The 254,765-nt window shown below is 54.9% G+C and overlaps 2 protein-coding genes across 8 annotated transcripts; both read right to left on the reverse strand.

Annotated features, from left to right (window-relative positions):
- Positions 1–532: 532 nt before the first annotated feature.
- On the reverse strand, positions 533–192,840 carry Lingo1 (leucine rich repeat and Ig domain containing 1). 7 transcript variants are annotated; one of them, XM_058573805.1, is made up of 7 exons: positions 192,244–192,840; positions 170,156–170,251; positions 145,674–145,901; positions 117,516–117,558; positions 72,916–73,059; positions 60,220–60,305; positions 533–3,407 (listed from the first exon to the last, which is right to left on the reverse strand). In XM_058573805.1, the coding sequence occupies exon 7, from the start codon at positions 3,393–3,395 to the stop codon at positions 1,551–1,553; it is 1,845 nt and encodes a 614-aa protein (XP_058429788.1). In that variant the 5' UTR covers positions 3,396–3,407; positions 60,220–60,305; positions 72,916–73,059; positions 117,516–117,558; positions 145,674–145,901; positions 170,156–170,251; positions 192,244–192,840; the 3' UTR covers positions 533–1,550. The 7 variants fall into 7 exon arrangements, with proteins under 7 accessions (XP_058429788.1, XP_058429787.1, XP_046284076.1 ...); XM_058573804.1 differs by lacking the exon at positions 145,674–145,901; XM_046428120.2 differs by lacking the exons at positions 117,516–117,558; positions 145,674–145,901; positions 170,156–170,251; positions 192,244–192,840 and adding an exon at positions 88,901–88,915.
- A 48,967-nt stretch (positions 192,841–241,807) lies between these two features.
- Cimap1c (ciliary microtubule associated protein 1C) lies at positions 241,808–246,717 on the reverse strand. Its single transcript, XM_046428111.2, has 4 exons — positions 246,477–246,717; positions 244,274–244,384; positions 243,195–243,308; positions 241,808–242,394 (listed from the first exon to the last, which is right to left on the reverse strand). Exons 1-4 carry the CDS (start codon positions 246,595–246,597, stop codon positions 241,913–241,915), a joined length of 828 nt encoding a protein of 275 aa, XP_046284067.1. The 5' UTR covers positions 246,598–246,717; the 3' UTR covers positions 241,808–241,912.
- Between the last annotated feature and the right edge of the window lie 8,048 nt (positions 246,718–254,765).

Consider the following 254,765-nt stretch of genomic DNA (forward strand, 5'->3'; position numbering starts at 1 on the left):
AAAGTTACAGGTGATCCATCTGGCTCTTTACTGTCACCTAGGCCACCGCTTCTTGTGGCTGAGTTTGGAACATCTAGATTTGGTCTGAATGGGCCTGGTCAAGGCGGGGGCTGTTGTCTGGCCCTCTTGCTGAGCTCACATTCAAGGATAGGTCCAAAGTATGGCCTGGTGGCAGGAGGGACAGCTGAAAGGTAGGCTAGGTGTGTGGACAGTCCTGAGGGTAGCACACAGTAGATGCTCCATAAATGCTTGTGGAAAGAAGAGGAGGAGAGATCTGTGTGCAATCCCTGTATACATTCCAGCCAAAGCTAGCTGGGCTTTGCCTAGGGGCCTCGCAGAATGAGAGTGGAAGAATCCACGGTGCTCTGGGGGTCAAGAGCCTCGTCGCTCAAGCCGATGTGCCTGGCAGTGGTCTAGGCTGGTGTCCTAGAAGGAGCCTCTGGAGCTACCTCTTCCCCTGGCACCCGCCGCTCTGCCCCCATGGAGGTCCCCTCAGCCCGTCCCCCAGTGAGATAATAATGACCATAATGAGAACAGTCACCCACACGTGTGCACAGGCTTTACAGGTTACAAAGTGTTTCACATACATCATCTCATCAGTCCCTCACAACAGCCCTGTGAGGTAGGCAGGGCAAGGAATGCTCCCATTTGTACAGATGTGGACCCTGAAGCCCAGAGGAGCCCAGAGGAGCCCAGAGGAGACCTGCTTGAGGCTACACAGCAAGTGAGCAGCAGAGCTGGGGCCAGAGGTCAGGTGTCAGGCCAGCCTTTGGCTCCTGGCTCTCTCCACTGACTGTGCCATCCCCCAGGAGGGCCCCAGTCCCTGTCCAGAGTCCCAACCACACGGGAGCTGAGACTCCCCCAACCTCCACGCAGTAGAGCTGCCTGGCAGACAGGCCCCCAACCCCATTGGGCAGCCCTGTCCCCTCCACTCACTCCCTGCACCCAGCCAGCCCAGAGCAGCGCCCAGACCTGCCACCCAGCCTGCTCCTGATGGCGCCCCAGCACATGGGCGGAGGGTGGGGGCTGGAACCTCCTTTCCTGTTTTCCTGAGTGATCCCTCCCCATAGGGGAAGAGAAGAGAAAGGAGGAAGAGAAAAACAAGAAACTGAGTTGGAAGAAGGCCCTGGAGCAATCAGGACGTCAAAAGTTTGCATTCCGACTAGCTATAGGAAATAGTTTTTTTCTCTTTTTATTATTTCAAGTTTTCATAAAAATCCATAACTATTGAAACCCAAGTTACAGAGGAAGTTCGTAACTTTTTTTTTTTTTAATTGAATCATTGACTCTGCTGCCTGTCTGTTCGTCGGCTCTTCACTCCAGTTTGTCAATGCAAGCCCCTGTGCAGGTGGGGTCCCCAGGCCTGGACTTCTGAGGTCCTGGTAAAAAGAGGGCAGGTTGTGAGGGCTGGCGGGGGGCAGCGGGGGTGGGAGGGAGAAAGAGTGTGTGGAGGGGCACAGGGGAGGTGGGAAAGACCGGGGAGTGAGCAGCTGCGGCCAGGCCCCTTCCCCTGCCCGGCGCGCCGGGGGTCCCTGCCCCCGGCCCTGTCCTCATATCATCTTCATGTTGAACTTGCGGGGCGCGTCCGCCGAGCTGATGCCCGCGTCTGACTTCCGGGGCACGTACTCTATCTCGATGTTGTGCTTCGTGTTGCCCTTGCCCCGGCTCCAGAGGAACAGCAGCACCAGGCAGAAGAGGACCACGCCCAGGAAGGAGATGAAGCCCATGGTGGTGGCGATGATGAGGGTCTTGATGTCGAAGGGGAAAGGCACGGTGGCGCGGGTGCTGTTGGCCTCTCCCTCACCCGGCTGGTTGGAGATGAAGGCAAACGTCTTGTTGGGCTGATGGGGCCAGTCGGGCGAGTAGCTGCGTACGTGCAGGTGGGCGGGCATGGAGTCGTTGCCACCCGCGTTGGCTGCGATGCACAGGTACGTGCCGTTGTCCTGTACCTGGGCGTAGCGCACCTCCAGCGTGCCGTCGGGGAAGACCGTGAGCCGCCCATTGCTCTTGGCCGAGACCAGGTGCTTGCGGGGTGAGAGCCAGAGGATGGCGGGCGGCGGGTCGCCATCCGCCCGGCACACGAACTGCACCGTGTGGCCCTCATCCACAAACACCTGCTGGGCCTTGCGGTCCCGGATGCGGGCGCGGCGGCAGGTGAAGTAGTTGGGCAGGAGCACATCCGGGAAGTCCTTGAACTCCTTGCCCTGTACGAACTCGGGTGTGGCGCACGTGGGCTGCTGCCGGTTGAAGTTGAGCCGCCAGCGGCGCCGGAACACCCACAGGAGCCGGCAGTCGCAGGCCAGAGGGTTGGAGTCCAGGATGAGAGTCTCCAGGTTGCCCACCGAGTGGAAGGCGGACTCCTCCAGGGTGGTCAGCTGGTTGCCAGAGACGTTGAGCACACGCAGGTAGTTGAGGCCGCGGAAGGCATAGGGCTCCACCACAGCCAGCTGCCCGCCCACCAGCTGGATCTCCTGCAGCCGTAGCAGCTCATGCAACATGGAGCCCTCTATGGTGCCGATGGGGTTGTAGGAGAGGTTGAGGAAACGGAGATAGACCAGGTGGCGCACGGCCAGGTAGGGCACGGCGGTCAGATTGCAGTGTGTGATGGACAGGGACGTCAGGTTGAGGCCGTAGAGGCAGTTGGGGGTCATGGTGTCCAGATAGGGCCAATGGGAGATCTCCAGGACCTTGAGCCGGTACAGCCTCTTGAAGGAGTAGTCCCGGATGGCGTTGATGTTGAGGTGCCGGAGCCGCAGGACGATGAGACCGTGCAGGTGAGACAGCGCCTCCGTGGGGATGGAGGTCAGATTGCATTTCTCCAGCGTCAGCTGCTCCAGGCTGTTGAGGCCGCTGAAGGCCCGGTGGGAGATGTAGACGAGGTCGTTGTCGCCGACCTCCAGCGACTTGAGGTTGTACAGGTCCTGGAACATGTAGTCCAGCAGGATGACGATCTTGTTCTCGCTGATGTCCAGCTTGGTCAGGTTGCTGAGGCCTGTGAAGACGCCCAGGGGGATGAGCTTCAGGCGGTTGCTGCGGAGCCCCAGCGTCCGGAGGTTGAAGAGGTTGTTGAAGGCGCCGGGCTCCACGGCGCTCACGATGTTCTCGTTGAGCTCCAGCTCCTCTAGGTGCGGGAAGCTGGCAAACTCGTCCTGGTTGAGGGTCTTGATGCGGTTCTTGCCCAGGTCCAGCAGGCGCGTCTCCGTGGGGATGCCCTCGGGCACTGCCACGAAGCGCTTGCGGTGGCAGAGCACAGCACGGTCCTGGGCCGAGCACTCACAGCGAGGTGGGCAGCCTGTGGCCGAGCCTGACAGCACCGAGCCCAGCACTAGCAGGAGGATGGGCTGCCAGCAGGCCAGGAGGGGGCTGGGCATGCTCCTTGCGCCCCCCGCCAGCATCCTCTCGCTCACCTGTAGCCGGAAGCAAGCACAGGACAGAGGTGGCAATGAGAGGCCAGTATTTGGTAAGACCCCACCCTGAGCCCTCTGTGCCCCATCAGGGTGTCCCTGATGCAGATAGACAGGGTGCACAGTAACACAGGACACCTCTTGGGACCCCATAGTGAGGTCCAGATGCTCAGGTCAGAGGGCCTCCTGCTGCCCAGCCTGCTTCCCCCTTGCCTCTTGCCCTGCCCAGAGCCCTCTGGGCATCCTGAAGATAAGGTGGGTTCAGGAAAGGGACAGTGCCACCTCCTTAATCCCTCTGCTCCATGAGGAATAAAGCCAGCCCTGCTGAGCTTCCCTGGGGCTCACAAAGGGGATCAAAGTGGCTCAAGGGTAGAGCTTTCTGGGGAAAGCCCAGAGAGGAGTGAGGAGGAGCCTGCCTGGCCCCCAGCAGGCTGGATGAGGGCTTGCGAGGCAGCTGGGGCTCTGAGAGCAAGGTGGGCAGACACTATTCCCCTCTCCACCAGCACTGCCTGCGCCTAAGCCCAAGTCCTAGGCACTCAGCACACTTCTAAAAGTACCTGTTATTCTCACCGATCTGCTCCCTGGTGGGGCCCCGGGTTCAGGGTTGGGCATCCCCATCCAGAAGCCAGTAGCCGGCCCTGCAAATCCCAGCTGGCCACCCTGTGGAATCCCCCAGACTCTCCTTCCTCTGGGCCCCAATGCTGACTCAGCTAAGGCTCCTCAGCCCAGGGAACACGTTCTCCTGCATCCTGGCCTTGGCGCTATGGTCCTCCCAGAAGACTGCTCCCCGCACCACCCCGCCCACTGAAATCCCCTCTGGAAGGCCTGATTGAGGCCCACTGCTCTGTGAAGCTTTCTTTGACCCCCAATGGGGAGAGTGTTCTTCCAAAGACCCCTCACCCTCTTCTGCCTCCCAGGGCTCTGGTCAGCTCTCCCTAGCACCAGGATTCTGCTCAGCTGCTAGAAGCAGAAAAGAGCTGGGTTCCCACAGCCCAGGAGGGACAGCCCTGGAGGCTCTGGTCCACACTGCACAGCAAGAGCGTGAGGCTTGCTAAATGTGGGCCCTGAAGAAACGTGGCGCTTAGGCGTGGTGACAAGAGACAGTGCCAGGGATCGAGTACAGGCTGTGGGTGGAGTAAGCTAGGGGTGTGTGGGAACAGCCCCTCATTACTCTCCCATCCCATTTTCAGAGGAATCCCCCAGACACCTCCTGCCCCGGCCTGCCCCTCCCTTCCCACCTCCACAGTGGCAAGCAGGTGGAGGGGTGTTGGGGAGGCCTATTTCCGACTCCAGGAGCCATTGCCTCCAAGTGATTGCAGGTGGACCAGACAGTCTGTGGACACAGAGCTGCAGATCTCCTGTTGCTGGTGGGTAAGGACCCATCTCTGCTCCTCCACCCGGCCCCCAGCACCCTTGAAACTCTGAGGCTGTGTCTATTTCCTATACTCCTGGCCCTGAAAAGGGCTCGCTGCATGCCAGGGAGGCCCCGGTTGGGTGTCCCACTCTGTTCTTCCTCCACCCCTCCCAATCCTCCCCATCTTCATACAGCCTCTACTTCAAGGCCACAGATCATCCATACTTGTTAATCAAAACTGTTAAGGCAACTAAGGCTCAGAGATGCTGTGGCTGTCCCAGGACACCTAGCCAGCAGAGGGAGCAGATGTGGGGTAGGAGCTCTGGTCTGTCACATTCCAAAGATATAACACACTCTGGAATGCTCCACTGGTCTTCCAGGATTGACAGGTGTTTCCTGGTTGTTGATTGACTAAGTGACTGATTAACCAGAGAGGACTCAAGATTTTGTGTCAGTGACATGTTATGGAATCTGGAAGGCTTTGTTATCCCTAAGGGCTCTGTCCAACTCCCACCCCCAGTCCTTTCATTCTCTTGCCAGATTCTTCTGTGGTTCAGCTTCTCTCCAGCCCACCCCCACCAGGCCATTTTCCACAGTCACACACGCTCCAGTGACCCACCAGAAAAGCAAACATCCTGACAGGCGATCAATAAGTAATTGGGCCAGCAGCTGGGACTGGCGCGGGTGTGAGGCTGGGGACCTCAAGAGGTAAATAGGACTTTTAGCACTCAGCTCAGGGCTGAACTGGTGGGTGGTGTGGGAGCTGCTGGAAAGGAGGTTGAGGAAGGAGAGGGACAGTGAGGACACAGGCCCCCTTGAGATGCTGGAAGTCCCTCATACAGAATGTACCTGGCATTCCACATTTTTAATCACCTGACCTTGACCTGCCCATCAACCACCCGTCAACCTCCTTTCCCACCACTCTCCCAGAAGTGCCATATTCCAACCTTTAAGCTGTCCCCTTTTGGAGAACTGTCCCAGCCTCCGATCCCAGCAGTCTTTGTGTTCCCACTCTAAAGGCCCTCCCTTCCTGGAATCCCTCCGTGCCCCACTCCATCAGCCATCACCTCCCCCATGGCGTTCTCGCTCTTCTTGATAGTGATACCGTGCGAGTCTGCATAGCATTCCTCATTCCAAAAGTGATTTGAACCCACTGCCTCCAATTATGAAAAGTTATGCTACAAGATGATAAAGAAATGAAAGCTAAAGAAAGGAAATCAGGAAAGAATGCCTCAAAGTCCTGCATATGACTAAAGTGGAGCTTCCTAGTGACCTGGGCAAAGAGGGAAACCTGCTTCGAGGCCTCAGCACTTGGTGCCTCTCCTGTATAGTTCAGACTGGGCCAAATAATTGCTGATGTATTTGTCCCACCTGCTAGGGTAAGGTGCCCAAGGTGTGGCACAGAACAGGCCAGGATGAGTGTTCTTTGAAACAGAGGCATGAGTGAGTTTTTGCAGGGGTAGAAAGAAGCCTCTCTAATGGGGCTGACCCTGGAACAATAATACCTAGGTTTATTTTTTTTCCCCCAGTATTGAGGATTGAACACAGGGGTACTTAACCACTCAACTACATCCCCAGTACCCTCCTCCCCTTTTAAATATTTAGACAGGGTCTCACTAAGTTGCTTAAGTTGGCCTTGAACTTGCCATCCTCCTGCCTCAGCCTCCCGAGTTGCTGGGACTATAGGCATGAGCCACTCTGCTCTGCTGATACCCAGGGAATTTAAATGTGTTGATGGAAAAGCTGGTTTGACTCACTCTGTCTAGCTGCCACCAACAAGCCAGACAATTACACGCTCAGTGTGGTGGGCCAGGCTCCACAGGACAGGACAGCCCTGGTGGGCACGTCCTCTGAATCATCTCATCCTCTGTCTTTTACAGGTGACTGCAAGGTATGGAAACTAAGGCCTGGAGATCTTGACTATGCTCTTGTGGCCTAGCAAGATAGCAGCACGCTGGGCCTAGTCCCAGGTCTCACACCTCCATGGCATCCCTGTTATCTAGGGATGCTGGGGCCATCATGTCTGACTGGCAACGTGTGGTTCTTGCCTTCCTGGCATGGTCAGTCCTGCTGGCCACTCCTGCGTTGCTGCAGAGAGGTGTTTTATGCATTTTAATCAGTGCTTTAGTTTGGATCCTTGCCCCCTGAAGGGTTTTCCACAAGGGCAAAAATTAAAAATTGGGCCAATAAATAAAAAAGAAAATATAAACATCAAAGGCAGGCAGGTGGGCAGCAGAGACAGCTGTGCCCAGGGCATGAGGCACAGAGTCTACGGCAGCCCTGGTCCCAGACCAGGGGTTATTGGAGGGTGCAGAGAAGTGGGGCCATCAACCTGTCCTGCAGAGGGTGAGACCTGGGCTCTGAGCTGACCCCACAGTGGGGACGGACAAGCTCTAGTCAACACCCACACCTTCATGTGCCTGACACAGGCCACAAGTAGTTCTCTGCAGCCACTGGTCACTGTGTGACCTCGGGCAATGCCTGCACTCTCTAGCCTACTTCCCCCATTGCACAGTGAGTGGCTGAATTCCAGGGTCCCTGAAGGAGTTGGCAACAGGAACTGGACTTCTCCCAACTGGACAAGCAGGGGAGAGGCAGGGGAGAGGGGCCCAGGCTCCACACTGCAGTTTCACCTGAGCTGGGAGAATCTCCGTGAAGGTGGCCCCAAGTTGGTTGGGGGCTCTCATTCCAGCTGTTGCTCAAGGGCTCAGGACAAGAGGGTGACTGGTGGAGAAGGGGTGAAGGTCACCCATGGGTGTGCTTGGGGAACCTCAAAGGGAGTCACCCTGTTCCATAACCAGCATCTGGAGGCCCCTGGCAGGCAGGACTGTGTCTCCTTACAGCACCCAGACAGGTGGCCCACACAGCCAATCAGAAAAGGGGAGGGACTAGTATTTGGAGACCTCCAGCAATGGGCGGGGTTTGGGGCTTTTCACACACTGTCTCAGAAACTCTCCAGCAACACCTGCTTTACAGGTGAGAAAACTGAGACTTCAGAGAGGGAAGTCACTTGTCCCAGACCAAGGCTACAAAGCTGGGCAGTGGCAGACCTCTGATCCCTGGTGGGTCTGCCTGTCCTCAGAGCCTTCTGGTGTGAAGTGGGATTCTCCAGGATCTTGCAGGCCACTCCAGGGAGGGGCCAGCATGTCATGGCCGGGCCAGGCTAAGGCCCCAGGGCTGAGGGAAGGTGCCAGTCCTCAGCGGCACGCAGGCATCTTGCTTCCCCAAGTCCAGTGGCCAGAAAGCAGTCCCTTCTTTGTGTTCAGCTCTAGGTGCGGCTGGCTCCATCATTTAAAAGCATGGTAATGCCCATTACAAGAAAACACATCTTCTCAGAGGCAGCCAGAACCAAGCGGTTGGGGATGGCATGAGGGCCTTCCAGAAAGCACTCCACAGTCACCCCAGCCTGGGCCCATCCTCCTGCCGCTCCAAGCTAGAGATCTGTGATACCTTCATGACCCAGCTCAGGGTCCCCTCCCCATCCAGGAGCTCTTCTCAACCCCCAGGAAGAAGGGATCAACCTCCAGGTCCTCTCCAGGTCTCAGGCCACCCTCTGCCAGGCACTGCCCATGTGTTTCCTCCCCCCCAGTGGTGCTTCTAGGGCCCCCAGATTGAGAATGCCACCCAGGGCTAGGCCTCATTCAGCTCAGCACCCCTAGGTCTGGCCTGTCCACTCAAAGGGACAGTCAAGAGAGCCTATCACACAACTGTGGGGACTGCCCAGGAGACTATGGGGTGGCCCATGAGAATACTGGGCGCAGGACTCTACCCAGTCTGCTCCGTGCAGGCCTCCAGGAGGAGGAGCGGCCAGCAGTCTGGGCTGCTCAGATCCCCACGCCAGAGGCAGGGGAGGGTGGCGTCCAGACAGCACAGGGCCAGCAAAGGTGCTCTGGCCATGGTGACTTGTGGCCTGGTCAGCATCCAGAGACTTAATGGCTTCTCTCCTACCCCCAATCCTGATCCCATCCGTTTTTAGGCTTCAGTTGGGCTTTCCCCAGGCTAATCCCTGCTGAGGTGTGAAGGGCTGGTAATGGCCAAGGTGTGAGCGCTAATGGGGAATTTCAGTCAGGGCCAAGGCAATCTGGCAGGGCTAGGGTGTGGGAGGCAGCGGGGTCACCTCCTGGCATAGCAGGACAGGACAGGCCACTGCACTAGGGGCCCTGGGAAGAGGGGTCCAGGGCCCAGGCAGAGCTCCTGCAGGAGAAAGCCAGGCTGACAGAGCCGAGCTGGGCGGCCTCAGCTCTCGGTGTCCCTCCCTGGCTGGCCTGCCTGCCTTGGCCGGCCCTCCCCGCTCCCCCTCCTCCTCCTGTTGCCCCCCACGGGGAGAGAAAAATCAACCTGGAAGAAAATTGAGGTCATGTCCTTTGTCGTGTATAATTCTTTATTTTTCTCTTGCTCTTGGTTCTGGCAAAGAGTTACTGAGCCCCTGAGGGGTGTGTGTGTGTGTGTGTGTGTGTGTGTGTGTGTGTGTGGTGGGGGGGGACACCAGTGTGTGTGGCCTGTGTGTCTCTGTACATGTGCGCACGCGCTGCTCTCCCTCCTCACCCCACTCCCTGGCTCTCCTGGCCCAGAGCCACCAACCCCATCTCTGAGGCGCAGTTGGAAACTCAATCTTCTCCCAACGTGCTCACCTGGTCTCTCGGCTGCCCATGGTCCACTGGAGGGTGCTGACTGGGCCTGGAATGGCTGCCTGCCTGCCTGCCTGCCTGCCGGGGCAAGTGAGGCCTGAGCAGCTACCCGGCACCCCTGGCTGCCCTGGACTCCCCACGTCTCCCTGGGCAAGCACCTGGCCCCTGCACATGAGGGAGGAGCGCCCCCACCTACCCCACACCCACCCCACCAGAGCACAGCCCATTTCAGGAGAAGTCAGCCTTCCGGCCAGCCCGCAGCCCCAGGCCATTTGTGGGATAAATTATGAATTTTAATTGTCAAAGCATCTTAGTGTTTAAAGGCTTCTATATATAGACTCTGCCCTCCAGGAGTGGCCAGCCTGGTGGAGAGAAGCAGGGGTGGGGCAGGGCCTCGAGGAGGAGGATTCTGGGGGAGCTAAGGGCACTGGACTTGAGGCCTCTGGCCAGCACATGTGCCTCATGGCCTGGGGAGGCTTGGACTGCTCATGGCCCTGCCAGCCCCTCCTCAGGCTCCCTGTGCTGGGCCTGCCTCAGTGGACAGCATCCTCTGGACGGGGTGCTGTCCCAGAGCTGGAAAGGTAGGCAAGTGTCTTATGTGGGGTGACCTGAGGGGGCCCAAGGAAAACCCAGGTCTATGCCCTCACATTTCCCTTCTTAGGTCTATAAGACACCAACTCAGGCTCTTGGGGACAAGAAGGCACCCCTGAAGCCCTTTGCCCCATCTCCTGCCCAGGCCAGTGCCTCCTTAGGACACTCCTGCTCATATATTCATTCCCTCACACTTTCCTGGGACCCCTGGGCACTCCTCCCAGATGCTCCAGCCCTCAGGGCTCCTCACCCTGGGAACAGCTCAGGCTGGCCTGGAAACTAGCAGCCCTGCCTAGGAGAGCCAAGGCCTTGGGCTGGGAACGGGGAGGGTATCGTCTCACAGACCCAGGGCGGGCAGGGGGAGCTGCAGGAAGTGGGGGGATTAGCATGGGATCTGGGATCAGCCACAGACCTACTAACTATGAGGACGATGGTTGGGGAAACCCCTCTAGAGGCCTCTGGTGTGCCCAGCACTATCCTAAGCACCTTGCCTATAACCCTTGTCTTACCCCATGCCAGCCCAGTGAGGTAGATGCTGTCATTATCCCCATTTTCCAGGTGGAAAAAAACAGAAGCACAAAGAGGTTCTAATTGGCTCAGGGTCACAGAATAGCATGATGTGAACCTAAACAGTTTGGTTCCAGAGTCTACATTCAGCATTGCTTCCTTACAGTGTCTGGTAAAACGAACACACACACAGAGCACTGACTAGGTGCCAGGCATGAGCTTGTCTGATCTTCACAACAACCCGAGGAGGCTGGTTTTATGAGTCCCATTTTATTGACTAGGGAACCGAGGCACAGAGGGGAGACAGAACTTGTCCAAGTTCACACAGTGATAAGTGGCAGAGCTGGGATAGGCTGGAGGCAGTTACTCTCAGGCGGAACCCACCACTCTTGAATACAACCTCTCTCTAATTCAAGGTCAAGGGTTTGATGACCTCCATGATCTTGGGCAAGTGACTTCAGCCCTTGAGACCACAAACTCCTCCTCTGGAAAGGGAGGGTACACTTTATGCTGCCCTCAGAGGAGGAGTTCAGGCAGAGGGAAGGGAAGACGTTTACAGAAAGCACACACACCAAGCGTCTGCCGAACGACCTGGCCGGTCCTGCCACATTAACCCCACTTTACTGATGAGGAAACTGAGGCTCTGAGTCATTAGTTCACCTGCTCAAGGTCCTGAGCTTGTCTGACTCCAGAGGCATGACGACCTTAGAGACCAACACACAGTTAAGAAAACAGGCCCAAGAGCTTCAGGGACTTGCCCAAGTCCCATAGCATGGGTTTGGGAAGAACCTCAGGGCTGAGGCCTAGGAAGAACCCCAGTCTCCCAACTGCAGACACCTTCTGTCCTTATTATCACACAAGGATCACATGGCCTCTTGACCCAAGGTGGGGCCAGGTCAGGGCTGGGCAGTGATTTGGGTTATTTCTCTTTGAAAAGGGAAAAAGATTCAAAAATTACCGCCTAATACATCATAAACCAAGGTCCAACAAGTTATTTACAACATGAATTGGCAAACTATCAATAATAACTTTGCCACTGTGGCACTGGCTGTTCAGAATCCTCTCTGTTCAATTGAATCCTGGCCATCTCTCTGCCCATTCTTCCACGCGGGTAAACTGAACTGTTTCAAGGAGGTGATGAGCCCTCTGGTCACACACACAGAGGTGCTGTGCCCTGCTCAGGCACAACTGATGTGATCACGCACTGCCCCATTTATGAGAAGCTCAGACTTGATGGGAGGAGCTGGCACCTCTGCAAATCTCCAAGAGGCTCACTGAGGCCAAAATTGTCAGGTGTCCACTACAGGCCCAGAGAGCACAGCCAAGACCCATGGGTGGAGCCACACAGGAGGCCCATTCTGCTCAGTGTGAGGAATCAGATGGAAGATTAGACGGCGTAGGAAGGAAGACCTACCCTAGAAGTGAGCAACCCATCGCAAGCAGCATGCAAGCAGAGACATGGACCAAGAACACTGCAGGATGATACCTCAGCAGCCCCTCTTGACTCTGAGATGCCCCCTCTTGCCCCCAAGTAAAGGGATTTGAGATGACCCCTGTGGGGAGGAGCAGCCCTGCAAAGTCTAGGCCGAGGTTGCTGGCCAGGCCCTGCCTCCTCTCAGGGCCCAGAGCTGGTCTCTGCAGAGGGAGGCAGAGGAGGTGGCAGGGAGAGATTGATTCCCCGAAATGGGAAAAAATAGAAAAACACACACACACCACACACCCTAATAACATGTAATAAGAGGTTGGAGATGAGGAACAATGCCCTGGTAATGTCACCCTGGCGGCAATCAATTTGGGTGTCACATGAAATAGGCATAATTATTCCACCAGCCCTGGCGCTCGTCTCTCACCAGCTCCAGGGGCCCAGGCCCAGGCGGGGAAGGCAGTGTGGAATCAATCCTTGGTGCACCAGGCTGGCAGAGGGAGCCACTCCAAATGAGCCTGCCAGCATGGCTCTCAGCTCCTCTGGATGGCCAGGGGGCTTTTGGTCTTGTGACTGGGGACCCTTGAATGCCCAGGAGTCACCTTGCTCAGCCACCCCTTGCTTACTCCATGGGCAGAGCAGTCAGAGGGGACTCCCCAAGGAGGCGAGAGTGAAGGAGGAACTAACACATTTGTGTTCCCTCCAGCATTCATTCCCTGGGTCACCAAACCCTTGTTAAGCACTCACCAATGCCAGGCTCCATGCCAGGTGCCAGGCTGTAGAGAGACTGGGTTTTCAGAGGGCTGTGGAAGAAGGGGGGCTTTTCAAACAATGAAGCACAGGCTTCCTCCCCCCAGCAAGCCGGGAACACCCCTTTTCATCCTGAGGTGGACACAGAGCCACCACAGGGTTCTTAGAATTTGCTGTTCTCCTTTTGCTTTCAATGTGCAGGGACTTGAGCCCTCTTTGCCCCCCCCCATTCCCATTTCCTTGGGGAGTCCTCCCTGACTGCTCCTGCCCATCCCTGAACTCGGGGCTGTACAGACAGCATCTCTACAACTGGGAAAACTGAGGTTCAGAGGGAATGACCCCTAGTGAGCATCACTGCGCACTGGCTACTGCCCATCTCAACCCCCATCTCCCACCAGAAGCCTTGAGTCCCAGAAATGCAAATCAAGGCTATAATGAAAGACCACTTTACAGTCAGTCAGTAAAAATCAAGACGGCAAGAAAGGGGGGCAGTGGGAACACTCATCTCCTGCTGGGGAGATGTAAACTGGTCCAACCAATTTGGAAGATACTTTGGCACATTTCCTAGGAAAGCCAAACATGCCCTATGACCTGGCAATTCTGCTCCTAGCGAGTTGGAGAGCAGATCCCGGTGTTCATTTTACCATGATTACTACTATTTCTATTACTAGTACTAATATTGCCTTGGGAGATGGGACAAGAAGGTTTGTGGTGATATTATTTGTAAGCACCAAAAAGGGAAACCAACCCAAATGCCCATCAACAGGAGGAAAAGAAATACACTCAATTATGACAGAGCTTGATACATCAGTGAAGATGAATGAACTACAACTACTATTATTTGCAACAATACAGGTGAAGCTTAAGAAGATGATGAAGGAAAAAAAGCAAATTCCAAAGGACCGCACATAGCTGGAACAAATCTATATACATTTAAATGTATGATTTTATTTTATAAACATGTTTTCATTTTTTTTTTTTTGCAGTGCTAGAAATGGAGCCCAGGGCTTTCTGCATGCCTGGCAGGGTTCTAGCACGGAGTTGCAACCCCAGCCCCACATATATGATTTCCAAGAGGCAGGAGAATGTCAAGTGCATTATTTAGGGTGGCAGTTGCCTCAGAAAAAGGGACCAATGGATGGGATGTGGAGAAGCCCAGGAGATGGACATCAATGTCAAGATGCCAGTGTTTGGGCTGGGGCTGGGGCTCAGTGGTTAGTGCACTTGCCTGGCATGGTGAGGTATTGGCTTCGATTCTCAGCACTGCATATAAATAAATTTTAAAAAAAGGTCCATCAACAACTAAAAAATATTAAAAAAAAAGGATGCCAGTGTTCGAGTTGGAGAGCAGGTCCAGGTGTTCATTATACCATGACTACTACTATTACTAGTACTAATACTAAATACGTGAATTGAGGGCTGGCGTTGTGGCTCAGTAGTATAGCGCTTGCTTAGCATGTGAGCTCCAGGCTTGTTGACTGGGGACCTGAGGCAAGTCACACCACCTCTCTGATTGTTTTCTTAGCTATCAAATCAAACCTATCACCTACAAGGCTAAGATGGAGAGCATCTTACTGTTACCAACTCTGAGTAGTTAGCATTCAGTAAGTGGTTCTGTGTACTGGATTCTGTTCTTAAATTGTTTTGCATATATGAGCATATTTAACTGTCAACCCCTTCATAGGTGGTAGATATTGCTGTTGTTGTCCTCACTCTATGGAAAAGGAGACTGACACTCAGAGAGATTAGGTTGCTCAAAGTCACAGAGCTAGGCAGTGGCAGAGGCAGGATTTGAATCCAGGTTTCTGGCTCCAGGGTCCATACTCCTCACAGCATCATTATGAAATGACTTTGAATAAACTGAAAACACAGGAGTAGATTGCTGTCACACAGCTCTGCTGGCCTGCAGCACTCCAAGATATTCATTCATTCAATTGATGCATAAACAAAGGCCAATGTCAAGAATGCCTCAGATCCATTTGGAAATGACCCTGCCTTCTCACACTCTCTCCACAGAGAACCTTCCCTGACCCTGGAAGCCCTGCTTCCTGTGTCTCTGCAAAGCCTGCTACTCAGGCAGTCTCCCCTCCTCCTTAAGAACTAGATCACCTCAGCCCCCAGGGAGAGCCCCCTTCTCTGAGAGCCTGCACGTGCCACTGAATCCCCTGCCTCGGGTCTCCAGTTCCGGCCTGGAGCATCCTTGGCAATGCCACACTCGCTCTGGCCATCCACGCAGGCTGAGGACGCTATAGCCCCTCCAGGTAGTTTTTGCCACGAAGAGCTACTAACAGCTGCTCCCTCCCAAGGTCTGCCCCATCCCAGGGGCCAGGCAGGGGAGCCAGAGGGATGAGTACTAGACTTGTCCAGGTTGTTCAAGGCAATCCATGGGAACCATGGGCAGGCCTAGCCCAGACCCGAGCAGGCAGCTCTGACAGAAGGTGCAGAATAAATGCAGGAATGAATGAGACCGTACAATACTAGGTGTGAACCAGTGAGGTTCTAAGCTGTGGGTGCTTGGGTGAGGAGGACCAGTGACTTGGAGCAGTTGGGAAGGCTTCTTGGAGGAGGGGTCAGAAGGAGAGGAAGGGCCTTTTGGGTGGGGATGCTAGACCAAACCAGGTGAGGATGGGGACATAAGTAGAGGAACTCTACTTATGGGAACAGAACAGAACAATCAGAGGGTAAGCCACACACACAACAGCTAGATCAAAAGACCTCTGCCAGCAAACCAAGGCCCCAACCCTGAAACCACTACCACCTACTGCCACCCCTCCCTGGTCCCTCCTAGCCCCATTCCCTTACCTTGCCTGACAAGCTACCTCATGCCTCTGTGGGACCCTGCCCAAGTCACATGAACTGCCTCATTTCTCAACAGGAATGTCCCCCTCCCCCCCACAATCCCAGCCACATGGCTCCAGCCTTTTGCTTCCGCAGGTACCCAAGGAGCAGCACCAGCAGAGCTACCCTGGTACCAAGGGCCAGTGCGCTTCAAGCCGAACAGAAACCCATTCTGGAGAGAGGAGGGTAGTGCCCCTCCAGAATTCCGGTTTTTAAAAAACAATATCCAGAATAGGAAAAGTGGGTGGAGAAGACCCCTAGGATCAAAGAGGCTCATGGCAGGGTAAAAAGTGGTGTCTCCACCTTCCTTCTAGTCACCCCCCCCCCCCCCCCCCCCGCCCCTGGCCCCTACTCTCCCCAGGTCATTGAACCTTGGCCTGCAGCACACACCCATCCATAAAAGCTGGTCCCTCAGGTTTGGGACCCACCCTAACTCCAGGCCTGGGGAGCACTGAAGCCTTAAAGAACACTACCCAGGACCAGGACCAGAACCTAGCCAGGGCCATCACACACTTCTGATGGCAGGGGGCAGAGACAAGACCCCTAGGGGGGCCTGTCTCACCTCTGCTAAACGGCCTCCAGGAGGCAGCTAGGTGCTGCCTGGCCCCATTTCTGAGCTCAAGGAGTTCTCAGCCTCTTCCCTCTTGCCACCCCCTTGTCTCCAGCCATGGGTAGAAAGCAGGGACAGTTATGCTGTCCCAGCAGACCAAAGGCTACCACCTTCCCAGTGGTGGGAGGACTCTGAGCCCCTCCCAGGCCACACAAGGACAAACAGCCCAAGAGCAGTGGACTCTGTCTTTCCTTACCAGTGCTCCTCACTGGATCTGGGGAAGCCCCAGGCTCCCTACCTGCTGGATGACCCAGGTTCTCCGGGCAAGGGAGGCCCCAGTGGCGAAGCCTTTGGCACAATGGCTAGCAGGGCTGAGCAGAGAACCAGGGGCCAGGCTGGGCTGGGCACCCTTTGGCTACCCAAGCCAAGCAGAGGAGGACCGAGGGAAGGTTGGCAGGAAGGGGCTATCCCAGATGGTACTGCCTCCATCTCAGGGCCTCGGGCACTCCCATCCAACAGGGCAGAGCTGTTTCTATCCTCCCACATGACCCTTCTCCCCCACCCAGACCCCAGGACCTCTGAGAACAAAGGGGAGGTGCAGGCACAAGAAAGCTGGACTGGTACCCCACCAAAAGCCCAGAGGAGACTGTCCACTGGCCCGGCCCCACCCCTCCTTCTTAAAGTGGGATCCACCTAGAGAGAGAAGTCTCCTGGGGCTGCCTTGGAGGGCAGAAAGCACCCTAGCCCACCCAAAGAGGTTGTGTGGTGGGGGAGCAGGAGGCTCCTTCCTCACCTCCCTCTTCACAGCTGGTTCCCACCTCCCACCCTCTGCCTCAGAAGGAAAAGTGGGACAAGAGGAGGTGAGAAGCCCGGCTGAAGGCAGACAAAGGGGAGGCCCCTAAAGGGTTTCTGGGTTCTCCTCTGCCCAACTCCCTCTCCTCTTTACTCCGCCCCCTCCTCATTTCTCTTTCCCTGGGCTGGAGCTGGAAAGGGGCCGAAGCTCCTGTGGGGAGGGAGCCGCCATCCAGGCTGGAGCCTGAGAAGAACCCCAGTCCCTGACCTGTGTCCACTGGCTTGGGAGTGCCTAGGGAAGGAGAGGACTGCCTGGGGGGATCTGGGGTTCACGGAGACAGGGGCTTCTCTTTTGCATGACCAATGCTCAGAATGGAAGGAGTGGGGGGGACACCAAAGCAGGAATGGGATGCTGGTGGGGGACCCTTCACAGCTCCCGGATCCCAGTTTACCAATCTGTAAATGTTAGGGTGGCAGAAATAAGAAAAGAGGAATTATTTCTGAGGCTTAGGAGGGGATCAGGCCTGTGACCCTCCCAAAGGAGGTCTGGGTGGACACTAGAGTGTCCTGCATCCCTAGGAGGTAGAAGCCTGGGCCGCTGGTGGCCCCCAGGGGCACTCGCCGCGGGCTGACCGCTCTTGGCTCACCACGGCAGCGGGGCTCACCTGCATCTCGGGCGCGCCGTCCGTCCACTCGGCTCGGTCACCAATCGCATGTCTCTCCCGTCGGCCCCAGCCCCTGCCCAGCCCCCTCCTCCGTCTCCTCCTCCTCTTCCGACACCTCCGCCCGGCCGTCCACGCGCCCTCGCGGGGCTGGCGGTCAGTGTGTCTACCCCACGCGGGTGGGAGCCAAGCCGGACCCAGTCCGGGGACCCAGAAGTGGGAAGGCGGAGGCCGCGGCCCCGGCGGGCGGAGGGGCGGACGCGCTCAGGACGTGCGACGCGGGCTCCACGAGCCTGGTTCTGCCCCCCCGGCCGGCCTGGAGCCGCCGCCGCCGCCTCTGCCGCTGGGGCCGGGGTCGAGGCCGGGCGCGCTCCGCCGCAGGGCCGGGGCCAGGGCTAGGGCTGGGGCCGGCGGGCAGCGGACACGCATGCTGCTCGGAGCCCCGCGTCGAGAGAGGGGCCGGAGCGGCGCGGGTGGGGACTCCGCGCGCTCCGGGACTGGCCGCTGCTGCCGCCGCCCGTGCTGTCGTCCGCCGCCCGCTCCGGCTCCCGCGCCGGCTCCCGCCCGGGCTCCCGCTCGGGCTCCGCGCTCTGCCGCTGCGCGGGGAGGGAGCGCAAGGAGCGAGCAGCGAGCCGGGGAGGGAGGAGGGACGAAGGGAGGGAGGGAGCGAGCGAGCGAGCGGCGGGAGCCGGGAGGGGGAGGAGAAGGCGCGGCCGCAAAACCAAGGGGGGGGCGGGCGGTGAGGTCTCCTTTTGGCGAAGAGGGCGGAGAGCGAGGAGCGCCCCAACCGCGGCCCTGCACCGATGGGGCAATGAAACTGGCGAGGGGGGCGCCAACCTCGCGTCGGAACCGGCGCCCCCGCGCTCTGGTCTTGCACAAAGCAGCGGCCCTCTGGGTTCCTGGCTCCCCCCGAGTCCCGGGTCAGCCCGGCCCAGGAGAATCGGGCCTGCGGTTCTCCCTGGGTGTGTGCACCCGTTCGCGTGTGATTGGGTCTGGCCACATGCGTGTGCATATGAGCACCAGTGATCACACGTGTTAACTGGTACGACCGCACACTGCCGTGTGGACGAACACACACACGTGAACAGGCAGCGCTCCCCACCTGGCCAGGGTTGTTTGGAGGGCGGCATGAGAGAGGTCAGTCTCTGAGCCTCTGTCCTGCTCTTCTCGAAATGTCCGCGAAACTCTAGAGAGGCCACATCCTAGCTGTCTTGGGGCAGAGCCGGCGGAACCAAAAGCGCCAAAGGACACTGAGGAAGCCGCGCCGGCTCCGCGGTTCTAACCCGATGCCGGGTCTTGCTTCCGCATTTGCGGCGGGGGTCCGCCCTGCCTGGATTCCTGTCCAGCAGAGGGCAGCAGGCTTCTCTGACCGGTTGTGGCCAGGGGGCACTGCACCCAGTGACCAGCAGAGGGCAGTGCAGAGCCTCAGTCTGGACCTGGCCGTTCCTACCTGGCTCCCCAAAGGTCTTGCCGGGAGGGAGAATCCTGGCCTAGGCTTGAGCTAGCTCCCAAGGAATGAGACCTCTCCTTAGAGATCTAAATCCTCCTTGATGCACAGATAAAGAGACTAGGCAGGCAGGATGCCTGAAGAGTAGGCTTTGGGACTCTACTCTTTCCACTATACACCCCCTCCATCTACTTGAAGCCAGATGCCCTTTAATACCAACCAGTTTTATTAGAATCATCATCAATGCTGTCACCGCCAGGCACAGTGGCCCCTTCTCTTTTAGCACATTACTGCTGTCCCCATTAGCACATTAGTGCTCCTGATACCTTGAATCCACAGGGGTAGGGACTCCTGCAGGCAGAGAAAGAAGCCGAGACTGGGAGGGAGACTAGCCCAAGGCCTGTCAGTTTCTGGGGCCGACCCCCAGACCCTGCTCCCAGTGCCTCACCCTTCTCCCAAGAAGCTTGTCTGACATTCTCTGCAGAGATGCCTGATTGGCAAGGAGAGGTCACTCCCCACCACACCCCCCCTAGCACTGTCTTGCTTTCCACAATTAGCCTCACACACACCCCAAAGAGTTGCACAGACCTGTTCCAGCTAAACCGCTTCTGCGTACCTCTCAGTCTCACTGCCACACCACTGCTCTGGACAGTCCGTCCTGATGAACTCTCTTTTCTTCTATGTCTATGTCCATCCTCATCCCAAGCCTAGCTAGAGCCCCTTCCCAGCAGGTGTCCACGCTGGGTCATTACATTCATCTTCCAAAAACCTTGGGAAGAGGCGCTATTGTTCCTTGTGACAGAGAGAAGGAACCCAAGGCTCAGGGATGTTAGGTGACTTGCCCATGGGTCACACAGCTTCTAAGGGCTGGGAAGGGAATTTGAATCGCCTACCAGGGCTGAGTAAACCAGTAGGAGGCAGGCTTGGCAGAGGGACTTACAGGTGGGAGAGGAGATAGAGAGGCGGGCACAGGAGTCCCCCTCCCTTCCAGAGTCCAGCGAAGGTGGCTCCCTGGCCCATCAACACCGCTCTCCCCGACCCCCTTCCCAGGCTCCAGCTTCTCCACCCTGGCTGTTTGTGAGTTACCGGTGAGCTCCCGCCCTCCCGCGCCTCCTCCTCCCACCAGCCCGACAGGAATAGACGCTCCCTAGCTCCTGCGTAAAGGCTCCGCCAGACCCGCTGCGGGGCGGGGGCGGGGGCGGGGGCTATTCCTGGTGCGGCGACTGACGCAGGCAAGGCGCGGCCACAGCAGATCTCCGCCCCCGACTCACCTGCTCCCTGCCTCAGTGATCTCGGCGGAGAAATGGGGGAGAGCTCATCGCCCCCGCCCCCAGTCCCAGATGCTGGCTGAGGAAGTTGGTGTCCCAGGGTGGGGTCTTTTGGCGCCCACAATGATCTCTTTGCGTCTTGGAGGCTGCAGGGATGACGCAGAGCTGTGTCTGCGAGGAACTGCCCCACAGTCCTAGTCCTCCATCTCAACAGCCTCTAACCTGTCTCCAAAAGAAACGAGCCTCTCAGATATCCACCGACAGGAATAATGGGGACTGGGAGGCTTTGGGGTGAGAACTTTTGAGGAGATGCCCTTTGAAAGGCTTAGCCCGAACCTGGGCCCTGACCTCTGTGTTGTTTATGGGAATCCCCCATCAAATGCCTCCTCCTGAGCTTCCCAACTGCCTGGAGAGCATTTTCAGGTGGCCCAGGGCCCTGGACAGCGTAAAAAGTCAGGAAGGCCCAGTTGAAGACTTCTTTGACACATCTAGGAGATCCTATCCAGAGCTACAGAGGAGGAGTGTCAGCCCCGCTGCCAAGTTTTCTCCTTGGTCCACTGTCTGGGCTTGCCTCCTTCCTGGTTTCTGTCCATTCTTCAAGATCAAACCAAGACTGTCTCTATTCCTGCCTCCCCTCCCCAGATGAAGTGGCTTTAGAGACAAGGTCCTCCTCTCCTCCCTCTCTGTCCTCAGATTTGGAGTTCCCAAGAGCAGGTCTGAGACTGCATGTCTCATGGGTTGGCACATCACGGTTTCAGGTGACAACTCACAAGTCCCAATAAAGCAGGGGTGGATGGCTGCAAGGAGCCTGAATGCCTGCAGCAAATCAGAGGCTGGAACGGGACTGCCGGGGGACTCTGGAGGAAGGGACGGGCCCTTTAACACTCACTCAGCCTCTTCTGAGTCTGGCTGTTGAGCTGTGCTTGACATTCTTCATCTTGCTGCAGGATTGGCTTTGCTGTCCCCACCGTACAGATAAACTGAAGCTCAGGGAGAGCTGGTGACTTGCTCAAGTTTATGTATGCCTAAGAGGTAGAGGAGGGCCTTGAAGCTCTGTGTGCCTGATGTGGGATCCAGGCCCTGTTCTCCTCTCACTCTGGGAGGCTGAGGATGCAGGAGGCAGGGCCCTGGTAGAGACGGGGTCCCTTGGGGCACAGGACAGAGGGTGGCACACACAGGCCTGCCTGCATGCCTGCTCTGGGCTGGCCCTGCCTGCATGCAGCCCAGCGGCTCACAGGATTTTACGATGATGATTATTTCTGAAGGCACTTGAAATTAATGACAGCTCTAAAATGGCTGGGACAGCGAAGTCATTGCTGAGACCTCTAATTAGCAAGAAAAACGGAGACCAGGAGCTGGGAGGCCAGTGGGGGCTGGGCGGGCAGCACTGGGGCATGGACTGGGGTCAGGGGGTTGGGATGGAGTAGGCACCAGACCCCCTTAGAGCTGAGTGCTTAGGCAAACCCTGTGTTCCACTTTATGCCACAAATTAACTTATTACCTTGCTGTGTGACCTTGAGGAGGTTGTTGCCCCTCCCTGGGCCACAGCTCTCCCTGTATGCACTGGCGGGGGGGGGGGGGGGGGGTTGCCCTGGGGTATCTCTAAGCTCAGGGCTCTGTGGCCTTGCATAGACTTGGGGACAGAGGGATGAAACCTCAGGTGGCTCTTTCACATAGTGCTCATTGCTGTAAGGCTGAATCCCAGAAGCCCAGGGGCCCACATAGCCTCTGGGAGTCACAGAAGAGGACCCAGCCTCCCCCACGGCTCTCGTAGCCCTTATGCTCGGGTGGCTGAGGTCATTGGTCTAATGAAGTTCCACAGATTCAAACTGGAGTGAAGGGGATTGAGAATTGGCAGGAAGCCCTGGACTGGTGCAGCAAGGGACGGGGGGACTGATGGGGCCACTAGCAAAGTCCCCGCTTAGAGGTGGACCTGGAGCTGTAACAGGACTTAGGGCCTTCCTGCCTCCTCCTGGTGAAACACTGGGTCCCACCTAGGTGTGGCTCAGAGGGTCTTTCGGGCAGGTGCCTCTTCCTGTATATCCTTCAAGGGGCAGCCAGGACAGAGAGGGGCACTGGGGCTCTGTAGGTAGTGGCTGGCCCAACTGAATATATGGTGGTGGACTTGGAGGGACATCCATGGCGGGTCCAGGTGGAGGCCCAGAGTCCAAGGGCCTGGTTGTGGCAGATACACTCAATTAGGGTACCCTCTTCCCTGGCACCTACTGTGGACATTTCTTGTCAACAGGTTTCTCATACCCTTGAATTCTCTCCTCCTCCTTCAATTCAGGGCTCTGTGGGGCTCCCTTCTTCCAGAAACCTGCCCTGAAAGCCTCATCTTTCCCACTGAACTGGGCTTCTGGGCTTTGTGTCCTTGAGCACCCTGAGCCTCGGTTTCCTCCTCTGTAAAATCAGGCTCTAAACAGACCCCCAGCATGGGGCCAAGTGAGGACCCCATGACTTAACACCCAGTAGGTACTGGACTCTGAGCCTGGCCCACAGCACAGCTGGCACTTGGTGAATGTGTTTTTCTTTTTTTTTTTTTGGTACTGGGGATTGAACCCAGGGGCACTCAACCACTGAGCCACATCCCCAGCCCTATTTTGTATTTTATTTAGAGATAGGGTCTCACTGAGTTGCTGAGGCTGGCTTTGAACTTGAGACCCACTTGCCTCAGCCTCTCGAGCGGCTGGGATTATAGACACGCGCCACCACACCTGGCAGTGTGGGTACTTTTTAGGTTATCCTGGTTACTGTGATGGTTGCTTTCTGCCCCCTGACCCTTCCTCTGTTAGCCAGGGGTCTATCCTGAGACTGCTGTTAGTATCCTACTTGGAGAAGTCTGGACTGAGTTCTTTGTCCTCTGAGAACTGAGAATACCTGGGGGGCATAGTTTGGTCTTGTGTCTCCTCCAGTTTCCATTGAGCCTAGGGCCCTGCAGAGGCTCCACTGTTCAAATGAAAGCTGACCAGGACCCAATGGCTTCCCTAGGGAAAGGGACCAGGGCATGGGTGACAGGGACACTCTTGAATCCTCAACTCCCACTTGCGCTCACCTCAGGGCCTTGGTCACCCTTGCCTCCACTGGAAAGGTTCCAGTGTGAGTGACCTTCCACCATCTAGAAGCAATGCAGTCAGCAGCCCTCTCTCTATGGGGCTGCACTGAGTGCGGGGTGGGGGTGGCAGTTCTTGGAGGACTCACAGCAGAAGTCCTGGCGGAGAAAGAAGGTACCGGGCTGGCCCTTACTTGGCCTTACCACAGCCCTGCCTGCCGGGCTGGACTATCTGGTGGCTGAGATGCAAGAAATTTATCTGGGGCCAACCAGTGAATGGGCCATGTCCGCCCTGCCCACTTTGAAGTCCCTTCAGGAAAATACTTGATGTTCCTAACCTTGAGTGACCACGGGGTGCAGTTAGCTGTCCTTAAGAAGTCAGGGAAAGGGCTAAGGTTGTAGCTCCGTGGTGGAGCACTTGCCTCGCAAGGGCGAGGCACTGGCTTCGATCCTCAGCATCACATAAAAATAAGTAAATAAAATAAAGGTGTCCATCTACAACTAAAAAAAGAAAAGAAAAGAAGAAGTGGTCAGGGAAGTGTGAACTCCATAAAAAAAAAACGATTAAATTGAATTGGAAGCAAAACAAAAATGCAGAGACAAAAAGCAATTTGTATAAAGAGACCACTCCCTGGCTCTTTGGGACCCTGGGCTCTGGTGCCTGGCAAAGCAGCTCCCCCTGAGAGCCCAGGCTCCGCTGTCCCCACGGAGCATGTCAGGGGGAACTCGAGCTAATATGTGCAAACAGGCAGCACTATTAGCAAATCCATTCATTAAGCAGTCCTCTCGAGTTCTGTTGTGTTGGAGATTTGTTTATTAACTTAAGTCACAACCTGTTATTACTAGAGTCAAAGGCAGTGTGGCGGCTTGGGATGTGGCCAGCTTCGGAGCCAAGCAGCCTTGAGTTCCAGTTCTGATTTTTGTCTCTAACTGCTGTGTGACCCTGGACAAGTTATTTCACCTCTCTTAGCTTCAGCTGCCTTGTGATAGGCATTCCTAGAATGTTCCCCAGGGACCCCTACCTTCCCCCTGCTGTGTAATCCCCTCCCCATGAATGTGAGCCGGACCAACTGACTGACTATTCTAAAGAGTAGAATATGGTGGAAGGGATGGGGTGTCACTGCTGAGATCAGATCACCAAAAAGCTATGGCTTTCACCATGGTGCCCTCTGTCCATGGCTTCTCTGTCTGCTCTGCCACATGTGAGCAGCTCGGTTGACAATCCCACAAGGAGAGGAGCTCATGTCAACACCTACGAGCCCTGAGGGTTCTAGTTGCCACTCGAATGAGCTTAGAAGCAGGTCCTGGGCTGGGGATGTGGCTCAAGCGGTAGCGTGCTCACCTGGCATGCTTGCAGCCCGGGTTCGATCCCCAGCACCACATACCAACAAAGATGTTGTGTCCACCAGAAACTAAAAGATAAATATTAAAATTCTCTCTCTCTCTCTCTAAAAAAAAAAGAAGCAGGTCCTCCCTGAGTGGAGCCTAAGGCATGCTCTGCAGCCACCCTGCCTACAGCCTTGTAGGACCCTGAGCCAGGGGTGCTCAGTGCCACCTCTCCTGGATTCCTGCCCTATGAAACTGCAAGATAATACTTATTTGTTCTAAGCCATCACGTTTGGGGGTGATTTGTTATGCGGCACCAGCTAACTGATACATGTTCCATCTGTTAAGTGGCCTAACAGTTCCTTTCTCCCAATGGCTGGGAGCATGGAGATAATTCAGGCAAAGTGCCCCCAATGGCATAGTAACTTGGCAGTTTTCTGGTGAAGTTGAAAAAAATGCACATCCTATGACCCAACAGTTCCCATACTGAGTATGTGTCCCCCAGAAACAAGAAGGCAAGTAGGGGAATGTATTGTCTATAGTGGTGGAAAATCAGAAACATGCTACATGCCCATCATCGGCAGGGGGAATGAACACACTCTGGCATAACCACACAAGGGAACACTATGCAGCCCTGAGCCCAGAGACACTGGAGTTACCCATATGGGCCTGGGTGAAATCACAAATGCCATGTGGAGGAACAACCAAAGGTACATACAAGGTGGTGCCATTCACATAATTTGAAAACAAGCCCCAACCCCTATCAACTGAGCACAAATACCTGCACCCACAGGAAACGTGCACACATGCATGGAATGACCAGTGCCAATTCCAGGGGACTGCTGCTTCTCAGGGAGAGAACACCACACTCTGGGGTGGCTCTAAGTTATCTACTTGCTCAACAACTCATTTGATCCTCTCAACAACCCCGTGGGGGCCCATTCTATTATCATCTCTTCTTACAGAGGAGAAAACTGAGGCACAGGGTCTCCAGGCAGCTACTCTCGGGCTTTCGAGTCCAGTGGTAGGCCAGGGCTTGGTTCCTCACTGTCACTAATTTAAGGGAGTCCTTGGCCTCTCCCTGGCCTCCATCATTCTATTGAAGGGAAGACCCTCCACCTCATAGGTATAGATTGACAGATTGGAAAACTCTTTTTTTTTTTTTTTTTGGTACCAGGAATTGAACCCAGGAGTGCTTAACCCCCAAGCCACGTCCCCAGCCCTTTATTTTATATTTTATTAGAGACAGAGTCTCTCTGAGTTGCTCAGGGCCTCAATAAGTTACTGAGGCTGGCTTTGAACTTATGATCCTCCTGACTCAGCCTCCCGAGTCGCTGGGACTACAGGCGCGCACCACTGTGCCCAGCTGGGAGATTGTTGATTACATCAGTCTGGAATGTTTGGAGAGCCCCTGTGAGCCAAGCCTGGCACCAGCTACAGAGCAGGGGAGACTAAAAACAAGGAAGTGTGGACAAGAAAAAGTGCAAATAAGATGATTCAACCCAATTTGGTTCAATCGTACACAGACTCAGTTCACAGACGAAGGCTGAGGTTAAGGAGCATTACTGAACCACGGCGATGTGAGAGGCCCTGCGTGGGTGCTTCTGCAGGTTATCTCATGTGAGCCTTAGCCCGGCTCTGTAAAGTAGGGACTTTCACTCTCCCCATTCAACCAATGAAGAAACCGGATCAGGAAGGAGGAACAATCTCCCCAGGTCACCCAGCAGGATTGGCAGGATATGTCCTCCTTCCCTCTGTCCTACCCTCTGGGGCTGGGGATGGAGATGGAAGGCCCTGGCCTCGCTGCCTAGAGGGGGATCACATCCTAGACCAGGAGCATCTGGGGGATCTAAGAGGAGGAGGAGCCATCAGGACAGACTTTCTGGACGGGGACCGGAAGGCAGTTGCTTCGGTGGCCTCACTAGCATCCATCTGCCCATCTACCCTGCATACATTCATTTATTCATTCATTCAACACATATTTTCTAAAGTTTTCTCTGTGCCATGACAAACCTCATGGTCTAGCAAGCAAGTCTCAACCCAGTGTGGCACAGGTCGAGGTGAGAGAAGGTGTGCACACACAGAGCAGGTCCTGGGGGTCACAGCAGATATCTAGGAGGCAGTGAAGGCTGCACTGGAATTGAAGGATGAGAAGGAGCCAGTCAGGTGTATGGAGGTGAGGGTGGCGCTCTCTGCACAGAGACCAGGGGTGCAAAGGCCTGGCCCTGGGATGGGGGAGACAATGGCCCTGAGGAAGGCCCGTGCTGGCCAAGGGGGTCTGGCTTGGCTGAGAAGGGGGTACAGACTGAGGCTGCTGCACCTCTCCCAGGGAGCATGGCTGCCTGCCTCACTCTCCAGCCTGCTGGTCCCCCTGCCCTCTCGGGTAGACTGGGCCCCTCTCCAGAGGGATCAAGAGTGAGGGGCTGGAACTGTAACGGCTCATGTAATTATGTGCAAAAACGAAGGAGGGCTTCTTAATAATTGATGGTGGGAGAGAGTAAATATCGGCAGAGGCACCCGGCTGCATCGCCCCGTCCCGTCTGGCTGAGACCCAGGGTGGCCGCCTGGCCGCTAATATGCCTATAAATTATTGAACTTATAAAGAAGAAAGCAGGTGTCACGTCACACCCATAAACAGCTTGTTAGCTAAGACGAACGAAGGGGTGGCCGACGCCTGGCATCCTGTCAGCTCCCCCACACCCTCCCTGATTACAGGGGGGGACAGATGAGGGGTGGGTGGGAGGGGGCCGTGAGCCTGCTGGCCCCATGCCCTGCCTCCCACCATTTGACCCACGATGGAGTCAGGTGGTGCTGGAGAGAGGTGGGCCAGAGACACAGAGAGCCAGAAATGGCAGAAACGTGCCATCATTGGGGCGTGCGATGATGGAGGGTGGCCAAGGGGGTCTGGGGAGCTGAGGTCCTGCCAGCCTCCGAGGCTAGTGCTGGGGTCAGACCCAGGGTGCACCTCTCAGGGAAGCCACCTGTCCTCTCTGAGCTGCTTTCCGCCCAGGTTCCCAGGTGGAGCCTGGAGGGCTGTGGGGAGAGTCCCAGGAGCATGCACACACATGGGTGACACTGGGGTGCACAGTAGGCCCTCCAGAGTGGGCGCTCCCCCCACCTCCCCTGCCCACCCCACCTCACAGGGACTCCTAATTAGATCAGGCCTAATGAGGCTTTCCTCTGCCAGGCTGTTTACGCTTCATTAAGGCCTGAGCCCAGGACAGTAGTGGGAGGGGGGACAGCCAAGGAGCTGCCAGGACCTGGTCCACCCCGGCCTCCACCATCCACAGGGTCCTTCCACCCCCAGGAGGCAGAGGAGGGAAACAAACAGGCCAGAGCTCCAGAGAGGGCTGCGGCAGGGGAGGGGGGAAGGGGGAGGGGGGATTGCTGGTATTTTTCTCCTCCCTGGTGAAGAGCTTGGAAGCCCATTGCCCCTCAGGCCAGGGCCTGCAGTCCAGCCCCGTGTAGGAAGGGCAGATAGGCCACCTGAGTGGTGCCATGGCAGGCTCAGCTCTGCCAAGGGCCACACAAAGCCTGGGTGGGGGCAGTATGGGCCTAGGAGAGGCATCCCTGTCCCCTACCTGGTCCTGGGAAGCTGCCAGATCCTCCTTCCGTAACTGACCCGCTGCCATGCAGGACGCTCACTGTCACTCAGCTGGGTCAGCGGGCAGGCCCCTCTTCCTACTCCTGGATACCCAGGGAGCATGAGTTCTCTAAGTGGTTTCCTTCTCCCAGAGGAAAGGCGGGAATCCCAAAAGCTCTTATCAAATATGCCATGGGCTGGGCCTCTTCCCCGGGGCGCCTCTCCACACCCCTCATGTTGTCTTGTGCAGCCTTGGTCTGGCCCCCAGGCCTGCTTTGCTGATGCACAGAGAGGCCTTGTGGGTACCCAGGGCTGCGCAGCTAGTCAGCACCACTGAGCACGGGAGCGTGGCTTCCAGGTGTTCCCCACAGCAGCTGAACTCTCAGCTCAGCACTCTGACATCGGCTGGGGTGTGGCATTTCCAGGAGCCCTCTTTCTGCCCCGATGCCTGTCTATCACTTCCCTTTGGGGCAGGGGCAGTTGGGTTGGGTGCCTGTGGTGTCAGCCAGGATGATCTGGTCAGAGAGTAGAGGGAGGCATTTTCTAGAGACAGCTCTCAGGACTGTGTGCCCACTCTGGGCCCTAGGGACAGCTCCCCACCCCCAAGTGGGGACATCTTTTGTCTAAGATCACAAAGGTCCTGGAATCAGGAACATGCCAGTCTAGTTTCCAAAATTCGATCAAACTGAATGGAGGGGCACACAGAGGTGCAGCAGGGTGGCCATCAGGAGACAAGGGACAGCAAGGGAGGCCAGCTCCCTGGCATGTGACAGGTAGATGTGGCCAAGTCTCTGGATAGTCCTGGGAGCAGGACAGCTGTGTGGACTGGACCAGGCAGGAGAACAAAGACGTCCCTGGGGTCAGGGACACCCAGAGCTCTGAAGCAGGACGGGGTGGGATCCTCTCCATCAGGTAGATGATGTGGCTCGGGCTGGCGAGTCAGAGGGGGAGAGAGCTAGAAGGCCTCAGACTCCAGGAGGGCTCCCCGCAGTCTCGGATCACAACACGGTGCTGTGCGTACACTCAGACGCAGTGTGTTCACACCACCTGCTGGGGCGTGAAAACCAGCCATAAATACCTGCACTGTCGTGGTGGCTCATCAGGCAAGTGGGGAGACAGGCCTGGTGTGCCCTCAGGAAGCTCCCGGTGACTCAGAGGCTGCAGCCCCCTCTGCACACCAGACACCCCTCCCCCACCCTCTGACTCAGAGCAGCTTGTCCAGGAGCCTCATCCACCCCCATCCCGAGCAGAGCTGGGCAGGGAGGACCACTACCATTCCCCAGGCTGAGGGGCTGAGGAGGAGGGAGCTGGCCAACTGCAAAGACACCACGTGCCAGGAAGCTGGGCACGATGGTCCCCAGGCACAAAGGGTGGTGGGACAGGTGAAGGCGAGGTCCACTCGTCACCCCTTCTCCCAGGCAGCAGGCAGAAGGTGGGCCTCACTGCCACTCATTTCCTCAGCACCCAGCTCTTTCCACCCTTGAACGTGGCAGTGGTGTTTCCACATTTACTCAATGTGCTGGAGGTTGAGGGGGCTACGAGCCTCTGCCGTGGCTGAGGGAAATGCCAGCTAACGTCTGAAGCGTGGGAAGCATCATGAACAAACTCAGGCTCCTGTGTTGGTCCTCCCATCCCCAGGCCAGTTGGTCCGTGACAAGCGCAGGGCTGCCGTCTCTGAGGGACACCTGCACTCAGTATGGGTCCGCCTGAGAGCTGGCTCTGGCCCCATTTTGGAAGGGCCGGCAATTAGTTCTGGGATCTGAAGAATGAATAGAGGCAAAGTTAAAGACCTCACTGGTGATGCTGCCCTTGTGACGGGCGCTGGTTGGTCTGGAGGAGGGGACAACCCAGGGGTACAAGGTACCAAATGCCCCTCAGACACCTCTACTGCTTGGGGACCCAGGAGGCCCCAGCACACTTCAGCTTGGCTGGCAGCTCAGGCTGAGCCTAGGGAATGAGTGGGTGCTTAGGCAGGCCTCAGTTTCCACATCTGCAAGTGGAATTGTGCTGCCTGTCCTGCCACTTCCTGGGGAGCCGGGTGGTTTGAGAAGCATCTGCCTGAGCCTGGTGGGTGTGATGGGCTGCCAAAGGGCCAGCAGGGCCCCAGCCCTGCCCCACCTTCCTGTCCAGTGAAGCAGTGTTGGTTCCCGCCTGCATTCTAGCTGCATGTCCAGGAAATGTGCAGGGTCCAGGTGTGTGGGCTGGAAGGGACCTCGCCCAAACACACAGCCCCGCCCCATCCCGCCCCACAGCAGCGTGCAGGATGACACCCGCCTACCCAGGCACGTGTTTGTGCACCCAGAGACCAGCACACGTGTGGGATCACTCTGGTTAGGAGTCGGGCTTCCTAGCACCCTGCTGTCATGGCAACAGAGCTAAGTGGGGGGCAGGGGTGGGGAGGAGAAAAGGGCTGGGAGGAGGGAGGTAAGGCTGGGTAAAGCCAGAGACTTGAGCTCCTGTCTCCTCTTGGTACCCCTCAGCAGGCAGGTGAGGCAGGCATGGCCAGAGCACTTCCAAAAGGGTCCGACCATAGACCACCAGTCCCCTCTTCTGTGGGTGTAGACTCACACCAAGGCGAGTCTTAAGGGCCAGTCCCACCCCAGACATCTTGGGGCTGAGGGTCTGCCGCAGCCTGAAGAGCTTTCAGGAGAGTCTCCTCCACAGAGCCCCTGAGACGCCTCTGTCCCCAGCAGCAAGAGGGAGTGACTGGGGGCTCTTCGGGCCCCCACCACAGACCCTGGGGAAGTAACACAGGTAACACAGGCCACAGTTACCAGGCCTTTACGATGTGACAGCAGGTGCCAGGGCCTCAGGATCTACGTGATAACTCGCTTCATGCTCTCCACGCCCTGCAAGGAAGGGTCTATTGGTCTCCAGCTGAAGAGCCCAAGCCAGGGAGAGGGAGGCCCTACTTACAAGAGGCTTTGACACTAGGTGGTTAGTGAGCAGAGCTGCGAGGAGGAGGGAAGTGGCCAGGGAGGGAGCAATCCCAGAGGTCTCTTTGGAGGAGACTGTCTCTTGGGAGTGGTAGGGGCCTGGCTTGCAGAGAGGCGCACAGACATTCTAGGAGGCAGGGAGAGCAGCACACAGTGTGGAGGTTGGCGGTGGGGGCGGGTCTTGTATGAGGCCCGTGGAGGGGCCACCCTGCCCCCTGTGGAGTCAGAGGCAGAATGTAGCCAGAAGCTGAGTAGGGTCTGGAGTGCTCTGCAGGGTCTCCTCCCCAGGACCAGGTTACACTCTGCTGCAATACCACCTGTGACCAAGAGCCCAGGGGGCTCCCAGGGCCTCCTCCAGGGGCAGCAGGACAATCCCCAAATGCAATTCCAGTGCTAAGGATCACAGCTGTCTTCCCTCATTAGTGCTACCTTTGAACCCAGGCTCCAAGGGGCAGGCCCTGGCTGGTGCTGGCTGCTGGGAGCAGGTGCTGAATGCTGTTCCAGACAACCCAGGAAGGACCCTGGCAAAGCCCTGTCACTCTCTCTGCTACCCTGCGCTGCATGATCCTCCCGTCTGCTTTGCCCCTCCCTCCTGTCACTGTCCCCTCTTCTTTCCTTGTATCTCTCTATCATTGTTCCTTTATTTTATATTCAGCCCTCAGCATTTTTCTTTGAAAGAGAACAGCTGGGCTGCTGGAGTTGCAGAGGAAATATATTTTTTTACTACTTTGCAGATTCCCCTTCTCTATGAAAATGGATACCATCATTACTAACTGATGGACAGATGGATGGTGGGGTAGAACTATTTCTGTGCTTCTTCTTTTCCTCCTCTCCAGGGGTTCTATTCTGGAGTATCTAAGAAAGACATGGTCAGACACTGGCTGGGAGGGCAAAGGGAGGACTATGGTATCAGGTGTGAGCCACTGGGGCCCTCAGTATCATCACTGTCCCCTTTTTTACAGATGAGGAGACTAAGCCCCAAACTCAGATACAATTTTTACAATATTAACACTTAACACTAACCAGAAGAGCAAGTCTTTAAGGAGCAGTTACCGCATGCCAGGCTCTATGCTAGACACTTCACATGCCTTCAACCTGTGAGGCCTGTACATCACTGGTGACATTTTACATAGGGGAAATCTGAGGCTCAAGAAGGGAAGTCACCAGCCAGTCACATGGCTGGGCCAGCAGAGCTGGAATGTCCACCTACACAAATATGCACGTGGCCACTCTGCCACCTATGCCCCTCTCTTAACCCCCAGCCAGCTGGAAAGGGGCGGAGCTGAGATTTGAATCCATATTTGCCCGTGCTCTCACCCAAGGCTGGCCACACTCCCATGTCCTGGCTGTTGCCACAAGAACTTTAAGCAGCAGTTCTAATAACAGCATGACCCAGCCTAATCCTCACCCTAACCTGCTCCCTGTGGCTAAGAGTTGCAGAATGATTGAGTGAAACCCCCCCAGCCTCTGGCCTGCCTCTGTGGGCTTCAGAGACCCTGGTCTAAAAGCAGGGGAGTGGAGGGGGTGAGTCTTAGGTAGCAACATATGAAATGGGACTGAGGCCCCCAGAGCCATACCCACCCATGCCCCCTTCTCAAGGGTCACCCCTTGCCCACCCTGTTCTCCAGGGATGGAGACCTCAGACAAGCCCCTGCCTCTCTGGGATCCAGCATGCTACCTGCTACCCTGCTGAACAGAGGACCCAGGAGAGGGACAATGGGAACCAGGCCTCAGCCTCAAACCTTCTGTCACACACCCCAGTGGCACCCCCCCCCCCAGAATCCTGCACTTGCACACATACCCTGGAGCCACCCCCTAGGGCCGGGGGCTCTCAGCTGTGCTATTGTGGGTCTTGATCTGTGGAAACCCAAGTCCAAAGTTAGGGAAGTGCCTTAAAGACACTGAAGGCACCACTCACTCCTTGATGCTGCAAGGTCGTGTGGACAGACATGCAGGGACACAGGATAGCGGTTGTCCCTATTCGACTGACCAATGTAAACCTGTTTTCAAAGCTACACACGCAGTTGCATAAGTGGCAACATCCTAGGCAAACGTGTGGTCTATATATATATATATGTCCATGAATTCAAAGTAAACCTGTTAGGTGGCGATGCTGTGCTCAGTGTCAATGCCATTCCTGAGGACTTTATGAAAACCACAGCTGGATGGTGGAGATGGATGGTGGAGATGCACCTGTGTGTGGTCAGTGGCAACGTCTGCACTTAACATGTAAATGAACGGTTGAAGCAACTTCCTGCAGGAATCTATAACATGGGACAGACCATCAGAGATGGAGGTGCATGGAGAAATGAGGGACCAGTTCCACCCGCACGCGGGGAGAGCAAAGACCAGGGGCATGATGGTGGAAGGACTGAGAGTTTTGAGTGTGGAGGGGGCTGCAGAATGAAGCCAGGGAGCAGGGGACAGTGGCTGCTGAGAGCTGGTCAGCTGGTGCCGAGCAGGTGGCTGGGAAAGGGCTCTGGCTGGAAAGCAGAGGCCAAGAGCATCAGAGGGCGGCTGGGGACTTTGGGGATCCGGGGTGGCGTGCTGGGCTCTGTACCCAGGCTGGGCTTCCACAGGGTGCCTGGCCCTAAGCACTGCAGCCAGCAGCACTGTCCACAGCTGGGTGAAGGGAGAACTGGGAGCAGGAAAAGGAGGGTCCTTCACTCCCCACCCCAACTCCGCCATCACAGAAGGCGACAGTGGAAAAACAGAACAAGAGTGTCAAGAAGGCTTAGTTCCAGACCCTCTCAGCCATCACGAATGTCAAAATGACAAATGACAAAATCCCAGTGTCACCAGGTGACACCAGTCAGTGCACCTAAAATCCCAAGCCTCTGTTCTCACAGAAAAAAACCAGAGGAGTGACAACACTGCTGGCCCTACATGACACGAGGGGCTTGGAGAGGGCTTTGCAAACTGCGAAGAGGTGAGGAAGGTGACGTGAAGGGGCTGTGCGATCCCTGGGGACCTTGCTGTCAGCTGACAAGCACCGGGGAGGCCAATCTGATGTCTACAGTGTGGTGTGTACACGCGTGCACAGCGTGTGCGCACAGAGCCGTGAGTGTGTGTGTTCTAAGGCCCGAGGCTCTCAGCGACTCTGCCACGGAGGTTTGGAAGTGAAGCGGGAAAGGAGGAAGTGAGATTTCAGGGTAATCTTAAAAGCGGAAAAAAAAAATTATTACGTGTCAGAAGGAGTGGGGAGGCTTAAATGGCTCCCAGGTGGGACACAGAATAAAAGAGTCCTCGCTGTTATTTTTCGATTGTCTCCATGCAGGGAAGACTGGCAGAGGGTCGCCATGGCAACCCTGGGCATCCAGCAGGGGGCAGCCTGGACTCTGCAGGTTGTGTCTGCGCTGAGCCGTGAGTCAGCCCATCAGAGCCCAGAGGCCAGGGTGGGGTCCACTCCAGGCAGGACCCTTGTCCTGGATTCCCAGTTCCTCCTGCTCTGGAAGCCACCTCTGGGATGGGAAGAGGACAGACAGGAGTTGTGTAGTGAAAGAGTCAGGCCAAAGACGCAGAAGTCTTGGGTGGGGATGGGGTGCAGGTGGGGGCTAGAGGGTTGTCAGGGAGCGAGGGGGCCCTGCAGCCTGGTCACAGAGGGGAGAGGCCATGTGTGGCTGACCCAGAGGATGGGATGAGGATTGAGGGGTGGGGAGGGAGGGTCCCAGTGCTGGAGTGGACAAGGACCATGTGGAGGCTTGGGTCGGGGCTCTCTGGGGGGCCACCCCCTGGGAGGCTTTGCTGAGTAGCCATTATAGAGGTTGGATCTGAGCGCACCTGGCCCCAGTAGTGGGTTTCAAAGACAGGCAGAGAGGAGTACAGAGCAGGAAGACCCAGGTCAGAAAAAAGCAGCACTCACGTAGAGGCCACTTTTGACGGAAAACTGAATTGGGAGAGAGAGTTCTCCACTTGTGGAAAAGTAGCTGTGAGCTTGTTGCCTCTTGCACCGCTGCAACCCGGAGCCTGACATTCAATAAATATTTTTTGAATAAGTGAATAAATGACAGAGGACCGAAGAATGAACAGGGCTCAGAAAGCCACTTGGAAGCTCCGGGAGGCAGTTAACACCTTCTCTGCGATCATTTGCAGACTGGTACTGAAAGAGCTAAACAAGCTAATGAAACCCAAGTGACCTAAAAATGACAAGTGACAAAGTTGCTGGCCTGGGAGGCCACAGGAATCTTAACATCAGGTGGCTCAGGGCTTTTGGTAACCTAAACCTGGAAAAGTGGTAATGGTTCCTTCTTAAGGTCAAATGACAAAAGCCCCAATCAGTATCAAGTAGTGACTGCTAATGGTCTACTTCTGCCCAGAGGGCACCACCTGTGCCTAGTTCTGATTTCTCCGAGTCATGCTCTGAATGCATAAGCAAGGATTCTGAAGCACATGCCAGCCTGTTTGAAGGCCTTGAAGTCACACCCTCCAAGTCCTGGCAAGTGAAGAGCAGACACCTACAAATTCCAGTGTGGGTGATGGACGGTGGCCCGGCCAGCAGAGGCCTCATGGAGTCAGCGAAGCATCCTGCTGACCCGTCCACCAGCCAGGACTGGCTGCTTTTGCCCAGTCTTGTGTCCAGGAAAAGGGGCCCTGCAGGAGCTTGATTTTTAGGGCTTGGAGGTCCTTGGGTCTCGGGGTTGGCCAGGCCCTCAGGGACTCTGGGCTGAGGTTGAGAAAGGCGGGTGCTGGGTCACTTCTCTAACCCTGCAGCAGCCAAGGAACACCAGGGTGGAAAACGCGAATCCACTCTTCATCTGCGTGGGGACACTGTTCCATGCACTCACAGGGAGAGGCCTCCCTGAGGACAGCCCATGTGACTGAAAGGCTGACACGGACAGACCCTGAGGTCAACCAGCATGACGGCATGTGTGGCCCCACGAACCCTGGGGGAATCTTTTGCCTTCCCTGTAAATCAAGGAATCAGTGGGACGAGAACACCTGTCACATGGCCACTGTGGGGATCCAGTAAGACGTCGGACGTATGCCCAGGGCTTCGTCAACAGCGGGGTCACGAATACTACTATTCTTGCTGCTGAGATTGACCCACTGGGTAGAAAGGGTCCCTTCTCAGAGTCCCTGGGGACTCGGAGGTCTCTCTAGGCCTTCCAGAAGCATCTATCCTCTGTACTATGAGACTGTGGCTTTTGGCCATCTGTCTTTCCTGGCAGCCCCACCATCTCTTGCCTATGGCTGCAGCTGGGGAAGGAGTGCGTGCCTCATGCATGTGTGCACATTGCTAGGACACCCAAGTCCCATTCCCTGTGTCTATACATCCTCCAGGGGACCTCTGTCTCTCGCACCCACTCCAGAAGCCCCTCACTTCGAGCTGCTGCTCACTGTTCTCCACCTGGAAACTGCTCCCACCAACCAAGCCCCAGCTGGTTCAGGGTCTGCTTCCAATCCCCTCCCCACCAGCAAGTCCTCCGGGATTTCCAGTGGTGGTCGACGGCAGGCCCAGGGAGGGCTAGGGGAGCACGCTGCTGTGGACGCCAACCCAGGAGGCCTCCCGCAGGGCGTGTGCCTCTGGCATCCCAGAGCTCCTGCCCAAGTGCTTGTCTGTCTCCCTCCATGACCAGGGGCTACCTCAGGGCAGGGACCATGACGGGGGAAGCCTTCACTCCCACTCCAGCCACCTCACTTTGAGGAGGGCCAAAGGCTGGCTGCAATGTGGCTCTGGGAACCTGGGGTCCAAGGTGCAAGTGGGGAGACTGAGGCTCCAAGAGGGAAAGGGACTTGTCCCTGAGGCCAGGGACTCAAGGCCCAGAGTCAAGGTGGCTCTGGACTCCAGGTGTCTTGAGGTCCCTACTGCTATTCTGGCCTCACTTAAGCTCCAGTTGCCCAAGTCCCAAGCCAATGTTGTTCCCAGTGTCCCCTCCCTATCAGGCCTTGCTTACTCATCTCATGGACTCCAGGGCAGACCTGTGGCCTCCAGCCAGGGAGAGGACATCTTCCCAGGGAGGAGGGAAGTTGCAAAGTGAGAAGCTGGGTCTCCAGCCAGGTGGGCCACCCCGATCCCCCCACCACTCTCAGTGTTGAACGGAACATTCGTTGAACGGAATTGAATTTACTGTTCGATTGCAGGAGATGTAATTCGATCTGGGTCTTATGAAGCCCTTAATAAAGTTAAGGTATTACTGGTATCTGCTGCTTTTTCATTTGTTAAAGGAGGCAGTGGGGTGGGGAGGGCATTCAGCCAGGAGAGAGGGAGTCTATCTATTCTGTCTGCCTCAGCTGCCACCATGCCATGTTCCCCTGGGGCAGTTACCACCTGTCTCTGTTCCAGAGGAAAGATATTCATCCTCAAGGTACCCACCAATCCTAAAAATCTATCTCATGGAGATGATCAGGAAAGGAAAGGGAGGTTGGGTCTACTTGGAGTTGGAGACAAAGAGGAAAAGGGCTACCAACCATTCATCAAGGAAGTTCCATGTGCCAGAGCCCCCGTTCCCTTTAGTTTATTCAGTGCTCATGGAGTCCTTCTGAGGCCACATTAAAGAATGCCTATGAATACCCCAGGTATTCAGGTACATGGTGGGGAACTGCACTTCCCTGTCTTCTTTGAAGTTAGGCACGGTCATATGACTTGCTTTGGGCCCAAAGGAATGTTAGTGGAAGTCACAAGCCCACTTCTAAAATGAAGCTTTAAGAGCCAGTGTGGCCTTGGCCGTGCCTCTCCCTGCTCCATGGTACATGCAGGTGTACATACTGAGATGGTAGGTACCACTCACTCTAGGATCCTGAGCGACAATGAGGAGCAGCTATCCATGTATGTCATAGTGATAAGAAGTGAACCTGAGTTGTTAGACATCTCTGAGATTTTTAAGGTTGTTATTGCAGCAAAACCTCTTCTAGCCTGACTGATACAGTGGTCCTATGCCCCACCAACCCACCCCCACCCACACACCCCCGTTTTCCAGATGAGGAAATGGAAGCTAAGCCAAGTTCAGTAATTTGCTGGGAGAACTAGAGGGAGTTAAGAGGTGAAGTTAAGAGTCCATCCCAATCCATTTGATGGCAAGGCCATGCGCTTCTCAGGCTGGGCTTGGGTGGCTGCCCCAGGATGGCAAGGTGTGGTCAGACCCCAGCCAGCAGGGATGGGGCCCAGGGCTCAGGATCCATTTCTCCTCATCTTTTTCTCGTTACTGGGAATGGTGCCCCTGTAACCCTCACATAGGCCCATTGGAGATGCTGGACCGGGGTCTTCAGTCTGTGGGGTCTGGAGGGGTCTGGAAATGGTTCCAGAGCTAGACAGCCCCAAATTCTGATTCTGGCCCTGCTTTCTCTAGCGGGGTGACCTTGAGTAAATTGCTGACATTTTTTGAAGCCTCAGTCTTCTCAGGTGTCAGACAGGAATAATGCTACATCCCTGGTTATTGTAGAATGGACTGGGATGTGGAGATCTTGGCACATAGGGGGACTTGGGCTCTGCTGTTCCTGGAAGCAGCACCCTGAGCTGAAGAGGCACACTGCCCCCCCGCACCTACCTCCCCACCTATCCCCCCCCCCAAACTACCCCCATGCTCAGTGGAAATAAAGCCAGACTTCTCACATCTGGGTCCTCTAGATCCACTCTAGAGGAGGCTTTCCTATCATCACATGGGCTCATACCCAACCCCCGGACAGAAGGACAGCAGTTTATAACCCATGGAAATGAGAGGCCAGAGGGTAGAGGCTCACCAGGGTCACTTTGCAGGTACTGGGGAGTGAACCCAGGGATACGCCACTACAGAACGACATCTCCAGTCCTTTTGAAAAATTTTATTTTGAGACAGGGGTTCACTAAGTTACCCAGACTGTCTTTGAACTTGTAATCCTCCCACCTCAGCCTCCTGAGATGTTAGGATTATAGGCATGCACCTCTGCTCCCCACATGGGGGAGTTCTGAGGTGCTAATATCACAGTGCTGGGCTCCTTGCTGGGTTGCCCTGTTTTCCCAAGGTCTGGAGGGGCTTCCTAGAAGGAAGCTCAGACCAAACAGGCAAGGCTTCTGGCGAGAGCATCCAGGAAAGAGCTAGAGCTTCCCCGGGACGCAGGTGTGCTTGAGAGCTGCCCCAACCCTAGGTAGGGCCAGGTGTGGCCAGGCTCTCTATCAGTAGACCATCACCTTCTTCCCGTGATCCTACTCTTCTCCCTTCCCAATATAGCTCTTCCCCAGAACATGGTCCTGCTGGATCCCACAAGATACCTTGGCTCAGGGGGACACTTCCTCCAGCACTACATCCTAAAACCCCACGCGATGCTCTGGGGCCATGACTCTGCTCCGGCCTCTGCCCAGTGTGCACGCCACAGGAAGCCCGAAGGTGGTGCTCTCAACCCATCTTACATGGTGGGGAAACTGAGGCTCAGGAGATTCATTTGCCAGAGGTGCCACAGGTATGAAGAGATGGAGCTGGGAGCAGAGCTCAGTGGCGCACACCTGTAATCCCAATGGCTCAGGAGGCTTGAGGCAGGAAGATCTTTTTTTTTTTTTTTTAAATCACCACACAAATATTTTTATTATTTAAATGTTTATAAATTACAAGATTTTAATTATGAATGAAAACATTTCTGGAAAATGTAACATTTCATATTAATGTTTGTTACTGGTTTAAGGCACATAGTGCATAATACTTCTTTTCTGATACAGAGATCCCCAAATGTTTATTTAACCACATTGGCACAAAATTGCTTTAGCACCTTACATGGTACAATATATCCTTCATAAATGTTTGGGAGGCAGGAAGATCTTGAGTTCAAAGCCAGCCTCAGCAACTTAGGGAGACCCTAAGCAACTCAGTGAAACCCTGTCCCAAAGTAAAAAATAAAGTGGGCTGGGATGTGATTCAGTGGTTAAGTGCCCCTGGGTTCAATCCCTATACCAGAGACGAGAGAGAGAGAGAGAGAGAGAGAGAGAGAGAGAGAGAGAGAGAGAGAGAGCGCCAAGTTCATATGCAGGTCTGTCTGTCCCCAGACCATGTTCTCAGCATACAATCCCTGCCCCTGACCAGATGGGTGGGTGGAAACCACAGTCTTCCAGGCAGTGCCCACATCCTCCGACTCTTGCCTCCTCATGGCCCAACCCTCTGCACAGTCCTCTGCTCTCCACGAAGCCTTCTATGTCTGCTCCAAGCTACTAAAGCTCAGGGCGTCTGCCATGGATCCTGGTGAGCACAGGCTCCTGCCCTGGACCAGGCGAGAGCAAGGCCGCTTGAGTCTTCTCCGCTCCCAGGGGTGCCATCCACAGGGATGGACACCTGTGGGACAGGGATAAGGGTAAGGAAGGCAGAGAGTGTCTGGGCATTGATATGAAGCCTCAGGGAGGGCACAGGCCTGTGTCACTTACGGAAAGGGTACTCAAAGCCTGAACTAGGGACCAGGGGAGCAGAGGGAGCCCAGGCCCCAGGTAGGCCCCAGGTAGGCCCCAGGTAGGCCCTGGGCTGAGCTCTGGTGAACAGGGGTCCCTGAGTGACCCTCAGCAGCCCCAGACAGTCCCGCGGCGCCCTCCCAGCCCCCTCTGTCTGACTCCATCTCTCTCCTCCTTGCCTTTTCCCACCTCCTTCCCCTGCCCTTTTCCCCTTCCTAAAAAACACGGAGAAACGGGATTCAGAAGCCTACACCGCCCGCAAAATATGGTTCAGCCTCCCCAAAAGAGGAAATGCCAGCGTGCGGGTTCCCATGGCAACTCCAGCTCCTCCCCTGCAGCCGCCCCGTGCCCATATGGCAAGATCCGCACGGCACTGACTCAGCCAGGCCCTGGGGTCCAGACCAGGGCTGCGGTGGGTCCCGTCAGCCGCCCTGGCCAGAGTCCATGCGACCACTCCGCCTAGGACCACCCTCAGCCTATCCAGGGCACAGGAACGTGGGGTGGTCCTTAGGAGTGGCCTCAGCCCTAAGTGGGAGACTTGGTGTGGTCGGCAGAGAGCAGGTGGCTCCCAAAGGTGGGAAGGTTCGACCCATGGGGGACCCTCTGCCTCCCACTGCCCTGTGCCTCTGCTCTCTGAGACACGCCTTGGGCTTTGGGAGCCCGTGGTGGGTGTGGAAGGAGGCAGAGAGCCAGCCTCTTCCTCTGCCCCTGGCAGTGGCATCCCAGCTTCAGCCCCACCCCGCCCCAACCCAGCAAGCACACAGGTACCCAGCAGCCCTGGCCTCTGAGCTGGGGGACGAGGGAGCACAAGTGCTGGCCCTGGGTGCACTGCCCTGGGTGCTGCCCCTCATGCCCTGAGAGCCCTGTGCCTGCAGCCTGCCCTGTGGGCTCCTGTCCTTCCAGGCCGGTTGGCGCTTCCACGCCTAATGAAACGGAAGCGAGTGCCAGGCAGGCTGGGGGCCGCAGGGCTGGCGGCTAAGGAGCAAATCTTCTAGGCCTGGCAGCCACCCTACCTCCTTTTCTGGGGCCCTGTGGGACCAACAAGCAGAACAGGGCAGTGGAGGGACACTGGGGTCTCTGGTACTTGCTGGCTCTCCTCCCTTGACTCCAGAGCATCTGCCCTAGACCTCAGCCAGCCCTGGGTCATCTTCAAAGAACCACCTTGGGTGGGCTAGTCGGGTGGTGGCCCGGGTGAGGGTGGGGAGGGAAGGATGGGGCCAGTCTGTCTGGTTTCATGAACGAGGCTCCTTCTGCCACCTTGGGGCCATTCTCTCTGGAGCCTCTGAAGCTCTAGACTTCCAGATCTGGATCCCTCCTGCAGTCTTCTCATTTCTAATTCTTCTGGCCAGACATTCCCATAAGCATTAGAGGAGACAACCCCCAAGGGCATGGGCCTGACCCCATAGATGAAGCCCAGAGAGGGTGAGAACTACACAAAGTCACACAGTGAGTCTGGGGTCAAGGTGGATCCAGACGCAGGTCCTCTGCTTCCCTGACCAGGGTCTTCTCAGAGTCTCCAGCTGCTTCCTCTAATTATGTCTCCCCTGCACTGAAGGAAGGATGGATAGATGGATGTGGGGGGCAGGGAGTAGGGATTGGGGAACAGATGGGTTTGGAGGCTCCGCCGCGGGGGCCTGAGGGAGGGGGAGGAGGCCCGGAGAACCTGGAACTGTTACAAAGTTGCGAGTTAAAACATTCTTCACACTCCCGCCTCCTTTACTGTTCTGATGCACCAAGACGTGACAAAAATGTGTCAGATTTTTAAAAAACCACACACATACACAAATGCCAGTCCCCATCTCTGCCGCCCGCCCAAGCTTGGGCCATCTGCTTCCTGGGGGTGGGAGGGGAGTGGGGCTTGGCAGTCGGTGCCATCACTCTGGACGCCCCCAACCCTGGGTCTGGACTGACTGCCCGGCCCACAGATGGCCCCAGGTGATGGCGGGATGCCTCCAGAGGTGGAGGCTGGGCCGCACCTACCCTGCCCCGAGGCCCAGCACACCTGCCCTGCCTGCCAGAGTCCAGCCTTGGCATGGCGCCGGGCACTGGTCTTTCTCTCCACTGGCTGTAGCTGGGGGCTCTGGGGCTGGAACAGCTCTCTCTGAGCCTCCCAGAGCCCATCCTCCTAGTACAGATGGGAAATGAAGGCCCAGAGAGAGGAGGCTTGGGGGGCGGGGCACAGAAGCTGAGTCCTGTCCGGGCCTCCCATTCCCTCAGCCAAGCAGGGGCTTGCACCTCGCACCGTCTCTAAAGGAGACAGAGGCCTGGCAGAGGGGCCTCCAGAACTGAGGGCGAGTGACCCCCCCGAGGTGGGGGCCTGACGGCTTCAACACAGAGAGTTCTGCATCCCAGGAAATGCTTGGTCCTGGGCACACCAGCACACCAGGTCACTCTGAGGGACTCGAGGCGAGTCCTGAATGTGACGGAGCCCAGTGTGAAGACCTGGGGGTCCACTGAAGGTGGGACCCTGGGAGAGGAGGGGAGGCAGATCGCACAGGCCCTGGACAGGAGGGAGGTTGTCCTTTGGTGGCAAGGTCAGATTTTATTATAGTCACAGAGGTCAATTAGAGACCAGTAGGCACCAAGGTCAGGCTACAGAGAATCAAGAGAGATCCATTCAGGCTGGGGCCTCGGGGCAAGGGCAGGGGCTGGAGGCTTGGAGAAGTGGGCTCCTGGCTGAGGGCATCAGGAGCCACTGAAGGCCTGATGTGGTCAGGTTTGCACCTAAGAAACCCCAAGGCTCCCAGCTGTCAGGTCTCTCTGCAAGACCCCTCCTTCCACCCCAGAACCCCATCCACCCCTGGGCCTGCCCCCAATCCTGAGGAGCCTGGTCATTCTTCAGGGGCCAGTCCAAATGCCACCTGTTCTGAGAAGTCTCCCCTGGCTTGGTGAGAAGCAAGTGCCATCATGCCCTACCTGGAACACCCCCTCCTGAGGACCCCCAAGCAGGGGCCCCCCTGGGTCCTGACATGGCCACCCTGTCAGTTCCCACATATTGTCACACTGACCTCAAGGCCATCTGACCAGACTCACATCCCAGTTAGGGACACAGAGGTTCAGAGAGGGGAAGCAGTTGGCCCCAGAGCACACAGCTGAGGTCAGTTCAGAACTATGTCACCTCTGAGTCCAGAGTCCCAAGGGTTCTGCCATGGGTTTGGGGGTGGGAAGAGCCAGGGCCTGGTCGGTCAGCTCCTCAGAGAGAGATGGAAGAGTGGTCCTTATGGTAGGCGGGATGGAGTGGGCCGTGGGGTGTGGCGGCTGGGGAATTTACAATGGAGGACTGCTGGGTCAGTAATGTGCTACCAGGCAGCCTGACCGCAGGGACAGCAACGGAGGAGCAGGGTTTGAAGTCCCAGAATGGAGCACGGGAGGCACATCCATCTGTTGAACATGGCGGGACCCCTGTCAGAGTCGGTAAACGCTTCCCCACTCCACTCCAGAGGCGGGGGGCTGGGGACCGGGTGGCTTAGCTGTCTCCCCACCGGCACAGTGGGTTCCTCCTCCCAGCCCCCTCTCCCCACCGCACTCCCTAGGGCACAGAGTAAACAGGCTTAGAGATGGGCTCCGGAGCATGTCCACCCAGAGCAGAGTCTCAGATGTGACTCCAGAGGGCCCCAGTGGAGACGCAGCCACCATGGGACTTGGGGCTTCTCATAACACTGAGGACATCCCCTCTGATTCCTCAGGGGACTATGTGATGGCCTCAGCACCAAGGACCTTTCTAAGGGGCATCCTGAGATCCTGGGGTGGGGGATGTCCTGCCTGCAGCCCACCTTCCCACGGTGGGCTCTGAGCCCTGGGGGAGGGGAGCAGAACCTCCAGCGTCCTCCCAAGTGACCTCAAGCAAACCCCCGGTGTGGTCTGAAGCGCTGACACCTGGACTCCCTTCTGGGTATCAAGTGGGAACTGGGAAGCGGGTGGGGGAGGAAGAGGTTGCCTCTCCTTGTCAGCCCGCCCCTCAACACTCTTCCCTCTTCTTCGTACTCATTAGAAAGTCACCTGGGTTAACAGATTGACTAAATGACTTCATACAGCACAGTGTGAGAACAGTATCGGGCACACAGTAAAGACGCTGTTAGTGATTATTAGTAATACTATGGCTTGCTCCTCTACTCAAATTACAAATACCATAATGGGAGAACTGCTGCCGGTCATGTGCACCTTAGTATGAATTAGTTTACAAACCACCTTGCTCTCCTGCTCACCCTATTCTGAGGTCAGCCAGTTTGGGGGTCAGAGTGTTCTGGAGCTTGCTGTGTGGGAGGCATAATGAGCAAGACGCGGACCTCTGAGCACCTGGCCACAGGGCGACGCCCAGGCCTTCCTAGCTGGTGGGGAAGGTGGAGAGTCGGGGGATGAGAGTACCCTCCATTCTCCAGGTGTCTGGCTGGGGAGCTGGTAATGCACGGAGCAGGCTGGCAGGCAGGAGGGAGGGAAGGTGGGCTCTGGGCTGGCCCTGGGCCTGGCTGCTGCTCACCATGGAGCTGGGCACCACGGAGAGAGGCTGGGGAGAAGGAGACGGGGCTGGGGGTCTTATGGGCAAATAGTGGAAAATGAAGCCCTTCAGCTGGCAAATGAGTTTACTAGAGATGAGATGGCAGCGCTGTGATAGGAATGGCAATGCTCGGGAAAGGTGGACGGGTGTCCAAGCAGGCCTGGGAGGGAGGGCCAGGTGAACCAGCTTCACCCCTTGCCCGCAGAGGCACACCAGGTTGCAAGGGCTGGTCCAGAAGGCAGAGGGACAGAGGAGAGGCCAGAGGGGCCTTTGGATTGACAAGATCTCAAAAGAATGCAGGACGAAGTTCAAGTGAGAAGGACGGTGGTCAGACTTGTGGAAGAAATTCTTAGCCTGGGGGAAAAAAGGGAAATCTGGGAAGGCTGGGGTCTGTGGACATGCATCTGTCCCTCCCAGAGAGCTGGTCCCAGCTGTGCCTCAAGACACAGCCTCCTCATGGAGGGTGTTCAGCTGTGGAAGACACCCCCATGGGGACAGGCCACCATTCGGGTCTCTTTGTGAGGCTATGAAATGGGCATAGCAGCGCCTGACTTGCCATTTGAGATTTGAGGCTCTAAAAGAGACCCATTGCAGGTCACTGTCCTTGTCCCTGGCTGGGCTGTCATCCTGAGGCCGGGAAGGAGCCTCAGACACTGCTGGGTGAAGAGGCCACCATGGGCCTTGCACCACCCCTGAGCCTGCCCTTCCCTTCCTCCCTCCCCACCCTCTGCCTCTTTTCCCTCCTGGTCTTTCCAGCAGGGACCATGCAAGCCGGACAGCAGGGCCCCTGCCACACAAGGCACACAAGGCCCAACTTGTCCCTCGACCATTGCTGGACCTGCCTGGATGGGCTGTTACTGCCCCAGGATGCGGCTAACTCCATCCTGCCCAGACGCCCACCCAGGAGCCCGCGTGGCCTGGACAGAGGTGAGATGAGAAGGCAGGGACGGGGCGGCAACCAGCTCTGCCCAACACCTGATAACCAGCTGACAGACTGAATGAGACCTTTTTGGCTTCCAACCCACGGATCCAGAAGAACGCACGTGTGAGTCCACGTGTGAGTGCACGGCTGTCTCAGGCCTGCAGGTCCTGGGGGCTCCCGATGCACGCACAGAGCCAGGCCAGGTTAGCAAAGGAGAGACGCGTGCTGGCCTCCTGGCCCCTCTTCCTCAGCTGTCCCAACCTCCACCCCCCTGGGGCTCAGGCTCTGCCCAAGGGGCCTCTGAGCACTGGGTGCAGCTCAGCTTGGTCGGGGCTTCAGGGAGGGAGAGAAAAGGGGAGCTGGCTGGGGCCCTCGAGGACAGAGGGGCAGGAAGCTCTTTCCCTGGGCTCTCAAGGAGGGGCTGGCTGCCCAGGTCCCATCTGAGGAGGACAGGAGCCAGCCCTCACCTCACCCAGCCCAATGCGTCTACCCTCTCCTGACGCCCTGCCCTCTCCTGACCTCCTTACCCTCCACCTCAAGGTCAAGGACCACCTTCTTGTGCAGGAGGCTTTTCCACCCAGTGGGAAGCCTGTTTGTCCCTTCTGTAGCTTCAAAAACAACCCCTTTATCCCTTTAATGGCTGGATGTCTCTGGTTCCAGATTTTAAGATAGTTCAGAAGGCCACCTACTCCTGAGCCGTCCTGCACAGGGTCCTCAGCACACAGGTGACACACATGGCGACGCCAACATGTCAACAGCTGACCCCACACACCACACACACCACTCGATAAAGACGGGCATGGCAGAGTGCTCTGCATGTGAAGGTTCTGGGAGAGACTGAGCCCCTTCACGGGGCATTGCCACACTCAGAAGGCAGGCCCTGGCTTTGGAGGAAACCTGGGGTTCCCAGGGCCACCTCCTCCACACACCTGATAGGCCTTTGGAGCATCAGACTCACCTCCATAAACATTAAGTCCTGGGCCAGTGGTATCAGGAGCTCCTCTCTTAAATCTAACTTATCAAATCAACTGCCTATGTTTTTTCACTCAACAAACATTCTTGACACCAGAATGCCCTGGTAGAAGGAATATGTGCTGGTCCTCCGAGAACTGTGTGCCCAGGTGGGTAAGAAGGACGCGGTGATGGGTGCAGAGGCTTCCAGAGTCCCAGGTGGCTTACACCACAGTAATTCCCCAGGGTCTATTTTCCCAGCTCAACAGGCCTGGATCCCACAGGAAACACCATTCCTCCCTCTGACCCCTGGCCCACTGAGTCTCCCTGGGCTCACTGTGGGGTGGAATCCCTCCCTGCACTTGGGGCCCACCTAACCATTCAGGGTGGAACCAAGCCCCCACTCCAAGCTCCATCCTGAAATAGCAGAGACGTGGCTAGTGTCTCTCTGCTCCCCCCTCTCAGGAGCCCCTTCCCTGACGCATGCGCTTCCCTGGAATGCCACCCCAGGGTCCTCCTCTGCAGCCAGGGTCCTCTGCCGGGTGCTGCCACTGCACGGCCCCAGCTCCAGGGACACAGTTCTCTGTGGAGGGGATACAGGCCTCTGCCAAGCTCCAGGGGCTGAAGCTGAAAGGTTGTGGTCGTGGGGTGGGGGGACTGTCACTCTGTCACTCTCCATGTAACCTGTTCAGTGTGGCAAAAAATGACCCACAAGCCCTGGGGCCTCACCCGGGGGTGATGCTCAGGCCCCTAGAGTGAGATCACCTAGATGGGGAGGCCCAAGAGGGGCTAGGTGGGGCAAGCCTGGGATCCCACGGCAAGGTGTCTCCAGCAGGACTGGGTCAGCTTCGGCCTTCAGACCACAGCTGGAGTTCACAACCCAGAACATCTGCTGGGAAGGTGGGGAGAGGCCAGGAGCCCTCCCTGGGAGGGTGACCCAGATTCTCTCTCCCGCCACACAGGAGCAGTGTGCGTGCATGCGTACATATGCTTGTGTGTGTGTGTGTGTGTGTGTGTGTGTGTTCTCAGTCCTGGCAGGCAGAGGGGGGAGGCAGGAGGCTTGCTGAAAGCTCTGGGAAATGAGAGCAAAATCCTCCCAAATCCCTGGCCACTGTCGCTGATAGCTGAAATATGCTCTTGACAAGAAGGTGAAAGGCCCTGGACCAGGTCTGGCCTTGCTACCGGGAGCTGGAACCCCAGGCTTGGCTGCCGAATGGGTCCCAGGCTCTGGGTGGTCAGGGGATTGTGGCCCAGCCCTGACCCCACCTCTGGCCTTCCTGTTGTCTCCTCTCTGGGCAGCATCTTGCAGGTTCTCCTGGAGCTGTTCTGGAAGGCAGTGAGCTCCCCGTCATGGGGACTGTACAAGTGGCAGGATTGGAAGGGTACTCACCTACCAGAATCTCATGCCAGATACATGGGATGAGTGGGGAGGGGACAAGCACAAAAAGATCTGGAAGGCCCTCCCAGCCTAAACTGTCCCTTTGGTGTCCACTTCTACCCACAGTGCTTCCCACCAGGAGCCCAGCTCCCCAGAAGTTGGCTAGACCTGTCCCTGGAAGGCCAGACCTCAGGGAAGATCCCATAAGAGACGGGAGACAGTGGGACTCTGGCCCAAGAGCAGCAGGTTCTGGAGCCACTGGCTTACATGGGCGGAGAAGTGTGTGTGCCTATGGGCTGCTGGCTGTGACCGGCTCTTGGGCACACACACGAATCCTACTGCCAGGGACGTGCTTCAGCTATGTGGACCCAGCTGGACACACCAGGACATCCTCCACACAGAGACCCGCCCAGAGGCGCACCTCTACACACAGGAGCACGGATGGCCCATAGTGGCACCCGTGTGCTCAGTCCCCCTTGGGCTACTCGGGGCCTCGTGGATGTGTGAGTGAGAGGTTCCCCAAGATCAGCCACTGGCGTCCACATCAGATCCTTAGATCCCTTCCTGGAGGTAAGACTACAGAGGAAGCCCCTCCTCTGCCCCCATCCCAGGCTCCTTGTGGGCCTCTGCCCCAGGGGCTGGGCTGCTGCACTCTCTCCAGCGAGGCCTGTTCCGCACCAGTCCACGCAGGCTGGACACCCCAGCTCTGCCCTGAACCCTGAGGTCCTTGCTGAGGACCTCAACATCCTACGGACCATAAGAGGGGTTCCTTGTGTTCACCCACTGCTTGTGCGACTCGGCCCTGTCTGGGCCTCCGTCTTCATTCTGCCTGCTGGAGGAGCTGCTCCAGGAGCCGGGGCCCCGCACAGACAGAGGCAGCCACAGTCATGCCATCCTCCCGGCCAGCCCTAACCCAATGCATCCGCTTCCTGAGCCCACGGCAGCCCCCAGCTGGGCAGGGCATCCCTTGTCCTCATACATTCCCTCCATGGCCAGCCTGCTTGGTCACCATGCTGGGGAATGCTGCCCACCCACCAGTGCTGATCTGCCCACTGCTCAGTCGACCTGTGGCAGGAAAGGAGCAACCTGGAGGCGACCCTGCAGCGGGTCCCAGCCCTGCTGTCAGACTCAGGGCCTTTGCACAGGCTGTTTCCTCTGCCTGTGGCACTTGTCCCTCTCCATCAGCCTGAACACGCCTCCTCTTCTGCAGTGAGTCTGTTTTGATGCTACCCCTGGGCAGCCACCTGCTGCCCTCCACCTGTCCTCACACGGTATATGAGCACTGCCTGCTGGCCACTTCGCCTTGTGCTGGTCAGGCTTCCATCCCGAGTAGACTCTGGGCTCCCTGCGGGAAGGGCCGGGACCTGCTTATGTCCACAGACCCTCCACAGTGCACGCAGCATCCAGCAAGTGTCGCTGAAGGAATGAGTGATGTGGACACCAGGACATCCCCCTGCCCAGTCCCAGCTTCGAGCTGAGTCACAACTTTGCTCCCCTGGTCTCCGTGGCCCTGCAGTTATAGGCCGGCCCCTAGTTCAGCAAATGGCGTGGTAGGCGTGCACTTTGTGAGGGACAACTGGCTTTCAGGAAGTGTGCAGTGCTCCTGGGGACAGTTGATCACACCAGAGAACACAGGAGGGGACCAGAAAGCTTGGTGACGCAGAGCTCAGTGTGTTGCTGTCACCACTACCCTCATTTGCTGATTCTGGACACAGGGCCTGCTGAGGGGCTAGGATTGGGATGGAGCTGGGGCACAGTCACCTGTCCCAGGGAGCTCACAGAGAACAGGTGCAGGTGGAGGAAAGGACGGAGGGGCTAATGCTGGAGGCCAAGGAGGGCAGTGACTCAGTGGAGAACTTGGGATCCACGCAGCCTGGTTCATGCCACCCACCACTTGGCTTGTGATCTACAGTAGCTCACTTAATCTCCTTGCACCTCTGGCTTTGAACTTTTGATCTCCTGCCTCAGCCTCCCAAGATACTTTCAACAGGGCCTGGGACACAAAAAGCCTTCAAGAAGCCAAAGGTGCCCCTGTTGTTTGTTTCATCCTTCGTTCAGAGCAGCTCCTGCCTGGGCCTGTGGCAGTAGGAGGGGTGGCAGCAAAGCAGGCGGGAGGATGGCGAGGGCCAGCAGCTCCACCGGCCTGGCTGCTGCCTGGCATGGCTTCCTCTGCTCATGCACCCAAGGATCCCACCCAGCCAGGTAGAGGAGCACAGAGGCAGGCAGAATGGTTGGGGGACAGGACAATGGCCCAAGGATTCCCTGGGGACCCTGAAGTGGATGGACAAGGATGGACAAGGACAAGTCTGGAAGCACTGACCGCAGCCCTTATGCTTGTAAGAGCACATGGACGGGGGCCTTGTGCAGTGCCCCATGGGAAGGGGGTGCAGATCTGAGTGTGGTAGGGACCAAGGGAGGGGAGGGCATCCTCCCTGCTGGAGGAGGAGGGCAGAGGCTGAGGAATGCTCTCACCTCCAGTGACCTGGGAGGCCGTCCACGCCACCTCCCCAGGATGTGGGTGCCCTGGCTGAGAGCTGTGGAAGCGGCTCTTCAAGCCAAGCCAACCTGGTAGATTAGGGAGGGGAGGGGCCGTGTGGGGAACGGATGGGACGAAGGGTCTTCCAGTGGGCTATGTTCTAGGCATGCAAGTGCCCCGTGGAGGAGCGGGCGGCAGGGCGAAGAGGGTCTGCTTTCTCCTGCTCGGCCCTCTGCTTCGCTTTCTCCCTACTTAAGCCCCCCACCATCAGCCTTGTCAGTGTGACATTAATGGGTGACATTAATAAGCCAGAACTCTCCCACTTGTCTGCCAGATTGGGCCTTAGCCGTGGAAAAATTGCTAATTACAGCCACAATAAGGAAATATCAGTGATGGACGTCACTATTATTGCCTCCTCTGTCCCTGTCTGTTTATTTGGAGATAAAAAGAACCCTGGGGCCATCTCTCCAGGACACTGCTGAGTGATGCCAGAGGGCAGGAGAGCTCTGTGCAGAAGGGACACCCTCCAGCTTCAGTCATTCATTTCCTCAGGGTAGGGTCTCCTCCACCCAGGGCCCAGGGCTGGGGCTGAGGGCAAAGAGGGGACTAGTGATCTTGCTCCCTGCCCTGGGGCTCCACGGACCTCAGCCACATCTCTTGGCTTCTCTGGGCCTCACTTTCACCTTCTGTCAAATAGGTACAATCATTCTAATCCTGTCTGTCATGCAATGTGAAAGCGCAAATGAGAGGCCCAAGCAAGGGTGGTCAGGCCAAAGTAGCAGCTTTCTAGACTGGAGAAGACAGGGGGAGTAGCTAAGAAACTGGGGGGCACCAACAAAGGGGTAGACATCTCCCAGCTCAGTGAACTCTCAGAAGCAAACATCTGCTCTCCCGACGCCACAGGCATTCAAAATGTGGTAGGAATCAAACACACAGGACAGGGAGGCAGGCTGGCTCGGCTGTGCAGAAGGTCAGGCACCTTCTGGTGCCCCCGAGCCCACAAGGACTTGCCAGGCTTCTGAGTCACAGCCACCCGCGGCGTGAAAGGCCCATCACAGGCTGAACTCACACCCAGGGAGACCCACACCACATCTGGGACCAGGGGCACAGTTGAGGAGCACCTTCAGACCCGGCCCAAGGAGCATGCGCATTGAATGCCGGGCGATCCCAGGCGGAGGCACACTCAGGACCCCACGTCCGGGTGTGCGGACCAGAAGGAGGCAAGCACAGCCCCAAACACGGGGGCGGAAGCACACGTGTATGTGGTGTCTGTGTGTCTCTCACGCATGCGCACACACAGCATCTAAGGCCCAAAGCCCGGTTCTTCCTTGGGAACCTCTCTCTGCTGAGAAGGAAATAAAAAGCCCCATGTAGCCTTCAGGCACATGTGGCCTCTCAAGTCGTGGCCAAGCCAAGCAGCAGCGATTAGACTGGCTGGGAAGAGAAGCCCAGCGTGGCCTGAATATTTCACGGGAGATTTTGCTTCACAGAAAATCCCTTCTTGGCCTCTGTGCACGTCAGGGTATAATTACCCATTAGGTAGCCGAGCAGAAACCCGGGGGCATGCCGCAGCGTCCCGCCATGGCTCGCTGTGCCTCTGCCGCAGGCTTGGTAGTGCTTGGCGAGGCCGTCCCATCTCTCCCCTGCCCACACCGGGCGCAGAGGGAGGAAGACTGATGGGACCTGGAGTGAGTGTCCTAGCTTAGGGTCACTTCTGTCCTAGGTTCTCTACCAGTTCCCAGCTGAGGAAGGGTGAAAGTCTCCCCTCCTTTTGCCCCCACCTCCTCTTCCTTCTCCTTCCCAATCTTTCCTGCCAGCCAAACCGTAGTTCCAGAGTAAAGACAAGGGGTGGGGGGGAGAGATAGGGGGACAGGCCAGTGCCAGAGGAAGGGAGGGAGGACACCTCCATTGGTCCCTGGGGAGCCTGATCCCCACCCCCAGAAGCTCTCTGCCTAGAAAGTGTCCATGCAGGCTAAGCTCAGGTGGCACCCCCTCCAGGGAGCCCTCCAGAGGAGCCATCCTCCAGGTGAGGAGCAATCCTTAGGTTCTGATCAGCAATCAAGGCTGAAAGCTCAGACTCTTACACGGGTCCTGGAGGAAATGCACAGGAAGGAAGGACAAAGGCGAGGCCACAGGGAGGGGGTGGGATTTGAGAACTGCAGAGCAGCACCTTGGCTAATGCACTGAAAACCAAGCGGTTTCCTGACCCAGCAAGTCCATTCCTTGGAACGGCCCCACAGAACTGAAAACACAGGTTCACAGGAACACTGGCCCACAAGATGAACCTTAAAACTATTGTATTGGGGCTGGAGCCAAGGCTCAGTGGTAGAGCACTTTCCTAGCATTAGTGAGGCACTGGGTTTGATCCTCAGTACCACATAAAAATGAAAGAGAGAGAGAGAGAGAGAGAGAGAGAGAGAGAGAAAGGTATTGTGTCCATCTACAACTGAAAATATTCTTAAAAACTATTTTGCTAGGTGACAGAAGCCAGGCATTAAAGGTTGCATGTGATATGACCCCATTTATATGAAATGTCTAGAACAGGCAAATCCAAAAGGAGGAGAGTTCAGTAGTGGCAGCAGGGGCCTGGGCGGGAGAAAATGGCAGTCACTGCTCCTGGGGACAGGGTTTCCTTCTGGGTGATGACAGTGCTCTGGAATTAGCTAGTGGCAATGGTTACACAATCTTGTGAATAAACTAAAACCACTGGATTGTACACTTTAAGATGGTGAGTTTTGTGGCATGTAAATTATGTCTCAATTTTTAAAACCCAAGTTGTTCAAAATGGAACAAAAAATATCCACCAGCCATATGCTTGCCTGAGCCCTCTATTTTTTAACCTATGGTTTGCATGTTTGTCTACCTCACAAGAATGGGAGCTCCTAGAGCTGGCCTTCCTGAGGCCAGCTGTGTCCCCAGAGCAGGTCCTCGAGCCACAACAGTGACCACAGCAACACGCTACCTGGGCCACATTGCACACTTGGCAAACTCCCTCAGGCCGGCTCAGCCCATGTGAGAGTGAGATGAGGCCACTGAGGTCCAGGTTCAAGGTCACTTGCCGTAAGGTCCTGTGGCAAGCTGGAGGCAGAATTGGGAAGAGAAGCTAGGCTCTCTGATGTAGTGTGACTTAGGGCAGCCGGCAGCCAGCCCTGGTGGGCGGAGGAAAGTGAACATGAAGGCAGACAGTCCTGCTGTGGCTTCCAGTCTTGGGATTCCCCAAATGCCTGGGGCCTCTGAATCAAACCCACCTGCTGCGTATGGCCCCGACCTCCAGCCCAGGTCCTGTCTGTCTGTCCCACCGCCAGCCTTACGCGCAGCACTTTCCTCTGCTTCCTGAGGTCTTGCTTCATTGCTCGCTGCCCCTCCCTCAGGGCTCCCTCCTCAGTGAGCTCCGCAGCACTTTGGGAGGTCATCTTGACCAGGATGCAGGAATGGCCGGAGGTGTGCTGGCTGCAGGGTCACCCAGTCTCAAGCCAGAAGCAAGGTGTCTGGTGTCTTGTCAAGGGTCTGACTGGCAGGGGAGGGGCAGGGGCAGTGAGGGGAAGTGGGGGACTGCTTTTGGTTCCAGGAAGGCTAAGCCAGAGTCCAACAGTGGGCAGCTGGTCACCTTTAGACACATGCCAACCCCCAAAGGCACAGCTCAGTGCTTCCGAGCAAAGAAAGGAAGGAGAGAAGCCCCAGCACAGACACCCCCAGCACCCTCTGCAGCGGCGTGGGAAGCAGCAGCAGGGTGGGAGACGGTAGCCACCGGGCACTCACCTGGGCCTCTGCTGTCTTAGTTCAGCCAACCTCTTGGATGACCTCCAAGGTCAGACTGAGCCCTAATCCTGTGCCTGCGCTGAACCTTGAACCTGACCATGGTGACAGACTAAGCCTCAACCCTGACAGGGTGGACTGGCTCTCAGAGAACTAGAGGAGGCTTCCGATGCCTCATTAGCTCTTTTCCTGTTCAGGGAAGGGTGACAGATCTGGTCTATGGGTGTCAGAGACGGGTCCCAGCTCTGAGTGACTGCTAGCAGCTGGGCCCAGGGTGGCTCATGGGCAGCTGGTTTTCTGACCTTTCTTAAACCAGGACCCAACACGACTTCTCTGGTACCCGACACCGGGGGTGTCTAATGGATGCCAGCTCCCTCCCTGAACCCAGGCTACTGGTCTCCTCAGAGAGGCTCCCACTCCCTTCTTCGCCCCTCCGCCATACTGGCCCAGCACCACCTCCCTCTCTCCACAGGGCCAGGGGAAGCTGTGAATTGCTGAGTGTCTGCCCCTTCCCTTCCACCCCACCCTCCCTCAGGCCTTTCCTGACCCAGATGCACATCACACCAGCCCCCACCCAGTGTCCTCAGCTGGCTGTCTGCTAAGCCCTGCAGAGGTGTTAACTGATAATTAAGATGTTAGCTTCTCTTCCAGGAATATTTTGGTTTTAACAGGTTACTTTTGGAAATGGGAAAACCTTCAAGACCCAGCCAAATGGCGGGCAGGGATGCAAGTGGAGTGTATGGGGAGTTTGTGCCTGTGGCCCCTTCAATCTTACTGAGCCCTGCTCCTCACCACCCCCTTCCCTGAGGAGGACAGATGCAGGCTTGGGAGCCAAAGCCTTTCAGTCTCAGCACCACACCTGTGAGGTGATGCCATTGGACAAGAAATGAAACCTTCCCGAATCTCACTCTCCTTGTGTGCAGACGCGGAAATGGAATGCCAACCTTGCAGAATTGAGGTGCAAACTGACAAGCTGACCAGTAAAGCCCCCTGTGCCCAGCACACAGGAGCCCTGAGATACACATGAGCCCTCCCATCCCCCAGTTTCCCTCTGCCTCTCCCACAGTGTGGGTAACTCTTTCCACTCCTCCTGCCTCCTTGAGCTGAGCCTGGGCAATCACTGAGTCAATCCTCTCACTTCCTAAATCTCTCCCCAGGCAAAGATCAATGGAATTGAACAGGGAGGTCTGGACAGACATGAGCCTATGGGGACACTTAGCAGTCGGCAGGCATGGCGCTCCAGTTCAGCAAGGAGAGAACACTTAATAAATACCATCTCAATGACTGGCTGGGCGTTTGGATCCCTACCTCAAGCCACACACACCAGCCCATTCCAGGAGAAATAGAGATTTCAATACTTTTAAATCTTCTAAACAACTAGAAAACAATATAGGACATTTTTTTTTAAAAATCGAGTGGTTCGATCAGAAACTCTAAAGAAAAAGAGTTGCAGATTTGAACCACCAGAACATTTTTGAACTTTCGACGAGTTAAAAAAAATAAAATTAAATTAAAAGAAAAAAAAAGCACAAAAATCAAACCTGTAAATAACTGTTAGCAACACGTAACAAGGAGTTAAATCCTTTAACCTCTTATGCATCAATTTGCTCTTACAAATCAATAAGATACATTTCAATGCCTCCCCGCCACATCACTGAAACCAAGGCCACCTGTGACCTCTGTGTTACGAACGCAAGGATCAATTCTCATCTGCACCCTGCAACCTCTCTTAGCCCATGTGACGTGCTTGAAATATACCATGTTCGTGGCTTCCAGTCCATCACTCCTGCCTGGTCTCACACCCCGTTTTCTGTTCCTCCCATTTCCCAACCTCTAGCTGATGGAGCTCCCAAGTCTGGGTCTCTGGTCCTTCTCTCTCTCTCTCTCTCTCTCTTTTAAAAATTCATTTATTTATTTATTGTAATTAGGTGTATATGACAGCAGAATGCACTTTGATTCACTGTACACAGTTGCAGCACGACTTTTCATTTCTTTGGTCGTACACCATGTAGCGTCACGACGTATGTGCAGTCATACATGACCTAGGGTTCTGGTCCTTCTCTCTCTCTCTCTTTTTTTTTTAATCTACATTCACTCCTTCAATGCTCTCATCCAATCTCATGGCTTTAAATACTATATTCAAGCCGATGACCCTAAGTTTGTATCTCCAGTTGAAAACCCATCCCCTGAACTGCAGTCTCTATGTCCACCTGTCCATTCCACAGCTCTGTATAAAGGTCTGCTGGCATCTCCCCCTGAGCACGCCCAGGCAGGGCTAAATCATGGTGTGCAACATGGGCCCAGGTCTGGTGTAATTCTCTACTTTGAAATTCTGATTTTTTTTTAAAAAAACAAAGGGTCACCCATGGCCATTTTGCTCTGGGCTCCACACATCGCACAGCTGCTCCCATCCACAGATGGGCTTGCTCTGCCCACGCAGCCCGCTCTCTTCCACCGTTCCCTATTTCTGCTAGTGGCACCCCACCCTACAAGTTCAGAATCAGAATCTGAAATGCTCCAAAATCCAAAACTTTTGGGGCACTGAAATACCACTCCAAGTGAAAAAGTTCACACACTGAAACTTCATTTCATGCTCAAAAAACATTAAAAGTATTATGTGAAACTACCTTCAGGCTATGTGGATAAGGAGCCTATAAAACATAAATGAACTTCATGTTTAGACTTGGGCCCCATCCCCAAGATATCTCATTATATGCAAATATTCCCCAAATCTGAAAAAAATCAGAAATCCAAAACACTTTTGGTCCCGAACATTTCAGAGAAGGATTCGCAACCTGTACGGGGCCAGAACTCTAGAAGTCATCCTCAGCTCCCTTCTCTCTCCCACACACCACCTCAGCCAATCTCCCAGCAAGTCCCATTGGCTTTATCTGGAACCTGCACTTGGAATCTGCCCAGTCGTCCCCACCTCCACCCAGACCCCTGGTCCCAGTCCCCATCATGTGCTCCCTGGAGCATGGCAACCAACAGCCCCCTGACTGATCTCTCTGCTTCACAGCTGCCAGGGGATCTGGGCAAAATGTAATTCAGAACCTTCCATGGCTCTTCACCGCCTTCTGAGTAAAAGCCAAAGTCTTCTGGGTGGCCCACAAGGCCCTGCTGATCCCACTCTTGATCCCTTCCTGGCCACGCCCAGTCCCCCACGTTCACCTGGCCCAGCCACAGGGGCCTCTCCACGGGGGTGAAGCAGGGCTGGATAATGGGGATTGAAACGCCCCCCCCCCCCCGCCCAGCCCAGGCCCTCTCGACTCAAGGTCCTCATGCACACTGTTCCCTCAGTCTGGACACGCTTCTCTCAGACATCTACACGACCCTCTCTCTTAAATACCACTTCCCAATGAGGCCTTCCCCTACGACCACATCCAAGTTTCCCATCCCCCGGCTTTTTCCCCCTTTCCTAGCGCTCAGCTCTCACATGCGCAGTGTATTTCACATACTTATCTCTTTTTCCTTGGCTGTCTCCCCTCCACTAGCACAGAAGTTCCATGGAACAGGCATTTTTTTTTTGTCAGTTTTGTACACTGTGAGGCTCCTAACCAAAACACTGTCCAACACATAGTAGGTGCTCAATAAATATTTACTGAATGAATGGACACATGCAAAGAAAAATGAGTAGACGACCCAACAGGAACTGGCAACTGACAGATGAAGAAATAGAAAGAGTCCCAAAGCCCACACAACAGTGCTCTGTGATCCTCTCTTTAATGATCAAAGAAATGTAAAGTAAAAGTATTTTTACTCATCAGATTGGCAGGGACTTAAGTGACTGGTGACGTCCATGTTGGCAAGGGCAAATACCCCTTGCACGGTGGGAGCCTAAGCCAGCACAACCTTCTGGAGCTTATCTGGCCGTATGGAGCAGATCAGATGTGGAAATGCACATGACCTCTGACCCAGGCAGACCACTTCCGGAAACATGAAGGACCCACAGATGCTCAGACTCAGAGGTTCCCTCAGTGAGGGTTATAAATAGCCAACTGCTGGAAACAGCCTAGAAGGCCTCTGATGGGATGAATGATTGATGAAGAATTTACAGACCATCCACCCAAAACATAGAGAAGGAGAGGGAAGAACTCTGGACAAGGCTGATGGTCCACACGACACGCTGTTCAGGGGAAAATCAAGTGGTGGAGTGGAGGGACTAGCACGAGCCGGGGTTTCCCCTGTGAACGTGTTTATAAGTGCCAAGGGGAAAGTCTAGAAGAATATATATCTAAGTAGTTAGTAGTGGTTAGTTAGCCCTTGGGGGAAAGGATTATGGGAAGGTTTCCAATTGTACGCTTTTAGAGTCTTCCAGGTAGGTAAGTTAGGCAGGTCAGGGAAGGATGTAGATAGGTAGGTCAGGTAGGTAGACAGGTGGTTATACAGGTAGGTAGATAGGTAGGTTAGGTAGTTACGTAGATAGGCAGATTAAGCAAGTAGGTATATAGGTAGGTAGGTTAGTTAGTTGGATAGGTTATCTAGGTTCATAGGTAGGTTAGGGTGTAGATAGGCAGGTTAGGTAGGTAGACAAGTAGGCAGACAGGTAGGTAGGTTGGTAGATTAATAACATATGGAGAACATATTACTTTAGTCTCCAGAAAAATGATTCTGTTTGGGGAGAAAACACCTCCTCTGGCCCTGCGGGGGGACATTCCACGCTCCACGTTGGGGCCCTGCCTCGTCTGTGTGGCCTCTCCCCACCTCACCAAACCAAAGAGTTCCAAACCCACAGACGTTCCACTCCTGATCCTGTCCAGCTCCACCCCCGCCTCACAGCACCAAGGCCCCGCCCACCCCACCCCATGACCTCTGCAGCCTGGATGGCCAGAGAGGGACAAGGAACTCTATCACACTCCTGAGGCCAAGGCCGCTGCCCCCACCAGCCCTGGGGACAGCCTGTTGAACCTGGGGTACACAGAAGTGCCCATTGATGAGGGCCCGAGCAGGCCTGGCCAACCTGGCTCCGGCACACCTTCCAACAGGCACTGGAGGTGGCGGACCTGAGGAGGCCCAGCGGATCCAGGAGAGAACTGGCCAGTTGAGGAAGGAGACTGGAGGTTCGGCCCCCCACAGGGATTGCCAGATTTAGGCAATAGAACTGTATGTGCCATGCAATATTTGGGACATTGTTACACAAGCACGTGATTGGTTGTCTGTCTGAAGTTCAAAATCAACTGCACATCTGTACCTTTCTCTGGCCACCCCAATCCCCACTCCATCCCTTGGGGGGACAATGAACCCAAAAGAGAGCCATCAGCTGGGATGCCCAGGAACAAGGGACCAGAAGAGGAGATGGCCTGTTCCTGGTGCAGGGAGGAGCATCCCCTCCGGGAGGAGTACCACAGAGAGTGGGAACTTCCAGAGCACGAGCTGCCAGGCACCGTGACGCAGGGCAGCGAAAAGTCGGAGTGAGAGCAGCGTGGGGGAACCCGGATGCAAAACCTCCTACAGCCGAAGTACTTGGCAGATGTGGGTCGTGCAACAGATCCCAAGCAACCAGACACCGAGCGTATGAAGAGCCTAAGTGGGCCGCAGGAGTGACGCGTCCCCTCCGTGCCCCGGGATGCAGCTGGTGAGGACAGATGGCTGCAGGCTTGGCCCACCTTCTCAGAGGTGGGAAGCACCTCCCAGGGGTCCCTTTGCTTCAGGGGCCTTCAGACCCCACACTGTGTCCCCCTGCCATTGCCCCTGGCCGGGGCTCATTCAGAGGGCCAGCATGATCCTTATGCTCCGAGCCCTCCCACTCCATAGAGGCATGAAGAGCCCACCTGGATCTCACCCTACCTGGGTCAGATGGTGCCTGGAGGCAAACAGACCGGCCTCTGGGGGCCTGGGGAGCAGCAACCTGTCCTTCGCGGTCCCAGCATGCACTGTGGGGAAGAGCAAGAAGGTTAGTGCAATAAATGGCTTCCTGTCACCCGGGGGGCCCCATCTCAGCACAGGTTGCCAGCTCAATCCCATGGCCTAGCCAGCCGGGCTCAGCACTGCCACTACCACAGCACGGGCCTCTCAGCCCCAGCCTCTTTCCTACTCCCTCAGCACCTGGAGCAACCAGCCCTGACCAGACAGAGCCCAGGAGCATCAAACCCCTGGCCTGGCACGCAAGGCCCTGTCCACTTGTCCAAGTTCCTCCCTTCTCCCCATCTCTCAACACCTGCCACAGGCCAGCCCCACTCCTGCCCGTTCTGGTCACACGGATTCACAGAACAGCCTCCCCTTGTCCTCTCTTGAGGTCCGCACTGCTGACTATCAAGTCTGTCCCCTGCCTCTGGAAGCTTCGGGTACATGTCCTGAGCCCCCAGGATGTCTGGCTTCTGCCTCACCAACCCCGCAACACCCTCAGGACCCTGCCTGCACCCCTACCAGCCCTCCTGCTTCAGCCCTTGACTGGCACCCCTCCTGGGGACCACCTTCCTCATGGTGCAGGGCACCCCTCATCACTCCTAGACATGGTCACATCACTCCCAGCACAGCCACTGTCTCCCTTCTCTCTCTTCCTGGACCATACCACCCACACCCATGCTTCATTCACCCTGCACACCCCCTTGGCCACTTTCCATGCCCAGAAGAAGTCCCTTCACCTGGCCTGCAGGGCGCTAATCACTGCACACAAACCAGTCTCCCACCCTCTCTTCCTGCTCACTCGACTCTGGCCATAAGGCCCCTGCCCCCTGCTGTCCTCTGCCTGGCTTCTCTTAGGCCAGGTCTTAATCCAGGCACCTCGTCAGAAAGCACCCCCTGACACAGAGGGTGGGGGGTCCTCCATGACCCACTGCCTGCCTCCGTTACTGATCACGTCCCTGTTTCAACAGTCCCACGGTGAGCTTTCCTCCAGGCAGGCTGACCGAGGTGTAATTCACCCACAGTAAGATCCATCCTTTCTAGTGTGCAGTTCCATGAGCTTCAACAGCTGCCTGCAGTCAGGTCAGCACCACCTCCATCAAGGTATAGAACAATTCTATCAGGTCCCCAAATCCCAAGGGCTGTCCCTTTGCAGTCACATCCCACTCCCAGCCTCTGGCAACACAGATCTGTTTTCTGTCCCTGCAGTTTCGCCTTTTCCAGTGTCTACCAAGGGAGGCATCTCTATGCGGCCTCGAGCCGGGCTTGGTTCACTTAGCACAAGGCACTCAAGATTTATCTGTGTTGTCTCATGACAGAACTTCATTCTTTTTTTCTTTTTTAATTGCTGAGTAGTATTCCATTGTTTATCCATTCACTAGTTAGTTGAAGAACATTTGGATCGTTATCAGTTTTGGGAGATTATGAACAAAGCCAGTACAAATATTCACAGATGGGTTTCTGCCTGAACTAAGTTATTATTTCTTGTGGTAGGTATACCTGGCAGTCGATGGCCAAGTTGTATAGTGAGCATTCTTCTAACTTTGTAAAAAACTACCAAGCTGTTTGCCAAAGTATTTGTGTGATTCTCTCACCAGCAAACTACGAAGGTCCAGTTCTCTATCTTCCACAAGGCTCATGGTATCAATTTTTAAAAATTTTTTATTCTTAATTATACATGACAGTAGACCGTATTTTGGCATATCATACGTATATGGAGTATAGCTTCCCATTCTTGTGGTTGAACATCATGTGGAGTTAACAGTGGCTGTGTGTTCATATAGGAACATAGGAAGGTTATGTCTAATTCATTCTACTGTCTTTCCTATTCCCATCCCCCTCCTTTCCCTTCATTCCCCATTGTCTAATCCAACGAACTTCTGTTCTCTGCCCCTCCCCGCATTGTGTGTCAGCATCCACATATCAGAGAGAACATTTGGTCTTTGGATTTTGGGGATTGGCTTATTTCACTTAGCATGACAGTCTCCAGTTCCATCCATTTACCAGCAAATGCCATCATTTCATTCTTCTTTAAGGCTGAGTAATATTCTAGTGTGTGTGTGTGTGTGACACTTTCTTTATCCATTCATATGTTGATTTCTTTATCTATTCATCTTTATCCATTCATCCTATGTTGGTCATCTAACCAGTTTTTTAAAAGGTCATTGTAATGATACATAGTGGGACCTCAGTGTGGTTTAATTTATATTTCCCTAATAACTAATGATAGGAACATCTTTTCATGTGCTTGAATTTCCTTAGTACCACCACTATTGGAAACTGTCACCTTCATGTAATTATTCACCTGTTCATTTTCCATCTCCCCCACCATCTATGGGAGCAGAGGCCTTGCCATCTATTCTCCCCACACCTAGAACTATATCTGGAACTCGATAGTGGTGGTGGTGGTGGAGGCTGGCATTTATAAACCCCATCATGTGCCCAGTACAATTCTGAGCACTGTGCAAATACTAACCCATTTCATCTTTGCAACCACCCGAAGAAAGACAGGCGCTATCCATATTCCCATACAGGGATGAAAACTGAGGCAGAGAGAAGGCACTTGAGCAAGGTCACACAGTGAATGAGGTGCTGAGCCACATTCGGATCCCGGGGTTTAGCAGGCACAGTCTGTAGTCATAATCAGGACATTATATGGCCTACAACAGCCACTTGTACACCCCCGGTGAGGACAGTGACCAGTAAGCTGTGGCTTTGGCTCTTCTGAAACCCTCGTGCTGATGGTGGTCCTACAACGACCTTGATACCAGAGAATTTATTTCACTGTGCATTAAATGTCAGAATATTCCTTCCATATTTCCTCAGCTCTTCCACAGTTCGCATATGAGAAGCTCTGGCCAAAGATCTGGGAACCAAAGTCATGTGCTTCACGCTGGGCCAAAGCATTTAAGAGCCAGGGCATGACCTCCACCCACGGTCTCCTCCCCATAGTGACTGGAGAGCACATTTCCAGATGGTAGAGCAGCATCCTGGGTCCCTGAGTGACTGCATGGACCAGAGGTCTTCTCATTTCCCACACTGGACGTGGAACGGGAGTACATAAGGAAATGGAGGAAAGAGGAAGGGAACCATCATTGGGTCCTGACTACAGCGCAGCCTTGCCTGTCCTGCCACACTTCCTCTGGCTCTCCGGGGGCACATATCTGTGCTGCGTTTGGTTTGACACACGTTTGGATGATTTTCTGTGTGACTGAACTTAAAGCCCCAGATGGGAGCCTCCAGCTAAGTGAGGTGTCAGGGGAAATAGAATAATCTCAGTCCCCAGTTGAAGAGAACAAGGGGGAGCCTCCAGGCCCTGCGCTGGGATCCGCCAGCCGGACACGTCCCACGTGGTCAAGGGAGGTGTGATTTGAGGCAGGCGGTGGTATCTCCATGACAGTTGGGACCTGGGCCTACATTCAAGGATCCGAGCTTGACTTTAGAAAGGTTGAGGCCTCTTTAGAACTTTCTCTGTGTCTTGGGTCTGGAACCAGTTCTCAGGAAGGCTCTGGGGCCCCCGCTCATCTGCCCTGGATGGGCAGTGTGGGCAGGTGGGGACTGGGGGAACTCCGGGGACTTGGGGCCGCGACGATGATGAGCTGCAAGCTTAACTGTATGTCTGTGTGAACTACCTGGCACTTTGCTTGGCAATGATCACTTTCAATGTTGTGTGCTCCGGGGGGATAGTGAAGAGGACAGGGGAAAGAGGCGGCCCCCCAGAAGAACAGGGGCACTGGCAGCAACCCAGGAAAAGCCCTTAACGTTTGCAGACACCCAGAAATAAATTTGTTTTGCTTTTTCCAAGAAGTGAGACCTGGCTACAGTGAAACACACCCCTCCCCCTCCCACTCCCCCCCCCACCCCTACTCCCTCCCTCCCAAAAAAAAAAACAGGTACAATCCAGGCCCCCCAGGCCATTAGAAAGACTCTTCTATCCTGATGGCTTTCCAGGCAAACTCGAGAAGTTTCTTGCCTGTGAGCGCCCAGTACCGATTCCACTATTTATCTCTGTTCACCCAAAAGTTTGCGTGGGGTTGCACTTGGGCCAGGGTAGCTATAAACTGTGGTGCGCAGGGTGCTGGGGAGGGCTGGGGGAGGGCACTCAGTGGAGGTGGGAAGTGCTTGCTTAAAAGAGAAGAAGCCCCTGAGACAAAGGTAGGCCCAGTGGGACCCTGGGGACAGGGGCTTCTAGAAGGAGACCTTAAAGAATCCCCTCTCAGAGGCACTGGGGTGGGGACTGCTGGGTGCAGCTGCTCCCTGTGGGGGAGGACTGAACAGTACCTCCGTTTTGGTTAAGAATTAAAGGGCGAGGCTGATGCCCCAAACTGGAAACAAAATCAGACAAGGCAACGGCAATCATGGCTTGATATTTTCCTAAGAGGCTTTACTTATCTGGGAACTTGTTTAGAGGATGAGGAATCCAGCGTGGTAAGTGAGTAAAGGCGAAGTTGCCTGGCCGAGGTCCTCACCCAGTTTGGACACCTTGCATCCACGGGTCTCAAGGCTACAGGGTTTGCTCAGCTAAACTCAAGAGGAGAAGCCCTGCTCTGGAATCTGGAATCTGCTGTGCCTCTGCATTTTTTTTTTCTTTTGGTACGGGGACTGAACCCAGGGGCGCTTAGCCCTTGAGCCACATCCCCAGCCCTTTTTGTGTATTTTATTTAGAGACAGGGTCTCACTAAGTTTCAGAGGCTGGCTTTGAACTCGGCGATCCTCCAGCCTCCGCCTCCTGAACCGCTGGGATGACAGGCGTGTGCCTCTGTACCTGGTTGCTTTCTACTTTTGTTCCCTGTCGACTGTCCCAGGGTCCGGAATCTGGGGATGGCTCTTGGCTAAATTAGGGTCAGCTGGGCGGGGGTTAGCTCAGACCCCTGGCTCCAGGAGACCCTCCTCAGGGAGGAAGGGGTTTTAAACGTGAGCTTTCTGGTGTGGTTCTCAGGAGCCGGGCAGTGGTGGATGAGTGCACAGGCTGGTGGAAAATGCCCGAGCAGAATGGCTTGGGGAAGAAGTCCCTGAGGGCAAGCTGAACCGGTTTCCTCTGAATGGTTCCTGCTGATTGGTTGGGCTTTAGTTCAGTGTCCACCAAAGGCTTTGGGACTGAAAACAGGACAGAGGTTCAAAAGCTAATGGTGAAAGAAGTTCCTGCGGGAACAGAAGAGGAGCTGGCACAGGGATGGGGTGAGGATGTGGGGTTGGGGAGAGGAGGAGACACCGAGGTGAGTGGGCACGGTGCCATTGCTGCCACTGTCACCGATATCAGGTAGCACCCAAGGAAGCCCCACCTTGCCAAGGGCTCTCTATATACTGACTTAATTCCAGAGCATGTCTAGGAGGCCACTGTCGTGATTGTCCCCATTTTCAGAATGGGGAGACTGAAGCCAGAAATGTGAAATGACTTGCTTCATAAAGAATGGGGCTGCACCTCAAACCCAGGTACCAGAGCTCCAGCAACCGTCCCCAAGAGTCCCTGATGACATTGGGTTGGTCACATTGGAAATGAAAGGAAGCTCCTCGATGCCATATGCAGGAGTCATGTCTATGGAGGGTTAGATCTAAGTTGGCTAAAAAAATCTTCTCTCTGCCACTGACCAGCTCTGTGACCCTTAGCAGGTTACTTCACATCTCTGAGTCTGGTTCTCGTCTGTCAAGCCATACTTCATAAGGTAGCAGAGATCAAAGAGACGGCAAGCGACCCAGAGAGCGCAAATGGCTCCTATGTTAGTTACCTGGTACAGATACTCCCCAAGAAGTGGGCACCCTCCTCCACGGAGCCACAGGACAGATGTACCCTCTCTAGAATCCCCAAGATGCTCTTGGAGCACGCACATGTGTGTGCACACATGAGGGCTCACATGTAAGTGCCCCTGTGCACCAGTCCTGACTCCAACTCAGGGTGGGGTGGCCTCAGCCGTCCCCAAGCCAAACACCCGAGTATCACTCCAGGGTCCTTCCTCTTTCCCTCCCTCAGCCTCACATCCACGGTCAGCCATTCCAGATCCCGTCTCAAACTCATCTTCTCCCCCATTCTCCCACAGCCCCATCCTGCCCCATCCCCATCCAGTGGAGACCTAAGGGTCTCCACTGCATCTGTCCTCTTGCTCTCTGTCCCCCCTCCGCCCACTGCCACTCATGGGAAATCGGAACAACCTCTCCCAGTCACAGATCTGACCTCATCCCTCTTCTGCTTAAAAACCCCTCACAGGAAGTCTAGCCAGGCCAGATGCAGAACTCAGAAGCCCAGAGGAGAACTCTGGCAGATTGGACTAAATAAAGATCTACAGCTTCTCTATGGCCAAAGGTACCCTAAACAAAGTTAAAAAGACAAACGGCCGACTGGGGACACTATTTCTGCACACAGGACAGGGGAAAGTTTTAAAATTCCTGTTATACTAAAAGCTCCTTTATAACAATAAGGAAAAGGCTAAAAGAAAAGAAAAATGGGCAAAGGATCTGAACAGTCAATTCACAGAGGAAAAATACAGATGACCAATAACTGCAGGGAGAGATGCGCGGCCTCACCGGGGAGAAGCCAACTGAGTGCCGGAACCAGAGAGGGACTTTTCTAGAGAGGCGAAAATTAACCAGACTGATAATGTCCTGGACAGTGTGGGGAAACGGTCACTCTCAGAGACCAAGGGTGGGCGTCTAAACTGGCCCAATCATTTGGAAAAGCAAAATGGCGGTCACTGTCAAAATTTAACAAGCATACTCTTTCCCGGCAACTCCACATCTAGAAATCTATCCTATGGAAATGCCTACGTGTGTCAGCAAGATATATCTACAAGGATGCTCACGGAAGCATTATTTGCAAGAGTGAAAAATGGAAGCCAACCTAAATATCCATCAACCTGGGACTAGTTACATAAATTACACTCTGTTCAAACAATGGAATATTAGGCAACGATTAAAAAGAACACGGCAGATCTGTGGTGTCGTGACATTGACAGATGCCACAATACACTGGCGAGTGAGAAATGGGACTTGTAGGGTCATGCTACAAAATCCAATTCCACCTATTTAAAAAAAATACATAACCAATGTTTGTAAAGGCAGATAAAAAGTTCTAGAAGGAGACACACCAGACCAATAATAGCGGGACCTTGGCAGAGGGCAGTGTAAGGGCCAAAGGGGACCTTCCTATTTTACAGGATACGCTTCTGCTTTGGGGCAGGTTTTTTTTTTTTTTTGCTTGAGTAAATACCTGCTTGTCCCTCTTCCTGGAATTCCCTCTCCTGCCCCACCTTCCGGAAACCTTCCCTGAACCCTCCACCGCCACCACCACACACCCTGCCTTCGTGGGGCCACTGCTCAGGCAACAATGGTGACAGGTGACATCTAGGGAGTGCACGCTGTCAGGGGCTGTTCTATGAGCCTCACTTGATCCTCCTGCAACCCTCGGGTGGGTCTGTCAGCACCTCATTTAACAGGTGAGGCCTTTGCACCTGCTGGGCTCTCAGACTGGCCCTGAGCCTGTGTGCCCTGCACCTTCCCTAAGGCCCTGGGCAGTGGAGGGCACAGAAGTCCCTGGAGCTGGAGTCGCCCCTCTCACCGGGACAGGGGCTGGTCTCCTCGGGGATGGTGGGCAGGGCTGAGACTAACCCTGCGAGGGGCCAGAGGACCCAAGACAGCAGAGGAGGAGCAGCAGGCAAGGGAAGGGACGGTTTGTAGAGGACTCCAGTTATCTCCTGAGCACTTACTGTGTGTCAAGCCCTGGGAGTGACTGGCCAGGAAGTGGGGGGCAAAAAATACTCCCCTGACCTCAAGTCTGCACAGAGGCCAGGATCTAAGAGGGGGCAGGCAGGAAGCTGCAGATGGGGTCCAGAGGAGGGGGCGGCCCTGGGGGGCCCAGGCAGATAGGGTGTCCACAGAGGCATCAGGACGCAGACTAAAAGGCTAAAGGCACATGGGTGGAGGGAACAAGAGGAGAGTCCCTCTAGGGGACAGGGACAGCTGGAGGGGGTGCTGGGAGTCACTGGTTTTGTCCAGAGCACAGGACAAGGTGGGAAGTGGCAGGGGATGGTGGGGGGGAGGAAGATGGGGGGCCTTGAAGAGAGGGGGGGGGAGCTGCCCGGCCACCCAACACGTCACGGAGGGGCTGGCTGGAGCTGGGGACCTGGGCAGCCCCACTTTGCAGTCAGCAGTGTGACCTGGCCTAGTTCCCGCGCCTGGCCACCTCACCTGTGGATGTGACCCAGCTTCAAGGCCAGGGGTTCAGAGCACCTGGAACCCAGGGAGGGTGGTCCCAGGGGACCCCACTTAAGTACAGAGTGCTCCTGCCTCCCCAGGTCCCCTGTCCCTGGGAAATAACACAACGCGTGTGCTGAAGAGTCAACTCCAGACAATGCGATCCCAGGCCCTCTGCCTTCTCGCAACATGAGAGGCGGAGCTTGTGACCTCAGTTCCTCTGCGGGGGGGGGGGGGGGGGGGGGGGGGGGGGGGAGGAGGGGGGGCGGCTGGGGTGGCTTCAGATAGGTCTTCAGAAAGGGCTGAGCCTCGGAATGAGAGAAGGGGTGTGGGGTGTCCGAGGGAAGAAAGCAGAAGACTTTCACTCGTGGGTCAGTCCCTCAGCCCCATGCCCAGTCCCTGCCCCGCCAAGGCCCACCTCACTTCCCCCACCCTGACCCCAGCTGCAGCCGGAGACCCCCACCCACAGCCCTGGCTGCCAGTCTGACCAGCCAGGCTCCTCTGAGTGGCTCCCCGGACCCTGCCAGGGCCCAGGCTGTGTCCACCCAGGTGGGGGAGAAGGACGGGCAAGAAGCGAGACCTCAGCTCTCAGCTAGCTCCCCGGGGACACGGGACACGGGACACCATGTGCAGCCTGGAACAGCCCCGCCTGGCTGCCTCAGGCCCAGCAGCACCCACCAGGGCTGCACTCGGTGTCCTCCTGTGTGAAACGGACATACGAGCCTCCCTTGAACGGTGTCCTTACCAGCCCAGTGTCCAGCATGTGGTCACCCCTGACTCACAAGTTCCTTGGTTCATCATGACCTGAGGGTCATGGCCAGTTCTAGGGTGGCCACCAAGTCCTGCAAGGTGCCACCCTCCTCACTCCTCAGTGGCCCTGATTCAGCCTCCAGCACCTCCACCTCCCGCCTGCTTCCCGAGGAGGACTGCTCTAAATGAAGATCCACGGGCCACCCGTGCCCTGGGCCACCCCCTCCTGAGCTCTGGTCACTTGGTGCTCTTATCTCTGTTTTATTTGGTAACTTTTTTTTTTTTTTGGCCTCCCCCACCAGCCTTGTGGGCAGGGACCGTGCCTGGTTTGCCTTGGCCATTTCCGAGTGGGCTCTGGCACAGCAGTCCTGCCCACAGGCAGCAGAGCTGGCAGGATGGTCAGCCAGGGCCACCCACTCCTCCCACCCAGCTGGCCCAGTGTGTGGTCAGAGCTCAGCCTAGGACCAGGACCATGGTCCAGTCTGTCCAGGATCAGGGCCCACTGTGGGGCCAGGGTCAAGCTCAACAAAGGACGTTTCCCGCCCACACTGTGCAAGCCCAGGACTCTCCCAGCTTACCTGCTGCTTTGAAAGTAACCCGTCCCCTCTGGGGGACCAGGTCCTGTCTTCTGGGTCCCTACTCTGCCTGCCCTCACCCTGACTGACCCAAGAGTGTCCCCTCCAGAAAGCTCTGCTGGATTCCCAGCTGCCCTCTGCCCTGGCCACTGCCTGGCCACAGCAGAGGAGCTGGAGGAGGAAGTGCTTCTCCACACCTGCCCTGGGCCTCCAGGAACCAGCGCCTGGCCAGCCTCCCGGGGACCTATCTCCAAGCCCAGAGGGGGACGTACTTTGTGGGTGGTCTCAGATTTCTTCCTTACCCCCCACCTCTGTGAGCCCAGATGATCAGGGCCGACCCAGGCCTGGGGGAACCTGCAGGCGAAGGTGCCGGCTGGCTGGTGGCACTGAGATGTGCCACCTGAGCTACCTCCTCCTGCCAGGGACGGAAGTCCTCCCCCTCCTTTCCCGCACCCCTTGCTGACCCTCCTGTCTGGCAAAGTCGGGGACTGGATCCTTGGGCCCCGGGTGACAGTCCCTGGTGCTTGTGAGGCTCAGAAACAGGAGCTGGCTGGCCTGAGTGGACATCAGAGCCAGGCTGACTCCGGAGGACGCGACGCCAGGGTGGGGCAGCGTCGCCCTGACCCGCCGCCCACTTGGCCAAGCAGCCCACTGCCTCTGCCGGCTGCTCTCAAGCATGGGGTCAAGTTGGTTTGCTGGCAAGACACATGGCTCTCATTTTAATTAATTAAAGAAAAATCTAATCACTGCATTAAACTTCTCATTACTCCACTTGAATACCCGTTAAGTAAATTTAATTACCAGAGGATTGGGTTTCCCAGCCTCTTTCATTAGCTTCTGATAAGACGGGGAGGGAGGAGGGAAGAGGGCTGGGAGCGGAACAGTGTGGTTCCCAGCCACGGAGGGCAGGGTGGGCATTGTACCAGGCCACCATGGTCAGGCGTTGGTGTCTCCTGGGAGACAGGCCCCACCCTGGCCCGGGGAGAACCCCCACCCCAGCTGGCCCCAGGAAGGCAAAGACCTCACATTTGGCTACAGTCGGTGTCAATGTCTTGTTCACCACCACTCTTGGTGATTTAGACCTGTCTCCTCCCAAAGACTCTGAGGCTGCTGAGAACTATACCACAAGCTAAAAAGGAAGAGCAGAAATCAGGACAAGGAAAACATTGGAAGAAGGAAGGCAAAACAAGAGAAAAGATTATTGGGCAACTGCACCCTGAACACTTATCAGAGATGGACCACCAACTGTCTACGAGCTTCCTAGCAGTCAAGGCAAAAGGAGCAACACCCTTCGGCACTGATGCAGGAACCAGTAGAATCTCTGTGAGGAAAGGCACACTGAGCCGTGGTCTTCCTACCTGGAAGGGGAGATGACCACTGGCTGGAACAGTGAGCAGGCGCTTCCTGGAAAAGAAGGGACCTGAAGTGGCCCTTGAAAGACAGGATGGGGGCTGGGGCTGGGGCTCAGTGGCAGAGCACTCGCCTCGCATGAGTGAGGCCCAGGGTTCGATCCTCAGCGCCACATAAAGATAAATAAAATTAAATGTATAAGAAATACCATAACATTACAAAAGAGAAAAACAGGGTGGGTAGAGAGCCAGGAAAGGCATCACAGGTCGGGGAACCTCAGGGCTGAGCGCTAGTGGAGAAGAGGGTCCACGGGGGGAGAAGGGCGGGGACAGGGGAGAAGAGAGGCCCCAGGTGGACAGGTCTTCTCCCAGGGAAGGGGCTGAGGACCCACCCATCACCAGCCAGGCCCCCACGGCAGGAGGTGCTGGCGTCCCTGGCTGGGGCAGGAGGAGCAAAAGGAGACGTGAGGAGACAGGAGACTGGCCGGGCCGGGGACACAGGCTCCGCCATCTTGGGCTCCGCCATCTTGTGGCCTGGACAGATCCCTGGACAGCCAGAACACCCCTCCCCAGGGGCTGGATGTGGAGCCTCGCAGCTCACAGTTCCCCTCGCCTTGGAGAATGGCCCTCCACAAACGGGGCTTCCTCAGCTGAGCCACGCAGGGACCCCCCAGTGGCCCACAGCCCGTGCCCTGCTGGTACAGGTGCGAGAGCCCCTTCTCTGGGCTCTCGGGTGTGAATTTTGCTCCAAGGCCCAAGGCTGGACTTTCCCTGAGACCCTGCCCTCAATAAACCTCACACAACACACAAATCCTTGTCTCGGGCTCTGCTCTTAAGGGTTCTGACCAATAACATTTCCTAGGCAGCACCTTCTAAATTTGAAGAAAATAGAGATGTCCCAAACTCCCTGGGGACAGAGGTAGGAAGGGGGAAGAAGGACTCACTAAGTCTCTGCTAGAAGCTGGTGTTTTCATACATCACCTCTGGTAGTTCCCATAGCACCCCTGCTAGTTAAGGACATTATCAGGTAAGGAAACGGAAGCTCAGAGAGGCATAGGAATTTGTCTAAGCATACACAGCAGGTTCATATGTATCTAGGACTGGCGCAAGCTGTCCAACCTGGGCAGACTCCATCTATCATGATCATTTGTTATTTGTCTCTCCAAGTTGGAAAGAGGTCTCCCTTCTCCTGTCAGAAGGTCCCTAAAAGTCCTTCTGACATCCTTGGAAACATTCTTTCTTCCTTACTGATCGCATGGTTAGGGAAGGTCAGTAGACCGTGACCCCAGACCCAGCCTTGTGGACACAGTTAAAGGTTCAGGATAATCCAAATACGGCCAGTAAGTCCAAAGACATCTACCATTAGACTTTTATCTGTTCTAGCATGGAAGCAGATTTTTTTTTTCCTTCACCCTCAACCCCAGATTTAAACCTAGAAGCACACTGCCCCAGAAACAACATCTTTCCACCATATCACGTCAAATGTCACTAGGATCAGCCATCACCAAGGAAACGGCATGAAGGAATGTAGGCAGAAACCAGATCCTGTTCACATGAACCACTGGATCAAGCCCTGCCTGAAGCCCAGCCTATCATTTTGGTTACATGAGCTGATAATTTTATTTTATTAAAATAGGTTGTTTTTGTTTTGTTTTTATTTTTGCTATTTACAACCTAAGGGATTCTGACAGATAGTGTTTAGAAAGGTCCCTCTTCTAGGGACCATCAAGCATAGGTATTCCTTCAAGCCAGGGAGTGGGTAGCCTGGGAAGGTCACCTACCGTGACTGCTGCTGTTCTCTGCTGTCCTGAAGCTTGAGGAGGGTGGGGAGAAGAGCAGGCTCAGGAGCTGGTCTGGGCTGGAGACGTGGGCAGGAGGCCGTGTAGTCCACAGGCTCAAGGCAGCCAGGACATGGCCACAGGGTCCTAGAGAAGAGGGGACGCAAGATTGAGCAGTGGAGTCCCCGTGAAGGACAAGGGGCTCATGGGCCCAGGGAGTCGGCGGATGGGGCCACACTTCGGGCGAGTCCATCATCTGTTCCTCGCCCTGGCATCTTAGTCCCCCTCCCCAGGTCCCTCCAGGCTGCGGGGCAGCCTCTGCAGAGGCCGGACTCAGCCCAGGGCGGAGGCAGCCAGAGCGGCCCTGAAGACCAAGGCAGCCCCCTGTGGTCCCTAGTCTGGACTTCTAATGGTGACGGCCCTCCGCCTGGGGAACGAGGGCTGTGCTTCTGGCATGGACAGTGAGTCCTGCGTGTCCAAGTGCCCTTGCACTTGGGGACCAGGGGCCACAGACTCTGCCTTTGCACCAGGTCCCTGGGCCCATTGTGGGCTGGGGGCCACCCTCTGGACCCCGTCCTCTTCCCAGCCTCTCTTCCAGGCCACCGTGGGCCTCTGGGAGGGAGATGGGCGTGGTGATTTCACACCACCCTTCCAGTGGCCTGGCCTTGGGAAGTCACCCCTCCCCAGGTCCCTCCAGGTCCCACCAACTCCTTAGGCCTCGATTCGCACCCCGAGCTCCGGGTGGCTCCACACAACGGGACAAGGAGGGGGATCCAGAACCACAGCACATCAGGGCTGAGTGGACCCCGGGAACCGCTCCAGCCCAGCCCCCCGGTGGGTGTTCTGTACCTGTGCTCTCTGTCCCCCACGGTCGCCACCAGCCGTGGGCTCGTATTGAAATGCTGTGTGTGACTGATCGAGTTTTTCTTTCCTTGTGTTAATTTACATTTTAATTTCAATAGCCACATGTGGCCTGTGGCTACGCACTGGACAACATAGCTCCGGCCAACCCTCGTGCCCTTCCTAGCCACAGTACACAGAAAACTGAGATCCAGAGATCAGAGGGGACTTTCCCACAGTTGCCCACAGGATGGTGGCAGAGGCAGATGCAGAACCTGGTTCCTCCGACTCCCACCTCACCCTCCATGGCGCCAACCCCGCTGCCCTGATCCCCACACTGCTGCCCCTGGGGAAGGGTGTCAGGCAACTCTTGACGGAACCTACTTCTCCCAGCTGCTGCCCCTGGCCTGCACTCAGTGAAAGTCCCTGAGATTGACTGGGGAAATTGTCCCCAGAGGGAAAGACACCTGTTCACTGCAGGGTTATATAACAGAGTGACGCTGGAGCCTGCGTACACATCCCACACTGGAGGGGACAAGGGAATCACGACCCTCTCCTCTAAAGAATATATTACTCAAGCGGGTGTGGTGGCACCTGCCTGTAATCCCAGCGGCTCAGGAGGCTGAGACAGGAGGATCATGAGTTCAAAGCCAGCCTCAGCAATTTATCGAGGCCCTAAGCAACTTAGTGAGACCCTGTCTCTAAATAAAATATTTAAAAGGGGCTGGGGATGTGGCTCAGTGGTTAAGCACCCCTGGGTTCAATCCCCAGTACCAAAAAAAGAAACCCCAAAAGACTATTACTCAGCCATTAGAAATGATAAAGAGGTGCTGTTGGGGTGCAGAGCCGTGTTCCCCTAACTACATTGAGCAGGAAACTGAGAAAATGGGTGAAGGTGGGCTGAGGTGCAGGGGGCAGGGGCTCCGCTTGCTGCACTCACTCACACCGTCATCCCCACCCATGTGGCTGTAGTATGGCACACTCCATTTCTCAGGGGAGAGCCGAGGCCTAGAGAAGCCATGTGACCTGAAGAAGCTCCGGTCACAGGGGGGTGTGAGCAGAGTTGGGACTGGAGCCTGGGTTTCTGACTCTAACAGACTTCCACAGCTGGCCCGTCCTGCCCTGGCGGTTTTGAGGTACCCTGGCCTTTCTGTTTATTTCCACGTCTTACCTAAGAAGCGAATACAGGGCACTTGCTAAGGGCCAGGCACCCTCTAGGCGCCTTACAAATGCTAACTCCTGCAGTGGCCGTACGAAGAGCAATTATTCTTCCCTTTATCATCTGGATGAGGAAACTGAGGCACAGAGGGATGAAGTCCCTGAGGTCAAGAGCCGCATCTACCTCCCGAACATTCTGCCACATTCCATTACTGTCTTCCCAGGAAAAGCGCAGGGGCCCCGGAGGGAGCAGCCGTTGCCTTGGAGTGGTGGAAACAGGAATGTGCTGGGTTATTTTTCTTTTATTTCATGGAAAATTTTTTTATAGCAATTGAAAGAAAAAAGCTGAAGAAATAACTACATCAAAGGGAAGTCTTTGAAAAAAACAAGGACACACATACACAAAATTAAAACTTATCAAATCAAAGCTACTGATGCATCCAAGAGACCTTGACTGTGAGCATGAGCCACTCTCCAGCAGCAAAGCTAGTCTCTGGTTTTTCCACCAATTTCCTGAGCTGGAACCACGCTCTCCTTCCTGGGTGAGATCCTCACCTCAGAGGACAGCAGGGAGCAGCCCTGTGTGGAGATAGACTTCAATCAACACCTCCAGCCCCTGCAGGCAGGCTCTGGGCCCTGCTGCCCGCAGGACTTCAGCCACAGGCAAAGGCTGACCTCAGGAGACCGTGGCATCTGTGGCATCCAGGCTCCTGCCTCCAGGCAGGCAGCCTCCATCCACAGGTGAGCAACTGAGGCCCCAAAGCTGAAAGACCTCACCCGAGGTCACATGGCTATGGAAGGAACCAGGCATGTGTTCATGCACGTGTGTCTCCCACAGCTGTGGTGCTTCCGGCCCAAGCATCCCAAACCTGTCATTTAAAAGGCAGGTGACTTCCGGCTTATGCGCACACTACATGCACACAATTGTTATATCATTAACTGCTCCAGTAACCACAATTGCATCATCTCCTGTTTCTCCTTTACAGGTTTCTCTGTTACTTTTTTTTTTTTTTTTTTTTTTTGGTACTGGGGATTGAACTCAGGGGCACTTAACCACTGAGCCACATCCCCAGCCCTATTTTGTATTTTATTTAGAGAGAGGGTCTCGCTGAATTGCTTACGGCCTTGCTAAGTTGCTGAGGCTGGCTTTGAACTTGCAATCTTCCTGCCTCAGCCTCCTGAGCCGCTGGGATTACAGGCGTGCGCCACGGTGCTCAGTTTCTGTGTAACTTTTTCATTCATTCACAAAACTCTTCTGAGCACCTGCTAAATGTAGGTATGTGTACTAGAGGTGCTGGGGTTTCACTGGGGTGCAAAACACACTTATTTGATATTGTTATGAGGTCAAGGGATACAGAATGAGAAGCAAATCATAAATAATTCCAAAGAGTGACCAGCGCAATGAAGACCATAAGAACCTGGTGAGGTGAAAGAACACTTGTGGTGGGGCTGGGGGACCCTCTAGCCAGACGATCAGAGACTCCTGAAGAGTTTGCCTTTGCAGGTACGTGGTGGAACTGAGGCGTGAGGGAGGCTGGGATCCTAAGGGCCAAGGTGAGGGTTGGGGATCTTATATCCCAAGCACCATGAAAAGTCACTGAAGGGTTTTAACCAGGGACGTGTGGTGATGTTTCCTCCACGTTTACGTTCTCCGGAGCTTCTCAGTGGAGGCTAAGCTACTCCCCAAGAGCTGGGTGCTAGAGAGGAATCAAGGATGACTCTTGGATCTCCAACCACAGACAGTGCTGCTTTTACAACCAGACCCACCCCCCCACCAAATTAAAAATAACTATTAAAAAATACCAAGCAGATGAGCCGCCCATGGAGCCGCCTACCCCTCCTGGTTGAGTCTCACGTCCCCTGGGGGGGGCATCTTCCTTCCCCGAGACCCCATTCTGTTCCCCCGTCCTGTACATGGCACACAGGGAGGGGCAGATTGGGCCTCACCCTCAGGTGTCAGGAGATAAGACTGCTCCCAGGGACAGGACAGGTGCTGAGGACTGGTAGCAGCATTTAGGAAAGGCCGGAGGAGGGGTCAGGCCATCCTGGTTTGAGTCCCAGCCCTTCCCCTTGCTGGCTGTTGGGCCCTGCGTGCGGTCTTTCCCTTCCCTGGGCTCTGTTCCCTCATCTTGAACGAACCCACCCTAATCCTCCCACACAAAGCTGAGATGAAGATTCAGAGGAATGATGGCCGTCAATAACGGGCATTTATAAATCTTAGCACCCTGCCCCTGCTTTCAGAAAGGAGCTAAAAAGCTCATTTGGGCTTAAACTAGTAAGTTTCACATGCCTTCTAATAAGACATTTTAGAAATGCTACACAGAACGCTAGAAAAGACGGTGGCAAGCCTCTGAGTTCACCCCCTGGTCTTGCTCAGGTAACTACCCATCAAAGATGACAGGGGCTCCAGCCAGGAGACCTCATGACATTCTCGTGGATAAGATAGAAAAAAAGGCCAGGTGCTCAGTGGTTCATTAAACAGCCACATCCAAGAGGAGGTGGGACTGGCGACCCTGCCAGGATTCTCATAGCGTCCGCAGTGCTGGTCCCTGGTCCTGCCTGGAACAACGTGTTTGTCAGAGACTAGGACAGAGTCTTGCAGGTAGATCCACCCTGTAAGGGGGTCAATTAGGGAGGCAGGGTCCCCTGTTCAAAGTCCTCTGCTCGCTTTATGACAGCAAAGTAGACAAGAGGGTTACCAGATTATGGGGGGTGGGTGGGTCCTGTGAGTAGCTCCAAGGACCAGCTGCTCAGGGTGCAGTTGTGCAAATCATCTGGGGGCCCAGAGGTCCTGGTGCCAGCTGGGACCAGCTGCTCTAGCTTTTGAGATGGTCCAGCCACTTACAGAGAATCATGCCCAGTCACCAGAAGATGGAATCTGCTTAGAGGCGCCTCATCAGGAAGAGGAGCCCATGTCCCTTGGAGAAGACTCAGGGACCTGGTCAGGATTTCAGGTCCCTGACAAAGTGATATGGCATTGTTAGGTCCAGAGAGCAGACCCGGTGAGAAATAGATTCCAGAGAGAGAGAAATCTCTGTCCAGTCTGTGGAGAAGTGAGTTCCATGTCCCTAAAGGCATGCAACCAAGGTCTGCAGACCCGGTGTATTGGGTGGGAATGTGTACTCAATGGAGGAGCTGCTTTTTGTCCTAGGTGTCTTTAACTGTCAACGTATGAACCAGGGCTGGATTGTATGGGTCAAAGTGGGTGTTACGGAGAGTCAAGGGAAGGGAAGAATGCCCAGAGTGACAATTATTACTATCACTACACTACAGAGCACGGGACACCCCCATCTATTCCCCAGGTGGACCCCCCCAGCCCCCACTGTGAGGCAGACAGGGCACAATGACTAATCTCACTCAGCACAAGAGCGAACCGAGGCCCAGCGAGGGAGCTCTGGGCCCCACAGCACATCAGCCCCAGATTTTCCTGATGGCCTCATACCTAGGGACCTCTCTTCTTCCATGCTTAGGGCCATCCTGCCACCCCTGCCTGGGAGGAGCAGGAATGTTCCCAGGAGTTGCCCAGCTGCCAGGGCTCCCCAGCCCTGCAAGTTAAGGCTCTCTTTCTCATTCCCCGCCCCCCCCCCCAAAAAAAAAACCTGCGAGGAGGCGAATCCCAGCCCAGAAGGCTTCTCTCCCCAGGTTATTTGGGCCCCGCTCCTCTCCCCTTCTTCCCCTGGTGGTCTTGCCACAAGCCCTTAAGTTTGACTCCTTCAAACCAAATCAGGGCCAAACACTGGCTTTGCACCAGAACTGAGCTCCAGAAGAAAAGGCAAGCCTCCACAGAGGCAGGAGGAAGGCCCCTGGCAGGAGGTGGGATCTTCCTGGGGGCTGGGGCTGACCAGGTGGGGACACTGTCCCCCTGATTTGTATCACAGCACACACAGAGCGCTCAAGATGGAAGCCAAATGGAAGTATCTCACTCTATAGGCGAGGCAACGCAGGCCCAGAAAGATGAAGGAACCGGCCCAATTCACAAGATCAAATTGAACAGAAACAGCTTTTAAGTGCTGAGCCTGGATTTGAACCCAGGACTGACTGATTCCAAAAATGCTGTGCTTTGCCATCCCCCCCACACACACACACCACCACTGCCTTTGCAGAAGCATGAGGCAGCTCAAATAGGCAGTCTGGTAAGTCGAGGGAGACATGGGGGGTACAGAGAGAGAAATCAAGAGGATATGAGACAACACAAGGGCAGAAACAGAGACCAAATTGGCAAGTGGACCCTGCAGGGGCCAGAAGCAGGCAGCTCTGGAAGCGGCCCTCTTGATCAATAGCAGGCCCTTGAATGCAGCCCCTGCTGCCATCTGCCCTCAAATCTAGCCACTAGGGTTCCCTCTCCACCCTCAGCTGCCTAGACCAGAGGAACCGCCAATCACCAAGCATGTCCCCTGACTGTTGGGTGAGCACAAGCCAGGCCGCTGTGGGCCAGCCTGCAGCAGGAAGGTGGGCAGGGGGAGCAGGGCCATCTGCCTGGCCAGAGGGTCCAGGCGCCCCATGTGGCTGAGCAAGTACTCTGGGCGAGCCTTGTGTCCCCATGCCTAGCTGGCAGCAGAGAACAATCAGCCTGTTCCCAAAGCACTCAGGGCTTAAAGCAACCGCTTTCTGACTGAATATTTAAGAAGAAAATATCTTTTTTTTTTTTTAAGAAAGAGAAAGGGAGGGAGAGAGGGAGGCGACCAGCAAAGCAGGAGGAGGGAAGGAGGGAGGGAGAAACCTACCCCGTTGCTGCAGTCAAGGTCACAGGCACCGGTGCGGGGCGGGCACAGGCAAGGAGCCTTTAATCTGGGAGTTCAGGTCGAGAAAACTAAACGCTTGAAGCCGGAGTACATTACTGCCCTGAATGATCTGTCGGCTCCTATTAGGCTAAATATCTCTGTATAATGGGGAATTATCCTCTGAAGAGGCAACTGCCTGCCTCTCGGGGAGGGGCGGTGGGAACCTTCTAGTCGTGAGGGCTCTCCCACGGGGGGGGGAGGACCATCTCAGAAGGCCCCCCCATCCCACACCCCTCCCCGTAAAGTCACTGTCAGCAGCTGCTGTGCCTCTCGTGATAGGCGCCAGCCTCCCTCCCCCTTCTCCCCAGACTCTCCCCTGCTTCCTCCCTGAGGGGCCGAAACACAGGCCAGAGCTGGGGTCCAGGTCACCTGGGTGACCCCAGGCACATCTGAGCCCCTCTGAACCTGCATTTCCTAGTCTAGTAGATGGACATAACCATACCCACCCAAAGGCTGGCCACGGTGGGTAGGAAGCTGGCACTGAGCCCAGCACAGAGGGGGCACCTGGGCCTGCCCAGGTGAGAGCCTTCCTGTCCTCCTCCCCCGCACAGGCCCATCTAGGGCACCCACTCCCCTCCAGAAAACCCCTGCACCCACCCAGGTCTCTTCCCTCTTAGGCTCCGCTGCCAGAACCCCATCTCTGAGCCCTCCCAGTTTTCAGTGGTTGTGGAGTGGGGCAGCATTTGCTCCTTACACACACACACATACACACACTCACACTCACACACACTCTCACACTCACACACACTCACACACACACAAACACACACACACACACACACACACAGGCCTGGGCACCCTGGGCTGCACAGATTTGCAGGCTTGCAGGCAGGAGCTGCGTGAACCAAGAGCAGAGGCATGTCAGGCATGGGCTCCGCCGCAGACGGGGTGACACTCAGAGGAAGGCAGTTGGCACCTGTAAGGCCAGGCCAGGGAGCCAGGGATCCCAGGACGTGGGTCTGGGGGAGTAGGGTGGTGGAGTAGGCCAAACCATCAGCAGGACTGACCAGGGCAGCAAGGTGGGGCTGGGACCAGGTCAGAGGAGCATGGAGGTGGGGCTCAGTGCAGGGTCCCTGGGACAGGGCCGTGTGGAGGGTTTTTTCTTTACTACTCCAGCCATAAAATGTCCCAGAAGTCAGGAGGGGCAGGGCCGATCTGGGCAGGCGGGTGTGAGGCCAGGCGGCTCTAGCTGGGTGGGGGGTTCCTCAGATCACATCTGACTTCAGGGCTCCCACGCTGTCCTCAGCCTACAGCAAACCCTGGGACAGCTCCAGGTGCAGCCCCTGCTGCAGGCCACATGGCTAGCTCGGGAGGGACAGCCTGGCACTCACAGGTAAGATGCCTACAGTCCAGCAGCACATTCAGAAAGGAAGGCCCCCCAGAGCAGGTAGGGGACATTGTGTGGCTCACTCCTCACTGTGGCTGAAGGTCCAGCCCAGGGTCCCTGCTGCCTGGGCAGCTGCTTGTTCATGCATTCATCCAGCAAATGCCTCCAATACTGTCTGCAAATTAAGAATACAAAATGCCCAAGATCCTGCAGCAGGGGCTCAGTCCAGTGGGGCCAGGAGAGGGCACAGGGAGACTGAGACAACCCTGGGGCGGTGAGAGTCAGAACCCAAGGGCTGTGAGAATACGGTAGCAGGTTGGTGACGGGGAAGGCTTTCAGGAGCAGGCAGCCTGTAGGGGTCCTGGAGGAGGACTTGGGTTTGCAAGCAGTGAGAAGGGCACTGCAGGCCAGGGGCACCCCCACAGCCAAGGCCCAGTGGCTCAAGCAATGGGCTGGAGAGAGAGCGCCCCCTACTCAGGACCAAGGGTTCAGCTCTTATCCCAGAAGCCATCAGGAGCCTGAAGAGTTTTAAGTAGGAAGTGACAGGGTCCAAATCTGTGCTTCAGAGACATCACTCAGTGGCCACCGGGTGGAAGATGCATTACACAGGAGAAGACAGGAGGCAGACAGCCAAGTTAGGACTGAGGCAGTAGCCGGGGGAGAGAGGGTGGGGTCTCGGGTAGAACATACAGATGGAGAGGAGGGGCAGGTGCAGGAGGGAGTGGGGACCAGTGAGGGCTCGGGGTGTAAAACCCTGCCACAGCAACATCCTGCGAAGCGCTGTGGACGCCTCATGTTCAAATGACACTGTCAAACTTCGCAAGGCTCTTTGAAGTCCATTAGTGATTTTGATGTGCACCACACTCAGGTGAGGCAGACACCCAGGAATTTGTTATTTAGTTCATCAATTCAATAAGCCACTGTTGAGCGCTGTTATGGTTTGGATGTGAGGGTGTCCCCCCAAAGCTCAAGTGGGACAATGCAAGAGGCTTCAGAGGGGAAAGAACTGGGTTATGAGAGCCTTGACCCCATCAGTGAATCAATCCCCTAGTGGGATTAACTGGGTGGTAACTGAAGGCAGGTGGGGGTGGCTGGAGGAGGTGGGGTTGGGGGCGTGGCTATGGGGTGCAAATTTGTATCTGGTGAGTGGAGTCTCTCTCTCTCTCTCTGCTCACCATGTGAGCTGCTTCTCTCCACTACACTCTTCTGCCATGATGTTCTGCCTCACCTCGAGCCCTGAGGAATGGAGCTGGCCTTTTAGGGACTATGACCTCTGAAACCAGGAGAGCCCTCAAATAAACGTTTCCTGTCCTAAAATTGTTCTGGTCAGATCATTTAGGCACAGCAACAAAAAAGCTGACTAAAACCAGGGTCCATTATGTTCCAGGCACCATGATGACCTACTCAACAGAAGGGGAAACTGAGACCCAGAGATGCTGCCCAAGAGTTCCAGGAGGATGTCCAGCAGCAGGATGGTTTGGAGATGTCCTCCAGAGTTGGGGAAGGAGCTGTGGAAAGACAATTGCCCAACTAGGAGTGGGTCATGGGCTGGGACAGGATGAGCTTCAGTCGGGAGGGGAAGCATGTCCTCCTCCCCTTGGGACGAGGTGGGAAGACAGAGGCATTGTGGGGGAAGGAGGTGTGACCACAGGGGAGGGCTCTGGCCTCTGTGGGCCAGAGGCTGAGGCAGTGGTCGGGGGCCCACTTGCATTGCAAGCCATTGGGCGTTGGCTCCTGGTGCCCCTGGTCTGCAGGGCAATTAGGCCCAATAGAGGGGGCACGCAGGCAGGGCCAGAGGGTTCAGAGTGGGCACATCTGGAGAACTAGAGCTGGGTTGAGCCCCCTAAAGTGGCCACAGTGAGACGGGAAGGTACAGGGGTCAGGGAGTCCCTGAAGACAGGAACGAGCCTCATGGACTGTGCAGGCAGGTGGGTGCTACATGGAATGGCTTAGGGTGCTCTAGGCTGGAGCAGGGTGAAGAGCCAAGAAAGGAAAGAACCTCCTCAGAGGCAGTTCCCCAGGGCCCCAGAGATGTGTCTGGAAAGCCAAGAATAGCCTAGCTTCCCCCACAGTGCGGTCATGCTTCCATGACGGGAGCCGCAAGTTGGGAGCCGCCTGGATCAAGCTTCTCCTGATTCCCTCAAGTCCAGCCCCTTCTCCTCTATGCATTCACATTTTCTGCCAGGGATCTTGAAGTCTCCCCACTTCCCTGGGCCCTACTCCCCTGTCAGCAAGCAGGAGCAACCCCTATCTCATAGCTCGCTGCTCAAGAAAGCGCCAGCCCAGTGCCTGGCACACAGTAGGTGTACACCCTGTCCCACCCTGGTGGTGGAGCCCTATGGCGTCTGGTCCTCACGGCACCCCAGCCTGGAACACACTAAGTGCTTAGTTAACTTTTACTGACCCAAGTGTAACCACTAACCTGCTGGTGGTGATGTGTCCGGGCCAGAAGGCTGCCCAGGGAGCAGGGGCAAGGACACAGTGAAGGTCCAGGTCATAGGAGACCCGGCTGTCACCATGCACAGTAATCTCAGTAATTCAGTAGGCCAGTGTGGCGCCAGAGGGCAGGGCCACCCTGGGAGGGCCCTGGGCAGATGGAACACCCAGGCCTCCACACAGCACCTGCGGCCCCATGAGCTGCTCCCTCCAGCTCACCCCACTGAACCTTGGAATCCACCCCCCTGTGTGCCAGGCCCTGCCCCAGTCCAGAGCACTGAAGAGAAACGGAACTAAGTCAAAGGAAGGAGGAGCCACTCAGGAAAAGGAAGCCTGGAAGACTCCACAAAGGTGGTGGTTTTTTAATGGCTTGAGCCTCATCTGGCCCTTCTGTGAAATGGGACTGTTCTACCAGTGACAATGACTCTTACGAAGCACTTTGAGCATCTCCTCTGTGCCAGGCTCCATGTGAACTCTCTGTGCCCAGAGAGATCAGGGTGGAGCTGAGGCCAAGCCTGCCTTCCTCCTGACTCCCAGTTTTGCTGGACAGGCTGGTGGAGGGCCTGACTGGGGCCTGGGCCTGGAGCGGGGTGGGTGTCACCAGCGGTCAGGGGCTCCCAGTTGTATTACTCCAAGTATTTTTCAGCATCACTCCAGTGGCCACTGCTGCTGAACCTGGGTGTGCAGGGCAGGGGTGGGGAGGGATTCTTCTAGAACCAGAGGCCGTGAGGCCAGAGGCTGCCTATGGCTGCAGCCACAAGCCCAGGGCTGGTGGGTTGGCAGGTTGAGAGGAGGTGATAAGAGCAGGGGACAGGGAGGCCTCTCCTTGGGCTTTTAGCACCCATCTTCCCATGCATCCCTGCCCCAAAGCACCCCTGCATCCCCAATGGGGTGAGGCATCAGAGGCCTGTGGAGTTTGGGAAGGCTTGCCCAGGGGAAGAGTTGGGGAGATGGTCAAAGAGAGGTGGAAATTCAGCATGGAACTAGGACCCACACCACCTGTGGGCCAAGGCCAGGAGAGGGGTCAGGAAACCTAAGAGAACAGGTGTCCAGGTGCCTGCAGCCCCACACCAGAGCATCATTCCTTTGAGTTCTCAAAGGTGTTTGGTTTCCACAGGGCTTTTGAGCCTGGGAGAGTCAACTTCAAGGATCCCTGGCAGTGGGAGGCAGGACCCTGGGGTTCCACCCTCTCCTGTACCAGCACACTGTGTTTCTTTGCTCCAGTGGCTTGCCCTACCTGTTCCCCAGTTGTCTATCTGCAACATGAGAAACCCAGGTCTACAGGCTGGGGATACCTCTAGAGTGGATGGAGATGCCCCAAGCAAGCCGCCTCTCCCAATTCCATAGAAGATATCAGGTCCTGTGACAGGGCCCGACATCCTGGTGGATCACGAGGTTGAGGCTGGGCATCACAAATGATCCTAGCCTCCTATCCAGGAACTTAGGGTGTGGTGTGCTTTGGTTACTATTCCATTTGGAGAGCTTCAGCCACCGACTGAATGCTTGGTGACACACTCCATGGCCCTCCTGTATTCTCTAAACAAGGCCAGGATGCAGGTATCAAAGGCTGATTTTCTAGGTAGGACACTGAGGCCCCAGGCGTGCCAAGGTGTCCAGGAGAGCGGTGGACACCCCACAGGTGTGGTTTGGTTCAGCACCCTGGACAGCTCCTGGGCTCTGTACCACACCCTTGGCTTTGCAGGCTTTCCCCAGAGCCCTCTGCTGACCTGATCTTCACCCCATTTCCCTGCTGCCCAGCTGCATGGATCTCTCCTGGCCCCTGTGTGGCTGTGATCTGTGCCACACAGCACTGGGACCTCAAAAGTGTAGCTCCTTCCTGACTTAAATCTCACCCTCCCGGCAGCTCCTTAAGGCAGGGAACAGTCTCCCTCCTGTCCATGACATGGTCGGGGCACACAAGGGACTGAGAGGAGCCCTCTGGCTTTGGATCAGGCAGATGTGGACGGGAACTGAACCTGGGAATCTCTAGGCTCCCCCCTTCATCTTGCTGAATTTCAGACTCCCCAGCTGAGAAGCCAACTGTCCCTGTCCATCTCACAAGTCCCCGGGGGTTTTCATAAAACAGCGTGGATAAGCCTCGCCAGGGGCCCATCCTTCCTCAGGTCAGCCTGCTGATACGCCCTCGGCTCTCTTCCTCCTAGGACTTCACTCAAATTCTGGAACACTTCCCCATGAAATTTTCCAAATGACTCACAAATGGGGGACTCTTGTCACTGAGAAATGTCAGGAAGACCCAAGAGAACAGCTGGCACAGTCCCACTCATAGGACATGATCCCTTCATGCCCACATGGGTTTTCAGATCCTGCTAGGGACAGAGAACGCCTAGGATATTGATGGTGAAGGGCGGCCTTTCCCCGCCCCCATGAATATGTTAATATACTGTGTGTCTTCACACAAGTCTCCTCCCCTCTCTGGGCCTCAGTTACCCCATCTGCAACATGGGGTGTTCAGGCATACAGCAGGAAAGGGTGGCACTCCTTCCCCCACTTCTTGAAAGCAAAAGAGGAAATGCCACTTGGGGTAATGTCTAGGGTACTGGGAAGGACTCTTGAAGTCTCTCAGATCCAGGACAACAATGCCAAAAATGCGTCCACCAGGGCTGACAGATTCCTTTACCCTCTAACCAAGGGCCAGGCTCAATCCCTGGGTTCCAGGTGGCCCTGCAGACAGGCTCCGCCCAGTACCCAGCAGCTGGGGACAAGCCCTACCTTTATGTTCAGGCCTCGGGAGAAGATCTAGTTCATGCTCAGGCCCAGCTGACCTTCCTACTGAGTGTCAGCCTTGGAAAACGAGCAAGGAGTGGCTCTTCCCCTTAACCAGCCGGTGACCTCAGAAAGCCACTTCACCTTTCTGAGTGCCAATTTCCTGATCTGTAACATGGCAACAATAATACCCACCATTCAAGCACTTAGTGTGTGGCAGGTTCTAGAGGAACTGGAGGCGTCATGACCAGGTTCCTGGCCAGGGACTTGAGCTTTTCCTTGCCAGGGCTCAGAGCAGGTGACATCAGTCTTGGGCACTTGGCTAGCAACAGGCCCCACGGGGAAACAAGCAGAGAGCTCACAGGGCGTGCAGATGAGGTGGGGCCTCAGTTCTTCCCCAGACACCTATACTTAGAGAACTGTGCTGAGCTTTGATCCTGGTCACACACTGGGCTATGACCTAGGACACACACTGAGTCCCGACTCTGGCCCTGCTGACCCTGGACACAGAACGGGCTCAGTGTGTGCGTCACATGATCCCCCTGAGCCGTTTCCTCATCTGCAGGAGGGTCATGATCTTTTCTGCCTCCAAGCTGTGGTGAGCAAGGGCTGGGGTCACAGGTGTGAGTAGCTGGTGTCCTATTCTGGTGGACACAGAATAGGAAGCGACACTGCGTTGCTGCTTATGGCCTCCATCAGCTTCCCCTTCCTCTCCCCACTGACCACGCCATGATCCACAAGCTTGGCCTGACCCTGCCCTCCTGCTCCCCTCCCCCCATGCCACAAGTGTCCTTCCGTCCCCTCCACGCCACAAGGCTCTCCCAGGCATGGAATGCTCTTCCCCTGACCAGCCCACAGTTCCTTTCTCCTCCTCCATCTGAGGCCTCCTCACAGAGTCCTTCCCAGACTGCCTGACTCAGTGAGCCAGTATCCTCTCCCACCTCCACAGTCTCTATTATTCCTTTGTCACGATTTGCAGTTATACATCCATTTCTTTGTTTATCTTAGCGTCTGTCCCCATCCCCACTGCAACAAAAACTGTGAGCTTCATGAGGAAAGGGGCCATGACTGCTTGGCTCGTCATATCCCCAGCGTCTAGCACAGAACCAGGCACACAGCAGACGCTCAATAAACAGGAATCCCCCTAAGGTGCAGGCGCAGACCAGCGTCCACGCTCCTTCTTTCTCCACCAGTCCCAGACTACACCCAGAGTCCCAGAGGAGGCCTTGGCAGGCGTAGACACCCAGAGAGGCAGAGACCTGCCTCCCTGGCCAATGCCTACAGCTGCAGCTACCCCAGATGCCATGCAGATCCCCTGGAGAGACAGCACGGCCAGGGACCAGCGTAGCAAGACCTGCTGCTACTGAGACTGTGCCAGGGGCTGGGTGTTCTTGCAGCAAATCACCTTGGCAGGTGGCAGGCAGTGGGCAGGAACAGGATGTGCCCACATCGTCTGATGCTCCAGAAAAGACAGAGGGGAAGAAAAGAAGAACAGGAGGAGGAAGAGGAAAAGGAGGAGGAAGAGGAAGTGGAGGATAAGAAAAATAATCCAAGCTGGCCCCTTTTGAGCACACCCATCCTGGTGCTGGGCTCCAGCAGGCGTGGCTCAGCCCAGCCGAGGGCCTGACTCGGAACAACTTGGCTGTGGAGAGCGGGTGGCGGGGCAGGGCTAGCTAGGCCCCCCCACAGGGTTCGTAGACTTGAATCATGGCATCAAACCACTGTGACCTCTCCTAGAAGTCTTGGAAGAGTAAGGCGCCAAATGGTATCTGTTCCCTGGCATTCGGGGCCCTTGGCATCTCCCAGCCTGATCCCTATAATCACCTCCCAGAAATCCAGATTCCCATCTCCCACCAGCAGGCCACAGCCGTCCACACACACCTCTGGGTCTTAAATGCCCTTGCTCAGCCCCGTCTGACTGCCCAAAGTCCACCCTGATCAAGTCCCACTTCTGCACAAAGCAGTGCTGTCTGCCCAGCCCCTGAAGCCCACGCTCCTGCAGTCCCCCCACCCCACCCGGAGCAGCAGCAGAGGGATCCGCACAGCAGGAAGAGGCCGAGGGGGGTGAGTGGGTACAGAGCAGGGGCAGGAAGAAGGCCCTGAGTGGTGACAGCTTGGAGCCTCCTGTTTCCCCCCTGGCCACGCCCACCCCTGACCAGGGAGAAGATGGAGGGAGGAGGAGGCACTCTCTGCCCTTAAGCCTCAGTTTGGGGGAGACAGGGTCCCTGCCCCTAGGAGTCACTGGCCTAATGAGGAAGGCCAGCGGTCAGGTCCAGCCGTGCCGTTCGTCTATGCACTGGAGAGAGCTGCCCGGCTCTGGGTACCGCTGAGGCTCTGCAGTGCTGGAGTGGGCAGCCCAGCACCCCTGCAGGACCCCTGGAGAGGCGAAGACGCCAACAGGGTTCCCTCAAGCTCGCCTCTTCAGGCCCCAGGGCCCAAGCAGTGACAGGGTGAGTGGAAAGAGCTGTGTGGTGGCCGTCCAGGGGGCTGAGTGGGTGCACAGCAGGGGCACCTGGACCAGGCCGGCCAGTCAGGAAGGGTCTGCAATGAGGTGCAGGGTGCTGACAGGCAGGTGGGTCTGGGGCAGACTGTGTCTGAGGAGACTCGGGGTCTCATCCCTCAGGCCCTCCTCCAACTCCTCACCCACAGGCTTCTGGGTCTCCCCCATAGCTGTGCCATCACTGGACAGCAGCCCCACCCCGCCCCAAGGGAGCCACTTTACCAGGTTCTGCAGACATTGCTGACATTTCCACATGCTGCCATCCTCTGGCTGTGGCCCACCTGGCCAGTCAGTGGGGACCCAGGTGGTCCCAGGAGCCTGTCAGGGTGATGAAAACTGAAAAGGTCAGGGTGGCAACCAAGCCCCACAGCACGGTGGGGGGGTGCCCTGGCAGCCTCTCCCCTCCCCCTGCAGCTCCCCACAATATTCTGGCAGCCCTGGGGGAGGGTGGAGCTTGAGGGGTGGCCCTGGCTGTGCATGTCTTGGACCAGGATGAAGGAAAGGGAAGCAGCCGTCCCAGCAACCACCTCCCTACACACATGCACGCATGACCCCCTGGGCTGGGGCAGGACAGCAGGGGACAGCGGAGGGGAAGCCACAACCACTCTGTGCCACCGAGGGACACTGAGGATCCAGTTCACTATACCACACGTTCCCCTCAGTGGCCACCAGATCCAGCATGATGCAGACAGGAGAAAGAGAGAGACCTCCTCGGCCAGCCACCCCCGGGAACGGGAAGCGGTGCGGATTCACTTCCTGCTCTGTGCCCAACACAGGCACCAGCACCTGCGGCCACCGCCCTTGCTCACCACAGCCCTGAAGCAGAGATGATCCTGACCATTCTGCAGATGAGAAAATAGCTCAGAAGAATCATGTGACTCGCCCACAGTCGCACCGCCAGGAAGAGATGGAGCTTAAAATCAGGTCAGCGCTGGGGCAGCGGGGATTTTAGCCAGATGCCCAGGAAATCCCCCAAACAGGTGGAGGAGAGAGCTTGATCCTAGCCCTTCCCAGGAGGCTGTTGGGCAAAAGGACTGGGCAAGTGGGCTGAGGGCAGGGGACTGGACCTATTGACCTCCAGAATCCACCCAGCTGTGCTGTTTGGGAACTGGTGGGCAAGTTCCATCAGCCTCCAGGAGGGTGGGCTGGGGAAGAGGTGGGGCAGCCTGGGAATGCCCAGAGATGCTCTGACCATTGGGGTCCCCCAGGACACCAGGGGTGTGGTCAGGCAGCTCTGACTTTCTGGGGCCACCAACAGAGACCTGAGTGCCCAGGTCCCAGTAGAAAGGGGGCTGGAAGGGAGGCAAAAGTGAGGGGAGGCTCTCTCTTCCAGCAGCCAACTAGCCTGTGGGGAGCCGGGTCCTGTGGTTTTGACAGCAGCGACACGAGCTCGTCCAGAATCTCTGTCTTGCGCGAGGTAATTACAGTTCTTCCCGTGTAATGAGATGGTTTTTAAAGGCCATTCAAAAGAAATTTCCCATAATGAGGTGAGGGGGTTTACGGTGTTAGACATCAAGGCAGTTGGTAATTGGTGGGACCCAGGCTGAGTCCTGGAGGGAAGCGATGGGAATTTGCGCATCTATAAGGAGCGAGAGAAGAGCAGGCGACGGCCGAGGAGGGAGGACGGCAACTTGGCCTGAAAAGTTTCTGCCGACATCAGCAGTCCAGTGGGCCCTGAAGAGTGGCCAAGGGCACGGGGAGGCTGGGTCCCTGCTGGACAGAGGAGGCTGCTGGAACTGAGTGGGGCAGGGGCAGAGGGAAGACCGACGGGATGGAAGTCTGTAAACAAAGGTGCTGGGGTGAAGAGTTTTCCCAATCTGTGCTGACATAACTAGACACTGGGACGGGGACTGGTGTCCTTAGAAGAGGTAAATTTGCTCAGAGACACACACGGGTGAGAGAAGCCACGTGAAGATGGATGCAGAGGCTGGAGTGATAGCCACAGATTGCCACCACCAGAGGCTGGAAGAGGAGAGGAAAGAACCTCCCCTAGAGCCTTCAGAGAGAGTGTGGCCAGGCCGCCATCTTGAATCTAGACTTCTAGCCTCCAAAAGTGTGAGGAGTGAATTCTGTTGTTTTAAACTCCCGGGTTTGTGGTCATTTATTCAACTGTGATTTAATGTCTTAGAAGGCAGAGAAAAATCCAGTCTCCCTGGACCCAGCTGCTGCAGACTACAATAACATCGCTACTAAAGGGCCTTCCCGATGTCTCCTGAATCTTTGAAGTGGCACTGCAGGCCCACTGCCCTGACGGGTGTGCCCTGGTAGAGTCACCAGGAGCCTCTCAGACAGCACTTGACTGAGAGATGCTGCACTGGTCAACCAGACCCTATGGAGCACTTTCTGTGTGTGCCAGGAGGGCGGGGAGAAAGCCTGGGGGAGGGCAGGAGCTCACATCTCCTAAGAGACGAGTCCCCGAAGAGCACAGCACTCAGGGAGACATCCTTGGGAATCCCCAGACCAAGACTGACCTCTGGCTGAGCATTCCAGTCCCCCTTAGGAGGACAGAGGGAGATGGCAATGCCCAAGAGAGTTGGCCTAAGATGGGCACCCAGGGGCTGGAGCGGTCAGCCCCAAGGTCAGGAAGGAGGAGAAGGCAGCCCAGAAACAGCAGCTCCTCTTGCCCCTTCTGGGTCAGGCCGATCACCACACAGGGTCTCCTGCCCGAGGAGCTGGAGACCCGCGCAGAGGCACTAAGCAAGAGCGCGAGGCAGGCTGCCAGCCGGGGCAGCCTGGCTCTAAATGCTGGTTAATTGGCGCTGAGTGGCCGAGGGATGTGAGGAGATGACTTTGAAGTCACCTGGTGTGATGTGTCCAGCAGGAACAATGGGCCACCCAGCTAGCAGAGAGTCACGCTTCCTTCTAATTAGGTGCCGCTTTGAACACGGAGGCATCAGATTAATGAGGCTTACAGCGCTCACCCGCGCAGCGTGGCGGGCTGCCTCTGTTCTGTGATCGCAGTCTGTTGCCAAAACCTTGTTCTCTAAATCAAAGTTTCTCCTGAAACTCTGCTTTGGGTTTGCACTGGCGCCAGCCAGAGAGCTAAGCCTCACCTCCCTTCCTTTACTTTACATACATTCCAGCTTTTTTTTTTTTTCTCCCTCTCTGGAAAAGACTTGCAGGGTGGGGACACCTCCTGCAGACCAGCTGGGGGCAGGAAGGGCTGGGTGGCCCCCACTTTGTGGAGCACGCTGGCTCAGGGCACAGGCGAGCTGGCCCACCACACCCAGGCCCGCAGGCCCCTCCAGCTCCGCTCTTGGCAGCTTGGGGGCGGGCCAGGCCTTAGAGGATCCACTGGCTGAATTCCCATGCCTGGCATCTGTTCCAGAGCCTTCGGGGGCTCTGGTTCACCGATTTTGAGAGAGAATTGAGACATGGGCGGGAGCCAGGCTGCTCGGCCTTCTGCCTCTTCTGCTCTGGTGGGACGCTCCCTTCCCCTGTCCCACGCGGGGCCTTTCTCACCCAGTTCCTCTCCCTTGTCCCCTCCATGAGGCCCCTCCCCTCCATTTCACTAACTGCCCCCCCCTTTCAAAACCCAGCCCCACCCTGGCTCCTCCTTGGCCACCGCAGTCACTGGATATTTTTTTCCTTCACCCAGAACTTCCAGGCCCAATCTGTTTCTTTGACAGGGATTTTTTTTTTTTTTTGGCCTGTATTCTATTGTTTAATGTCACTATCTTTGCTTATTATTTGTCCTGCCTCTGTTATGACATTGTGGCCTAAGGACAGGAGCGTATCTGCGTGACACCCTCCATTAGTACTCTAGGGAGAGAAGACACCACCCTGTCCTCAGCTCCCAGCTGAGGCCCTCGGGCTGCTTCCTTTATGGGGCGGCTGGAACATCCAGATGACACTGGACAAAAGCACATATTCTGGGGGGGGGGTAGATGGCAGAGCAGGGAGTGGGGTGTCCCTGGGAGAGTGTGGGAGAAGATGACGGCATTGGGGCAGGGGCATAGGCCCTGACAGGGAGGCTGGGGCCACTGGGGTTGGACAAGTTGCTAAGCCTCAGTTTCCCTTTATCTAAACAGGGTTGGCCCCAGGACTCGAGGATGCGTGGTTAGACCCAGGCAGCCCTTGCCTCTGGAGTGTGTTCTGTCACTAGCTCTAGGAAGAGGGCCCAGCCCACAGGTGGAGGAGCTGGAACTCGAGCCCAGGAGGCACGCGGCTCCAGGATCCAGCCTCTTCCCCACCGGGTCACTTCCCAGCAGGCCGCACTAGGCTTTGGCAGAACCTGTTGTTTGTGAACCTCCATGAACCCCTCTGGGCCTCCCTTTTTCCATCTGAGGTGTGGGCACTTTGCCGATGATTTCTTCTGGGCGGGGCAGGCTGGCCAGCTCCCCGCTCTCTGGGCCCCTTTCAGACCAGGTCCAAGTCCTTCTCACCCAGAACATTCCTGCCCCTTTCATGCCCACCCTGTGAGCAGGGCCACCCCCATCTGCCTTGTCACTTTCTGGCCACCTGCCCTCATCTATAGAAAGCTGCCATCTGTCTCTCTCTGCACCTCAACCCTTGCAGTGCTCTTGTGACTTCACCGCGCCAGAGGTGACCAGGGCAGGGGCTCTCCATTCCTCCGTGACCTTGGGCTTCCATTCCCTCCAGGCTCTTTTGGCAGCCCCACCTGGGCCCAGTACCCCACAGCCTTAGGTCAAACCCCAGCTTGGCTCTGCAGCTCCTCTGCGCACAATCCTTCCCCTCCCTGGACCTTCCTTCCTCACTGGCCCTCGATGCCTCCTCCCCACCCACCTTTGCCCACGGTGGGGTCCACAACCATCAGCATAACAAAGCCGCAGATGCCCGGCCCCTCCCTTGGCAGCACCTCCATGATGCCCCAGCACCAACCCAACCAGCCCCCTGCAGCAGCCACAGCGGGGAAGCTAAAGGCTTTGGGGGAAACAGCCCCTGCAAAGGCTGTGCCCTCTGTGAGCCCCAAGTCTCCAGCAGACAGTGGCCCTGGCAGTGGCAGCCCCAGTAGCCCACGTGCCTACCCCAACATGGCGACATGGCCCGTTCACGCCCGCTGGCCTCCCAGGCTCTGCAGGCCCGTCACCCTCCACCGAGGAAACAGGAGCCCTTCCAGCAGCCCCTCTTCTCACCTGCGGAGGCATGTGGCCCATCAAAGGCTATGGCTTCCCTGGGCTCGGAACCGCCCTTCTGGGCCCAAGGAATGTGGCCTCATCGGGTCATCTTCGTCCTCGCCCTGCTTGCTGTCTCCATGGACCCCGCGTCCTTCCCACCAGCACACAGTCACATGCTTCTGTCTGCCACCCTTAGGAACCCCTCCTTTAATTACGCGGAGTGTAAAAGAAAATCAATCTCAGAAGGTTACATATTGTTTCGTTCTATTTTTGTCACGCTCAAGAAATAACAAAATTATAAAGCTGGAGGACAGTCTGTGGGGGAGGGGAGGTGTGGTGTCAGGTCTGTGTCTTCATGGTGGCGGGAATGACATAAAGCTGAGACAGAACACCCCCCCCACACACACACACATATACACACGCACCACGCCCATCCACCTGGTGACATCTGAGCAGGTCTGTGGACTGTGTCAGGGCTGATGACCTGGCCTTGGCCCTGACTGGAGGTATGCAAGAGGCAACCCCGAGGGAGGAGGAAGGTGCCCAGCACCATGACCGCCACTGGCTTCACCTTCCTTGAGGGGCCTTCTCTTGGCTTCTGGGATGCTGCAGTCCCTGGCTCTCCTTGGTCACCCTAAATGTCTGAGTGTGCCTCTCGGCCCCCCATGGCTCCTCTTCCCTCCCAACTCTGCACGGTGTCGAGCCAGGGTCCAGGCCCAGCCCTCCCCCACCATCCACAGGGCTTCCTGGGAGATCTTAGTATGCTTGTCTGTCCGGGTATCTGTCTGTCTGTCTCTCTCTCTCTCTCTCCAGTGCTGGGAACTGAACCCAGGCCCTCTGGCACATGCTAGGCAAGCACTCAACCACTGAGCTACACTCCCCTGTCCTGCTACACTAGGTCTTCAGGTGCCATCTCCAGCTGCTGGCTCCCTCACTCCCTGCCCTGCCCAGATGTCTCCCCTGAACTCCAGGCTTGTGAACCCAACAGCCTATAGGGCAACTCTGCAGGAGGAGGTCATCAAAAAGGAACTCCCATCTGTTGGCCCCCAGTCCTGACCCTCACGGCTCCTCCTTATCTCAGGAAACGGTAACCGGGACTCAAGCCAGGAATGGAGGGTCCTCCTCTGCCCTCTGCATGCCCCCCCCCCAGCCCCAGTTCCACCTCCATGATTAGTCTGGAACCATCTGCCCTTCTCCATGTCAGGGTACCACATTACCAAGCCTCCATCTCCATTATCCCATGGTCCCTCTCAGGCCCTCCTCATCAGCCCAAGAGATCTTTTCAAAACTTAAGTCGGATCGTCTGGCCCATCAGCAGCTGCCCCTTGGAAAACACTCCCTGGTCCCAGAGCGCCCGGCACACCTCCCCCACCACACGGCCTCAGGGTCCTCCTGCAGGTGCTCCCCTCCCCCAGGAGTCCAGGTGTCCCATGCATCCCCTCACTGCCCACCAGCCTGCACACAGTCAGCCTCGGTGCCCCGTCCTACTCGTTGAGCATCTGAACCGCCCCCCCCACACTCCCTCCCTGGATGAGGCTGCTCGGTGCGTAGGGGAGGGTGACACGTCTCTGACACCCACAAGCTCCACTCTCCCCAAACAATAACTGAGACCCAGATGACTCGCTGACATGACAATCTGCCCGTGTCTTGGGTGGGAACTGCTTCCAGCAGTAAAAGCTGGGTGTTTTATGGCCCCAGGAAAACATCAGCCGTAACAGGCTAAAATCATCACCCCGAGGCGTCCTCTGTGCAAGCACCCCGAAACCGAGAGCTCTGGGGCGGAGGAGGGCTACTCCCTGCTGCCCTGGCTGCCTGGAACCCCGAGCTCCTGGAAGTGGACCTGCTGGAGCACGGCTCAGCCTACTCTACAGGTGACCGTGGTCCCGTGGGCTGGGACGCTGCTGTGCCTTTTGTGGGGCACACAGCAGGCGGTCAGGATGGACCCTGTCCCTCCCTTTCTTGTGTCATCAGGCACTGGAGGAAAGGTACAGCTGCAGGCCTGCCAGGCAGCATCAGGACCGGGCAGGGCGGGCTGAGGGGTGAGCTGGACACCTGCAGCTCGGCTCAGCCTGCATCCCTGTAGGAGGAGTCCAATCCTAGGACAGGCCCCGTGGCGTGAACTCCCTGCCACAGCAGGGCATGGGAGGGAGACAATTTGGGCTGGTGCCCTCTCTGGTGCTACAATGCCAGGATGTGAGCCATAAGGGGGTGGAGCTTCAGAGTCAGGCAGACACCAGTTCAAATGCCCCCTCTTCCACTAACAGCCTGGGTGGCCCTGGACAAGTCACAGAACCACGCTCAGATGCAACGTCCTCATCTCCACCAAGAAAGAACACAGGCAAGATGTCTCATGCAGTAGGTGCCTACTAAACACCCACGCCCTCCCTATGCATGGGCCTGCAATGGTTCCCTGATTCCTTCTGAGTCATGGTAAATATTTTCAGTTGGCCTTGGTGCTCTCAGATGTCCTCCCTACCTGTCCTCAGCAGGTGACCAGGTCCATCCCTCTCTCCACCCACAGAGGCCAAGGGTCATGCCAGCTCCTCCGGGAAGTCCCCCTCGCGGTGCTCTGACTGGTACCCGGCTCCCCCTCACTTGCAGCAGTGTACATGCCAGACGTGTGAGGCTGGTGGGCCTGAGCAGGTGTACCTAGTGGGTCCCTGGAATCCCATGGTCATGTGGTCAGGGGATGAGAACATGCTGTGTGTGTCCTACAGCAATGACCACAAATATCTAACACTGCATTTGCTACGTATCAGGCACCTTCAGGCAACTCATCAATCTGCACAACAGTCATGAGGGAGGCTCTATTCTTATCTTTATTTTTTTATAGACAGGACAACTGAAGAACAGAGAGGTTAAGTGGCTGGTCCAAAATCACACAGTAATAAATGCCAAAGCCAGCTTTGCACCCAGGCAGTGTATCCCCACAGTTTCTGCTCCTGCTCCTAACCCCACTCCACACACTCCGCCCCCCTCAATTCAGATGTTGTGCCTCAGTTTAGGCCCTTTCTAGAGTCCTGCAGAAGTTTGGAAATCATCCAGGGTTGACCGTGGTGGTACTCTATGACCCTGGAGGCCAAAATCCAGGCAGGAACACACACACACATACGTACACACTCATGCAGCATTGGTGAACTCATGCACACCTATGCACATGACTTGAGTAAAGGGCCACCTGCCACCAGCTCCATGCTGAGTCTCCCCCTTGCCAAGCCACGACACACGATGTCAAGTCTGTCATAGATGTTAAATTCAAAGTCTGGTCCACCACGGGGCAAGATACCTTTGTATAGGTGATGACTTCAATGCTCAGAGAAGGCTGGACACTCCCCTTAGGTCACACAGCAAATGAGGGCAACACTGGGCCAACACCCAGGCCTGGGAAGCTCCTGACAAGGAGCTTTCTCACACCATCCCAAGGTCCCCTCAAGAATTCCCAATTCCAGACATTTCCCCTATTCCTACTTGATTTGAGCAGGACAGGAAATAAGGGGAACAGAAGAGAGGAGAGGAGGTGGCAGGAGGGCAAGGCGGCGCCACGAGCCGCGGGTGCCTGGCTCAGCCCCTGCCCGCAGCCACCTTGAGAGGAGCGCAGCAAGGCGGGGGTTAACTCTCTGCCGTGGAGCAGAAAATCAGGTTCCAGTTATTAGTTGATTTATTGCTCTGTCCTCAATCTGCGCTCAGGTCCTGGAAGGAAATGTTCCACTCGAAAGCATTAAGCGTCTTCAAAGAGCAGAGGCATTAAAAATTGAAATCATAAAGTAGACACATAAATACAGTGCAGGTGGGGGACAGCCCCCAGCAGGCTGGGGCAGGGGGTCCCCGTGGTACCAGGTAGCTACATGCACGTAGGAGCCAACTGCGTCCGGGGTGAGGGGGATGTTCCTTCCCGGGAACGGCGCCCAGAACCCAGCACAGAGCCTGAGCCCCGCCAGGAGCATACCTCATCTTGGGCTCACATCGGCCCTGTCTGAAAACATGGCTCCATTCAGGTCAGAAGCTCAGCCCAGCCTGTGGGACAATGGGGGAGAGGGATGGGGAGGGAGGCGGACGGGGAGGAGGGAAGAGGAAGGGCAGCCCTACCGTGCATGGCTCCCGGCAGGCGCTGCCGTGGGGGCAAGGGCAGCTGGGCCTTGGGCATGGACACAGGGCACCGCTGTTATCAGCACTCCTGCGGTGGAGGCCCGGGAGGCGGTGGAAGCCTGGGAGGCAACGCAGCAGAGGTTCCCAGAGCTGGGCCTGCTGAGCTGGGAGGGGGCCAAGGCCTGACCAGAAGCTGGCACCCAAGAGGATCCTTGCACCAGCCAGAGGGTGACACTGTCCTCGAGAATGGGGATTCCCAGCCCAGGCCGGGGCGCACACCTCTACTGCCCCCACCCCCCTAGAGAGCCACCCCTCCCAGCCCCAGGGAAAGGCCTCACATGTCCCTCAGTTGCCGCATGTCCCACATGGGAAGACACACCTGTGAACAGGTAGGGTCAGAACTGAAGAAACACAGCATCTAACACGCCAAGCAGCACACCACACACACGTTCACGTACCCAGGCACAGGTGTGCACAGAAGCACACATGTGTACACATACGTGTTTCTGACACTTGCACACACAGAGAGGCACACCCCCCCACACACACAGCCACGTGTGCACGTGAGGACATGCCGCACACATGCAGGTTCACACACACCTGGCTCAGGTGCATGCCCTGTCCCCAGACCCAGGCAAAACCCTCCACCCCGATATCAGGCCCCAAAGACACAAGCCGGGAGCCAGTCTGCAGGGCTCTCCTGAGAGAGGGACAAGGATCTAGCATCACTTCCTCTGGCAGTGGGGACCCCTGAGACTCAGCCCTGTGCTCTTGGCCACTCCTATGACCCCCTGGGGTCAGGAGGCCTGGGCTGTATGCCTTTCCCAGGCCCTGGTTTGGGGATGTGTGACCTGGATGAGCCCCTATCCCTCTGGCCTTGCACTCTGGGCTGCAGGGGCCTCCCTGAATGTGACAGCCTCCGCCTGAGCTGGGCAGCAAGCCTGAGGAGAATGCAACCTGGGTCTTCATTTCTAGCAGCAAGAGAGATGCGAAGGGGGCCCAGGGAGGTGGGCAGAGCTACAATCACTGTGGGGGACAGGGTGTGGCCTGGCATGAGCTGAACCCGAGCAAAGACCTCAATTACTGGGAACACGGCCAGGAGGGGGCAGGACGGGGACCTGGGAGGGGCATCTCCAGAGAGGGGGACCTCAGGGAGGCACCCAGGCCTCCGTACCGGGGCCCTCGGAGGATGTGGTAGGGAATGCCACAGTCTCCTGTCAGCACCTGAGACACTTCCCCTGGGGCCTCTGGGACCCATCTCCACTCCGGGGGGTCGTAGGGCCACCAGGGCTTCTGACCTTTGCGAGACGGTACAAGCCTGGTTTAGGTGGGAGACCTCTCAAGCTCAGTGGCACGTGGGCCGAGGTGTTTGCCTCACTCTGTGGCTACAGCACACACACCCCTGCACTGACACACCACGCTCTCACCCCTTCACACTCAGCTGCACACACAGCCAGGCTCTGACTTATACACCAACACTCACAACTCACTCTCCCCACACACACGCACAAGCACACTTGTACCCACGTGGACGCCCCCGCACACATACGCACGCATAGTCACACCCTTCCGTGGCGCAGTCTGCCTGAGCCACTGCTGTGACCACTCAAGATGCCAGATGAGCAACCACGGCAGAGCGAGCGGGCAGTGGAGGCGCCGGCCCAGCCCCTGCTCTCGGCCTCCAAAGCCGCAGCTCCAGGTCCTTCCAGGCTCAGCTTCCCAGGGTGACCCTGGGGGCTCCTTCCCACCACTGCCCCTGACTCGCTCAGGTCTCACTGGCTCGGCCTCTCCTCAAACGCCTGTTGTTATGGTTGTGACCTGAAGTGTCCCCCAAACTCGGGTGCTGAAGGCTTGGTCCCCAGTGCAGCAGTGTCCAGAGGTGGGGTCTTTGGAAGGTGACTGGCTCGTGAGGGCTCTGACCTCATCCAGGGTCTGATTCATTGATAGAATTTAGTCACAATTTAGTGAACTATTGGGAGATGGCAGAAAGTTACTGGGTGGAGCCTAGCTGGAGGCAGTAGGTCCTTGGGGTGGTGTGTTTGAAGGTTATATTTTGTCCCTGGACTGTCTGTCTCCTCCCCCCCCACCCCCACCCCCTGCACCCTTTCTCTCCGGGCAAGCTCTGCCCTACCACATGCTCCCCACCACATTCTGCCTCAACACAAGCCCAGAGCAATGGGCCAAGCAACCATGGACTGAGACCTCTGGAACCATAAACTAAAAATACATTTTTCCTCCTTTCGGTTGATTTTCTCAGGTATTTTGTCACAGGAACAGAAAGCTGACTAACACACATGTTGGTCAATGCCTCCCCTTTATTAGGAACCCCTGCTCCTGACCACCAGCTCCAGTGCCAGCCCTGGTGTCCTGCTCACCCACCAAGGCCCAGAGGAGCACCTGTTCCTCGCTCCATCCACCCCCTCCACTCCAGAAGCACTCCTGGCCCGGGGAACCTTGTTCCCCCACATGTAATTTTTCTTAATTGGGAGCTCATTAATTATCCCTATGCTTTCCAGAGGAAATAAACAGCAATTAGAGAAATAAGTGCTATTTTCATTCTCCAGCAGAATCAGCATCGGCGCCCGGCCCACCCAGCCCAGCCGGGCCTGCCCAATGGCCCGCCCAGCCGCCTGCTGGATCCCCTTGGCCGTCCCCTCTGCCCACATCCATCCTACGTGTGGAGCCAAGTGCCCGCCACCAGGCCACCCCGGCAGCAGGTTGCCTCTTGGAATCTGCATGAAGAACCATAAATTGCTGAGAAAGGGCCTCCTTCCCTGTGCAGCAGAAGGTTAGAGTGTTTAAAGAGAGCAGTGGAACTGTTTTTATTAATCAGAACTGCTATAAAGAAAGCATTTTAATTAACATAATTATCCCGATTGAGAAAAGCAGTCCTTATCCCATAGATACTTTTCAGACTAAAGATGCAAGCTGTCACAATCAGTCATAATTAAGTAAAGCGAGCTATTTTTTCCCCCCCTCGATCTTTTCCCCTCTTGGGCACTGGCTCCTCCTTGGGTTCTATCCCGGAGGAGAGATGCAGCAGATGCGACACCCTCCCCTGCGGGTCCCCAGCTGCATTCCAGAAAGAGCAGCAGCGCCCCACACCCCAGGCAACCCGGCCTCAGGCTGCACCCTCCTCCCTCCCAGGTTGGCTCCAGCCCGGCCTCCCTGCCTCCTGGAGAAGGAACACGGCTGCCTCACCCCCGCATCCCTCCTGGACACCAGAAGGGACTTTCCTGGGCCAGCAGGGCCCAGAGGGGAGAATGAGAGACCAGGAAGCCAGTAGGCACCTGGACCACCACCCTGGTCCAGACTGCCAGCCCCGCCCACAGGGACGTTCACATTCCCCCCTAACCAGCCCTCCAGGCCACCCTTGACTCAAATCTAGGCCATTTCCCCACACAACACCCAGGAATCTATCCACACCACAAATCTAAGTATATCACTCTCCCTTCCTTCCTGGGCCTCCTGGGGAAGGCGTGGCCCTAGCCCCCTTCAGCCACATCTCCACTACACCTCCCCACACCTGCTCCACTCCAGCCACACTGGCCTTGCAGATTCCCCTCAAACTTTGGCCACAGGACCTTTGTATGTGCTATTCCCTCCAGCCAGCCATGGCCTCTCACCCTCAGTGCACACATTCATCTGCACAGTCCACTTGAGTGCCATCTCCTCCGGAAGCCCTCTCCTACCTCTTGGACCTGGTCAATCCTCTGTTAAATCCTCTCTCTTCTGTCCCTTGGTAGTGGGGACACAAGAGTCTCACAACACTGCTGTTACTTTGTTTACCTTAGTACCCTCCATTCAACTGTAAGCTCTGTGAAGCAGCCAGAGACCATTCTTTATTATTTTTTTTTAATCATTTGGTTTTTGTTCACTGTAGTGTCCCCAGCACTCTGCCTCAGCTAAGTCCACACCTGTTCTGGCCTCAAGAATGTATTTTGAATTAGGAGGAGAAGGGAAAGAGAAACGCAGGAGTTCCACCTGTACCGTGGTCTCAGGTCCATTGGGAGTGGAGGCCGGGCTGGGTGGCTCTCAGGAACCTTCACCACTCTTCTGGGCCTCAGCTTCTCCATCTGGGAAATGGGCAGCCTGAAGCAGGTAACGTCCTCTGCCCCTCACCCCAACCACCCTGCCAGAGCTGCAGGCCTCCTTCCTCCTCCCCTTGCAGAGCTGACAAATCCACCTGTTCCCAAGTACCTGCCACCTCCGAGGCCACCCAGGAAGGGTGAGGCCTGGCGCTGGCTGTTCCCAGCACCACCCCCAGCGTCTGCAGGTGATGCGTGTGTAGGTGACACCACAGACGTATTTCACCCGACATGCCGCAGATGCCTCCCTGGGAAGGTGCTTGTTTTTCAGTACATCCTAAACAGGAGCCTGCAAAGTGCGTTGTCAGCGCTTTTTAAATGGCTTGTTAATGCCCCCGTAAAGCTCAGCACACTGGCTGGAGGAGACAGCTCGCCCGGCAGCCTGGACATCCTCGCAGCCAGCTGAGCCTCGGCCTGACCGGGGAGTGTCTCCCCGGGAGTCAGGAGGCCCAGGAACTAGACTCTCACCAACAATCATATGCTCAGAGCCCTCCCAGGGACCCAGGCTTGTCAACCCTCTGGAGGTGGCAGGAGGCAGGCTCAGGCCTTGCCAGTGGAGGAAAGAGAACTAATCACTGGCCTTGTAGTCCCATGCCCAGGTTCAAATCCTTGTTTGGCTACTCAGTAGCAATGTGACCTCAGGCCAGTGACCAAACCTCTCTGGGCCTCAAGTGTCCTCACTTATTAAAGGGCAATGTTAACTCCTCCCTCAAGGCTATTTTGAAGTATGAATCAGGTAACAGATGCCAAGTGCCAGGTAGCACGGGATTTTTTAAGGTGTGATAATGGTATTATTACATGTTTTAAATGGCTTTCTCTTTTAGAGATTACACTGATATATTTATTAATAGAATTCTATAATGTCACAATAGCCCAGCAGTGGAGGTCAGTCAGCCGGCACAGAGGCAGCAAGCCTGGTCACGACTGGCGCTTGTTGGAGGGGACATGGGGTTCAACAGACTGGTCCCTCAATAGAATGGTCCCTCCCTTCGGAGGGACGCACTCTCTTGCCTCAGAAGCCTCCAGCCTCCCACAGGACCAGGTTCAGAGACTGGCCCCAGCACCTAAAGCCCCAGGAAGGGGCCTTCTGGGAGCTGAGCCCTCCAGATGCCCCCAGAGGCTCCCACAGCCACAGAAAGGGAGACAGTGGGGGAGGAGCCTTGCAACTGCCTCTGGGAGCCCGGAGGAGTCAGGCGGCCTCTCTCTTTCAGGTCCGAATTCCACTGTCTCAGCTGTGTGATCCAGGGACCCTCACTTCCCCTCTCTGAGCCTCAGTCAGGGGATTAAGTGGGACAACTAATAGAGCCACGTAGCAGCAAACCTGGCCTAAGGAAGAGGCTTAATCAACCTAAGACTCCCCTGCCTTCCCCATCAAGTTTAAATAGGACCCTTGTCACCTGCTAAACGCAGTGGTGGGTGGCTGACCTCTTCCTGGGTACCAGCCTGCAGACCTGAGGAGATCCATCCTGTCCTCCAGAAGTTCCCAGGGAACTTTTTTTGTGACCAGGATGAAAGAGGAGGATAATAACGATGATGGCATCCGTGGCTGACTTCCTGCCACCTGTCCATGCGCCCAGCAAAAGGGTATGGAGCCGGCTCCTCCTGCCCCTCTCAGTCCTCACTACCACCTACAGGAAGTATGGTCTAAGGAGCCCCCAGAGGCAGACATGGGGCAGGTTACAGCAGAGCCAGGGCGGCAGGGAAAGGCCATGCCCCTGCCTGGGCCTCCCCAAGAAGCCGGTGGCAGACAGCGCCAAGGCCAGGGCCCGTGGCCCCCGGAGGCAAGCCTTCTCCAGGTCTCAGTCTCTCCACCTGTGCAATGGGGGCAGAGGGGACCCTGCCCGGGCCGCCTGGCCCCGGGGGAATGTGGGGGGAGGCCGATCCCGCGGGTGCAGGAGCCGAGGCTGCGGTAAGTCGGCCGCGGGGGCGGAGGCGAGAAGAGACGGAGCTCCTGGGCGCGGCGCGGCGTTGGGATATTTTTCCCGGTTGTATTTTTAGATGGACTACTTTCTCTCCCCTCCCCCTGCCTCAGTAGGAGGAAGAACACAGAAATAGCCTCGTGTGCGTGTCGGCGCCGGCTATATATAGTGGGCACCAACCCCGTCACCCCGGGCGTCTCCCACTCGCTGCCCCTGGAGCAGGAGAAGAGGAGCAGGGGAGGCCCTGCCCATCCTCCACCTGCCACGGGGTCGGCTCGGCTCCTCTGGCCCCCTCGGGCCCCCAGCACGCGCCCCCCTGCATGTACGTGGCCGATGCCTCCCTGCACCGACCGGGTCACAGAGACCTTGGGGAGGGCCCTGGGCCATCCCAACGCCTGGTCCAGGGAAGGTGGGCAGCGAGGTGGGCAAGGAGGCAGCTTCCAAGGATCAATGGATGGGAAGGTGCTTGGCCACCATCGGCTGGTCCCTGGACCTGGACCTCCCCGGGTCTCTGTGCACTCTGACCCTTTGACTTTAGGGGAAGGCATCGATCCCATTAAGCATGTTCCCACAAGTGCATCTGAGTCCCAGTTGTTCAGGTGGGAAAACTGAGCAGGAACTGGCCTAATGTCATCAACCAGTCTGTGGTGTAGCCACTTGCTAGTTTTGCTCTCCCATCTCTGAGCTTGGTTTCCTCATCTCTAGGATGAGGTTAAGGTCAGTGCCTACTTCCTGGGCTGTTGTGAGGATGAGATGAGGTGAGCACATGATGTCCCTAATGGTGGCCTCCATGACTAGGAAGACAGCTACAAGCTCTCAAAGCCACAGGGCCCTGGCCAGAGCCGGGACTCCAGCTTCATGGTAGGGGGCTGGCCCCCACCCTCACAACCAGGTCACTCACACGCAACCCTTGTGGTATCAGGGGTTTCTTCCTGATGGCCATGGATCCTGTCACTACCCACCCCAGGACACCATAAGATGAAGGCCTGGCGCCTCCCTTGCCTCCCTGCTGGTCACACTGGCTATGGGGGAGTATCTGAGCAGAAGGACTTAAACCCCAGACCTACCTCTCTAGGGGGTGGGGCTCCCCCCTCAGTGTCCAAAGCTGGTTTGGATCTTGCCAGACCAGGAGATCTGATGAGCTCCACCAGCTTCCCACACCAGGACCTGAGAGGACAAAGCCCTGGGTGGGGAAATCAGTCATGTGACCTTGGGAGGATCAGTCTCCCCATCTGACTGACTCCCCACAGGGGAATTTAAGTCCATTATCTTGTTTAACCCTCACAACACTCCATGAGAAGGGACCCATGGTCATCTTACAGATGGAGAAACTGAGGCTAGCCTGGGTCATTTGGAAAGTGACAGAGAGAGCCTGTTAACCCCCTGGCTTCGTGGACAGCCCACTCTTCATCAAAGGCAGAGCCTGTGTCTGCCAGACCTGGGAGAGCCAGGACAGGAGCTGGAGGGTAGACTCCTGAGTTGAAGGACTGGCTTGAAAAATTCCTGAACAGTTCCAGTGTCTTGGGAGCGCTGGTCTGAGTGGACTCCAGCCTCAGTATATGTGAGCCTCGCTGACCCTCCTCCTGCACCCCTCCGCTGGCCCTTGAGTTTTGGAGATGAAGTGCATAACTTCATTTTTCCATCTGAAGTTCCTTATAGTTATGGTCTGAGGTGGTTTTAGCCCAGAGTTCCCCTCAGCTGAGCACAAGGTGAGAACCACCTCTGGTTGACAAATGTGGCATTCTGCCCCCATCTGACTTGCTGAAAGTGCAGGGCAAGAAGAAGCCAGAGCCCAAAGTGCCCCCTTAGGCCTTCCTCCCACAGACCAGTGTCCATGTTCAGGAGGGCTGTTGTCCACTGCACAAGTCCTGCTGAACCTCTGTCACAGAGCTCATGACCCCACTCAGAGGCCCCCACAGCAGTGACAATGGGCAGGGAGGAAGCCTGGCTCCCTGAAGTGTGGACTGTCTGCCCAGTCCTGCCTGACGTGGGGAAAAGGAAGGACTCGGGGCCAGAGCAACAGCCATCACCCAGGAGGAAGGGACCCAGATATGCAGACACCATGCAAGAAAGACTGAGCCTGTGCTGGCAGCTGCTGTTTGGTTTCTGAGTTTCCATATGCAAAAGAACGAAGTTGGCCTCTTACCTCACACCACCAGACAACTCCACATGGGTGAGAGGCCGAAACCTAAGACCCGAAACCACAAAACTCCCAGAAGAAAACGGGGAGAAGATTCATGATAGGATCGGGCAATGATGTCTTGAATATGACACCAAAAGTAAAAACAGAAAAATGGGGTTAAATCAGACTTAAAAACCTCTGGCTCAGCAAAGGAAACAACCAACAGGGTGAAAAGGGAACCCATGGAATGGAAGAATATATTCAGAATGTATCTGAAAGGGGTTAATGTAAAGAATATATAAAGAGGGGCTCAGAGGTAGAGCACCTGTTTAGCATGTGTGAGACCCTGGGTACGATCCTCAGCACCACATAAGAATAAATAAATAAATAAATAAATAAATAAACTACAACTGAAAAAAAATGAAAAAAAAAAAGAATATATAAAGAACTCCTAGCCAGGGTTGTGGCTCAGTGGTAGAGCGCTTGCCTAGCACGTGTGAGGCCCTGGGTTCGATCCCTGGCACCACATAAAAAAAATAAATAAATAAGCAAATAGAATAAAGGCATTGTGTCCATCTACAACTAATATATATATATATATATATATATATATACATATATATAGAAAAAAAAAAGAACTCCTACAACTTGCCAGGCATGGTGGCACATGCTTGTCATCCCAGCAGCTTGGGAGGCTGAGGCAGGAGGATTGTAAATTCAAAGCCAGCCTCAGCAACTTAGTGAGGCCCTAAGCAACTCAGGGAGATCCTGTCTCTAAATAAAATACAAAAGGGGCCAGGGATGTGGCTCAATGGTTAAGTGTCTCTGGGTTTAATCCATGGTAGCAAAAGAAAGAAAGAAAATATAAAACTTACAACTCAACCAAAATATCCCGAAGTCTGAAAGCAATCTTTGAATGACAACAGAATAGCACTTTTTTCCAAAGAAGATAAACAAATGGCCAAAAAACACATGAAAAGATGCTCGAAACTCCTAGTCATCAGGGAAATGCACATAAAAACCACAATAAAATATCACCTCACACACATTAAGATGATCACTATTAAAAAAAAATAGTAAGTGTTGGGGCTGGGATTGTGGCTCAGTGGTAGAGCACTCGCCTAGCATGTGTGAGGCACTGGGTTCAATTCTCAGCACCACATGAAAAAATAAATAAAGTAAAGGTATTGTGTCCATCTATAGCTAAAGTATGTATGTTTGTGTGTGTGTGTGTGTATATATATATATATATATATATATATATATATATATATATATATATATATATATTAAAAAATACCAGTGTTGATGAAGACATGGAGGAATTTGAAGCCTTGCACACTGCTGGTGGGAATGCAAAGAGGTGTAGCCACTAGGAAAAACAGGATGAAGGTTCCTCAAAAACTGAAAATAGAATCGACATGTGATCTAGCAATCCCGCTTCTGGGTATATAGCCAAAGAATGGAAAACAAGATATCAAAGAGATATTTCCATACCCACATTCACTGCAGTATTATTCACGATGGCCAAGAGGTGGAAGCAACCCGAAAGTCTATCAACAGATGAACAGATTAACAAATAGGTATACACAAATAATGAAATGTTATTTGGCCTTAGAAACAAAGGAAGGGGCTGGGGTTGTGGCTCAGTGGTACAGCGCTTGCCTAGCACGTATGAGGAGGCACTGGGTTCGATTCCCAGTGCCACATATAAAACAAGTGAACGAGACAAAGGTCCATCAACAATTAAAGAAAAATATTTTTTAAAAAAAGGAAATACTGCCACATGCCACAACATGGATGAACCTTGGAGACATTATGCTAAGTGAAATAAGCCAGTCACACAAAGGACAAATATCCACGATTCTACTTCAGTGAGGAATCCCAGGTGGTGAGTCTTAGAAACAGAGACTTGAAGGGAGGTTGCCAGGGGCCAGAGACGGGTAAGCAGGCAGTGGCTGTCCGGTAGGTAGAGGTTCACTCAGCAAGGTGAAAAAGTTCTAGAGAGCTACTGAACAATAAAGTGCCCGCAGTTGACACTGCTGTCCTGTGCACCTAAAATTGATAAGATGGGAAATTTTATGTCATGTGTTTCTGAGCACAATAATAAAAAAAAAAATGATCTTCATCCCTGTCCTATAGGAAACCAGCTCTCAGAGATGTGAAATAACTTCCCCAAAGTCACACAGCTGGTAGGTATCGGCCATTTAGTCTAGCTTCAGAGGCCATTGCACATATCTTTGAGGGAATGTCCAGAGCTAACACATGGGCACTTAACATGGGCTTTTAGAGAAGGCAAGTCTTCCGTAACTTTTTTTTTTTGCTGGGGGTGGGGGATGCGGGGATACTGGGGATTGAACTCAGGGGCACTCGACCACAGAGCCACATCCCCAGCCCTATTTTGTATTTTATTAAGAAACAGGGTCTCACTGAGTTGCTTAGCGCCTTGAGCTGTTGCTGAGGCTGGCTTTGAACTCACGATCTCATGATCCTCCTGCCTCAGCCTCCCTAGCTGCAAGGATTACAGCCGTGCACCACCGTGCCCAGCTAAATCTTATGTATCTTAAAAGGGGGCTTTGCATCCAACAAAGGGGCTGTCCCTGGAAGGTCCTCCTCAGGGAGGACCCCACCTCAGGGCTGTGCTTTCCTCAGTCATGCCTCTGACTGCCTGCCTAATGTTGATGGCCCGGCTGCCTCTTAGTCCCTCTTGGCCTGGTAGTGACAGGTTCTGCCCGGGCCTCTCCCACTGCCCCAGCAGTGTGACCATTCCTCAGCCTGTGAGGAGCCATCCATCACGCCGGGCCCTGTGACTGGCAGGTAGGCTGCCCCGGGGCCTGCAGAGTCCTGGCCCCAGAGCCCACCCAGTTCCCCACCAGGCTGGAGACCAAAGCCTCGCCTTGGCCACAGGTCCACCCCAAGAAGAGCTTGCCGCAGCCCTGGCCATCTCACCCCTACCCCTCCCCCCTGCCTCCAGGGACGGGCCTGGGGGTAGCTCCAGCTCCAGCTTTGGGATTCAGGGAGCACATGGAACCTTTCCTTTTCCACTCCCTCCCATCCATGTGACCTTGACAGGCTCCATTATCCCTGGGTCCCTGCCCCTGGTGGGTGTCACACTACCCCCAGCTAGCCTTTGGGAGAAGCCAGTGAGGCCAATGCTTGGAATGTTCTGGAGGTGTCCTCAGTGGGGGGTCCCTGCCTTTTCTAGTGAAGCCAGGCTGCCTGGGTTCAAGTCCCCACTCTGCCTCCTCCTGCTGTGACTCTGGGCAAGTTGTTTAGCCTCCCTGTGCTTCAGTTGCTTCGCTAAAAACAACTTCTGTGTTGTGGTGAGGATTAAATAAATAAATATCTGCAAAGTGCTCAGAACAGCACCTGGCACACAGCGGGCACCGTGGAAGACTGAGCAGTTATTACCGTCAGTAAGTCACTGCTGTCCTATGTCACAGGGCTGTTTCGAGGTCTGGATTCAGCCAAGTATAAGTAAGACATCCTGAAAGCAAGAAAAAAGGCCCACCGTCCATTCTCCTTGCCCCTCCCCCATCCCTAAAAGGCTTACTGCGCCTCCCCCCCCCCCCCCCCCGCCCCGGCCCCCCATCAGCTCCTCCAAGAGCCCGGGAGGCCCTGAAAGGGAGGCAGGGAAGACTCCACCCTCCCTTTGGGGGCTCAGAGGCCGTGGGGAGGTGAGACTGGATCGCTCAGATCAACCAGGCCCTGCAGTGTTGGAGAGGCTGCATGGGTGCTTCAGGGGCCCAGGAGGCTCAGAACCAAAAGCCCAGAAGCCAGGCACAGGGAGCTGGAGCCAGTGCCCAGGCAAAGAGGAGGCACTGAGGGTTCTTGAGGAGGGGAGCAGGGTAGGCAGAGAAGGCGTCAGGCCCAGCCCTGCAAATATGCAAGCCCAGCTGGACAGAGGCCAGAGCTGGGGGGCTGGGGAGTCGGGGTCAGGGAACAAGCACCAGGGGCCGTGGCCCATTGCCTGCCCCACACCTTCTAGGCAGATGTTTGCCCTGCGCCCCAGGATCATCCTGTGCGGGGAAAGGGTCTTCCTCCTGGAGCACGTCCGAGCCGTGACTGGAGCAGGCCTCCGACCGCCATCCTCCAGACTCCGAGCTGCCACCGACTGCAGGTGGTGGGCAGACGCAGCCCTCGCCCCAGCTCTTTCAGATCTCGACAGCACCCCAAGTCTCCTTCCATCTCTGGAGGCCAGACAAGCCTGGGTTCAAGCCTGGCTCTGCAGCCTCCCACCCATGTGGCCCTGTCACCCTCCCTGAGTTCTGGTTTCCTCATCCACACAGAGTGCTGTTAAGAAGGAAGCAGGCGGGGTGCCGTGGGGCACATCTGTCATCTCAGCAGCTCGGGAGGCTGAGGCAGGAGGATCGAAAGTTCAAGGCCAGCCTCAACAATTCAGTGAGGCCCTAAGCAACTTAGCAAGACCCTGTCTCAAAAAATAAAAAATAAAAATGGGTTGGGGATGTGGCTGAGTGGCTAAGCATCCTGGGTTCAGCCTCAGGCACCAAAAAAAGAAAAAGAAGGAAGCAGATGCCTTAGGTCATCTCCACACAGTTGGTACTCAGAATGGACTGCTGCGCCTCAGTTTCCCCTGCTGCAAAATGAAAGGGCTGAAAGAGATGGTCCCTCAAGGGCCTTCCACCCCAGACCATGCCTCCACGGCAGGCCCAGCCTGCACTGAGGATGGGGGGTCCCAGCAGGATCAGACCCCAGCTCGCGTGCCTGCCCAGCCACTGCTCGACAAGACCTGCCTCCCCCAGAGCCCAGGTGCCAACTGTGAATGACCAGGTGGCAGTATGACTTGCAGGGTTCCTGATCACCTCCAACCAAGGACTCCAGGTTCTCTGTGAACCTCTGGTCTCCCTGGGCCAGGCTGCCAGGGGAGGGTGATCACAAAGGCAGGGGCTGGCAGTGGCCTCCCATGTTGCTTCCTACTCCTCAGGGACCCTGAGTTGCTTAGCTCCTGTGAACAGTATGACTCTCATGACTCCTATTTCCCTTTTCCTTCTGACTACCAGGAAGCACAGGGCCAAATATTCAGCCCAACATGTGACCCTACGTGTCCATGTTCAAACGTTCCCCAAGCCTGTTCTATCACGTTCTATTCTTGACCGCCATGGATTATGTCTTAGTATCTCTCATCTGCTTGGACCCCTTTCCATGATGGCCTAAGGCGGGTAGAAGACAAAACCATATCAACATTTAAAACAGCAACCCCATCCCTGGAAACTTGAGGGCCCAAGGCTGGGGGCAGGAGTGTCCGGTGGATGGGGGGAAGCTGGCAGGCTGCAGCCCGGTCCCTCTTGGCTCTGGTGTCAAGTTGCACATGGGAGCCGGGAGAGTCCCTGCTCTCATCTGAGAACACCCTACAGTCTGCTAACGACACTGATGACTTTGACTAGAATTTATGAAGTGCCCGTTTCAGGGCAGCCGTGGCTCCTAGCACTCTCTGTGAATACGTCACTAATGCTTGCTTGGTGTGATCGTGCCCCCCTCATACACACACACCAAAGTTCACATGTGGGAAACTTAGTCCCCAGTGCAACAATGTTGAGAGGTGGGGACTTTAAGAACTGATTCGTCATGAGGCCCTGCCTTGTGAATGGGTGCAGGCCGCCATCCCGGGGTGGGTTTGTGATCACAGGTGTGGGCTCATTTTCTAAAGAGTAAGTTTGCTATAAAAGCAAGTTCAGGCTCCCCACCGCCCTTCTCTCGCACGTGTGCACACGCAGGCAGTCTTGTCCTCCTGCCTTCCACAGTGACACGACACTGCAAAAGGCCCTCCCCAGATGTGCCCCTCCTCCTCGGACTTTCCAATCTCCAAACTGTAAAATGTAAATTCCTTTTCTTTATAGATTAGCCAGGCTCTGGCATTCTGTTGTAGTGTCACCAGATGAACTAAGACACGCAGAGAGTCGCTCTAACAAACCCCTGGAAATGTGCAAGAGGCTTCAGAACCGGCTACTGGGCAGAGGCCGGCGCCTTTGGAGGAGCAGCCAGAAAAAGCGGGTATCGCTAAAAATGGAGAAGGAAGGGCGGTTCTGGTGGAGACTCGGAAGAGGAAGAGAGCTCCGGGGAGAGCATGAAACGTCTTCAAGACTGCTCAAGTGGTCAGGACCAGAGAGCGGGCAGAAACGTGGCTGCTAAAAGCCACTGGGGAGAGATCTCCGAGGAACAGGAGGAGCAAGGCCCTGGAAACCAGAGGAAAGGCCACCCCAGTCCTACAGCGGCAAAGGGCCTGCTGGAACCGTGTGCGTGTCCTAGACTTTGTGGAAGGCCAGACGTAAGGACAGTGAACGAGGCTATCTGGGCAGCAAAGCACTCAACGTGCCGCCTGGCTTCCTGAGGCTGGAAAACGCGAGAAGAGCGAGGTGGTTAAAGGGGAAGCAAAATTTAAAAAAAAAATCTTCAGCCTGGAATGTAAAGATGAAAAAGCACGTCTGGGAGAGAGCGCTCAGGGTGTGGCCAGGCGCCTGTTTGCGGGAGAGAGAATGTTATGGATGGAAGGTTCTATTCTTCAAGACAAAGGGAGAACCACCCAGAGGCCTTCAGGAGATGGAGGAGGCCAGCCAGGACCTGCAGGGCCATGATTCCAGAATGACACCTGCAGGACCTCAGCATGCTGCCTTGCACCGCCTCGGGCCTCTGATTCCCAAATTCTAGCACAGAACCCTTCACTGTCCCACTGTGGCTCCAGTGGGTCCGGGTGGTACGGGCCATAAACTTTGGCAGCGTCTGCAGGTGTGCAGCATGCCAAAGCTGAGGCCCCCGGTGGCCTGCACCTAGATTTCAAAGGGTGCTGCAGACAGCCTGGAAGTCCAGTCACACGAGTGGAGCCACCCCCGAGAAACCCCCATCAGGGGAATGCCTCCTGGGGCTATGGGGGTGGGGCAGCCTCTGAGACCCCAGAACTGTAGGACCACCAGTGTGCAACCCCAGCCTGGGGAGGCTGCAGGCAGGAGGCTCCTACCTGGGACGGCTGCTGCGGGGACTGAGCCCAGCAATGCCATCCGGGCAGGGATGCTTGTGGCCTTGAGTTCCCAACTCCTGCCCCAGCGTGTCCCGTATAGGGGACACAGAGCCAGAAGAGATTGTTCAGACTTCATGTTGGGCTGGGTACAGTGGCGCACGCACGTAATCCCAGCAGCTCTGGAGGCTGAGGCAGGAGGATCCAGAGTTCAAAACCAGCCTCAGCAAAAGTGAAGTGCTAAGCAACTCAGCGAGACAGGAAAATGCAAAATAGGGCTGGGGATGTGGCTCAGTGGTCGAGTGCCCCAGAGTTCAATCCCTGGTACCCCTCCCCACAAAAAAAAAAAAAAAAAGACTTATTGTCGGCTGGGGTTGTGGCTCAGTCATGGAGCACTCACCTAGCACGTGTGAGGCCCTGGGTTCCATCCTTAGCACCACATAAAAATAAATAAGTAAAATAAAGGCCTATGAGGGAGACAGCCCGGTCCTTGCCCTGGTGAGGGTACAGAGGCTGACCCTGCCTCTGTGTACAGCAGCGTGGGCAGCCATCTATAACTTAAAAAAAAAAAAAAAGACTTAGTGTCAGTTCCAATGTTGCCTTTGGACTTACTTGAGACCAGTCCCCTCTTCCGTCTTGCCTGTCTCTCCCCTTTGGCCTGGAAACCTCTCCTACACCTGACCCGTGGTGGCATTTTGGAAGGAGATGACCTGTGGATTCCCAGGCCCCAGCGGAAGGAGATTTGCCTCAAAGGGAATCGTGCTTTCAGTCTCACGGGCACCTGACGTAGACGGGACTCTGGACTTGGGCACTTTGGAGTTGGTGCTGGAACAAGTTAAAACTTCAGGTCTGTTGGGATGGAATGGGCAGATCTGCATGTGAGAGGACGTGAACTGTGGGAATCGGGGAGTGCGCCCAGGGTTCCTGTGCTGGAAACTCAAGCCCCAGGGCAACGGTGCTGAGAGCTGGGACCTTAAGAGGTGAGTGTTCCTGATATTGCAGGAGTGGGTCACTAATACCAGATGCCAGTTCCTTGATCTTTGGCCTCCCGCCTCCAGAACTGTTAAGAAGTAGATTTATTTCCTTTATATACTACCTAGTCTCTGATATTCTGTTAAAACACTACTAAGTGCACTAAGAAAACCCCTTAACGGCCCCGAGAGGCGGGTTCTACTATTGTTCTCTCTTCACATAAGGGGAAACTGAGGCAGGGTGCTTACACACAGCTGGGAAGTTCTGAACAGCTACTCATACTGCCTTGGGGATTCGGGCACTTGAAAGGACATCTCACTGGGAAGCAGGGCCCCATGACACCCCAGGCCTAGGAGGGAGACAGCCCGGTCCCTGCCCTGGCGAGGGTATAGAGGCCGACCCTGCCTCCGTGTCCAGCCTGGCACTGGCCCTTCCCTTCCCTCCCGCCGCATGGGCAGGCATCAGGCCTGAGATGGGGTAGGACCCACTGACTCCCCAAGCAGCAATGGTGGTGGGCCTCGAGGGGCCGTCCTGAGACTGTGCAAAACCAGAGCTGGGCCCCAGCAGGCCAGGTCAGAATCCTGCCCACCAACTGTGTTGCTGTGTGATCTTGGGCAGGTCATTCCACCCTCCTGACTCCGTATCCTCCACTGCGGATGAAGAGAACAGAAGGACCACTTACCGTGCCTGACGTACAGTGTCTTAGTCACTAATCATTTTTATCATCCTAGAGTAACTAGGCCACCCCTGGGTGCCACTTCTTCCTGGCAGGTATGTGGGGGTAAGTGGGGCTGGGGAGACCCAGAGAGGCATGTATGGAGAACAGGCTGGGCCTAGTTCTGCTGTGGAACTGCCTTGGATGTCCATGTGGGAGAGGGCAGAGGGCAGTGGAGTCTCTCTCTGGGCTGAGCTAACTGAGGTGAAAACCAACAAAACAAAGAAGCATTTGAAGCAGACACATTCTGAGCTTTTAAGGCTAAAAATGTAGGGTGCTGGCCGAACACTCACTCTATTGCTCCATTCCCATTTTAGAATTTAGGATAATGCAATGGAATATTACTCAGCCATAAATAAGAATGAAATGATGGCATTCGCTGACAAAGGATGGAGCTGGAGACTATCATGCTAAGTGATTAGGCCAATCCCCAAAAACCAAAGGCCAAATGTTCTCTTTGATATGCAGATAATAATTCACAATGCAGGGAAGAATAGAAGTTCACTGGATTAGACAAAGGGGAATGAAGGGAAGGGAGGGGTTTGGGAATGGGAAAGACAGTAGAATGAGTCGGACATAACTCCCCGTGTTCATATATGAAGACACGACAAGGTTAACTCCACATCATATACCACCACAAGAATGGGATCCGAATCAGAATATATTGTACTCATGTATGCATAATACGTCAAAATACAATCTACTGTCAGGTGTATCAAAGAGAATAAATATAAACAGAGGTGGGGGTTGGCTCTGGCTCGGGTCAGCATCCCAGGCCCACAAAGGAAACCAAGCCAGTAACCTCAGGCAGCGGTGATGGGGGCAGTGAGTGCTTAGGAAACCCACTCACCCAGCCCAGGCCCTCCCCAGAACTCCTGGGCTGGGCCAGGTGGACCCGGCCCGGCTTCCAGAGCATCCCTCACACTTTTGTTCCCTCAGACAGACGTCCACCCCTCGATACCCACAAGTGGCCTCACCTAAGGCAACGCATCCCATTAAAGCTGACCACAGCCCACTCCTGGCCTCGACTGCAGAGGGAGCCCCCAGGCCCTGAGGTGACCTGAGCTCCTTCCTGGTGCTGCCCTCTGACAGACATCGATGTGATCACGGCTCCCACCCGGGTCCCCGGCCCCCAGCACACACACACACACACACACACACACACACGAGCTCTGACCCAGCACTCAGGCTGCTTCTATTCGAGAGGCTTCTTGGGGCCGTCCCACAAGTCGTAACTAACCCAACGCGCTCGACACAGTATCCAGGAGGCACTGGTCACCACGGCCACCACGGTCAGCCCCGTAGACCTGAACCTGCCCCTTCCTCTCTCCACCCTTGAATGTTGCGTCCATCTGTCTATGGGATCCCCCATGCCCGCTCCCCCTCCTGCCTGCCTCTAGTCCCCCCCATGTGTGCCACCCCTGGGACAAGGGCCTGCAACTTGTCCTCACTGAACTAAGTGGGGCGAGGCCCACTCAGCCACCCAAGGAACGGCTGCCAAGGGCGGTTCCTGTGGAGTGGCTTTTCAGAGGACGCTCTGAACACGGGGCACTGGAAGGGCCTCAAAGTGTAGAAGTAAGACAAGTAGGTTGTGTCCCAGGAGGGAGAAATGTACCCCCAGAGAGGGACCGCAGGAGACCAGGCCAAGTGGTCCCCCTCATAGTTCCGCTGGCTGTGGCCTCCTGGTACCTCCACTGACCTAAGGTCGCCTCCAGCTCCCACCCTCACACCAGGGCTCCTGGTGGCCTGGTCAGAGGACGTGGAGGCCTCTAACCGTGTCCCTCCCTCAGGAGGTCCAACCTGCAGCACAGGGGAGGGGGTGGGTAGATGGCGGAACTAGCGTGGGACCCAGGTTAAACCCTACTTTACCACCAGGTATGTCCCCACCTGCAGCCTCAGTTTCCCCACCTCTACGAAGGGGACACACTACCTGGATGGGGACCCCTGAACTGGCTTCTCTGCCCTAGAATGACAGAAAGGCTGCAGCTGACTCCAGCTACCCAGGGCTGCACGTGTCCCTCTGTCCCCAGGGTCCTCCAGACTCCTCCCCAGGTTCTGATGCTAAGGAACTGATAGGTGCTTTACAATTATTGAGCACCACTGTGTACTTGGTCTTCTACATATAGCACAATGCCCAGGAGGATGCACCGAAGAGCCCCCCTTGACAGATGACCAAATTTGAGGGGAAAGGTCACACAGACAGGGGTGAAGCCAAAGCTAACTCAGGATCTCAGGTACCCCTGCCTGCAGGATGGAGGCAGAGGATGGGGCCCCTCCCCCTGCTCCCCATCTGCTGTGCAGGCTCCGGGGGGCCAGCCATCTCCACCTCACAGGGCCCGGCTCCCTCCTCTCCTTGGAGGCCAGGCCGACTCTGCACACTTAAAACCAGAAGCCCTCGCAGGACTCACCCCTGTGCGAAGTCCCCTTGGAACCACCCTCAGAGGAGACCCTCGAAGCTTGGGGGAGCGAAACTGGACAGAGGATGGTGTGTCTGCCCAGAGACCTGCGGGGGTCTGCCTTGACCCCCTGCCAGACACAGGAACCACAGCCCCCAAATGCTTATTCATCTCAGAGTACAAGAGCCTCAAGGCCATGGCCAACCATCCCCTGCAAAAATCATGGCCTCAAAGGACACCCTGGCCTGCCCCCCACAGGTAGGCCCAGCTCGCCTGGACATGCCTGTGCTCTCTCCTTGTTGAGGGGCTTCACTTCTGCCTGGTACCTGGGCCAGGTACCCACAAGCAGCTGTTTCAAACAGCCCCCCAACACCCCAAACCCTGACCCTCTCTGACCAGGGGCCATCTTCCTCTCCTCCCACCAGAGCTGATCCCCAAACCTCACCCCTTCTTCTCCACGACTCAGTGGCCTCTTCTCCATGGCTACTCACCTCCTCCAGCAGCTCAGGGCTCAGGGGCTCTTCAGCGGGACACCTGCAGGGAGACAGCGGGGAAGAGGTGAGAGGACAGACTGGGGTCTGCTGACCATCCTGTCACCAATCCCATTCAGTCTGGGCTCCCTGGGACAGATGGAGCAGGAGACCTGGACCCTGCCCCCCGAGGGCCCCTGGGCAGCCCAAAAATGCCGGACTCATGCCAGAGTCAGGATGGCACTTTCTATGGAGTCAGCACAAGGACCACAGGTGGCTGGGACCTGAGGGTCTCCCTGCAGCAGCCCAGGGCCCCACATGGGCCTTGAGGTCACGCCAATCAGACCAGGGACCAGCATACCCCACCCCCAGGCCTGCCCACAGCAGAAAACACAGTTCCCTGGCCCCTGGGCCCAAGGGCTGGACGTCAAATCCTCCCTCCTGGGACCAATGTGGCTCATGGTCCCGAGGAGCCCAAAAGAGCCAGCAGAGGAAGCCCCCAGCCCCTCTGCTCCACCTCTGCCTGGTCACTTGCCCTGGTCCAGTCTCAGCTCTGTCACAGGTTCACCCTCACTGTGCCTTGATTTCCCCATCGGTACCAGCAGGTCCATCAGAGCAGGCAGGAGGCCCGGGCAAACACAGCTTACCCTGCAAGCCAGGGCTTCTGATTGGCAAGTCCAGGGTGGAGCCCGAGAATCTGCACTTCCAGCAAGCTCCCAGGTGACCCTGCTGCCACCAACTGGAATCACACTTTAAGAACCACTAGCTTTGGCCTGGGATTGTAGCTCAGTGGTAGAGCACTGGACTAGCATGTGTGGGGCCCTGTATCCCATCCTCAGTACCAAAAAAACCCCTCTGACCTTGAAGATGTATCCAGCCTACAAAGTGCACAGCCCACGCCCTCAAGGAGTTTGCAGGTAACTGGGGACAAAAACACACACACACAAAGGTTCATGCGCACACATCTGATTCAAAGTAGTCACAGCAAGAAACATGGCGTCCAAACAATAAGGAGACCTGACAGATGCACAGCAGGTTGATGCAGTTGGGCAAGGATTCCAGGAGGAGGTGAAGACTTAAATTATCATTTCACATATTACTGACTTAATATGTATGTCCAATTACATGAAACTGTTCTTTTCAAAAAAGAAAAAAAAAAAATCTTCTGGTACTGGGGATTGAACCCAGGGGCACTTAACCACTGAGCCACATCCCCAGTCCTTTTGATTTTTTATTTGGAGACAGGGTCTTGCTAAATTGCTGAGGCTAGCCTCAAACATGCAATCCTCCTGCCTCAGCCTCCCAAGTTGCTGGGATTCCAGGAGTACACCACTGTGCCTGGCTAGTGTTCTTTTTTTGAAAGCTTCAAATACAGAGGTCTGTAGAGTCAACACTGTCCAGGGGCACAGACTGCTTCCCTCTGGTTTGAAACCTCATTGCACATTGGTACAGAGAAGTGCACACACAAAGTGGGTACGGACAGCTTCCATGCTGGTGTGTAACTGAGCTCCTCGCTTAGCAATGATTCCGAGACCTCCCCGTGTCTGTACAGAGCTACAATCATTGCTTGTACTCACTGAGAACCCACTATGTGTGGGCTACTAGGTTAAGCACTTTATCTATTAACCCATCTGAACATCAGAACAAACCCCTAAGACAGGTAAAGGCCGTTTTGAACCTAGTTTTGTAGAGGAGACAATGGACCAGCTGTGGTGTTAGTCAATGGCGGGGCCTGGGCTTGGTCCCAAGCAGTAGAGCTCCAGTGTCTCCTCCCAACAGAGCCACAGGTGAGCCTGCATGATGCCACACTAAGCTCCTCTGCGTGGGGGATGGGGGGCACCCTCACCTGCTTACCAAGGCCTCCAAGGAGGAGTACTCAGATGTTCCCCATCTTTTATTTCAAGCATTGCTGGAAAAATAATCTTGTCACTTGGTGAACATGTGCAAATATTTCTCTGGGTGCGTTCCTAAAGGATAGGGCAAAGAGCTACACATGTAAAAATGTTGGTACTCGCTGCTGAAATGCCTTCCAAAAACATCTGTACTGAGGGGCTATTGTCTGTTTCCCCATGAGAGCTTCCACGTAGGAACAGTACCCATTTACTGAGCACCTATTATGCAGCAGATCCAGTAACATCTATGTCATTATCTCCATATTCCAGAAGAGAAAACAGGCTCAGAGAGGTTAAATTACTTGCCAAGGTCACAGTGCATTACAATGTGCCACAATATCATGAACACAGAAGGAGGACGGGAGGGAGGGAGGGAGAGACATTCCTTGACCCCACATGTCCTCCCATTTTCCATTCCCCTTTAATAGCAAAACTCAAAATCTGTGTCTACTGCACGGCACAGTGACACACACTTGTAATCTCAGTGACACGGGAGGCTGAGGCAGGAGGATGGGAAGTTCAAGGCCAGCCTCAGCAACTTAGTGAGGCCCCTGTTCAAAATAAAAAATAAAAAGGGGGGGGGATGTGGCTCAGTGGTTCAATCCCCTATACTAAAAAATACCTGTCTCCAGTGTCTAGTCCCTCCCCTCCCATCCTCCCTCACTGCCTGTCCAGCTGGGCATCTGTCCTCGCCGCCCCGCCAGGAGCTCTTATCAAGATCCCCAGAAACCTCGGTTCTGCTCCTCCAATGGTCATTCTCCGTGCCCCCGCTCCCCGAGCTCTCGGAAGCAGCTGGCATGGCTGATTGCCTCCTCCACGGGGGACACTTATCTCTGGACTCCCAGGACTCATTCTCCTGCTGGTCCTCCCACACCTTTCTCCGCTCTGACCCAAGCTCCCTCCAAACAGCCGGTGCCCAGGGCTCCCGGGCTCTCCTCTCTTTCCTGTCCACACAGTCCCTTGGCTGGTCTCAGTGGCCCGTGGCTTTAAATCCCAGTTACGTCCCCAGCTCATGGGCAGCAGCCTGGGCTCCCTCCCAAGTGCCAGCTCGGGTTTCTAGAGGCCTATCTGTCACCTCCACTGGCTCCTCTCACTGACCCGTCCAACACAGAACTCTGTTTTTATTCTCCAAACTACATCTCCCTCGGCAGACTCCCTCCCTCATCGCACACCCAGGCCATCCACCAGGCTGTCAGCCCCAGCCCCAGACGTCCCCAGCCTGGGCACCCCCCCCACCCCGCACTTCGCCCGCACCAGATCACTCGGGGCCCACACTCGAGGAGCAGTGAGATGATGGTACAAATCAGGGCCTGTCACTCCCGGGCCATGAGCAAGCTCCCTGCAGACCTGTGAGGCCCACCCCAGCCCCAGAGCGGCTCCCGCACCGGTCACCTCCCGCCCTGGCCAGTGGCCTCCCACCCTAGCCAGCCTCAGGGACTCTGCTGTCAGAATGTTTGGGCCCCTAAGTCAAATGCCCCATGGGCCCCACTGTCCCCGCTTTCCACAGTATTCACCCCCCGGACATTATCCCGACTCGTCTGTGCGCTCTCGGTCCCTGTCCGTCGCCTCATCTTAACCAGGACCCATCAGGCAGGAGGGCCCATGTCCATCCTGTCCCCTTCTGCATTGGCCTCTGTGCTGTGTGCGGTGCTGGATGCGCAGTGGATGCTCAAGAAGCATTTGCTGAGTGGATGGATAGAATGATGGACAGACAGACGGATGGACAGGTGGACAGGGCCAGTTCCACCCCGCTCCGAAGCCTGTGCTCCTACCCCCTGAAGAAAGAAGCTGCCTGCCCTGCGGAACCGAGGAGCTGGAGGGCACAGGCTGGGAAGGACAGGCTGACCGGGTGGCTGCAGCAGTGAGGGCACAAGGACGCCAGTGGGGCCTGGGGGGGAAGCCCCGCGGCCCTCGCCGCCCCCTGGGGTCTGGGGCCCTCACACCTGCCAACCTGGCCCATTCAAGAGGGAGCCTTGGGGGCAGCTGGCAGCTGAGCACGGCTGGCGGGGGGCCAGGATGGCTGCCAACAGCTGGCGCTGCTGCCAGGCAGCCAAGTAATCGCGTTAGCCAGCGGAAATTGGTCCAGGGAGTTTTCTTCCTTCGCCTCCCATTTTCTCTCTCTTCCCTTCCCCCCTCGGAGCTGCAAGACTCACAAGATTGATCTTTGCCTGAAACGGAGGAGATAACTCGATATAATGAACTCCACTGTCCCTCTTGCTGTTTGGAGCTTTTTAAAAAATTTAAAAGGGCTGGGGACAGGGGGAAAAAGCTGTACTCAGGGATCTTGGGCACTCCTCTTCCCTCGGAAGCCCCCAGCCCTGCGCTAAGCGCCCCCTGCCTCTTTCCCTCGGCTGCTTCCCCCGGGGATGCCTTGATGGAACAAAGACTTTACAGATCCCTAACTCTCACAGGTTTTAAAAATAACTGTGGTGAGGTCAGGGCTGGGCCCACCAATAGCCCTGCCTCCACTGGTCCCCAGCCCGGTGGCCACCCCCATCCTCCAGAAGCACCAGACAGCCAGCCTGGGGGTGACAAGGTAGCTCAGTCCACCTGTTCAGGAAGCAATCCCCAAGGGGAGCAGAGAGCCACCCGCCCATTGAGGTGCCGCAGGAGGGCTTTTGTTCCTGCAAACTGCTTTTTCAGGTACAGCCTAATGACACACCACGGGAACACAGCTCAGCCCCAGACACAAGCATGCCCACCTCACTGGGGTCCCTCCAGACTGGTGTCTGCATGAATTCATAGTCATTTATTGAGCACCTACTCTGTGCCAGGCACTGGATTGGGACCCAGCAACCTAGGGGATTAAAAAAAAAAACCCTCTGATTCCACCTTAGTGGCTTTAAAGCCTGGTGGCAGAGGCAGTCATCAAAGGTCTTATTTAGGTGGGGGACACACTAGGATGACAGCTTTATAGGATATGCCAGGATGCAGGGTACAGGGATGTATGTCTGTCAACTCAGCAACTCTAGAGGCTGAGGCAGGAGGATCACAAACTTGAGGCCAGCCTCAGCAATCTAGTTAGGCCCTATCTCAAAATAAAAATTAAAAAGGGCTCGGGCTATGATCCAGTGTTTCTGGGTTCAATCCCCAGTGCCCCCCACCAAAAAAGTCCAGGGATCTCTGAGAATGCGGACAGTGATCAAGGGGGGCTTCCTGGAGAAAGTGTCCATGGAGCAAGCTCTGAAGGACAAGAATGAGACTTCCAGGCAGAGCGGGTGGGCGGGTGGAGAGCTCCAGCATCCTGGGGAGGGTCTGCTTTCAGGAGCAGGCCACCCACCACGCCCCTAGCCTGGTGCCCTCTGCCTGCAGAGGGAAGCCAGATCCCAATGACTTCCTTGCCACCAGAGACCTTTCCTGACCTCTGCCCCAAGGTCCCCTTAGCCCTAGCCTCCCTCTTCAAGGTACAGATCGAATGTTTCTTCAGTGTCCCGGATAGGAACCGTGGCTCCCTCTGGACCTTCGACACTGCTCCTCCCCAACCCCTCAGGGACCACACTGGCCTTCACTGGACCGGAAGGTACAGGCCCACCTGCCGACAAGCCATGCGGCAGTCTCTGTGCAGGGTGCAGGCAAACAGCCAGGAGCGCGTGCCACAGAGAAGAAAGCCCCGGGGAAGACCCTGGAGGTTTCACTTGGATCAGCCAGGGACGGAGGCACTGGAAGAACTTCCTGGAGAGGTGGGTCAGGGCTTGGACGCAAGGTGAGGAGGCCAGGGAAGGAGGCCAGAGACTCAGGAAAGGCCGAAGAGGTCAGGTTGGAGAGCAAGGAGATGAGGCAGATGCTTCCTAGCCACAAGCCAGGCCAAGGTGGCAGACAGAATGCGTCCCAAGGTGGCAACAGAGTCCCACCTGCCCTTAGCTGTCCACTCCAGCCCACTTTCTGGGGCTCAGGTACAGCCTAGTGACACACCACGGGAGCGACTCCACGTGGCCAGTGGAGGGAGCCAGGGGCTGGAGGAGGAGCCCAGCCTGGGCCAGAGAGGCAAGGGACACTGGCAGCAGTTCTCCAAGGAGGAGACATTTGCTCGCCTAGGAAGTAGGGAGGGCACCTCGGGCAGGGGACATCCAGGGAAAAGCCCTAGAAGTCGGCCCTCTGGAGTGGCTGCTTTTGCCCCCCTGGCTTGTGGCCTTCCTGAGCTCCTGGGAACCTGGGTCAGCGCACCCAAGCCTGGGCCTTCAGGAACCAAGCCCTGTCCCATCCACCTTGCATTGTCTCGAGAGGCTGTCTGGGAAACTTCTGGAACTTTCCATAGCCAATCTCTCATTTTCCATCCTCTGCCTTTGGGTCCTGGGGACTAACCTCACTCCTGCCCCCTCGTGTTAAAGGAAGGGCCCTGACTGTCCTGCCCAGAGATCTCCAGCCCAGGCCGCAGCATCACCACGAACAGCGCGGGAAACCACGTGACCGCCCAGGAGGGTACTGTGGCCAGCCGCTGTCCCCAGGGCCCACGGCCGCCAGCAAGAAACGAAACAGCCTGACCTTGTGGTCGTGCAGGCAAGTAGCTTCCCACCTGAGCCTCCCCAGGGCCACCCCGGGCTGCGGGCTCTGTGGGCATCAGGTACGGTCAGAGGTACAGGAAGCTCGGCGTGCCAGCCCTGCCCAGTGCTGGGAACCCACGCCCAGGCTCCCTGCAGAGCAGGGAAGGCCCCGAGGCCTATGACGTGGAAAGCCGAGGCTTCAAAAGAGGAGAGGGTCCTGAGGACAGCTGGGGTTCAACGGGAGGAGAAGGAACCTGGCAAGGAAGGGGCGGAGAGGGGCTTGGGCCAGCCGTATGGGGCAGGGCCCGCAACATGGGCAGATGGTGTCGGTGTCAGCCTCTGCACCCAGCAGCTCCAGGGACGGATCCCAGCAGAAGAGAGGGACTTCCTGTTTTCAGCTAGTTTCTGGCAAGATGGGTGGCTGAGCAGAGAGCCAGGGGAGCCCCCACATCCAGCTCAGGTCAAGCCAGAGAAGCTACAGGGGAGGGGGTCTGGGTCTTCTTTTGCAGCCCTCTGAGAGAGGAGGAGGCCCAGGCTGACCCCCAGCCTCCTGGGCAGCCCAGGCACAAGTGCCCCACAGTTACTCTGTCGTCCCCACAGCCTTAGAGAGGTAGAGACACCATGGGGAGCACTTCCAGGTGCCAGGTGTGGGCCCCCCAGCAATTGAGGGGCTTGGCATTGGGGTAACTTGCCCAAGATACATCCAGCACGGGGCAGAGGCAGGATCTGAACCCAGGTCTGGGTGAATCCAGAGCTGTGCTCATTGGAGCCAGAGTCAGGCATCCTGCCTCAGGCGCAGAACCACAGGAACATGGCTCCCAGGCGGACAATCTGCCAAACCCTAACTTGTACTCAGCCCACAGAGAGCTGAGGTTACAAGGGAACCAAATTCCAAAGAATGGCAAGTGGACCAAGGAAAGGACGGGTGGAAGGTTTCCCCTCTGGCAGGGGAAAGAGGAAAGAGCCCCCCAGGGGGAATGAGGAGAGAGGCTGCCCCAGCAGGCCCAGACCAGAGAGTCTGCGCTCATGGCCAGCTCATCCCCACGGCTCCCAGGAGGCTCAGGCGAAGGCCCAAGCATGGTGGGAAAATAGAGGAAGTCCTCCAGTGGTCAGGAGCAGACCCCAAGCCCACACCCCCCTCTCCCAAGAGACAGGACCTGGGGGGGGAGGGGGGCGAGACCGGAAGGGCCCATGTGGAACACAGCACCCTGGGCCTCCCTACTATCTCAGCCTCATTCGGGGTCCCCCTGCAAGAGATGTGGACGCCCCCTTCTCCTCTCTGGGCTCCTTCCCTCCTCCCTCCTGCTCTCCATCCCACCTCCAATCCACCTTCACCGTGTACCCCCTGTGCTAGGCCCCAGCACCCAGCACTCCCCAGGGGTTGGGGCAGAGGGGCTGGCGGCACCAGGGCCCAATCTACCCTCTGTGACAGCAGGACTCCTACCCCCCATCAGGCGGAGTCAGGGATGAGAGGGGCCCAGATCCCAGGGGTGGAGGGTGTCAGGGGCCAGGCTTCCTGGCTCCAGGTCTGTGCCCTCCTAGAGAAACAAGTGGGCCCCTAAGAGTCCCAACCTAAAGGGGCCGAGGACTCTACGCCATCCCTTCCCAAGACGGAATCTCTGCGCAGAGTGGGGCGAGTTGGCTTCTCTCTCTTCTAAGAACCTTTACGCAGCCAAATTAGGGTTCAACACAGAAGCCGAGGCCAAGACAGCCAGTCCAGGGAGGTGAGGGAGTTACTCTCCTCTCAACCAGCAGCAAGCGAGCAAGCGGGGCAGAGGGAGGCTGGAGATTCGTGGACGCCAGGAAGCGGGTGCAGAGGGGAAGGAAATGCCGCTGTGGGGGAGCTGCGAAGCCGATAGCTGGGTGGCACCGCAAGGGCTGGGCAGGGCTGCTGGGAGCGAGAGCTGCAATCCCCCTGATGGGGCACGGAAGATGGGAGTTAGATGGCTCACGCAGTGAGCCCAGCCCTGGGGAGCCCTCCCCTGGACTCACACAGCCATCCAGCAAGTATTTCTTGAGCTTCTAATATGTGCCAGGTCCTCGGGGTCCTCAGTGGATCCACAGGTGACAGGCAGACAAGGTCCTTTCCTCAAAGAGCCTCGGAAGAGAACTTGTCATGGGCAAAGTCTAGCCCAACTCCTCCCCAAGGGAGTCTCTGACACTGGCTGGACATCGGGTGCTCTGGCAGAGCCTGGCACTGCCCAGAGTAGAGCAGACGACAGAGTGCTGGAATCAGGCAGCCATCAGCCTGGGTCCGGAACCCTCCTCACGAGCCAGTCCCCTGGCCATGCACCAGTCCCCTAGGCACTCTGAATGTCAATAACAATGACCAGAGCAGCTATTTTTTAATATTTTTTAATTGCTGATGGACTTTTAGTTTGTTTATTTATAGCTGGTGCTGAGAATCGAACCCAGTACGTGCTAGGCAAGTGCCCTGCCTCCGAGCCCCAGCCCCAGCCCCAGCCCATGCAGCTAACTCCTTAAATACGGTCACTGTGCAGTCGGCACGGTTCTGAAGAACCTTACAGGTGTAAACTCATTTCATCAGGACAATGCTGTAAGGTCGGCACTATGGGATCCCTTTTCAGGGAGGTCTCCCTCCTGGCCCAGGGCGGCTGGCTGCCGGCTGCCAGGTCAGGATCCACGGCTGGACACCTGCTCCCAACCCTTTCTTTTCAACCACTCCACAGAGGTCAAGAAGCCACCTTGGCACATCCCCAGCATCCCCTAAAAATCCAGAGCCACCACCAACATGCCTGCCTCTGCCCACTGCGCTCCTGGTCTGGAAGCCACCCCAGATGCCCTCTCTGCAGCCAGGCCCACAGGCCTTTCAGATCAAGGAGGAGGCAGATCGGCATGCACTGGGCCCCTGCTGGGACCCAGGCCCCACGCTGACCCCTCATACAGAGTTGCTCACCTCCCTCACAACCACACGGGGCGGGATCGACCCCTCTACCTCACATGAGGGGACACAGGTGAAAAGATGAAGTGCTTCTCTCAGTCCACTAAGCTGGCTGGGGCAGAATTTGCCCTATTCTGCAGGCCTCTAACAGGGCTGGATGTAGGGGCCAGAGCGGGGTCACAGGATGGTTCCTGAGCCACCTGGGAAGGGTACAGAGCACAGGCCCTGAGCAGGAGGGTGAAAGAACCAGGACAGACTATCAGCTGGTCAGTGAACACTGCCTGGGCGTCCTCCAGAGGTACACGCGAGTGAGGGACCTCCTCCATTTTGACCCACCAATGCCATCCCGCCCCCAAACTCAATGATGGAAGCATCTCCTCTTCTTTCCACCTAATTCCTGCCTAACCATGTTTTAGGTCCAAAGCAAGTACTGCCGCCTCCTCCAGGAAGCCCACTCTGCTTGCCCTGAAAGCCCTCAGAGAAGCCTGATCCTGTGGGTTTTGCTGGGGACTGGAGCAGACATGAAAAGCAGAACTGCCCCATGCCACCTGGTGCAGGAGCACGCCTGCGGGGGAGGGGAGCCTGCAGGATAACAAGGCACCCCACCCCGCAGGAGGCTCAGGCAGGAGCTATCTGCGCCTGTTGGCAGCAAAGCTAACGTGATGGATGGCACCATTCAGGAAGAAATAAATCCCGAGGCTCGTGTGCCAGGTGAACTGGGGGGGGTGTATCCATCTTAGAGATGCCTAATGAATGTGTTGGCCACAGCAGACGGCAGCACATACATCTGCCTCCCAGCCCTCCCCAGCTCCCTGGACTCTGGGGGTGACCCCACCCCACCCCCAGGCTCAGCTAGTTCCCAGGCTTTCCTAAAATCAAGGATGGAGGGTGCTGAAGAGGTCCAGTGATTAACTGATCCAGACCCCCATCCCCATCGTGCAGATGGCAAAACTGAGGCCCGGAAAGGTCAGAAACTGACCCAAAGACACACTGTAAATGACCCGCAGAAGCCAAAGAGCCCAGGTCTCCAGCTCCGGTCCCTGGGGCTTCTCCTTCAGGACATTTCCAGATCCTCCTTGCCTTTAGCTCGGAGTCCTCCAAACAGAGACCTGGTCCCTTGTCCCCAGGTTCAAGACTCGTCCAGAGCACCAATCCTTGATCCCTGTACCCCTCTTCTCCCTCACCAGACCTCACGTGGGCCCACATCCTGCACTACCACTTCTGATGACACAGTGAAGCCACGGCAGATGTTCGAGCCTCAGGGACACTCTGGCAGGACGCCACGAACCAGCAAGGGGGACACAGAGAGCTGCTGAGAGTGTTGGAGGTCCGCAGGGCCCCACTAAGGACCGGAGAACTCAGCTTGCTGTGCCCTGGGACCAGCCAAGCTCCAGGGTCCCCCACACAGGTCAATCTCTCCCCCACAAGCCTGCTGGCAAAATCCGTCACCCTCGCCGGAGGGGCGGGGCCCAAGCTGGCCCTGCTGCAGAGTGCCAGCCCAGCCCCAGGCCCGGCTGAGCAGGAGCCGCTCAGAGCAGATCCCTCAATCAAATTAACGACACTGACCTGCCCCTGAACAGAGCCCTAGGGAGGGGAGTGGGAGAGGGGCCAGAAAACCAGGCCGCACACGACTAGGAATCAGGCAAGCCCCCACCGCTATCTCTCCGTGCTGTCACCATGCCTGAAATGTCACCATTAAAGGGAAACATCGCTCCGTCGGGGTTCGGAAGCATTAAAGTCTCTTATTAAAGTGAGACTATCCTGGAGAGAAATCGTACCCTCAGTCATTACCCACCTCCACACGTCAGCAGAGAAGACGGGTGGGGGAGGAGGGAGGTGGTGACACCAGCGCTCGTGGCATGTCAGGTGGTGGTGGTGATGCTGAGGCTCAGGGGACAAGAGGCTGGCCAAAGCCCACATGGACAGGAGTGGTAGAGCCAGGATTTGAACCCAGGTACCGCAGGCCCAAAGCCAAGCTCGGCCGCACGACTCCAGCTGGGCTCTGTGCATCCCGAGCCTCCAATGGTGGGCCGCTGGCCACCCTCCGAGCTGCAGGGCCTCAGGGTCAGCCTTGCTGGGCCACCATGGATCAAAAACCAGAACTGGAAACTGTCCCTGGCTCTGAAACAGTCCTAAGGAGGCCGTTTTTTCACACTAGACCACCCTCTGAACAAGCCATCGCCCCACTCTCTGGGGCCTCCAGAGAGTGCCAGAGAGCAAAGGAACTGTCTTTGGATCTAATCAAACCCTGAAACTCTAGGGGCCCCAGTTTCCCCATCTGTAAAATGGGGCCAGTACATCTGCCCTACAGGGATCCCATAAGAAAAGTCAGGGCGATGCCCAGGACAGGCTGGCTTGGGGTCAGTCTTTGGGGGACCCCTCTGCCTCTGGGCGTGGCCAGCCCCATTGACTCCCTGCAGAGCTCAGCAGACCCCCAGAACTCTGAGATGGCTGCCATGGGAGGAGGGGTCAGTATAGTGGGCAGGATCAGGGGTCAGGATCAGGAGAGCAGGGGAAGAAGCAATGGTGGAGGAAGTCCTGCCTCCCCGCGGCCCTGCTCCAGGAGAGTCATAGCGTCCCGCCCACGGGAGGCCCTGGACAGAGGTCTAGCTCAGCAGCACCTGCCTGCCTGGCGCCAGGGCTATCGGAGGGCCCGGCCTGCAGCCTGACTACAGGAAGCAGCATCAGGTAAGAAGCCCAGTGCACCCCGGGGCCCATGGAGCACTCCACTGCCACGCAGCCCACGCCCCGCCCTCCATCTTGCTAGCTCCTTCCTGGTTCCCACGCAGTCTCCCACACCCTGGCCTCACCGCCCGACCAGAACCCAGAGGGAGGCTGGGAGAGGGCTGTGAGCCTGCAGAGACCCTGCAGCCGACTGGGGCCTGAGCGGAAGGCTCGAGCTCCTGACCTGTGGGCCAGGCCTGTGGTCCCTTCTTCAAAATATGTCCCCTTTGCCCACTCCCATGGCACCATGTAGACCTCCTCTCTGATGCCTAGGGAGCTTGCTCCTGTGCCTCTCTGCAACCAGGCCACCCTCCAATCTACCCTGTGCCAGACCTCCAGCAGTCACCAAGGGCCCCTCCCGAAAACAGGAGCAGAATCCTGGTCATCTAGTTAGTCCTCTTCCCTTTGCCAAGAAGTTCAGAGCTCCAGAGCCGTGGGAACCCGGGTGGGTGGTCAGCTTGGGGGGCACAGGAATGAGCATATCCCGAGAACCTGCCCGGGAGGCAGGCCACCCTCCCTGATGCAATTCTCCCAACAGCCCCGGGGAGGGCTGCACCATGCACACTCAACAGATGGACAGAGGGAGCCTCTCAGGCCCAGGCTTGTGGACTTGAATTTGAGTCTGCTTGACTCTGAGGCCGGGTGTCTCTTTTGTTCTCCCATCTGCATCCCAAGTGCTCAGTAAATATGAGCAAATCAAATTCCCTGAAGACAGCTGGGCACAGTGTCCCAGAGGCCCCTGGCCTCACGGCCCAGACCAAAACATGGACCTTCCGTTGCCTCCCTCAGGGTCAGCAGCCGGCGGGGGCTGACCCGGGGGTGGGGGGGTGGGGGGCGTCTGCTGCCTTCCTGTGGGGCTGCCTCCCTCTCTGCCTCTGTCTCCCACTCTCGCTAGCAAGTGAGTAAGAAGAATAGAATTACAGTTTGGCTACACAAGACACAGAATTAGCAGGATTAAATATAAATAGCTATTAAAAGTGCCTTATAATTAAATTCATTTTCCAGTTATTTGTTTTACACACACACACCCGCCCACATGTGTGCACACACACGAGCTCCCATCCACAGCTCCACGCAGAGTGGGTGTCAGGGCCCCCAGCTGCTAACCAACCTCCTCCCCATTGACACCTCTTCCTTGGAGTTCCAGTGTCTGCCTCGCTCCCTGTCTCTCCCCCCTCCCTGGCCCTACTTCCGGTCCATCCACCCAGCCTTTTCCAAAAGAACGGATGGTAACAATTACTACTACTGCTGTTTCCATGCACTGAGCCAAGCGCTTGACACCCATCACCTCCTTTATTCTACTCAAAGATTTTTTTTCCCACTCAATAAATACGTGGTTGAGTGCCAAGTACTTAATATACATGGTATCATTTAATGCACACAATGACATTCCTTCCTCCATTAAACAATTATTAGTTGAGCACCTACTACATGTCTGGGTTTGGCAAGTGCTAGAAATACTTTGGCCAACAGGACCCGAACCTCTGCTCTGCTCTGGTAAAACCCACCATGAAGGAAGCCAAGAGTCAGTGACAGGGCAAGTCCAAGGAACAGACTGCCACCGCTGAGCTGGGCCAGAGAGGAGGTCAGGCAGGTCAGAGGAAGCCTGGAGGGGTACAGGGTGGGTGGGGATTCTGCTGACAGCTGGAGCTCCTTGAGGACCCAAGCTCGTCCCATCTCTCTGTGTCCAGGGCAGGGTGCACAATGCTCTCCAGCCTCAAGTGACCTGAGCCAGCTGTGAGCCCAGGGCTGATCTCTGCCATTAGCCATGCTACACCTTCAAGGGACTCTCCCTCCCACTAGGCCTCAATTTCCTTCTCTGTAAAACGGGAGTAAACCTACCCCTGTCTGTCTTAGGGGTTAGCCTCACAGAGGGCTTTGAATGGCAAGGGCTCAGTACAGTGAGTTCTTCCATGATCACTACCGCCTTGACCGCTGCTCTGCTGTGACCCACCTCACCTGCAGAGCCTGTCCCAGAGAAGAGCTGAAGTCCTGCAAAGCTGCAGGGACAGGAAAGATGATAAGGCCTGTACTCACGGGGTGCCCTGGAAGGAGACTGGCTCTGGTGATCCAGAGAGGGAGGGAGCACCCCAACAGGCCCTCAGGGTGCTTCCTGGAGGAAAGGCCAGGACTTGAGCTGTCTCCATCTGGCCCCTCTCTGATCCCTTGGCCTGGTCCTCAGCCCCTTCCCATGGGATCATGGGTGACTCCAGCGCCAGAGCCCATGCTGTAGGGAAGGGGCATGTTAAACACACTGGCCTTTGTTCAGCCAGCCCCCCTGGCTCCTGGGCCCTGGCAGAGGTGGTGGAAGAAGGTGCCGCCCTTCTACGGGCCGCATGGCTGGACAGTGGGGTGTATGTGCCCAAGTTTAACAAGACCCGAGACAATGCCAAGGTAAGATGCCAACCAGAGAACACGAAGCCACCAACATGTCCCCACTGTGTGCCGGGCACCCTGCTCTATCATCTCCCCAAGCCCAACTGCTACCCTTGCACACAGCGGGTGCAGTCATGCCTCATTCTTCAGAGGAGGTGGCTTGAGACCCAGAGAAGTGGGCTGTATCTTACCCAAGTCACAATGCCTGCAAGTGGCAGGCTAGAACACAGAGCTATGTGATTCCAAGGACTTTCCAGGACGACCCTGCTGGGGGCAGAGGACCCAGGAGACAGTGTCCCTGGAAAATCCCAACCTTGCCCCTCTTGTCCCTTCCTGTCACCCCAATGCTCCCCACACCCCTAGGTCCCCCACAGGCTCCTGCCACTCAGTCAGCGCCAGGAGCCTGACAGTAAAGACTCATACTAAGAGTCAGCAGCTGGGCTAATTAGCAGAGGCTCCATCCTTTCCTCAGTGAGGACATTATTTCATTATCCAAAGCCAAACACAGCCCCATGGTGTCCAGCAAATGGGCTCAGGAGGCAGCAAAAGAACACAAATCAATGGGCAGCAAGAGGCCTGCTCTGGCCCAGTCTCCCCATGGGGCTTTGGGGCTCTGTCCCATCTTTTGGACAAATACTGGGGAAGAGAAAGGCAGCAGTGCTGGACGGGAAAGGCCACAGGCTGAGCGATAAGGCACAGAGCCCCCTGGACAGCCACGCCACTGTCACTTCCAGACGAAATCCACTGACCCCAGGTAAGGGGAGGAAGGGGAGGCAGGGGGTGGGATTCGGGCGCCAGGCCAGGCTGCAACACCAGAGACCTGAGCTGGACAGTCCCCTGGTGTCCACTTGGGGACCAGCCATGTGCCCACGGAGCTGGGACCTGCCCTCAGCGGGCACGGCCTACCTCCCCATACTCCACGCTGCCAGCTGCCCTTCACCCACCAGGCTCGCCCTCACCCCCACGCAGGCCAAGCCTCACTTAGCCTCCTCTCTGGTGACCATGCGATCCCCCCCTTTCTGCCTCTCCAGGCTTGGTGCCACCTCCTCCGAGGGGACTTCCTCACCGTCCATCCCACAGAAGCCTGCCCTGCCTCACGCCTCATAGAATCAAGCCACGTGCCGCAGCGTTCGCCACGCCCTGCTCTCACTGGGTTGTGGTGTGGTTTTTTGGTCCCGGGTGCTGAGAGAACAGAGATCTGATGCCCCATCTCTCCTCCATCCGTGAGCTGGGTACAGAAATGGGCACAGGGTAGGTGTTTGCTGGGTATGTTGGCTCAGCGCGAGGGAGTCTTCTAAAGTTCCCACGGGCTGCAGTGGGGGTTCAGAGACCAGGGTTAGAGTTCAGCTCTAAAGCTGAGCTTCTGGGTGCCCCTGGATGTCACTGGTGTTCTCTTGGCCCCAGTTAGCGTCCCCACCTGTGGAAGCAGGGCTTGGGTCAGAATGACCTCTGACACCGAGTAAAGCCATGTGATGCCAAGTTCCACTGGAAGGAGCTGCAGGCTCAAGCTGAGCTGGGCGCTGTTTGTGGTGCTGAAATCCAGGGTGGCCCTGCCTGGGCTGGTGGGCACAAAAGATGAACATAGCCACCGAGACAGAGGGCTGGGGGCTGAGAGGAAGGAAGCAGCTGAGAAAGCCAATTTATTTGGATTGCTGATTCTGGGCACTGCCAGGGACCATGGGCATGGGGGCCACTCTGGTGGAGGAGGTTCGGCCTCAGCCATTAGGAAACTAACAGCCTCGCCAAGGCCGAGAGACACCCTGAGAACCCAGTCTGATGGAGGAGGGGTCTGGAAGCAGATACACACCACGTGTGCACACACAAACACACACACTCACAACATTCATGTAAACAACATGTGGCCAAGCCTCACAGGTATGGAGCTTGCAACCCAAAGAAAGGGCATCGCCACACTGGATTCTCCCCATAACCGAGGCACGGGGCACCCCATGGACCCACTTAACACAGGGGGCAGTGAAACTCCATTCCCAGGGGCTCCTCCCCTTCAACCTGTGAAAGGCCACTGCCCAGTCCCCGCCTCTCTGAGGGATCAGGCTTTGTTATGAAAAAGCCAGTGACCAGCCCAGAGCTGGGAAAGCCACTGGGAGAGAGAGGGAAGAGAAAAGAGAAGAAGAAACAAGGGAGACAGGAAAGAGGAAGGGAAGGAGGAGGGAGGAAGTGGGGAGGGAGGGAAGAAGGAAAGTCACAGCTACTGAGCTGACCTTGGCGGGGCTCTGCACTGGCCGGGCCACAGTCTGCTCCTAGACCCTGTCTCCAGCAGCAGCTCCCTGATCACAGGTGATAACAATCCCTCTGACTTGCATGTCACCGAGCACCCCTCAGCCTGAGATCACCAAGTGCTTTGCCAACATTAGTTAGTTCATTAGGTGCACCCCCCTCCTTGGGGCAGGGCAGCAGGCGGCTCTGTCCAGCGCAGCTCAGCTGGGTGTGGAGTACGCAGCAGGCCTGTGCTGTGTGGGCCGTGCAGGGAGTCCTGGGGGAGTCCTCCATAAAAGAAGAGCCTGCAGAGTCCAGTCCATAATCCAGTCCCAGTGCCACCTCCTGCTCCTGGACTCTGCCTCTGGCTGGGTCCCTCAGAAGTCAGGGCTGAGTCTCTGTGCCTCACAGTACAGCCACCCTGCCTGGCCAGGCCAAGGCTACTCAGTGGGGCAGAATATGGTCTAGCCCAGCTCCGCCCTCAGCCACTGGGAACTCAGGAAACTCACAAGCTTCCATAAACAGTCTCTTTGCCTGTAAGTGGGGCCTGGGGTCTCCAGCTCCCATGGTGGCTGTGAAGCTTGACTCAGACAAAGTGAATGGGACAGGGTCAGCCCTGGCCAGGGCTGTGCACAAGAAAGGAGACCAGGTCACATGCAGATATTCAAACTCTCCTTACTTGAGGCCAAACCCTTCCTTCTAGGACCAGCCATGGGCAATAGCCAGGTCCCCACTCAGTCCCCTTCAGGAGCATAGAGATGCCCCTGGGTTCAAAGCATTCTCAGTTCTGCCCCTAATCCCCAACCCTGGTTGGGTCCCATACTGACCTAGGGGAAGGGTGATCCCTGGATCCCCCCCCCCAGGGATCCAGTGGGGAAGCAGGAAGCCCCCCAGAAGGCCAGGCTCAGAATCTCATTCAGAAGAGGGAATTCGTATCAGCAGGCTCTAGCCCCAAAACTTGCAGAGAGAACCAAATCCAAACTCATCTTCACCAGATTCTCCTGGTAAAGATGGGGAAACTGAGGCAGGAGTCAGCCTGAAATCCAGCACTAATACCACCATTTATTTGTACCATCACCTTCAGCAAGTCAACATGTCCCTCAGCCACCTGTAAGTGGGCCCTGGGATCTCCATAAAAAATATACCAATCCCCTTGGGTATGTGCAAAATGGCAGCCACAGTGCTGCTACACTGCTGGGGATCAACATCTGGAGCTGCTACTACTATGTTACAGCTACACTTTCTGTTCCATAGTTTCCCAGAGGTCATGTGAAAAATTCCCTGACTGGTTTCATTGCACATATATTTACTGAGCATCTGTTATATGCTGGGCACTCTGTGGCCACCTGGCCAGATCCTCTCCTCTGTAAGGACCTTCTGTACCGGCTGGTTGGCTTCCTCCATGCCTCTTCCATGCTCCCTTCCTGGTCCCATGCATTCGCCCTCTCTGGTTCCTCCACTTAGGTGGCCCTCCACATTCCCCTCTGTAAAGCCAAATCTCCTTTCAGTCTTCCAAGGCCTGCTCCAGTCCTCCTCTTCCAGGAAGCGTTCTCTGATAGCTCCAGTGTGACTTGACACTTAACTGCTTCCCGGTTCCTCATCCTAATGCTGAGTTGGAACTGGGGAATCTCCTCCAGGACTAGGACCAGGTCTCTTCACCATCCTGTAATGACAGTGTAGCTGAGCAAAGCCTCGCTAGAAGGGTTCTGAGCTTGTCTAGGACAGGGCTAGGGAAGTGGAACCTCAGCTACAAGGACATGCAGGTCCTTGTACATGCAAAAGGGCCAGAGCAGCCCCAGGCTAGACCCTACTCCACAGGTTAGACCCTGCTCCCCTGACCTGCCTTATTCTCTGAAGGGTCCCATCTCTGCATCGCTCCTCATGTGAGGGCAGCAAATAGCCCTTCATGTGTGGACAATGCTTGACAGTCATGGAGCCAGTAGTCTCATTAGGTCCACAAGGAACACAGGGCCACGGAGCTAAGATACTTTGACACTCATGTTCACAACCTAACACACAGCAACACAATCAGGCATGAATTGTCACAAACATATTTGCAATAAAATACAGTAATGCTCAGGTGTGTGTGTGGGGGGCACACCTGTAATCCCAACTACTCTGGAGGCTGAGGCAGAAGGATAGCAAGTTCAAGGCCAGCCTGAACAATTTAGTGAGCTCCTGTCTCAAAATAAAATAAAAAAGACTGTGGATGTAGTTCAGTGGTGGAGCACTTGCTTAGCATGTGCGAGGCCCTGAGTTCAATCCCCAGTACTGCTAAATAAATAAATAAATCCCAGTGACACTGGTGGACAAATGCTCACATACACTCCACAATACATATACTGACACACAACCCACATACACAGACTCCTGCATGCAAAGTAATAAACACACACACACACACACACACACACACACACCATCAAGAGAAGGCCAAGGGGCTGGGATTGTGGCTCAGCGGTAGAGCGGTCGCCTAGCACGGGCGGGACCTGCGTTCAATCCTCAGCACCACATAAAAATAAAGGCATTGTGTTGTGTCCATCTACACCTAAAAATAAATTTTGAGAGAGAGAGAGAGAGAAAGCCAAGCCAGAGAGAGAACCCAGGGTCAGCAGCCCTGGTCTGTGAGGAAGGGAACACCCCAATGTTTCCCTCCATCTGGGCCCCTCGCTGCCTGGCTCTCCCTTACTCCTTCCGCACACTCACCGCTGATTTAAGAGCCCTGTGTCAACCTGTGAACCTGGAAGAATCACAAAAGTGCCTCTGAAGGAGCACAGCCTTAGGGGAACAGCCCTCCCCTTCCCCATCCCACTCACCCCTCCTCCCCGAGGGCACTGGACACCTCCACGTGTGTACACACCTGCAATATGCCACTGCCCAGCGTGCTCACAAGCACTGCCACACACACACAGCCGTGCCATGCGCCCAGTCCCCCTGTGCTGTGTAGGTCTCCCCATCCATACAGACCCCCGCCCCTGCAGCCCAAGGGACAGGGGTAGGAGCCATAGGACATGAAACCCAAGCTCGGGAGGGTGTTCCACAGCTCTTAGGAAGGTGAGGTGCTCGGTGGCCTGCCACCTCGGTCACTGGCCAAGCCACCTCACGTCCTTTTTCAGGGTCATATCCCCGGGGAGGCCCCCCTAGCTCCTCGGGAACCACCTTGGTGTGATGTTTGGCTCTATGTCTCTGAGAAGGGTCTTCGTGGGCAGTCTTTCTCAGGGGTCCTGGCTATGATCTGACAAGACAGGATGTCCAAGCCCCCAGGACAAGAGAGGCCAGGACTCATCACTCACTGACACTGACCCAGGGACACAGCATCCTGGGGTGAGGAGATCTGGTCAGCCAGAGCAACACTGAGGTGATGGTGACAGCCCCGGCCCGCCTCATAGGTGGTGGCCGGCCCTGGCAGACCTCGCGGGGAGCTGTGTGCGTGTCAGCTTTGTGCCTCAGTTTCTTCAACGCAGTGGGGATATTGCGAACACCTAGTCGAGGTGGGTGCAAGGGTCTCATGGTTCGTTTGTTTTTCCTGCCGAGTTCTACTCCCTCCCTGGATCCTGAGTCACAAGAGTTGTCACCTCAGGTCCCAGAGAAGAGAGAACAGGGTGTAGAGACCGGGTAAAGAGGCAGCAAGGGGTGGAGGTTGCTCTAAGAGACAGAAGGAGAGGAGGAGAAGGCAAGAGGCCACGGACCTGGCCCAGGCTGGAGCTGGCTGGAAGTCCCCAGAGCCAGGAGCTCTGGCACAGGCTCCAGGCCCCAGGTCCCAGTAAGGAGCCCAACCTCCAGCTCATTAGCCAAGACCTGCTCATTAATCACCCCTGGCTGCCTCTCCTGCCTTGGCTCTGTCAGGCCATAATAATATATGAAGAACATTCATTTATTCACCAACTTTCCAATCAGGAAAAGATATATGACGCTGTAGGAATGGATTTATCCTGACACCCAGCTTTCAGCAAAGTGAGGCTAATTTAAACATTTAAGTCAACGCTCGCCCCTCCCATCCCCTCAATTTTTTCTTTAGTGGGAGGAAGGTGAAGACGGAGGGGGTGGGGGAGGCTGAAAGTGTCCCTGCCTACATGGTTTGAGGGTTGGAGGCAAAGCAGAAGAAAAGGGAGCCCAGCAGGGGGTCCCTTTGACCCCTACCCCACCCCCAGCCCTATCGCTGAAATAAAATCGATGTAACAAGTGGGGGCAGAAGAACGTGCACTGGACAGGGGTCAGCATCTGGCTCCACCTCTGACTGTGCACGTCTGGGCAGGGCCACTGCTGTCGCTGGGCCTCCATTTCCTCATCTGTAAAGACCCTAGCAAACAACGAGATCCAGGCCTCTCAGCTTCCAAAGCTGTTTTTTTTTTTTTTCCTTTTTTTGTCCAACGTAGGTACCTCCTCCCACCTGCATGCTGAGAGGAAAGCAGCAGGACGGCCACTCTGCAAGAGAGACACAGTGGCCGGCCGGAGGAGGCCAGACCGCCAGGGCAGTCCCAGGGTGCTTCACCACGGAGGCCAGGCTTGAGTCTGGCCAAGGGGATGGCCCAGCCCCCCGCCCTCCAAGCTGTGGGGCTCGATGCCTGGGCTCCCATCCTGCTCTCCTCTTTGCTCTGTAACCCCTGGCAAGCTTCTTACGCTCTCCACGCCTCAGTTTCCTCATCTGAGAAATGGTTATAGCGAGCTGCCTCCTCCCTGGGCCTCTCAAGAGATCACATGCGGTCACCATCCATGACCGCACTTGGTGCGGAGGAAGAACTTGGGCATCATCAAGGGGGCCAGGAATCAGGAGGGAGAGGCTGGCCTACCCAGATCTCCCCAGTGCTGGTCCCCTCTTCACCCCGGGGCCCGACTGAGGTGTTCCAGGATGGGCTGGACTGTGCACAGTCCCCGGGGAGCCCGCGAGGCCCTCCTCCCAGGCAGCAAGATTTCTCTAGGCTCCAGGATTTCTCTAGGCTCCAGGCTGAGCAAACGGCCCCACCCTCCATGAGTACGAAGTAAAACCAGAGCTTTCTCTGAAGACCTACAGAGCATTTAACAGCCGGGAAGGTAAAGAGAGATGTCCAGGGGGCGGGCACGTGGCCTGTGTAAAGGAACATGTATGTGTCCCTCCCCGCACCAGCCTCTGACCTGAGGTCAGAAACCCCCAGGAGCTCAGCAGCCTCGGGCTTGAGAGCGGGTGATGCAGAGGAGAGGTCCAGCCTGGAGGGAAGTTGCCCAAATGCAAGGCCGGAGGGCAGCTAGGGGCGGGGGGCAGCTGGGCCCCACAAAGCCTGGTAAGCCCCAGACGGCCAGAGCCAGGTGGGCGTGGGGCAAGGGCCACGGGCAAGTGACTCTTCAAGATTAAAAAGGAAGCCAATTTGGGCTGGGGCTGTGGCTCAGCGGTAGAGCGCTCACCTAGCACGTGCAAGGCCCTGGGTTCCATCCTCAGCACCACATAAAAATCAATCAATAAAATTAAGGTAAAGGTATTGTGTCCACTACAAAAAAAATATATGATGCCAATTTTACCAACCTCCCCAGGTGGTCATAAAGAGCAAGGTTGACGTGCCAAGCCCAGTGCCCGGCATGCAGCGGGCACCAGCAAGGGCCCACTCCTCCTGAGGACCATCCCATAATTCCAGAGGTGCAGGGAGCTGAAGGACACTCTGGTCTCGTGCTTGGTGGGGTCCAGGAGGCCACACCAGACGCGACAGCTGGAGCGGGCGACTGGGGAGAGAGATGCCTGCTGACGTGGGGGCGTCGGCATCTCAGTGAATCTTGCTCTAATTGAGCGTCCTATTAAAACACGTCAATGGGCGACACAGCCGTTTTAATAAAAGAGTTCCGGTGTTATTTTTAAAGTCACAACTGAACAAACATGCTGAGCCCCGTGCCCTGGACACAGCCGGGGGAGCAGAGTCCTGCTGCTCACGGGGTGCCAGCCATCGCCCATCCCAGAGGGGGACGTGGCCCAGAAAGTAGCTGCCAGGTCTCGGAGGCCCTGTCTCTGACAGGGCCTGAGTGACAATTCAAAGGAGGCAGCTTCTTTTTCCTCCTTAAAAGGGCGCGTGCAGTGACTCACGCCTGCTTTCTTTCGGCAGCAGCCTGTTCCTGGTTGTCGCTATGCACACCTGACGGCTGGCTCCCTCCTCCGTGGGGAGGGAAGGGGAACGTCCGACAGCCAGGCTGGGTACAAGGGTCATAGAGGTGGGAACCCGCAAGTGAAGGTGTCACTCAGCCCCCACTGGCAGCCTTGGGCCAGGCCCAGCCCCCTGGGCTTCATGCATGTGTGTAGAAGAAGGCTGGGACCAGGCATAGATGCTTCTAGAAGATTAGACTCAGTGGCCAACTTTTACAATTCACATAGAAATCTGGATTTCTGACTTCTCTTGGGAAAACCCCATCTGGCCACCATGGGCCTGCGTTTCCACGTGGTGATGATCATTGTGCTGATGGGTGGCCTCCCATTCCCCACAGACCCTACCAATCTGCCTTGCTCACACCCACCTACTGCCGGACCTCTGGGGAATTGGGGTCTGAGACCCCTGGGACAGAGGCTCACGGGGGGCCTCCAGTTCTGAGGTTCCAAATCTCTAAATCTGCACTGAGGGCCCCGTGTGGAGCCTGGGGCTGGGGCAAGGGGACACAGAAAGAAGTGGTCCATCCTGGGGGAGGAAGAGGGGTGGTGCTAACAGGACACCCAACTAAGGCCCCAACTAGGACTACAGCTAGAAACACCCAATGATGAAGGAAACTGTAAAAGGTTTGATTTTGCTGTTAACCGACATCCATTTTTAAATTCAAGCCATTCTATTAAACCAAAATTTTGCGCCGATGCAAAGGGTGGAGCACTGCAGGGACCAGCCACCAAGCTGTGAAGGATGAGGCCACAGGCAGAGGACCACCTGCAGTCAGAGGCTGTCCCAGCGGCCTTGCTGACACACAGGAGCCACGACGGAGGATCCCTGTTTTCATACCTGGGTTGCAGTAGCCGGTTTCGAGGTTGCAGTGTAATTGTGCAAATACACATAATGGGCTAAAAGCTTTTTCTGCCATGATTGCGCACTTTCAAGTTAAGATGTCTAGACTCTAGAAATGCCATCAATCTGGTCCAGGTCAGGTACAGCACATTCCAGGTAAATAATCTTCCGCTGTAATTAAATGCTCGAAGGAAAGCGTTCAATAGTTTTCAGAGGGAAGGGCACGGAGGGCTCGGGAGTCCCGCAGCTCCCTGGCTTCAGGGGCCTGGAGGGCGGGGGTCCACTTACTCTGCCTGGAGTCCTCCTGCCCAAGATTTCCCCCAAGACAGTGGTGTCAGAGGAGATGACCCAGAGAAGCCACCAAGGCCCTGCCACAGACCCAGCACCTAGGGCCTCCAGGCTGTCACCTGGTCTCATGGAGCCTCATTTGTCCCATCCATAAAGTGGACCTGAGTGCCAGAGGGGGCCTGGCCTGCAGCCTATTCTCCTAAGGAAAGGCTCAAGGCAACTGAGACTCAGGTGGTGTGCCTCATGGCTGGGCGACTCTAAACCAGGCTCTGACTCTCTCCACCTATAAGTGGGGCTTTGTGCCCTCTGGGGTCTTCCAAGTCCTGGAGCTTAATGACCACCCCTGAATTCACCCTGGCAGCTTTGACTACAACCAGAGCAACCTGAGGCCTCCAGGCACCTGGGGGAGGAAGAGGACAGGCAGAGGGCTGGGAGAGCACTAGGCAGACCCTGCTGGATGAAGGCAGGCGGGCTGAGGGTGAGTAGGGACAGTGGCAGGATAGTGGATGCCGGCCAGTTTGGGGGACCCTGGCTATGGTGGCCAGGACTGGATCGTGGGGTCTCAAGTCACACTGAGCACATCCTCTGCTCAAAAACCCAAGTGCAGGGGCAAAGAAGGGTCTCAGAGCTTCAGAGGAGCAGGCTTTGGGCAAGCCTCCTCCAGGAAGCCTGCCCTGACCTCTTTCCTCCGTAGGTTAAGACAGCCCACATCAATTCCTGACCAGGTCATCAGAATATGGCCAGTACATCAAGTGTGGCCTTGAGAGGCCAGGGGCAGAGTCAGTGCTCTCTACGGAGTCTCCCAGACTCCTATGCTTCAAGGTCAAGACAGTGGATTAGAAGCTAGGGAAAGCAAGACCAGAGGGGGACAGCATGTAGTGAAGCCACACAGTGGACAAGGCTCTGACCTTACGGTCTTTTACCAAGCAGGACCTCTACCTGTACTTCCTGGCTCTTATCTACCATGATCACCTTTCTGCTTTTAACACTCAGTACCCAGGTCCCCTCCTCCACAGAGCCTTCCCTGACATGCCACCCCAAAAGATGCCCCACTTCCTCCTCTGGCCCCTGCTCACCCTCTAGCAGCCCTGCACCCCATGCATCTGCCCCAAGGGGGCCCTGCACTGTTAAGTGGACCATAAACTGGCCTCCCACAGGGTCAGGCACTCCCCAGGGACAGAGGTTGCTCTCTGTTACCCCAGCACCAGACCCAGGATGGTGCCTGGCACATAGTAGATGTTGAAAAGATGTCTAGGAATGCATGAAGGACTGAAGGTGAGGCGCTCCGGGAGAACCACCCAGAAGGGGAGGTGCCTGCACCATCCTCGCCCGGCTGGCGAAAGCTGCAGAATTAAGCACAAGTTATAATTAAGACGGGATGTTTGAAGAGAAACATAATCCCCGTTTCCGTGGGATCCGCGGGCACAACAGTAATTAACGTCTCATTAACATTCGCCTAATTAAGCAGTTTATGAAAGTGTATGGATTTGCATAGCGCCACGCCAAGCTCGCTCAGGCACGTCAAAATTAACCCCTCAGGTGCGGGAGGGCCCAGAAGTAGAAGACCAGCCTGGCCTCAAGAGAAGGGACAAGTGACCAGTCAGCAGAGGCTGGGGACGATGGCCTCACCTACCCTAGACCTAACCTTATCCAGCCCCACCCCACAGGTCCCTGTCTCCCCAGTCACTGGGTCAAGGTCAGCTTCTCAAGAAGGCCCTTTTAAGGGCTGGGGTTGTGGCTCAGTGGTAGAGCGCTTCCCTAGCACGTGTGAGGCCCTGGGTTCGATCCTCAGCACCACATAAAAGTAAATAACTAAAATACAGAACCAATAGAGGACGTTTTAAAACATAGGCCCTTTTATAAGGAAACAAGGGGCACTGATCCCCCCACCAATGGTCCCTAAGTGCAGCGTACTCCTCCACTGTGCTCCTGGGGCCCACTCTTCTCCCACCGTCTCCTTGGAACAGATCTTCCAGCTGAGAGCACATTTGTAGCTTCAGGAGCTTTGACCCTCCTAATGTCACTGGGCCCTGCAGCTCCCTGAGGGCTGCCTCAGCATCCTTCCCAGTCTACCCTGCGGAGATGGGCTCAGAGAGGTCCAGAGACTGCCCAAGGTCACAGAGCCAGAGAGGTAGAATCCAAACCCCTCCCACTTTCCCAGGCAGCAGGACTTTAGAAACAAACACCGCAGCCAGCCACATGCTCTCCACCATGGGAAGCAGCGAGCTGTTCCTTCTCACCTTCCCCTGGACACTAGTTAACCACCTCCCTGGAGTCTCCTCGACTCTGGGCCCAGCCACTGCTGCCGAAGCTGAGCATGAATCAAAGTCACCAGTGACCTCCCCGTGTGGGGAGGCCCCAGTGCTCCAAAAGAGAACAAGGAAAGGGGCCTTTTAGGATAGGGTTAAAGATCAAGTGAAATATTTCCCTCTAAAGCACTTTAAAGCCTCTCGCACGGCTCGCGTGTTAGATGTTGGTTAATTACCACCTTCCGGGACCCCCACTTCCTCTGTGTTCACACCCACCAGTTGTGCACCAGGGATGCCTGTCACCCCTCTGCCCATTCCAAGGGCAAATTGGGACAACTTTTCTCTGTGATAATGAAGCAATATACATCAAGAGCCTTAAAGGTGAGGAATTTAGCTTCATTACAATTTAAATCATCTGTGCAACAAAAGACATCACAAAGGGAAAGACAAGCCACAGACAGACCAGAAGAATAGACCTGCAGCACACCAGGAATGACAAAAAAAGAAAAAGAAAAAGAAATTCTGTTTCCAAGCTATATAAAGAATTCTGCAAATCAATAATTAAAAAAAGAAAAAAAAACCCAGCAAATCACCCACCTGTTTTAAAAGTCAAAGAATAAGAACAGGCAATTGTCGGATGAGCGAGGCTTGCCGACACACAGAGAGTCCTGAGAGACGCCAAGGAGGAGCATGAGAGCCACCTCCCATCGGGGGACACCCAAAGTCAACACTGCCCAGTGTCACACTGGAGCCACAGACCGCGCACACACTGCTGGGGGAAGCGGGAGCTGCTCCAAGCAATCGGAGAAACAGTTGGACCGTATCGTGTGGCCGGCCACCAGGCCACGCCACTCTAAGAGGCCTCCCACAGGCTCACGGAGAGCGTATGTTTCTGAGAGCGCAGAGGAACTCTGTCAATGTCCAACAGCATTGGGACGCACAGCGTGACCACAGCGGATTCCACATGTGCTGGGTTTACCCCCACTCCTTGGCAAAACCCATTACAATAAAGGATCTTTCTTGTACATGTCCATAAGGACCAAGAATGGAAGAAGAGGAAACAGCAACATCATTCTGGAAGCTGGAGAGCAGATGGGTGAGTGGTAATTGATTTGGCAGAGCTGAGGAAGCTGAGTCCTAAGTCCCTGTCCTATTACCTGGCAGAAGGCAGCCCAGGAACAGGCAGCCGGATACCCTGGACGGAGGAAGCAGGGGCTGTGGAAGAAACAGGTGGACCCCAAGGAGCGCCATCCCATCCCCAGCTCCATCCAAGACTGTGTGTGGGAGACCAACCTTACACGTGACTGAGTCACACTCCCCGGCTTGGTGCTGAGGCACTCAGTGTCTCGTGCATGGGTGTGTCTTGCTACAGCCCCATGGGTGAAGCTACGCTCACCTGTTCCTTTGTAATATAACCCCTTGCCTTGTTTAGGATAGAATCTTCCATAGAAGTGCCTTGTGTGTGTCCGCTTCTCTTACTGTGCCCTTGGGTGTGGCCTACCCAGATGTCAATCAACCTGCTGACAGTGGACATCATGAAGATAGACTCAGCCCCCTGAAACCTGACCCCTTGCCTCATTTGAATAGCTTCTCCTCAATAAAAGGGGTCAGCGTGTGTGTGTGTGTGTGTGTGTGTGTGTGTGTGTGTGTGTGTGCTCTCTCTCTCTCTCTCTTTCTACGGACACTTAAGGTCAGAGGAGCCTCATAGCGACCCCAAAGAAAAAGGTATTTGTGTCTCTTGTGTGGTTATTTCGTGCAGCCCAGTCAGCCCAGTTTAACTGGAGTGACCCCTGAGCCTTTTAGTCGCAAGATCAGAAACCCGGCAACTGTGGTTATTTTTTTTCCCTTGGGGAAGATCGAGCTGAGGGTCTCCGGGCTGGAAGACCCCAGGCTACACAGAAGGTGAAGACCATCTAAGGGAGTAGGTGAAAATTTGTACCCTGTAATTTGGGTCAGGACCCCAGCCTTCCCTTCCCACTTGGCCTCCAGAGACTCAGTCCTTTCAGGAGACTCTGTCATTGGGGCTCCCCGTGAACCAGACCCGACACAGACAAGCTCACCCAGGCGTCAGGGACACCAGCTTTTGGTGCCCCTGTGTCCTCCTACCTAGAGGCAATCCATGGAACACCACCAGACACTCGGAAACCAACTCCACCAGCTCAGCAACTTCTGACCACCGTGTTGTTCAGGGCTGGAGAGTGGGGCTGACACCCAGCAAAATCAGCTAAGTGGATGAATGCAGGAAATCTTCAATATGAAGCAGAGTCCCACACAAGGGAGCAAATGGGGGAAAACAGCAACTTGGAGAGATCAGAAGATGCAGAGAGCAGGAAACTTAAAAAAAAAAAAAAGTCTCATTAATTTTCCAGAAAAACAAAACATAATATCCATAAACAAGAAAGGAATGGAATATATTCTGAAGAACATACTCAGTAAATAAGAAATTTTTGAAATTTAATATTTATGGGGCAGGAAAAAAATTTTAAATTTCGTCTATTAGGACAAGATGACAAAATCCAGGAGCTCTAGAAAGAGGAGCAGAAAGATCAAGAGACACAATAAAGGAAGGGAAGAAAGAAGAGAGGGCCCTCCAGGAAGCAGGACGCCTGGCAACAGGAGTTTCAGAAAGAGAACGAGAAAAGAGAGGTCAGGAAACCCTTAGAGAAGTAATCCAAAGACGGCAGAGAAAGGAACGTGAATCTCCGATTTGGAAAGACAAACCCACCAAGGACAGCTGGGGGGATGAATGCAGGACCTGGAGGAGGAGTTCACTGTCCAAGTTCCCAGAAAGGAAAACCCCGGACAAAGAACCCAATCCTGGAACAATGGTGATGTCTCCACACGGGTTCCTGAAGCATTAAAGGAGGGTCCCTGAAGATCAGGGTCGGAGGTCTTGTCTAGAATTCTACACCCAGTCAAATTAGCAATGGAGATTCAGGACTCGGTGAAGAATGCTCAGACCGGCCAAGTTTCACAAAGATACCTGCCAGGCAACTTTTCTGGAAGCTGTTAAGAAGAGGAAGATGTGGGATCCAGGAGGCAAGAGATTGAATGCGAGAGAGAGGTGAGGGGGACCCCAACAGTGGCGCCGGCCAACCCCAGCCGCTGTCTACACAGAAACTGAACTGGAGCAGGTCATGAGGCTCAGGGAGAGGCTTCTTCAAGAAGATGGAATTTATGAAAGAAGTACTTCTCACGTTTAGTTACGTAGACAGGAGCTTTACCCAGCTGGGCACAGTTGACAATGGCATTAATGATGACTAAAAAAAAAAAAAAAAAAAGAACCCCCCCCCCCCCAAACCATTAACCTCAGGGAAAATAGAGTTGTCAAGAGGGGAAAGTCATCAGGGAGTACTATGTGGCTCACCTGGGAGCTCAGACAACCCAAAATGTGGGTGAGAGGGAGGGAATGGAGGGAGGGTCAAGTCAACAGTTTATGTCGGCCAAGTCGACAGTTAAGGCCTGAAACCAGAAAAATCCCAATAGAAGCCATTTCCAGGGAGGAAACCCACAAAGAATCCAAAAAAGAGTTGCAAGAGGTAGCAGGGAAAGACAGAGGACGGCGGGGTTTGTGACAAACCCAAGAGGACTCCCTGAGTCTCATGGGGCCACCTCTGACTCCCAGGCACTCCTGTCCCCTGCCGGGACCTGTGGGTGCCCACTGTTCCATACTCCCCACCCGCACGCCCCCCCCCCCAGCCTGCTGGCAGCACCTGCCTCCACCCTGCTGGGTGTCAGGAGAGCACGGCCTCCCCTCCCACTAAGTGTCCTGGGCAGACCGGGACACCCTCGGCCTCCTCTAGCTCCTCCTCCGCTCCCTGGTTGGGGGCTTCCTGTGGGTGGGGGTTGCCCACACCAGAAGCCCACTGAGTTTTTCTTTCTTTCATGTAACAAATATTTATTGAGCGCCTCCCCTGTCCCAGGCCCTGGGGAGAGGTCTGTGACCGAGGCAGCTGCAGCCTCTGGCCTCACTTTAAACAAATAAAGCCAGGAATACGAATCAAGAGGGGAGCCATGAAGGAAGAGAACCAGGTCTGTGCAAAGAGGGCCCCTTTTACCCATGGGGACCCGGGAGCAGGCGGGGATGGTGACAGCAAACTGAGCACCAGGGCTTGAAGAACGGAGGGAGGAAGTGAAGAGGGACAGATCATGGTCTGCTCCCCCCCCCGTGCCCCCACCATCACAGTGGCCAGCCAGGGCCAGGCTTGTCAGAGGACAGCAGGGAGAGCATCCCTGACCCACCTTTGAATGGAGATCGATGTCCCCCCGCCGGGGGATCCACATCTGCGATTCACTCCTCGCTTGGTTGGACGGGGTGCTGCAGCCCCGGGCAGGGAAAAGCAGGGGGGTGACGTCCTCTGCCAGGGACATCAGTCACTGCAGGTCTCTTCCCGCCCTGTCCCTCCACTTCACCCTGCGCTCACTCAGGCCTGCGCTGCTCCCACGGCTCTCAGGGACCACTCATGGACCGTGGTACTCGGGCCTCACTACTCAGACCCCAGCTGCAGCCACCACAGGCCAGGCTCAGGGCCACAGAGCTGAGGGCCGGTGACCATTCAGCACCCTCCTCCCTGCAACTGAGGAGGCCGTCCATGGCAGGGCGGGACCCAGGTGTGGAGCCTCCACCCGCCACCACAGGCCAACAAAGGCCTCCAGAGGGGCCTCGTGGGCTCCGGGCCCCTGCCCTTGCTGGGCCGCCCACCCAGGGTGGCTCCTGCTCTGGGTGACCCACTTCCAGTCCCCCTGGAGCCTTTCTGACCTCTCTCCTGCCTCCCGCTCACACACCCAGGGTCAGCCCAGGAGTGAGGAACCTTCCCTGGGAGGAGCTGCCAGGGTCCGGTCCGCCCCCATGCCACACCCCGCTGGGCTGGATGGTGTCACAGCTGACTGGGCCGAAGATGAAGGTCAGGGTGCTGTGGGGAGAGGGCAAGAGCCAAACGAATCGGCCGCCCACCCGTCCTGGCAGACAGTGACCTCACTGACAGCGCCAGGCTTGCCTTCACCCCCACCCCACATACTGAGCAGAGAGGTTCCCCCAGAGAGAGCCAGGGAACAGGGGCCGGGAGAGCCACAAGCCACAGGCATGGTCCTGGGCGAGGTGGTAGAGTACCCCAGAGTTCAATCCCCAGCACACACACACACACACACACACACACACAACTCACCCAGACCACACTCCAGGAGTGGATTCAAATCCAAGCTGACCCCAGATCCAGGGAGCCTCCTCCATTCCCCAGGAATCAACAAGCCCTTCCGGATCCATGGACTAGCCAGAGCCAAGGACACTGGCATTCCCAGTCTGGCCTGGCAGGCTGCCTCCCAGCCAGAGAGCGCCCAGACACCCACCCTTCCCACCTCCTGCCTGGGCCAGTCAGGGCAATGGGTCCCAAAGGGATAGGCCAGGCCCATCTCCAGGCCCCCAGAAGCCACTGTGGCCCTTCCCAGGGCTCAAATCACCCAGAACGCCGAGCCCGCTCCCACCCTCTGACATGGTCCCCTTTACCCATCAGCACCTCAGGGTGAAACAGGGTCAGAGAGAGGATAAGGACAACATAGGTAGGGTGACACACACACCCGGGGGGCAGGGGGAGCAACCACCTCCTAGGGTGGGGGCTGGGCGAGGGGCTGGACGGTTCCTTCCAACCTCCTGGACACACGAGGACCCTGGACCCCAAAGGTCTGGCATTCTGAAAGGTCATGGTTGTGGCAATTTTATATCTGCATCCATGTTTGAGCACCGACTACATACGCAGCACCCAACAGCACTGTGCTGACCGGGCGGTTAACCCATTTTTGAGGGTGCAGGGACTTGTCTGAGGTCCCCACTGGTAAGTGGCAGGGCTGCGATCCCACTCTGTGCTGACTGGGGCCACAGGGCACTGACCCCACAGTCCAGTGTCCTCATGCCCCACCCCACGTGGGCTAGGGGAGGTGGCGGCAAGGGGCTGCAGTGGGTCCTCGATTGGAAAACCAGGGGCCTGACAGCCAGTGAGCCCTCGGTCCTGAATTCTCCACAGAAGTTGTCAGATCACGGGAAGGAAGTCCCACTCTGGCCCCTGTCTCCAAGACCCCTTCCACGCTCTGCAGACAAGAGCGCCCAGTGTCCCTGGGGACGCTAGGAGGAGCAGCCCCTGGAAGCCGAGTCAAGAGGCCAGCACAGGGCCCAAGAGGGGCTGGGGTCCCGGACACTCCAGAAGCCACAGCCAGCCCTCTGCCTGAGGTGACAGGGAGCTCGGGCTCCAGCCACAGATGCAGTAACTTGGGAAGGGGCAGCCCTGGGTACAGGGTTCCTGCCCCTCGTCTCAGCTCTGGTCCAGGCAGTCCTTGGGTTCAAGTCCAAGCCAATCCCAGCTCCAGGGAGCCTCCTAGGTTCCTCAGGAGTCAGCAGGCAACTGAACAGTCACGTCACAAAAGTACAATCGGTCAACGGATCCATGAAAACATGTTCAGCATCTCTAGCAACTAGAGAAATGCAAATCAAAGCTACACTGAGATTCCATCTCACTCCAGTCAGAACGGCAATTATCAAGAACACAAGGAACAATAAATGTTGGCAGGGATGTGGGGAAAGGCACACTCACACATTGCTGCTGGGACTGCAAATTGGGGCGACCCTCTGGAAAGCAGTATGGAGATTCCTCAGAAAACTTGGAATGGAGCCACCGTTGGACCCAGTTATCCCATTCCTCAGAATAAAGACTTAAAATCAGCATACTACAGTGACCCAGCCACATCACATTTTATAAGAGCTCAATTCACAATGACCAAGCTATGAAATCAACCAAGGTGTCCATCAACAGATGAATGGATAAAGAAACTGTGGTACATATACACAAACGAATATTACTCGGCCATAAAGAAGAATGAAATTATGGCATTTGCTGGTAAATGAACGGAACTGAAGAATACCATGCTAGGAGAATTAAGCCAATCCCATAAAACAAAGGCAGAATGTTCTCTCTGATATGCAGATGCTAACACACAATAAAGAGGGGGAGGGAAGAATACAAGGTTATTGGATTAAATAAAGAGGAATGAAGGGAAGAGTGAGGGATGGGAATAAGAAAGTTAGTAGAATGAATCCCACGTAACTTTCCTGTGTTCACTATGAATCCACAAATATACGACCAGTGTAACTCCACATCATGGGAACAACCACCAGAATATACAAACCCCATATACGGATACTATGTCAAAATACACTCTACTGTCATGTATATATAAAAAGAAAACCAAATAATAATAATAATGATAATAATAATAATAATCAGCAGGCCTTTCTGGAATCCTGGACAGACCAGAGCCAGGGACCCAGGCGTCGGAGTCCCCGGTCTGCTGGCCTCTCTCCGGCCTGCCTGCTCTAGGCTCCATGGGTTGATCACCCCCCCACCCATGCCTCTAGCCAGGCTGCCAGGTCCAGTAGAATCCCCCCGACTTTAGGAGCTACAGGGGAGATGGAATGCCCACCTCTGCTGTGCACGCCCCCTCCAGACCCAGAGTGGACACCATTCAAGGTTCCTGTTCGAAAAGAGGGACAGAATAGAGGAACCTGGCCTCCTCCCTGGTCAGTGCAGCCGGGGGCCCCGGGGCCAGGGTTGGCAATGCCAGCAGACTCCACCTGGCCTCCCTCACCTGGGCTCCCTTGCCCTATCCCTGAGAGACGGGGGAGAGGGCAATCCCACTCCCAGGGTCAGGCAGGACACGGGAGGTGTCAGGTAGCCGGGGTGGACATCCCACCCCCAAACCCTGACAGCTCCAAAGATGCCCGCGAGTCTGGTAACGTCTGGTAACCTCGGCTTCCCCATCTGTAAACAGAGGCCATCGCAGTCCCCTCCAGAACCCCCGACTGTGGACGGAGGGGACAAGCGAGCAGGCAGACACGGGGCCTGGAGGATGGGAATTCTCCCCAGCAGCTGGGCCACCCCAGGTCCTGCTGAGCTGCCCCCAGGCTCCCACTCCCAGTGCCCCACCTCCACGGATTCAAGGTGGGGGAGGAGCTGGACTTTAAAATAAAGTGAAATTTGCTTCTCATTAAAATGAAGTTTGTCACCTCGATCATAAATTGTCCTTCTCAGCTGCAGAAAAAGGTCCATTAACACATTTTTTTTTCCTTTCTCCAAATGAGGCGAGAGTGGGTAGATTTGAAAATCCCTATGGACATTGAAAAAGCCAGAAAAGTACCCCCCTAAAGAGCCCCCCAGCAGCCAAAAAAAAAAAAATCATTGTAATTATCTGTCTGGGAGCGGGCTCAGGGAGAAGCCTTAGCATGGCTCGTTAAGGCGCTAATTAGCAGGAACCAGCTTCAGCTCTGGGGACTGGGGGCTGGGGAGTGGGCTTCAGCCTCTCCCTCCCTCCTGCCACCCCCTACCTTCCACCCACTCAGCCTCACCTGGTTTATGGGCATTTGCTCTCAGGTGAAATCTGATTAGGAGCTAAGGAGGTGTCCCCCGTGGCTGCAGAGCACAAGCTCATGAAGGCAGGAAACGGGTGGAGGCCAGGGCAAGGGCTGCTGCTCTGGAGACCTAGAGCCCAGGTCCCTGCAGCAGCCCATCCCTCAAGCCCAGGGGCCCAGAGACTCGGGCCCTGGGAGGCCTGGACACAGAATGGACAGCCTGGAGCAGCAGGCTGTGGAGGAAGGAGGTCGTCTGGAGCTCCAAGCACTTTTAATTCCAGCACTAACACAACACAACCAGCCAGGCGGGGCAGCTCGCACCTAGGATCCCAGCTACTCAGGAGGATGAGGCAGGAGGACCACAAGTTCAAAGCTGGCCTGGGAAATCTATTAAGACCCAGTTTCAAAATAACTTGCAGAGGCTGGCCTCGAATTTGAGATCCTCCTACCTCTGCCTCCTGAGTCACCAGGAGTATACTGTCTCCAATTTTTTAAAAAAAATTAACAAGGGCTGGGGATGTAGCTCAGTGGTGAGCACCCCTGGGTTCAATCCCCAGTACTGCCCGTAAATAAATAAATAAAACGGGGCTGGGATTGTGGCTCAGTGGTGGGGCACTTGCCCAGCACGTGGGAGGCACTGGATTCGATCCTCAGCACCACATGAAAATAAGTAAATAAAATAAAGGTATCGTGCCCATCTACAAATAAATATATAAAAATAAATAAGTAAGACAATTTAATGAACACTAACTCTGTGCTCAGCTTGACCTAACTGACTCACAAATTGAGTCAATTGATCCACGACACCAACCCCACTTTGCGGATGGATGGGCAGGCTGGCGGCATGCTAGCAGGTGAGATGTGAACGGAGACAGGCCACACTGAGCCCCATCCCTGCTCCCCACTATCCTGGGAGCCCTCCACCCAGCCTGACTCCAGCCCCACATCCCTTGGCACAAGGCTCCCATGTTCTCCTGGGGGCACCTCTAGCACCAGCTGCCCTGTGACTTGCCCACTGCACAGATCTCTGCCTGGGGCCCAGCCTGGGGGAGCAAGGAGCCAGGGCAAGCGTCTCTCCATCGCCCTCGTAGCCCTGCCGAGTGATGTGGGTGCCAGCCGGGCCCTGGAGCCTCTGCCCAGGCTGAGGTGCTCCTCCCAAACCCTCAGAAGGGGTCTCCCAGGGACAGCTGTCTGTCTATGTCCTGCCTACTCAGGGGGTCCCTGGGCCTCCCAGCCCTCCCCTAAGTCCTGAGAACACCCTGAGGCTCCCATGGGTCCCCAACACCTCCCTCCTCGACCCCTAGCTCCATGCCCTAAAGGGGCTGCTGAGCCAGTTCTGGGAGGGGGAGCTGCTCAGGGAGGGGGCTCAGGCGCTGATCCTGCCCTGCCAGGCCCCCTGGAGACCCTCTCTGGAGACAATGGGCCAGAGGCCTGGAGAGCCCTGCTCTGCCCTGTCCAGTGTCCCAGTCCAGGGGGGCAGTGAGAGTGTGCGGGCAGCATGCCTCAATTCCCTGGAATGTCCTCTCGAACCCCAACACTGAGCTGACTCTGCACCACCTCAGCGCCCCTGGACCCTGCCCCAGAGAGCCCAGGGCTCCAGCTGAAATCACACAGCAAGTCACAGCCACACGGGGACTGGATCCAGCAAGGAGAGGAGGGCCCCGGGCCAGATGCTTATGTCCCACACTGTCTTATCTCCCAGAACTGAGGACAGCTAGGAAGACCTTATCCTGCCCCTCTCTCCACCAGGAGGTCTTTCTTTATCTCCTGGGCCATGCTTGCATAGTTCCAATGACAGCAAGCTCACTACCACACAAGATAGCCCGTCCATCTGCAGCTCTAACTGAGAGCCTCCACCTTGGACTCGGCTCTGCCCTGGGGCAGTGGGTGCCCACCACAGACCAGGGGAAGGGTTCAGCTCCTGAGAGATTTCTAGACAGCAAGTGTTACCCCTGAACCTGCTATTCCTCGGATGTTATGTCCCAGTCTTCCTGCCTGCCACCTCCTGTTGATGTCCCTGTGGGTCAAGGTGGAGCTCAGTGTGAAGCAGACACTGGTGGCAGCTTGAAAGCCAGTCCCTTACTCTCTCTGACATGAGACAACTTAAGTAAACCTCTGATTCCAATGGCTCTGGCAACATGGACCAACCACACCCAGCCCTAGATAGGGCCATGCACACCAGATATGATCAAGCCACTCCAGAAATCTCCTCCTCCATATCAGACTCATTGCTCCTTATAATGCAGCCTTGTACACCTGTGCTGAGGCTCTCCAGTACTCTCCCCTATGTCTGTGTCTCTCTAGGCTCACACCAACACTGTGGGAGTGAATCTCCTGTTGCCCATTGCTAAAGAGTTGGTCTTCTAACTCTGAAAATGTCTCCCTGCCAGCTCCAAGGTAGGCCCCCACCCAGAGGCCGCTAAACCCTGGACAGTGCAGGCACCCCACTATCCCCCAGATGCCTAATTCCAGGCCTCTGACCTCCATCAGCCTCCCTACCATTCCCTCACTAGCACACTGGCTGCCCCTGGGCCCCAGGCCTGGAGAGTCACAGCCCATTCCTCCCTCCCTCCCGATGTCCCAGCCGCCGCCTCTGTGGGCCCATTTGATGGTGCGCGCATCTGTCAGCCCGTGGCCGCCACTGCCACGGCTGTTTCTAGGGAAACAAGACTCCATTTATGACATTATCAAAAAGTCCAGTCCCTCCCGCCCCTACCCCGCCTCCCTTTATGGGGACCCAGATTTGGGCTGTAAATATTACCCGTCTCCCCTCAGGTTCTAACAGGCCCTGAATACCTGCTGTTCCCGAGGTCGCTGCAACCCCAACCCCACAGCCACAGCTGTCTGGGCCCTCCAAGGGGGTCGGCATCCCCACCACACCCAGGGCCACGGGACAGTCCCCAGCCTGCCCTCCACCCACGCACCCCTCCTGCCCTAGTTCAGGATCTGCTCATGGAGGAGGTGGTCTGGGGCAGGTCACTGTCCAGGGCTTCGGCAGGAGGAGGGAAGGGAACTGACCTGCCGAGCCCCCAGCCTGGGGCCCCAGATGACAGGCCCCTTACCTACCAGCGACCCAGTCCTCCTCCAGCCTCACAGGGAGCTGGAGTCCGGGGGAGGAAACGGGACCTCTGCCCGTGGTGGCGGCACAGCGGTGGCTCTGTGGGGAGCCAGGTGGTCAGATCCATGGAGGGCACAGCCCGTCCCCACAGCCCAGCCCCCAAGGCCGCAGGGGGGAGGGCAGACACCTCCTAGATATTTTACATGTTTTAATGAATTTCTATTTTACAGACAAGACTGAGGCACACCGAGGCCACCCAGCGGAGAGCCAGGATTCAAAGCCAAGCAGGATGGCCCCGGAGCCCAGCCCCAGAGCTCGGCTGAGAGCAGCCAGAGTCCGGCAGGTGTGGCATCCTCAGCAGAAGCCCACCCTGCAGAGACGGCCCTCAGCCGAGACCACTCAATGGGTGCAAGCCAGGCCCACAGGAGCCATTAGGTAGCAGCCAAACCCCTCCGGGACACCCTCCTCCCCAGGGACAACCAACAGGCACCAAGCCTCACAGGGTGACAGCTGAGTGCCTCATTTCCCCAGCCTCAAGCCTGAGTCACAGTGGGGACGGTGAGGATCCAATGCCCATGATTTGATCAACCATCAAGTAAGGGGCGAGTGTACGTGGTGGTATGTTATCGATGCTGGTGTCCTCACAGTGGGTCTGACGTCACACCCCACAGGACAGGCACGTTCACTCCCCAGGCCTAGGACACTTGGGGCATTTCATCACTCTCTGGGCCTATGACACTGTATTAGTGTCCCAGGGCTGCTGTGACGAATTACCACAGATTTGGTGGTTTAAAAACAACAGAAATTGGGCTGCGGTTGTGGCTCAGCCGTAGAGCACTCACCTAGCATGTGTGAGGCCCTGGGTTCGATCCTCAGCACCACATAAAAATTAAAAAAGTAAAACAAAGATATTGTGTCCATCTACAACTAAAAAATTTTTTTAAATTTTATTCCTCAAGGTTCTGAGGCCAGACTATGAAATGAGTTTCCTGGGCCAAAGCCCTGGTACTGGCAGGCCTGGTTCCTCCATAGGCTCTAGGGCCACATCCATTCCTGGCCTCTTCCAGCTTCTGGGGGCTGCTGGTGGCTACGGGCCTTCTTTGGCTCATGGCAATATCACTGTCTCCCTGGTCACACGGCCTCCTCCTCCTCTTAAATGAACACAAGTAAATGCAGCCAGGGCCCAGATAATCCAGCGTAATCTTTCCATCTCCAGGGCCTGAGCCCAATCACCCGTGCAAAGACCTTTCCCATACAAGGTCACTGTCATGGGTGCCAGGGATTAGGGCCTGGATATCCTTGGGAGCCATTATGTAGCCTTCCATGGTCACCAACCACCTTCTAAACACCTCCTCCTGGACAAAGGGGCATATGGGGCTTCCCACGGTCACAGCTGAGATCCTGGCCCCCAGCCCCCATCGGCAGGCAGAGGGAGCCTGTCTTCCCAGCCGCCCAGCCCAACACTGTAGGGTCCGCCCTCTGGCCAGGTTCACTCCTGACAAAGCTTCCTCCAGCCACGAGGTCCCCTCTCCCTGTTCCTCACTCAGGCCAGGCTTGCCCCCACCTGGGAGCAGAGCACGTGGCCTCTGCCTCCAAAGCTCTCTCCAGGTATCCCTGGGGTCCTTCAGGTCTTTACCTCAAAGTCACCACCTCTGAGACCCTCCCCACCCCTGACATTTCCTTCCCACTGCATTCTCTCCTCCTTGACATTATCTAACATGGTGTGGACTTGGCTTATCTGTCTTGTTGATTGTCTGTCTCTCCTAAGCTCCATGGTGACGGCCTCCCAGACCCTGGACCACAGGAGCCCACTAACTGCTCACCATCCACTCACCCACGAGCAGGGTGGAGCCAGGCACAGGAGGTGTGGGGCCCGTGGTGGACCACACACAGCCCCTGACCAGGACTGTCCAGGATGCTAAGCCCAGCAAGGAAGCCCAGAGGGGTGGGGGTGGCCATGCTGAGGAGGACTTCCCAGGACAGGGAGGGGTTCACCAGCAGGTGAGGAGACCGCTTCACTCCCTGCAGGAGGAACCACAGGCACAAAAACCAGGAACAAAGTGGTGTGTCCTGGGTTGTGGGAAGGCCCAGGGTGGGAGGCTAGTGGAATGGAACAGGGACTAGGTTTGAAGGGCCTTGGAGAGCAGGTCAGGGCTGACCTCCCCTGTGGGCCATACTGGGCCACTGACAGGTAGGACGTGGAAGGCCTGTGGGTCGGACGCTCCCCATCTAGGAGGCCTGGACGAAGCCCGGATGTACAAAGGGGGTGAGGCCCACCCCACACCAGGGTAAGGGGCTAGAAATCCCCCAAACTGCAGCTCAGCCAGGCAGTTTCTCAAGCCTGTGTCATGGTGGAGCCCCAAATGCCCAGGCCTGGTGAGGAGGAGACCTGGGCGAAATGGAACCACACAGCTGGTAATACAGCACCAGACGGTGCAGGGGCAGGAGCCGGCGTGGCCCTACGGAAGGAATCACGACCCCTTAAATTCCTAAGTTGAAGCTCCAACACCTAATGCGGGAAAGGTTAAATGAAATCATAAGGGTGGAACCCTGATCCAATAGATTAGTGTCTTTCTAAGAACAGACATCAAATCTGTGTGTGTGTGTGTGTGTGTGTGTGTGTGTGTGTGTGGTGTGTGTGTGGTATGTGCACAGCAAGAGGTGGTCATCTGTGAGCCAGGAAGAAAGCCCCCACCAGAACGCAGTTGCTCTGACACCCTGATCTCAGACGGTTAGCCCCTCGAACTGTGGGGAAATAAACTCCTGCTGTTTAAGGCCTGGCTCTGGGGTGAGTTGGAGCAGCCAAGGGGGCTGAGGCAGATGGCGGAGTCGAGGAGAGCTTCCTGCAGGGACCAGGCTTGGGCTGCCGCAGGGCGTGGAGACAGTCCCTGGGTGACAGGCCCTCCTGCCACACAGCAGGCCCTGGTATGGCTCAGTCCTGCAGCCCGCTGACCCCCATGGCCTCTCCGGGATTTACTTTTTCTGCTGTGGAACGCAGAAACAGTCCCCAGATGATGGGACGTTTCATCTTCCATCAAGTCCAGCCAGATCCCCGAAGGCAGGGAGAAGAGGCAGGAATGTTCCGGCTCCGGAGCACTGGATTCCAGCTTCCCCTGCCACGGCCATCAGAAGTACCTCGGCCTGGCCAGAACTTGCTGGGAATCCACAGCTAAGGCCTCCCCACAACCCGGCTCCCACCCCCAGGAAGTCGGAACCCAGGCTGGGCTCCGAGTGACAGAGAGGATCAGGATCCGCAGAAGAAGGAAGATCTATAAATAAATATACATTTTTATGAGACATGTTTAATTAAAGTAGATAGAAATTAATTTGCTTTAAGAAAATTAGAAGTGCCCTAGAGGATTTCAGAAGCAGGGCAAGAGTCCCTGAATCCAGGAGCTCTTCAGAAGGGTCTGGCATGGGGGATCACCCTAGCCACCATATGTGACATCCTCAGTAGGATACCCCACACTGGACATCTATGCATACCCCACACTGGACATACCATCCATCGTGTTCACATGGAGATGGCAGGTGTGGTCAGCCCCATTTTGCCAGGTGGAAACTAAAGCCCAAAGGGGAAAATGATTGACCCAAGGTCACACAGCATATCTGTGGAAGTCCCCATGAGAAGCTGCTAGTCCTTTCTGCCAACCCTGAGCATTTTATTCACCTAAATGGCTCAACATGCCCAATACTCCTCGCCCTCGATGCCCTGGCCTGAGCTGCTACTCCCCAGGCTTCTCCCATCTGCAGGGTGGGGGCCCTTGCACTGTGACAATCTGGCTCCTCCGAGGCCTGGCAAGGGGAAGGCGGAGGCAAGCAGCCTGGGGGTTGGGGACAGGAGCCAGAAAGGGAAAGGACCCGAAATCAACAAGCGTTCCAGAATTTTAAGCAGTTTTTGGAGGAAAACGAGGAACAGGTTCAGCTGTTGCAATTTGCTCCAGGGGAAAATTATGTTCCCGCGCTCTATTATACAGAACAGAAGGAACATTTGGTGGGTTGAATACTTGTTAATTTATTTCTCTGTTTGTTAATGGGCTTGCCGCGCGCATGCTCAAGCGCGTACACACACACACACACACACACACACACGTCAGCAGGAGGCACCCTGCTCCCCGCCCGGGTCTTCCTGCCACTTCCCTATCAGGTGGCACTCAGGTTTTTTGCTCTCTCCTCTCAACACCAGGGGTCTAGAAGAAGGCCACCCACAGTTTAGGGCCAGTGAGTCCCCCAGTCTCCTCATCTGAAAAACAGTCTGGCAATGAGGCGCCCTGACATGCCAAAGGCTTTGACCTTGAAGAAATGTGACCAGCCATGAGAAGTCCTTTTGAGTGTCCTCAGACACGCAGTAGGTCCACATGCTAACCAAAGGGATGATGCTGTCCTTGGATGGCTCATTGGAGCCTCAAACAGAGCAAGTCCAAACCAGATCCTGACATTTCCACCCACCCCAGAGTCCCCAAACCAGAAGATGGTGCCACCCCGGGACCAAGACTCAGACCAAGCCGACCTCACCTGACCCAGACTATCAGCCTTCACACCAGCGCCACCCTCCAGCATGAGCCCCAGTCCTGCAAGGCCACCCAAGCCACGACTCCGCCCTCTCCTCCCCTTGCCCGGCCCCCTCCACCTCGGTGTCACCTCTTCAGAAAGGCCTGCCTGGGCCCTCCCGGGAGACTCTCACCCATCCCCAGTCACTCCCTATCCCATGGCCCTGTTTATTTCCCTTCCAAGCTGGTCACAGTCCCAGGTTATCCAAGATATTTGTCATTTGATTTCCCTCCAACATAAAGGGACACCAGCTGAGGGCCGGAGCAGTTTTAAGATGATCTAGGTGCAATGTCCCCAGAACCTAGAGCAGCGCCTTCGTCCACCGTCGACAGCGGATGAGTGAAAGGGCAGATCTGCTCCAAACCAGAGGGGGTGGTGAGAGGGGCTCCCTGTCCCCAGGATGGCCTGTGCAGCTGCGGCCTTGCTGCCCTTTCGGCTCAGCAGAGGGACAGGTGGGGAGGAGGTGCACAGGGTTCGGACCCGGGTTCTCTAAACAGCGTGGTGAGGCAGTTTCAAGGAAGCAGAGGCCCAGCCACCCTGTGCCCCCTGCGTGACTTAATTATGTCTGAGAACCATTACAGGACGCATCCTCTGGGGTGAACGGAGATCCTGCTCTCAGGGCACTAGAGGATGATGGTGAAGCGAAAGGGAATCCCTGTCGGAAGACACCAGACAGTGGGAGTTGCCCAGGGAGCCGCGGTCAGGCAATAGGGAAGTGAGAGCCCTGCCCCCCAGAACCCAGGGCTCTGCTCTATCGCTGGCCCAGCCCCGGCTGGGAGTGGGAAGTAGAAGGCAGGAAGCTTTCTGAGTTGTGTTCACTCATGCTCCTGTGTGTGAACCGACCTCACCTCCCCGTTCCCCAGGTTCTATACACACACATTAGGCGGCTGGGAAAAGTGGCCAGACAGGGACACAGCTGTCCCCTCCCCACCTGGGCCTGGGGCAAGGGAGTGAGGGAGGAGGCAGGTACCCCAACGGGTAAACTGAGGCATGCTGAGAGCCAGCCAGTCTGGACCCTCCCTCGGGTGATCTGAAATAGGGGGATGGACAGGTCTAGGTCTAAGAAGGTCCCAAGAGGAAGAGGTGGCCCAAGTGGCCGAGGAAGAGCATTTCCCTACCCACATCCACCTCTAGGCACCGCAGGCAGGAGGAAGCAGGACTCAGGAGGCCGAGGGGGCTCTAGGGACAGATGCAGGGGCACCCAGTCGCATGCACACTCTCAAACTCACTTGAGAGAGGTTGTCCCTGAAGGGCCAGAGCCTAGAGGTGAGGCCATCCCAGCAGAGACCCTGCCAGGGCCCAGCGGATGAAGCATGGCACTGCGACAAGCCAAGGTGCCTTCCCCTTCCACGGTGCACATTAAGAATTATTCCTCTCAGGAGCAAACAATTTGTTACAATATCCACTGCGCGCGTTTCCGCTGGCGCCCTCCCATCCATCCTGGATTAATCCCGGAAGTCACTCCCTTCACTGAGGACATGCCTGAGTGTGCCTCCTCTTTTATTAGGGAAATTTTTCATTGTTTTGAGGAGCTCATAGGTTTTAATTTGGGGCAGAGATGTTAAAGGCTCCCTCAGTGGCTCAGAGGCACGGTAGACTTGTGGCTGAGAGGGTCCCCTGGACCCCCAGGCCTGGTCAGAACTGGTGGGGGCCACCAGACTCCACCATGGAGGTGAGCACGGCACCTCCCTTCCCTCCGAGGACCAGGGACACAGACCCCAGTGCTGTGTGGCAGCAGGTCACCCCTCAACCTCCCCAAGTCTCCCTGAGAGGCGAAGGTAGGGTGCATACATGGGTGTCACCTGCTGAGTCCTTCCAGGGACATCATGGCCCCTAATCACCACAGCCCTGGATTACAGCATGGACCACTGAAAAAGTGTGAGGCTTGAGGTTCAGGTCTTAAACAGGCCCCGCCCCCGCCAAGCCTTGCCTCCAGCTCCTTAGAATGAGGAGCTCTCAGACAAGCAGAGTTCAGAGCAGCGTGACTCGTGCCAGTTTGAAGGGACCGGCTAAGGGTGAGTAGGCAGCCCCAGCCCACTCCAGAGCCCTCCCACAAGTAGCGGAGCCCCGGATCCTAAGTTCTGGCAGAAGGCTGCCCCCTTGCATCTCCATAGGCACGTCATCCAGCTCTGGTGGCTGCCTCCTCCCCGGCCTGGCACCAGACCTCTGGCCCCCACCTGAGGCCCGGAGTCTGGGAAGCCCTGTCCACAGGTACTTCCCTGAACCCCTGCCTCGCCCCACAGGGCCCCAGTCGGATCTATGCTGGGGAATGTTTGTTGCCCGGCCGCCTCATGTCAGAAGACAACTGTCCCAACCCCCGCCCCTCATCCCCCACTCCAAGCAGGCCTGGAGCCCTCTGACCCCAACACCAGCCCTCCCCTCACCGCCAGCTTCTCCTGGGCAACTCACACCCTTGAACTTGCTCCTTTAACCTGTTTTTTTTTTTTTTTGCTCACTACATTCCCAACCAGGCACACCCTCTGCCATTCCTCCCCCAGCCCTGGCTTCCCCAAATCGTCCTGAACCCTAAGGACAAGACTGCTCCAGAGAACCCTCCCTGAATTCTCTTACCCCTTTTCCTTTTCTGGGGTTCCCATCATTTCTCTTGGTCCTTATGTTGCTACCAGAAGCAGGGACCATGTCACCTACTCATTCTGAGCCCAGGCAAAGCCCACTGGATACTCAAGAAAGGATGGAATCATTAAATGTTCAGGAAGAGGGAATAGGGGACTCCCACTGATGGAGTGCAGCACCTCTGTAAGGCAGGAATCCCTATGCCCATTATACAGATGGGGAGACTGAGGCTAAAGAACTGAATCATGAACCAAAGCATCAGGAGGGATGGGAACCAGCCCCACCAAACAATGATACTGAGATGCTGTCCACAAGTCCATGTGCCACATACAAGACCCACCAGCCCTGGTCCCAGCATGTCCACACATGCTATGCCATCTGACCCTTACCACCCCTCAGGAAGGTTATCTATGTCACTCAAGAGGCAACAGAGGTCCAGAGAGGCTGGGTCACTTGCTCAAGGCCACACAGTAAGGGGCAGGGCTGACTTGAATCCAAATTTTCTCAGCTCCCAGCCTGGTCAAAGCAGCTGATCACCCTCGGGTCTTTAGGGCCCACCCTCCCCGGGTTGCTGGCTGGCCTTTCCTATCCCCAACCAGCACGTCACCCTCTCCTAATTATCGCCCCAGCCCAGGGCTCCCGGGAGCGCCTGCATGACTGGTTGGTTGGCCTTTTGGAGGGGCCGGCCTCTCAGTCCTGCGTATTTACACAGAAGCCTCGGCCGGGAGGAAAGTAGGACACACGGGGAAGGAGGGGAGGGCAAGTGTGGGCTGCAAACACTCGGCCACCCTCCACGCCACCCGCCTGGACAGAGGAGCCACTGTGTAACACCGTCTCCTCAAATGACCTTGACAACTGCTGGGGGCAGTCCCCGAGCCCGAGGTAAAGGCCTGGGCTGTCCACTAGGGGAGGGCCTCCTCCTCGCCTAGGGACCTGGAGGGCCCCAGGGGACAGCCCCTATTTAGCATCAACCCTCTGTGCTGAAGGTCGCCTCACCTCTGCATCTGAACAGGGTGGTCCCAGCCGCCTCCCAGCCACTGTGAAGACACAAGGAGCCCAGGGTCACGCACAATGTGGGTGCATGCAGGGGAACCCTGGCAGGTCTGAGGTGGCACCTCTCCTGGGAGACCCAGCAGACACCCAGTCCAAACCAGATGGAGCAAAAGTCTCCCAGGTAGCCTCTGGGTAGCACCAGGATGAAAGGCAGGGGATTGACCAACAAACACCAACCATCCCGGGATGCCACCAGGACTGTGGGGTTAGGGTTGCGGTCCCACTGGCATGGGCTATCTGGGAGCCTGGAGTCTCAAGAGCCCAGGCGATGCTAAACCCTCAGCCAGGCTGGTTGCTCCTGGGCAGAGTCCAGACCATCACCACCATGCAGGGTCATCAGCACACCCTGTTCCCACTCCACCCGGGCCCAAGTGGGAGGAGCTGCCCTGCCCCCTGCAGGAGTGCCTCCCTCTGACCAGGGTAGCCCTGCTCCCACCCAGCTCAGACAGGGTGTCCAGAAAGGTCGGACTGAAAGCAATACACGCACTGCATGGACCAAACCTAGAGTCAAGCAGGGACAAGAAAGAGCCAGCAGTGCTGGGCGCGGTGGCACACACCTATAATCCCAGTGGCTCGGGAGGCCAAGGCAGGAGAATCCCGAGTTCAAAGCCAGCCTCAGCAACTCAGCAAGGTCCTAAGCAACTCAGTGAGACCCTGTCTCTAAATAAAATATAAAAATGGCTGGGGATGTGGTCAGTGGTTAAGTGCCCCTGGGTTCAATCCCCAGAACCAAAAAAAATAGAAAGAGCCAGCATCGCAGAGAAGCCGGGAAGGTCCACGCAGGCTAAGGGAAGGGTGCGCTGTGGAGGACAGAGTGGCCGTGGAGGGCACTGGTGGGCTCAGGAGGGGGCTGGAGGGGCAGGGCTGAGGACTCTTCTCTGCCCTCCCCGTCCACCTCCCCGGCCCACCCATTACACACAGCCTGTCCTCCACCTTGAGGCGGGGTGCCCTCTCCAGCACCCCACCCACCTCTGGCTGCAGCTGGGCTCCACTCCAAGCTCAGGCAGCCCTTTCATTATTCAGAAGAGCCTCTTGACTGAAAAGGCCTCCAAGGCGTCTCACCAACAAGTCCTTTAATTGGGAAGTTGTTAACTTCTCCAAGAGGAATTTTAATTTTGCTTCCCCACTGGCTCCTCTCCTTGCTCCTGGAGGCTAAAGCCACGTACTTGGCCCCACCCACACCCCTGTCCCCGCAGGGGAGCTGCCCTGAGGCAGAGGCAGGACAGGCAGCATGCTGCCCCTGGCCACCTGCAAAACCCTGGCCCCCACTCACTGTGGGAAGGCCTCCCTGTGTCCCTAGGGACAGCACCAAGCCTAGCACCTACGGCCACACTAATAAACATTTGCAGAGTGAATAAATGAAAGATAAACAGAAACACCTTCCCATCCTTCTCTCCTTTGAGCCTAGCCAAGGTCTGTGATCAAAATCAACCAGCACAGGGCTGGGGCTGGGGCTGGGGCTCAGCGGTAGAGCGCTCATCTAGCACGTGCAAGGCCTTGGGTTCGATCCTCAGCACCATTTTTAAAAATAAATAAACAAAATAAAGGTATTGTGCCCAACTACTTCTAAAAAATAAATATTAAAAAAAAAAAACCTGACCAGCAGGATAAGGCTTAATTCACAGTCAGGTAGACTGAGGCAGAGGTGAGACACTGCCCAGGGCACATGGTTAGTGGATGGCAGAGTTTGGGAGCTAGTCCTCCCAACTGAATCCCTTCCCTGCCTTTCACCAGAGGGTCCTGGGACTGGATTAAGAACCATGAACCTCACCAGGTATGGTGGTGCACACCTGTAATCCCTCCCAGGGGCTTAGGAGGCTGAGGCAGGAGGATCGTGAGTCCAAAGCCAGCCTCAGCAAAAGTGAGGCACTTGGGGCTGGGGATGAGGCTCAAGTGGTAGCGCGCTCGCCTGGCATGTGTGCAGCCCGGGCTCAATCCTCAGTGCCACATACAAACAAAGCTGTTGTATCCGCCGAAAAACTAAAAAATAAATATTAAGAATTCTCTCTCTCTCTCTCTCTCTCTCTCTCTCTCTCTCTCTCTCTTAAAAAAAAAAAAAGTGAGGCACTAAGCAACTCAGTGAGTCCCTGTCTCTAATAAAAAAAAAACAACAACAACAACAAAAAATAGGGCTCAGGGTGTAGCTCAGTGGTCAAGTGCCCCTGTGTTCAATCCCTGGTAACTCACCCCCAAAAAAAGAACCGTGAACCTGTGTCCCTGAGCCCCAATGCACAACCCACGAAGAAACAGACCTCCAAGAAGCCCCAATCCAGGCCTGCTGTAGGGATCTCCCTGAATGTCCTGACGCTGGGTGATCTTGATGCTCCACTTGGACACTTGAACACCTCAAGACAAGAGATGCCCACCAGGCCCAAAGACACGGGGTCGTCGGGAGACCATCCAATGCTGTGGAAATTACAGCTCTACTTCCCTGCATCATGGGCTCCCTGTGTCCCCTCAAAATTTATGTGTTGCGTTCTAACCCCCACTACCACAAAAATGTGACCTCACTTGGAAATTGAGTCATTGCAGATGTAATTAGCTTATTAGGAGGAGGTCACACTGGAAAAGGTAGGGCCCTTAATTCAATACAACTGGTGTCCTTCTAAGAACAAGTGTAGGGACAGTCTAGGCGATTTGGCCATGTGGCACCTGGGAGGGCACCATGTGAAGAGACACAGGAGAAACCAGAGATAGGCCTGGGACAGACCCTCCCCTCACAGCCTCAGAAAGTGCCAGCAGACACCTCAGTTCAGACTTGAGAGCTGCGGAACAGTGGGACAATGATTTTCTGTTGTTTAAGGCACTGAGACTGCGGTTCTTTGTTACCGCAGCTGTTGCAAACTGATACACCCTCAACCTGGGTTGGGTGCCAACTCGGCCCTTCACTGGTTGTTTGATTTGACAAGCCCCCACCCCTCTCTGAACCTTGCTTTGTTCACATTATCCCCAGAACACGTCTTGGCATACAATAGGTGCTCCATAAATGCTCTTGGAAGGATGAACACATGATGATATCCCTCTGTCACATGGCTGTGATAAGGACAAGATCAAGGAAGGGCTATGCTCCAAAAATACTAAAGCCCTCCACACCTGTGGTGACAGCCGATCAACAGCCACACACACAGGGGCCACAGCCAGGTCCTGGGTGTAAGGGGTGTCTCTGCGTCCCTGCCCTGCTCCATGAAGTTACATCTTTAAAGGGACACTAGGAAAGAACGGGCAACAAAACACACCGAGGGGGCTCCCAGCGGACAGAGGTGGCAGCAGGTGAGGTCTGCGCCCATCAACTAGGACACTGCCTGAGGCCCCGACTGCTGCTGGGCCCTGGAGTGGGAAAGGGGAGCTCCCAGATGCCAGCTGCACCTCTGCCCCATAAGGCCTAGATCCTTCCGTGGGCTTCAGGGAGGCAGATTCAGCTCTGTCGGCAGAGGAAAGAGCCACGGCAAGCCACCTCCAAGGCACGGGCTGCCCGGAGGAAAGTGAGGCCCCGTCCCTGCAGGTATGCACATAGAGGTCAGAGGCCCATTCCCAGGGACACCTGCACTCCCCTGGCATGAACTTGATTTGGGCTAAGGAATCCCATCCTTGCTGACCATCACAAAGTGACTGTGGGACTCGTTAATCATTCAGATTCCTGGATCCCCACCCCAACAGGCCTGACGCTCTGGATGAGGAGGTCTGAGTGGCCCCAGAAGACCCCTGTCTCTGATAACATCCCAACCCCCAGAGTTCCATGGTTTGAATGGGATTCCACTTGGGGAGAGCCCTGACATCGACACGTCAGACAGGACAGGACAGGAGAGGGACAGGAGGACGAGGAGGGAAAAGGCGAAGACGAGTTGAGATGACACTGATGAGCTGCAGTCATGACAGGACAGCTAGCCACACGCCACCGGACGCGGAAATGCCAGGGGAAGGTACTGACAGTCACTCGAAGGGGCCAGGGAGGTGGGGGAGTCGGGAAGGGGCACTGGAAGAGGCAGGATTTGAAAACAGCATTCTAGATGGTGGAGATGGGAGATGAGACTGAGCCGGGGGCGGGGGGAAGAGGAGTCACCTGATGGAAAGAAGGGGAGCAGAAACAGTGGACTTGAGCCAGATGGGGGAAAACCTTAAATCACCAGGACAAGGAGTTTGGAATTCAATCCTTAGACAATAAGGAGCCATGGTAGGTCCCTGAGGAGGAGCATGACTGAATCAATCGGCAGAGGAGCTCCTGACCACCGATCCATGACCAATGTCACAGAAGCGCAATGGCAACCTTCAGGCCATGGGAGAAATAGCAGGGAGGGTGAGCTAGCAGCAGTTTCTCAGGCTAGTAGATCCTCACGGGCAAGGCTGGAGTAACAGGCCCGCCCATGGGCAGGGAGCGCCCACCGATGGACCACCCTAAGCAATGAGCCCCAGCGTCCTTCTCTACTGACCCCGTCCAGGGAAGAGACTCAAAAAGCCCTGCAGATGCCGGCGACTTCCACACCTGCACAGGCAGCTGCTCCTTTCCCTCAGCGCGGCCTGTCTGCCTGTCTGTCTGCCTGTCTGTCTGTCTCCACACACACATCTGTACATCCTCGTGTGGACTCCAGCACCTCAAACACTTGCAGACAGGAGTCCTGCTTTCCCCCTCCAGGCCCACCAAGTCCCACAGCCCATCCTTCAGCTGCCCCTTCAAAGGACCCTCACTCGAGCCCTATCCCAACCCCGCTCCCAGCCCAGGGTGAACGCAGCTGGGGCCAGCAGATGTACACAGGGGAGGGGCCCCTGCTCCCCTCAGCTCAGGGAATTCTGCCAGAGATAACATGCCAGCCCCAGCCTTCTCCTGTGGCCCTCTGGGTCCCCATCACAGGCCACCCGCCATGGGGGATGAAGGAGAGGCCTATGTGACCAGTGCGAGACCGGGCGTGTGCGTCCTTCCTACAAAGAGACCTGCGCAGGGCTGAGAGCAGAGGGCCCTGATGTGGACACCACTGGTCCTGCTCTGGAGTAGGAGCACCCAGCCTGCCTGCCCTTCCCCCGCCACGAACCTGCCCCTCCCCTTCAAACACAGGAGCACTGACAGAGGGGACAAGGGAGTCAGGGGATGGCAAGAAAAACCCAGGCCTCTCCCAGAGCTTGGCTAAGCCAGGACTCAGCTCCAGCTCCGCACAGCCTCCACGGCTCCCGCTGGCCCGCCAGGCCCCCTCCTGGGTCATTACACCCAAACACAACTCCCCTGCCGCTGTGGCTTTGCTTAGACGGGGCCCGACCCCAATCTCAAGCCTAGTCCGCCCATCATACCCTCCATGCGCCCCTGTTCAGTCAGGCAATATTTATAATGACAAAACACTGGGAACCATCAAAATACACAAGGGAGAAGATGTGGATTCGCCGTGGCTCGCCTGGGCTGGAACACTATGCTGCCATTAACAATCCCATTACAGAAGAGTAGTTAATGACGGGAAAACGATCTTGGTACAGAATTAAATGCAGAAGGCAGGTTAGGAAACAGTAAGGACAGCTTGATCCCAATTATGTCATAAATACATATTTTGTAAAAGACTGACGGGCAAAACACCCGAGTGCTCAGATTTCTCTATAGAGAACATATTTTATAACCAGAAAAATAGAATGTTTGAAAAGAACCCTACAGGCCTCGAGGCTCAGCCCAGGTGTCGCCTGTTGTAACAAGCCTGCCAGCAGCCCCGCTGAGAGGCACACCCGCCCTGCCTCAGTTCCCCTGCTGGCTCCCTGCACTGAGCGTCCTCAGGTCCTGCACTGCCTGCTGGGCAGAGGCCAAGGTGAGCCACCCTGGCCGCCTCATTCTTCCCTATCCACGTCTTCTCGCCATCTCCCAACAGCAATTACACGTTAAACTGGAGGGGCCAATTAGCAGCTCAATCTACCCAAGACCAACTAATTAGCAGGAATATTTTGATGGACATAAGTGGACCTCAGAGCAAGGCCCAGTGCCCAGGAAGGAGATGCAGGCATCTGCTCCCACCGTGCCCACCAGCTCCCAGGCAGAGGAAGGGCCGGCTGAGCCTCCGCCACACACTGTCACCCAGTGCCTCCGGAGGAGGAGGCCAAGGCCGGTGGCCCCGTTGAGCATTGTGGGTAACATGGCAGTCCAGCGGCCGCCCCACGCCTTCCCCACCACTCCTGCTGCTTAACAAACTCAGGCTGCAGCTGCCTCGTGAATCCAGGAAGCCAAGAACAGGGAACTGGCTCAGGGTTAAGGTGACTTGTCTAAAGTCACAAGCAAAACAGGGGTCAAGCCTGGCAACAGCTCAGGTCCCCCTCCTTGCCCATCTCCTACCTCGAAACAACACGCTGTAGCTTCCTGTATCCCCTCACGTGGGACATGGAGTGGGAGGGCCTGTCACCTCCCACATTCTGAGTGCCTTTCTCCTCATGATATAGACAAAAAGTCCGTCTGCTCTGATCACACAAAGCCAAGGTCACCTGGCTGCCAGTGCTTATTACACACACACCTGGAGTCTGAGCCTCATCCTGCCCTGAAGGTGTCTAGACCCGCCACTGACTGGACCCATTACGCTGCACCCCGGGAGCTGGTGCCAGCCTCCTGACAGTTTCTTGGACCCTGAATATCTCAGCCCACACGCCCCACTTCCTCCTGACCCAGAGTCAAACATACATTTGGTCAATGTGACAGGACCAACGATGTGACGAGTCCTTCACTTGTCATTAGAGACCTCCCTCGCCGCATGGGAACTTATTAGCGAGCTTGTTGGTGAAACCACGTCTCTGGGAAGAATGCCCCGGGGCCTCCGAGCGGCTGCTGAGCCTTGCCACACAGAGGCTGGGCAGGTGGCACCCTCCTATCCAAGCTCCTGGACTTGACTGCATTTGGGGGAGATGGGAACCTCCAGAAAGAAGGTCGTGAGACAGCCTCCCCTCGAGACCCCAGCCCAGAAGGCTCCTCCACCCCCACTCTGCCCGTGGCCCAGAGTGGCCTCTTACCTCAGGCTGAGCAGAGTCCAGTGAGCACAGTGGGCCAGGGTCAGTTGCCCTCGTTGCTGTGGGCACCAGCATCTCAGGGCCTGCGGGTGCAGAAGGCTGTGGGGAGACAGAGGAAATGGTTAGGGACACAGCAGGGCAGCAGGGGCTCTGGGGGGCTCTGGGGACCACACATGCAAATGATTCTGATCCATGAAAATACTATGCAGCCGGCACACTCAGGATGACACACTGGGGCTTGCACGCTCACACGTGCTCTCACTCCCGAGCACCCTCATGGGCACGCAGGCTCTGGAGACTCAGGGTGTCTGCCCCAGGCTGATGGGGTCTGGCTCTGATTCTCCCACCCTGGGCCTGTGGTGTTGGGAGCCTGGCTTTCTGCATCTGTGCCATGGAGATTCCAGGACTTCAGGGAAGAGAAAGGGGACCCGGAGCCTGCAGCACAGCAGGTGTCCAGCAGTGCCACTGCCAGCCTTCCTCTCCAGCTAGGCCCCAGAAACTGGCCCCGGAGCTGGCCCCTCAGATAGGGAGGGACAGCTCCAGAGGCCTGAGCACCCCGCTTCCCAGTCCCCAAGGAGCCCAGCAGCTCCCAGCTAACCTCCCCTTGCCCCAACAGACCAGTGAGGATGCCAGGGAGTCTGGGGACACTGGCGAGGCCCTCAAAGGTACACGGCACAAACCCCAGGTGGAAGGCCAGGGAGGTAGGGGTCTCCCGGCTCTCCCACTTCCTGGCCGTGTGCCTGGGCAACGCTGCTCCCTCTGCACCTCAGTTACCGCTACCTCTCAGACAAAGTCCTGGATGCCTTCCAGAGCCGTGGCTGAGGGGCTCCCGTCAGATCAGTGTTTCTCAAAGCCTGGGACACACACCTCCGGGCTGCATGAGGACTGAGGCAGTGTGCAGACAGACATTTTTATTTTCATAGGTATGTGTTTATTTTTCTGTGTATTAGGAAAAAACATGACAGGCACATCACAGATGTGATTTCACGGCTGTGTGGCTTTGGGACAAGTGTGGTGATCCACCTTCAGATGTGAGCCAGCGCAATGACAAAGATCAAGAAGCTACAAGTGTAGGTGGGGCCAGAGGTGGCTGCGGGGATGGGCAGGGGGGTGACGGGAAGCTCAGGAGTTGGCATCTGACCCGCTCGCTGCCTCCAAAGACTGAGCCACGCCTGCCCTTCCCTCTCTGTCCGCCATGTGGCACCATCCAGCACAGGCCTGGGTCCCCAGGAGGACTCACAGGGTCGTCCAGTTGGGATGGCTAGGAGGATGGGTGCACAGGGCTCTGAGGAGGTTCCCACAGTGTGGGCCGAAGATGGCAAAGGCCCTAGAGTCCCTTCCAGAGCGGATGTTCCACCAAGTCTTAGATGCTGATGGAATTTCCAGCCACGAGGGAGATGAAGATGGAGGGACTCTGGAAGGGTCTTCCTGCTTCATGGGCTGCAGACTTGTTCTTCAAGATGGAGGGAGAAAGAAGGTGCTGAGCGGGGCCCTGATAACAGACCCACAAAGCTGCAAAACCTGGTAGAGAGGGTAGAGGGTCTGCTCAGCCCCTGATCCACCAGCCCCAAATTCTGCCCCTGTGCCAGTCAGCCCCAGGGGGACCTCCCAACAGCTGCTGGTCCTAAAGGACAGAACAGGACACAGTGGTGCCAGAGCCTGGACATCGCCTCGGCCCTGGATCCCCCAAGCCAGGTCCAGTCAAGCAGGTGTGCTCCCAGTGGCCGCCCGAGCTGGCTCCTGGTAGACAGTGCGCGGCCATCGGGCCCAGGCCAACACAGGCAGCCCCGTCCCTGGAAGGCCTCCAGACCACCTGGCTGGCCGCCCTGTGCCCTGTTCCACCTGAGCCAGCAGGGAAGGCCACCCCCACCGCACCTCTCCAAGCCCCCAGCTGCCATCTCCCAGATAATGAATGGGTCTCCCGCTCCCTCCCCCCAAACCTTCCTGAGCATCACGAGAAGTTGCTATGGAAATGGGACCACAGTCAGAGCATGACAATGATTTGGGGCAGGGGAGGAGACACAGTGGGAGCCAGGCGCTGTCCAGGACACGAGGCCTCCCCATGTGCCGAGTCCCAGGAAGGATGTGAAATCCCAGCTGCCGGCCTCCCAGCCAAGGCAGGTGGAGGGGCCGCAGAAGAGGTGGGGACTTCCAACTGGCCCTCCTGGCTCCTTGCCCCCTCGGCGGAGCCCAGGGAGCTCTGGGAATCTGATGCCTGCGTGTTTGCAGAACGACATGTGCGCAGGAGGATGAGACTTCCGCAGAATCAGCCTCTCAAGGACGCTGCCAAAGTGGGTTCCGGACCAGCGGGGAGGGAGGCTGGGATTCAGTGGGTGCTCAATGAACACTGCCACCACCGAGCAGGCCACGGAGATAGGTGCCTGCTATGGGACACACAGCATAGAATCACAGAGCTTGAGAAGCCTATGCCCATTATACAGATGAGGTCCAATGACAATTGAGGTCACCAGGCTGAACCCAGGTCTCCTCTTTCCCAGACCTGAGCCCCCATCAACAACCCTGGCTTTTCGGTCATTCATCCACCTAATCGTTCACTCAGTTATTCAACTTTAGTCAAATGCCTACAGTGTCCCTGGTGATGGAGATAGAGAGGTGCAAAGGACAGACAGGATATGAGCACAGAGAGGAGATGGTCCATCACGACTGCAGGGACGTTGCCAGAATGGAAATCCAGGGGCCCCAGGAGCAGGCAGGGCTACCTCAGAGTTTTAGGCTATGGAATTCTGAGCCATGCTTCAGAGGGAACCCTGAGTTTCTCTGAATGATCTCTCCACTGCCCCCTGAGCCCCAAACCCCCCACCAGGAGGCCATGGGGGATTATTTCCAATGAGCAACTCACTATAGGGAACGTGGAATGTCACAAAGGCCTATGGGTACCAGAGAAGGACTATTGGGAGGTGGTGGAACATTCGAGGAGTGGGGCCTAATGGCAGATCCTTAGGTCACTGGGGTGTGCTCTCAAAGGGGACTGTGGAACCCCAGTCTCTCTTCTTCCTCTTTTGCATCCTGTCCATGAGTGAAGTGGTTTTGTTCCCACTGTGCGCCTCGACCATGACGTGCTGCCTAACTACAGGCCCAAAGTAACAGGGAATCATGGACTAGAACCCTCAAAACTATGAGTCAAAATGAACCTTTTCTCTCTTTTTTTAATATTTATTTATTTATTTTTTTAGGTGTAGATGGACACAACACACGCCTTTATTTTTATGTGGTGCTGAGGATCGAACCTGGGTCCCGCCCGTGCTAGGCGAGCGCTCTACCGCTGAGCCACAATCCCAGCCCCTGAACCTTTTCTCTTTATAAGTTGATTATCTCAAGTATTTTTGTTATAGTGATGAGACAATAACTAACATATCCCTGCTGTCCCCAGAGACAACGAGGAAAGTGCCTTGCTATACCCAGGAACTCAAAGGTTGGTACACAGCTTCCCTCCCTTCTGCCAAGCTCAGCATGTCCCCATGGTGTTCACTCACTCCGTGCTCATCCTTTCTTCCCTGGGCACCCTCCCATTTGCGGGGCCTCATGCTGGGTCTGGGGTGGGCTAGAAAACAAGTAAACTCAACTGGTTGCCACCCTTATGGAATAAAAGTCTCCTCCTCTCTGCTGCATGCAACTCTGTGTGGGTGGTGTGTGTGTGTGTGTGTGTGTGTGTGTGTGTATGTGTAGGGGATACTGCACTGAAGGAGCAGGAGGGGACTGCTTGCAGACCCTCACTTGTTAGACCCACCAGCTCTGCAGTATCCCACATGGACAAGGCCTCCCGGGATCTATTTGACACAAATGGAAACCAAGATCCTAAGGGGAGGCCAAGTGGACCCCAAAGAGCTCAGAACTGAGAAGACAGGAGTCGGGGAAAACCAGCAAGGCTAGAAGGGAGGGGTCAATTCCAGGACCATGGAAGAGCAGCAAGAAGTCTCGGAAGGCTTCCTGGTGGAGGAGGGACCAGGATCAGTTCAGGGCCTGCTGTCAGCTCTGGCAAGAAATTTCTGTGATAGAGATCCGGGCCAGAGCCTGCCCTGCAGGTCAGTTGACTTGGGGCTAAGCCAGCAGGAGGCATGTTCCCTGGTGGCTGCCATCCTGCCTCTAACCCACTGAGAACTGCCGGCCCACACCCCTGGTTATTGTGCATGATAAGAATCCACCAGGGGAGGGGGCAGAAAACAGGAGAAGCAGAACATACAAGAAACAGAGGCCAGAAGAGAGCCACAGTGGCAGAGACCCCAAAGCCAGATGGATAGAGGGAGAGGCAAAGAGATGAAGATGGATGGACCACGGGGCCATCCCTCCCCCAGAATGAGTTCTGCAGCTGCTGAGGTAGGCAGACGCGCAGCCGGGAACGAGCCTGCAAACCAAGGCTTTGTGAAGATTTTTCAGTAATAAAACTCTTATTTGAAATGAAATCTTATGCAGTGGGGGAAGCCCTTCTATGCCAGACACTAAATCCAGAAGCCGTAAAGCGAAAATTTGACAAATCCGACTACATAAATACGTAAAACATCTGTACGGCAAAAGACACCATAAACCAAGTTAAAATGCAAGTGAAACACTGCAAGAAAATATCACTAATATGCAAAGAGCCCCTACAAATCAATAAGAAAAAAGACAAAAGAGAAAAATTGGCAGTGAATTAGAAATCCGCAGAGGAAGAACTAAATTGGCCAATAAACATATAAAAAGTTATTCTATCTCACTACCAATCAGGCAAATGCAAATGAAAACGACACGATACCATTTTTTGCCCATCAGATTGGGGAAAATTAAAATGATTTATAACAAGCAATGCTGGCAAGGATGAGGGGAAATGAGCACTCATAGACCACTGGAGGGAGGGGGAATTGGCTCCACCGTAAGAAGGGTAATTCGGCAATATTGATTAACATTTTAAACCCACACACCCTACAACCTAGTAAACCCACTTCTAGAAGCCTCTTCTACAGAAAAAAAAAATTGCACAAGCACTCACATATAAATACTCAAGGATGCTCACAGCAGCATTGCTGGGAAGAGTAAAAAAGAAATTGGAAATGGCCTAAGTGTTTATCAATAAGGAAATATTCAAAAAAATACAGAGTGTCCACACTAGGAACACTCTGCCGTCTTTGAGGCACATCTATGTGTAACAATAGGGAAAAAAAATCAAGCTGTAAAACACGGCTTCAGAATGAGCCTATTTATAAATAACACCTTGCCACTATCTGACCCAAAAGGCTGGAAGGTAACACAGCAATCACTTTGAAGGGGTAGGACAGGGCGTAACCAGGGGGCTTTCCTGGCCTCCATTCTCCACAAATGTGTTGTTGGATTTTCTTTTGTAATCAGAAAAACAAAATCAATAGAGTTCATAGATTTTTAAAATCCAGCTCGGACCCTAAAATGCAGATCTAAGCAGCACTGCTGGGGCGGGGGAGAGGGGGTCGGGATAGACCCTCCCCGCCACGCAGCCCCACCCACCTACCCAAGCCCCGCCCTCCTACTCCCAGCCCCACCCACCTACCCAAGCCCCGCCCTCCTACTCCCAGCCCCGCCCTCCTACTCCCAAGCCCCACCCAACACCGGTGCTCTAGGACCAAGGTGAGAACCTTGGCTGGGGAACGAGGAGCTGGTGTCTGCACTCCCCCAAACCAAGACCAACAGGGCAGAAGGTCGCCACAGGTGCATAGGCTGTGTGGGCTGGCTGGAGAAGACACCCAGGCCTCGGGGTCCTCAGCAGAAACCCTAGGGGAGGGGGCCACAGACTCCTGTGCTGACAGGAGGGGAAAAAGAGGAGGAGGGAGCAGGGGGTGTTTCTATATGAACAGAGAGAATTGGGCTGCTCCGTAGGTGCAGGTGGAGGTGACAGGTGTGTTTCAGGTGTGTGACGTTCAGCAGGAGGAGGGCACACGTGGGTCTCCTCGGGGGTGAACTTAGAGGGTGTGTGGGCTCCGAGTAGTATGTAGGCGTGTCTGTGTCTACAGTCAGTGGGTGTGTGTGTGTCTTGTCACTCCCAATAATGACAGCAAAGAGGAGTGTATGTATGGAGGGAGAGGAACCCAGCAGATCGAGTGCGTGTGTGTGTGTGTGTGTGTGTATGAAGTGTCATATGTCTTATCAATGAAAACACTTGGGGGGCTGCCCATGTGTCCACAGGAGTTCTTATCATTAAGGAGGCTCCTCTGAGTGTGCACTGGGGTCTGTTGGGACACTAGGGCAGCCTGCAGGCCAGCAGAGATGGGAGAAGAGGCTCCAGACCTTCGCCAGAGTCCCAAGTCAGTCTGGAAATGCCTCTCCCACTTGTGAGTTGATCAAAAGAACCACAGAAAACTGCCCAGAAGGATCCTGAGGTCTCCCCGCCGTTCCAGAAAGTTCTCTCCCTTAAGCACTTGTTTGCAGAGCTAACGCCCCACCTAGTTCCCTACACTGCCTTCGAGAGGACAGGTTGAGGTCACCTGGGACAGGGACAGGAGGGACTCCTCCTGATGGTAGTGGATGACACTGGACCTGGGTACACACAGCTTCCTAGGCATCTCCATTTTGTCTAGGGCAGCCCAGGGAACATTCCAGAATGCAGATCTGACCACATGGTGGGCCTGCGCCACACTCTATGTGACCCCCACCACTCCCTACCCACACACCTCACTGCGCCCAATGGGCCTTAAGACCAGTTCCCAAGGAGCCCTCTGACCCCAGTGCCTGACCCCGTGCCTCCCAACACCACCTCCACTCATCCTGGCCCCCTCCACATCCTCCTTGACAGAGACAGGCCTCTAGACTTCCACACTTGCTGTTCTCTCTGCCAGGGATGCCCTCCCTCCCTGACCAGTCCCCAGTGTCCCCCAGGCTGGGGAGAGGAGCCCCTCTGCTGTCCCTGCCCTGTGTTCTTGTTCCCCAACCTGTGGCTGCTGAAGGCCGGCTTCCCCAGGGGACGTGGTGTTCTTCTCTGCACCCCAGAACTTAGCCCAGGCCTGGCCCAGAGGAGGCATTAGGGATGAAAGTTTGGGGAATGAATGAATGAATAGTCACCACAGCGCTGGGCCGAAGCCAGGCACACAGTGGACCTCCCTAGGGTGGCGGGGTAGGGGAGAAGGAGAGCAGCCGGGGGCTGGGACTCCCAGCTTCCCACCCTGGGTAGGCACAACAAGTGGCAGTAACCATGTCACCCAGAGAATGATTAAAGCAGTAAGTCCTAACCAGGGTCCCCAGGAGCAGGCACTGTGGGGGTCTATCAGCACTGAAACTGCACAAAATTGGCCATGAATGTGTGCATGCAGGAGGGGGGCGGGGCCTGTTTCAGATATAGGGCCTAAGGCCACCAGGACCCGGGCCCCAAAAGCATCACCAGGCCGAGCAAGGCTGGCCTGCGTGGAGAGGAAGCTCAGGGGCACAATGCCTGCACGTCAGGAGGGGCTGTCGGGGGCGAGGGCTAATACAGGACCCATGGCCCTGGACTTCAAGCCAGGACCCCTGCACCAACCAAAGGAAGCAGGTGCAGCTCTAAGCAGTGGGGGAGCTGCCCAGGCCAGGGAAGACTGTGTTGGTGCAGGTGAGCCTCTCATCAAAGAGGTGACAGCACCAGCTGTCAGAGGGAGTAGGTGGCAACCCTGAGTCTCGCTTGGACTATGGGGCCCCAGTTTCCCCATGCAATGCCTCGGGGTGAGGTAAGATGGTCCCTGGGAGTCCTTTCTGAATGTGTAGGGTGTCTGCTGTGCCCTGGCTCCAGGCTGCTGGGCTGAGAATGTGGTCCACGCAGGACTTGGTGTGGCCTGTGTCCCTCACCCCTTAGCTTCTCACTCCTCCAGCTGGGGCAGGGACCTGGCTGCTAACTGAGCTCGCAAAGCCCCAGGTTGGATGCTACAGTCACCATCTCCCATATTACAGTGACCTCAGGGCTAACAGGAACAAGAAGTTTCATTAAGAGCCTGGGCAGGAGCTGTGGGAGCCCAAGGACCGGACTGGAATGCTGAGCAGGGCTGGCAGCTGGGCCAAGGCCACATGGGCTCAGTGGGACCCCAACTCCCCCTGCCCTGTCACAGGTCTCCCTCAGTCTGCCTTGGGTCCCATCAGGAGTCGGCGGCAGATCTGGGCCAAGGTCCCAGGCCTCTGGCCCTGGCTAGACTGACTTTAGGCACAAATGTGACCTCCCCTTAGGAGCCTCAGCCCAAGCCTCCGCGCCTCCTGGTCCTGCCAGAAACAGGCAGCCGGCTCTGGGGCTCCAGCAAACCAACAGTGTCCCCGGATCCAGCCACCCTGAGCCTCAGTTTCCTCTCTTAAAGCACAAGTACATAAACCACCCCCTAGTCCTGTAGTGAAGACTGACGGGGTGTGGGAGGCATTCTGCTTGGAGCAGAAGAGAAGGCCTTCCCACCACCCAGTCCTTGGGCCTCCGTTTCCCCACCTCTGAGAGTTTCCCTGAAAGATTTTCCCCCATCCCCAGGGTGCTGGGGATTTTTGGGAATTTTGCCCAGGTGTCCAGTCCATGCCTGGCTGGGCCGGTCAAGGAGGGACAGGCTGCAGGGGCAGAGACCAGGGCCTTCCCTCAGGCAGCTCCCTGCTAGTTGGCAGATGACAGCTGTGACCATGGGGACAGGGCCTGTCTACTTAGCAGAGCTGGGCAGGGCTGGGCTGTCAATCTGGAGGTTTCTGGGCCTCACGTTGCCATCTCCATCTCTCCCTGCTAAGTCACACCCCACCAGGTCCTCTCATTATCTGCCTGACCCTTTAGGCCCCAAGGACCACACGAAGCCTAGAAATGGAGAGCTAGGGTGACCTGGGCAGTGATCAAGGAAGGCTTCCTGGAGGAGACAGGGCCAGAGGGTCAAGTTCACACAGGGGGCCTGGAACCCCCAGATAAGGAACCTAGATGGCCTTAGGAGCCCCTGGCAGTCTCACGTGCTTCTCCTCTCCTAGGGCCAACCTCAGAGCTGTGACACCAGCAGAGGGCTCGAGGGGGCGAAGGGCCTGAACTCAGGGCTCCCTCCACCTGTCCCAGAGAAATCAGTCTGGCCAGCGATGCCCGCGGCGGCTGAGACCTCAATGCAAACAGCTTTGCTGCTGGAGAGTGCGGCTGGCCAGGGAGGCTCCTGGCAGATTAAGAGCAATGCCGGCCCCAGACTCATTCATATTCCAGTCTGGCTGCCGGCTTCAATATGGCTGAGAGACGCGAGGGCAGAGGCGGCCCTTCGAGAATGCCCAGCGATGATTCCTCTCCGATTCCAATTTATTTTCTATCATTAATGCTTTTGAAAAGCCCCACACGCTCTGCAAACAGGGAAGGAGCACAGGGCTCTCAGGAGGGGCGGCCAGGGGAGGAGAGGGCCGGGGCTAAGGACGGGGCTCAGCCTAGGTGGTGCCACCTGAGGCTGGGGCCCTGAGACCTGGGTTCATGTCCTGCCCTGTGTTGCCCGCCTGCAGAACCCCGGGGGCAGGCAGGACCTGTATTTGTCAGTGCGACACCGGCCACCTCCTGCCAACCTCAGAGCGCCATTTCCAGGTCCGCTGGGGGTCAGGGGTGAGTAGGCTGCCTAAACTGTAAAAGGCTGCACACCTTGCCCTCAGAGAGTGAAGCAAAACCCACTGGAAATGGCAGCAGAGGCCTACGACCTGGGCACGGCCTCCCCCGCCATGCCAGGGGACACCCAGCCAGAATCCAGGAGGAGCTCCCCATCATGACTCAAACTCACAGGCCATCAGCCCATCCCCCACGGGCTTCCCTGGAGCCATCCTCCAGCCGCACCCTCCTCCCCCAGGACCCCACTGCAGAGGCAGGAGGTCTTCCAAAGCATGTCCCCCGCTCAGAGCCCTTCCCCAGCTCCCTGGAGAGCAAGTTCAAAGGCCATGCAAAGCCTCCCCAGTGGCTCAGGCCCAACTCCTCAGAGGTCACCCTTCCCTGCATTTGCCCACACCATCTCCTGTCTGGAATTCCCTCCTCTTTGGCTCCAGTTCACCTACCGAACACCTCCCCGCCTCCTAGATGCAGCCCAAGTGTGTCTCCTTTATGCAGTGTTCCCTAACTCCCAGGCACGCCTCACTCTTGAGTCCCAGGTACCCAATACCCACCTGTATTGAGACTCAGCAATATTGACACTATGTTTCTCGGTGTTTCCCCCTCTAATCAGTGAGCTCTGGTGAAAATGGGCTTTATCTAATTCATCCTGTATAATCTCAATTCTTGGTAAAATGCCTGCTCATAGTCGGGCAGTCAACCAATTAAATCTTAACTGAGCACCTACTTAGCTCTATGCTGGGTGCTGGTGACGCAGCAGCCAACTGGACGGAATCAACTTGCCATCTGGCTGCTTCCAGTGAGTGCACTCAGGGAGTGTCTGCAGAATGGGTTCATAGACATATGGCTACTTTGTAATGGGGAAACTGAGGCCCATAGAGGGAAAATGCCCTGTCTCAGGGTGTTCCTGCCTCCTTGCCCACATCTCTTGTACTCCATTTCTCTCCCAGGACCATAGCAGCAGCCAGAGAGAATTCAAAATGAAAGGTTAGAGTCTAAAAAGGGGGAAGAAAAAAAAAAGGAAGAAGAAATATGGTGAATTTTTCCTCTTTCTCCATAATGTAAAGAAAATTGCTTTTGCCAACTATCGCAGCTTAAAAGCAATTAGAGTTTTTGGAGGGGACTCTGGGCACAAGCAGAAGCGACAGAGCGAGCGCCCAGCGCGGAATTTTTCCAGCATTGGTTTGTATCAAGCAAAAGGGGGGAGAAAAAGGCGTTAAAAGCAGCAATTTTCAGCACCAGAGATGGTGGAGATAAAATATTTACAGCTTCCGAAGGAGGGTCCTGCAGGGGCCAGAGACCCCCTGCTCCCCACTCCCACCTCGTGTTCCAGGAGGCAAAGGGGGGGATTCAGGGAAGAGCCAGCCACCCTCTCAGCCTGCACAGACAGGGCGGGGGCCCAGGCAGGGGGAAGCCCCAGCTGTTCCGGGCCTCTCTCCTTTTCTCCAACGCACAGCCCCTGGCCCTCCGGAGATCCATCCCCAGAAACCTCAGCCCTGGCCTCAACTCTCCCCTGCTGGAAATCCAGGGAACAACCCCCGCTGCATGCTGGCGCTGGATGCCTGCACAGCCTGGGCCCCTCTCCAACCTCCTCTGCCATCTCCCATATGGCACGCTGCCCCGAGCATCTCCTGAGCAGCCAGGCTCCACTCACCACCAGGCCTTGCCCCACGTGAGCATGTGAGAATAGGCACCAACCCCCGAGAGGGAGGTGAGGCTGCAGGGAGGTACTGCTGAGCCCACGTCACACCCGCTCCAGCCCCCAACAGGCCTCTGCGCTGAGCCACCTCTCCCCTGCCTGGGCTGCTCTGGACCCCTGACCCCTCCCCCCAAACACAGAGTGGTCACCTCCTTCTGCAACCTCACTTCTCTCTGCTTCCCTGCTGCACTGACCCCAGCTGTCGGGCAACAAGGGCTTCCTTTAGAAGCGGACATTCCTAGACAAATGCCAGCAACTCCATTCGCTGGCTGTGTGGCCTCTGCAAGTCCCTCAGTCTCTCTGAGCCCTGATTTTCTGTCTGCTCAACGGGGACAGTAGCAGTACATATCCCACGTGGCTGCTGTAAGGATTCATGAGATAATATATGCGAAGCACCTGACACTGTGTCTGACTCTTAGTAGGCGTTCAGTAAACTCACTCTGCCTCAGTTCATGCCCAGCCCTCACTGTGACTCTCCAGGCCTCAGGATGGCCTCTATATGCACACACAGGCTCCCATGCCACCAGGGAGTCACCCAAGAAATGATCACTCAGAAGGCACCCGCCAGCTAGGATTAAAGGGTGCAGAAAGTTCTGGAGGGCTCTGCATATACACAGAAACCTAATGCCTGAGTGCAGGGCCAGGGATACTCTTACTTTGTTCAGCTTAGGCAGGATTCCTCCAAGAACAGTGTAAGCCTCACCCTGAGCTCTTGGAATCCGTGAGGCCAGGCAGAGGAGCTGAACAGAGGCTCAGTCCCCCTAAGGGATGAAGAGGGGGTCACCCTCCAGTCTTTGGCTGGTGGCTCAGTCCTCAGCCACCCTCCCAGCCCCATTAGACAAAGGCAAACACCAAGACCAGGGAGCAGCAGTTAGTGATAAAGCTGAGAGCAGGAAAGAGCCCCCAAAGGTAGGCAAAGGTAGCCCTCAAAGCAAGGCAAACAGCCCTGGGCTCACCACTGACCTGATGGGTAACCTCTCTGAGCCTCAGTATCTTCATCTATAAAATGGAGTCAGCAGAGTCCACCTGTGGGTAATGTTCTCCCAAGGCCCAGCAGGGGTCCAGCATCAGCCAGCTGGGGAGCACAAAGTGGCTGTGCCCTGCAACTGCTGTAGGCACAGTGCTCTCTCCCCACTCCTGGGAGAGCAAGGGAAAACCTGGCGGGGGAAGACTACAAGGACCTGAGGTCTTTCCTGTGACCCAAGAGGCCGGTGTTGAAGGACCAGGCAGAAGACAGCTGCGACCTGCTCCCTCCACCTTGCTCTCAGAGCAGGGAGGGACGAGCTGCCCAGGAGTGGTGTTGATGGGCCCAGGCTCAGCCCTCAAGGGACCACCGATCCAAGGTAGGTGCTCTTCCTCTCCCTCCCGCACTGTAGGAAAATACAGAGGCTTGATGTGGAGTCAGGCAGCTCCACGGGGCCTTGGACCAGGATCAAAAGGTGTTTTGATCTCTCTCTTTTGCTTTCTCTTTGGTCGCCTCCTACCCAGTTGCTGGGCTTCTGCCCCAGCAAGCCTGGCACTAATCAGGGCCAGGGAAGGGGAACAGGAGGCCAATCTCAGAACATCCTATTGAGACCTCTTCCTCGGCCTACACACCCATTCTCCCTGCCAGCAAGTTATAAAACTCACACACGCATGCGCACACGCACACGCACATGCACACACACAACACACACAGGGCAGGAAAGGGAGGGTGGAGAGAGGAGGGGAACTCTGGGCCACCCCCAGGATGGTTGCCAGCTCTTCCACAGCTGGCCCAGCATCCTGCCCTCTGGGAGCACTAGTATACCCTGAACCCCAGCCCACGTGGCCTGGAAGCAGGGGATCCTGGGACTGCGAAGCCAGATAATCAACCTACTGCCAAGGCTCTGCAGTGCTTCACTGTGAGACCCGACGCAGGACTGGCTGCTCCCTGAGCCTCAGTCTTCCGTCTGGAATCCATAAGAGGAATGAGATCATCTCTGAGGCTGCTTTCCGCTTCACATGCCTCTAACTCGAGGCATGTGACCCCCTCTCCCAGCAGGGGTAGAGGCCCAGCCACCAAGGAGGAAGGGGAGGCCAGGGTGATCTGCAGCTGGCCTAGGCCAGCAGAGGGAGGACACTGTCCTACCCAAGGCAGGCGACTAGACTTGGGCAGGAGGATGGAGGACAGAGAAGGCTCCAGAGACAGCCAGAGCCCTCTCTGTTCTGCTCCTGCCCCCAGGAGCTCAACCCCTGAGTCTGGTTTCTCATCTCTATTCTGTGCCCAGCCCAGATCTCAGGCCCAGGCCCAGGCCCAGACACCTGCACACCCAGTGCCCCTGATTGTGCAGACTCAGATCCTAGCCCCTCCTGCTAGGCCAGGCCTGCCAGCCCCCAGCCCCACCTACCCTGGTGGCTTCCACCTGTCCCCCAAAGGTGGCTGGTGGGAGCAGCCCTACCTAGGGTGCCATGGCAGGCTCCTCTGGACCTGCATGGCCAGAGCCTGATAACATTGTCCTAAATTAAACAATAAACAAGTTGTTTAGGATTTTCCTGACGCTGCAGTTCCTGATTAATCCCCACCACAAACAAAAGGAAGAGAGACAATTAACCCAAAAGAGGGCCACTTCCTGTTTCCAGGCGGAACCAACAGACTGCATGAGGAGCCAGCCTGCAGGGGGTCCTGCTCCAGCCACCTGTCCAGCTCCCGAGCACCTCTGTCCCCCCTACTCCCTCCTGGGTCCCAGGCCAGGGCTGACACCCAGGGAAACCTCCTAGACCCCCTTCTCCTTCTCTGCTTTGTGACCTTGAACAGGACAGGCCACCTCTGAGGCCTCAGTCTCCTCGTCAGTCAACATCCTCAGCTCTCAAGGATAAAACAGAAAGAAATAGGTGACCCCTTGAGGTTAGACAGAAATATTTTCTCTTATTTTTTTGAGATGGATGTTGAACTATTTAGGAGCAAAATGTCATGATGTCTATTAAGTGCTTTAAAATACTTTAGGAAAAAAAAAAGATGAAGCAAAATGTGGCCAAATGTCAGCGATTATTAAATCTAGGTGAGGGTATCTGGGAGTTCCCTGTACTATTCTCTGTCTTTCTGCGTGTCTGAAAAATGTTCCTAACAAAGTTAAAGGGAAAAAAGAGAAAAGGCACTGGTCACGTGACCAGAAGGCCCACAACAATGCCCTGGGCTCCTGGCATCTCCTGAAAGGCAGCTGGGTCTCTTAAGTAGGTTAAACGTCCCCCCTGCCTCCTCCTTTATGTTGTTTCCCTAGTAATGGTTTCTGCACAAATTCCACTGAGCCCCAGCTCTGCACTGAGAAGCCTCAGAGCATGCCGAAGTCAGACCCAGCGCTTTATTGAAGTAACTGCTGTCTGTGACCACCGCCCTCCACCAGCCAGTCTCCTGTCCCCTCTGCAGCGCAGCCCTGGGCTGGGCATCACGACACTGGCTCCATCTTCATGTGGCCACCTTAAAACGCCCCCTCAGAGGAGGCACATTAGATAGAAATGATGATGAGTCGATGAGAGCCTGGCCATTTCATTCAAAGGCCAAATATTACCCACAAAGCACCTGAAGTCCCCACTTAGCAGATGGGAAAGATGAGCCTCGGAGCCAGCAGAGACTTAGAAAATCAGGAATGTGGAGAAGAGAGGAACGAGCACAAACTCCTCCTCTACCCCACTTCCCCTCTTCCCCAACACCCAACACCAACCCTGGCAGCCTAGGTCACGGAGTGGTGGGTGGCCATGCACCTCCCTTCTCCAGATTCTGTTTATTGAACTTCCTGGTTGGGGATAAATGGCCGCGATTGCAATCTCCCAGCCTAGCCCAGCTGCCCCACACCAACACTGGCCAGGCCTGCGTCCGCTGGTCGATCATGAAGAGTTATCAGTACTCCAAATAATCAATTGCTAATTGCTGAATGCCATGCAATTCATCGGGGAGAGTTATGTGTGGCCAGTGACTGGGCACCCCCACCTGGGCCTTCGGGGGCAGGGAGGGTAGTGTCTGTGGTGAGCAGCTCCACAGAAAAGTAGCTCATAACCCAGGAGCTTCTCAGACAGTGTCTTGGGCCTAGCCCACATCCTGGGGCCCAGGAGGCCACCCAGGGAGGAAGTGGCGGTGGCCACAGAGGCCCTGAGGGATGCACTGCATGCCCCGGATCAGCCTAACCGGCCTCTGAGCATGCCAGGCACCCAAGATGGATAAGCCCAGTCCCTGCTGCCATGGCATTCCCAAGCCACAGGAAAGACAAACCACCACCCAGGCCTCACATGGAAGCACACAGCAAGTCAGGAAGCAGTCCCTAAGGGTACAGCAAGACCCTGAACTGGTCGGGGAAGGAGTGGTCGGAGAAGGTTTTTAAAATGTGGCATTTAAGCTGTCTTGGAAAGTGGGTAGATTGGCCTGGGCAGAGACAGGGGCAAGACCATCAAGTAGGGGGACAGCACAGGTCAAACCAGGGAGGACAGAAGCCACACGTGTAAAGGGAAGATCAGCAGAATTTGGCTGGAGCCTGGGGACTGCAGAGAACCCTGGGAGGAGGGAGGCTGCTGCCCAAGGGTCAGATTTCGCAGGGTGCTGAGGAGTCCAGATGCCAGCGAGAGGCGAGAGGGAGCCCTGAAGGGTGCTGAGCAGGAGACCAACCGCCAGTGGCAGCATGTGCACGCCCCACGAGGGCAGAGGCTGGTCTTACTCATCTCTGTCCCCATAGCACCCAGCACAGCTGGACCCAAAGGAAGTGCCCAAACAAGTGATTCACTGAATGATCGTAGGATCATCAAATTGTAGGGTCAGGACTCCTGGAATCATGGTTGTGGAATATTATGTTTTTATGCCCTGCTCAATTATGAAAATACATTTTTCTATTTTAGAGCCTCAAAAACACCCTTGTGAGGCAGGCTGGGGAGTCATTCTCTCCAATTTACAAAGGGGAAAGCTAAGGCTCAAAGAGAGATAGTGACCCGCTCCACAGCCAGTCAAGGCCAGGGCCCAGGGCCTTCCCAACCTGCCCCAGCAGGCTGAGCCCTGCTTACCTTGGCATAGCCCAGGGTTGCCTGGGAGGCAAAGGCCCATCCCTCACTTTTCCCTGGCCTCCCTGGCCTCTCCTGTCCCCCAGGATGCTGCCCACTCAGCCCCTCTTCCTGCTAGGGACAGCAGAAGTATAGCCAATGCTGCCTCTTGAGCATCCTCATACCACCCTGCTGGGATTGAGGGGCAGTCACCAAGGACAGCCCATCCCTGCACCTACATAATGGAGACAGGGCTGGGCAGGGAGTCTCTAGAATCCCCAAGCTTGATCTGGACAGAAGACAAAGCCATTTCTTCCAGTTTCCACCCCAGCAGTTTGAGAAGCCTAACCCTGGAGCAAGAAAATGGGACCAGGAGACCAGAGACAGGGCCCAGCCCAACTCACTGGGTCACTTCTGCACAATCACTTCTCGATCACAGCCTCAGTTTTCTCCTCTATAAAATGGTACAATGCTCCACCCACATTATTGAACTGCCATCAGGACAAAACAAGCAAAGAGTATATAAAAATGTATATTTTTTATATACAAAAATTGTATAAAAAGCAAATTTTGTCCTGGAAAAATAATAGAGTTTCCCTTCAGTCTGGACATTGACATTTCAGTAGGAAGGAAAAAGCTAACATTGAGGGACATGCACAAGAACTACTTCAAAGAGAAATAATTTCAAAATATTAGGACAAGAATTATTTCAAAAAAATTATTTCAGGGCTGGGGACATAGCTCAGTTGATAGAGTGCTTGCCTTGCATACACAAAGTCCTGGGTTCAATCCCCAATACCATAAAAAACAAACAAACAAACAACAACAAAAAAGAATTATTTCAAAGCAGGCTACGGACGGCTCCAGTAGGTTAGTTTCTTTCTCCCCATGATATAGCTGAGGAAAGTGAGGCTCAGAAAAGTGAAGTGACTTGCCTAAGCTCACCTGGCTTAGCAGCAGCTCAGCCAAGATTCAAACCCAGTTCCATCTGCCATCTAGCTCAGGCCCTTTTGCTCCCAGGATGATTCGAGAAGCCCATTTCCAAAACCCCAAAACCTCAGGGAGCACTCGGGGAGAGGGTGCCCATCATCCACTCATACACACCTTACTGAGGCCCGAGAGCCTGGTATCAGAGCGTCCTTCCACCCCATGACTCGTGGACCAGCAGAGCTATCAGAGCTGGGTGGGGCATGTGAGGAGGAAGGTGGCTGGCACAGCTGGCCTTAAGCTAATTGGATCAGTCCTGGGCATGGAGATGCCTGTCCAGCTGCCCTAGCAGATGGGTGCTGGAACTGGGCCACCTGCCAACACCCAACCTCCATGTCCAAACCAACCTGGACACCAAGGTTCCATTTTGGCCTTCTCCCACCCTGACCCTGGTGGCTGGCATACCCATATAGATCCAGAAGGCCACCGTGGCAGCCACTATCCCTCCTCCAGAGGCCGGTGCCTCCCCTTATGTGGCCATATGGCCCCATATGCTCCCTGACAGCTGGACTGCAGAAGCAACTGCCTGAGGACGTCCTCTGCAGAGGCTCGAGGCCTGGTCACCCCATATACCCCTGCTCAGGAGGCCACCAGGACCACCAGGAAAGCCCTGACCCCAGCTTGTTATAAAACAAGTCATCAGCCCTTGTACACATCAGGGCCCCTCTCTGGACCTCCAGTTCTTCCTCAAACAGCAGTGCCATTGTGCCCCCCAACCTCAACCCCTTCCCTTTGTATCCCACTTACAAGGTTACAAACTTCCACCCAATTTCACTCCAGTTATCCAGGGAGACTAACAAACAAACTTGTCCATTTTACAGACAAAGACTAAGGCCTCACCAGGTGTGGTGGCACACATCTGTAATCCCAGTGATTCAGGAGACGGAGGTGGAAGGATCACAAGTTTCAGGCCAGCCTGGGCAACGTAGTGAGATCATGTCTAAAAATTTAAAAGGAGTGGGGAGCTGGGGATGTAGCTCAGTGGTAAAGCATCCCTGGGTACAGTCCCCAGTAGCGAAAAATAGGAAGGAAGGAAGGAAGGAAGGAAGGAAGGAAGGAAGGAAGGAAGGAAGGAAGGAAGGAAGGAAGGAAGGAAGGAAGGAAGGAAGGAAGGAAGGAAGGAAGGAAGGAAGGAAGGAAGGAAGGAAGGAAGGAAACTGAGGGGCTTGGTCAAGTGCATAAGTGCAAACAGGACTGAAACTTGCATCTATGACTCCAACACACTTGCCATCTCTGTGTGCCTAGGTGGTGAGACTGATGGTACCTGTGCTGCCACCCAACTCTGATGACCTAGATCAGCACCCCTAGATAGAACCTCTCCATCCTCCACTGGCTGGAAAACCCTGCATGGCAGGCAGGCCGGGTGCCTATCCCTGCTGCAGTTGTCCTCAACATCAGCCTGGATTCCCACAGCAGCCTCAGGACACCTCTGGGTCTCTGGCCAACCCCTCCCACCACCACCAGAGGGAGCGGCTTAAATCACAAATCTGATTATGTCCCTCTGGAATTTCAACCTCCCAAGCCCTGAACAGGGAATCAGCCCACACTCAGATGGGCACTCAGGCCCTCCTCCATGTTGTGCCAACCTGCTTAGTGCCTCCTGTGCCCCTGCATGAGCTGCTCCATGGCAAACACGTTTCCCCTGTGCCCTGTGCTTCCCACCTCCCTGCCTTCACTGACGCTGGCCTTATCTGCCCACAAAGGCCTCACATTCACATTCTCCATCAGTCATTGATTCAACGAAGATTTATTGAGCATCCATCCACCAAATACCAGAAACATCTCAGCAGATCAAAATCTCACCAACCCTTCCAGCCCATCTGAACCCACCCGCCCTGTGTTCCCCACTGTGACTCTGCAGTGGCCCAGCCCACTCTGTAGGCTCAAGCCTGACTCTTTCAGAGCCCATCCAGAGAAGGGTCCAGCACTGTCATGCAGCTCAGCCTTCAAACCAGGAGATGCCCCCAAGTGTGGTGTGAGGCCCAAGTGTAGGAGTCCTGGAAGTGGGGAGCAAGGAAAGATCAAGGTGTAATTCCTGGGAGCAGATGTCTGAGCCCCAGAAGCCATGAAGGAGACTCAGATTGACCAGAGAGGCCTCAAGTTCCTCCAAAGGAGACCTGAGTGGCCAGGGGCACCTTGCTATCACTGAATTTGTTAGAATGCAATAATTTTAAAAGTTAAAACATAAAATGGCAGGGTCAGGCCCCAGTTGCGGAGGGAAACTAAGGGATCACCCTGGGTTCTACCCCTTGCCAGTCAGTGGGGGGCAGCCAGTGGGAACTGGAAGCACCTGGCTGGGCCACCTGCAGCACAGATCAAGGGCCAAAGAGGTACCGCACCTGCATTCCCTCTTCCCCTGGCTTAAGGCCCCAGATAGACTGCATGTCCTACTACACTAAGGTAGCAGGGGAACAGGGCACAACCCCGGCTGGCAGAACCAGGACAGGGATGCAAGCAGGCCTGGATGGTGGACTTGGGCCAAGAAAAGGGTTTAGTCATGCTCCAGCCACCAGCATGTCAACCACAGCATTGGTTAACACCTAGGAGACAAAGTCCAAGCTTAGGGAGCCACAGGAGAAGAGGGGGCAGAGTGAGAGAAGACAAACCCATGGTCAAGAAAGACTGAGTCAGCGAGTCCGAGAGTCAGCCAGAGCAAGGAGAAGCAGAGAGGCAGCTTGAGAGATGAAGCCAGCAAACAGGCCTCAGGAGGCACAGCAGCATCCAGCAGGCCCAGCCCACCCCACACCTGAGGGAGACGGCCACTCTCCCCACAAAGAGCCTCCAAAGGCCTGAGTAACTCTGAGGATGAGTCCAGGCTGCCAGCAGGACTGAGGGGGGTCACAGAGGCCTGCCTGGGGCTGGCAGCTCCAGCCTCCTGTGCCTCAAGTAGATGGGAGAGAAGTAGACTCAGTAACCCCCAGACATCCCCCCTCCTTGCTCCTCTCCCCCTAGTGCACATTTAGATCCCTATGGCCAACCTAAGGGAAAAGCTCTTGCCCCCACAGGGCCCAAACAGAAGGACAACGACAGGATCTAGTCCAGAGTGCCAGGCTGTTAGGAGCAGGGGATGTTTGGAGAACACCCTTCTGATCTGCTGGTTAATACTAACATGCCAGAGCTATGCTGAGGATTACAGGAACCAGGTTTGCAAACCATCAAGCAGAGCACAGACTCTCTTCTCTGGTCCCAAATCTGGGAAGCATAAGTTCAACCAGGCTGGAGTTAAAAAGTCCCATAGATCAGGTCAGGGGAATAAGTTACTTCAGACTAAGTAAGTGGCTGCCCCATCTGAGAAAGATGTCTGTACTAGACAGCCAGAGAGCTGCTCTGGGGTGACTCTAGTAAGACGTTACCAAAGACCTGCTGACAGGTCAATAAAGAAGGTCTCTTCCTGTCCCCTGCCCATCCTCACCAAAGATCAGGATTGGAGATCTTCACAGTGCCCATGGGCTTCTCTGAGACTTAGGAGATGGGTGTTCTAGCTCCATCTTTGCCTCAGCATCCTCTTCTGTGAAATGGACATGAAGCATGCCATGGATCCTGCATTCTCCTAATGTGGCTGAGAGAGTCCAGAGAGAAAATGGATTTGGAAGTAAGGTTTAAAACTAAAAGCTGATCACATAGAGATACCACCAAACCCCAGAGACCCAAGTAGATCCTAGTTGGTCCAGCCACCACACCACTCCAGGCAGCATGCAGGATGAGATCAAGGCTTCCTACCCCGCAGGCTCATATCCTGAATGCCAGGGAAAAGGGCAGGTGGACTCTATGCCCAAGGAAGCCCAATCTGGAAAGGTTGGGGAGCAATCAGCAGTCAGAAGAGGTTTCCTAGGGAAGAAAAATCCTGCACTGGAAGCCAGGAGGATTTGCTAGGGAGGAACACCTGGGGGAGGGTGGTTGCCTCTGGCCCTTTCTTGAGCCTCACATTTCTGGGGACAAAAGGTTTGCTCCCTTCCAGGGCCACCATCCTGGATCACACCTCCCTGCCCTATCTTCTACTGTACTGGCTGAGCTGGCACTTAAGGGATGGGAGCAGGCACTTAAGGGATGGGAGTAGGGGCTTGGAACAGCCAAGGTAGGACCCTAAGGTGAACAGTTGGAGACTCAAAGGGGGAGAGGTACACAGTGTGCCACAATCGCAGCACACAGAGTAAGGCAGCCAAAGACATGCCTACAAACAGGGATAAGGATACCAGGCTGGTGGGCCTGGGGACAACCCCACGGAGCTCCCGGGCACTGAAGTCTGATGGGGCACATCTTGCTGGTAGTTCCCTTTTCCAGCGCCCATCCCGCAGCACAGAAGGTGCGGGGACACAGGCACATACACACAACCGCACGTTTACCCTCTCCTCCACCTCTTGAGCCCTCAGAACTGGGGGCTGTTGGCGTCCGGAGAGGCTCCAGCGCAGAGCCTCGGGACTGGGGTTGGGGTAGGGGTGTCCAGGACAGCCGACGGCTGCTCTGACAAGGCAGCAAAGGCGCATCCCTCGGTCCACCAGGCGGCCCAGCCTGCGCCTTCACCCCACTTCCCTCTCGCATTCTCCCCTTTGAAAAGAAAGGCCATAATTCCACCATTAATGCGCCTCCATCTCCACCCTCTCCCGTCCCGCCGTGCCCGGGGGCCTCCACAAAGTTGCTTCAAGTCTCGGGGATTCTGGCGGCAGGTGAGGGTTAGGCGGGGCCGAGCTGCTAACAGGAGAGCTGTCACCGCGAGGGGTGCCGAGCGCGCACCTCCCCCCTCCAGCTCCGCGCGTGCACGCCTTCACGGACGCGCACTCCACACCCCACCCCCACCGCTGCCCCCGAGGTTCCCGCCCAATCAGAGGCCGCGCACGCGGCGCTGCCGGCGGGCAGGCACCCCGACTACCCCGCCTGCGCCCCTGCGGCCCCAGCCCCGCCGCAGCGTCCCGACCTGGCCACACTCACCGTCCCGGGCGCGCCGTCCGCGCTCGGCTCCGCTCTGGGCCCGCATCCCCCAGCTCAGTTCTGCTCGGGTCCGTGCTCCGACTCGGATTCCCGCTCCACAGAGCTCGGCTTGGAGATGGTGGTGGCAGCAGCAAGGAGCGAAGCAGGAAGGGCGTGTGTGTGTGCGTGTGTGTGTGAGAGAGAGCGAGCGCGCGGCGTGTGCGCGGGAGGGTCCCGCGCTCCCCTGCGCGCCCGGCTCCTGCCTCCTGCTCTCCACGCTGCGATGCCAGCAGAATCCCTAACGCGCGCTCACACTCGCCGGCCGCTCACACTCGCGCACACACGCGCACACCCGGGCGCGCACACACCCCCGCCGCCGCACTCTCGCCCTCCTGGGGCGCTCACAAAGGCCCCCCACTACCCCGGCCGGTCGGAGCTCCAGGCACGCGGCCCTGCATCCTCTCCTGGACCAGTTCCTCCTCAGGTCCCCCGTGGCTCCCAGAGGGGACCCCACGGGCGTCCCCGCTCCTCGCTCCAAGCCCGAACCCCGGCCACGGAGCCGGACACCGGCTTCCGGCGCTCGCGCCCAGAGGTTCCCGCTCCCTCCTCCTCTACCTCCTCCCAGCGCCGCCGCCCGCAGCCGCGCGCTCTCCTTTCTTTCCCCCTTTTCTGTCACTGCCTCTCCTGTGTCGGCTCTCCTTTCTCCCACCTGACCCCAACCCCTTCCTCGGTCTTTCCCGCTGCTTCTCCGTCTGTCTCGCCACCGCCCTCTCCCGCTCCCCTCCTCCCCAAGCCCTGCGCTGCCTCTCACATTCCCCGCATTAACACCCGGTGCCACCCTCGGCTCGCGGGGCCCGGGGTTCGAGCGCGCAGTGGGCGGCGAGGGGACCCACCGCGCCCCAGCCCCGCCGCCCCCTCCGCTCTCCTCTGGCTCCGCGGCTCCTCGCTCGAGCCTGGCGGGTGGCGATGTCCCGCACTAGCCTCGACTGCTGCTGACAGCTCTCATCTCGCCGGGGCTTAAAGGCATAGCGCACCCGGCTGGACCTGCCCCACCCGGGGGCGCCTGGGAGGACAGCCTCGCCGCGCGGGAACTGGCCGGGGCGGTGGCGCAGCCGGAGCCGTGCGGGCGGCGCCTTGTCCGCCGCGATTGAGCCCGGCCCTCCGGGGCTGGAGGTGAGTCAAGGAGAAGGACAGTCGAGAGCTGCCCAGACCAAGCCATCCAGGGGGCGCTCAGCGCTTGTTGGCAGCCACACCGGGAGGCAGGCTGGAGTGTGGGGCAGTGTATGCTAGGCATCCAGGACTGTGAGGCTAAGAGGGGGAGCGAAGAAATAGCTGTCACCCGGGAATCTGAACCCCAGGTGAAGACACCTGTCTTGCTGGGAGGAGAGGACTTACAGGGTGACCTCTGCCTCCTACTGTGGGACCTTGCGCCAATGCCCACACCTCTCTGCACCTCAGTTTACCCTTCTTTGGAAGAACATTGATTTGCATCATCTCTGGGGCCATGCCCAACTCTGATATAGAATTAGCTGTTCTGGAGATGGAGAGTCTGCCTTGAGGCTCTGGAATCCCAAGGCAGACCCTCAAAGCCCAGAGTTCCAACTCCTCCTTGCCTGTGAAAGCAGGGCAACCGTCCACCCTCCTCAGGCCTGGTCTGCACCCTTCCTTCTTCTATGACCTTTCTTTTCCCATCTCAGCAGGAGAATCAGGGAATGAGGCAAAGTTGAGCAGAATAGGGACCAACTGAGTACAGCGGTCTACTTGCAGAGCTCCTCCAAGTCCCAGATCTCCCTGTACCATCAGGACACTCTGGAGAGGAAAATGCAGCCCTAGGCTCCTGGTCAGCCTGGTCCTGGACAGACCTGGCAAGTGAGCATTTCATGTTCATGGCTGTATTCCCACCCTGGACTTCTTGTACCCCAACACCCACATAGGGATGCATTTTTCCCATTTGTTTTCTAAGCATCTGTTGTGTACCACATCCTCCGTGAGATCGTGGGGACACACAGGTGATTTAGATACATTCCTGCCATCAGAAAATGAGAAAAGCAGGAAGGTATGAGAGCTGTTAGGGGTAATCCAGGAAAGCTTCCTGGAGGAGGTGGCATTAAAGGATAAATAGGAGGAGGTGGCATTGAAGGATAAATAGAAAGGAAGAGAATGGACACCCCATGTGAGTAAAGAGCATATGCAAAGACCTGGAAGAGGGAGATAGGGAATGATGGGTGTGCTTTGGGGACAACTTGAATTGAGTTTCATCGTAGATCCAGGACAGCAGCAGGCTGTCACTTGGCAACTCTCAGGTGATGTCCTCATCCTCATCTTTCAACCAACACAGATGCTCAAGGCTAAAGCCTCCAGACCCAGCAGATTTTGCAGGGTGCCTCCCCCTCTCCTCCTCTCCTCAGCCCAGTCCCGATCTGGATTCCCACATCTGCAACCAGATGCAGCACAGCCTCCCCCTGCTGACCGGAGCTGGAAGTGGGAGAAGTGTGTGTGGCAGTGAAGCAAGTCCAGGAAGGGCCAGGCTCCCACACACCCCCATCACAAAGCTGCCCCGCAAAGACCCCAGACTTTGGTGTCAGGCAGACTCAATGCAGCTCCAGCCTCAGTCTTCTCTGTAGAATGGGAATAAAAATACTTGGCCAGCAAGGTGAGAGGTGAAGAATTCCTGAGAAGAAGGAATTATTCATTCCTGAGCAGAGGAGTGGCTCCAGACACCATAGATATTGGACAAAAGCCCTTTTCCTTCCCTATACCTAAGCATGGCTTTGTGGCCCCCCTCCCCTGAAGTCCCCTACTGTATCCCCTTTCCCTCCTTCCCGGCCATTTTCCTTCGGCTTTCCTCCCAGACTTCCTGGGGCCCTCGGGGGAGATGAGCTCACGGCTGTTGCCTGGTCTGGCTCAACACACCTCCTGAAGAGTCTTCCAGGGCTTCCAGGTGGGCCCCAGGGAGGCCAAACAGAGACAAACAGCCTTCCCCAGAGTCCCAAGCAGAGCAGCAGTTCCCCTCTGCCTCCCAACCACTTCTCCCCGTCACTTCTCTTGTCCTGGGAGCCACACAGCCTGTGTCTAAGCTTGAGAATTACTGCCCTTGCCCCCAGCTTTTTTTTATATATTTATTTTTTAGTTGTAGTTGGATGCAGTACCTTATTTATTTGTTTTTGTGTGGTGCTGAGGATCAAACCCAGGGCCTTGTATGTGCTAGGCGAGCGCTCATTACTGAGCCACAACCCCAGCTCCCCTCCCAGCTCTTTTGTGTGTGTGCAATCTCAAAGAGCTAGTGCACCTTCTCTGAGCCTCAACTTCCTCCCTAAGTATGGGGGCAGCTAGTGTGCCCCCAAGTGGTGATGAACTTAAGTCTAGTTTATTTTTTCTTCCTCAACAAGTCCAAGCCTAGGCCCTTCATCCTGGAGTTCTGCACAAGGAGTAAGTACTGAGGCTCTCTGTGACCCCCTTATGCTAGTGGCCAGGGGCTATTGCCACCTCTACCTCCCAGGACCCACTCTCCATGGTCGGAGCAGCAGCAGCTGAGGGCTAGAGGCCAGGCCAGTGTGGGCAGCCCCCTGGCTCCGCCCCAGAGGCCAAGGCTGGCTGCTCCCCACCATGGGGCTGGTACCCTTAGCAGTGAACCTGCAGATGTCTCCCTGGGGCCCCTCTGCTCTTCCCAGCTGTCTCCATAGATCAGCAGGGAAAAACTTAGCAGCATCCCAAACCCAGTCATCAAGCCAGGGCCAGCCTGGGCTAAGGGAGCAGCCTACATGGAATCCTAGGAGGCATTTCCCATCCGCTTTCTCCATAACCCCTGTTTCTTGAGCCAGACTGAAAAATGCATCAGCAGCATCCAGACAAATGTCCCACTCAACCAGACTGTCTCTCTACTACCTCTAAACACATCTGCTCTCCCCACATCCAGGTCTACCACCTCTTAACTCCTTCCTTCCCCAGCAACCTTCCTCCACCACCCCTTCTCACGCCAGTCTCCCTCTCCTCTCTACTCATGGCATACTATGTACTGGGAGCTGTTTGCTCCCTAATGTATCCACACATTACATCTGCTGTTATTCCCATTTCAGAGAAGAAAAAAGCAAGGCTTACTTTGGGTTTCCAAGATTTGAAGTGAGATCCTGTGTTTTCCATTCTTTCCGAGAACATGTATTAAGGACCAACTCCATGCCAGGCACTGTGCCAGGGGTGGGGTAGGCACAGCAGAGACCTTGAGCTGAGACCTCAGACCAATCATGCAAAGAAATGTAAGATTATGACTGGGACAAGCACTGCAAAGAGATCTGTGGGGCCTGGCCTATGTGGGGAGTCAGGAGAGACCTCCTGCTGCAGGGCATCACATGTGATCTCACTTCAAAAGGTCAATTAGACTAACTCAGAGGAGTGGGGCTACAGAGAGAGGAAATAACACCTGCAAAGGTCCTGTGGTGAGAAGAAGGAAAAAGAGTCCATACAACCAGAGAACAAGGAGAGGGAGATGGAGAGGGGGCTTCAGGGAGCATCGGACCTGGACCACACATCTGTTGGGCCCTCCAGAAAGTTATATTTTAAACCTGGAGGCTCTAGCCAGGCACCATGGCATACTCCTATAATCCCAGCAACTCGGGAGGCTGAGGCAGGAGGATCATGGGTTCAAAGCTAGCCTCAGCAACTTAGCAAAACACTTAGCAACTCAGTGAGATCCTCCTGTCTCTAAATAAAAATATAACAAATGGGCTGGGATGTGGCTCAGTGGTTAAATGCCCCTGGGTTCAATCCCCAGTACCACAAAAAGAGAAGAAAAGAAAGAAAGAAAAAAAAAACTGGAGGCTCTAGGTTGACACTGGAGGTTCAAAGCAGGGGACAGTGCCCCCACTTCTCCTTCAACTACTTCCTAGCCCACCATTCAGATGTGGCACCTAGGGACCCTTGTGATGCCCAGGTCCTGGACAAGGCAGGGCGTACTGGGGACTGAGGCTGTGGCCAAGGTAGCAACAGTATGGGGAGCAGAAGACTTTGGCTCAAATGAATGACTCAAGGCATTCGCCTGGCCCTCCCCATCCTCCATAATTCTAAATTTGGACTAATCATCTGCCATATCTCGTCAATTCTGGGGCATATTCTGGGTCAATTCTGGGGAATGGGGAAGATACAAGGGTCCAAATGACCCCACCAGAGCAGGATTTTAGAGCCAGGCCCTGCAGTGGTGCAGAGGGGCTGCCAGGGGCTTGCCGATGGCTTGTGTCTTCCTGCACCTCCTCCATCCCAAGCTCACCTTCCCAGCCCTCCCAAATGGGGCAATCCACTTCTTCCTTTTGCTTCCTCTCCCCAGTCGGAACCTCCCCTGCACCCTCACCTGCTCCTGCCCCACCAGCTGGGCAACTGCAAGGGAGCCAGGGAGTCCCTGTTGGCCTACAAGAGCTGAGTTGGGTCCTTGGGCCGTTCGTTTTGTCATCTGTGAAGAGATGTCATTCTCTACTCCTGCCATCTCCCTGGACAGGACAGAGGGTGAAGCAGGCTCTGGACTTCCTGTTGTAGCCCCCAGCTGTTGTATGGGGAGGACGGCTCACTATCAAGCATCCTCCCGGGACCCCAAAGTCTGCCCCAGAGAGCAGCAGACGCACTAGCTGACCTGACCAGACCTGGCCTAAAACCTCAGCCAGCTGCACTGCCCACTGACACTGCCTCACCCTCAAGGGCCAGTGGGTAGACGGACCTACAGACCCCAAGGAAAGAGGGGAAACTGAGGCTCCAGAGAGCAGGAACTGGCCAGGGTCACCACACCAAGCCAGCCTGCCTCATTTCATCCCAGACTACCTGGAGACAGTCCAGGTGGTGGCCCTGTGGAGTGTCATCTCCCTTCCCCCAGTGTCCTGAGCAGGTCTGTGTCCCAGCTGCGCTGCACTCTCCCGTCCACCTGGAGCTGGACTGGCTCCAGGTCTGCCTGGTCTTGCGTGGCCCTTCCTGAGGAGACTGAGTGGCTCTTCAGGAGCTGACCCTGGTCAGCAAGGGGACCCTGAGCTCATGGAGCAGGAGCCAGGACAGCTTGCTGGAAGGGCCAGGTCAATCCGTGGCTGTCCCAGCAGCTTTTTCTGTACTAATCACACCCACCTGCAGTATGCAGAAGTAAGTGCTCTGCTGCCTACGAGTCTATCACAGGGGCCCTGCTCCCTGCCACCCCGGCAAGGAGAAGCAAGGGGGTCTCCCCATTCACAGAGACTGAGACACAGATTGGCCAGTATGGCAAATGGGGACCTGCAGTCCAGCACAGCCACACGACTGTGGGGTGGGACCAGGGCAGCAGGAATAGTAGGTGTCAGGGACCTGAACAACAGAGAGGGGACCCTGCCTACTGCCCACTGCTGGGAAGTGAGTTTACAATTGCACTGGAGAAGCCCATGGGGCGGGGCTGGGGTGTGATGATGGGGGGTGGGCACTAGGAAACAGACTAACCCACTTGCTGAGGGTGGGTTCTGTCCTAGGCCTGTCTACTGGAGGGCTCCTGGGCTGTGGGCAGATTGGCACATGGACAGTGGTGTCCACAGAAGAAAGATAAGACTCCCAATTTCACACTGGGCATAGGATCCCAAAGTCTCAGGGCGCTGGAGGCAGGCAGGGTCGCAGAACTGAGAGTTGAGATCCCATGGAGCCTGGCCCTGAGGAGCGGAGAGGAGTGGCCTGACCACGGGTGCTGTGTGAAGTCAAGAATGCAAAAGGAGGTTGGGAGCCTAGCTCAGTGGGAGAGCACACACGAGGCCCTGGGTTCCAGCCCCAGCACTGCAAAGCAGGGAAAAAAGGGACAAAGAAATAAAGAGAGGGAGTGAGCAAGAAAGGAAGGAAGGGAAGAACCAGCAGGGTTTAGGCTGGGGTGCTTGCCGCAGGGCAGGGAACCGAGGTCAAGTCAGTAGGGTCCTTGAGTGACCGGGAGGATGAATGGACTCAGGGGAGACGTGGTCAGATCTGAATTGTAGGCACTGCCTGTGACTCTCAGAGGAAGGGGAGAGGTGGGGAGGGGGCTGTTGGGGTGGTGTATCGAGAGAGAAGGGGGCATGGAGGGGTCTCAGGCAGAAATCTGTAAGAGAGAAGGGGTGGAACTTGGCACGTGGAGTGGGGCAGGAAACCTACAAGACTTTTTCAGAACATAACTGCTGTTGCCCTGCGCCAACTCCCACCAGGCTTCACAGCCTCGTTCCAGGGACCCCTCACACCAGGTGTGCAGGGGACACCATGAAGCACAACCTGGATGACCTCTCAGGCTGAAGCACTCATCTCCAGCTTCTGGGAGAGTTGGGCCCTGGCACAAGTGAGTCCCCTCCCCTGACCAGCCTCCTCGTCCAGGGTCCTGTCAGCTAGGCAGGGATGGAGGCCTGACCCTCTTGCCCAACGCAGGCCAATCCTGCAAGGACAGTGATTGCACTTCAGCCCAACTTCACACCTGCCCCAAGCCGCTTCCCTCACCCCCACCATGGGTGTTGGTCCCAATAAACCTCCTGCATGCTAATCTCCCTCAAAGACTCTGTCTAGGGAGCCTGCCTGCCACCCACTGCTTATTCCCCATAAGGGAGGTGAGACTCAGAGATGTTAAGTGGCTCACTCACTTGCTAAGTGGCAAGTGAGGGCCTGGCTGGGGAAGGAGACCAGGGCCCCTGGCTGTCTGAAGGGGGTCAGTCACTACAGAAGAGGAGCCCAGAGCACAGGCCAGCACTGGAAACAGCAAGGGACTTCTTTCATCTGCCCTCTCTCTTCCCACTGCACAGATGGAAAAACTGAGGTCCCTCTGACAAGACTTGCCCAGGCTCATGATGTCTGTTATTATTGACTGCAGGAATATTCTAGAGTTCTGCCTTCTATGTCAGTGCAAGAGCTTTCTTTGGACCAGGCTTCTCTTCCTGGAGGTTCCCCTTCCAAAGCCCAGCATCCAGTCTCAAGATCAGGTTCCTGGCTGGGTTGAAACTTACCCAATTTCTCAAGGCTGGAGTGAAGTGTCTGCAATCCCCTCCCAGCACCCCCATCCCATCGACCCCTGCAGCAACCTGAGCTGCCCATCCCTGGCACGAGGCTGGGATGCACTGGGCCCAGTAGGCAGGCAGACATCTGATGGCACAGCAGAGCAAACAGACGGGAAGGAAATCAATTTGAGTGTTTGATTAATTTTAATTTTTAATTTGTAGTGAGAGTAACGCACCCCATTTGACACTGCATGCTCACTGCAAGTGGCTGGCATTCACCATTGCTGCCACCACTGCAGCCAGGGGTGCCCAGCAGCTCCCTGTCCTTCTAGCCGGTGAGCAGTCCCCACACATGGCACGACCTTCTCCAACACTGCCCTCCTTGCAAAGGGTCTCCTATCAGAGCGCTCCACCTCTTCTGCCCAGGAGCACATAACTAGAAAGTCCCCTCTGTGTGAAATGGAGGGGAGGAGCCCAATCAAACAGTGTCTACTCCAAAGTCAGGTTGCACTAATGGACTCCCAGACATGGTTACGGGCCAATTTGAAGGGCAAGAGAGAGATCCTGAGTGCACTCAGCTCACAGGTGCTAAATGATTCCCCAAGCCATCTACCTTCAAAGACAATCCCATACAAACTGGAACAGTCCCAACTCTTGTGTCCTGCAGCCTCAAGACTTGGGGCTCCATCTTCCCTTTATTTGGAATTTTGCCATGTGCCAACCAAGAAGCCTGGCCTGGGCTGGGAGAGGCTAACTCTACCCTACTCGAAGGCTCCTGGCCTTTTTCTCTCTCCCACCAGGCCCCAGGCTTTGAGAGCAAGATCTTATGAGATTGAGGATGGGGGCCTGGAGTGAGGCCAACCTGGTGGGAATCCTGGCTCTGCCACTTATTGCCCTTATGACCTTGGACAAGTCACATTTTTTACTGAGCATGGTTTTTAATGACGTTTCCAACTGAACTTCTTTCTTGTTACCCTCTAGAACTTACCTTTTCTTGACATCTATAGGATACAAAGCTCACCATGCCTCTTCCAGGAAGCCTTTCCTGATGAGCCCCTCTTTTCTCTCTACTGCTACACAAATCCTCCATGACCCTCTTTGGCCCTCAGTGGTCTGACTATGTGCACTGCACATTCTGCATGGGATGTGCTAGAGAGAACACGACATTGGAAGCACACGTCCCTGGATCAAGTCCCAGCTCAGCTCCATACTGGCTGAATAGGCCCATCTCTTGAGCATAAATTCAATAAACCAAAATCAAACTCATTATCCCAGCTGAAACCTACTCTGGCCCTTTTTTCTTATGGCCTCAGCAGACCACACCCACAACCCACCAGTTCCTCAAGCCTGAGAGCTAGGAGCATCCAAGACTCCTCCCTCTGCCTCACTGCCCACATCCTGTCTCTCCAGACCCTCTATCCCCACCCTCTGCTACTTACCATCTGATGGGGCAGGCAGAGGAGGGAAGAGGGTGGACTCCAGTGTACCACAGGTCTGGGAGAGTGCTCAGGGAGCAGCCGGTCCTACCCTTCTACTCTACAGATGACGGTGAAAACCAAGATTGCCCTGGGTCCCATGGTGAGTTGCCCTAGCAGAGCTGGATGGAGAAGCCAGGTCTCCTCTGGGGCCCAGTGGGTATCTTGGTCAAGGCCAGGCCCTGTGAAAGTGGCAAGAAGGGAACCCAGGTTCCCTAAAGCTCTGGCCCACTTCTCCCCAGGCTCCTGACCCAGAGAGGTCGGTCGCACATGAGGAGTGAGGGGCCAGGCTGTGTCACGTCCTGGGCAGAAGGAATATTCCATTAGTGAGAGTCAAGAAGAACAAGACATCGTGGCGACTCCACGGACGACCCGGCCTCTGTAAGTCTCCCTTGGATAGGGCCACAGGAGCAAGCAGGAAGGGGCCTTGGCCATCCAGGATTGGAGCCAATGGCCATTCTCTATATACCCCCACCCAACCCTCACAGTGCCTGAAATTGCATAATTGCAACAGACTCAAATGCAATAATACATTTGATGCAAATTATTGCACTCCCTGACCGTGGGAAGAGCCAGGGGGAAGTGGGGGCAAAGATGAAAAGGAACCATCCTGGCTAGAGAACCAGGACTCCCCCAATGCTGGGCACCTTGCTAAGTGCTTCACAAGTTTGAGCTCAATTTTTCCACCCTGTGGCTCCAAGGTCCCTTCATATGGCCTGGCATCACCCAACCCCTCTGGGTCTGTAAAATAAAATTGGTGATAATAACCACTTCTAGAGCCGTCGGGTAATTAAATAAGAAAAGGTGTGTAAAGTGCTTCCTACATTATACAGAAACAAAGTAGATGCTAATTAAATGCTAATTATAAATGAAATAACTCAAGTGATAAGGCCCAGGAACCACTCAGTTTATGCTTATCAAATCCAAGCTGAGAATAAAGTCAATGTTTCCTTCTTGCTCCTGGAACGGGGCTGAGCTGGAGGTGGCGATGAATGTCTGGGAGGGCCAGGGACAAAGGAGCTGTGTGGAAATTCAGAGCATGATGCAGAGAGGAGAGGTGAGGCCACGGAAATGAGCCCCCCCGAGACCAGGTCCTGCTCTTGGTCAAAAGCTTCTCTCAAAGGTTTATGACTATGGGGCTGGAGGGACAGCCCCAGAGTCCTCATGTCCCCTGGATTGGATCAAGTCTGGAAATCAAGGAGGAGAAAGAGGCTCCCCCACCGAGAGAGAGAGGAAAGTGGTGAGACCCCAAGTGAGTCAGAGAAAGCAGCCCGCTGACCCACTGCCTCAGGTGCCCGCAGCCTGCCTTGGCCTCCATCTTCTCTTTTCAGTCCTCTGACTGACCATGTCAAGGGTATAGTCATGCCCCTCACCGATGAGATTCCAAGAGGCTAATCATAAATTGTCCAAGGTCATTGCTTGTAAGCCTCAGAGCCAAGCTTTGGATCTTTCTGGATTTAAAGACCATGCTCAGAACCACTATGTAAAAGAAGGAAGAGAGAGGAAGCTGGTGTCAAGTCAAGCTTCTCCTCAAGGTCCCAGAGCCCCTGGCCCAGGGCAGTGGGGCCTGCCAGTGCCCAGGCTAACTTGCCTCAGACAGCAGTGCTGATGCTCCAGGGGTTTACAAGCCCAGGAAACATCCGCTTCTTCCCAGCCTTTTCCCTTAGAGCAAGACCAGGAATTCCATAAAAAAGAACTTGGCCATGCATCAGAGCTTGATCAGGAATGTTGAGAACTAAAAAATAATAATAACATTATACCATTCTAAATGCTCTACATATGTTATGTTTATTTGACATTCCCATTATGCTGATGAAGAAACTGAGGCATAGAGTAGTTAAATAATGCATCCAGGGTTGTACATCAAGAAAGTGGCAGAATCCAGAATCAATTTCATGTAGAGAAGCTGCAGAGGTCATGACTGTAACCACTCACCATCCTGCCTATCAAATCATCCTGCCCCTAAGGCCAGAGCCATGCAAGATGGTATTGAAGGTAGGTTTCAACTTACAGCGCTCCTATTTGCACATACTTTTTAGAGTGCAGAAAGGGAGATGTCTGTGCCTTAATAAACTCCACACAGACAGGCAAGATGGGCTGCCCCTATATTTGCCTCTGTTCCGAGAGACACAAACCCAGGCATTCAGGCCATATAGAAACCTGAAGCCACTGTCCTGAATAACTTGGGCAAGTCATGTTCCTCCAAGGATCAGACCCTAGCTGTCATCCATAAGACCATTTCTCCAGATAAGCCAAATTGTAAAAAGCTATCTTCTCCTGGGAGTCTAGGACACTCTCCAGAGTCCTGAAACACCTCCCCTGGTGTGGGCAGGGCGTCTGAAGACCACAAAACCCACCTAGCTCTTCAGACACATTCCTTAAAACCAGACAGATAAATCAACATTTTGGACATGTTCTGTTACCCTAAACACACATGGGCAGCTATTTCTTCAGTTACCCCACCCCACCCCACAAGAGAGTCCTCTATGAAGGCTGCACGCGGTGGTGCACACCTATAATCCCAGCGGCTCGGGAGGCTGAGACAGGAGGATCGCGTTTTCAAAGCCAGCCTCAGCAATGGTGAGGTGCTAAGCAACTCATCAAAACCCTGTCTCTAAATAAAATACAGAAATTGGCTTGGGATGTGACTCAGGAGTCAAGTGCCCCTGAAATCCCCAGTACCAAAAAAAAAGAAGAGTCCTCTATGAAGGTCCTGAGTGAGGAGTGTGCCCCTCTCCTCCGCCCTGTGGGTGATTCCACTCCCACCAAAGCTTTCTTGCAAAGGATGTGCCTCCAGGAGACGGGCTGGTTTGTAGTCCCCAAACTGGGATGAGTTTACACCAGGAGGTGTTAGCTCAGATATCACTGAATGTCAATAGCTGCCATCACTTCTCTGGGACAGCAACCACACCCAGATGTCAATCCCCAATTTGTAGCTCCAAAAAGCCCAACCAGTGGTCTTCATTACTGTACATGAGAGATGACCAGATGGCAGTGTTTGGGGGAAAGGGGAAAGGGGGCCTCCTTCCAGAGGCTGCTCAGACCCCCTCTCTCCTAAAGACCCTCACTCCTTATCAGGGACCTGGAATATCCTTGTCCCTCCCATGCTTTCAAGTTAAAGCTGGGTAAAGATCTGAGAGCGTCTCCTTTCACAAATCCTGATGGGGCAGATCCACAAGGTGACTCTGGGCAAACTGGTTATGAGGCCATCTGTTCCCTCCACACCCTGCTCCTCTCGCCCCCATTATCTTATCCCAGGGGGAAACCAGGCAGCCAGATTTTAGCTATTGAAGAAGACAGGGCCCCTCCCCAATTAAGAAAGGGTCCAGCTGAGGGGGAAAGGGCTGTGTCCTCATGGCAAGGGGTGGGATGGACCCCCACCCCGGCATTCTCCCAGTTACTTGACCTAGTGCTGCTTCCACCTGCTCTGGGAAGGAGCTACCCAGCCAGCGCCCTGGGCTTTGGAAGGACATGACATGAGATAACAGTCAAGGTGCTGTATTTTCCTGAGAAAGAAAAGCAGTCATACCCAAGGCACAAGTCCTCCCTTGCTCCCTGCCAGGGAGCATTGCCAAGGCTGAGGGTGGGAACAGAAGGTGCGTCCCCAAGAGGGTCAGGGGGCAGCTGCACTCTCCTCCCTACCCACGTGAGTACAGGTCACTTGCTTACTGGGCCACTAAGGAAGGCCCCTTGTGAAGTGCCAAGACGTTCTGAAAGTGTCACAAATGCCACCTACTCGAGAGTTACGCAGGTAACAGCAAGTGGGCCTGCTAACGGGGGCTCAGGGGAGAACGGGGCTTGTCTAAAAGCTCCATCCACATGGGCACATGGCCCCAGGACTGCCAGGCCTTCTCATTCTCCAAAGGAAGCCCAAATCCAGACTTTGCTCAGAAACTGCCCATTTCAAAAATCTTGGCCACTAATTCAGTTTTTTAAAAAGTATCCTGTAAGCCAATGTTTGCTATCTCTGGCTTCAGCCCTTAGATTGTCCCAGTAACCAAGATCCCAGGGGACCAGCATGGTGTGGGCCCAACACTTCATGATGCACAGAGCCCCCCATCTGAGCCTCAGGCATCAGGGTCCCATTTTTTACAGATATAGAAACTAGGGCTCAGAGGGAGCAGAATTTTCAGCAGGTGGCCCTGACCCCCACCCAGAGTCCTCCTGCTGTACGAGGTTGAGGGGTTTCCCTGCCTTGCAACCCAGGAAACACAGGCAGGCCTGGGCTCTAGCCAATAAGACTGGCCTGAACACAGCCGAGGACACCAGGCTGCTCCAAGGAGCAAGGGGTCAGGAGGAGCCCCAGTTTTTTCCACCCTTTCATCATCAGTGGGCTCTAATGATTGATATTCTGTCCTGGCATACAGAGTCCCTGAATTCCAGAAAACACCAGGGGGTAGGTGGGATGCTGGTAGCCTTGACAGTGGGAATGGACGATGAATTGGGTTGGACTTTCTCCATTTGGAGGTGGTGCAGGCTCTATAGTTTCTGGGTTCATCGATATTGTCCCTCAAGAAATTGCTCCATCAGAAGGGGTGGGATGGGGGTGGGAATGGGGTTCAGGGGTTTGGGTTCATAGGGAGGAGGTGGGGTCAGGACTCAAGACACTGGGCTCCTCATCGGGAGATGCTGGAGAGGTCAAGAAGTCCACGAGTCCAAGCCATGGACGCACCAACATCCTTTCTCTGAATCTTATATACAAGCACGTGTGCCCAACAGATGTGCATGGAAACACCAGCACACATGCGTGCGCGCTCACACACACACACACACACACACACACACACACACAAAGGTATAGAGGCAGATTTACATGCATATGCTCTCACACACACTCCAAGCCTTCCTTTGTCACTCAGTTCTCTCTCTCTCTCTCTCTCTCTCTCTCTCTCTCTCTCTCCTCTTCTCTCTGAATATTCTCATTTAGTTTCTTGGGTCCTCTCCATTCCTGGTCTCTGAAGCCACCACGGAAGGATATATAGACCAAGACTCAGACATGCAATTACATCCAGATACCTGAGCCCCTGCATGATTTCTGGATCTACCTGGGCTGGGGGAGAGGGTTGTAAAGCAGAGACAACCCAGAGACCAGGACAGTGCTAGGACTGGCAGAGGGACATGGAGGTGTCTAGAAATGGCCAGGATGGGAGTTCTGAGGCTTCCAGCAAGGATTTGATGAGTCTTCTCTGTGAGGTAAAAGGACAACCCAGACAGGGCTGGGGGGGGGGGGGTGCTTTTCATCACCCTCACCTGGAAGCACTCCAGGACTGCCCCAGGCAGGGCTCTCACCTTCCTGAGTTCCACAGCCCCACCAGTTGGCAGAATCCACTGAATATCTCTAGCTCAAAGCATTTTAAATCCATCTTCCTGGAGCCCCCAATCTCCCAGATCATCTCCAGATCCAGGATTGGACTTTTAAAACCCAAGCCCCTCAGCAGTGAGGAGGCAGCCTTCAGCACCTAGCAACCAAGAAGCCAGACCAAGTGTGATTGGTCAGTTTCACAGGGAGGAGGGAAACCCTGAGCTGATTGGCTGGCAGTGCTTATAAAATGGAGAAGCTAGTGAGCTGGAAGAAGCAAGTCTCCAAAAGGGCTATGGCAGGGTTTGGTTGTCCTGGGAGAGCTGTTGGCTGGAAAGAGGACAGTCCACAGCTCAGCCCTCCCCAGGCCATGCAAGCCAGGGGAGGGAACTCCCAACACAAAAGTCCAGTTTCAGCCCTACTCCCACCAGATCCCAGCCTTGACCTTTCCAGAAGGCAGGCCCCCACTCTTAGGTTCTGGCACTCAGAGGGTTAAGACTGGTTTAACCAGAACAAAACTAAGAGCAATTCCCAGGGCCTCAGCACCCTCAGCCCCAGGTGAGCTCCAGGAAGTTGGGGAGGGTTCTGGCTACATTTCAGACAAGCCAAGAGCTTCGGAGCTAGAGGGGCTTTGGGGATAATTTAGCCCAGTTCCCATTACACAGATGGGAAATTGGGGAATGGGGATTACTCCTGGATCACTCACATACTAAGCCACAGAACTAGGACTGGGACCCAGTTCCTACCGACTCCCAGCTGTCCCGCAATCTGTCCTCGTGGGCCTGAAGATCCCGCCTCAGGTGAGGCTCTTGCTCCCGGCCCTACACCTTTGCATCTGCACCTGGGGTGCCTTCCCTCCATTGCTACCAGGCCAGCCCCATCTGTCCTTCCATTTCCAACTCAGGAAGCACCTCGTCTACGAAGGCCTCTCAGATGTCACACATCCTTCTCTGTGCTCCCTGGCCTCCCGTACACCATCTGTCACAGCCCTGGTCACCCTAGACTCTTACTGTTTGCTGATCCTCAAGTACAGGGTCAAACTGCCCCGTCCTCCCCTGTCCACCATCTAGGCAAGACCCAGAGCACAGCTGGAGGCTGGGAAGTCAACGTCTCTTCGATAAAATGAAAGACTTCAGTTTTTTAATTTCCCAGTTGGCCTCCAATACGACTTCCATTTTCTGTGTCCAGCCTTGTGCTTGGCAGGAGAGACTGGGAAGGCAAGGGGCCTCAGCCCTGCCCTCAAGAGCTCCCAGTCCAGAGCCAGGTCAAGAGATGTGTCAAGGCTTCAGGCAGAGCCGACCCAGTGTCATTAGAGGCGGTGGGTAGCTCTAATCAGGGAAAGGCCCAGACAGGCTCCAGGCAGGAGCTGTTGCTTCTCCGGATCTCCCCAGCCAGTTGTAGAGCTCTGACGCGGCCCCCCAAGAGCTCTCACCTCCACAGCGCATCCCGGAGGACCGTTCCTCATGGCGTGTTCTATGTTGGTGGTGCCCCCTGGCACCAGAGATTGCAATGTGAACGGGGCCTCTGGAGCCGTGTAACACAGAGGCTCTTAGGGGCTCAGGGAAACCAAGCTGCTGGTGGCCCTGGAAGGTGGCTTAGTCTCCCCTTTGCATTATCCCCAGCAGTGGTGGTGGTAGGGGGGTGATTACAGGCTGCTGGCTCAGATGCCCTACCCAGGAGAGGCTGGGTGCTCCCACTCCCAGCTTTTCTCTCCATCCTCTGCCCTGATCCTCCACTTTCAACTCTTACCCCTGCCAGGCCCGGTAGATGGCAGCCAGGTAGCAGTTAACCACCAGATGTCCATTTGCTGCAGGGCAGTGTTTACATTGTCCAGTAACAGGCGAAGAGGTGACTGATGTCACAAAAAAGGGCTGTTCCATACAGTGGCACCACTGTGTGCCACCAGCCATGTATCACTTCTAATTCTCACAGAAGTCCTGGGAAAGAAGTATAATGAGTCCATTTTGCATATGAGAAGATCAAGGTTCAAAGAAGCTCAAGCCATACTGTCATAGCAGAGCTGGGACTGGAGGCTGTCCTATCTGACATGAGATTTTTCTGGCCACCCTCTCCTACCACCCAGTCATCCTCTGTCCTCAGGGCACAATAAATAAATGAAGGCAGCAATAAATTATGTCTAAAGCAGCTTTGGCCCGTCCCATGTGAAAAGAGAGCTGTAACATAACAGTCCCCTTCTCAAGGCTGCAGGCTCTCCTTTTCCTCACCAGATGAGAGCTGTCTCCTGTGTGCCACGGGTACACAGGACTATGGTGCACTTCATGTAACAGCCACATGCCCTGGTTCCAAACAGACAGGCATCCATTTTCCCTCATCCACACAGGAGCTAAGAGCATGGGCCCTGGGGAATCAGACTGCATGGGTTCATGTCCCAGCTCTGCCACTTACCATCTGGGTGGCCTTGGACAAGTAACTTAATTTCTCTGTGCCTCTGAGTGAGCATCTGTAAAAGGGGGATAATAATAGCTTCAGTTAGAAGATTTGCAAAGGTGTCAGGAAAAGCCTCTTGAATGGCCAAGATATTTGTAGAAATTCTCACTGGATCTGGACAAACAGAAGGTATTGGATCTTCTTAGAGTTAAATGAGTTTATTATACAGGGCCTGGTGTCCTATAGGAGCCATATGAATATTAACTAGTATATTTTCAGCAAAGACTCATTGAGCACTTACTATGCACCAGGGAGCATGATAGGGTCCGGGACCACAGTGCTAATCAAGAGGGGCACAATTCCCACTCTCGAGGGGATCAGAGTCTTCTGAGGTTCCTTGTGGCTGTCTCGTTCCTTCATCCACAGATGCACTGGCAGAATGGACAGATAATCACTGAGGCCGGCACACCTGGGAAGTCCGAGAAAGGGAGAGGTGGCATCAGGATGCCCCTCTCTGGTTTTCCTCCTGCTGATTTGGTTGTACCTCCTCAAGCTGCCCTTGGCACCTCCATCCTCTGCCATCCCCAATCATGTAGGGCTCAGGTCCCTGTGCTTTTTCTCCTGTCTCCACGCTGATGGCACCCAACCTGGAACAACCAGCTGCAGCTCAGCACTTCCACCCAGAGGTCACCGAGTCCAAGAGCAAATCTGCCTCCCTCCCTCCCAGGACTACCCTCCTTCCGGGTGCTCATCTCAGAATCTGGCAATTCCAGCCATCCAGTCACTCAAGCAGGAGCCAGGGAGCCATCTGTCACCTCGCTGTCCCTCACACCCTAACTCAACCATCCCCCAAGTCCTGTCAACGCTGCATCCTCCACTCCAGCCCCACAGGCGCCCCCTCCTGTTCATCTGCAGTAGGTGTCGTTGGAGTCCCACACAGACCTCTAGTCCAGATGGGGCATTTATCCCCAGCTGCTAGGAGAGTTGGCTGTTAAGGACTCACAGCTGCAGCCTTCTCTGAAGAGTCTTCCTCAGCCAAAGGAGACCAAGCTTATGGGAGAAATGCCCGGGGGTGGGATTACACTCTCCCCAGGGGCAACCCACAGCCAGTGACTGACAGATCCAGTCACAAGAGCCCAGGCCTCGCCTCCTGAGAGCTCTGTGGTGCTAGTCAGTCTGCAGAGCTCCCTGAGGGATCAGTCTGAGCCAGACTTCAGCACAGCCTGCCTCCTGGCCCAGCTGCCTCTCCTGTCCTGTTCTGCCCCTCTTGTCCCTAGAGAGCACTCAGAGCTCCTTGTCAGGCTCTGCTTCTCAGGAACCCAACTTAAGACATCACCTCCCATGTTGGACCAGTCAGAGTGACATATCCAGAACCCAGGAGAAGGCCTGGAGGATGGGAGGGTGGGTTCTGGGACAGAAGGATGGGCCAGGAAGCTGAGCTCAGATCCTCGGGCCCCCCTTGTCCTTAGGCCTAGCAGGAGGCCTCAGGGCGCAGAGCCCACCTTGCCTTCCAGATGCTATGATTAAGTTCCGTGCCAGAAGGAGAATGGGGAGCTTCTCCTCCTCCCCTTTTCTTTTCCCTTTTTCTTCTTTTCAAAGGCTGAGCCCAAGTTAATCAGATAAATTCCTCGGCAGTTGCACCAACAATTTTTCTAAGGTTCAGTCTCCCCAGAGCGACTCATAATTACTCCAGACTGAGACATTAAAGCAAAGGGGAAAGCAGAGGGGAAAAAAAGATGTTTTTAATTAAAAAATTAATTTTCCTACAGACCTGCTGATGGCTGCCCGGCTGTGGCGCTTCACGGCTCAAAAGACAATCCCCCTCTGTGCCCTCCTCCTCTTTAAGCCTGCGGGTAGAGGGTCCTGGAGAGAGCAGCCCCCCTGTCCCTGAACAAAGCCTTGACTCTCTGTTCTCTCTTTCCTCACCCATAAACTCAGTGGTAGAATGGCAGGATTCTATATGGGGGGAACAAACGTGGATCACAGGTTTTGGAGTTGGACAGACTGAGGACCTGTGTGGCTCAGCTGACACCCCTTGCATTCCCCTACTTGAGTGAGGTCTTCACCCATCACGTGGGAGCCTATTAGAAATGCAGCCTCACACCCAGATCACCTGAACCAGCGTTTGTATTTTAATAAGATCCCTCAGGAATCTTGCACAGGTTACCTTTTCAAAAACACTACCCTAGTCCACCTGAGCCTCAGTCATCTCCGCTGGAAAATGGGGATAGTAACAGCCTTGCAGCTTAGTTTGCATGGATTACGAAGACATACAAGAATATAGTTTGACAAACTGTAGAGCAGGAACCTTGAAAAAACACCCACTAGTTATTACCCTGAGCCTTTGTGTTGTCTGGCGTCAGGTCTAGTCATGTCAGGTCTAACATGTCAGCAACTTGACCCCAGGCCTTCCCACTCTCTCTAGTACTTTGTTCTCTGTATTTGGGGCAAGCCAAGAGATTCTGAAGGAACTAAAGAGTTTGGAATCAAGGAAATCTTGAGTGGAGGAAATAAAGTCACTCTGTTTGCAGCATTGTTGGGAAACCTCCCCTGCTCATTGCATGCTGGGACTGCTGATGGGGCTAGAGATACTGGGAGTAAGGGGAACTCACAGCCACATCATGGGGATGGAGGTATCTGCTCTCCACAGATGTCAACAGCCACAGGCTCCAATTTTTACCTTACCATTCCCCTCTGGGGTCTTTCCTAATGACATAATCTGAAGTATTACCAGCCTCATGCCCAGGCAGACTCATTACTGCCTATAATCCCAGTGGCTCAGGAGGGTTAAATAGGAGAATCAAGAGCCTCAGCAACCTAGCAATACCCTATCTCAAAATAAAATATAAAAAGGGCTGGGAATGTGACTCAGTGGTTAAGCACTGCTGGGTTCAATCCTTGGAACCAAAAAAAAAAAAAAAAAGAGAGAGAGAGAGAGAGAGAGAGAAGAAAAAAGAAACAACACTGCAACACTAAATCATTGTTAGTAAGGACCTTTGAAATGATATTAAACACCTTGTAAATGATAAGAACATATTTATGATGTAATATGGGATAGAGAGCAGCCCTAAATTCATCTATGTCTTTAAAATTACGTATAAATAGATTTATTTGCTGAAGCCCCGGCCCCCATTAAGAGGCATTAAGAGGTAGGACTTTTAGGGGTGCTTAGGTTTAGATTAAGTCTCAGGGTGGGAGCCCCATGGTGGGATTAGTGTCCTTATCAGAAGAAGTCAGAGATCTCCCTCTCCACATACACATATGCACAGAGAAATAGCCACGGGAACATGCAATGAGGAGGTAGCTGTCTACAAGTCAGGAGGTGGGCCGTCATCAGGCACTTAATCCACCAGCTCCTTCATGTTGGACTCCCAGCCTCCAGAAGTGTGAGAAATTAATGTCTATTGCTTCAGCTGCCCAGGGTGTGGTATTGTTGTAACAGCCTGTTAAGACAACAGCATATTAAGAAGGGGGTGAAACCACAATTGTAGACCTCAAAGAAAAGACCTAAGACCTGGTTTTAACCTTAGGACTAAAGCAAACCAACTGCAAAACCAGGAGTTCCAGGGACAGAAAGAAAATTTTCTTCTCAAGATGAGATTGCACAGCAAAATTTCAAAACGCATAAAGGAGCTTGACGCCAAAGAAAAATCAACAATTTGAAGGATATTTAATACAGACAAAATAAATAATTGATCTTAAAATGACTTAATATAAGTCTATTTAGAAACCTTTAAAAGCTGAAAGGAAACATAGCGTTATAAAAAGGAATAAGAAATATGATACAAAAATAGACAGAGGGGCTGGGGATGTGGCTCAAGTGGTAAAGCCCTCGCCTGGCATGCGCCGGGTGCTGGGTTCGATCCTCAGCATCACATAAAAATAAAGATGTTGTGTCCACCGAAACCTGAAAAATAAATATTAAAAAAACTCTCTCTCTCTCTCTCTCTCTCTCTCTCTCTCTCTCTCTCTCTCTTTCATCTCTCTCTCTCTCTCTCTAGCTTTAAAAAAATAGACAGAAATGTAACAAGAATAGATAAATATGCAAAAGAAAAAAATAAAATATTTGAATTTTAAAAAATCCTCAATAATTGGATTAACTCCAGATTAGACATGGTCAAAGAGAAACTTAGTAAATTAAAAACTAGTACAAAGGAATCTGCATAGAACACAGCACATAAAAGTAAAAAAAATGAAAAATATGAAAGATCCATTAAGAAGAACAGACAGTAAATTAAGAGATTCCAACAAACACCTAATGAAAATTCTAAAAGAAGATAATAAAGGTATGGCAGAGAAGCATTAGTCAAAGATAGAAAAGCAGAGCATTTCCCAGAATTAAAGAGAGGTAAATCATGCATAAACATCGAGTGCCTAGCGTTACAAATGCAGCTAAACCTAGACATGTGGTAGTCCAACTGAAGAACATCAAAGATAAAGACAACTCTGGGTGCACACCTGAAATCTCAGAGGCTCAGGAGGCTGAAGCAGGAGGATCCAGTTGCCCTAAGCAACTCATAGAGACCCTGTCTCTAAATAAAATATGAAAAGGGCTGGGGATGTGGCTCAGTGGTTAAGTGCCCCTGAGTTCAATCCCCAGTACCAAAAAAATAAAAATAAAAAATAAAAATAAAAAAAAGTAAGAAAGAAAGAAAGAAAAGGTAGAGGAAAGGCCTTCTACCTACCAAAGAATGCAGAGGAGACATGCAGCCTCTCACCAACAAGAGAAGCCAGAAAACCCAAAGTGCTAAGCATTGGGAAAAAATGGGGGAGGGGGGTAAATTTTGTCTACAGTTAAACTGTCACTAAAGAGTAAAAACTAAATAAAAGCTTTAGTGTACATATAAAGATAGGGAGAGTTTATCCCAAAAGATCTTTATTGAAAGAAAGCCTGAGGGACTTAACTTCAGCAAAAAAAAAAAAAGTGAGGGACTGGGTTCAATTCTCAGCACCATATATAAATAAAATAAAAAGTATTGTGTCCACCTACAACTAAATAATAATAATAATACAAAACAGAAAAGTGAACCTAACTGGGCAACTGGCACAGGCCTGTGATCCCAGTGACTGAGCTGAGGCAGGAGGATCACAAGTTCAAAGCCAGCCTCAGCAACTTTGCAAGGCCCTAAGCAATTTTAGAGAGAACCTGTCTCAAAAAAAAAAATTTAAAAGGACAGGGGATGTAGCTCAGTGGTAACACACCCCTGGGTTCAATTTTCAGTTAAAGAAAGGGAGGAAGGAAAGGAAGAAAGAAGGAAAAAAGAAAAGTGAACCTAAAGGAAGAAGGGGATATGAAAAATAATGAGGAGCTGGAGACGTAGCTCTGTGAAGAGCACTTGCCTAGCGTGTGTGAGGCCCTGGGTTTCACCCCCAGCACCACCCCATCAAGTTTTAAAAAGAGAAAAGAATGAATGCAAAACTTGGTAGATTGTGTGTATATATATATATATCCACATACATGTGCATCTATAAACATATATATATTTATAGTACTAAAACATATATACATATATATGTTTATAGATGCACGTGTATGTGGATACATATATATGTACACGTATACAAATTGAACTAATGACCATAAAATAACAATAATAATTGCTACAATTGTGTTTGAAAAGGTATGACTAAGACTGTACATAATATTTTAAAAACTTCTTTACTGTCCAGAAGGATGATGGAAATTCTGAACAACCCTTGGACTTGGAGAACTTATATGTATATTAAATTTTAAATGCCTTCAGAAACTCATCCACAGTAATAATAGAGACACCAGATGAAAGATAAGTAAGGAGATAGAAGACCTCATGTGATAAATCCAATGAATCTAACAGACATATACAGAATACCATACCCCAAAACAACATTGGGCTTTCCATTCCATTCTGTTGAGCCGTATGTCTCTTTGTGCCAGTTTTATGTGGTTTAAATTACTGCACTTGTGCTGGGGCTGTAGCTCAGCGTGCAGAGTTCTTGCTTAGCATTCATGAAGCACTGGGTTTGATCCTCAGCACCACATAAAAATAAACAAATAAAATAAAGGCATTCTGTCCATCTTCCTCCCTTTCTTTAACTGAAAATTGAACCCAAACTACAAAAAAAAATTTAAAAATAGGGCTGGGATTGTGGCTCAGCTGTAGAGAGCGCTCACCTAGCATGTTCAAGGCCCTGGGTTCGATCCTAAGCACCACATAAAAATAATAAATAAAGGTATGGTGTCCAACTACAATTAAAAAACAAATATTTTTTAAAAATTAAAAAATAAAATAAAATAAATTACTGCACTTTGTGGTAAATATGGAAACTGAGAAGTGTGAGTCCTCCAGCTTTGATCTTCTTTTTCAAAAATACTTGGACTATGCAAAGTTCCTTGAGATTCCATACGAACTTTAGGAAAGGGTTTTCCATTTCTGCAAAATACATTATTGGGCCAGGCACAGTAGCATACTCCTGTAATCCCAGCAACTCCTGAGACTGAGGCAGGAGTATCACAAGTTCAAAGTCAGCCTCAGCAACTTAGCAAGGCTCTAAGCAACTTAGCAAGATCCTGTCTCAAAAAAAAAAAGAATTGTAAAAAGGGATGGGCATGTGGCTCAATGGTTAAGTGTCCCTGGGTTCAATCCCCAGTATTAAAAAAGCAAACAAACAACAAAAAAAAAAAAAAAGAAAAGAAAGAAAGAAAAAGAAATAGGATCCAACAATTCCATTTCTGGAGACATTCCCAGAAGAGTTGAAAGGAGGATCTTGAAGAGACATTTGTACACCCACATTCATAGCAACATTATTTGAAAAAGCAAAAACATGGAGGTAGCCCAAGTATCTATGAATGGATAAGCAAAATGTGGCATACACATACAACAGACAATTAAATTATCCAGCCTTAGAAAGAAATTAAATTCTGAAAAATGGATGAATCTTAAGAATATTATGCTAAGTGAAATAAGCCAGTCACAAAAAGACAAAACTGTGTGGTCCTACTTGTATGAGATACTTGAGTAGTCAAGTTCTTAGAGACAGACAGTGGAATGGTGATCCCTAATGGCTGGGGAAGGGAAAATGGAGAATCATCCTATGAGTTCAGACTTTTGGTTTCACAAGCTGAAAAGAATCGTGGAGGGCTGGGGTTGTAGCTCAGTGGTAGAGCACCTGCCTCACGTGTAAGGCCCTGGGTTCGATCCTCAGCACCACATAAAAATAAATAAGTAAAGATATTATGTCCATCTATAACTAAAAAGAATATTAAAAAAAAGAATTACAGAGATAGAATGTGGTGGTGGTTGCACACTATGAATGTATTTAATATCACCGAAATGTACATTTAAAATGCTTAAGATGGTAAATTTTATGTTAAGCGTATTTTATCACAACAAAATTTTTTGGAAAAACAAGTAACCACTAATGATTGTGAATACAATGTATAGCTTTTGAGATATAGCTAAAGCAATATTTGAAAGTAAATGTATAGCCTTAAATGAATGTATTAAACCATGGAAAATCAACAGGCATGATGGTGCACAACTATAATCCCAGTGACTCAGGCAGGAGGATGGCAAGTTCAAGGACAGCCTCAGCAACTTAGCGAGACCTGGTCTCAAAATAAAAAATAAAAAAACAAAAAGAAAAATAAAGAGGACTGGGAATGTTGCTCAGTGGTAAAGTGCCTCTGAGTTCAATCTAGATTACCAATAATAATAATAATAATAATAATAAACTATGGAAAAAGTATCAAACACATTGAGTTATTTGACTCAGAAAGGAAAAGAGCAACAACAATAACAAAATAGGCCCAAATAAAGTAGAAAGAAGAAAAACAATGAAAAATAGTATATTTTTTAATAATTGGAAACAAAAAAATAACAGAGTGGTACAGAAGTCAAATTGTTCAACTTTCACGATCCCTGCAGAGTTTGGACTTTGAAAATTTCTACCTCGCTTAGGTAGTCCCATGAGAGCCGATCCTTTTTCAGTAGGTTTGAGGATGGACTTCGGACAGGGGCATGAATGTTTTGATCAGAGGATAAATCTGTACTAAATTACTTACCTAGTGGTTATCCCCTCAATGCCCAGTGAAGGGGAGAGCAGGGCTACCCCTGAGGGTCAGAGGTGCAGACACTTTGTCGATGGTGGGGCCAACTAAAAATAGAACTCACGTCTCCTACCCCCACCTCTCCAGTTTTTCTCTTATATCCCCAGACACCTTCAGGAGGCCTCTAAAGTATCTTCCTTGAAGTCTCCTTCCTGGGACCATTTCTGATCAATTTTAGGTATGCCATCTCATTGTGCCTGTGCCCCAGGGACTCTGCCTGCCAGCCCAGACTCCTTTCCCTCCCTGTGAAGTCTGCTAGATCTTAGAAGCAGATAGACCTGTGCCATTGCCAGAGCTCCACTCCCATCACCTGGTGCTCAAGACAGACAGCAGGGAGGTTTGTCTTACGAGACCAGAGACTTCAAGGTGGACAGAAGAAGAGCTCTTGTTAAGAAAGTCTTCTTTGTGGCTGCTTAAAGAGAGGCCCAGCGTCCTTTAGTTAACAACTCTACCTGCTTGGGAAGAAAGCAAATCATTGACAAATTCTCACATAAGAGTGACTTGGCTCAGTACTGTGCACAGAAAACCCCAGCCTGGGAAATCCCCTCATGTGTGAAATGTCCTTCCCCAGAGAGCTTCCTGTGATCTGCCACAGGCACACTGGAGCAGGGGGAGGGAGGGTGGGAGTTCTGGGTCTTCTACAGGCCTGCTCTGCCACCTCTGTGCCTGGGTGGCATCTGGTTCCCCTACAAGCTATGACCCACTGAACTGGACTCTAAGGCAGCCTCAAAGAGCGACTGGAGTTGGTCAGTTTCCGAGATGGGGAAAGAATGCTGGCCTCCCTCCTGTGGAGTGGAGGGAAGGCAGGAGCAGCCGACTGCGCTCACCTCTGTTCTACCCAATCCCTCCACACTGTCCTTGACTTGGGAGAAAACACTGTACAGTTCACTTAGAAGCCTCAATGCCCTGGAGTAGTCAGGGCTGAAAGGAGCCTCCGGGCACAACTGGCTCAACCCCTTATGCTCCAGGAAGGAGGCCCAGAGAGTGTGAGCCACCTGCACAAGGTCACACAATGAAGTCTCAGTCTGAAGGCCAAGTCTGAGGCCTGCAGGGTCAACACCAGCTGCACACCTTATACTCCTGAAACCCACATGGCCAAGGGCACTGCACCTCCCTGGCCCACAGGGGAAGCCTGAGGAATAGAGGAGGCGGGGAGAGCAGAACACAGGGTGGCTGGAAGCGACACAAATTTGTTCTGCCCAATTGTAGCTTGATCAATCACAAGCAGGGAGCGCAGTGGCGGGCTGGCTGCTGGAACCACAGCTCCCCCGAGCCCCATCACTCAGCGATATGGTAATAAAGTGGCCGGGGCTGGAAAAATGCTATGAGACTCCAGAGAGCTCAGTCTCATCCCGCTGGATTATAACCCTGTTATTGACACCCCTGGGGCTTGTTCTGTCTCCTTCAACCCCAGCTCTGCAGATGAACCTTGCTGGGAGCCTGAGGGGGCGGGGTGCTGGCAGGTGGGGTACAGCCTGATGTGACAGGACAGGGAGAGGCAGAGCGGGAGATGCTCACTCCTCCAGGCCGGGCCTGTGCCCCAACTCCCGAGTCCACTGAGACCTCAGCCATGTGCTGGGCTATGGCATGGGCAACAGAGGGAGAAGCGAGGGCCTGGGAATCCTGGAGTGCCTGGGGTGCAGACCTCATTTGCCTTCAGTTGTTGATATGCAGAAGACAGAAAGGGCCCTGGGGGTTTCAAACTGGAAGGAGGAGGACAGACCACACCAGGGCTCAGAAGGTCAGCTGTGCTTCCGTGGCTGAACCACTGCCAAAACTCCCTGAAGGACCCTCCTCGCTCCCTGCCTTCCCACACAGGGTTGGAGAGCACCCTTTAGGGCGCCCCTGTCATTCTCCCAATAGAAAACCCTGCTCCACAACCCAGCGCTTCCAAGAAGAAGTCAAAATTCCATCACATAATAATAATATTCAACCAGAAACAGAAAGGAAGTTCTGATATGACTGCAATATGGATGAAACGTGAAATCATCATTCTAAAACTAAATAAATAAATACATCAGACACAAAAGGACAAATAGTATGATTCTACTTATTTAAGGACCTATAATAAGCAGATTCATAGAGACAGAAAGTGGAATAGAGGTTACCAGGGGTTGTGGGGAGTTATTGGTGGTGGAGAGTTATTGTCCAATAGCACAAGGTTTATGTTCAGGATGATGAAAAAGTTCTGGAGATGGATAGTGGTGTGGTTACCCAATATTATGAATCTACGCCACTGCCACTGAATTACACATTCTTTCTTTCTTTTTTCTTTTTTTTTTTTTTTTGTGGTACTGGGGATTGAATCCAAGGGCACTTTACCACTGAGCCACACCCCCAGCCATTTTTATTTTTTGAAACAGGGTCTCATTAGGGCCTCTCTAGGTTGCTGAGGCTGGCTTTGAACTCAGGATCCTCCTGAGTCACTGGGATTACAGACATGGGCCATCATACCTGGCTGAATTGTATATTCATAACTATTGTTAAAATGGTAAACCATTACATTAAAATCTAAAATGCTGGGTAAATAACTCAAATTCTACCTCCAATCAGCAATGCTTATTGTTGCTTTGATTATGGATGCTTACAAGAAGTGATTTAGAATCTTTACTATGAAGTCTTGGGCTACCTGGCTCAGCCCCACTTCAAGAGGGTGGCATCATTTTACGCACCCATAAATGGGTTCCTCGTTGCAGGCAGCCCAGGGGACACACACACACATCCACAATTTTTTAAAAATCTAGCACATGCGCTGGGCACGGTGGTGCCACCTATAATCCCAGGTACCTCAAGATATCAAACATGCTCAAAAGTGGGTGGGCAAGGCAAACCTTTACTTCTGAAAGAAGGGCATGCTACGGGAACCTGGCTAGCAAGCAAGCCTGGGTGGCCAGTCCACCTGCTTATATATCTAACATAGATCTGCTCTTTGCCCTAATTGGAGGATTCAGGAGTACAACGTGCATGATTGGCTAATTTTAGGGTTAGGGCAGGCAAAAGGATAAGGCCACTACAACAAGAGTCAATTAAGGCTGAATACTATATTTTGAAAATGGACTACGAGACTTTCTGTTTCTCACAGCAACCACCTATCTCATGCTCTGTGATGGTCCTCTGTCCTAGCCACTGCCAAACACTGTCTCCTATTGGCACCGTGTCCTGTTGGGTCTCTGTGCCTTTGCATGTGCTGGCCCTTTGGCCTAGAACTTCCTGGCTGACACCAGCTGGTTCTCCAAGACTCTGCTGAGGCGCTGCCCCCTCTGTGTCCTATACAAGCAGAGTAAGAGCCACCCTCCTCTGAACACCCACATCTCCAATTTATAGGGGCCCACAGTGATCACCCTCTTGAAGTGGGGCTGGGCCAGGCAGCCCAAGACTTCACAGTAAAGTTCCAAATCACTTCCTATAAGCTTTTTTTTTTTTTTTTTTGCACGCAGTGGGTGGGGAAATAGGGGGGCTGTAACTGGGGATTGAATTTAGGGGCATTCAGCCACTGAGCCACATCTGCAGCCCTATTTTGTATTTTATTTAGACACAGGGTCTCACTGAGTTGCTTAGTGCCTTGCTAAATTGCTGAGGCTGGTTTTGAACTTGCAATCCTCCTGCCTCAGCCTCTGAAGCAGCTGGGATTATGGGTGTGTGCCACCACACTGGTTTAAGTATTCTTAATTAAAGCAACAACAAGCACACTGCAGATCAGAGGGAGAAATTGGGTTATTTCTCCAGTATTTTAGATTTTAATGTAAGCCACAGCTCCAAAGCAGCAAAGGCCTTGCTATAACATTGGGGTCAAGCTTAATGGTTAACTTCTCAGAGAAAGCAGTGTTATTTTGGTCCACCAGCAACTGAGAGGGGAAAAAAAAAAAAAGGAAGATAAGGATTTAGAGAAAATCAAAAGAGCAGCTGAAAGCTGAAGCTACCTCATCTCTCTAGGGACATTTTAAAGTGACCCAACTAGGAGAATTTAAAAATGTAGGAACTTTATGATCTATAAAAATGATAATCCACCAACCAAGAGCTGGATTCCTGTTACAGCTCAGTATAGAGGGTGCTGAATTCACATAAATAAAATTATATGAGAGAAAGTGCTAGAAATATATATGACTAAACAGATTTATAAAATCACAATGAGACTTATACACCTGCAAAATTTATGTGTCAGTCAATCTGATAATGTCCCTGTTTCCTCAACTAGACTGTGCTCCTTGAGGGCAGGTCCTTTGTCTTTGTGTCTAGATCTAATAATATGAGACTCATAAAAGGAAGTAAATAAATGTCTGCTTTGCAAATAAATGAGTGATTCTCCATATCTCCAGCACCCGGCACGTACATGTTCATCACAAATTTAACACCTGACCCTTAACTGTCCTCCACTGTACAATGGCCCTGCCTCCTGTGGAAAGGCGAGAGCTTCCAAAAAGAAGTAGACACTGCTGCACAAAGGACAGCTGCCATGTCCTTGCTCATGAGTCTCTTGGCCAGGGAGCATGGCAGGAAGGTGAGGGGACTCCAGACTGGCTGTTCTGGGGCCTGAGGCAGAAGCTGCACAGAACTTGCACTGAGCTCAACATTTGCAGCTTGAATGACGAAATCAAAGTGAAGTTTTAGAAAGAGACGGTTCAGAGAAGCAGTGTCCATTAAACCTGGAATGACCCAAATGTACTTTGAAAACAAAATGGATACATGAAGGAAGAGTGAACTACAATGAAATTTAAAAAATTACAGCTACCAACTATGGGAATCTTCGTATGAGTAAAAAAAGCTCAGAGATCATATAGAGCATGATGCTCTTTTTATTATTAAAGTTCACAAACAGCTAAAATCCACTACATATTGTTAAGTTGTCCACATATCTGTGGTTAGGTGACATTGTCTGTAGTTAACAAGACTTCTGGTTCTTCCCTCATTCTAGGTATGTGTCCTGTTGAAATTAGGGATAGCTTTGGGAACAGTTGGGGGCCAATGAAACATCAGCAAAAGTGCCCCGTGTCACTTTTGAGCAGAAACGTCTAGGAGATGGTATATCTCTTATGTAGTGCTTATTCTCCACCACTGCCAAAGCACACCCCACAACTTAGAGTGCAAATGGCAATATTATTAGATTATGGCTTTGCCACATGCCTGGTCCCTGAGTGTCTGCCAGGAGCAGAGCCTTCTGCCAATCTGCATCAGCAGAGAAATAGATCCTTGTCAGATTAAGCCACTGAAACTAGGGATTGTTATTTGTTTTTCAGTTTTTGTTGTTGTTGTTGTTGTTATAGCACACAAGCTAGTTTATCCTGACTAATAAAATAATAAAATTATAGTTTAAAATGCAAGAGAATGGTAAACATAAAATTCAACATCATGATTACCTCTGAGGGGGAGGTTGGCATGTAATGGAGGAGCAGCAGAAAGGTAGGTGCAAACATTATTAAGGTTCTAGATCTTCTTGGGTTGAGATCTTAGTTTAAAGACGTTCATTATGTTGGTGTAAGCAAACAGATTAATCAAGTGGCCCTGCATGGGGTAATAATTGAGAGTATGACATAACCAGGAGTGTGATTAGCCCAATTCTGTGTATCCGAAGTTCATTTTTTAAAAGAGGAAGAAGAGAGAGCACCACTCAGAAAACCCTGGAAGCCCTGTGGCTGGACCTGCCCAAGAAGAGCACTCTGTAGGTATAGGCTGCTGCCTCCGGGTGCCAGAGAGGGCAAGGGATGAGCTCATCTGTGTGTTTTCTCTCCTGATTCCCTAGGGTCCAGGGCCTGAGATTGCATTCCCCACAGCCCCTCCTCTGGGCCCTCGGGGAACCTCTCTAGCCAGCTGGTTAGAGGTGGGAACAGAGGATCACAGAGCCTTTGTTCCTGGCAGCTTGTCAAACCTGACAGAGAGCCTCATTCCAATTCATTTGCATGAGAAACCTTCATCCCAGCTATATCCTCCTCCCTACCCCTACCTCCAGGGGCACTTGCAGGCCTGTTCCATCTCAGTGACCTCACAGGTCCCAGGACTAATCCCAGGCCCCCTTTAATGATGTCATACTTGCCAGGAAGAATTCTACTTTTTCTGTACTCTGAGCATCATGAGTCTTATACTACTTTTTCTCCTTCAATTTTAATGCTAAAATCATTGTGTTCACTGGGGAACCATTGAGGAGTTTTAAGCTAGAGAGGATGTGGTGCAATTTGCAATGCAAAAATTCACTCCAGCTGCCTCTGAGAGACCCAGGTGGAGGCAGGGAGACCACCAAGCGAAGAGGGAAAGGACCTCTGGTTTGAGGAGAAACTATCTCAGAAGGTGGAGTCACAGAGCTTGGCAAGTGAGTCACAGGGACAAAGCTGGTCCTCAACAGTCACTGGGAGGAAACTGGAGTAGCCTTGCTACCTGGATACCAGACATCACAGACCACAGCTAAGGCTGCAGCCAGATTGAATGGTGGGGTGGCAGAGAGGGAAAAGGGAAAATCAGGGGGAAATCATCAGGGGAAATGGGTGCAAGTGGTGAGGGTCACTGAGGTGGGACTGAGAGGGGATAATTAGATCTCCAGTCTTTGAACTTTTGAAAACATTTGCATGTATTAATTTAAAAAAAAAATTGTAAAAGGGTCACTGGTTCTTAACCACAGCACAGGTTAGTTTCAGGGGAATTCATTACCCCTATAATGTGTATACCAAGTTGGGCATGTACATGCAGGTTTTCCTAAACAGTGATCTATATATTTTATTGAAATTTCAAAAGGGGTTGGGTGTGGTGGCTCACCCCTATAATCCCAGCAGCTCCGGAAGCTGAGGCAGGAGGATTGAAAGTTCAAAGTGAGACTCAGCAACTTAGGGAGACCCTAGGAAACTCAGGGAGACACTGCCTCTAAATAAAACACAAAAAAAGGCTGGGGTGTGGCTCAGTGGTTAAGCACTTCTGGGTTTAATCCCCAGTACCAAAAAAATAAAATAAATAAAAACACCTCAAAAGGGCCTAGCCAGGTAACAATGATAACAGTCAACATTTATATAAGGCTCTGCTCAGGGACATTGTATCCTCATCCCAGTTTATAGTATAGGGACTGAGACACAGACACAGGGAGCCTGAGCAGCTTGCTGAAGCCTGCTCAGCTAGAGTCTCAACCGCTGCCACCCCAGGGACCCTGTCAATTCAAATAATCAAATTTGTCCAGATAGAGAGTTGAGGCCCAGGACACAGTCTCCACCCCAGGCCCAGCAGAGTCCTGGCCGGTCCAGACTTGTGCTCCCAGCCCTTCTTGGACCCCAAATTTCAAGAGCAATAGGAAATCCTGCTCCCTCGCCCTCCTGCCTGCCCACAGCAAGGAAGGTGGTTTTGTGCCAGGGACATGTCAGGACCAAGTGTGGGAGAGAGGAGAGTTCCCACCCACCAGCATTCCAACTACTGCCAGCTGACCCCAGCAGGGGCAGGGACCACTGTCCTCAGTGATCAAGCCCCATTGCCCGCTGGGCTCTCCTCTAGGCCTCTACCCTCAGCTTCATCAGGCTGAGAAAAAGCAGGCAGCTGGTGGCATCTCTGGCCCAAGTGTCCTTGTTTCTTCTTCCTGTAGTCCTGCCCCAGCAAGCATTAGGTAAGATTTGTCTGGTAAGATTTGTCCTGTGAGCCATGCCCTCCTCTCAGGAGTGTGTGAACCCCTTAGCCAGGGTGGAGACCACCCCCTCTGAACTGTGGCAGAGGCAGGACCCCAGAGGACGAAGAGGAAAGAGGCCAGGCAGCAGAGGTGGCTGCCTTGGGAAGCGGTGAGCACCCCATCCCATGAGGCATGTGAGCAGAAACTGGACCTCCAGCCCCCTGAGGGGGGCCTGGTCTAGTGATCATGCTCAGGTCTCAGATTCTTCCTGTCCAGGACTGCACATGAGCATGGTGACAGTTACAGAACGTCACAACAGGGTGTGAGAACAGGCTTCAATCAGACAGGCCTCTGAGCCAGATGTCTGGGCCTTGATCCCATGGATACCCAGACAGGGATAGACTTGCTCAAGACGCCACAGCATCTGGCATCACACTGGGGAGGAAAGCTGAGCTCCTGATGGCGGGGTGGGGTGGGGAGAGTCTCCCAGGGCAGGCTGGAACTTGGAGGAGAGCTGATGCTTTGAGCTGGACCAGAGGTCCTCCTGGAAGAAGGAAGACACTTTTGAGCTAAGGAGGGCTGGATAGGCTGAGAAGGGGAGGGGCCAAGGCAGGATGTGTCTGGTAAAGCAGATGTCTGGAGCCAGACCTTCTGCCAGGGGTCTCTGCGGGGAACTTTAGGACAGAACCCTGAGACTTTGAATACCCAGCTAAGCCAAGAATTCACGGTCAGCCTCCCGTGGCCCACCCGAGACAGAACCACACCCTGTGCCAGGCCTCAGTGACAGGCGGAATTCCTTGGCTTCTCCGACCTTCGACTGGTCTCCAGTCAGGGCTCTGTCTCTCTCCACATTTCTCCTGGTAGGGTCGTGGCCCTCACCATTCTCACCAGTCCCCAACCCGCCTCTGGGTCCCAGTAAGCAGCAGGACACAGAAGAGGATTCCACCCGTTCTGAAGCGGATTTTCCTGGGTTCCAGCCGATAGCCGCCATCAGCCCTGAGCAGGCTATTTTTAGAGGGCTTTCTGCAGCAGCAAGCTGGCTCAGAAGTGCCAGCGTGGTTGGTCCCACACTGTTCTTGGCTTTTAGCTCTTGCAGGGAGTGATTCTCGCACCCAGCACGCTCCGATTACCAGGGTGACCTGAGCAGCTGCCGCCAGTCTCCTTCTCAGCTGAGCCCAAGGCGGATGACATGAGAGAAGGCCACAGGCGGGCCCTCCCGCCACCTCTTGCAGCGCTGCCGCCTGCTGGCCACTCTGGTGACCATCTCCAAAACCACGGTTAGAGGAGGGGGTAGACCAGAGGACCTCGTCCATTGACTTGCTCTGCATAATGTACCTGGTGTTTCAAAGAGGGTATCATTCCCAGAGCACTTTGCAAAGGACCGCCTGAAGAGGGGTGGGCCAGGCATAAGTCACCTCAGAAAAGCAGATTTCCTTGAGAAGAGCCCCACACTCCCCTTTGACAGGGGTCAGAAACTCTAATGTTTTCAGGGGGGCTCAGCAGGCCCCAGGAGCAAACTGAACTGCTTGCAGATCTGATGCTTTGCATGTAAATGGTTCATGCTATTCTTCAGTCCCACAGAGGATATTCCACACTGTGTTGATAGGTCTTCTCCTGTTTTAAGAGAAGTTTAAAATTCAGAATTTGTTGTGGAATCTCCCAGGTTTTAAATGTTGGCAACCAGGTCAATTTTTAAAAGGACGTTATGTGGTTTAGACAAAACACATCCGGGAACCTCACTATGCGCCAGGAGACTGAAGACGGGCCATAATGGCGGGGCGTAGTTTTCCAGTGCCTCTTCTGTCCCACAGGAGCTCCCAACCCCCAGTGCCAGAGGAGAGAGAGTTGACCTCAGGACCCCAGATCCCAAAAGACAGGACACCATCCAGCAGGTTCTCAAAGGAGGTCCAGGGAATCCTAGACATTGCTTATGTGTGGCCCAAACACCCTGGCGGTATCTGGATTAAATAAAGCAAAAAAAGCCAGACACAGTGGCACACGCCTGTAATGCCAGCAGCTTGGGAGGCTGAGACAGGAGGATCATGAGTTCAAAGCCAGCCTCAACATAAGTGAGGCCCTAAGCAACTCAGTGAGACTCTGTCTCTAAATAAAATTTAAAAATTAAAAAAAGGGGGGCGGGGCGGCTTGGGAATGTGGCTCAGTGGTCAAGTGCCCCTGAGTTCAATCTCCAGGATCTAAATAAATAAATAAAGCAAAAAAATTACTCCAGGACTCCTTGGTGCCCCAAATTGTAACAGAGCACTTTGTGAATACCCAGAAGTTGAGGATGCACCACTGCTTCTCAAACATATTCCACAAGGAATCCATGTTCAGGACATAACCCATTAACTCCAGAAAGACTGCAGTTCTGTAGACTGCTGCTCTGGATGTGGGTCTCAGCACTCTACCCACTTCACAGACCCAACCACCCCGGGGTGGCAGGAGCCCAGGAAGAGGGTGAAGGAGGACCCTGACTGGCTGGTGCTGGTCAGGAACGACCCGCTGTCCTGAAGACAGAGGATCCACAGAAGGGAGGTCGTCCAGGAGGGACGTGGTAGACTGAAGGGCTAGACATGACCGCCAGATGGGCAGACTGAAGGAGGGGGACCTGTTAGGAGGAGGCCGAGCAGAGCTGTGGCAGGGGACCTCAGAGCTATCCTGCAAGTGGAACAAACAGGACCTGCGGGCCACCAGGCTGTGGAGTGTAGGAAGAGGGAGGAGGTAAGGAGACCATTTGTGGGCTAAGTGGGCAGAGCCCAGACAGAAGCCCTGTGCCCCAGGGAGGGGATAGGACTCAGAGCTTAGGCTGGGATCAGTCCCCCCGTCCCCTCTGCCTCCTGACCCACAGCCCTTCTCCTTAGGTTGCCCCACTTGCACAAACTTCAACCACCTGGGGTTCCCATGGCAACCGAAGGAGAGAAGCCGCCAAGCACCTGGGCAAGCAGAGACAGAGAAGTGGGTCAGGGGAGGGGCCCTTCTGGCCTCACCATGCCCTGTGGGCCCAGTGCTTCCAATCTGGTCCCCGTCCCTGGGAATATGGCAGTGTACAAGGGGCGGGTGGCCAAGAGTGAGAGGAACCCCCTCCTGCCGCTGCCCTCCCAGAGCTAGGTCAGTTGGGGATCGAGGTTCTTGCCATCACAGTGAACCCCAAAACCACTTGGTTCCAAGCCTATGTCTGGCAGTCCTTGACACTACTTCTGAGAGGAAATGAGGGGGCGATTCCCATGACTGTCTCTCCTGCTGCCCCCGCATTCTCAAGACTAATTTTAGCACTGACATCAGGCTGCCGCAGGGGTGTTGGGCCCCAGAGGCCTGTGTGGCCACCCAGCAATAAATGCAGACCTTGGGAGCCCAGCAGGAGGCCTGGATGGAATAGCTGGCCCCACCCCAAAGAGCGGCTCAGCCCACAGTCCTCCTGACACTCCACCCCCACCTCCCTTTGGTTCCCTGCTCCCTGCCCAGCACCCTCCAGGGCTCCCACTGACGGCCAAACAGCAGCTACACCCTCAGGCAGATGAAGACCCTCCAGGAGCTGCCCCTGCCTGTTTTCCTAATTCCCACCCTGCTGGGCTCCTCACTGACCAAGTTAGATTAGTTAGTAGTCAGCTCCTTCTCACTGCACAGAGAACTGAATTCTCTTTTTAGAGGAGAAACCAGTAAGGGAATTGAACTCAGGGACACTTCACCACTGAGCCACATCCTCCTCCCTTTTTTGTATTTTATTTAGAGACAGAGACAGGGTCTCACTAAGTTGCTTAGGGCCTCGCTAAGTTGCTGAGATCCTCCTACCTCTCAGTCTCCCAAGTCACTGGGATTATAGGCATGTGCCACCGCAACCTGCTTAAATTCTCTTTCCCATGCACCACAATTCCTTATTCCTTTTTGGTTATTTGTGGATTCACCATCTTCCATGTGAGATGCTAAGCTTCTCAAGAGCAGGGGCTGAATCTTGTTTGTTTTACCCTAAAGCCCGGAATGGTGCTCCTGGGTATACAATAGGCATTTCTGGGGTCCAGGGAGGTATGGGGGAGCAGGAGTAAGCATGACCCCTGAGAGGGGCAAGGCTGCTGATCCCAACTCAGTCCCTGGTTTGCCTGTGGTTGTGAACCTGTTCTAAGGAAGACTGCCCCCTCCCAGACCCCTGGCTCCTTTCCGGCTGCCCTGCAGCAGGTAGGCAGGCCTGACCTCCAAGGCCAAGACATGTGCCCTTTGCCAGCCTCTAGCCAAGTGGAATATGACTCAGGCCAGACTGATGCACTAGGGACTTGAATCAGGACTCCCAGAGGTCCAACCCAAAGAGAAACGTTGTTAGCTCACCCAGAGGCAGGATCCAAGAGCATGCTTCCAGAGTAGGGGCCACAGTGGGGCCTGGGGTTGTTTGGGAGCAGAACAACAAAGAAGCTGAGGAAGTCCTTGAGAGGGAGGAGAGAAGAGAGGCAGCACTGGAGATCCTCTGCAGCCTGAGGCCTCTGTTCCACTGGTGCCGGAGGCTGGGCTCCCTCCACATTGCCCAGAAACACCAGATGCAGGGGGACCATTCCATGCCATGGGCAAGCAAGGTCTTCCTCCAGTTAGAGGCAGGCGCATTTCCCGCCATCAAGGGCCAAGGTGGAGCTCTGCTCCTGGAGGAAGGGAGAAACAAAGGCTATGGAGTCCCAGAGCCTGGGGACTGTCAGGTGTCCAAGATGGTAGGGAGGAGCCATGAGGAGAGGGTAACCCAGAGAGGACACTGGAAGAGCTGGATCCTGCCAACCTGCACTCACTGCTGTTCCCAGGAGGTGCCACTGCGGCTGATGCTAGAACCGCCAAGAGGTGCCTGCCATGCAGGTATGGGAACCGCCAGCGCCTCCTGTTGGGAAACCTGGACTGAGAGCCAGCAAGCAAGGGAATGCACAGTGTGCTCTGCAGGCTTCTATCCCGTGGCACAGAACGGCACAGAGGAGGGCGAGTGTGGGCTAAGAGAAGCCGACATAGAAACCTCCCAGAAACAAACCCAGAGAGTCTGCTCTGGTAGGTTCCCTGAGCTCCAAGCAAGAACTCGAACAGACAAGAGAGCTGGTGGCAATAGAGACTGGTCTGTTCAGCATTCTCCCTTTCTTCTTGATGTTGTTTTAATTATTTTTAAGACAGCGTCTCGCTAAATTACCCAGGCTGGCCTTGAACTTGCAATCCTCCTGCTTTAGCCTCCAGAGTAGCTGGGATTACAGGCAGGGGTATAACTTCTCCCATTCTGCACCAATAGGACACTAGGCAGCCACAGTTCACATCAGCCAGGTGGGTGACCTATCCTGAATCTGTGGATGTTTCTGGAGGCATGGGTCCGGAGGGATGGGTCTGGGCCCTGTGTGGTTATGACAGTTTGGAGAGGGCCTTGTTGACAACGATTGAAATAAAGAGGAGGAAGAGGCAAGGAATAGAAGGAACAGTTCTGCCATCCAGACTCAGCTGGCTCTTGCCCCGGAGCCCCCGCCACCACCCACTCCCCCTTCCCTCCCCTAGCCTTGCCCTGTGCCCAGCTCTGGCCAACTCTGCTTGGCATATTTCTACTGCAATGCCTGCCTCCCCATATACAGGTCCCCCTGCACCTTGGCAGCAGGTGAATGACCTGCTTCCTCCTCCCAGGGTGGGCTCCCACTCAGGGCAGGGAAGCCCACCTCACCCCTCCTGGGCAAAAGAGGCTCAAAGACCCTAGAAGGGACAAAGAATACTCTGCGCCCTCCAAATGGTGAGGCTTTGTGCTGCGGAACCATTCTGGGTCCTAAGTCCCAGTCCAAGGCAAAAGGTCTGGTAAGTGTATGGAAGCTGCAAATCCATGCTCCAGCTCCACGTCTCAGGGGGAGACACCAGAAGTTGCTTGAGGGCCTCTACTTGTCTGCCCATAAGAATGGACACATGGGGGCTAGGTTGTGGCTTGGTGGTAGAGACCTGCCTAACACTTGTGAGGCGCTGGGATCTAACCTCCACACCACATACAAGTAAAAAAATAGAAGTATTGTGTCCATCTACAACTAAAAAACATATTTAAAAGAAAGAATGGCCACATGCCTCGGGCTGATGGGAGGGTCTAGATAACCTTGTTCTTTCTAGAAGATACCAGAGAACTGCCTGCCAGCAAGTCATGGCCTCCACCCCCCCCCCCAGTCCCCTGACTTCCTGCTCAGGCAGAGGACGACCTGTGTGCCGAGGAGGCAGGGTACATAGGCCACATGATTCCCTTCTCTGGCCCGCAGTTTCCCCTCATCTGAACTTCCCAGTCTAGGACTTAAGGTGGCATCTCTGTTTCTCAGTCGGGAAGTTCCTACAGGCAGGATTGGCACTCCTCTGATCCTGCCTAGGTGCACCAGAGCTGGGCACATGCCAGACCTGACCCAGCAAGGAGATGCTGGAGGAGATGAAAGTGAGAGAGCCCCGAAGGCCTAGGGCAGAGCAGGCCCAGGAATGACCACCCCTTGCCCTGCCGCATCCCTTCCCTAGGCAGCCAATCCCCAGGGAGCCACTTCTCCAGGAGAAGGGACTCAGGTGGCAGTCATAAAGCCATCTCAGAAAGCCTCCTGATGGCCAAGTGTAAGTGCCTGTGCCACCATGGGGAACAGAACCGGTAAATTACTACTGAGAGTTGCACCCCCCTGTGCTGTATTTATATCCGCCTTGGTGCCTGAAAATGGATATTTATGCATTTTCAATATTCAGGGCAAACGCTCCATCACTCAGAGCTGCGGGGCTGCGGCACATTACAGCAGCCCTCAGAGACTTCCCTCTTCTGCCTCATTTACCAACTCAGGGGCTCTGAGGTGCACCTGGGTCTCCCAAGCCCCTGCTGGGATCCCCACCCCACCTCAGGCTCCTTTGACCCAGAGCAGCGTGGAGGGAAGAAAAGGTGCGCAGCCAGCCTCCCCTTGGAGCCTCGGGGCCCACTCAGGTGGGGCCAGCAGCTCAGTCTCAGAGAAGCTGGATGGCCTGGGTGGGGTCACACAGCACCCTCTCCAAGCCAGGAGTTTCCCTGCTGTCCCCAGGTGGGGCGGCTTCCTCTTCATCAGAGAAAACGACGACAGGGCCTGGCTATCTCGCCGGGTCTCTAGACCTTCCTCTCTATGTCTTCATTCTGCCCCGGTCTGTCTCCTCCTGTGTCGGAGTCTGGGTCCTCTTTAGGGCCTCTACTTGTCTGCCCACAGGAATGGACCCATGGGGGCTGTGTCTCTGGGTCTGCCTGACTCCCAGATTCAATCTCTGTCTCATTTCTTTCTCTACCCCTTTTTCGGAGTTGCTTCATCTCCCTCATCTCTGGTTCCTGTATCTGCCCACCCCCACCCGACCTCACATTCCCTCCCTCTCTCAGAGTCTCTGTCCTGTGGACCCAGCTCCCTGACTTTGTCTTTGGGCTTAGCCAAGGGCAGGAGGCAGTCTCCTATAGTCCAGGAGGGCCCTCTCTGTCTCCCATGGCCCCCAGGCCAACAAGCACAGAGCAGACATGGGTCCAGGGTGGGCGAGCGGACTTCCTCTCGGGGGCAGCAAGTGAGAGCTGTGCAGAGGGCACTGCAGGATTTCCACATCAATCCAAGCCCTTGACCTTGACAGGCCCCTGGGGTCGGGATTGGGGCCTGCCCAGTTCTGAACAGTCAACACCCTGAGCCTGAGGGTCCCTCAGCCTTTTTCCTGCTCCTACCCACTTCCCATTCACACCTCCACTGCCCCTTCTCTCTGTGTCCCTCTCCTCCATTCCTCTCTCCCTCCTCGCCTCCCTTCCTCCTGCTGCCAAGAATGATAAGAATTAATTAAATGTGTCCTCATCTTCTGTCTCCTCACTTCCCCCAGGGAACTAACCAGTCCTTGCCTCTTGGGCCTTGTTAGATTCCAACAAAAATATGATACACGTGTTCCACGTGCACATATGTGGGCGTGCAGGCGTCCCTGACACTAAGGTGTACATCAGTGCCCTGAGGCACGCCCTGGGCTTCTGCGCAGTTCTGCAGGTCTGGTGTGCACACGCTGTGTGCAGTCCACGTGCTCCTGAGCCTGGAGGCAGTCTGGGTGGCTGTGTGATGCACACACACACGTGTGTCTTGGTGTGCACATGTGTCTACCCCCCACGTGGGTCTCAGTGTTCTGTAGGTCTTCACATGAGTCCGCCTCTGCATGTACATATCTCCATAAGAATCTCTGTGCCTGAGCAGTGTGTCTGCGGATGCGTGTATTCCTGCGTACACCTCCGTGTTTTGCACGCATGCTTTTGTGCATACACATCTCCAACATAGCGTGTGTGACGTGTGTCTCCATGCCTGTGTCTGGGCGGCACATGCTGTGTGTGCAGTGTCCACACAGCTCTGGCTGCCCTGCACACACATCTCCTTCCTGGCTCCCTAGAGTTGGCACCTTTGTCCCCAATGAGAAAGGCACCATGCCTCATCTCCGGGGTGGTGGTGGCGGTGGTGGCAGGAGGAACGGTGCAGGGAAGGCACTCGCTAATGAGGCCACCTTCTTTGCCTGCCTGAAAGCTGGTGCCTCTAATTATTGCCTCTGTACGCAGCTCCCCAGGGAAGACTGCTGCAGAGCCCTGCTCTCCCCTCCCCGGAGGCCCCATGGCTCCACTTTCCCCAAATCCTGAGGTGCTGCAGGAGCCCTGGGCACCACAAAAGAAAAAAAGGGCAGGTACATCAAGGGCACAGGGAGACACAGGAGGCTGGCATACCTGCCTGTCAACCTGCTGCCAGGGGGCCCGCCTGCCAAGGTATTCCTCTGCATTAGGGCAGAGTCTCCCAAAGGCCTCTCTGAATCCAAATGGGGGAAGGAAGCCTCACACACCCTAAGCAAACAAGGAGCATGCTTCTGTAAAAGAAGCACTGGACCAGCAGTCAGGTGGACTGGCTGATAATCCTAGCACTGTGTGACCTCAGGCAAGTCCCTACACCTCTCTGAGCCTTGGTTTCCTTGTCTGTAGAATGGGGGAAGACTAGAGCCATTCTTAAAGCCAGTGTGTATCATGGGTGAGGCACTGAAGTTTCAGATAACACACGGGGTGAGCATCTGCTATTTAACTCGGCATTTATTTTCATGTATATATTTCATGTGTGGTTGCCCCTCGATATTTTTGGAAGATTGATTCCAGGACCCCCCTGTGGATACCAAAATCCACAGATGTTCACATCTTTTACACAAAATTTGCACACAAGCAATGTACCTCTTCTGTAAATTTTAAATTCTCTCCAGATCATTTATAATATCTAATGCAATGTAAATGCTAGGTACACAGTGGTATTGTATTGTTTAGGGAATAATGACAAGAAAAATGTCTATGTTCAGTACTGATGCATTTTTTTAAAAATATATTTTCCATCTGTGGTTGGTTGAATCTGTAGATGCAGAACCCACCAAAATGGGGAGGGCTGACCGTACATATTTCGTGTGTGTGTGGATGTGTCTGTGTGTGTGTTTAATTTTAATTAGTATATCAGAACTTGATTTTACAAATATTGCTTAAGACTAAACACACATTTAAATTTTAAAAGTAAGCCAGTTAAAGAAAAATGTTAAGTAAATAAGAACTCATTGAGCATCTGAGAATAAACAAAGTCTGCTGGCAGCTGGAAGTTTGCAATCACTAAGAAGTGATTGCAGCCATTGGCAGGAGGGTCTCCGAGGCCCTTCTCTGCCTTAGGCACAGTGAATTCAGGACTGTAGACCCCGAGAATGAGAAATACACAAACCTGGTGGCCCCTGATCATTTTTTTTTTGGCACAGCGGGGGTACTGGGGTTTGAACCCAGGGGCACTCAATCACTGAGCAACATCCCAGGCCCTGTTTTGTACTTCATTTAGAGACAGTTTCTCACTGAGTTGCTTAGTGCCTTGCTTTGGCTGAGACTGGCTTTGAACCTGCCTCCCGAGCCCCTGGGATTACAGGTGTGCCCCACTGTGCAAGGCCAGCCCCTGGTCTTTAAACCACCAAGCTGAAATGTGGAGTGGACTGGCAGGGGCAGTTGCTGAGGGGTAGGTAGGGTCACCCTCTTGGACACAGGCACCCACCTGACCAGGTGATTCAAACCAGAGCACTGAGTGGCCCAACTGAGGGCACAGATAGCCGGGGTCTGGGCAGAGGTGGCTCAGTCTGGGCCTGAGGCCTCCTGGGGTCTGGGCAGCACATCTCCTAGGGAGGGAGCTATTTGAGACCCCAATCCCCTGAATAGGCAAAGACCACCCAGGGCTAGGGGAGGGACCGGCCAGGAAGGCTCCTGTTGGAAAGAGGTGGAGCTCCTTCCCCTCCAGGGTACCCCTTATTCAACACAGGAAAGAACAGCCTGTCCCACAGCCCCAAATGTCTCTGTCCTCCAAGAGGCCGGTGTGAATCACGGGAATTTATTGCCTCGCCTGGAGTGGGATTTACAAATCTGCCTCCAGCCTGGGCCAGCAGGGAGTGGCCACCTGTCAGCCCCCCATTGCCGCTGATTGATGAGACTGTTTTCTACCAAGAAAAACTCCCCTCTATGGTAGGCAGCAGAGGGAAAAGCTCCCAGGCCCATGGGCCAGCGTGACACCCCCTACTTGTCCCAGATCCAGAGCCCTCCTGCCCCCCAAATGCCCCCAGCCCTACACATTGACTCACAAGCTGTGCCCGGAGCTCTGCCCCCCAGACCTGCCCTTCAAAGCTGACCCACCCCAGGGCCCAGGCCCCAAGACCTGTGGAGACAGGAGCCAGAATGGGTCTGAGGTAGTCCAGAGCACACACCCATTTCACAGACGAGGAACTGAGATCCAGAGAGGAATGGACCTGCCCCGCGATTCACATGGCAGCAGAGTGGTGAGCTTGAGCCCTGGGCCCACAAGACCCTCAAACCAGGAATTTCAGTGTCTGGTCACAGATGATTGTCATATGGCCATGGGGGTAGTTTTTATCTCCAAATGACGGCTCCTCTTCAGAGAATGGATGGACCAGAGTTGGACTCTCTGCTCTACCACTTTGTATCTAACAGTCATAACCTGCTTGTATCTGTTTCCACTGCAGGAAAATGGGGCTCAAATCAATCTCAACCTCCTGAGGTTGATATGAGATTCAAGTGAGATAGGTAGGTAAAGTCCCAAGACAGAGCTGGGCCTGGCACATGCGGCACCACCCCCAAGTGGTGAAGATGGCTCTGATCACTCTTGATAGTCCGAGGCCCACTGTCTACTTGCTGGAGGAGGGATGGTTCCGGCAAGTGGAGCAGGAGGAGCAAGCGAGAGGTCATGTGTGGGGCTGCAGAGCAGGAATGAGCCCACTTTCTACTGGAGAAGGCACAGAGGGCTTCCTGGAGGAGGTGACTTCAAGCTGAGGATGTAGAACTCCACCTCTCTTACTTCGAGGCCACTTGGGGGCTTCTTGAGTGCCATGGGGTCAGAGGGAAGCCTAAGTTTCTGCCCTGGATGACCTGGGGGCAAGTCCCTCCCTTCTCTGACCATTTGCAAGACAGGGCCAGGGAGGACCGGACAACAATCCCCAGAAGACCCCTTCCAGCTCTGACCTTTGGCAGGCTGAGGGTCTGGGAAGCCCATCCAGACCCGTCCCCTGAAGTTCCAGTGCTTGCCACTGGGCGGCAGCAGGGACTGAACCCGGAGCTCCGCCTCCTCCCAGCAGCTGAGGCGGCAGGCGCCTTCCGGGCCAGTCCCTCCCCCAGCCCTGGGTGGTCTTTGCCTCCCCAAGACTCCAGCCAGCTCTCCAGAAAGCCAGAGCCGAGGGACTGTCACATTAAGACATTTGATCCTCCCCGAAGCCCCGAGGAGCAGCTCACATTTTCCCACTTTTCAAATGGGGAAAGTGACGGCCCAGAGAAGGGAGGACTTGTACAAGGTCACACAACCTGGTGTGACAGAGCCAAGCCCCTAGGCCACTTCCCCAGCCCCTGTGCCCATAGCAGGCTGTGTGAAAGGAGAGCTCCAGTCAGACAAACCTGGGCCAAAACCTGGGGTCCCTCCCTCTGGCTGTGTGTTATGGGTCAGGTCACCCACCCTCTGATCCTCCGCGGGTGCCAGGCCGGTGCTTGGTGTATGGCAAGTGCGAAATGCAGAGAGCACTGCTTTGTTCTGGTAGATGCTGCACTCCAGGAGAGCAGACGTGTCTATCTTACTCTCTTGACACTCGGAATCGGGGTCTCCCTCCTGGAATCCCCTCCCCTCCCTGGGCAGCCCTCCCCAAGCCCACACCCACCCGCCTGGGCCTTGTGACAGTGGCTCCTACTCACCTGCCCACCACCACCCAGTGCTCTCTGATTCCCACCCCATGTTTCGCTGCCCCCCACCACCCCTGCCTCCCTCAGTCCCTCTCTCCTGCTGCGCCCTGCTCTGCCTGCACACTGTGTTTACAAGACAGCGATGACAGTTTTTTATTTCTCTCTTTTGTCTCCCTTCCTCCCCTGAAGGGAAACGTGCTTCCAACCTCCCAGGAAGACATGAAGCCTGCAGAAGAGAAGCCACAAACAAAGGGCACTGGGATGGGGGTGAGTCCCGCCCCCACCTCTAGGTCCACTCACAAACAAGTGTCCACGTGCGTGCGTGTGTGCGCGCACACACACACACACACACACACACACACACTCTGGCCAGAGCATCCAGGAATGGCTGTGTTATCTGGGGGTAATTGAAAATGTCCATCTTTATTCTAGAGCATAAACAGGGCAGAGGGACACAGGGACCCAGAAGGAGGGTGAGAAAGAACAGGGGACAGAGGAAGGAAGGAAAGCCGAGTGGGGAGCAGAGCCAGATGAGAGACCACAGACACCAAGGGAAGGCGGGTGACTCCCTACCACAGTGAGTCAGGAGATGCACTTCCCAGGACTCAAGGGGGTACACCTGCAACCAGCTCCCCACCCCACCGCAAGGAGTGAGGAACAGGAGGGCCGAGGGCAGGAGCACCTGTCCTAACCCCCCAACATGCACCCCAGCCCTGGGCAGCCCCTCGGGAGGACACCTCTCAGTATTAGCTGTAGGCAGAGGGCAAAGCAGGGCTGGGCGTCCTGCTCCAGCGCCTCCATAAGCACAGACACCCCCACCTCCTCCCCGCTGCGTCTGTGTGAGAGAGGGTGTGTGTATTTCCCTGTGAGTATATTATAAGGCATGTAGTTGAGGGTGGCTGGTATGAGGTGTAAGGTAAGTTTGGGTTTTTTTTGTTTGTTTGGTACCAGGGATGGAACCCAGGGGTGCTTGACCTCTGAGCCATCCCCAGCCCTATTTTTTTTTTTTTTTTGGATTTTATATAGAGACAGGGTCTCACTGAGCTGCTTAGGGCCTCACTGAGTTGCTGAGGCTGGCTTTGAACTTGGAGATCCTCCTGCCTCAGTCCCCTGAGCCACTAGGATTAGAGGCATCATCAAGGTCTCTCTCCTTAAATCCTCTCCCCTCTTTGTGCACAGCCTGAGTGCCTGTGTGCCGTTCCCCAGCTCTTGAGAACCAGAGTGGTTGGCCTCCAGGTTTCTCCAGCAACAACAGGCCCATAGACTAGCCTGCCAGCCAGTGTCCAGGAGGGTCCGGTGATGGCAGCTCTACCACCAACCAGCCTGTGGGAGACCAACCTTACATGTGACTAAGTCACACTCCCCAACTGGGTGCTGAGGCTTTCAGTCACAGAAATGTGGCAGAGCTTTCCCCACCCTTCTTGGGTTCCAGGGTCGTGTCTCGTGCATGGGTGTGTCTTGCTACAGCCCCATGGGTGAAGCTATGCTCACCTGTTCCTTTGTAATATAACCCCTTGCCCTGTTTAGGATAGAATCTTCCATGGAAGTGCCTTGTGTGTGTCCCCTTCTCTTACTGTGCCCTTGGGTGTAGCTACCCAGATGTCAGTCAACCTGCTGACAGTGGACATCATGAAGATAGACTCAGCCCCCTGAAACATGACCCCTTGCCTTCTCCTCAATATAAGGGGTCAGCGCATGCTCTCGCTGTCTCTCTTCCTGCGGACCCTTAAGGTCAGAGGAGCCGTCACAGCAACCCCAAACAAAAAGGTATTTGTGTCTCTTGTGTGGTTATTTTGCACAGCCCAGATAGCCCAGTTCAACTGGAGTGACCCCTGAGCCTTTTAGTCATGAACAGAAACCCAGCACCAACCCTTGGCTGGGCCAGCCCAACATGAAGACCAGGCCTCTAGTGAGAGGAGGAAATGCAGGTGGGAGCTTGGAGCCTCCCTACCCTGCAGTGTCTGCTCACAGATGGAGAGAGCTACCCCCTAACCACCCTCTGAACTCCTGAAGGCCAAGGCTCCAGGTGAAGACCATCTCCCTGTACCCCTGGGCCCAGCCAGAGCCCGGCCTAAGCAAGGGCTCAGCAATGTCTGTTGAATGAACAGATGCAGCTATATGATCAAGTGCCATGCTCTGGGGCCTAATTTTCTGAAGGCACAGGTTTAAGTCCTACAAGAATCAGATGGCAGCTGATTCTTGTAGCTTCCTACAAGATCAAGCTTGGGCCCACCAAGTTGTTCAGAAGGGGTCAGGATAGCAGGGAGCAAGGCCTTCTGCAGATCACTCATCCGGGACACCACCACGGGGAGGAGAGGCCAATTCCAAGCTGGGTGACCCTGTCCTCTTGTGGGCTGAGGCACAAGAGAGGTCAATCCGCCTTCCCTAGAAGCCACCTCCCCTTCTCAGCAGGGTCATCTCTCATATAAACATCTTCATCCCCCAAATATTCCTCCTGACCCCTCTAGCCTCCTTCTTGTCTTCCCTTGAGACCACAAACCCACTCTGACGGTCTGTTCAAGCTCTAGTGTCCAGTCCTAACCATGTTGGTGGCTTCAGGGTTCAAGCTGAAGGTCTGTTTCAGACAGCACTATGGGGGCAAAAATTAGAGTTTAGTTCCAATAAGTTAAGGATCTAGCTGAACTGCGCCCTGACTCTGGTCATACACTGGCCCCTGGTCCTGATTACACACAGAGCCCGGCCTCTAGTTGGAGACAGGCCACGATTCTAGCACACGGCCAAAGTTATTTCTAGACTCTGGGTCTCGTTTTCCTCATCTTTCCAATAGGGGTTTTCGCCTGGGCTGTGCTGTCCCTCAGAACACCCCTGTTCAGAGGCTGGCCTGCAGCTCCCCCAACCTGGTGACACAGGGAGCATCCACTGCTGTCACCTGCCAGCCCCACCCCCATCCAACACTTTCAGCCCAAGCATCACTAATTTTTGCAGCCTCCGTGATAAATGGCATTGTCGGCAAAATGACATCTTCCTAATCTGCTGCAAGACAGATGGGTCCCTGAGCTGGCTCGCTCTCTCTAGAGCCTGCCCAGGCCAGCCTTGCAGAGGCCTGGGAAGGACAGGACAGACACCAAATCCAGGGCCTGGGCAAAGGGTGGGGCAGGGGAGGAACTTTACAGGCCCACAGTCAGGGATGAGCCAGGGGGGTTTCTAGAAACCTCTATCCTAAAAGTTAAGTTGGGTTGGAAAAAAAAAAATTCCAAAGAGATTCTCTGCTTCTTCCTCCCCAAACTTGGGTCTATTCACTTTAATTTTTATTTTCAATTAACACCTGGATATTGGGCTGGGGCTGGGGCTCAGTGGCAGAGCACTTGCCTGGCAGGCGTGAGGCCCTGGGTTTGATCCTCAGCACCACATATAAATGAATAAATAAAAGATCCATTTATGACTAAAAAATATTTTCAAAAAACTGGATATTGCTCAAGTTGACCACGATGAGCCATTAAACACTGGTTCTGAGGTGACCTTTTGTTCCTATGTCCCTCAGCCCTTAGGACAACATGCATTTTCCTGAGCCTTTGGGTCTGGGGGCTCTCCTCACTCTCTCCTCTCCCGGCCAAGGTTCCCACCCGCCCTCCCAGCCTCAGCCCGGGGCATCTCACTGGCCTCAGGCTGCCAGATCAGTGGAGATCTTCCCTCTTCCCTTCCTGAGGCAGGGGGTGGGGTGGGGAAGCAGAAGGAGGGCTAGGGAAAGACCAACACCGGACCCGGAGATCCCAGTCTCCCCAAAGGTCAACAGAGTGGGGGCACTTGTTGCCCCAAAGCAGGTGGGCTCAGGCCTGGACTTGAAGACTGAGATAGTGCTGCCCCCTCCTGGATAGGTCAGAGCTCCTCTGCTGGGTTAGGCTGTTAAGGTTGGGGACACAGCAAGGGAGACTCTCCAAAGACAGCATGTGACACTCAGATCCCCTCCCAGCAACTGACCGCAACCTCTAGCTGTGCTTATTGTGGCCAGGTTTCTCTCACTGCCCAAAGAATCTTCTGGAAACACTGTGTCTTATCTGGCTAACTTCCTCATGATAAAGCCTGAGCCCCCCCCCACGATGCCCACCATCTCTTTCCCAGTATTAGCACAGCCTCTGGCACCACAGGCTCCTGCTGCTTTGAACCACCCCCAACTCCCTGTCCCTTTTGGTCCCACCTTATCCTCTTGGGTCCCTTCCCCAGGACACCTGTCCTCCCCCTCCCCAGCTAGAATGGTCTCTCCCTGCTTTCTCACACCCTCCCCTCCTCTCCTGGTTCAAAGTAAAAGGGTTCTAGTCACTGGCAGGGATCAGAGTCGTGCAGTTCTGAACTGGGGGAACCTCTTCCAGGCCTACCCGCTTCCCATCCAAAGAATGACCCTGAGGCCCCGGCAAGAGCAGGAGCTGCGAAAGCCACATGATAGTTAGTAGCAGAGTCAAGACCAGAACTCAGCTCTCAGGGGCTCCTGCCCGGGGCTTTGTGGAGGATGTGAGGCTCCCCCGGTGAGCCAGCCTGGAACCCCTCTTTGACAACATGCACAGTCCCTCTCCCAGTATCCCAGCCCCTCACCCAGAACAGGGCCCAAAGGAATCCAGCAGTGAGGAATGAATGCGAAACGAAGGAATGAATAAATGAAAATATTTATCTAGTGCCTTCCGTGTGCTCAACACTAGCCCTGCTACTTGCATCCTTAATCAAGTTGCTCAATTTGGCGTAGAAAAATAACATCTGTGTGTGGGAGGGTGAGTGCACCAGCAGGGACCTCAGTCACAAATGTCGGTGACCAGTGGGCACAGGTTGGGGGAGTGTTTGACGCCCATGGTGAAAGAGGGCATGCGGGGCTTGTGCACAGTGACCTCCTGAACATTGTGGGAGCCAGGGCCAGGCCGAAGGGTGTGGTCCAGTGGGTAGGCGAAGCGCCTGGCCATGCTGTAGATGGGGCTGCGGTTCTGGTAGATGGACGGCTCGGGCCGGGCATGCATGGCGGGGCCGGGGCCTCTGGCCACATCCTCCTTGTAGAACCAGTTCTTGTTAGAGGAGTTCAGACTATAGCAGGGAGCAGCTCGATGGACGGGGTTGTTGGGCCCCAGAGAGACTGGCAGCTGGTACTGGTTGGGGGCTGGGTTGGGGTCCAACACTCTGAATGGACACCGGTAGCCGAAAGCATACTGGGGAGCCCTGCGTTCCCCAGGGGGACAGATCTTCTCCAAGTTGTAGTGACAAGGGGATGGGTTGGGACACAGGCCTGAAAGTGAACAAAGTGGGGAGGTAGGGGAGGGACCCCCAGTCCCTGGCACCCAGCTGATGGGTCCAGAGGGAGCTGTGGCTTCAGCACCATCTCAGCAGCAGGACAGGGACATCCGACCCCTGAATGGGGTGACAGGCAGAGGACAGCAAGATGGTCATTTTTTTCTTGTGGGGGAGGAGGTGCCAGGGATTGAACTCAGGGACACTCAACCACTGAGCCACATCCTCAGCCCTATTTTGCATTTTATTTAGAGACAGGGTCTCACTGAGTTGCTTAGTGCCTTGCTTTTGCTGAGGCTGGCTTTGAACTCTCAATCCTCCTGCCTCAGCCTCCTGAACCACTGGGTTATAGGTGTGCACCACTGCGCTCAGCAGCAAGATGGTCATTTAGGCCATCCTGACACCAGGATTGTGATACTGTGTCATCATATAAAAACCACCGGGGCCATCAGCCTTGGGCTGCTAGTGCGCTGACGTTGTCCCTGTGGCAACAAGAGGAAAACATCCTGAGGTCACTACAGCCTGTGAGCTCCTTAACGTGGCAATTATTGCAGCCTTCACGTGAGCCCCATGACATCATAATACATAACCTGGCTTCTAGGCATAAACACTGTGACAGACATGGCGATAACAGCGTGCCGCAGGGGTGTCTCGATGTGCCATTGCAAGGAGATGCCAGCATTCAAATATGCTGCTACTTTGACCCTGCTCAAGTCCTAAGGAAGGACCCCCATCCCCTGACCCTTCCCTCCTCCTGGCCTCCCTCCCTGCCTCCCGCCCTCTCCAGTCACAGCTTACGCAGGTTGGAGATGCGCTCCTCCATGGGGACCTGCGGGCAGCTGGACATTCCAAACCGAGTTATTTTGGGATCCAAGAAGTAGCAAGGCCCAGGGCTGCATATATCTGTAACCCCTGTAGGGCAGCCAAGGAGGGACCCTGTCAGCCCCAGTGGCTGCCCCAGCGTGAGCCAAAAGGAGTAAGTAAGGACTCCTTTCAGATCCTCTGACTCTTGGGTCTTTGGAACCCTTGATTCCTCATCCATAAAGTGGGACTTTTGGCACATGACCTGCTATTCTGGACTTGTTCTGGGCTGGGGAGGTAGCTCAGTGGTACAGCACTTGCCTAGCATGCACAAAGCCCTGTGTTCCATCCCCAAAATACCTAGTTCAGAGGAAGAAATAAAATAGTGGCCACACGGGCCAAGCACTGCAAGCTTAGGTAGAGAGGTTGGTGCCAAGACGTAATAATAGCCCCTGTGGCTATTGTTAGTATTGAGAAAGGGCCCAGCCCAGGCCAGGGCAGTTCCCTGCCAAAAAGGGTGTGTCTCCCCTCAGGGAGGAGCCTGGCAGACACCCTAGATCTCAGACCCCCCAGACACACATGGCCTCACCCCTGTCCAGCCTCTTTTCTCACTGGCCTTGGCCAGCATCCCCGGTCTTCTAGGACTGTTTGCTCCCTCCCTTCCCTTCCTAGAAGTTCTAGGCCACCTGGGAAGCTCTGGGGTCCACCATTCCCACCACATCCCCACTGCCCCCACTCCTGCCAGCCACTGTGCCAAGCGAATCCATCAGAACATGACGACCAGAGCCAAGGGGTCCCAGCCAAAGGTGAGGTGGAAAAGAAGCCCTGCTCTACCAACCAACGGTGCTAACATCCGCCACAGGTCCCTGGGGCCGTGTGGCTGGGAGCTGGCTGCACCGCAGCCTTCAGAGGGGCTGGGTCATGCAGGAATCCCTGCGCTTCCTTCTGCCCCACTCAGGGCAGGCCTCAGCTCCCTGTGGCCTGTGGCTACAGAGGGTGGCTCCATGCCTCTCACTGCACCCACAGTCTCCAACAGTGACCACACCCATAAGCATGACAGGGTGATGGCTGCTCACGCTTCTCTGAATGCCGCCTGTGCAGGGTAAACGCGGGCTCCTGGAACATGGAGGTGTCGTGGTCTACGTAGCCTGTGCAGGATGGCCGGAGGTACTTGGCAGGCCCTGGACCTGTAAGGACAGAAAAGGCAGCCTTTAGCCTGAGTCCACTGATCCGAGACAGAGGAAGCCCCAAATACAGTGACTCATGAGAACACGGGTGGGGGGGGCGGGGGGGGGGTCTTGGCTCTTGCAGATAGCCTACTACCACAAATCCACTGCCATCCAGCTGCTTCCTTAGGAAAGAGACAGTATTCCTAGATAAAAAGCAGTTTCCCTTGGGCAGACAATGCAGAGTAAGAATGGTGAATGGTAACAGTTAAAATTAATTAATTGAGAACTTTCTCTAAGCCTAGTACCATGCTAAGCACTTGATAATTTATTTCAATGAAGCATCCCAGACGACCCTGAAAAGGAGCTGCTCTTGTTTCCCATCTTACAGATGAGAATATTGAGGCTTAGAAATATCAGTCTACCACTCCTCAAAAAAGAAGTACAGGGCTGGGGCTGGGGCTCAGTGGTAGAGCGCTTGCATAGCACGTGTGAGGCACTGGGTTCAATCCTCAGCACCACATAAAAATAAATAAGTAAAATATTATTTTATTACATACATCTACAACTAAAAAATATTTCTAAAAAAGAAGTACAAATGGCCAAAAAATATACGAAACAATGTTCAACATCTCTAGCAATTAGGAAAATGCAAAACTACATTGAGATCTCTTCGTCTCATACCAGTCAGAATGGCAGTTGACAAGAATACAAATAATAATAAATGCTAGAGAGGATATGGAGAAAAAGGAACACTTTACACTGTTGATGGGATTATAAATTTGTACAACCTCTATGGAAATCAGCATGGAGATTCCTCAAAAGACTAAGCATGGGACTACCATATAACTCAGCTATACCACTCCTTGGTATTTATCCTAGAGGATTAGTCATTGTACCACAGTGGTACCTGCATACCCATGTTTATAGCAGCACAATTCACAATAACCAAACTATGGAACCAGCCTAGATGCCCATCAATGGATGAATGGATAAAGAAAACGTGGTACAAATATACAATGAAGTTTTATTCATCCATAAAGAGAAGTGAAATTATGTTATTTACAGGAAAATATATGGAACTAGAGAACTTTACATTAAGTGAAATGAGTCAAACTCCAAAAGTCAAGGGTCATGTTTTCTCTCATATGTGGAAGATGGAGCGGAAAAAGGAGCTGGGCGCAGTGGTACAAGCCTGTAATCCCAGTGGCTCAGGAGGCTGAGGCAGGAGGATCTTGAGTTCAAAGCCAGCCTCAGCAAAAGTGAGGCACTAAGCAACTCAGTGAAACCCGTCTCTAAATAAAATACAAAAAATGGCTGGGGATGTGGCTCAGTGGTCGAGTGTCTCTGAGTTCAGTCCCTGTAACCCTCCCTCTCCACACACACCCCCCCCAAAAAAAAACAAGAGGAAAAAGGAAAAGAAAGGTGACAGGGGACAGAAATCTTGTGAAAATCAAAGGGAGATCAGTGAAGGAAAGAGACGAGGGGATGGGAGACAGTGGGGAGCTGGGGAGCGGGGAGTGCTAGGGAGTATATTGGTCAAATTATATTGTTATATTGTGTGCATGTATGAATACATAACAACAAATCCCATCATTATGTACACTATAAAGTGCACCGATAAAAAAGTGTGTGGAAGAAAAAAAAAGAGAAGTGGAAACTTCAAAGTAAAATATGAAAACAGAAAAAAAAAAGTCTGCCCAAGTCATACAAGACAATAATGTGATAATTCTGAGACATTCAGCTAGCAGAACCTAAGCATGTCATCACGACTTTAACCCACTTCCTACTTAGGGGAATAAGCAGTCATTAACAATATGGTAAGAATTCATTTGTCTGGTTCCCATTGAAAGTAAGATTGAAAGGAAATGGAAGAGCTGAAGCCAGGACTGGTGTGTAGCTCAGGGATAGCGTGTTCACCTAGTGTGCCCTGGATTCAATTCCCAGCACTGGAAAGAAGAGTAAGCAAGATTAGGCTAAAGGCTCCTGATTCACCACTCTAAGGCTTTTTTGAGATGAATCTGGCTGAGAGATGTGCTTGGCAGGAGGCAGGACTGGCAGGCTGGGACTCCCTCAGGGAGTGATCCCAAGCCCGGGGTGGGGCCTTTCTCACCTTTGATCATGGCCATGATGATAGGGGTCTGCTTCACCTCCTGCCATGAGGGCACCTGCACCTTCTTCTCTGGGTGCTGTGCATAGAACACGTAGTTCGGGGCCTCCTTGGGCCGCATCATGGATAAGGCCGGGGAGGGGCCGACAGCAGCTACAGCCGAATCTGAGCCTCAGGCAAGGAGCTGGGGGGGCCCTGCCCCCAGCCCCCCTGACCACTCTCCCCACTCCTCCTCAGAGACCATGTGGGGGCTGAGCAGGAAGACAGTCCTCTGGCTTGAGCAGCGGAGGCTGTCTGGGGTGCAGCCAGCCACAGGGCCCAGAAGGCTAGAGCTGGGGATGACATCACCGCAGAACTTGGACTGTGAAACCCAGTGTGTTTATTTCCTCCAGTTGCCGTGGCGCCTGAACTGCGGTGAAGAGATTCTAGGCTTCGTGGGCAGTAGTGGAACCCTGAGAGCTCAGCTGCTGCTTCCCACCCGCAACTGGGTGACATGCTCAGGGGTCCCAGGACCTTGGGTCTGGGGAGGGTAAGGGAGGGATGATGTCACACCCAAGCCAGCTCCTCACTATCAGTGAGGGTGCCTAAAGGTTGGGGACAGGAGTGGAAAGGGAGAGTGGGATTGGTCATAGATGAAGGGATTCACCACACACAGCCCTGGGGCCCTCTACCCATTGCCCCTGTCACCTGTCTCTCTGGCTCTGGACACCACCCCCTGTCCGAGTCTCTTTTCCCCTTGGCAGAGGATTAGGCCAACTGCTTTGCACTAAGGTGTGACTGTCTGATGGCCCCATCCAGACCTCTTTCCCAGGGCATGGTATTTAAAGATCCATGTCAGCTCAAAGAATATCTGCCTGCTGGTGGCATTTCAGACACGGATTGGGAGGCAAATAAAGGAGGATGAGGCCATAAAAAGCCACTTCTGTGCTATGGCCAAGAGCACTCCTAGGGGACACTGTGGCAGGAAACTTGGAGGGGTAGGGAAGATTTCCAGCCCCATATATCCATGGATGAGCCCCAGGGCTGAGAAAATCCTGGAGAGACCTCTTCACCCCTAGGAACCCAGGAGGCTGGGAGCCCGGGGGGGGCCTGGGCGCACCCACCAAGCCATGACTCAGAGTGAGTTTGATCTGAACCAGGCAAGAGGTTTCCACTGTAGGAACCAGAGGGCGGCCGGCTCTAAGGGGGCCTCAGTGGCCACCTCACTATAGAGATAAGGAAACCAAGGCTGGAAACGGTCAAGGACTTGCCCAAAGTGGTCCACTGCCTCAGTAGCACAAATGGGATTGGCAGCACGGTGTCTGGTCTCAGGACAAGGCCCGCTGGGGGCTCGGTGCAGCCAGCAAGCGAGAGGAGGGCCTGGCCCAGCAGCGATCTGGGCGTGCCTCAAGCCACTTAGGGACCAGAACAGAGGGCAGAGCCCCGCCCAGCAGCAGCAGAGCACTCCCATGAGACAACCAAACCTCAGGTGCTCCCTCCTCACCCCCATCCTGTGAGCCCCGTGCTGCTAGGGGCCAGATCTGGGGCTGTGACCCCCACCTTCCTGGTGGGGCTCTCCAAGTCCTGGAGACCCTGGGAGCCTCCTTGTATTCCAAGTACCTGCCCCACCCTCCTGCCCTGCTCCTGTGGCCTGTCCTGTGCACAGCTCTCATGGGCAAAGTGAGCCCCCCCAACTCCCCAGCAGGTCCAAGTCTCGCTCCTGCTCCGAACAGTCCCTTCGCTCCATCTTTGATGGGGAACTAGCTCACCCTGAGATGGCCCTCAGCTTTCTCCAGAACTCTCTGTTCTGTTCCTCACACTTCCCATTTCTTAGAGTCTGTGACAAAGGGGGTCATTTCCCTCCCTGGGACCAGATGGTGCCCCCTCCTTGTCACATGTGCCATTTCTTAGGGTCCTAGTGTCCTGGAGTGCCCCTCTTCAATTCCGTGCTGTCATCTCTACTTCTTTTATGAAGTTGGAAGTCCCGGCTGGTGTCCAACGCAGCTCTACCCCAAGCAACTCCTGCCATGACCCTGGTGACGTAGGCCTCCCTGGGAACCATCCCCAGTCAATCCCCTGCCTCCCAGTTCCTAGACCGCCCTGTGTCTAAACACCTCTGCCGGCTCCCTCTCAGCCCTGTGCCCATCAACAACCCTGGGCTCCCCCCTCCCCAGGTGCTGACTGTCCACCTCCCCTGACATCCCAGCCCCTGCCTTCCACTCCTCTATGCTCTAGCGCCCGCTGCACAAGTGGCCTGCCATCCCGGAGACCGCGCCACTGAGCCTGCACTTCCTCCTCGTCCTCCAGGACCCTCCTGCCTTCGTGCGCTCAACCCTGGACTTGCCCTCCTGGCTGATTGCCCACCTACTCCTCTGGTCAGTTGGCTTTCTCCCCGACCCCAGGGATCACCTACAGCTTGGCACATTCCCCTCCGTGTGCCCAGCCGTCCCTACAGACCCCACTCATCCACTCCTCAGCAGAGAAAACAGAGGCCGTCAGACTGGACTCTGGCTGGAACCCTCCCCGTCACACTCAGACCAACGGCATCTGCTATTACCTGCTTCCACTTCCCACCTGGGGCCCTGCCCATCGCCTAGGACTTCCACCTCTAATCTGGTGTCTTTTTTTTTTTTTTTTTTGGTACCAGGGACTGAACTCAGGGCGCTCAACCACTGAGTCACATCCCCGGCCCATTTTGTATTTTATTTAGAGTCAGGGTCTCACTGAGTTGCTTTAGGACCTCATTAAGTTGCTGAGGCTGGCTTTGAACTCACAGTCCTCCTGTCTCAGCCTCCTACGCCCTGGGATTATAGGTGTGCACCACCGTGCCTGGTTCATCTGGTGTCTTCTTATCACACTCTGATATCCCAAGTCCCCTCCCCTCCACCTGTTAAAAATCATCTCCCCGTCCCCACGCAGCTCTTCATCACCACCTATCCCACCTCCTCTCCCCAGTCCATGAATTTCCCAAAAGGGGCATTTGTCCCTCCTGGTTTCTATTTTCGCCTCCTTTCACCCTTGACTCACCGTGAGTTGACTCCAGGCCCGTGGCTCCACCCAAATCAGGCCTGACTAGATGCCCACTGACCTGCATGTGGCAGCTGCGCCCAATGGCCACTTTTCATCCTCTTCTGGACTGGTCTCTTGGCAGAGTTGGATCAAAATGCCTGACCACTCCCTCCCTTACCCAGAATGTTCTCCTGGTTTTTCTTCTCTGGTTGGGCTGGCCCTTCATAGGCTCTCTTCTGGCTCTTCTTCCTCAGCCTGACCTTTCAACGTTGGCAAATGCTTATTAATCGCAAAGGGAAAAACAGTAACTTCACAGGGGCGGGGCCTGGTGGGCACCGTCTCAACCCAGTGCTGCAAGTGAACGTCCCAACAAGGGCGCGGGCAGTGTGGGTGCCTCCTGGTGGGAGGCTCTGAGTGGGACACAGCATCACTGTCAGGGTGTCCCCCTCAAGGACGCGTGATCTAAATCTAATAATGAGGAAAACAAACTCAGATCAAGATTCGCTCTACAAAAGAACTGACCTGTCCTCGCCAAACACGGCAGTGTCACCAAAAACATAGAGACACTGAAAAGTTATGCCAGATTAATAGAAACTCAAAAAATAAGACAACTATCTGGGGACGTGGCTCAGGGGTAGAGCTTGCCTAGCATCCCTGAGGCCCTACGTTCCATCCCCAGTACTGCAAAAAAAGAAGAAAAGACCCACATGTGGTGATACACTCCTGTAATCCCAGTGACTCAGGAGACAGGAAGATTTCAAGTTCAAGCACAGTCTTGGCAATTTATTCTGTCTCAAAAAAAAAAAAAAGGTGGGGGGCACTGGGGAGGATGTAGCTGGGTGGTGAAGTGCCTCTGAGTTCAATCTCCAGTATTAAAAAAAAAAAAAATAAGGAGGAGAAGAAAAGAAACATCTGTTGAGTAAGTTAATCAGTTGACCCACTGATTGGTCCGGGAAACACCACTCTCCCCACAGGAGCAGAGTCTCACTTCCCAGTCTCAGGCACGAGCTGGGTCTGGCTCTCTGGACTGCCATCCACAGTTGCTGGACTGCCATCCACAGTTGCGCAGGTTTGTATTGGTTATTTACTGCTGTGTAACAATTCATCCCCAAAAGCTAACAGCTTAAAACAGAAATCTCCTTCTGTCACACACAGTGCCTATGGGTCAGGAGTTTGGAAGGGTCTGTGCTGTGTGGAGTGGTTCTAGCTCCTGGTCTCTCAAGATGTCTGTAGGCCTGCAGTCATATGGGTTGGGGACTGGAAGATCAAGTCTAAGGTGCCTCATTCCCATGAAAGTTGAGCCAGCTGTGGGCAAGACACCTCAGCTCCTCCCCACGAGGCCTCCACAGGCTGCTGGCTGCCCCAGAACAAGCAATCAAAAGGGAGCAAAGGGCTGGGGCTGGGGCTTAGAGGTAGAGCGCTTGCCTAGCATGTGTGAGGCACTGGGTTTGATCCTCAGCACCACATATAAATAAAATAAAGGTATCATGTCCACCTACAACTAAAAAATGTTTTTTAAAAAAAAGTGAGCAAAGCAGAAGCCACTATGTCTGCTTTCATGAGCTCACCCTGGAAATCACAGCATCATTTCTGCAATGCCCTATTCAACAAGGGAGAGGACTATTCAAGGACACAAATGCCAGCCAACAAGGAGTACTGAGGGCCATCTTGGAGACTGGCTATCTCGAGATTTTTTCACTGTACAAGAACAAATGACCAACAGGGCCAGGAGGAGCTGAAATCCAAGCCATACATCTATAGCTATCTATCTATAGATCTGTTGTTTGTTTTTTTGTAGCACTGGGGAATGAACCCGGGGTGCTCTTCCACTGAGCTACATCCCAGTCCTTTTTATTGTTTATTTTAAGACAGGTTCCTTCTAATTTGCTTAGGATCTCACTAAGTTGCTGAGGCTAGCCTCAAACTTTTGATCCTCCTGCCTCAGCCTCCTGAGTTACTAGGATTACAAGTGTGCCCAAGCTACATATTCTTGTGTTGGCTGGTACCATGAAATCTCCAGATGGGCTACAGGCATACCCATCAGCTTGCTCTAGGTGTCTCTTGGTTGTGAACTCCACTCTCCTCCAAGGGATTCCTGAAAGTCATGCAGAGTGGGACCCTGGCCTAAACTATTGCCGTGGTCATAACCACCAGGCACTACCTTCACCATCAATTAAAGCCCCTTGTTGGAGGTCATCATCCAAACACCGTAGTGGCTCTATACTTCACAGATGAAGAAAAAGGCACAAATAAGTGACTTGTCTGAGGCCACACAGAAAAGCCTTGGCAGGGCCTGGCTCTGGCTCCTCACCCCACATTCTTTCCACTGCCCTGCCGGGCCGCCAGCTCAGACTCACAACGTCTACCACCCACGGCAAGCCTTGGTCCCAGTCTCAAGCAGGTACTTCTCATTCTCCTTTGGGGGCCCCATCCCAGTCCCCAGAAGTGCCTGCCCCATGCCAGACCCTAAGCAAGACCATTCAGAAATTTTCCATCCAGATGGGGCCTATTCAGCCCTCCCACAGAGTCTAAATCTACAGGCACTGGTTGTCCCCCAGGGCAGCACAGCAAGGGTTAACAGCCTGAACTAATATTTAGAAATAGCACAACCCCAGGGGGAGTCAGCTGTGGCCAGCTGGTCACAGCCACTGAAGCCACAAGCCTTTGTGGATGTGGTATGGCAGCGGGATGTCTGCTCCTGGAGAACACAGGCTGCGAGGGGGTCCTCTGCTCCTGCCCCCAGCCCCGGCTTCCCAGGACGCTCAGGCGTGGCTCAGATCCTGCCCCTAGCCAAGGCCAAGCTCTCATTGGCCTCCTGTATTCCGCCTGCTCCCGAAGGCGGCAAAGATGATTTCTCAGCTTCTGAATTGAGTAATTGTTGGGACGAGCGGCTCCGCCCGCCTCAGCTGGCTGCCTGCACTTGGAGGAGCCCTGCGAATGCCTCGGGCAGTAGCAGGAGCAAGACCACTTCTAGCAGAGGCCCTTGGCAGGAGGCCCAAACCTGGACCCACTGCGGTGGAGCTCCTGATGGCGAGACCTCAGGGCCAGGAGCCGCACCTAAAGCCTGTGTCCCCTCACACAGTGGTGGCCTAGGTTCTGTGCCCTTCATGGCAGAGGGCCAATTCCCTGAGGACAGGGCCTGGGCAGCTGGAGCACACCCGTGTTCAAGCACCACCCCATCTAGGGCACAAGCACATGCCATTTACCAGCAAGCGGGATTTGGCCACAGGCTCCTCGGGTGGGGCCCAGGAAGTCAAAGAGCAAAACACCCTGGCTGAGGGCAGGGCCAAGTCACAGCCATTGCCAGAGCGGGTACACTTAGTCCAAGAAGCACTGGGCTAAGAGGCCAGAAGCACCTGGCCAGCACGCACGGCTCAATGCTGGCAGGGAATGGGTGTTGCTGGGCCCTCTGGTGTCTTGTCCTCCCAGGACACTCAGAGAAACTGAGGCAGTGTCCACCCCAGGTCATCATAGCTTTGGAGGATTTTGAATCCTCTTTCACTCTGGGTGAGTTTCTTCCAGTGCTTTTTTTTTTTTTTTTTATAGGGATTGAACCCAAGGATGCTTAACCACTGAGCCACATCCCCAGTCCTTTTCTATATTTTATTTAGAGACAGGGTCTCACTGAGTTGCTTAGGGCCTTGCTAAGTTGCTGAGGCTGGCTTTGAACTCGTGATCCTCCTGCCTCAACCTCCAAAGCCACTGGGATTATAGGCGTCTTCCAGTGTGTCCTAAGTCTCCTTTCCTCGCCACCCGCCATGTGTCCTGACCTGTATTAGGCTGGGAAGGGGACAGCCTAGGGGGTGTTAAAGAAGTGACTTGCACCTCTTGACCCAGCGAGGCAGGTCCCAGAGAGAACCAGGAGAACTGTGGAGATCAGTGCTGCAGGGAGTCTTGGAGAAAGATCAGTGTGTGAGAAGGAGGGCTTCCTGGAGGAAGGGAGCGTTGCCGGGATGCCTGGCCAACCCAAGCCTAGGGCAGTCATGGCAAACTAAGGTTGGCAGGCGGAGGGGAGACATGAACCAGGCCCAAGCATGCAAGGGAGGCCAGGTTAGTTCTGCTCAATTCAGGTTTGCCAAGGAGGCTAGGGAGGGGACAGCAAGGAGCCGTGGCTACCCCCATCCAACAGCCTTATTCTGAGCCAGCAGAAGACATTCAGAGATCAGTTCCAAAGTGGTATGGGGGCTTCAACTTTCCGCCAGTCGGCCTGGAATGGCATTACTCCTAATCAGCCCTGGGTTCAAGACCGAGGCTACAGGCTGATCAAAGGCCAAGCCCAAGTGCACCAGAGCCCCTGCATGGCTTTCCATCTGAGCACCTTGGTTCCTTATTTGTAATCATGGACTCTGCCCTTCAACACACACACTCCCTCGAGCGCCCAAAGCCCAGGTGATGTTTTATGAACGGGGAAGCCCCAGGAGAGATGTGAGAGCGTGGTTATTGCTAGCTGCCTTATTTTTCCAGGCCTGTGTTTCTCTGCCCAGCTAGCAACGAGGCAGGAGGAGGCGCTGAGCTAATCCCTACTCAAATCTCAGCTGTGGGCAGCAGTTCCCTATCTGGAAGTGACACAAACTTACAAACGACTCCTGGTGGTAGTGGGTGAATCTGTGGATAGGGATCAGGGAAGATGGGAGAAGATGGGGACATGGAGCAGGTGGACATCTCTGCTTAAGTTTTAGAAGCATAAAGAAGCAAAAACCTTCTCTTTTTTTCATTCCTAAAAAGGAAGCCCTTTTCCTCTAGTCTTCTGAGCAGCCCCCACCCCACAAGCCCTGGACCCATGCTTGACCAGTGATTAGTCCCTAATAAGGACCGGGTACCTTGCTGACTCAGGAAAAGGAAAAATGAGAGAGAAGTTGTAGAGCAATGGACTTGTTGTCATTGAAGCCAGCTGGGCATAGCCCACATGCCAGGACTACTAGGATGCCTAGATGAGAGTTCTTAGGTTTGCAAAAATCCCTAGAGAATAGCAACAATTAGCTTCTGAGTATACCTCCAGCAGGCATTTATTGAACACCTTCTATATGCAGCTGCCTCTAAAGTGGAAAATTCAAGGTTCGAAGCTAATGTTCCGTCAAGGGAGGTAATATGTATGAAGCTGTATTTAAACTGAAACACAGGGATGAGTTTAGCACAGTGTCATACGCCTGTAATTTAGGAAACTGAAGCAGGAGGATCTCAAGCTCAAAGCTGATCTCAGCAATTTAGTAAGACCCTCAGCAACTTAGTGAGACCTTGTCTCAAAATAAAAAATTGTAAAAAGGGATGGGTGTGTAGCTCAGTGGTAGAGTATCCCTGGGTTCA

The sequence above is a fragment of the Marmota monax genome, unplaced genomic scaffold (genome assembly GCF_021218885.2).
Source record: "Marmota monax isolate L192 unplaced genomic scaffold, Marmota_monax_Labrador192_F-V1.1 WCK01_AAM20220418_F8-fsc00111, whole genome shotgun sequence".
In the NCBI taxonomy this organism is placed as follows: domain Eukaryota; kingdom Metazoa; phylum Chordata; class Mammalia; order Rodentia; family Sciuridae; genus Marmota; species Marmota monax.

Excerpts from the sequence above, each read along its gene's own strand:
- Cimap1c (XM_046428111.2), bottom strand. The coding sequence starts at position 246,597 with ATGATGCGGCCCAAGGAGGCCCCGAACTACGTGTTCTATGCACAGCAC. Across the intron at positions 244,385-246,476 it reads CATCATGGCCATGATCAAAG|GTCCAGGGCCTGCCAAGTAC; the intron begins GTGAGAAAGGCC and ends CTGTCCTTACAG. Across the intron at positions 243,309-244,273 it reads CAGGCGGCATTCAGAGAAGC|GGGTTACAGATATATGCAGC; the intron begins GTGAGCAGCCAT and ends GCTGCCCTACAG.